Source organism: Muntiacus reevesi, chromosome 1 (assembly GCF_963930625.1).
Source record: "Muntiacus reevesi chromosome 1, mMunRee1.1, whole genome shotgun sequence".
Classification (NCBI taxonomy): Eukaryota; Metazoa; Chordata; class Mammalia; order Artiodactyla; family Cervidae; genus Muntiacus; species Muntiacus reevesi.
In genome coordinates, this window is record NC_089249.1 from 271,881,329 (window position 1) to 272,169,686 (window position 288,358).

The 288,358-nt window shown below is 41.9% G+C and overlaps 2 protein-coding genes across 11 annotated transcripts; one reads left to right on the forward strand and one right to left on the reverse strand.

Moving 5' to 3' along the window:
• The first annotated feature begins 57,425 nt into the window (after nt 1-57,425).
• On the forward strand, nt 57,426-180,078 carry CAST (calpastatin). Of its 9 annotated transcripts, none has more exons than XM_065918813.1 (32): nt 57,426-57,719; nt 73,871-73,933; nt 97,008-97,079; nt 127,309-127,368; nt 133,267-133,332; nt 134,077-134,118; nt 135,510-135,566; nt 135,969-136,082; nt 137,522-137,608; nt 141,285-141,353; nt 142,664-142,762; nt 144,322-144,402; nt 145,071-145,109; nt 145,618-145,710; nt 146,184-146,273; nt 147,298-147,399; nt 151,683-151,766; nt 152,697-152,744; nt 154,249-154,344; nt 156,757-156,852; nt 162,101-162,202; nt 162,682-162,765; nt 165,389-165,439; nt 165,613-165,684; nt 166,806-166,901; nt 168,485-168,589; nt 170,308-170,400; nt 171,958-172,005; nt 172,432-172,524; nt 173,853-173,924; nt 178,931-178,996; nt 179,904-180,078. In XM_065918813.1, the coding sequence occupies exons 1-31, from the start codon at nt 57,651-57,653 to the stop codon at nt 178,979-178,981; spliced, it is 2,394 nt and encodes a 797-aa protein (XP_065774885.1). In that variant the 5' UTR covers nt 57,426-57,650; the 3' UTR covers nt 178,982-178,996; nt 179,904-180,078. The 9 variants fall into 9 exon arrangements, with proteins under 9 accessions (XP_065774885.1, XP_065774798.1, XP_065774716.1 ...); XM_065918726.1 differs by having other exon boundaries at nt 57,427-57,719; nt 168,482-168,589; XM_065918644.1 differs by having other exon boundaries at nt 57,428-57,719; nt 166,803-166,901.
• Nucleotides 180,079-181,765: 1,687 nt separating this feature from the next.
• On the reverse strand, nt 181,766-224,950 carry ERAP1 (endoplasmic reticulum aminopeptidase 1). 2 transcript variants are annotated; one of them, XM_065918432.1, is made up of 19 exons: nt 224,758-224,950; nt 212,309-212,849; nt 210,377-210,515; nt 207,357-207,491; nt 204,608-204,728; nt 203,761-203,915; nt 203,287-203,400; nt 201,833-201,964; nt 198,305-198,436; nt 198,079-198,150; nt 196,643-196,797; nt 194,485-194,564; nt 193,731-193,914; nt 191,778-191,934; nt 190,930-191,114; nt 189,150-189,311; nt 188,555-188,695; nt 187,926-188,007; nt 181,766-183,727 (listed from the first exon to the last, which is right to left on the reverse strand). In XM_065918432.1, exons 2-19 carry the CDS (start codon nt 212,833-212,835, stop codon nt 183,572-183,574), a joined length of 2,829 nt encoding a protein of 942 aa, XP_065774504.1. In that variant the 5' UTR covers nt 212,836-212,849; nt 224,758-224,950; the 3' UTR covers nt 181,766-183,571. The 2 variants fall into 2 exon arrangements, with proteins under 2 accessions (XP_065774504.1, XP_065774424.1); XM_065918352.1 differs by lacking the exon at nt 224,758-224,950 and adding an exon at nt 224,126-224,455.
• Between the last annotated feature and the right edge of the window lie 63,408 nt (nt 224,951-288,358).

Consider the following 288,358-nt stretch of genomic DNA (forward strand, 5'->3'; position numbering starts at 1 on the left):
GCCATTTCCTTCTCCAGGGGATCTTCCCGACCCAGGGACTGAACCCGGGTCTCCCGCACTGCAGGCAGACTCTACTGTCTGAGCCACCAGAGAAGCCCATTAAAGGACTGAAGAGGCGTGCTGAAGAATCAGTGTAAGGAACGTCGGCTCATCTTGTAGGAATGAATCGTTGAGTCCATTAGGATGGTAGTGGGACAAAGAATTGGGGATTGATGGAAAATTAGGCTTAAAGTCCTAGAAGGAAGAATGTAGACCACTCGGTGTCCATGCAGAGGATCTAGAATTTGTTCTGTAGCCATGGCAATCCATCAAAGAGCCGTGATCAAAACGATGTCTTTGTCAGCAGCTCGTAGAATGAGCTCAGTGGGCAAGAGGCCGAGAAGGCTGGTGGACAAAGTATCCCTTAGCTGTCGGCTGGCCATTTGTGCAGGCAGAAAATAAAAATCTGACTTCTGTAGGTGCCCATGAAAACAAAAGAGAGAAGGTTTCGGGAGACCTCAAAGATGGAGAGAAGAGGGGTGAAAAGGGGAAGGAGGCATGGAGGTTGACTCCAAGGACTCTCACCGTCTAGGGGGTCAAGGGATGGTGAGGCCACACACTGAGGTAGAAAACTGAGAAAAGAGTAAATTTAAGTTTCTGACACATCAGGTGTGAGGCCTCAGGGAAATGTTCAGTGGGGCCGTGCAGCTTGGAGCTGTCTCCATCACTTTATGGAACATGCTGATAGCTGCCTTCCATTCACTGCCTGCCATGTGCTGGTAAGTTTTATAACAACTGAAGCAGATCTCAGGAGCCACATTCTTCAGATAGAAAAAAAGAGAGCGAGAGTTCAGACACTCAAATTTCTCACACTCACACAGCTAATGGGGGCCAAAACCAGAGTCTGAATCCAGTTTTGCCTGATTCTAAAATCTGCATGTTTTTCATATTTTGCTTTCTCCCGCACTTACATTTTGCTCCTTATTTCTTGAGGGACAATTCAGCTTAAGTGTTTAAAGAGGTGTATAAAATAATAGCCTGAAAAGAGAAGTTTTAGGTTATTCACTTCATTGTTATTCCAGGAAAAAGAAAAAAAATAACAAGAATATTTCACATATTTCATGCTCAAAGGCTTATAACTGAGTTCTTCTAGGGGAGCCATGAGCAAACAGAACAAACTGAACCCAGTTTTTTGCATTCTGCTTTTTAGGCTCTAGAAACAACTATACCATCCCACAGTGAAGTAGATATTGTGCTAATAAGAAACCATAATTTTAGAAAAGTGAATAACCATCATTATTAGTTTTATGTTAAACAGCACACTCTGTATAGAGAGATTGGGGCTCTATGTCTGCTGTTGAATCTAGTTACTGTGTTGTAAAAATTTAGTCTTTCAATATCATAAGGTCCCCACCTAGTAAAACAGCTTGTGACAACATGTTTTCAAGAAACTTTTGGATATCTTAGACAAAACTGCTCCTGCTGGTGAGATCTGAAAATATCCCTTAAATATACAGATATGGGAACATTCTACCATTTCTATTCCTTTGGGTCATTGTCAAAGGGGCAGTATCACTTTAAAATCTATATGTATATATGTGTATGTGTATTTGAATATATCTGTAATGATCTGTAATGGAGTCAAACAGATACCCATAAAGCAGCTGGTCTCAATCCTGACAGCACATTTGAATCATTTGTGGAGTTTTTTAAAAAAAAAATAATAACACCCTTGGTCCCAGTTTTGAGATTCTGATTTAATGGATCTGGGGTGGGGACCTGGCATTAGTAGACCCTGATAGTTAACCAGCATGAACAAGCACTGCCCCAAGGAGAGTGCTTTGCAAGTAGATAAACCTGAATTTTCTTCCAAGGAGCAAATGTCATTTAATTTCATGGCTGCAGTCACCATCTGCAGTGACCTGGGAGCCCAAGAAAATAAAGTCTGACACTGTTTCTGCTGTTTCCCTATCTATTTGCCATGAGGTGATGCGACCGGATGCCATGATCTTCATTTTCTGAATATTGAGCTTTAAGCCAACTTTTTCACTCTCCTCTTTCACTTTCATCAAGAGGTTCTTTAGTTCCTCTTCACGTTCTCCCATAAGGGTGGTGTCATCTGCATATCTGAGGTTATTGATGTTTCTCCCAGCAATCTTGATTCCAACTTGTGCTTCATCCAGCCCAGCATTTCTCATGATGTACTCTGCATATAAGTTAAATAAGCAGGGTGACAATATACAGCCTTGACGTACTCCTTTCCTGATTTGGAAAAAGTCTGTTGTTCCATGTCCAGTTCTAACTGTTGCTTCCTGACCTGCATACAGATTTCTCAGGAGGCACATGGTCTGGTATTCCCATCTCTTCGAAGAATTTTCCACAGTTTGTTGTGATCCACACAGTCAAAGGCTTTGGCATAGTCAATAAAGTAGAAGTATATGTTTTTCTGGAACTCTCTTGCTTTTTCGATGTTCCAACAGATGTTGACAATTTGATCTCTGGTTCCTCTGCCTTTTCTAAATCCAACTTGAACTTCTGGAAGTTCACGGTTCATGATGAACCTGATGAACCACGGTTCACTGATGAAGCCTGGCTTGGAGAATTTTGAGCATTACTTTGCTAGCATGTGAGATGAGTGCAATTGTGAGGTAGTTTGAACATTCTTTGGCATTGCCTTCCTTTGAGATTAGAATGAAAACTGACCTTTTCCAGTCCTGTGGCCACTGCTGAGTTTTCCAGATTTGGTAGCATACTGAGTGAGTGTTTCACAGCATCACCTTTTAGGGTTTGAAATAGCTCAACTGGAATTCCATCACCTCCAGTAGCTTTGTTCGTAGTGAGGCTTCCTAAGGTCCACTTGACTTTGCATTCCAGGATATCTGGCTCTAGGTGAGTGATCATACCATCTTGGTTATCTGGGTCATGCAGATCTTTTTTGTATAGTTCTTCTGCGTATTCTTGCCACTTGTTAATATCTTCTGTTTCTGTTAGGTCCATACCGTTTCTGTCCTTTATTGTGCCCATCTTTGCATGGAATGTTCCCTTGGTATCTTTAGTTTTCTTGAAGAGATCTCTAGTCTTTCCCATTCTATTATTTTCCTCTATTTCTGAGGGGGAAAAAAGTCACTGAGGAAGGCTTTCTTATCTCTCCTTGCTATTCTTTGGAACTCTGCATTCAAGTGGGTTTATTTTTCCTTTTCTCCTTTGCTCCTTGGAAGAAAAGCTATGACCAACCTAGACAGCATATTAAACAGCAGAGACATTACTTTGACAACAAAGGTCCATCTAGTCAAGGTTATGACTTTTCCAGTAGTCATGTATGGATGTGAGAGTTGGACTATAAAGAAAGCTGAGCACCAAAGAATTGATGCTTTCGAACTATGGTTTTGGAGAAGACTCTTGAGAGTCTGTTGGACTGCAAGGAGATCCAACCAGTCCATCTTAAAGGAACTCAGTCCTGAATTTCTTTGGAAGGACTGATGCTGAAGCTGAAACTCCAATAGTTAGGCTACCTGTTGGGAAGAACTGACTCATTGGAAAAGACCCTGATGCTGGGAAAGATTGAAGACAGGAGGAGAAGGGGACAACAGAGGATGAGATGGTTGGATGGCATCACCAACTCGATGGACATGTGTTTGAGTAAACTCCAGGAGTTGGTGATGGATAGGGAGGCCTGGCGTGCTGCAGTCCATGGGGTCACACAGAGTCAGACATGACTGAGCCACTGAACTGAAACCTGAATTTGAACTCTACTTCACTACCTATTGGCTTTGTCATTTTTTGTCAATTATTTAACTTCTCTGGGTCTCAGCATTTCATCTGTGCAAGAAGTGAGATAGCTATTTTGTGGAGTAACCCTGAGGATTAGGGATACAGAGGGCCCAGTGCCCCGTGCAGACCATGCTGATGGAATGACTGAGAGCCTGGCTGAGGGGCTAAGACAGAGGAAAGGGCTGGAGGAGCAGAGAGGAGAGGTGGGAAAGCGCCGGACAAAGCCAACTGAGGCTGCCTCCACCTTTTAAAGGCGTGTGTCCTGCTCCTCACGTTTGTCTTGAAATCCAGTTCAAAGCAAGAGGTTGGCTCAGAAAGAATGATCAGTTTCCCCCAAGGGACCCCTGCAGTGTGGAACACCGGGGTGCTCCGTCACCTTTCTCTTTTTTTTTTTTTTGACCTGGGGAGGTTTACAGTACCTGTGCACAACCTGAAACCTCGGTCTCGGGTTTGACACTTCCTCTGGAACATCATCCCATTCCAGTGGTCCTCAAGATGTTCCCAGCCCAGCAGCACCAGTATCGTGTGGAAATCTATTAGAAATGTGACACTGTGGGACCCCTCCCCTCTGACCTACTGAGTCAGAGATTGGGGAAGGGGCCCAGTGAACCCTTTTAGAAGAGTTTGATTTTGATGCTAAAGTTTGAGACCCACTGTGCTGAAGTCTTAGAGCAAGTGCCCTCAGCAGTGAAGACAGTTACAAGTCAAAGCCACAGAAATGTGTGTTTCATTCACTAGTGTATCCTAAATCTTGTCTTCTTGGCTCAATGAATTTTATAAATGGGGGAATATCCCAATTAATTTTCCTTCAGAAAGAAACAGGAAATCGTCTTTTAGACCTCAGTTGCTAAAGCTCTCAGACTTAAAGTTACAAATTACCATATTTCCCTGTGTATGAATGTGTGTCCTTCCATATGCTTAAATATATATTTAATTATTGATTCATCTTTGCAAAGATTTCCTTTCACAACCACCTCTCTAGATGTAGGTTACTCTGCTGCGCTTCCCAATTAGGCATGTTTTTCCAGTCAGGTTGGTCTGTCCCTAGTGAGCCTAATTTCCACTCACAGTGCCTTTCGTACCAGGAGAGACCACCAGTGCAGGGTGTAAAAGCTTAGATTCTAGAATCAGCCACCATGGGCTTCATTATATATACATGTGTATATGTATATATATTATGAGAGACATTAAACTTGTATTTGGGGGTGAATTACTCTCTGAGTAATAATCTCAGTAGTAATCTCTGAGACCCTTATTTCCTTATCTATTGAAATGAGATTAATAATTAATACCTGTGCCTACCTTATGGAATTTTTGCACAACATGTTAAATAATCAATAAATTCTACCTGTTGTTGGTTTCGTGACTTCCAGAAATCTCTCAATGAGATATAAAACACGTGTCAGTTTTTGAAGTAAGAAGACATAAGTGAATAATAGGGTTTTTGTGGGATTTCTAATAAAGTATTCAAAGCAGTGCTTTTTAAACCTCAGCATGTATACAGATCCCCCGAGGTTCTGGTTAAAAGGCAGACATGGGTCGATCCGGTATGTCTGAGATGGGGTCTGACATCCTGCGTTTCCAACAAGCTCCCCAGGGACACCTGTGCTGCTTGTCCCAGTTAAAAGCACAGGGCTTATGTCCTGGGACGTGTTAAATATTCAGTAAGCATTAGCTTTCAGTATTGGGACTTCCAGAAGTCTTGTGCTTTTAATAACAATCTGAAATTTGTTTCAAAACTCAGAATTTTTATTCAGGTAGACATTATATAAAATCTATGTCTTTCAAAGCTAGGGGATGTTTACAAGATCTGGCTATTCTTAACTGCTTTGTTTATGTTTTAAAAAATGGGAGAAGAAGAGTATTTTTCCTCTTTGTTAGGAGCTGCTTCCCACCCATCGAAGGCGCTGACCCAAGTGCTTCGCCATACCTTCCACCTGAAACGCCCTCCCTTCCCTTTTTCAGCCACGCAAAGCCTAACCTGACTTCAACATCCAGCTCTTTTAGAGTTGGATCTTGCTCAGCGTGAGTGACTTACCACACCAGTTTGCACGGTGTGATTCTAAAATAACAGTATCACGTTTCAAGTAAAACCACAAGCACCGATACACTTGGCAATCTGTGTTGTCCTTCATGCCTTTTGAAGAGACTTACGGATTTATGGAGCTTCCCAGGTGGCGCTAGTGGTAAAGAACCCTCCTGCAAATTCAGGAGTCATAGGAGACACAGGTCGATCCCTGGCTTGGGAAGATCCCCTGGAGAAAGGAACTGGCTACGCGCTCCAGTATTCTTGCCTGGAGAATCCCCATGGACAGAGGAGCCTGGCGGGCTCCAGCCCATGGGGTCACAAAGAGTTAGCGACTGAGCATGCGTGCATGCATGGGTTTATGATGGTGCTGCCATTGCCTCGAGCAGTTTTGGAGCTTGTTTTACCTTTTTTGGAGTTGTCTCTCTATTAGCACATATTAGGCTGTGTCACACGACAGAAAAAGATTCTAGTACCTCATTGACTGAATGCTATACAAGTTTATTTCTCAGTGGCATCCTGGCCCAAAGGCAGGTCTGGGGTGTTTCCTGAAGGCCCTTCTCCAAATACTGACTCAGGAGGTAAAGGTCCTTCCCGTGTGTGTTTCTGGCGTTTTGGAACACTGGGCTGCCGGCTAAGGAGTCCGGGGGAGCATGGACAGTGGTTCGGGAGCACTATGATCAGGACCGGAATGACTGCACACAGGATCCTGCAAATCTCTGCACCCAGATAAGGAAATGGTGCTGGTGAGTGCTTGCCAGGGTCTGCCAAAGAGTCATTTCACAGGACGTGTTACAAGGAGCTTCCCAGCCAGTGCAAGGCCAAGCGCGGTGCTTGGTGCTAGGTGAGTGGAGACACCGAGTCCTTCCCCCTTGGGGTGGGCCAGCAGAGATTGTGGCATCAGAGGAACCTCCCCAGGTTACCACGTTTGCTCATAAGCAGTCTTATTCATTGTATCTAGTGTGCTGTGCAAATATCATTTTGTGGTTTGGGGATGGGGTGGGGAGCAAGGAAGACACTTGTATTTGGTCATACCTAGCTATGACCAACCTAGACAGCAGCTTAAAAAGCAGAGACATTACTTTGACAACAAAGGTCCATCTAGTCAAGGCTATGGATTTTCCAGTAGTCATGTATGGATGTGAGAGGTGGACTATAAAGAAAGCTGAGTGCCAAAGAATTGATGTTTTGAACTGTGGTGTTGGAGAAGACTCTTGAGAGTCCCTTGGACTGCAAGGAGATCCAACCAGTCCATCCTAAAGGAGATCAGTCCTGGGTGTTCACTGGAAGGACTGATGCTGAAGCTGAAACTCCAATACTTTGGCCACCTGATGCAAGGAACTGACTCATTGGAAAAGACCCTGATGCTGGGAAAGACTGAAGGCAGGAGGAGAAGGGATGACAGAGGATGAGATGGTTGGATGGCATCACCGACTCAATGGACCTGAGTTTGAGTAAACTCCGGGAGTTGGTGATGGACAGGAAAGTGGTGTGCTGCAGTTCACGTGGTCGCAGAGAGTCAGACACGGCTGAGAGACTGCACTGAGCTGAGCTATTGACCAGAAGCCATTTTATCTGACTTGGCCACTCTTCTTGACTCTTTCCCAAATCAAATGTATCTCCCAGCTATCTTCCCCATTAGAGAAACTGAAGTTAGAGTAGTATATATTCTGAACATAATTCTATAAAGAGTTCCAGAAATGCCTTATTAGTGAAATCATCAGGATAAATGTCTCACGTCACGAGGGGCTGCACTGACTTCGTTTTTATCTGTGAAGTAGTCTGCTTGTTAAAATAGCTGTGTGCGAGTTCACTCCATCCTGCCTGGGATATTTTCCCTCCTCTTCCTCCCCTTCCCTTCCCTCCTCTCCTCCTTTCATCTTCTCTTCACCTCCTCTCTCTCCTGTCCCTTCTCCCCCTCCCCTTTCTTTCTTTTCTTTTTTTCTTCTTTATTTCAGATATGTTACAGGCTGGCTGTTCTTTCCCTTATAGCCTCCCCATAATGAGTAGCTTGCTACTAGACCCCTGACAGGTGCCCAGAAAAAAAGTTATTTGTTGATTAATATGCTCTGTAAACATGTTCATAAAGCAATAGGTTTAAGGTGGATCTTTTAAGGTGAAATTTAAAAACTTCCTTCCCAGATATAATTATTTAATCTCACAATCGATTATTTGGAAGGATTTCAAACCTCATGAATGATCACAGCTGTATTTTAATATGTCATTCATTTTATGTATTGTCTTTCTTTCTATATATGTATGTATATGTTAGTCACTCAGTCGTGGCTGAATCTTTGTGATCCCATGAACAGTAGCCTGCCAGGCTCCCATGGAATTCTCCAGGTGAGAATACTGCAGTGGATTGCCATTCCCTTCTCCAGGGGATCTTCCCGACCCAGGAATCAAACCCTGATCTCCTGCATTGCAGGCAGGTAGTTTACCATCTGAGCCACCAGAGGTCCCTACAAACATAAAAATTCTGGAAAATATTGTTTTAGAGTATCTATCACTGACCTTAAATTATTAAATGATACAGATCTTACTGAATTATTCAGCGTTGCAGATCATTTCCCAGTAAGGAGACCTCTCCCTCTCCAAAAGCGGCATTGTTGCTGAGATTCAGTCATCAAGTTGTGTCCGGCTCTTTGTGACCCCATAGGTTGCAGCATGCAGGCCTCCCTCCCTTTCTATCTCCCAGAGTTTGAAGATATCTCCCAGATATGAACTCTCCAAGTTCACGTCCACTGAATCAGTGATGCCATCCAAACATCTCATCCTCTGTCGCCCTCTTCCCCTTCTGCCTTCAGTCTTTCCCAGCATCAGGATCTTTTCCAATGAGCTGGCTCTTTGCATCAGGGGGTCAAAGTGTTGGATCAACATCATCATCAGTCCTTCCAAGGAACATTCAGGACTGATCTCCTTTAGGATGGACTGGTTGGATCTCCGTGCAGTCCAAGGGACTCTCAAGAGTCTTCTCCAACACCACAGTTCCAAAGCATCAATTCTTCGGTGCTCTGCCTTCTTTATGGTCCAGCTCTCACACCATCAAGAGGCTCTTTAGTTCCTCTTCACTTTCCAGAAGCCACTACCATCCTAAGTAATTATTATTCATATGCCTGTATTGCTTCTTAGTGCATATGTATAGACATATAAATACTTTAATAATATTTTGCAGGTTAGAAATTTTACAAATGGTATTTTCTTCCTATATCTTTGACAATTGCCTTTTTTCCCCCAATGTTATTCTTCTGAGGTATGTTTTGTTGCACACATCTCTAATCCATTTGTTTTAACTGCTGTATAGAAGTCAATACTGCAAGAAAATGTATTCATTTATTCTGCTATGTTAATATGCTTCTAGGTTCTTCCCAATATTTTTGTTTTTACAAGAAAAGAGCTTCTATAAAATCCTTGTAAATGCCTCATTGGGAGTGTTTGCTAAAGTGTTTCCAGAACAGACCCACAGGAGTGGGAATGATGGCTTTATAAGGTCTTGCTGTTAACTTTACAAGGTCATGCCAAATTGATTTGTAACACCACCACTGTCATATACCAAATCCTCAAATATGTGCAGAACTGTTTCTGAACTCCATTCTGTTCCACTGGTCACTGTATCCACCACTGTGTCACACCACACTGCCTTAATTATTTTTATATTAATAGTTGTGTAGCAAGTTTTTATACCTGGTAGAGTGACTCTCCCATCTGGCCTTCTCTTTCAAAGTTGTTTAAGCTATTCCCAGCCCTTTTATTTTACATAACCTTTAGAATGAGCTTGTAAAAGTTCAACAGAAGACCCAGTTAAAGTTGTCATTTGAACTTTGTTAGAAGAGATGAACTTGAAGAGGACTGACAGCTTTACGATATTTGGTCTTCCTATCCTTGAACCTGGTTTCCTCTCTCGCGTTATTTTAAGTCTTTTCTTTAATGTCTTTCAAAGAAGTTTTGTACTTTCTTTTCTTTTTTACAGTTGAACATCTTTTGTTAGTTTTAATGTAGGCACTGTCTATTTTTCTTAGGTTACACTTTTGGGCTTCCCTGGTTGCTCAACTGGTAAAAAATCCGCCTGCAATTCAGGGGACCTGGGTTCAATCCCTGGGTTGGAAGGATCCCCTGGAGAAAGGAAAGGCTACCCACTCCAGTATTCTGGCCTGGAGAATTCCGTGGGCGAATCCACGGGGTCGCAAAGTCGGATAAGACTGAGCGACTTTCACTTCACTCACACTTTAAATTTCCACAATGCTATGAGTTAGATATGTTCTTATCTATTTTATAACTAAGAAAAGTAAGGTTCAAAAAGATTAAATAACTCATCATATGTCATTGGTGGCAAGTGACAGGGATGGGATGCAAAGTAAGTGCTATCTGACTCCCCAACCCAGGGCTCTTCACCTCCAGTCCATTCTCTGTATTGTGATGAGTTTCTTCAGTGACAGCATTTTCAAATTAAACAACTTTGTGTTTAAAAGTGCAAAGTAAGAAGAAGAAGAGGAAACATCTATCTCTCTGGGGAAAATATCAAGAGTAGTACTTCTCACACCTTAATGTTTATATAAATGACCTGGAGACCTTGTTAAGTGTTCCTCTTGATCTAGTAGGTCTAGAGTCTGAGGTTCTTTACCGAGGAGCTCTTTTATGTAGGTATCCACAAGTATCTATCAGTGAAATGTTATACCTGTTTTCATAATTACCAGTTTTTTTTAGGTTTAGTGCTAGGCTCCTTAACATCTTTTCTTATCCCTGCTTGTATTGTCTATGTTTTCTGCTTAAATCCTCATTAATGCTGTGAGTTAGACATTTATGACTAAGGAAACTAAGATTGAAAAGATTAAGTTACTCGCCAGTTGCGTAGGTAGTAAGTAAAGGACCAGGTAATGCCAGTACTGTTGGTCCAAGGAGCTCACTTGGACAAGCACGGCTCTATAGTTTTCCTCTGAAAGGGACCCTTTAACTAACAGTGATTAAAGGGGAGAACTCCGCCAGATGGCAGCAGAAGCTCATTATATTACCTGGACTGTTGGACTATAAAGAAAGCTGAGTGCCGAAAATTGATGCTTTTGAACTGTGGAGACTGTGGAACTCCAACTGTGATGTTGGAGAAGACTCTTGAGAATCCCATGGACTGCAAGGAGATCCAACCAGTCCATCCTAAAAGAGATCAGTCCTGGGTGTTCATTGGAAGGACTGAAGTTGAAGCTGAAACTCCAATACTTTGGCCACCTGATGCGGAGAGCTGACTCATTGGAAAAGACCCTGATGCTGGGAAAGATTGAGGGCAGGAGGAGAAGGGGACGACAGAGGATGAGATGGTTGGATGGCATCCCCGACTCAGTGGACATGAGTTTGAGTAAACTCTGGGAGTTGGTGATAGACAGGGAGGCCTGGCGTGTTGTGGTTCATGGGGTCACAAACGGTCGGACACGACTGAGCGACTGAACCGACTTATTGGACTGACTCCACTTCGCTGCTGATTGCTCCTGGCAGATGTCTGACTTAGATTACTTCAAGGAGAGGAATCCTGCTCTCTTCTCCCTGTGTTTCTGTGATCCCCTCCCTACCACAGGGCTTCACTGTGGACAACGGGTTTTTATCAAGAGCATCCAGCTAGGCACAGGGTATCATGCCCACAGCTCCTCTCAGAAAGCTTATTTCAAGAGACTTGTAAATGAGAGTGAAAAATTGTTTCCTACCCTTTACTGTTTCATCATAGTAAGGTCAATTTAGGCACTTAACCAAGAATGGGAGGCATGATTTGAGATGTTTGGCAGGATATGAGAGGAGGAAATGATTCATTCGTTATGGGGCAGGGGTGGGGGGAGGGAAAACTGTTCAGGCAGATAAACCTGCAGTAGAGTCCAAAGATTCAGGGAGAATTCAAGGAATATATGGGCAGACCAGTAGCTTCAGGTAGGAGCCCAGACCCAGCTTTGCTGAGGGTCCTCAGACTGTCCCTCTTACTCAGTTCTTTTCTTCTGCTGCTTCTTTTTTTTTTCTTTCTTTTTTTATTTCTTCTGAACCTGACTTCCCTGGTGGCTCAGACGGTAAAGGGTCTGCCTACAATGCAGGAGACCCAGGTTCAATCCCTGGGTCAGGAAGATCCCTGCAGAAGGAAATGGCAACCCACTCCAGAACTCTTGCCTGGAGAATCTCATGAATGGAAGAACCTGGTGGGCAACAGTTCATGGGGTTGCAAAGAGTCGGACGTGACTGAGCGACTTCACTTTCACTTTCTGAACCTGAAGAAGATTAATTATGGAGAGGAATTCTCATGTTCCCGTCCTGAGCTTGGGAAGGTGAAAGCAGAAGAGGGACAGACTCCTGACTTTGACTCACAAGCCTGAACCTGGGCCCTGGGGAGGCCCCAGGGTACCCTGAGAAGGCTCAAGCACCGGGAGGTGTTGCTCAGTCCCTGGGGATGACCTCCTCATGGTCCTCATTCCGCCGTAACCATCGCCCCCACACGTGTAGTCAGCACGCATGTCTCAGATGGCTTCATCAGGGGGCACATGAGCTCATGCAGAAGGAAGCAAACCGAAAAGTGTTGTTTGAGGCTCTGCTTGGCTGAGACGAGCCCTGAAGGAGGATATAACCCAGTCTGCTGCTCCAGAAACCAGGCAGGCCAGGGAGCCCAAGAGGGCTGGCCGGAGGATCATGGTGGTGAGGCTCTCACTGGCCCTTTTAGTTAAGGACCACCGCTTCAAGCCTTTGCTGGGAAGGAGGGCTCAGGGGGCAGCTTTCATGCCAATGAGGCCCAGAAAGTTGAAGTTCAGAGAGGTCAGGGCCGCTGCTCCAAATCCTGTGCCTGCAAAGTGTAGCCTGAGCTGTGAACACAGGACTCCAAAGTGTGAGTTCTCAGACGCTTGGCTACAGCCCCCAATAGTTGTTTTACTGAATTCATTTATTTTGCAACACACACACAGAACACCAGAAATAAGAAACCAATCATCTAGAGACAGGTGAGTGGCAACAAGACATAGAAGATCTTGGACAATCAGCTCTGAGCCCCATGGTTTTCTTCTGGGTCTGAGGATTCTGGCTCTGTCCCCATGAGGCGTGGTGCCCTGGGCTCTGGAACGTTCAGCCACATTTCCCTGCTGTGGCTTTGACCACCCCTTCCTTATGGCTTTATACCTTCTTCCTTTGATATATGTCAAGACCATAGCCTGAGTCACAGGTTTATACACTGGGATTAGCTGCTACTGTGAATCATTTCAGAAAACAAAGACATCTTTTGTAAAAAAAATAAAAATTCTCCTCAGTTAATTCTTGTTATCTCACCAGTGGTTCTCAACTCTGTTTTGATCACAGATTCTCCTGAGAATGTAGTAAAAAGCTACAGACCTCCTACCCTGTAAAACACACACACACACACACACACACACACACACGTGGACACACACGGACACACAACTTCAGGAAGGCTCATATGCCCTCTGAATTCTATCCCGAAACCTCAAGCTGGGAACCCCTGCCTTAGAGGGCCATTAGTTGGGGTATTTAAATTGAGGAACACTCACAAAATGCCACTGGCACCCTTTAGTAAGAATATGGTGGAATAGGAAAAGACAGAATTTGGAGGTTATCTTGAATTCATACGTTTTACACCTTCCAGTTCAGTTCAGTTCAGTCGCTCAGTCGTGTCCGACTCTTTGCGACCCCATGAATCACAGCACGCCAGGCCTCTGTCTCCATCACCAACTCCCGGAGTTTACCCAAACTCATGTCCATCGAGTTGGTGATGCCATCCAGCCATCTCATCCTCTGCCGTCCCCTTCTCCTTCTGCCCCCGATCCCTCCCTTCATCAGGGTCTTTTCCAATGAGTCAACTCTTCACATGAAGTGGCCTAGGTGAGCATAAATAATAGTGCTTTAAAATCTCTAGAAGAAGCATTTTCATAGGAAAATGTTAAAGGTAATTTCATTGTCTGAAGTGGTTGCATCAGGTGAAAAATGAGGGAGAAGGATTTGGAGGACACTTCGCCGTGGGGCAAGGACCCGGGCTCTGCCCCACGGAGCACAGGGACCTGCTGCCTGGACAGGATAGGGCTCTCCCTGGCTGCCCGCTCCTGGGCGTGTGGAGTTGGGGGGTCCTAGCCTGGGCTGGGGGACAGACCAGGGGAGACTTTGGTTCCATCACACAGTACTGCTAGGGCTACTCCAGAGTCCACCTCTCAAGAGGGGAGCGGATACCCAAGGCCAAGTTGAGCATCTTAGAAGGCTAGAGTCAGCTCTTGAGGCGCTCTGTCTGGCCTCTGTGCTCCTTGGGGTTTAAAGATGGTATAACAGAGCTTTGCCATGACTCTGCTAGAGTGGCAAACCATCTTGGTTTGCCTGATGCTCTGCTGAAAGTCTCACATCTCAGGAAACTCTAGTCTCGGGCAAACCAAGTTAGTTGGTCACCCGACTTGAGCCCTGGATAGTGAGCTTCGGAAGATCTTTACTCTCTCTGAGCATCAGCTTGTGCGCCTGTAAACTAAGGCTATCAGCTCTGTGTTTCAGAGTTTATGAAGGTTAGATTGGTGATAACGCATGCCCAGGGCTTCCCAGGTGGCTCAGAGGTAAAGAATCCACCTACCAATGCAGGAGACGCAGGTTTGATTCCTGGGTCAGGAAGATGCCCTGGAGGAAGGCATGGCAACCCACTCCAGTATTCTTGCCTGGAGAATCCCATGGAAGGAGAAGCCTGACAGGCTACAGTTCATAGGGTCACAAACAGTTAGATATGACTGAGCACACGCACACAAATGCATGTACAGGTCTTTCTCAGTTTACAAGGGTGCTCCTCCTCACTCCAGTGTTGTGGCCTGGAGAATTCCATGGACCGTATAGTCCATGGGGTCGAAAAGAGTCAGGTACGACTGAGTGACTTTCACTTTTTATTCCAATAAATCCATCATAAGTTGATAGTATCATAAGTAGAAAATGCATTTAATACCCCTAACCTACTTAACAGTATTCTTAGCCAAAGACCCTAATGTTGGGAAGGATTGAAGGCAGGAGGAGAAGGGGATGACAGAGGATGAGATGGTTGGATGGCATCACCGACTCGATGGACATGAGTTTGAGCAAGCTCCAGGAGTTGGTGATGGACAAAGAAGCCTGGCGTGCTGCAGTCCATGGGGTCACAAAGTGTTGGACATGACTGAGTGACTGAACTGAACTACTAGAGGCTACTAGAATTCCTACAGTTTCCTCCTCCAAGTCTCCCAGGGCCTCTCGGGCAGGTAATGAAGCCCAGCATCCATCTGGAGTGAGGAGGACAAGCCCAAGATTAAGATGTGATAGCAGCTAAATCAACCTTTAACTCCCTTTCTAAACTCTCTTCTCTTCCTTCTTAGAACTCTTGAAATTTCCCACAGGAACCTCAGATTCTCTGCCTTTCCCTTCAAAATCTGCCCTCAGGAAAGGAGTTGCTAGCAGACATCTGTACTTTAAGTGACTTAAAAGAAACTCCTAAAAGGGTTGGCATTTTAAATGTCTTGTAACATACAAGGCCTTGTCTCCCTGTAAAAGGAAATTCCAAGGCTTCCCAGATGGCTCAACAGGTAAAGAATCTGCCTGCAGTGCAGGAGACACAGGTTCGATCCCTGGGTCAGAAAAATCCCCTGGAGAGGGAAATGGCAACCCCCTCCAGTATTTTTGCCTGGAGAATCCAGTGGACAGAGGAGCGCAGCAGGCTATAGTCTGTGGGGGTCACAGAGTCACATACACGCAAAAGAAATTCCAACACTGGGAAGTCTGACTCTTTGATGGCTATATTAGTTCCACAAAATTCAGCTGCTCTTAAAAGCAAACAGTTAAGATTGCAGCAGTTAAGCAAGGTGGAGGTTCATTTCCACTCCTTCCTGCAAGGCCAGGCTTGGCAGTTCTACAGCTGTCATAGACCAAAGCATTGTCAGTCTTTCTCTCCCTCCTGCTCGGAGTTGGCTTTCATCCTAAAGGTCACTTCCTAGTCCCCGTAGCTGCTGGAGCTCCATTGTTACAGGCCATTTAAGGCATGAGAAAGGGGAAAGGTAAAGGGCTCAGAGTCAGACTGCTGAGTCAGTCCCATTTGAGCAGCCTTCCCTTACGTTCACACTTACGTTCACATCTCATTGGCCGGAGCTTAATTACATGATTACCACCAGTTGCAAAAGATATTGGGAAATAGACTTCTTTCTGGGTAGATTTCAGCCTTACCTAAAATCAGGGCTCACATACTAAGGAAGAAAGGGGAGCATGCACCTAGAAAATGTACCAAATGGGGAACCTACTCTTAGTGAAAGCTTTTGTCGTTTTCCCTGGAGGCCGGTTGACTAGAATCACTGTAGCTTCAGATCTCTCTGTCTCCTTGTTCTGGTGACCAGCCCAAATTTAATCACCCTACAATGATCATTAAAAGAAAGAATGAAGGGAATTAAGCTATTGCAAGAGTTTGCTTCAGTCACTAATCATTGGGTCAGATTTCCAAAGGATGTTTAAAAACTTAGGACTTTAAAAACCTACAGTATAAGCTTTTCATTTATCTGGGGGTTTAAGGATTATTGTCTTCTCTTAGGTTCTGTATATAACTTCTGATTGTTCCTCATCTCTGTAATGAAATTAAATTCTGAAAGCAGCCAGGAACTCTTAAGAACAGAAGCTATTTCTTGTCTAACATTTATTGATCGTGACTCACATAGGAAATATAAAATGACCAATGAGACTTCAGCTCATGACTTAGAATTGGTAATATAGTGGTGGCTGATTGCTGTGGAGAAATAAATCTTATGAGACAATTTCTAGCTTGTCCAAGAAGGAGTAAATCATTTCAGCTCAGTTGCTATGTGAAAGCTGGAGCTAACATTACCAAAGACGTCAGCTGGGTGCAATGCACATAGTATTGGGCCTGATGCTAAAGAAATTCTTCTGATTCTTTTTCTATGGACACATGGTTTTCTCTAACATTAAGGTTTAATCTCAGAAGTAAAGTAAATAAACTAAATCAACCTTTAAGCTAAAAATAGTAATAAGTAAGTGCTAGAGTTGGCTTCACAAATATGGCTCTGACCCAGAGTGAAAACATCACTAGATATGTGAGTTTGATTGACTAGAAAGAGAGTTTAGGAATCACTAAGTGCTCTATTTAAACAAATCATTGAGAACAAACTAAACTAGCAGATATCTTCATTTTAGACTGAAAAGCAAGGCCTTTTTCTTAAGGAAGAAAAAGCAAAATTTGCATTGTGCAGGCAGTTGCCATTTGCTGACTCATCTTTTGTGGAACCCTCTAGAAGGAGATGATATACTGCAGGGAGAAGCACTAGCAGCTAGAGTACATTAGCCCTGATGGAGAAGGAGCACGTAGTGCTGTTTCCTGAATTCCAAGCAGTCATTGTCCAATTGTGTCTCTTTGTGAAATGCCTCATTACGCAGGAGATATAAATTGGTTTTCCTCCACAAATAGATTGTATTTCTGGTATTTCACAAATTGCATCATATGCAGTGTACCTCAGTAATTTTTATAACCTGATGCTCTTAACTGTCTGCTTCTATGCTTGTATCTAGCTGACAGGTCACAGAGTCTAAAATGTAGTAATGGCGGTTGTTTTCAGAAATTCCATAGCAGCCAGTAAAGAGAACATTAAAGCTAACTGACAACGCTAAATTCATAGGATAGTAAAATGCATGGGGTTGAGCACGGGGCCCTTGGGTTGATTCTTTCTAAAGTCAGTAATGGTAAAAATAGCAGCTAAGTGAGGCACCCATTCGACAAATAGCTTTACACGCATAGTCACATTTAATTCTCCCAGCAATGCTCCAAGGAGTATTTATGCCTCCCATCTTTCAGAATAGGAAAGAAAGTCTCAAGGTCTTATTGAGGTAAAGTGGCAGTGCTATTATTTAAATCTGGACCTGTCTCAATCCAAATCCATGCTACTTTCTCCTACATTTGATTGCCTCATGAAGGTTCAGATTCCTTTCTCCTCTCATATTATTTTAACATAACTTTTTGGAAGAAAAGAAGAGAGATGTTAGGGTTTTGGGGTTTTTTTTTTTCCAGAACACAATAATTTTGTTAATTTTTCAGAGAAATGTAAGCAACATTATTTTAGCCAGATCTAAGTTGCTTCCAAGCATTCTGTACATTTTCTAGATTATTACTGGACCTTTTATGAATGTGCTATGCTAGGGCTTGCCACAAATATTTATAGGTGTAATGAGGAAATAACCACTGCTGCTTCAAGGGGTAGTGTTCTGATACCAGCCTTGTGTGCGTGTGTCTGTGTGTTTTCTCGGCACACCTTTCTGTGGGAAAGAGGCAACTTCTCTTAGTCAGACCGTGGAGTCTTTCTACTCACTGACTAAGTGTCTATCATTGAACAAGTTTCGAACAGTCTGGGAAAATAGTTTAGTGAGATTCCAATCTTGTCAATACACAAGTCTAGTTTGTCTTTTACACATGTAATCTGGAAAGAATTATGTGAGAATTATAACAATAGTTACCGTTGACTAGTAGGATTCCAAATGTTTTTTTTTTTTCCTTTGGTGTTGTCCAAATTTCCTAAAATAAATGGGTATCATTAATATAATGTATTCCAAAGTGATATTTTTAATGGACATGAAAATTCCCAAAGCATAGAATGAGTGGCTGGAGGCACAGATATATAGCATGAAGCCTGTTAGTATTACACCGTCTCTTGTTTATGAATGTGATCACTAATAATAAAGATCTTTGATATCATCTTTGCCACTTTTCAGAGGCTGAAAAAATAAACCGATCTCAAAAAAAGAAAAAAAAATGGCAAAGTTGAAAGAGTTTTCCGTGGAGTTAATCGCTATGAACCAGTACCATTTAGCGAGCAAATATTATCCCTTCATATGACTTTGTGTTTGTATTCCCTTTGTACAAGGATTGCTTCTAGAGATAAGAAATCGTGGCATCATTTTGGTTATCTATTTCCATGGCAGCACTTGGATTCAGGAAAGAGCTCTTGGTGCCTTTTCTACGTATTGTGTGCAATTTTCATGGACACAGGGCCTTTCTAAGTTAGTGAGATTAATTTCCTCTTATTTGTTGCAAATATTTGAAGCAGAAGTGAGATACAATTTTGACTTTCAGAACTTCTGTTTATGTCAGCAATTCCATGAACAGCAGCAAAGAGCACTAACTAGCGCTGTGAAAAATAACTCGTTTTTCACGAAAGCTCTCTCTCAAAAAGATTTCACAACAAAATTCTTTTTAGGATTACTACTTACAATGTGACAGTGAGGGTGTTTTCAGTTTCCTAGTTAAGTTTCTATATTTCTCTCTCTCTCTCTCGTACATACATATACACTTTATAAAATAGAATATGAATTCTGCTTTAATCTCTATTGAAATAGGATAGACCAAAATTTTGTCCAAAATTCTCTCCTTATAGTGTTTTCCTGGTAAATGCTTGAAACTAGTGATAAAATTGTACAGAGAGTTAGGAGGCAGAATTATTTTGCCACAGCCTCTGTTATCTTGGGCAGTTTTCCTCATCTCTCTGTACTTCCAATTCCTCATCAGTAAAATCATCTAAGCTAATAAAAGTCAAGAAAATCAATTTGAAAGAAGAGTGTTAAATAGAAAATAGAAAAGTAAGATTGCCTCTATCCCCACTCCAACACAACTTCTGTTCCCGTTTCCACCACATATGCAGGGTTCATAGAAGGAAAGAAAGAATGAAAGAGATTGGCCATTGCTGGCCAAGTACACATACGATCCCCCAAACAATTTTCAGGTTATTGTTCACTTCAGGTTCAAATAATGTATTTACAGCCCCCACACATCCATACAAGTTGGGTGATATAAGCTGGCTTATCTAATGGCCCATTAAATTTATACCCACCAAATTACATTACTTTGCCAACAAAGGTCTGTCTAGTCAAAGCTATGGTTTTTCCAGCAGTCATGTATGGATGTGAGAGTTGGACTATAAAGATATCTGAATGCTGAAGAATTTATGCTTTTGAACTATGGTGTTCTTGAGAGCCCCCTGGACTGCAAGGAGATCCAACCAATCCATCCTAAAGGAAATCAGTCCTGAACATTCCTTGGAAGGACTGATGCCAAAGCTGAAACTCTAATACTTTGACCACCTGATGCGAAGAACTGACTCCTTGAAAAAGACCCTGATGCTTGGTAAGATTGAAGGTGGGAGGAGAAGGGGACAACAGAGGATGAAATGGTTGGATGGCATCACTGACTCAATGGACATGAGTTTGAGTAAATCCCTGGAGTTGGTGATGGACAGAGAGGCCTGGCGTGCTACAGTCCATGGGGTCACCAAGAGTCGGACACAACTGAGCGACTGAACTGAAATGAACTGAAATTTATCTTGACATTCAGGGATGTAGGTCTAGTTTCAGAGTAAACAACAACCCCTCTCTTCTTTTTTTTTTTTTTTGTTCTCCCTAATATTTTTTAGGAGGAAGGGGAATTTGTTACAGGGTACTAGAGAGTTCATAGGCTTTCCAAGAAGGCCAGACTTTGAAGAGCAGTGTATTTTTTTTTCTGGGGACTGCAAAATCGGGGGGAATATCAGGCACAAGTGGCATTCTGCTGGTTCAGCCAACTGGACCCTGGCTGTAATCTGGGAGATCCAGAAAAGACACAGACTGACCCGGCCTTGGGGAGGTCACGCTAATCTGCAGGTGAGTCAAGAACAGGCACCTGAACCAATGAAACTTAACCTACCCTTTGGCCCTCCAGTAAAACTCAGGGGCCTCGGGGCAATCTGATTGCAGTCTCTCATCTAGGGCTTTCTGGCGTTGCTAGAACGTCCCCAAGCTCTCCCAGCTGGTGAGCATCAGCGAAACCCAGCATTCCAGCCTAGGGTCTGTGCTCTGACGCCCGAAGTGTGGTTTGAACGAGCCGTATCCGCATCACTGGGCTTGTTACCTCACCTTCTGGCCCACGTTTCGTGACAGGTAAGAGGAGAGTAATACCCCCTTCGCCTACTTTAGAGGCTGGTTGTGAAAGTCTTTGACGAAATTTTTAACTGCTCTGCGGAAGAGTGAGACTGTTCAGGGTAGTATCGTGAATCAGCCAAGAAGTCCATCTTAGGCTGCTTCAAGGACTCTTTATATGAATGACCTCCCTGTGCCTTTGCTGTGATCAGGAGCTTCTTTCATGAGTGATGGTGATTGTACAGAGTAACATTTTTTCTCTCTTAAATATTTTTTTTGACAAAATGCCAAGTTGGAGACTCTGTTGATACTTTTCTTTTTTTGTAATTTTAGTTAGTCTATGAAATCAAAGTCTGCAATCCACCATGTGAAAATGGTTGGAAAACTATAAAACTGTAAATAAAAATGAGGTGTTAGTATTTTCTTAACCAGAAAATACTTCCTGAGAAAACTCCTGTTTGAAGGGGAAAAGGTTATGCTTATTGGCCAGACATGTAAATATCTTTACTGTCTCCTGTATTAATTGCAATTGTGGGGTTGTTGGGAAGGAAGAGAAGGATTCAAGGAAACCATTAGTTCCTTGTGCCCCATGAGGTACTACCAGAAGGCGTCAGGACCCTCTTCGGGTCCCATTCCTCAGGCACTCTGAACTTCCTGGTTATAAAGCAAATCCTGAAGGTAAAATTTGGGGCTTCCCTGGTGGCTCAGATATCGGGGAAAGAATCTGCCTGCAATATGGGAGACCTGGGTTCCATCCCTGGGTTGGGAAGATCCCCTGGAGAAGGGAAAGGCTACCCACTCTGGTATTCTTGCCTGGAGAATCCCATGGACAGAGGAGCCTGGCGGGCTACAGTCCATGGGTCACAAAGAAGGTGAAATTTACCTTTATGTCATTCTTTCCTTTCTGCTGGGCAAGTGCCTTATCCTACAAGGTGAAGAGGAAAGATTCCTTTCCTCCACTGATTGCTTTTGGCGATTCTATTGTAGGAGAATACCTGTTTTAAGTGAAAATAGATGTTACTATTTCTTATACAGACATTGAGAAAGAAGATAAAGCCTTTTAAGCATGGTTGATTTTTAAAGCATCCTTTTAAAATGACCATCTCAGCGCACAAAAGCTTTTCTCCACTGAAAATTATCTATTTATCTTTCACCACAGTAAAGGCCCCGTTTGTAATAATATGCGCTAAATAGTTTTGGCAATTTTGTTTGCAATTGCTCTATAGAAAAGAAAGTTAATAAATAAGTTACTTGAGCAGATCCGAAATTCCCCCATGGCTGTAATGTTTGAAGTTTAAAAACGTGTCACTCAATAACTTGCTGCTCAGAATTTGCTATTGTTAGTCACTGAGTCAAGTCCGACTCTTTCGTGGCCCCATGGACTGTAGCTCTGCCAGGCTCTTCTGTCTGTGGGGTTTCCCAGGCAAGAATACTGGAGTGGGCTGCCGTTTCCTTCTCCAGGGGATCTTCCTGACCCAGGGATCTAACCAGTATCTCCTGCTTGGCAGGCAGATTCTTCACCACTGAACCACAAAGAAAGCCCACTGCTTAGAACAGATGCCCTCAAAAATGGTGAGAATCAGTTTTAACCCTTCTATAAATCGCATAGCGTAAAAACTGTGCCTATGGACTGAATCAAGTTTCTATTTCTTTGCAATAAGTATGCCCTGACAACATACGGAACGTTAACAATGGAAGGAAATAACAGGAATCAGCCAGTCAGCCTCGTCATTTTAAGAATCTAAGACACTGCCTGATGTAGTTGAAAGTATGTCGGTTTTAAAGCCAAGCAGACAGATCTGCCCAGGCTGGGCTCAGCCATTTGGCAGCCGTGACGCCTCAGGACGTCATTTGTCACTCACACCCCAGCTTTCTTATCTGTGAAGTGAGGATAATAATATCCTGAGATAACCCAAGTCCCAGAAAGCTGGGAAGCTAAGTGGCTTTCACAATTAGTTTAACCTTCAGAGTCCAGATTAGAAAGCAAGGATGGGATGCTGTTTCCCTACATGATGAGAACATGACCAGTTAACAAAGATCTTGTCGCTGAAGGAACAGGTCATGTGATCACACAGCTGCTTTTTTTCTGTGTTCTGGCCCTTCTTGGTTTCTAGTGAACTGGGAGTCTGCACCTCTCGTACGGAAGTCCTGAGAAGTGTTTAGCATCTGTAACAAATGACGCCTTGACTTCACAGGCATTCGAGGCAGGGAACACCTTGGTTCCTGATTCTCAGTGACCTATCCATGAAAGAATTCCTCCTAATTAAATGACACCTAATATGGAAAGTTCGTCTCTGAGAACCTGGCACTGGAATTTCAATGAACTTCATTTCCTCCCTGCCTTTCTTTCTCTCTCTCTCTCTCTCTCTCTCTCTTTCTCTCGGATGGTAACATGAAAGGCAGAAAGCTCAAGCAGCTTGGGCTTGCTTATTTCCTGTCTTTTCAATCCACTGTCCTGCTGCCTTAGAGAAAGGACCTCCCTAACCCCTTTCCGCCCAACCCCGACTTACCCAGGCTGGACCATGTGTCACAGCCCTTATTTGGTGTTGACTTTGGCAGAGGTGAACTTCTTTGCACTCAAGTGCTATAAATTTTGCAAACACAGTGTTAAGTGACAGCCGTACCCTAGACCAGCAAAGCCTGGGATGTTGTGGAGGAGGCTCGACAAGATCAGTCTCAGAAGAAGGCAGTGCCAGGCTGCTGGGCGCCTCATCCTGGAGGAGCCTGGGTCTCTGCCTTCGCAGCTAGGCATCCATTCAGCTCATCTGTGTGGAGCCCGGTCCTGGGACCTGGCATGTGTCACTGGCCCAGACAGTTATGTTCCCTGACTTCAGCGCTTTCTATCAGATTAGAAACGAGAACCCAATAAGCTGCAAATCAACATAGCTGCCTGTGCAGGATAAAGTTAGCTTTCATAAATAGTGTGAGGAAGAGACACGTGGTTCATTCTTTTACATTTCGTTATTCCATTGGAGAAGGGGATGGCAACCCACTCCAGTATTCTTGCCTGGAGAATCCCCATGGACAGAGGGCCCTGGTGGGCTACAGTCCGTGGGGTCGCAAGGAGTCGGACACGACTGAGTGGCTAACACTGTTACACTACACTATTCCATACCATTCATAAAAAAAGACTGTCTCTCCCCCCCCCCCCCATTTAATGTTCTTGATACTCATAAAAATCAGTTCACCATAAATGTATGAGTATATTCCTGGATTTTCAGTTCTCTTCCAGTGACCTGTATTACCATGTCTATGCCAGTATCACATTCTCTCGATCACTTAGACTTGTAGTTAGCTTTGAAATCAGGAAGGGGATGTCCTCCAACTTTGCTCTTCTTTATCAAGATCGTTTAGGCTATTCTGCATCCCATGCAGTTGAAAATTTAATAGGGATTGTGTTTAATCTTAAACAATTAATCTTAAAAAAGATTAAAATTAATCTTAAAGATTAATGTTCATGGTATTACCATACTAACAACAGTAAGTCTTAACAGTCGATTTATTCAGATCCTCTTTAATCTTTTTAAACAATGTTTTGTAGTTTTCTGTGTATATACAGTCGTTCATTTAAGTGTTTTTTTTTTCTCTTTTGATGCTATTGTAAATGGAATTTTTTTCTTGGTTTTCACATTAAGTGTCTTCTCTGATGTAAAACTTTCCCTGACCTTTACTCCCCCAAGTGAGAGCAAATAATTCTCCACTCAATGCTCCCTGTCTACCCGCCATATATCCATATTATAATACCCACTGTAATATACAAAATGGCCCACATCTGTGAAATGTCAATTTCCCTTACCTGTAGGAAGAGATCATATTCTATTCACCCTTTCTTGTTCAGTTTAGTTCAGTTCAGTTGCTCAGTCACGTCCGACGCTTTGCAATCCCATGGAATGCAGCTCGCCCAGGCTTCCCTGTCCATCACCAACTCCCAGAGCTTGCTCAAACTCATGCCATCCGACCATCTCATACTCTGTCGTCCCCTTCTCCTCCTGCCCTCAATCTTTCCCAGCATCAGGATCTTTTCAAATTAGTCAGTTCTTCACATCAGGTGGCCAAAGTATTGGGAGTTTCAGCTTCAGCATCAGTCCCTCCAGTGAATATTCAGGACTGGTTTCCTTTAGGATCTGGAGAAGGGAATGTCAAACCACTTCAGTTTTCCTGCCTTGAGAACCCCTGAGTACTTAGTTAGGGGCAGTCAGACAATAGCAACCCAGTAAATGTTTATAGAAAATATAAAAGAGGAAATAATTTCCACCACTGAGGCTTTTAAATGAGACTGGGCAGATCAGTTAGGAGTGCTGGGGAGAGGGAAGATTGGGGAGTGAGTCTGGAGATGAAGGTGACAGGTGGAGATGGAGAAGGTGACAGAGGCTGGAGCTGGTCTCCCACTGTCCACACAAAGCAAGCAGCAAGGTGAGGATGATTCTGCCAGTGTTTGAAGATGATTGATAGGTTGTTTATATCAGGGGGATGTCAACCTGGAGAGTTCCTTCCAGGAACTTGCTTACGTATGGTTACATATGGTTACGTATGGGAGGTGAGTCTGGTGTGTGTTAATGTGTGTAGAAATAGGGAAGAATGTGAGAAGTGTTGGGAATTCAGAATTTTTGAGATGTAGTAGCTGGTTAAATCTGAAGAAGAGGAGGAAATCGATGGTTATAAAGTTTTGATTATGAGAAGCCAAGAAGATGGAGAGAAATCGCCTAGTTTGGGGATGAAGCTAGGGATGAAAGTTTGATGGTCTTGGTAATTTTAGTAAAAGGCTTCCCTTTACTCAGAAACACAGTCTCCACTGATCATTCTGAGTCTTGAGTCAGAATCTTGAGTCTTCACTTTCATAAGCTCTATTCCTCTCTGTTAAATCACAGCTAGTGTATATCTCGTCTCTTAATTTTCCAACCATTTAGAACAACTCATGACTCATCCTGATTCCTCCAGTCTGAAAATGTAGAGGAATTATTTCTTTATTCCCTTAATGTGTTTCTGAGTTCAGGCTAGCCTTGTAGTGTAAATTCCTTGAGCATGCCAAGCATTATAATGTATATACTATGTTTGTGTTGTCTGACTACATAATGAACTTATCTTCTGTAAAGACACAAAGCAGTGTTTTGATGTTGAAAGAATGTGCTGATTTTTTTTAGCAGAGTAGGCATGTTCCATTTAGCTCTTTACTGTACTTTTTAAATCAAGTTAACCTTTATAATAGAATCAGAATGCATAAAAGGGGTTCAGGTCTTGGTTCTTTTATTCATTGACCTATGCACATTATCTAGGTTTCATGAAAGTCAATTTCTACAGTGTAGGGTTGTTGTAAAGATTATGTGAAATTATGCATGAGTATATCAAGTCCCTTACAGAGAGATGCTTACACACATATTTTCAAAATATGTGTATTAAGTTCTTCCATTCCTTCTTTTTCCAAATATGGCATGCTTTCCACCCTTAAACTTCAGATAAACCGAATCAAGTGGAATGGGCTTTTACCTTGAAATAGGGAACCAGAGAGCTGGGGTTGGAGAGGATAGAAGCAGTCTCATTTCCTGAACATTAAGGGCCTTTCCATTCTGAATCCTCCTAGTAAAAAAAAAAATCAGTAGTGCTCCCTCTGAAGTGAAATATATTGTACCCAACATAGTTTACATTTGTGACCAATTTCTGGTATATCCTACCAGGGCTATAATTTTTTTGTCTTTTTGAGCTTTTACGTTCATTAAACCTCAAGGGTGAGACCTACAAAACTATGGATGATTAAAAACAAACATTTGCATTCTGACTGCTCAGCAATTTAGAGGATTCAGAAGAGCATTGGGCAAGGTGTCTTTACTTAAAAAACTCCCTGTCTATTTGGAAGGATAAATCTTGTGTAATGACAACGAATCACAGTAATTTAGCACTAAATGTTGTGATTCAGACTTTAGGTATCATAGAAATTCTGACAAGAGGATTATTTTCAGAGGCTTTATGGCTAGAAGGAGACCTTAAACTCTAAGCAGAATATGACACATTAGGTGGGTGGATTTCCTTTGAGAAAGAGCGCCTGAAGCATGGAAAAGCATGATAGCAGAGTCATTGTACCTGGTAGGGGATTTAAGACATCTTGACCAAAGGGAAGCTTTTGTGATAGGAGTTATGGGGAAATGATAGGAGCTGGAATCAATTCATAGCGACTTTGCTATTTTCTTTGTTTCCAAATCTAAACTACCTGTTTGTTTTGTTTTTGAGAGGGAGAGATGAGAATGTCTAGAAGGAACAAATATTACTAGCACCCATTGAAAGAAGACTTAGCTACAGCCAGTCTCTGAGTTGATTGGGAACTGAGGACTATTTACAAGATAAAGAAGACTATTTATAAAATCACATTTGTTTCTGTCCTAGTGGGTATCAGGGACAGATGTCCACCACCAATTCCACTAGCTACTCCAAGACCAGGCTGCTGTCATTCTCTTGCCTCTTTGAAATAGTAAATGATTTTTATTTGTGCTTGGTGAAAAAATTGCTTCTGCTTCAGGCTGAAGATTCTTTAACTTGGCCCATAAGAGATAAACTTGGACAGCTTAATTTCCCCCTACTTTTTACATCAACTCATCCTCCCTCCTGCTTCCTAAGACCCTGGTCAATAACCAATATTTAATCTTGGCAATGTCAAACTCTGCTTGGTACAAGTACACAGCCACATGTCAGGAGCAGGGTTTTGAAAGTCAAAAACACTTAAATGCCTGACTTGACCTCTCTATGATTCAAGTTTCCTTATCTGCAAAAGGATTATAATAATAGTACTAACAATGTCACTTCTTAACTAATATCTTAAACTTGCAAGAAATTGAGATTTTTTTTTCATTATTTCATCAAGGTCTATGTTAAAAATGCCACCAAAATGGGAAAAGGAAGGATCATCTCTTGACCAGTGAGATATACTTTTGCTTCTCCTACATTGGCAAGCGAATTCTTTACCACTCTGCCACCCGGGGACCCTCTTCCTGTTCCTCCTCTAATAGACAATTAATATGAGTGGTTTCCTTTGTGTCTTCCCTAGATTTTGTCACGTCCAACTCTTGGTAACCCCATGGAGTGTAGGCCACCAGCCTCCTCTGTCCGTGGGATTTCCCAGGCAAGCATGCTCTAGTGGATTGCCATTTCCTTCTCCAAGGGATCTTCCTGACCCAGAAATCGGACCCGTGTCTCCTGCTAGGCAGGCGGATTCTTTACCACTGAGTGAGCTGGGAAGCCCATAAATATTAATACTTTTATATAGTGCTGATACTTTTTATTAGTATTAACTATTCATATAATACTCATACTTTTTCTTTTTTCTCCCCTTTTAGCCAAAGAGCTGTCTTTTTCTTCATATTGCTCTGAACTCTGCATTTTATACTTTGGAGAACATTCCATAGTAGTATAAGAAGAACTTCCCCATTGTTTTTGGTAGTTGTATGCTCCATAATTTATTTAACGAATGCCCTATTGATAGAAATTTAGGTTGCCTCCAAAATATTCTCATTAGATGCGATACTTCTATTAAAAACTCAGAGATCATTTTGCATATGTGCAAATATGTCTATAATATATAATTCTAGAAATTATGTGAGTCAAAAGTTAGATGCTCTTGTAATTTTGATAGCTATTGATGTAAAAACAGGATAATAGCACAGTTTAATGATGTAAATAAATATCTTTTCTCTCTGAGATAACACAGTTTTACAGGAGTGGACAAAGTGTAATCTTTAAGAGAAGCTGAGTAGTTGGCCGATGATGTCGTGTGTTATCCCAACATCAGTTGTACTAATGCTAGTGTAATTTTACTACTATGTTTACAATGTGCCGAGTGTGATCCTAAACACTTGGCGTTTCTTTTCTCAGTTAATTTTTGTAGCAACCATATTAGATAAGTTCCATTTCACAAATGAGAAAGGAAGGCCCCCAGAGGCCAGGTAGCTTGCCCAAGTCTACTCAGCCAGAACATTCACACAGCTACTCAGAGAGGGTTTCATGTAACCCCAGATTTCTGAAATGTGGCTTTCCAGCCCTCCATTGTTCCATTTGAAATAATCCCAATCCAGGAGTAAATAAATGCAGCTTCTTAGGACATATCTTTCGAGTAACTTCCCCTGGTGAGCTGTTGTAGGATCAGTAACCAAAGGAATTTCAAGACCATAAAGTAACATTAATCACATAAAGACTAACCCAGCTTTATGAACCTTGAATAGTTATGGTAACAATATCTCCCCAAAAGAATAACCCCAAAATATACGCAATCAAAGAGCTTACTTTTCTCATCTAAATACAAATTTTTATTTTTTATTAATAACTAGTTGACGTTATTTTTGATAAAGCTATCTTACAAGATAAATAAGCTTTACTACAATAAGCAAAATATGATAATGTAGTATTTTGTCTGCATGAGTAAATTTAAAAACTTAAAAGCTAAACTTATGTACAGAGTTCCTAGTGTGAAGAAATGTGTGAATGGGCCTTACAGAAAGATGACCGGCCCTCTGGGTCACCACTGTGTTTTATAAAGCCTTGATGCAGACCTGAGACAGCTCTGGGTGGTCCGAATGGACCACCGCCTTCCCTGAGTGGATGGAGTGTTGGGCAGAGCGCAGGGCTTGGCCATGGAGAGTTCAGGCCCCTTACTGGTGTTTCACAAGATGCACAGCAGTAAGTAATGCCTTACCAGGCCCTACACCTCAATTGCTTCTCTTCCTTTGATTAAAAAAAAAAAAAAAAAAAGCCTTTTACATCCTTCAGAAGTTCTCTAAGACCGCCCCAGAGACCTTGGGTATTTTGTACCAGACATTGTCAGGTGGGAGGTACACAAGGCAACTCCTTTATTTTTGGATCAGTAGGTTCAACCTCTCTGTTCGGGTGTAGCCAGAAAGAACATTACACACAGCCGAACTTGTCCATCTCCCAGCAGTGAACCCATTCATGGCCATTGTCAACACCAAGGCAACTTTCAACTTCCATGAGACTCATGGGTCTCAGTATTTTATATCTGCTCCATCTAGTTCCAAGAGTTTCTTCTGCACAAAGCATACATATGTTGCAGAGGAACCTCTCACCACCATGCATTTCTCTGTCTCTCTCAGTTTCCTCTCTTTCTCTCTCATACAGCCCCCAGAGAGATGATGAGCAAAAGGGCCCAGCCTGCCACTGAGGACTTCTCCCCTTCTCTAGACACGTTGGGCCTGGCATGTGACTCCTGTCTTCTTCTTGAGAACTTTTTTTCTACCTTTCGCTTTTCAGTCTACCTGTTGCCTCTTGGCCCTGCCCCCATTCAGTATCAATGAGCATCCACCAACATTAGAAAACTCTTACGTTTAGGCCTGTTTATCCTCTGCTTCTGGGAAAGATGAAATCGCTCTCAGCCAGTGAGAGGGTATGAAAGGAGAGAGCCCCCAGGAAGCTCACACAGGTTGAACCACAGGGACTCACATTTGTGATCAAGGTGGTTGAGCACTACAACCTGTGCCTAGAGTTATGGAAGCCATGGTGAGCTCTTTGCTCTGTGGAACAGAAAAGTCAAATCTCAGCCAAACACTCATCTGTGCTTTTAAGGACATACGAAACCATGTTTGAGAAACATGTAAGTTGGCTTTTCTTGGGGTTCCCTCTGTAGTCTGTTTCTTTGAGCTGGTGGATTGTCCTCAGTTGTGGGCAGGCATGTACATTAGGAGCCAAAATGTTTACAGAGGAATGCTACACCTGCTGCCTGACATTCGGGTATTTATAGCTAGGGATTTCTTTTGAACCAACAAAGCAGGATAGTTGCCCTTATAGCATTCACTACAGAGATCAGCCTTGATATAATTGCTATTCAGGTCCTATTAATAGAGATGAGGGCAGTTTCATATCTGGACAACTTAAAGAACGTTAAGTTCTCCTTTATAGGAAGTTAGATCACCAGACAGAAATGTGTTAGAAGTATTTTTGTTGTTATTCAATTGCTCAGTTGTGTCCAATTCTTTGCAACCCCATGGACTGCAGCAGGCCAGGCTTCCCTGTCCTTCACCATCTCCCAGAGCTTGCTCAAACTCATGTCCTTTGAGTTGGTGATGTCATCCAACCATCTCATCCTCTGTCGTCCCCTTCTCCTCCTGCCTTCAGTCTTTCCCAGCATCAGGATCTTTTCGAATGAGTCAGCTCTTCGTATCAGGTGGCCAAAGTGTTGGAGCTTCAGCATCAATCCTTCTAATGAATATTCAGGATTGATTTCCTTTAGAATGTACTGGTTTGATCTCCTTTGCAGTCCAAAGGACTCTCAAGAGTCTTCTCCAACACCACAGTTCAAAAGCATCAAAGTATTTTAGATCCACTTAGATGTACTGGAATTATTTTCTATACCCTGGGATTTTATTAAGGTTCAGTTTATGAATATGTTACATCATCATCTCTAAATCTTCTGCAGGACCACTGTTGACTACATTGCTCCTTTGATAACTTACATTAACAGTGGTTAATATAAGATTATGGAATATCCTTTAAACTTTGCTCTACTTTTCAAACATTCAACAATAAAACTATATATGGTTTTCATAATAAGAAAATAATTTTTAAAAACAACTAGGTGACTTTGGACATGTTTTAACTACAATTTAAGGGAGTTTCATATTAATTCTGTACTGTAGATAATAAAGCTCTTCCTTACAGGGTAAAGATCAAGAATTCTGAAACTACTGTACTTAAAACCTGGGATTGAACAAGTAAGTAAGTAGTGGCAGATAATGAGATCCAGTTCACTCACTTTTGCAGTTGAAAGTTCCAGATAAGCCTTCTCTTTAGAAGGTTAGAATGGACCCTATGGAATGGATCAGAATTGGATATATCAGTATAAACTCATGTTAAGCTTAATATAGAAACAGTAATAATTATAGATGTGTATATAAACATGTATTAGTATACATACACATATTTCCTAGCTCTGTCCTGGAAGTTATGATACACCAGTAGCAATGATCACACCCAACCCCCAAATCTTGGTTTCTCATACAATTTTCCAACAAAAGGGATCAGGACTCCTTGAAGAAATGGCTAATGCTAGTGCTGCAACAGGGAATGTAGAAGATGAGAGTGAAGCATCTTGTAGTGGCAGAAAGTAAGGGAGTGTTCAAAAGTAAAACCATGGGGGTATGTCAACGAGACACCTGAGCTGAACTGAAAGAGTCCCCAATGGTCAAAGCTGTGACAATTTGAGCAACAAAAGAAACAGTGTAATATTAGATGAAACCCAAAGTACAGAGTAAATATCTATGAGTCCACACTGATAAAAATAAATGGTTGAATAAATAAGTAGGGGAAAAGAGACAAATATCCCATACAGGAGAACTCCATCTTCCTCATGTAGATACTCCGTCCTCAAGGAGGTGGGATGTAACTCTCCATCCCTTGAGTATGGGCTGTGTCTAGTGGCTTGCTTCCAAAGAGTATAGAGAAGTGTAGAAAAGTAACTTTATAGTGGAGGAACCTGACAGACACCATGACAGCTAAGTGATCGAGATCAACACATGATTTAGTCGCTAAATCATGTCCAACTCTTGTGACCTCATGGACTGTAGCCCACCAGGCTCTTCTGTCCATGGGATTTCCCAACAAGAATACTGGAGTGGGTTGCCATTTCCTTCTCCAGGGGATCTTCCCGACGCTGGGATTGAACCCAGGTCTCCTGCATTGCAGGTGGATTCTTCATCTACTGAGCCACCAGGGAAAATAAGTCATGTTGATAGTGAGTATTTGTTAGAAGAATGACCCTTCACTTCTATGGAACCTACTCTCCAAATTCATAATCCCAGACAAAAGCAAAAAAAAAAAAAAAAAAACATCATCAGACACATCCAAAGTGAGGGACAGTCTTTAAATACCTAAGTGGTATTCCTCTGAAGTATCAAGTTCATCAGAACACAAGGGAAGTCTGAGAAGCTTTTATAGTACAGGAGCCTAATGAGACATTTTGACTAAATCTAACGTGATATCTTAGATGGGATTCTGGAGGAGAAAAAGGACATCAGGGAAAACAAAGGAAATTAGAATGAAGTATGGAGTTTAGTTCATCGTAACGTGTTCGTTGGGCATGACAAATGTACTGTGTACCACGCAGTGCTATAGGGAAACTGGATGCTGGCCATATGGGAATTCAGTGTATTGTCTCTGCAGCCTTTTCATGCTTCTGAAATTATTTAACATAAAAGTATTTTTTAATAGGAATAGATTTTCATACAAACATATATCTGAATCAGAATTCCTATGGAGATGTAAAGAGCAGAGTAAAGCAAACCGCAAAGTGAACATCAGTTCCCTTTGACTAAGGCCGTCGTATTTTGGCAAGACAGCACAATAGATGAAACATAAGTGCTTTAGCTGCACACGGCGGTGTTCAAATCCCAGCTCGGCCGTTTACCGACTGTATAACCTTGAGCAAGTTACATAATCACTCTGAACCTCAGTTCCCTTATCTGTTACCTGTGGAGGATAAAACTGAATACCTGCTTCCCAGGATTATCCTGATCACTGAATGAGGTGGTGCATAAAAGCATTTAGCTTAGTGTCTTCTGCCTTATAATCATGCAATAAATGCCCGTTGCGATTAGTACGAAACATCTGTCATCATTACTGATTGAGAAATTTTAAGCCACAGAGTATCCCCTTGACAGGGACAAACCAGTTTTGGCTGGATCCCAAGTCAGAAGCAGCCTCTTGCTTAGCTGTGGAATGTTATAGATCTGACCCCATTCAGCCAGCATTCCAGACGTTCCCTGGACCACAGAAGGATCCAGAGGCGAGCAGGACTCTAGGAAAGTGCTCCTCCAGACCCGCACATCTGACTGAGCTAGCAGGCAGAACTCACCTGATGTGTTCATCCCCGATAATGGTACTTTTTTCCATTTCCTCAGGAAATATAAACTTGATGGAGGCACTTGTTTCATTTGTGTGTGTGCTAACAGAATGGCTGGTTATCTGAAACGACTCTAGCATTTGCTAGGCAACCAGGAAACAAGTTTGGGCCGATGTGTTCATGGTAATGGATACACCAAACACTAAGTCCCCATCCTGTGGTAGGGACAGGTTCATTATGATTCCTCAGGCCTGGAGGCAACACAGGAAACAGTCACGCAATTAACTCTTCTGGCTGGGAAGTGGCTCTCTGGAAATTGAGTTCTAGAAACCTGACTCCTTTCCTCTAACTTCCATTCTTCTTTCACTCACAAACACTGTTTTTTATTGAGTTAATTTTCTAGGTAGAAATTTTAGCGGTCGGGTTCTCTCAACAGCAAATAACAACTTGCTTCAGATTCTTAACAAATCCAGATTAACTCTTCAATGTGTTGTTTCTGTGTGGAATTTACCAAGACAAAGTAGTTCATAGGAATCAACTTTTACTTAAAAGAGTTATTATAGTCTTGAGATACAGAAGTTTTCAAATGATTTTCTTATCCTTTCTATATGTCTTATTCTATCACTCCAAAAAATAGTCATCTAAATTTTCCTTAGGCCTGGCGCTCATTTCCTCTCTCAGCGTGTCTTTCCCCCATTAAACACTGTTTCTTGAAGCACATCCAGAAGGTCTTTACACTGGCTGATACACTGAGAAAATCATATTTCTTCACTACAGAGAAAAAGAAACCACAATTGGTCATCAACGTGACTCATTCAGGCTTCCACCACCACACCCAAACCACACAACACTGCAGATTCTTTGGTTAGGTTTAGTCAAGAAATTAAAGCTGTCGTGCAGGGCAAGCTTTTGTGTAGGCTTGTGTACTTAATGTCACCTCTCTCTAGAGTTTATAATAGTCTTGTTCTTTCTTGTTGCAGATCACTTTACATAACATAGTTAATGAGGATTTTTATTACCTGCCCCCCGACATTTCCATTGTTTCAAGGAGAGCAAAGAGATCCAACCAGTCCATCCCAAAGGAAATCAGTTCTGGATATTCACTGGAAGGACTGATGCTGAAGCTGAAGCTCCAATACTTCAGCCTCCTGATGCAAAGAGCTGACTCATTTGTAAAGACCCTGATGCTGAGAAAGATTGAGGGCAGGAGGAGAAGGGGACGACAGAGGATGAGATGGCTGGATGGCATCACCGACTCGATGGACATGAGTTTGAGTAAACTCCGGGAGTTGGTGATGGACAGGGAGGCCCGGCATGCTGCAGTCCATGGGGTTGCAAAGAACTGGACACGACTGAGCAATTGAACTGAACCAATTGTCACATGTGGACAATGAGCCCATCCTAAGAGGTTTTCCATTGGCCTGTAAGCTCATCACTGGTCCAGGTTTCCTTTTGCTGAGAGAATGTATATCTTTGGTTATAATACTCAGTCATTTTAGGCATTTGCATAAACTTGGATTTTTTAACCCAATACATGAAAGATCCCCCACTTTCTGGAGTGGAGAGTTGACAATATGCACCAGGAACCCTTTGTGACATCCTTCTAGCCCGATCCAGTTCCTCTTTCTCTGGGGTGGGATCCCAGAGCCCATTAGGATTTCATCACTCTACCCCATTCCTTTCAAATCACAGTTGATGGAACCAGGGGTGGACCTGATTTACAGTGACCCAAATGCATTTGCTCCCCTCATTGGAAGGTAGGGACAGGATGAAGAAATGAAGGAGACAGAGAAAAACTAAGTAGCAAAAATTATGACATGAAGCATATGTACCTGAGATTTATTGTGGGAACTGATAGTTCTGCAAGCCAGCCTGCAGAGAAAGGGCTCTGCCAGGGGAGCAGAGCGGAACCTTGGCAACAGAGGAGGCGAGTGTCCTTGCAGCCTCCAAGCTATGCACTCCAGTCCCAAAGGAGGCCTTGTTGCTTTAGTTCTGCATGCATGCATTAGTCGCTCAGCCGTGTCCAACTCTTTGCCTGACTTTCGCCCGCCAGGCTCCTCTATCCATGGGATTTTTCAGGCAAGAATACTGCAGTGGATTGCCATTTCTTCTTCCAGAGTCTTTTGTTCTGGAGGCCCTTAAGTCCTCAATCGTGTCCAACTCTTTGCGATCTTGTGGACTGTGGCCCACCAGGCTCCTCTGTCCATGGGATTCTCCAGGCAAAAATACTAGAGTGAGTTGCCATTCCCTTCTCCACGGGATCTTCCTGACCCAGGGATTGAAACCAGGTCTCCTGCATCACAGGCAGATTCTTTACCATCTGATCCACTAGGGAAGTCCTCTTTAGTTCTGGGGCCCTTAAATCCATGGAATAAAGCTGCCCTTCATCTTTGAGTAAAGTTGGTTTTTTCTGTTACTTAACAACAAAGGTTTTAACAAATTCAGACCATCATTTGAAAAATCCCTCCTCTCACTCCTGCATATCACACTCACAATTCTCTTTCTGGGCTGCCATTCAAAGCCATTCCTGAGTCCTCCTAAGAAGAGTTGTCCCAAGCCCTCCCTGTGCCTGGATCCCTGCTTCTCCGTGCGGTCCTCACCCTTCTCCGCAGGAAGTCAGCTGCCTCCATGCTGAGAGGTCTCCTCCCTGGACCAGGAGTCCTGCCGCTTTCCCTTCCCTGCAGTTTTCCATGTTGTTATTCTGCCTGGAGAGTCCCACCCCAAGGCTGCCTAAATCCTGCATGTCCTTCAGAACCCAGCAGAAGCCCACCCGCCATGAGATCCGACCAGTCACTGCCCCACATTTTGTCCTTTTCCAACCTTGAAGATTCTGCCACGTGTTTATTATCACTGTAAAGCATTCAGGATCTTGTGTTAGATGAAGAATGCATTTCACCATGTAAATTATGGTGTTACAAAGAGAAACCTATGTGTCAGCAAATTAATTGTGTGATGAGATGTGAGGGTAATTTTCATTTTATTTTCCCAGTTTATGCTTTCTTAGTTATTTCTACATTAAACACATAAGGTACAATAAAAATAATAAAATGAAAATTTTTTCTTTGACTTTTAAGGACTTCCATAATTCACATTGTCTCAAAATGTAGAGCAAACCTACATGGTCTTGAATTGTTTTCCTTTCATTTATTCAGGATAGCTTTCACTTCCAAGTGCATTGTAGCATTCAGATCATACATCCTTGTTTTTTCTTAATCTTTATCTTTCTGTTCTGCTCATTTTGATATGATCCATTGATTGATTAGCTTGTTCTTGATAATATCTGAGTGAAATCATGTAAAAGTTTATACTAAGTATGAGTGTGTGTGCTCCCTCTGAAGGATGAGATAATCAGGCTTTCATTGTTGAGATCCCTGTGACCATCATTCCTGTCACCAACTTTTTGGGGGGAAGACTTCAAGTAGCACTTCTTACATTTTGCATTGCATTGTTCTAATACAGACAAGATGATCACATATCCAAATACATATGTCAAATGTGAATTTTAAAAAATAAACAAATGGTATACAAGTCATTCCTTGAGTGGGTTTGGCCAAATGCTCTATGTCAGGAGGTTCTATGACATAGGGTGTTTAAGTGTAGGTGTCACAGAGGAGTCACCTAAACATATGTCTTCCTCTCTGTGTGTGGCAATGAGCTGATTGTATCTGTAGCTAGATGTATAATTAAGTACTGTGGATTACTCAGTGGCCTTTTCTGCTTTTTTCCCCTTCCTTGGGGTTTTAATTGAGCACTATTTAGTGCTTCAGCTAAAATAAGATAAATCACTTGTCTTTCCTTAATAAGATCCCTGTGACCCACTTGCTTTGATTATCAAAAAAGCAAAGGCAAATATTATGGCCAGAGTTGGAATAGACCCCAGGGCTGTCTAGACCTTGCATTGCCCGAATGGTGTCTTCTTAGGGCCACCCTTGACCGTGGTCATCTGGTCTCTGCCCAGGTGACTACTGCAGGTAGGATTCTGCACTGGCGTGGGCTTTGGACTCAGTTAAATATAGGTCTGAGTCACAACTCTGGTGCTTAGCTATGAGCTCTTGGGCAATTTACTGAATCTCTCTGAGACTCAGTACCTTTATCTGTAAAATAAGCCTACTATTCCATATCTTACAGGGCTATTATTTTTTAAAACAGGGTACAGGGAACTTCTGACCAAATATACAGATTGAGCATGTCTCTTGATTCCTTCTCTCTTCTGAAGCTCCACTAAAAGGAGAGTAAAGGAATTTAAAACAAATAGGAAAATTATAAGCCCACAAAGGTAGAGAGAACAGAACAGGAGACAATTACAGACATGCCTGGAAATTGGGCAGTGAGAGTGGAATATGGAAACTGACTTAGAGATTGGAGGAAGTGGCAGCTCAGCCATGAGAAGCGACTGCCAGAAGTGAGGCAGGCTGAATGCCAGGGTGAAGTTTGGAATTTAGAGGTGGGGCATGGGCTGAATGCAGGGAAATGGCTGAGTATCTCCAGACAGAGGCTAGCCCCTCAGGCCCTTTCTTCCATCCCACACAGCAAGATAACTACCCCTCTCCAACCTCAGATAATATGAGAGACTCACCAAGAAAAGAACCAGACCAGGGAGAAGATAAGGAAATTAGAGGATCAAATCCAGACGTGCAATAGAGGGGAGGATATAATCAGATAGTGACATTAAAAAAAATAATAAAACAGAGAAACTGACCAATAGTCATTTACATACACACAAGAATCAGGTAGATGGGGAATAGGTAAATGAATAGGTACATGGAAAAAATATCCTAGGTTGATGGGTGGAGAAAGTACAGGAGAAAACTTTGCAAATAAATTAACTTTGCAAATGAAGTTTTTGAGGAAGAAGCCCGTTGAAGGAGGATTGTCTGGTTATTACCTTTGAATGTCTTTCTACATGCTAAGGAGAAATACTAACACATTTGCTTCAGGAAGCAGCAGTTTATTAGGATAGGATAGACCACCAAATCGGAAACTTCAATGGCTGGTCAAATAGAATATTTCTTTCTTATGCAAAGTTTACTACAGGTCCATTGGTTCTCCAAGGCAGCTGACTTTCAAGCTTTCCATGCTGTCTTTTACCTATAATGTCATCATGTCAACCTAAGACCTAGGCGGGGGAATGCAGAAGTGTGGAAAGCTCATAACCACTCTTTTTTCTTAAACACTGAAGTACAGTAGTTGATTTACAATGCTGTGTTGGTTTCTGATGTACAACAAAGTAATTTGGTCATTCGTATGTGTGTATGTGTATATATATATTCTTTTTCATTATGGTTTATTACAGGATGTTGAATATAATTCTGTCTGCTATATAGTAGGTCCTGGTGGTTTATTTGTTTTGCATATAGCAGTGTGTATATGTTAATCCCCAACTCTTGATTTATTCTTCTCCCACCCCCTTGTCTCCTTTGGTAAATTTAAGTTTTTTTTAGGTCTGTGAGTCTGCTTTTGTTTCATAAGTAAGTTCATTTGTGTCATATTTTAGACTCCACATATAAGTAATATCGTATGATATTTGTCTTTCTCTTTCTGACTTACTTCATTTGGTGTGATAATCTCTAGTTCCACCCATGTTCCTGAAAATGGCATTATTTCATTCTTTTTTTTTTTTTTTTGGCTGAGTAATAGTCCATTGTGTATATGTACCATGTCTTCTTTATCCATCTTAGGTTGACGGATATTTGGGTGGCTTCCATGTCTTACCTACCACCAACAGTGCTGCTATTTACCTCAGGTGTATGTATCTTTTCAACTTATAGTTTTCCCTGGATATATGCACGGGAGAGAATGGCTGGATCATGTGGTAGATCTAGGGCTTCCCAGGTAGCACTAGTGGTAAAGAAACCCACCTGCCAACTCAGGAGATGTGATAGACATGGGTTTGATCCCTGGGTCAGGAAAATCCCCTGGAGGAGGGCATGGCAACCCACTCCAGTATTCTTGCCTGGAGGACCCCATAGACAGAGGATCCTGGTGGGCTACAGTCCATGGGGTCACAAAGAGTTGGACTTGACTGAATGACCTGGCACGCACCTGGTAGATTTATTTCTAGTTTTTTAAGGAGCCTTCCTACTGCTCTCCATAGTGGCTGCACCAGCTTACATTCCCACCAACAGTGTAGGAGGTATAATCACTCTTTTATGTTCCAACCTGAAATAACCCACATCATCACTGCACTTCTAGGCAAATAGTCAGATCTACCCACAAGGCCAGCATAATTACAAGGGAGTCTGGGAAATGAGGGGGTTCACGTGGATATCTGGTGAGCATTAAATGTCTCTACCAAAGCCTGAAAGTGTGGATATAGTGCCTGGCTCTGCCGTGTATTGTGTAATTTACTTAACCTTGCTATAGCTCAGTTTCTACAACTATAAGATATAATGACGTCTAATTTATGATATTGTTTGTTATAAGGATTATATAAGAATATTCAAGTAAAGCATCTAGAGCTGTGGCTGTCACAAAGTTCTCAGTGATTATTATCGATAGCTATCATATTCTCATCCGTAGTAACTACCTTGCTATGTTCACCAGAGTTTGGCTGATCTTCATTGCCTCTAATAATCTGAAGTTTAGGCACAATGCTAAGGAAATACATTACACATGCACAGCATTTTATGGTTTAAATACCCATAATAAATCTGTAAAGCATGCATGACGAATGTAATTCCCATGTAATTAATTAAGGAAGATAAGAAACTGCTCAGGTGGGTCAAGGTCCCACTGCTAGCTCTGGGAGGAAGACTAGAATCCATTTCTCATGAGTCTTTGATCCCACATTGTCTTATCAAGGTAGAAACCAAGATGGCAAAGGTTGCTGTCTTATCAAGGTAGAAACCAAGATGGCAAGGGTTGCTGAATCTGGGCCACAGAGCAAGTCAATGGAGGAGAAAGAGTTAGAAATCTGGTCCCTTGACGTCCAATATTTAAGAGAAAGTGGTAATCAGTGGATCCTGGAAGAAGCAGCGTTCCCAGTCTCAAGCACCAGAAGTTCATGGCAGCAGAACTTCAACCATGCCTATTGAAACAAAATGTCTAGATGTGAGACAGCCACATCTAGTCAGGAACACACACTAACAGAAATACAATAATGGACTGTCCTCATCAGAAACCAGGGGTGCAGTGGGAATCACAGCTCATGGATATGGCAGGAATGTTTTTTAAATTAATTAATTTTTTAATTGAATAATTGCTTTGCAGAATTTTGCTGTTTTATGTCAAACCTCAACATGAATCAGCCATAGGTATACATATATCCCAAATCAAGCAGCTGGACCCTCTTTCAGAAGCTTAAATCCTTTTCACAATTGAACAACCAGTCCATGCTAAAGGAAATCAGTCCTGAATATTCATTGGAAGGACTGATGCTGAAACTGAAACTCCAATACTTTGGCACCTGATACAAAGAACTGACTCATTTGAAAAGAGCCTGATGCTGGGAAAGATTAAAGGCAGGAGGAGAAGGGGATGGCAGAGGATGAGATGGTTGGATGGCGTCACCAACTCAATGGGCATGAGTTTGAGTAAACTCCAGGAGTTGGTGAGGGACAGGGAGGCCTGGTGTGCTGCAGTCCATGGGGTCGCAGAGAGTCAGACGTGACTGAGTGACTGAACTGAAATTGTATGAAATGGTCATCTCAAACATTTTGAATGTAAGCAATTTTACAGCCTCATAATTGGGGTAGAGAGGTTTCCTCCCCTGTGATACCTCTTTCGTGTAGCATAGCCATACCCACACAAAGCCACAAACACCTCCTGTAACAAAAATGTGACTCGTGCATCTCCCTTGTGCTGACACTCTTCTGGGCCCTGAGGAAAGACCAGTGAGCAAGACAGACAGAGTCGCCACTAGTCAGACTTGGCCTAACAGGTCAGCTTTACTGTGTGTGACTCCCAGAGTCAGGGCTTCAGAGTGGGCCTAACCCGCCGTGATTCCGGGCTCCATGTGACCATAAACCAGTGTTTATATATCTCTCTATAGAGACACTATATATGTGTATATACATATATGTTATACACTATATATATGATATATGCATACCATATATTATATATACTATATATATATTATATATACCATATATTATATATACTATGTATATTATACTATATATTATACTACTATATATAATGTATAATACTGTATATTATATATACTATATATGTATATAAATATGTATTTTTATCACATCCAATCTATGGTGATTCCTGGTTCTGTGTGATCATGAAAAAGCATTTATATATCTCTCTATATAGACACTATATATGTGTATATATTTACATATTATATACACTATATATATGATATATATATCAGTCATGTCCGACTCTTTGTGACCCCATGGACTGTATACAGTTCATGGTATCTCCAGGCCAGAATATTGGAGCGGATAGCAGTTTCCTTCTCCAGGGAATCTTCCCAACCCAGGGGTCGAACCCAGGTCTCCGACAATGCAGGCGGATTCATTACCAGCTGAGCTATCAGGGAAGCCCATACATTTTTATGTGTTTGTGTATATATATATATATATATATATATATATATAATTTATTTATCACAGCCGATCTCTGGTGATTCCTGGCTCTGTGTGATCATGAAGACGTGTGTATGTAGAAGTTCACAGTACAGACATTCTGAATAAAACACTCCATAAATCATAACCATTACATTTATGAGCATTTGTTGAAAGAACCCTTTCTTCAAAGATGTTGCCATTTAAAGGAGAGCAGTATCCCCCAAGTGCTAATTTAAGTGCTGAAATTTCAACCCAGAGAGAGAGAATCGGATGGTTTGTGAGCACGGGGTGTCGCCGAGCGGCCCTGTTCTGAGAGGGCGAGACCCGTGAGGAAGTGCCTGCAGACAGGTTGCGAAAGCGAGTGTTGAAAGAGTGGGAGAGGAAAACTTGAGCAAGGCGATCCAAAGCCTCATAAAGACAACCTGAAAGGTGGGCTCAACCACACGGAGAGAAGGGACGTCGCAGCCCTTCTTCCTAAGAATGTTGTGGAAGCACAGCCTGAGTAAAGGTGGTTCACTCTTTCTAGCCTAAATGTTCAAATCAGAGCTCAGATTTGCAAGAGGCATTTCCTGGTACAGGAGGAAACTGGACAAGGTCTGAATCATTTTTGAGCGGGATCTTCACTGTGTCCAGGCTTCTTCCTCCTGAGTGTATTTATTGGCTAAGGCTGCTGTTAACAACAGCTAGGCTGACTTAGGACAACCGAGATGCATTCTGTCTTTGTTCTGGAGGCTGAAGCCCAAAAGCAGCGTGTCGGAGGGTCTCAGTCCTTTTGGAGATGCCTGTCTCAGGTCCCTCTCCGGATTCTGCTAGTTTCTCAGCTTTTAGCAGCATAACCCCAGTGTGCACACGGTGTCCTCCCTGGGTGCGCATTGGCACCCCAATTTCATCTTTATATGACATCCATCACCCTGGGTTCGGGCCCAGCTAATGACCTTATTTTCCCTTTACTCTTTCTGTAAAACCTATCTCCAAATAAGGTCAAATTCTGTTGTATGGGGTTAAGATTCCAACATACCTTTTTTGAAGGGACACAGTTAAACTCATAACTCAGAAAAAGGAAACAGACCTCATCATTAAAGTACTATTGGCTTGAATAGTACAAAGTGAAGTGCAGTCGCTCCGTCGTGTCTGACTCTCTGCGACTCCACAGACTAGCCTACCAAGCTCCTCCACCCGTGGGATTTTCCAGGCAAGGGTTCTGGAGTGGACTGCCATTTCCTTCTCCAGGGGATCTTCCCAACCCCCGGATCGAACCCGGGTCTCCTGCATTGCAGGCAAACGTTTTACCATCTGAGCCACTAGGGAAGCCCCAATAGTAGAAAGCAATACCAAAATTCGTATCAAGTAAAAATCCTGTAGAAGCGAAAGAGTTTTACAAAGCAATGAAACTTCTTTGCAAGCAGGCTGTTTTTACTACAGCACTATGCTGTGTTGGTTTGAATCACAAGCCATGCTTAAAGCAAGAGCTTCTGTTATCCATGCTTTTGGAGTCTGAACTGGATCTAATTAACAAGCAGTATTATGAAACCAAAAGTGTACTTTTGACCCTGCGGACACAGAGAACCGGGCTGTTAGCAGAGTACTGTTTCCTTTATGGTTCTCTGGGTGTCACTAGGCGGCAACAAACCACCCAGCCACCCTCCACCTAACCCCGTTATAGACAGGACAGCTGTACCAGCGGGAAAGTCAGGTCACTTTACAGAGATGAAAATAACCCGAGTCTCCAAATTATTCCAGAAAGAGATGGCGGGACACAGGGCAAACATATATCCCCTGTCCTGCCGTCATTTTTCTGGAATTCCTTTTCAATATTCAGTAAACTTTCCAACTGCTGCTTAGTTCATAGCTGGGTCTCAGTTAAACTTCACCTTCCCAATTGTAATCACCTCTGTGAGATTTATAAAATAGTTCAAAAATTAAGAATAACACTTTTATATTTAACAATAATTTGAGTGTGAGCTGGACTTAATGACTTGCTTCCAAAGAATAGAGCATAAGAAGGGAGAGATTATAACTCTTCAGTGGAGAAACCCAGCAAACACCACCTTACTCAAGTGATGGAGATTACTGTCGCTAGTGACACATGGATATCATTGTACCTTCAAGACGACATGATGAGAAGCCACTTACCATTGTAGTGTTCTTCCCCCAGACCCTTAGCCCCAGCCTACTCTCCAGGAAAACACCAGATAACCTCAAATTGAGGGACATTCTACAAAACACCTGACCAACACTCCTCAAAACTGTCAAAATCACGGAAAGACTGAAGAGCTGTCACAGTCCACAGAGGAGTCTGAGAAGGTTTGACAACAGTGCGATATCCTGGATTAGAACCTCAAGAGGACATTAATGGGATACCAGATGAAATGAAGTCTGGGCTTTGGTGAACTGTTATCATACTAACTAATGTTGGTTTCTTAGTTTTGATGAATGTGTCACGTAAGATGGTGATATTAGGGCAACTGAAACTGGGAACTTTATACTACCCTTGCAGCTTTTCTCTAAGTCTAAAATTATTACAAAATAAAATTTTACTAGAAAAACAAATTCCTATTTTAACAAGAATTTTCTGAGAATAAACACCCCTAAAAATTTGAAATAAACTTTTATTTGTAATCACCATTTAAAGATAATCTTCCAGTAGCACACTTATTGCTTGAAGGAGCTAACCAACATACTACCTGAATCTGCCAGGTAACAAAAGCACTCCTATAGTGAGTATCTTTTCCAAAATCCTTAGAGGAGCAGCAAATGTAGGTGGGCAAACAGAAGTTTAAGTGGAAGACCTGTACTCCAGAAGGATCCTAAAGTGTTCTTTTGAAATTCATAGATACCCATCGTGATGAAGACAGATTTGTAAGGAAGTATTTTTTTTAAAAAAACAGCTTAATCGAAATATCATTCACATACTACACAATTAACTCTATATAACTATACAATTCAGTGGTTTTTAGTATATTCACGAACATGTAAAGCACCAGTCAATTCTAGGATATTATTTATCACCTCGAAAAGAAACCCCAAACCCTTTAGCTATCACCGTCCTGTCATAGGGCTTCCCTGGTAGCTCAGCTGGTAAAGAATCCACCTGCAATGTAGGAGACCCTGATTCAATTCCTGGGTCGGGAAGATCCTCTGGAGAAGGGATAGACTGCCCACTCCGGTATTCTTGAGCTTTCCAGGAGGCTCACCTGGTAAAAAATCCACTTGCAATGTGGGAGTGGAAGACCTGGGTTCAATCCAGGGGTCGGGAAGATCCTCTGGAGAAGGGAATGGCTACCTACTCCAGTATGCTGGCCTGGAGAATTCCATGGACTGTATAGTCCATGGGGTCACAAAGAGTCTTCCACTTTCTCCTGTCCTGACAACCTTCTCACCCCACCAGCCAACCCAGAACAGCTGCTAATCAACTTTCTGTCTCAATAGATTTGCATATTCTGAACATTTCATATAAAAGGAATCATATAATATATGACCTTTGATGACTGGCTAGATGTATTATTTTTATAATCTCCAGATGTACTCTGAAGAACAGATAGTTAAGGTACCTTGGAAAATTCACTGTTATCATTACAGATATTGAATCACCCACCTTGAAATAAAATCTCAATCCCCAACCCACAAGATGCATGTAGCCCATCCACATCGCACTCCCCAGGCCATTATCAGTGTTCATATGTAGCAAAGAATAACCTTAGCCTAGTGGTTAGGCACACACACCAGAGCGTGAGACCTCCAGATTCAAATGCTCAGGCTTAGCAGCTCTGCAACCCAGGGCAAATTATTCAGCTTCTCTGGGCCTTGGTCTCCTCATCTGTAACATGGGGGAAGCAACGGTCCCTACGTCATAAGGGCGAAATGAGCAAATATTACCGAGTGTGGAGAGCCATTCAATACAAATAGTACCACCGAGTGTTTAGACAGCTCTGTTGACCTCCTGATCTTATGTGATCAGAGACTGTTTCAGTTATAAGTATCTTTTTAAATTACCCAGTCTACTCCTTTCATCTTTTGAAGACAGAAGTTTAGCCTGGAAAGACTCAACAATGTGTTCTTACTCATTCCATAAATATTTTTTGAAGACATAGTCTGTGCCAGGGAGAGTCTCAAGTGTTGTGAATAAGATTGAAATGGTCCTTTTCATCATGGAGTCTAGTTGGGGATATGGATAAACAGGCAAGAGGTGAATCAGAGAACGTTAATATTCACAATGATTTTACCTCCATTGGACCCTTTAGGAGGACCCTTTGCGTCATGGCAGAAGGAAACAAGGGGGATTAGAACAAGAGAACATCTGGCTGATTTCTGAAGTGTTTATGGAAGAAGTTTCTGAGCCGGGGGTTGGGGGAAGGTAGTTAAAGTAAGATACAGAGAGAAAGGATTTTAAAGATGTTTTGCTGAGTGTTCAGATTCTGTGCCCACTCAGGCACCTTCAACTGCAGTGAAGATTAAAATGCTTTTAGTTCCTTTTGGAGCACTGAGCCACTATTTCTAATATAAGCAAATTTAAGATTGAGCCATGTCCTGGGCTTTCTGTGGGCTCAGACTATTAGAGCGTAATGCAGTGCTGGGGAAGGTTAGAGCCTTGGGGATGGGGAAGGCAGGAGTATTTCAGAAGGAAAGTGAGTGAAGGCTGGGACTGGGAAGAGCAGGTGTCCTCCAGGGCCTGAAGGCAGGAAGGCGCGGCTGGAGCACGGTGGCCTGAAGGCACAAGGCTGCCGATGGGGCTTCCGGGACAGGACATCCTGCAGGTCCCGGGAGGCCATGCGAAGGGATCACACATCGCCCTGCTGGCCCCGTGGAGCCACCAGGGACCTTAGACAAGAGGGATGACTCACACATTGAAAGCTAGTTGTTGGTTGGTGAGCATATCGCACTAACTGCAAACTGAGCTCTTTTTAGGAACCCATACTCTCAGCAAGGAAAGTTGCAAACTTACTTTTTGGGGAAACTAGCAAGGAAACTTTGGGAAATTAGCAAGGAAAGCAGAAGAAGCTGAAGGCTTAGGGCTTCTGGGCAAGCAGAAGGTGTCTTCTACCCACCTCCTCACCTGCTGCCGGACCTACAGAGAATTCTTTTTGTTTGTTTGCTTGTTTTAATACTACGAGAGAAAGCTGGGGGGAAAAGTTTATTTTCTCTTTATTTCTCCCCATTCTTAGCAATAACAGTTGTAAAATTGTTCCATGTATCCAGATAGTAGGATTAACAGCATGCCTGCTCTGTGAAACAAGGTGTTCTTCACTTTTGCCTTCTTGAAGACAAACTCAGCTGTAAAAGGAGGAAATTTTTAATTAAACTGGTTATGTTTTCAAGCCTAATGTTTTGTTATATAGCAGTCTGACAGCATGTATTTGCATCATTTATTCTCTCCTCCATTCTTTTTGCAAAGTTCTGTGGTGTTACATAGCCTTGAGGGGTGTAGCAGATGTGATCAACTACCTGAAACCTGCCCAGGGATGAAAGAGCCCTACCCAGGTTCCTACCCCAATTCCATGGAGTGCCACCAGTTGGTAACCCTCATCAGCCCCCGAAGGGGTTCCCACCACTTAAGAGAGACACCCCTCCTTCCTTAAAGTCACATTCCCTCCCCCTTCAACTACATCTAAAGACTGCTTGATGCAGGCTTATTAAGGCTCAGCTCTCTCTTGCCAGCCCTGGACATCTCTAAAGGGCATCGCATCTTCGTCATTCCCTGCGGGATTATGTGAGACTTCTGCCGGGTCTGCACTCCAGCTCGACTTCTTTCTTTGCCCATCTTTCCTTTCCTTAACCAGGTATTGAGCCCAAGAGGACTCCCTAATATCACCCTGGAAACAGCCCTCTGTGTTCCACCCAGACAAGAAGCAGAAAATCGTGTCCAGCTGAAGAGCAAGGCCTGAAGTTATATGCGGGTGTCTTATTCCCTTCAGTTCAGTTCAGTCGCTAAGTCGTGTCTAACTCTTTGCAACCCCATGGACTGCAGCACACCAGGCCTAACTGTCCATCACCAACTCCCAGAGCTTGCTCAAGCTCATGTCCACTGAGTCGATGATGCCATCCAACCATCTCATCCTCTGTCAACCCTTTCTCCTGCCTTCAATAATTCCCAGCATCAGGATCTTTTCAAATGAGTCAGCTCTTCAAATCAGATGGCCAAAGTATTGGAGTATCGGCTTCAGCATCACTTTCTAATGAACACCCAGGACTGATCTCCTTTAGGATGGACTGGTTGGATCTCCTTGCAGTCCAAGGGATTCTCAAGAGTCTTCTCCAACACCACAGTTCAAAACCAATAATTCTTTGGTGCTCAGCTTTCTTTATAGTCCAACTCTCACATCCATACATGACTACTGGAAAAACCATAGCCTTCAAGAGACAGACCTTTGTTGGCAAAGTAATGTCTTTCTCCCTGGAGGGACGTAAAAGCTGAGAAGTAAAACCTGAGGTCCCCTGTATAGGTGTGTGTATGACTCAAATTCTTGTTTGGTAGTGGTGAAAACTAAAGGCTATTTCATCTGCTCTTATTCTCCTTCCTGTCTTCCTCCTCTGACCCTTCAATCTTCCATCTTATGGAAACAGTCTTCCATTATTTCTCCCTTCCCCATCCATGCACAAACCCAGGGCGAGCTGAGAAGCAAGGTGTCTTAGTCCATTCAGGCAACTATAACAAAACACCACAGACTGCAGGGTTTAGGAACAACAGAAATGTTTTCCTCAAAGTTTTGGAGGCCAGAAGTCTGAAATCAGGGTGCCATCACGGTTGGGTGAGGGCCTCTTCCAAGTGGCAGACTTCTTATGTTCTCATAACGTGGAAAGGGCAAGGGAGCTCTCACAGGGATATTGCATAAGGGCATTAATTTCATTCATTGGGGCTCTGCCCTCAGGACCTAACACTTTGGAAGGTCTCACCTACTAATGCCACCAGCTTGGGTATTGGCATCCCAACTTAGGAATTTGAGGGGACACAGACATTCAGTCAATGGCAAGGCTCCTGTGGTCTAAACATCGTCTCCTACAGGCTGGCAATCCATTCCCTTTATGCACAGGTCTTCAGGGCTTCCCTGGTGGCTCAGCTGGTAAAGAATTTGCCTGCAATGCGGAAGACCTGGGTTTGATCCCTGGGTTGGGAAGATCCCCTGGAGAAGGGAAAGTCTACCCACTCCAGTATTCTGGCCTGGAGAATTCCATGGACTGTATAGTCCATGAGGTCACAAAGAGTCAGACACGACTGAGCAACTTTCACTTTTCACTTTTTCACCCCTGATGGCATTCTTCTAGATAATTCAAGTCAGAAGCATGAAGCTCCTACTCAGATACATGTTTGTTAAAAGGGAAAGGAGACTCTGAGAGCCTTTGAATATTTCACTACTCAGTCTTTGCTGGTTTGTTAGATTGTTTATTATCTGGCTTACTTAGGCAAATATTACTATGGAATGGAGCAAACTTGGCTGAGAATGTTGAAATGGCCAACAGGACCGGCACATTTCAGTGGCATCAGAGGGCACTTCGATGTCAGCCAGAAGATCCAGGTTTTCGGGGGTAAATTTCTCTCCAGGGGTGTAGAAAGAAATACCAGCCAAAGTGAAGGGCGCTTTCCAGACTGTGGATCCCTTAGAAAAATGCTCTCCCTCCTTTTCAGCTTTTACCCACTAGCTGCGTCACCAAAAACCTCTCACCTGTCAGAGCCAATGGACACTCCCTGCCTTGTCTGACTCAGCATTTGAGTGAGGTTTTATACCGTGGTTCGGGCCTTCCCTGACAGCTCAGTTGGTAAAGAATCCGTCTGCAATGCAGGAGACCCCAGTTTGATTCCTGGGTCGGGAAGATGCCCTGGAGAAGGGAAAGACTACCCACTCCAGTGTTCTTGGGCTTCCCTGGTAGCTCAGCTGGTAAAGAATCTGCCTGCAATGTGGGAGACCTGGGTTCAATCCCTGGGTTGGGAAGATCCCCTGGAGGAGGGCATGGCAACCCACCCCAGTATTCTGGCCTGGAGAATTCCCTGGACTGTACAGTCCATGGGGTCACAAAGAGTCGGGCATGACCGAGCGACTTTCACTTCCCTTCACTTCACTTACACCCTGGGTCAGCCTTTCCTTTCAGAAGGCCCTCCTCCCTGACCCTTAGGGCTCACTTCTCCACCATCTTCCTTCTGCTCCTTGCCAGCACCTTCTCAGGCTGCCCTGGCTTCTTCTCTGGACATCATCCTGCCTTTCTTTTTCTCCTTCACACATTTCCTGATGAAAAGTCATGAGTTTCCGCACAGCGGCAGTGGTAACGGGCGGTAGAGGAGGGGGTGGTGAGGCTGGGGAGGAGATACAATGTGGAGACTGTTCGGAGGAGGTTTCAACTCAAATCAGAGATGAGGGGAGGATGCAGCCCTGAGCTCCCCCCTGTCCCCAGTCCACCCATCCCTCAGTCAGAATGAGAAGCCCCTCCAGGGATCCAACAGGGCTCTTAGGCTGTCTCTGCTGGCGGCTGCCCTCATCGCATGGTCATCGTGGGTTCATTCGTCTGTCTTCCCTACTAGACTGTGAGGTCCTTGAGCTCATGTTGCCTCCGCAGAGCCTGACATAGAGCAGGCATCCTGTTGAGACTAAATAAAGGAATAAAACAGAGCCATGCTTCCAGGCTTTATTGCAGCCTCGCTTTACTGTGCATTAAGGGATTTCCCTGGTTTTCCCAATCTTTCAATCTGGGAAAGATTGAGGGCGGGAGGAGAAGGAAACAACAGAGGATGAGATGGTTGGATGGCATCACGGACTCAATGGACATGAGTTTGAGTAAATTCCGGGAGTTGGTGATGGACAGGAAGGCCTGGTGTGCTGCAGTCCACGGGGTTGCAAAGAGTCGGACACGACTGAGCGACTAAACTGAACTGAACTGGTTAGCTTAGAGGGTAAAGAATCTGCCTATAATGCAGGAGACCCAGGCTCAATCCCTGGGTTGGGAAGATCCCCTGGAGAAGGAAATGGCAACCCACTCCAGTACTCTTGCCTGAGGAACTTTGTGAAAAGAGGCTACAGACCATGGGATCACAAACAGTTGTACATGACTGAGCAACGAACACACTTTACTGTGCATTACAAAATCCTTGTTTTTTACAAATTGAAGGTTTGTGGCAACCTTCCATGGATCAAATCTATCAGTGCTATTTTTCTAGCAGCATTTGCACATTTCATATCTCATATTTTTGTAAATTGGCCAATATTTCAAACTTTTTCATTATTATTATACTTATGGTTATCTATGATCATTGATCTTGGATATTAACATAGTAATTGATTTTGGTTTACATTTTAAAATTAATATATCTGCATTACTTTTTTAGACATGCTGTTTATTGCACACTTAATGGATACAGTGTAAACATAACTTTTATCTTCCATTCAGCTAGTTCAGTTACACAGTCATGTCCGACTCTTTGTGACCCCATGGACTGTAGCACATCAGACCTCCCTGTCCATCACCAACTCCCGGAGTTTACCCAAACTCATGTCCATTGAGTCAGTGATGCCATCCAACCACTTCATCCTCTGTCATCCCCTTCTCCCTCCTTCAATCTTTCCCAGCATCAGGGTCTTTTCCAATGAGTCAGTTCTTCCCATCAGGAGGCCAAAGTATTGAAGTTCCAGCTTCAGCATCACTCTTTCCAATGAATATTCAGGACTGATTTCCTTTAGGATGGACTGGTTGAATCTCCTTGCAGCCCAAGGGACTCTCAAGAGTCTTCTCCAATACCAGTTCAAAAACATCAGTTCTTTTTTTTTTTTCCATTTATTTTTATTAGTTGGAGGCTAATTACTTTACAATATTGTAGTGGTTTTTGCCATACATTGACATGAATCAGCCATAGATTTACATGTGTTCCGCATCTCAAACCTCCCTCCCACCTCCCTCCCCATCCCATCCCTCTGGGTCATCCCAGTGCACCAGCCCCGAGTACTTGTCTCATGCATCCAACCTGGATTGGTGATCTGTTTCACACTTGATAATACACATGTTCTGTTCTCTCAGATCATCCCACCCTTGCCTTCTCTCATAGAGTCCAAAATTCTGTTCTGTATATCTGTGTCTCTTTTTCTGTCTTGCATATAGGGTCATCGCAGCACTGTTGATAATAGCCAGGACATGGAAGCAACCTAGGTGCCCATCAGCAGATGAATGGATAAGAAAGCTGTGGTACATATACACAATGGAATATTACTCAGCCATTAAAAAGAATACATTTGAATCAGTTCTAATGAGATGGATAAAAACATTAGTTCTTCAAAAGCATCAATCAGTTCTGGATGTGACTTGTGATGGAAGTAAAGTCCTATGCTGTAAAGAGCAATATTGCATAGGAACCTGGAATGTTAGGTCCAGCTTTCTTTATAGTCCAACTCTCACATCCATACATGACTACTGGAAAAACCATAGCTTTGACTAGATGGACCTTTGTTGGCAAAGTAATGTCTTTGCTTTTTAATATACTGTCTAGCTTGGTCGCAGCTTTTCTTCCAAGAAGCAACTGCCTTTTAATTTCATGGCTGCAGTCACCATGTGCAGTGATTTTGGAGCCCCCCAAAATATAGTCTGTCACTGTTTCCATTATTTCCCCATCCATTAGCCATGAAGTGATGGGACTGCATGCCACGATCTTAGTTTTCTGAATGTTGAGTTTTAAGCCAACATTTTCATTCTCCTCTTTCACTTTCACCAAGAGGCTCTTTAGTTCTTCATTTTCTGCCATAAGGGTGGTGTCATTTGCATATCTAAGGTTATTGATATTTCTCCCAGCAATCTTGATTCCAGCTTGTGCTTCATCCAGCCTGGCATTTCACATGATGTACTCTGCATATAAGTTAAATAAGCAGGATGACAATATACAGCCTTGACTGACTCATTTCCCGATTTGGAACCAGTCTGTTGTTCCATGTCCAGTTCTAACTGTTGCTTCCTGACCTGCATACAGGTTTCTCGAGAGGCAGGTCAGGTGGTCTGGTATTCCCATCTCTTTCAGAATTTCCCACAGTTTATTGTGATCCACACAGTCAAAGGCTTTGCCATAATCAATAAAGCAGAAGTAGATGTTTTTCTGGAAGTTTCTTGCTTTTTCAATGATACAACAAATGTTGGCAATTTGATCTCTGGTTCCTCTGTCTTTTCTAAATCCAGCTTGAACATCTGAAAGTTCACTGTTTATGCACTGTTGAAGCCTGGCCTGGAGAATTTTGAGCATTACTTTGCTAGAGTGTGAGATGAGTGCAATTGTGCGGTAGTTTGAACATTCTTTGTCATTGCCTTTCTTTGGCACTGCTATGGAAACTGACCTTTTCCAGTCCTGTGTCCACTGCTGAGTTTTCCAAATTTGCTGGCATATTGAGTGTAGCAGTTTCAGAGCATCATCTTTTAGGGTTTGAAATAGCTCAACTAGAATTCCATCACCTCCAGTAACTTTGTTCATAGTGATGCTTCCTAAGGCCCACTTGACTTCGCATTCCAGGATGTCTGGCTCTAGGTGAGTGGTCACACCATGGTGGTTATCTGGGTTATGAAGATCTTTTTTGCACAGTTCTTCTGTGTATTCTTGCCACCCCTTCTTAATATCTTCTGCTTCTGTTAGGTCCATACCATTTCTGTCCTTTATTGTGCACATCTTTGCATGAAATGTTCCCTTGGTATCTCTACTTTCCTTGATGAGATCTCTAGTCTTTCCCATTCTATTGTTTTCCTCTATTTCTTTGCACTGATCACTGAGGAAGGCTTTCTTATCTCTCCTTGCTATTCTTTGGACTTCTGCATTCAAATGGGTACATCTTTCCTTTTCTTCTTTGCCTTTAGCTGCTCTTCTTTTCTCAGCTATTTGTCAGGCCTGCTCCAACAACCATTTTGCCTTGTTGCATTTCTTTTTCTTGGGGATGGTCTTGATCACTGCCTCCTGTACAATGTCATGAACCTTCATCCATACTTCTTTTGGCACCCTGTCTATCAAATCTAATCCCTTGACTCTATTTCTTACTTCCACTGTATAATCATTAGGGATTTGATTTAGGTCATACCTGAATGGTCTAGTGGTCTTCCCAGTTTCTTCAATTTAAGTCTGAATTTGACAATAAGGAGTTCATGGTCTGAGCCACAGTCAGCTTTCAGTCTTGTTTTGCTGACTGTATAGAGCTTCTCCATCTTTGGCTGCAAAAACTATAATCAATCTGATTTCAGTATTGGCCATTTGGTGATGTCCATGTGTAGAGTCTTCTCTTGTGTCGTTGGAAGAGGGTGTTTGCTATGACCAGTGCATTCTCTTGGCAAAACTCTGTTAGCCTTTGCTCTGCTTCATTCTGTATTCCAAGGCCAAATTTGCCTGTTACTCCAGGTATCTCTTGACTTCTTACTTTTGCATTCCAGTCCCCTATGATGAAATGGACATCTTTTGGGGGTGTTAGTTCCTCAAGGTCTTGGTCTTCATAGAACTGTTCAACTTCAGCTTCTTCAGAATTACTGGTTGGAGCATAGATTTGGATTACCATGATACTGAATGGCTTGCCTTGGAAACGAACAGAGATCATTCTTGGAAACAAACAGACTCGTTTTTGAGATTGCACCCCAGTACTGCCTTTCGAACTCTTGTCGACTGTGAGTGCTACTCCATTTCTTCTGAGGGATTCTTGCCCACACTAGTAGATATAATAGTCATTTGAGTTAAAATCATCCATTCCAGTCCATTTTAGTTCACTTACTCCTAAAATGTCGATGTTCACTCTTGCCATCTCCTGTTTGACCACTTCTAATTTACCTTGATTCATGGACCTAACATTCTAGGTTCCTATGCAATATTGCTGTTTACAGTATTAGAGTTAACTTCCATCACCAGTCACACCCACAACTGATTGATGCTTTTGAAGAATAGATGCTTTTGAACTGTGGTGTTGGAGAAGACTCTTGAGAATCCCTTGGACTATAAGGAGATCAAGCCAATCAATCCTAAAGGAAATCAGTCCTGAATATTCATTGGAAGGACTGATGCTGAAGCTGAAACTGCAATACTTTGGTCACCTGATGGGAAGAACTGACTCATTGGAAAAACCGTGATGTGGGAAAGATTGAAGGCAGGAGGAAAAGAGGACAACAGAGGATGAGGTGGTTGGATGGCATCACCAGCTCAATGGACATGAATTTGAGTAAACTCTGGGAGTTGGCGATGGACAGAGAAGCCTGGTGTGCTGCAGTCCATGGGGTTGCAAATAGTTGGACATGACTGAGTGACTGAACTGAACTGATCCCTTCTTTCTTCTGACCACCTCCCACCAGCCAGTCTGCCGGCTCAAGCCTACTTTCCCTTCCTATAGACCCCCATACCCACAGAATCCGAAATTCCCAAAGTACGTTTGTATTTATTCACCCACTCTGTGTCTTTCAATGCCACCCAAATGATCATATGTTACAAATGCTATATGACTTCAGCTAAACTCTTAAGTCCCTGGAGGGCAGGAAATATGTATTTTAACCTCCCTCCCACGTCCTTTTCATTGTGCTTTACATGGAAGGCTTTCACATATGAAACTAGCCAGTTTAAGTTCAGTTTTATTTTTGGTTTTGCTGGATCTTTGTTGCTGCACACGGGCTCTCTCTAATTGCGACAAGGGGCTCTACTCTTCATTGGGGTGCATGGGCTTCTCATCGCTGAGGCTTCTCTTGCTGTGAAGCAGACTCTAGGTGCATGGGCTTCAGTAGTTGCAGCCCATGGGCTCAGCAGTCGTGGCACATGGGCTTAGTTGCCCCGTGTAGCGTGTGAAATCTTCCTGGACCAGGGATCAAACCTGTGTCCCCTGCATTGACAGGCAGATTGTTATCCACTCTACCACCAGGGAAGTCCTAAGCCCAATTTCAGTACTCCATTAAAAAACAACTCTAACTTTAATGGGAACTGTTCTTCCAGAGTCAGAATAATGTACTTGGGGATACTGAATCTAGGCCCTTTAGGATCCTGGAGAGGTGGTTTCAATTCCTGGGCCTGGAGGTGGGGCCATTATATCACCCTTTTCGTTTTAGGTTTGCTTAAATTACTGTAGGTGTTTGATCACAATCATAAAAGCATTTTCAGGTTTATGACATATTTTCCATAATTATGAATGTAACTGATGCCATCAATCAGTTTTCATTGAATGGGCAATCATAGGCCCCTTATCCAAGTTGATTCAGGTATGTATAAATTGTCTTAGGTTCACCCTAAATAGCACTTCCTGGTTTGGGGCTGTGAATTATAACAAGCCTGAAGTGAAATGTTACAAGCCAGATTAGAAAAGGCTCCTCTGCAGTGATTGCCTGCCTGTGGTTGCTGCTGGTTTGTGACGATCCAACAGAAGTAAACCTGTTAATGCTGTATTTTTGAAATATCAGATACATAGATATTTCCTTTGAGGAAATGCATTGAAATCATCCCTCCCTGCCCACTGTCCCCCCCCACCCCGACCGCCATGAAGAATGAAGGAACAGGTCCCTCCAATAAAGGGAAGTCAGAATGCCCAAAATGAGAACGGAGAAGGAAACAAGGATTCCTTTCTGCCAAGGTCCATTCAGCATGACTAGTCTTTCTCTGTAACCTGCACCTTCTCTCCCCAACTGTCTGAAACACAGCGCTGCAGACAGCAGTGACCACAAGGCCACATTGTCAGTGCCATGGCAGGGTTAACAGGTTTTCTTCTGTCAGATCTTCACAAACCTGCAGCAACCACAGGCAGGCAATCACTGCAGAGGAGCCTTTTCTAGTCTGGCCTGTAACATTTCACTTCAGGCTTGTTATAATTCACAGCCTCAAACCAGGAAGTGCTGTTTAAGATGAACCAAATACAAAAGCAATCCCGCCTCCTCCTCGCAAACAAGATTCAACAGCCTCCTGAAAGGCTATGGGGCTTAAACTTGGGATTGTTCTTAGATTTTGATTGGAATCTAAGACTTCTAACACATAAAACATCATTGCGCTTTCAAAACTACCCCCATCCCAACCCAAAGTAAAGTGGCATAAAACATACAGAGGCCCGCGTGTGTACACACACACACTCATACACACACACTCACAACACACGGAGTCACACATAAACCAATTTGTTTCTGCAATCCGCTTCCTTATCCAGAGGGTCCAGGCCCCGGGCCATCTGAGTTGGTAAGTTCTTCTCCTAGTTACCCCAGAGCAGGCTGCAGAAAAACTAATTCTTGAGATTCTTAGGGAGGGGGGCTTGAGGTGTAGACGGGGCCACGCCCCGGTTCCGCTCTCCTTGCACAATTGCAAGCTAAGCCTAGGCAAGTCAGAGGAGGAACCCCGCCATCTCCAGCCCCTCCTCTCTGCGACCCACTGGGGCACCCAAGGAGCCCTCGGGTGGGATGGGATGGGGTGGGGTGGGGTGTCCCTGGGAGAAGATACGGGACCCAGAGTGTGAGCTGCAGACAGGGAGCCCGGGGCCGCTGCTGCCCGGGCGCAGCCAGCTACAGGCAGGAAGAGGAGGGCCCTGCCCGGAGAGGGGGAGCCCCCGCGGGTCGGGGCTGGGTCGGAAAAGCTGCCTCACAGGCGCGCCCGCCAGCCCCTCCGCGCCCTAGCTCCCTCCCAGCGCTCCCCGGCTCGGGCCTCCCTTCCAGGCTCCGCCGCAGCGCTCGCACCGGTCTCGCCATGTCCCAGCCGGGCCCGAAGCCCGCCGCCTCCCCGCGGCCTCGGCGCTCTCCCCGCCACACCCAGGAGGTGAGTGGCGCTCCTACCGCCGGGCTTGAGCGCGGGGAGGATCTCGGGCCCCCCGAAGCCTTGGGTCCACCTCCAGAGGAGGGTTAACCTGGCTGGCCTGCTGCCCCCGGGCACCACTCCTCCCGGGCCCGGAGAAGCATCTGGGGAGGGGAGGGTGTGGACTCAGAACCTGCCTCTGAGCAGGTGACTGGAGGGGCCCGCGGATGGCCCCGGGTCCCGGCCAACTGCACTGGACGCGGCCCAAGCCACATTGGAGTGGGCTTCCCTGGCGGCTCTGCCTGCAATGCGGGAGCCCTGGGTTCGATCCCTGGGTTGGGAAGATCCCCTGGAGAAGGGAACTGGCTGCCCACTCCGGTATCCTGGCCTGGAGAATTCCCTGCACTGGAGATAAAGTCCATGGGGTGGCAAAGAGTCAGGACAGAGCGACTTTTGCTCACTTCTCACTCATGCGTTGGGAAAAGTTGGTGGATGATTCAGGGGTGGGTGAGAAGCGGATGAGGGTAAAAGGAGAATGAAGTTCATTTGGGACCCCCCGGCATTCCGGAGTCTGTAGGACAGTTCAGCAGAAAAGTCGGGTCTTCCGCGTCCAGTCCAGGCTGCAGGGCGTGGCTGCCTGGAGCAATAACACTTCTTCCCTTAGCAGCTTTGAGCCAAACCGGCGGGGCGGGGCGCGCGGGGCGGGGTCAGCCGGAGGGGCGGGGTCAGTCGGAGGGGCGGGGTCGGGTAGGCCCCGCCCAGCTGCCTGGCCCACCCTCTGACAGCCTTGGGGTTTGCAGAGCCAGCCCCAGCCAGGTCTGCGGCAGGTGGAGTGCGAGCCGGCGGCCCCTTGCTGCGCTGCACCCGTGTCTTCGCCGGGTCCCTCGCTGCGCCACTCGGAGCACATCCGTCGTCGCCATGGCATTTGCAAGCTGGTGGTACAAGACGGTAAATAGGAGCGATCGTCCCTGGGCAGGACTGGGAAGGGAATGTGCCCTGCCTTCCTGGGCTGCAGGCGAGGTCACTGTTCAGGATTTTGCCGGCGAGGGTTGGGGAGCAGGTTGTAACCTCCTCTCAGACCTTCAGGGTAGGCTCCGGGAGAGGCTGAGCCCCACCCTGCTGTGGTATGTGGGAGCCAGCTCGGACGTGCACGTGCTGGTCGGCGTGAGTTCAGGCTCACAAGTTGAATGGCACAGGGATTGTTGCCGGAGGAATTCTGCCCTCGGACGCGGATTCCTGGATAAACGCGGACTCAGAAAGAGCTCAGCTCTAGAGTTTTGTGGGGTTTTTTTTAACTCATAAGTAAAGCGCAAAACTTTCAGATGCGTGTTGTTGGGCCTGCATTTTCCAACGCAAAGTAGAGAGGCAACCAAGATAGTGGGGTGGGGCAAGGAGAAAAATCCCAAAACTCCAAGGAACATAAACAACTGAGATCAAGACCCTTGTTGAGAATGAGAGAGAGAGGGAGGGCGAGGGAGACTCTATACTTTATTGCTTGGATCAGGGGCAAAGATGTTCCATTTATTTAATGCACTGATTCTTGTCCAGCCTTGTAAGTGTGATATCCAGTCAAACTGGTACTTGTAATGTTTTGAACCAGGAAGCATGCTTTAATATAATATTAGGATGCTTTCCAAAATAATAACAATACACACAAGTCTTGCTGACAGAAATGAAAGAAATATTTACATCCCATTGATTTATGATGACACCTGGAAAAAAATAGTTAAGTACACCCTTCTCTCTCATCATGTGGTATTGGGAACAGCAAGAGTGTTGTAATCAGACACTCTTTAGAGAGAAACCTTGTATTGGAATCAGTAAAATGTCCCTTTCCAGCCAGTGACCATTCACTGAGCATCTGCTATGTGTCAGACTCAATATTAGCCTCGAAGTGGAAAATGAGACAGAATTCTTGTTCTCTTTTTTTCAACCGATTTCCACATCTATAAAATGTGGGTGATAATAGGTACCACATACGGGTTGTTGAAGACTTAATTCCTGAATAAAAGTACAATGCCCATACATTGTTAATGATTGGAAATTTCCATTTCCCTTGAGATGTTTCTTCATGAATGCTTCCTTGTACATTTTCTGGGTTTTTTAAATGTAGCATCTTATTGATGTGCTAGAAACAAAAGTTTACTTTGAGTCATTATTGTCCTAAGGTTCTTATCAAAATGCACTACATGAATTACCTGCAAATGTCAATAACAGTGGTTCAGAGCTAACATCACTCTTCTCCCAAATTCGTGATTCTTTAAAGGAAATTTTGCTGGAATATTGGAATGAAAATGGTTTAAAGGTATGTTTTTAACCCTATCATATTTAAGCACAGTCTGACATCTTTGCTAAAACCTCTCTTATAATCCAGTGTTGGAACTATCCTAAATTTTCTTTTTCTGCTAGTAGGAACCTCCTAGAGTCAGCAACCTGCCTGTCATGAAGCTCTAACTTTTCCCTAGCCAGAGCTGTTCAAATATAGTGTGAGCCACATATGTGATTTTAAATTTTCTAGTAGTGACCTTAGCTGACAGAGGAAATTAATACTAACAACATGTTTTAATTAGCCCACTATATCCTAAGTGGTATTGTTTCAACATGGAATCAGTGTGCAAATCATTGGGATATTGTAAATTTTCTTTTTCATTTTCTTCAAAATCTGGTGTGTATTTATACTTAGAGCACATCTCAGTTAACACGACATATTTCAAGTACTTAATAGGCATGAGTAGCTAATGGCTACTCTATTGGACAGTATAGCTCTAGACATTGGTTTCTAACCACTTTGGTGGCTGCAAGGGGATGACCACAGCCATGTTGATAATTAAACGAAAGCTGTGGACCACTTTCCCACAGCAAAATATGCGCACACCCAGAAGACCATCTATAATCCCTTAAAGATCTATGGAGCCAATTTATATATGTGTATACATACATATATATGATTTATATTACATGCTATTAAATATAGCATTTATGCAGTTTATTAATACAAGAATTTTATACAAAAACACTATATAATGCACATCTGCACATATGTATATCATGCTTAGTAAGTCCTATAATTAAAATGTCTTTACTGAGATCCTTCAATTACTGAAAAAGATTTTGAATCAGCTAACTTTAAAAATGTAGGCAGAATAAGATAAAATAATTGAAGGGTGTATCTATGATGTGTTTTGTTTAAGGGATTGCCACCTATAAAGCCAATCAATGAAACACTTCAATGTATATTTTCCCGGTGAATACCATGAATATTATGGATCTGATCTTTTGAAGAACTCTGTGGTTTTAGTAAAAAATAACAAGCAAACAAAAAATTTACAAAGCTAGATTTGAAGAACATCTGATGACCTTCATAATGATGAAGCATGAAGAAGAGGACATTTGGTTGGCTGACACCAGTAATCATGTTCCTAAGTTGGCTCTATTAGACCATGTTAATTAAAGATGCTTCTTAGCCTAATTAGACCTATTGGGCCAATGGCAGAGTCATCTAGGAGCTAAGTCATTTGGGAGGCCCTGTCATTGTGATCAACCTGGAAAGAGTGTCACAAACCTTCCCTGGCAGGACAGACCACTTGGGTGCAGTGACTTTTAACAGTAAGGAATGTAAATTATAGATTCTGCAAAAAGGGCACAGCACCGCCGCCTTCTGCCCCACCCCCAACCCGCCCCCTGCCCCGGCCTCTGAATTGGTTTGTTTCCCATTGCAGGCAAGACTTAAGAGTACCCCTGATGATATTATTCTTTAATCCATTTTGATACTTCCCAGAAATTTAATTGTATTCTATAAATACTTTTTAAAGAATGATGTAGCTTGCTGGTGGTGGAAACAGTGGGTGGCCACTTGAGGTTCCAAGGTGATCTAGTGGGTAATTAGTTCTGAGTAGACTGTCTCAATGGAGTATAAAACCTCTAAGCAACCCGTCTTTGTTGTGTTTTTTTCCCTTGAGGTTTAAAAAAAAATTTTTATTGTGGTAAACACAGAAAATTTACCATCTTTACCATTTATAGCTGTAAAGTTCAGTAGAATTAAATATTCATAATTCTTGTGCGACCATCACTACCATCTAGCTTCAGAACAATTTTTATCTTGCAGAACTGGGGCTCTATACCCATCAAACAATACATTCTCATGCAATTTTCATATCTACATTTGAACGCATGGTACTATATTCCAGTATCTGTGTTCCTTATCATTTTTATTGTATTATGAAAACATTTAACCTGAAATGTACCCTCTTAACAAATTTTAAGTATACAGTGCATTAGTGTTCACGGTAGGTACAATACTGTACAGCAGATCTCTAGAGCTTATTCATTTTCCTTGACCGAAACTTTATGCCTGTTGATCAGTAACTCTGCGTTCTCCTCTGCATCCACCTGAGTCCCTGCCAGCCATCATGCTACTTTCTGTCTCTATGATTTTGACTATCCTAGGCACCTCAGATCAGTGGAGTTTTATAGTATTTGCCTTTTTGTGACTGGCTTATTTCACTGGACTTCCCCGGTGGCTCAGACAGTAAAGCATCTGCCTGCAATGCGGGAGACCAGGGTTTGATTCCTGGGTCAGGAAGATCTCCTGGAGAAGGCAGTGGCAACCCATGCCAGTACTATTGCCTGAAAAATCCTGTGGACGGAGGAGCCTGGTAGGCTACAGTCCATGGGGCCACAAAGAGTCAAACACGACTGAGCGACTTCACTAATCCCCTCAAGGTTCATCCAGTTAAAGCATACATCAAAATTTTCTTCCTTTTAAGGCTGAAATACACACACACACACACACACACACACACACACAGAGTATTTTGCTTATCCACACAACTACGGAAAACAGTAAGGTGGTTCCTCAAAAAACGGCCATACATGGAAGCAACCCAAGCGTACTTGACGATGTCGCTCAGGTCCTGTAGGCTCTGTTTGTTATGTGTCACTTGCTCAGTTGTGTCCGACTCTCAGCGACCCCGTGGACTGTAGCCTGTCGGGCTCCTCTGTCCACGGGATTCTCCAGGCAAGAATCCTGGAGTGGGTTGCCACGTCCTCCTCCAGGGGATCTTCTCACCCAGGGATCAAACTTCGATCTCCTGCATTGCAGGCAGATTCTTTACCATCTGAGCTTCCAGGGACACTATGTAGGCTCTATTTGCTTTAATCATTTTTCTTTCTGTTCCTCAGACCCTATAATTTCAGTTATCCTATTTTTGATTGCCATGATTCTTTCTTCAACCTCCTCAAGTCTGCCTTTGAATCCCTCTAGTGATTTTTTCATTTCAGTTATTATATGTCTCCACTCTAGAATTTCTTTTTGGTTTCTTTTTAGAGTATCTGTTTTTTCTTGGTATTTCCATTTTGTTTATGCATTGTTTTCTTGACTGTCTCCACACTTGCTTTAGTTCTCTGAGCACCTTTAAGGCAGTTGTTTTAAAATTTTTGTCTAGTGTATCTACCATCAGCTCTTTCTCAGGGACAGTTTCTGTTGTTTATTTGTTTTCCCCCTTGATTGGGCAATACATCTCTGTTTCTTTGCATGCTTTGTGATTTTTTTTTTTTTTTTTTGGTTGAAAACTGGATATTTGAATCATTGAAAGCTTTGGGAATCAAATTCTCCTATTTCCTTAGGGTTTGCTGTCTTGTTTTTGATAATGATGGGCTCTTTTTGTGCTGAGGTTCAGCCAAAAGTGTACACTGAAGAGCTTCTCAGGTCTTTTCTGATTCTGTACCTTTCCCTGGGCGTGAGCTATCTGTGATCAGAATACAGACCCACAGTGTTTGGAGGGCAGAGTCCTTTTCGCATGCTCCAGTGCGCACTTACTTGCCTGCTGTGAGTTTTGTGTGCTCAGGCACTCAGTCCTGTCTGACTCTTTGCGACCCCAGGGACTGTAGCCTGCCCAGCTCCTCTCACAGTTGAATATTTCCGAGCCAGAATACTGGAGTGGGTTGCCATTTCCTCCTCCAGGGATCTTCCCAACCCAGAGGTCAAACCCATGTCTCCTGAGTCTTCTTTACCCCTGAGCCACCTGAGCTGTGAATTGGGGATGAGGAATGGGCAGCTGCTGCTGAGCTGAGCTGAAATGGATGCAAATTAACCAAAACTTACTATTTAAATGTTCCCCTGGAAGTTGCAAGTCTTTGATAGGCTCCAGAACTTCACAGTAGTTACATCAGACAGATTCTGCCAGGGAGATTTTCTTCCAGGTCGGGGGATGGATTCCGGGCACCTCTTACTTCATCTTCCCAGAATCCTCCCTTTAAACTGTTTTAAGGATTGAAATCCTGTTAATGTGATTTTAAACCTCTGTTCTTCAAGTTGTTTCATTTTCTTTTCATAAAGAATGACCCAGAAAGCTTTGCAGCGACCATAAAGAAAAAATATCCCAAAAATTTCACTTAAGAGAAGTGTGAAATTACTTGATCCAATGAGTACCATCTATGTAAGTTGCTTCCTCAGATGGGAGAGTCATTTAACTCCAGAAGAAAAAGGGTCTATGGTTAGTTTTCCTAAAATGTATGGAATTCCTTCTGACACTGGAGAACTTATAGAACATAAAAATGCTTTGGTAAAGGCCAAAGATGTTCACAGTTGCTTATTGCCCACCTGCCATGTGTCATGTTTTGAACAGGGTGCCCTAGACACAAAAATTGTGCTGATGGCCCATTCCTGGTCTTTTGCATTTCTCATAGATAAAAATCACAAGCACAGCCTAAAGACTAGTACAAAAGAGGCAGAGTAGCTATTGAAATTCTCATGGCATCATCTTTGACTCAGAGGAGATTCCAAAAGCCTTACTACAGTGGAACCCCTAAGCTAAACATGGCAGAAAGGCAGTCAATGTTACTTCTGAAAACTGGGCAAAAAGAAGGTGTGCCCTTACACTGCTACCTGGGCATGTCCACCGGGATGTTAAAATGTTGGAGAAAAGCAAACGGAATTCAGGGAAACATGAGGGTTTCAGAATTATACATATGCAGTTAAACCTTAATTTGTGTCTTCTTTTATATGAGAACCCCAAAGAAGGTTATCCTGTATTTCTATAGTTTGATAACAAAGGTTTTTAGAGAAGCAGAAAGATATCATGCATCACACCTTTCATTTACTTTCTTTAAATAATTATTCCCCCTATAAAACCTAGCACACAGCGGCTACTCACTGATTATTTCTTTAGTAAATGAATTCTTCCCTTCATACTAGCCTTCTCCATTATTTTGGGGGTTTTGGTATTAAAAGCAAGTAAAAATGGCTAGGATATTCCCTTTGTGTGACTCCCTTGTTGTTCAGTTGCTAAATTGTGTCCGACTCTTTTGCAGCCCCATGGATTGCAGTCTGCCAGGCTCCTCTCTCCATGGGATTTCCCAGGCAGGAATCCTGGAGTGGGTTGCCATTTCCTTCTCCAGGAGATCATCCCTTTCCAGGGATTGAACCCATGTCTCCTGCACTGGCAGGTGGATTCTTTACTACTGAGCCTCCAGGGGAAACCCTTTGTGTAACTTTAGGGAGATACTAGCTCTTAAGAAGATTCAAATAATTTAAAAAAAAATTTTTTAGCACAGAGGCAGAGAGAATAATGTAACACCCTCCTCTTGTCCCCATCACCTTCTATAATTATCAACATTGTGACATTGTGCCTATCCTGCCTTATCTGTCTTACTAGAAGCCCCACCAACACACACACCCCCCACACCCTTGAAGTATTTTATAGCATGGGGATTGCACAATAAGTGTTATCCCTGTGACTAGCCTGGTGTTTGTTGTTCGAAAAACATGAGTTCTCTATTCCCTGTGTCCTTTTTTCCTCATTTGTAATATGGAAATGTGAGACTAATAAACTTATCAGATGAATCTTGTTCCTTTGTACTTATGGCAAGTTAAAATCTAAATTCCCTGCTGTATTATTTATAGCCTTAGAAAATGAAAGCTTAAACCTTGTTTCTTCTCATATTCATTTTATTGTCTCATAATTCACCATGCCAATGAAAAGAAGGGAGCGAAATGACCTTTATTGTTTTCTTAAAATGAACTAGTGGACCAGACTCCTCATTAACATCAGTTGTTTCATATGTAAGCCAGCCCCTGGGGTAGGCATCATGACCAGCATTTTACAAGGAGAAAACAGAAAGTTTAAGTTATTGGCTCAAAGTCTCATCGCATTTCAGACCCACATTCCTCCTGTCTTACCCGAGTTTGGGGAATGGAATGGAATGCAGGGAGCTGGTTGCCAGGTAACAGAAGAGGCTGGGAAGCCAACTGGGGTGGATGAGGCAACCCAGGGGTTAGAAATCTAGGAAGCTGCTACCAGTCCTAGACTGGAGGGGAAGCAGGATCACCCTGCAGAAGCTGAAACCACTGCTGGCCTGGCCTGCAGCAGGCCCCCATGGAGGCAGCCATCACACATTCCTGCTACACCAACTGACCGGGGTCAGGGCAGGGAGTCCACCCTAGGGCAAGCAGGTCCACATCGGTCTGCACCAGGGAGCCTGTTGTAAAGCAAAACCAACTTTCCATCTTGAGCCTTATGTTTGTTTGCTGAACAGTCTTGTTTTAGAAAGCAGAATTATGCAAAAATAGATTTTTAAGGGACTTTGCAGGAAGTCCAGTTTGCATATCGTCTCTTAATTTTTCAAGCTATTTTTCTCAGCTTTAAAAAAAGTATTTTACCTAGTCTACTAACCTGAAAAGAGCAAAAGTACTTCTTAAGGAATGTTTAGAGGTTTGTTGGAAATGCAGTCATCAGCCAAGAATTGTTTGTCGAACCTACCACAGGACTAGGAAAAAAAGAATTTAACCTACCATCTGGTTGAGCAGACAAGATATACATTTATGAAGTAATCAGCAAGCAGGAACATATATGATAAAGTGCTGATTCGTTTGCTTTACTAAGAAAATGGAGACTTACATGCAACATGAAGATCTGATGTGCCACTAGCAGGACAAGGCTCAGAACAGTCAGGAAATGCTGGGTTGAACACAGGGCACTGGGTTCCTGCCTTGGAAGTTGGTTTACCCAGGAGGCCCTGAGCTGCCCTGGCCTGACTTGGGGAAGCTCTCATGGGTGCTGACTCAGGGGGGTGATTGGAGGAGTAGAAACCTCTACTTCCTGTCATGGTGCCCACAGAGCTCCTCTCCAGGCAGTGGTTTCAGTCCTAGCTGGGTGTTCGTTTCAGCTGGGGAAGTTCAGGGATGTACATCTGTGCCCAGCATCACCACTGGATAAGCTAAATCTGAATCCCCGGATTCTAGCTTAAGCGTTTCCAAAAGTGCTTGGGTGCTTGAGACCTGCACTGAAAGATGAGTTGTTCAGTCGCTAAGTCTTGTCTGACTCTTTCCGACACCATGGACTGCCACCCACCAGGCTTCCCAGTCCTTCACAATCTCCCTGAGTTTGTTCAAGCCCCATGTCCATTGAGTCATTGATGCCATCCAACCATCTCATCCTCTGTTGCCCACTTCTTCTCTTGCGCTGTCTTTCCCAGCATCAGGGTCTTTTCCAATGAGTTGGCCAAAGTACTGGAGCTTCAGCTTTAGCATCAACCCTTCCAATGAATATTCAGGGTTGGTTTCCTCTTGGACTGACTGGTTTGATTTCATTGCTGTCCAAGGGACTCTCAAGAGTCTTCTCCAGTACCACAGTTTGAAGGCATCTATTCTTCAGTGCTCAGCCTTCTTAATGGTCCAACTCTCACACCGTACATGACAAACTGGAAAAACCATTGCTTTGACTATACAGACCTTTGTCAGAAAAGTAATGTCTCTGCTTTTTAATATGCTGTCTAGGTTGGTCATAGCTTTTCTTTCAAGGAGCAAGTGTCTTTTAATTTCATGACTGCACTCACCATCTGCAGTGATTTTGGAGCCCAAAAAAATAAAATCTGTCACTGTTACCATTTTTTCCCCATCTATTTGCCATGAAGTGATGGAACCAGATGCCAGAATTTTAGTTTTTTGAATGTTGAATTTTAAGCCAACTTTTTCAGTCTCCTCTTTCACCTTCATCAAGAGGCTCTTTAGTTCTTCACTTTCTGCCATTAGTGGTGTCATCTGCATATCTGAGGTTGTTGGTATTTCTCCCTGCAATCTTGATTTCAGCTTCTGATTCATCCAGCGTGGTATTTCACATGATATACTCTGCAAATAAGTTAAATAAGCAGGGTGACCATATACAGCCTTGATCTACTCCTTTCCCAAATATGAACCAGTCCATTGCTCCATGTCCAGCTTTAACCATTGCTTCTTTTCCTGCATGCATGTTTCTCGGAGGGCAGGTGAGATGGTCTGGTATTCCCATCGCTTTGATATGCTGTCTAGGTTTGTCATAACTTTTCTTACATGGAGCAACCCACAGCTAAATGAAGGCTTTCTGATCCTTAGGAAGCACCCCCACCCCACCCTTCTCAGCAAGCCTTTGTCTCCGTATGCAGCAGTGGTGCAGGGAGGGAGCTGAGCGGTGTGCACCAGGCTCCAGAGGGCCCTGGATTATGTTTCATGTCTTCTTGATTTTGCTGCAGCTCTCAATGGACATACAGACATTGATCTCCATCAGCATTCCCCAAACTGCAGAAGGAAAATCTTCCAGCTGTTTTCACATAATCTTTATTATTTTCTTAAACAGTTTTATTTGGATATAATTCATAATTTACCCTTTTAAACATACTATTCAGTATTTTTAATATTTTATTATGTTAATATTTTACTATTGAAAGTGAAAGTCACTCAGTCATGTCCCACTCTTTATGACCCCATGTGCTATACAGCCCACGGGATTCTCCAGGCCAGAATACTGGAGTGCGTAGCCCTTCCCTTCGCCAGGGGATCTTCCCCACCCAGGGATCGAACCTAGGTCTCCTGTGTTGCTGGCGGATTCTTTACCAGCCGAGTCACAAGGGAAGCCCCATTTTATTATTAACTCAGGATTATTATTTTATTAGTACTGAGTACACAGTTGTCCAAGCATCACTTTAAGGTCATTTTACAATGTTTTGTCATCCCTAAAAGAAACTCAGTTCCTTTTTTTTGGTTTTAAATCTAACAGAGCCATTTCAGAAACACACTAGCTTTTGATGCTCTTTCACAGCTGAGCTTAGACTTGCAGAAGCTCAATTTTTGTCTGTCTTCCTTCTCTTTTAATATGTGTAGAAGTTTGAGCTTCATCTCATCCTGTGACATATGCCCTTGTCTCTGAGTGTGTCAGAGTGTATCTGGGTAGCACTGGGAGGCGGCCCCAAATGCTGCAGAGTCGAAGCCTGGTGCTACTGTGCGTCCTTAGCTGGGTGGGAGCACAGTGCCAAGCTTCATGGCTCCTTGCTCCTGTTGATTTCCTGACACATTTGTGAGATTGCTAGGGCAGAAAATTGTATGCATATTAATGCTGTCTTCTAGAAGGAGGACAAAGGACAGCTATGCTTACCAAATATATAGCGATGCCAGGAGACAGGATACAGTTTGGAAAATTCTTTTTGAAGCAAGACCAAAAAGCCCTTTATCTGATATTTTCTCTGCCTCTAAACTCCTGTCACTCTTGTTCTTTCATGTGTTTTCATCTTAGCTGCTGGCTTCCGGGGCCTTATCCTCCTAATGAAATGTCTCCTGCTTTAGGGCTGGCATCCTGCACTTCCAGTCTTTGCTCCTCCAGCTCCTAAAACATCCTAAAGCAGGATGACAGTTTGCTGTTGTGTATCTGATTAATTTCATAAAAAAAAAAAAGAACAGTTTTAGAATAGGAAGGTTTTATCTGGGTTTTGTTGATTTTTTGCTTTGTTTTCCTTTTAGAGCACTGGATTAATACTTTCTTGATGGGCATCAAAAGTTTTCAGTTAGCTGTTAACTAGCCCAATCTGGCCTCCAGACTGTAACCCACACATGTAGCTGACATGTAGTGTGACAGAAGAGGACCTCCCGTTTCACATCCTATTTCTTTATCAGTAAAATGAGCTGTCAGTTGTGTCCCTAGAGTTTTTTACTGTGATGTCAGTCAAGGAGACCACAGAGAGGAGATGCCCAGTGCTGGGCTCACAAAGGAGATGCTTAGAACATGTGAGTTTCTTTCCACTCTTACAGAAAAGTCCTTCCTGGATATTTCAGGTTTGTGGTTCAGTTCCTGACTCCTTCCCTTTTCCATGTTTCCCTCAGCTCATCCCAACCCATCAACTACATGTAGTGATAATAGACAAAGATTTCTTTCTTCACTCTTTGAGACACTTGCTGTGGGTTCCTAAGCTGGATCACATCTGAATTGTATAATGTCCAAACATTTATTTCACCAGTGGAATGGAAAGTATATGGAAAGTACACAGGTGTTCCGTGAATTTAGAAATCATGCCCTTTGAGGCTCTCTCCATGAAAAGACTTAACTGACTTTATATCATTATTAAGCTACTGAATGGACTTCCCTGGTGGCTCAGACAGTAAAGAATCCGCCTGCAGTGTGGGAGACCTGGGTGCGATCCCTGGGTTGGGAAGATCCCCTGGAGGAGGGCATGGCAACCCACCCCCGTGTTCTCGCCTGGAGAACCCCAGGGACAGAGGGGCCTGACGGGCTACAGTCCCTGGGCTCGCACGGAGTCGGACACGACTGAGCGACCAAGCACAGCCCAGCACGAGCTACTGAATGTTGAATAAGCTCCGAGAAATGCAAGGCAGCGCTTCATTTATGAAGTTGTTATTTACTGGAAATTGAATGGCATTAGGTCATTCTTATTAATTCTCTTGGAGTTTTGTTAGAGTGAGGATGTATTGTAGTTACAGAGGAAAAAGTCCTCAATTTAAGAACATGCTTGATAAAATGTTTAGGAGTAAAGTCTCAGGATGTCTACAATTTATGTTCAAATGCTGGCACATATACAAATATATGTAGATTATGTACCTGTCCATTATATGGTAACAGTAGTTAGTAGTTGTTGACTCTAAGTGGTGGGACTACGGATATTCATTGTATTTTTCTTTCAACTTTTCTGTATGTTAGAAAATTTTTATAATAAAAAGCGGGGTTAAAAAAACTGGAAAAATATAATCCTTATAGTTCCTAAAAAATGTTTTTTATTTATATTATTATACTTTATTGAGAGCAAATATTTCTTTTGAAGTTAAAAAACACCAATTCTTATAGCACGTAATTTTTATAATATGTCATTGCAAGTCAACATTTTTTAAAAAGTATTTGCTTTTTTAAAACCTCATTTTGTAAAACTTATTTATAATAGACACTTTAAGCAAAAAAAAAAGCATTTGCTATAGCTATATATAGCTATATATAGCTATATATAGCTACAGTCCACAGGGTCACCAAGAGTCGGACACGACTGAGGCGAGTAAGCACATTTCTTACATGGAGTAATCGTACTTCCTAAAAGTAAATGAGGCAGAATGTTCAGTGTATTTAAACAGTGGATATTGTTGGTACTAGATATTATCTACTGGTGATAGGAAATGAATGTGATATCATGGTTCTAAATTTACCAGCTCTGAAAGGAGACAATTTAAATACATTTGTGTCATGTAGACCCATCCCTCTCAAATTCTGTCTCCAGACATTGAATAATTCTTCCCTTTTGCTCACCAGTTATTCTTAAAACTTATCAATTGCCATCTAGCTCTGACATATATATGTGGGCTTTTAAATGGCTCTCGTTTTTTCAAGATTCATTAATTACTCAATACCTACTGCTCTCAACTATGGACAAACTCTTTTTTTTTTTCTTTTACACACTTCACATCTTCTTTATTCGTCATCTGTTGATGGATACAGGTCGCTTCCATGTCTTGGCCATTGTAAATAATGCTGTAGATGTAAACACGAACACTGTTGTTGTTGCTAGGCTGTGTTCAACTCTTTTGTGACCCCTTGGCCTATAGCCCGCCATGCTCCTCTGTCCGTGCTTCCCTCATAGCTCAGACGGTAAAGAGTCTGCCTACAATGCAGGAGACCCGGGTTCAAGTCCTGGGTCAGGAAGATCCCCTGGAGAAGGAAATGGCAACCTGCTCCAGCATTGCCTGGAGAATCCCATGGACAGAGGAGCCTGCTGGGCTACAGTCCATGGGGTTGCATGAGCAGGACACAGCTTAGTGACTAAACCACCACCACCTCCTCTGTCCATGAAGTTTCCCAGGCAGGAATACTGGAGTGGGTTGCCATTTCCTTCTCCAGGGGTGGACAAACTCTTGACTAGGTCATCTGGGTGAAACAAACCCTGTAGAGAGCTTCATTCACCAAGCTACTGCTGGCTGCCTGCTTTTCTGTGGGCAGAAACTCATGAGAGGTTTCTGTTTGGGGAAAAGTTTTCCATTTGTGAAAGTGATTTGTCTTTAGTTTTTATACAAAGAACTACCGAAAGATTTCACCCACATGTCTAATATTGCTTAGCCTTTTCATTTTACAAAAATGTCTGTTGATATGATTTATAGAAATATCTTGTTTCATTTATCATTGTATGTGCAGTGTAGTTGCTAAGTCATGTCTGACTCTTGTGATCCCACGGAGTGTAGCCCACCAGGATTCTCTGTCCATGGGATTTTCCAAGCAAGGATACTGGATTGGGTTGACATTTCTTTCTCCAGGGGATCTTTCCAACCCAGGGATCAAACCCAGGTCTCCTGCATTGCAGGCAGATTCTTTACCGACTGAGCCACTAGGGAAGCTCTTATCATAGTTTAGAGACAATAGATTTACAGTCAGAAAACCGGCTTTGCAAGCTTTTCTCATTTACTAGGTGTATGTCTTTGTGAAAAGCACATCACATGACTTTTATTCTTAATTATTTTAATCCATGAAATCACGTGAGTGTCTTTTTTTGTATCAGATAAAAATGTATATGAAAGTGCCTTGTAAGTAATAAAAAATGATAAACATTATTATTTTTGCTATTATTGTCATTCTTTTTCATTTGAATAACTTAAGTGACCTGTATATCCAGGTTTGATTCCACTGTATGGAACATGATGGGGTTTTATGTTTCAATTTAACTAAAGATTATTGGGCTAAGACCCAATAGTGAGCTTTTCATTTTCTTATATTTAGGTTCCTTTTCCTACTTTCTTGCATATCCCACTTGTACAAGAAATAAAGCAATTCTTTGTCCCTAATTTTCAGGAACATAAACTATTTTCATTTCTCAAAAAAAATTCAAGAATGCGAACTCCCCTTTTGGTCCAGTGATTGGGAGTCTGCCTTCCAGTGCTTGGGGGGTGGGAGTTTGATCTCTGATGGGGGAACTAAGATCCCATATGCAACTAAGCCCCACCCCAGCAACTAGAGAGGCCACACACCTCACCTGAGACCCAATGCCGCCAAAAATAAATAAAATAAATATTTTTTTGAAAAATTCAATAATCTGCATGGCTTCTTTTATCTTATCAAACCAAATAGCATGTAAACTACTTGAAGCTTTTATATACCACATAAAAATACTTCCTTGCCAATGCAGGAGATATCAGAGAAAGATGCGAATTGGCTCCCTGGGTTGGGAAGATCCCCTGGAGGAGGGCATGGCAACCCACTCCAGTGTTCTTGCCTGGAGAATTCCATGAACAGAGGAGCCTGGCGGGCTGCAGTCCGTGGGGTTGCAAAGAGTCAGACATGACTGAAGCAACGTAACATGCATGCAAAAATACTTCCATTCATCACCAGTGTCCTAGTGAGAAAAACAATTCTGATTCAGGACATAATGAAATTCTAAAGCCACAGGTAATGAGAGGTGCAGGTATGACCTTTCCAATGCACGCTTTATCCTTCTGTGTTGGTAAATAGACAGACAGAACTGCAGAGAATTTCCTCCCTTGAGTTCATGCTGAACTGAGGCTTAAGTAATGGCTTCGGCTCAACATGGTCCTCAGACATCTCATCTCCATGAGGAACCAGATGTCGCCTATGCTGGCAATTTGGGCTTTGAAATTCCAGGAGGCATTTTGTAGGAGACGAGATGCCGCCTTGGCACCACCATCAGATCTGTGTCTGCTTAATTATAGACTTACTTTCTGCATCCCAAATAAATGTCTGTAGCTTCCCTTTATTTTTGAAGGTCACCTATGTCAATGGAGAATTATTAACAGGTCTCAGGAGGAAGATTAAAGGTGTCCTTGTTTTTATAGTCTGTATATTTAGCCCTTTGGGATTAAAGTCACTATTATATTATCTTGTATCACCTCCCTCTATTAAACGTTATCTCTTTTAATATTTTTACAGCATGTCAGTGGAAAAGCCAGTGGATCGTCTTCCAAGTCAGGAGAAAAGAAAGGATCAGATGAGGTAATTTCTACAATACTGAATTTTCATTTTCTCTTGTTTTTAAATTGTGAATTCTATCATGAAATAAATAATGAGGTTGCCAATATCTCCTACCAGAATGCTGGCAAATTTAGTTTTAACTAAGAGCTGCTTCAATGCTGCAAGTGGAAATCATTAAAAATAAATAAAGTGTTCCTCAGAGAGGAACTATTTCCTCTAGAAATAGTTTTCATTTAGACATAGAACTCAGTTATTTAGGGTGTTGTCTTTATAGGAATTGGTGAATCTTAACTGTTTTGTTTGTTTGTTTTTTTGGTAAGCGAAAACATACAGAAGGGAAATCAAATGCTATTGTTGAAAAGGAAAACTTTTTTAATGAGAGGCATCGTGAAAGGAGAACAGTGATAACCTAGATGAAACCAGTCATTCAGGTTCATAAACAAAAGGGAGAGAAAAGGACTATTTTTATTTGGTTCCATCCTGTGGAAATACTAGTGAAAGCAAGCCTCACTTTGAGATGGGTTGTCTTTGAGTCCGTGAATTTCTCCTTTCACTGAACGATATCCCATTATGTTTAGTATCAGCATCGTCTGGCCTCCATGGAAGGGTCGTGTGAAAGTGCTAGCCTCTGAGAGGGTCCTAGGCTTGCTTCCTTTTGCTGCTTTTTACATTTGAAATCTCAATGGAATATTCATCTTCATTCAGTAGAAATAATTATCATCATTCACCCCAGTTTGTAAAAGAGCCAGGTCCTGAAAGATACCTGGAAGTTTAAAAGCATGAAGTAACCATTTTATTTTTCTCTCTTATTAACATGCTTCCAGAAATCTAGCTTCTCTTTCTGCTTATTTTCTGCTGTTTTGAAATATTTCATATATTTCAGTGTATTCAGTATGATGGAAGCCATTATGACTAGAACTTACTATGAATTCTACACTAAGGTTTAGTCCTCAGCTGTCTACTATTGTTTCCATTACCAACACCCAAGTCAATATAATTTAGATTATTTCTTACCATGCAAATCTGCAGTGAACATTTTTGTATCCACGGAAGGAAGATTTCTTTACAAAGTAAAGATAAACTTTTATTAAGGTTTTACCCTGGTTCTAGGTTAAATTATTTAAACTTTTTTTCCATGGGAACAAGCCAATTTTTACTAGCACAGAGATCTATGTACATAGTATCACTCAGTTCCCCTATCAATACTACTCTTTAAATATATTCCCAGATAAGTTATCTATCAAATAGGTTTCTTGTTGAATAAAGAGACAACTATAGTGTCTCTTTATTGTCCAGATCAGGAAATACTGTTTTTAGATGTTATTCTTTATGTTAATATTTATCAAATTTAAAATAGTTGCACAAGAAAGGAAATCTTCCAGTTCAGTCAAGTGGATAGTGACCTAGTTCTAAGAATCCTAGTTCTTAGAGGATTATTCTCAACAATTATGTTTTTATGTGGAAGCTTAAATATTATGTCTCGAATGTACAGATATCATTGGCTACAGCAACAGCTGCTCACCCAGGATTAGATCTCTTCTAATATCTGGACTATAAAATGCCTCATTTTCGCTTTTATTAAGGGTTTGGGAAAATTGATAAGGAGTCCTGTTATCAGTACAACCAGAGGAGAATTCGAAACTTCTGTGTCTGTGTGGTGACTGTGCTTGCAGTTCTTTGAAACTGAAAGGCTGAGCTTCCATCTCAGGAGAAGAAAGATTTTTTTTCTTTTTATCAGCAGTTCAAGCAAGTCTGACTTTGTTTCATAACACGTCTGGGAAATTTAGATTCACAGCTCTTGCGTTTGTGCCAGAACCTGGTCATCTGGGTCTGTTCTGCTCCACCCCAGCTGGCTGGCAGAGAGGAGAGCCGGGCTTTGCCCTGCTCCCGTGACATAAATCACTGCAGAGATTCAGATAGCCTCAGACCGAAGACTGCTTATTATCTCGCCAAATTCTGCCCATATCTGTTTGATAGGGTGGACGGATGTGTAGGTGGAATCATCTAGTGGTCTAGTTGTATTTCCAATATGGTCTGTCTCCAAGGAGTCTCTCATTCTTTATGTAGTGGATGACATATTATGGCCCTGGAGACAATTCAAGGAAATCGTCCATTAGGCATTATTTTTACTCTATGTTCATGATTGTAAAACCACGTGCACTCTGGACTTGTCATCTGCCCTCCTACCACCCACAGCCAGTTACTATCCTCTTCAATTACTAGAGAAAGATTTCCTAAAACTGCTTCTTTCTCACAAATGCTTTCTTATCTACTGTTCTGTTGAACAAGAAGTAAGATTAAGAACCTTAGTCGCGGTGTGGGGGGCAGGGATGGGTGGGGATTGGTTATCCATTTTCAAACTAGCATCTACCTCCAAAGGGTAAACAGCTTGTTGTCCCCAAGCATATGCAAACATACTGGTTAAGCTTCCAAGGACTAACCCAGGCTTTTGAAACAAAGTCAGTTTGAAAATGTGCTTTCTCTGCTCAGGGGTCCTTCAGTGCCTTTCATTTGGAGGTGCAAGAAAAAGGGTATAGAAAAGGCTTCGGGAAGATTTAACCATGAGTAAAAATGATTAGGATTAGACAAGAACCATTATCATATTGTCAAAGGTAAAAATACCTGGGGATGAATGCAGCTGTGTGAATTTCAGAATTCTTTCTCTCCTGCTACCATAAATGGTTTGTACTTATCTTGAATATGACCCCTATACACCCACTAAGTGATCCCAGGATGTCTGCAGTTATTTTAATAGACTCTTGCAAGTAAAACATCATTTGTCATGTTGCATTTGCAATATAAATGCTTGAGGATGGAGTTGAGTAAGTTTCTTTGAAAATGTATGTTTTGTTTTTTGTGACAGTCGTTAAGAACTTAAGTCCTTCTCAGGTGTAGAGGCTCTGTAAGACCAAAAGTTGAATGGACTAAAAAAACCAAAGATAAAATGACTACAGAGTAGGAAAAAGAAAAATGAAAACATTTAGCAGCACCTTTAAATACAGTGGAACAAAGTAGCCTTTCCAAACCTGCAATCAAATCTATTTAAAGTGTTTGACTGACACACCTGACCACGCTGGGGGAGTGTGAGCATCTAAGCAGCATATTTCCGTAACGTCCTGAAGAATAGAATTTAAGACATGCGATGCACACCATCTCACAGAGCCTGTTTTAAGGACTTCAGATTTAATAATGAATATATTTTTATGGGCAAAGAAAGGGAGATGTATAGAGTTGAAATTGTGCCCTAAAGGTATTTGATAAATTATCTTTACCACAATGGAGAAGGCAATGGCAACCCACCCCAGTACTCTTGCCTGGAAAATCCCACGGACGGAGGAGCCTGGTGGGCTGCAGTCCATGGGGTCACGAAGAGTCGGACTCGACTGAGCAACTTCACTTTCACTATTCACTTTCCTGCATTGGAGAAGGCAATGGCAACCCACTCCAGTGTTCTTGCCTGGAGAATCCCAGGGACGGAGGAGCCTGGTGGGCTGCCGTCTATGGGGTCGCACAGAGTCAGACACGACTGAGTGACTTAGCAGCAGCAGCAGCTTTACCATGACAACTTTAGTGGTATTCTTCCCCTAAGTGTGTTTACCTTTGCTCCTCCTAAAGTCCATGAATTACCCCAGCATTTTAAAATTTCTTTTTAACATACTCTTTCTCTTGATGAGATTAGTCTTTTTTTATCACAAAAGTAATATGTACTTGTGAAAAGCAAAAGTATTACCCAGTCTTACCACTTAAGTTATAACTGCTACCACAAAATTTTGTGTGTATTCTCAAATCGTGATAATATTATATGTTCATAGTTATTATATATGCTGATTTTTGTAGCTTTATAATAATGATGTAGCTCTTATGTATCATTATTGAAACATATTTCAATATGTTTCTTCTAAAGAAAATTTAGAAGGTATCAAAAATTTTACAGAAAAAAACGCTGCAATCTAGAATTCCAGCCCCTAGAGAGATGGCCACTGTTTCCATCTTTGAGTACCTTCCTTCATCTTTTTTCTATTCGTATTAGTGTTAGTCGCTTAGTCTTGTCCTACTCTTTGCGATCCCATGGACCACAGTCCACCAGGTTCCTCTGTCCATGGAATTCTCCAGGCAGGAATACCGGGATGGGTAACCATTCCCTTCCCCAGGGGATCTTCCCAACCCAGGGATCTAACCTGGGTCTCTTGTATTGCAGGCAGATTCTTTACCATCTGGGGCACCAGGGAAGCCATATTTTATGTTTAAGCTGAGATAACAAAGGAACATTCCTAGACTAAAAGGGCCTAAACTAAAGATGATAAACAATGTGCTTTGTGATAGATAAATATTTTCCAATTGAAGGGAGTCATCATTGCGTGTGGCTTTTAAATACATGGGGTTTTCTGGGTGGCACTAGTGGTAAAGAACCTGCCGGCCAAAGCAGGAGATGTAAGAGGTTCTGGTCCCACCCCCGGGTCGGGAAGATCCCCTGCAGAAGGGAACGGCAACACACTTCAGCGTTCTTTCCTGGAGAATTCCATGGATACAGAGCCCAAAGAAGAGCGTGGTGGGCTACAACCCATGAGGTCGCAAATTCGGACACGACTGAGCGACTAACACTTCCACTTTTAAATACATAGAAAATCGTATTTAAGTACCTTGGCATTTCATATAGTATTTAATCTGGTTATTATTTTGTGCTGTGTGTTTGAGAGAGGAAAACATGTTTCTTGTTCACAAGTTTTCTGGGACAGTGTTCCCGCCAGCAAGTGATAAAGCCGTCCTTAGCAAATTCTGGAAGAGTGCCACAGCAAATGTTATTTTAAGGGGTGTTAAGTCATTGCAATCTCTTGTCCATTTGAATTGCGGGGACTTGACTGTGCTGGACAAGTTCATGTCCCAGTGCCAAGAAGGAGGCCGCACTGAAAAGGTGCCCCAGGGCAGAACCCGTCTGTCTTACCTGGAGATCCGAACTCTGTTGGGTGTCCGACTGGGAAGGCTAAACTCACTATAGGAAGTTCCAAAATCCTTTGCAATGGCAGTTTCCAATTTTTTTTTTAATTCTAAATTTTGATTTTTTTTCCCATTAACTAGAATATTTTTAAGATAGTTTATTTTTCAGTGAAGGCACATGGGTGGCGATTTTCTGCGTCTGTGTGGATCCTTAAGCATGTTTTTCTGCTGGCCTCACTCAAGATGCTACTACAAAATTGCACATTTTGGGGTAACAGTTCTGTTCCCTTAAAATTTTGTACCTGTTGCTCCATAGTTTTCTGACATTTTTGTGCTATAAAAAAGATGTCTGACATTTTTGTGCTATAAAAAAGATGTGCTATAAAAAAGGGAGCCTAATTGTTATTTATTCTTAGAGAACTTGTTTTTCCTGCTTTGGTCTATTGGTGATTTCTTTTTCTTTTATTCTTACAATTTTAAAAAATTGCCAGGATGTGCCTACATGTGTGTTTTTCTATTAATTTTTCCTAGAATGTCTATTATTTAATTATTGCTCTTGTTTCAGTTTCTTTTTAAACATGCATGTGATTCTGAGACCAGACATTCATTAGTCGCCTGCCTCAGTGTTCTCTTTGACCTTTACCTTTGTATTCTGCGACAGTTTCTGAAGTTTATCTCCCATATTTTTATTTCTGTCATCTAAATTCTGCTCCTTGAAACTTCCAATACAGGTTTAAATTTTGTCTTTTTCCCCTGTTGCGTCGTAGCCCTCTCTAATCCAATCTTCCCGCATCTCTGTCTATGTTTCACTCTGATATTTTCCCATGTTCGTTTTCTCTGTGTCTGTGGCTCTCTACCCGGGTTTCACGGAGGCAATGCCATCTTGTTTCCTACTAAGGATGCAGACAGTCTTCGCTTCTGAAATTTTCTCCTTGTAGTGTATCATTTTATGAGATTTACTGTCTCAGCCTTCAGGAAAACGGCGTCTTTCTTGCCTGTTTTCCTTTGGTTTTTCATCTTCTCATTTATCTGATTAAATGTCTTTTTTTTGGAACTCAGGCAAGGCCTAGGAGGCCAAAGTTCTTCTGCAAACCAGAGGCCGGTGGAGGAGGTGGTGAGGCGGTGGGAGGTGGTCTTTCCCGGGAAGCCTCCACAGGGTCCTGCTCAGTTACCGTCAGGGTGGAGATTTTACCTCAGTTTTGGCAGTTCCCTGACTTCCTTTGCTGTTGAGTCAAGCTGCAGCCTCTTCTGTGAGAAGATGAGTAGAGCCTGCTGTCGAGATTATTCTGTAGCAGGAATTCCCGGGGTGGTCTCCTAAGGAGTTTCTTTTGCGTCTTGAATCCAGTCTCCCCTTTGCGTCTTGAATCCACCTGTGAAGTAGGCTTTCATTGCAGAGTCTGTTCTGTTTGTGAAGGGCTTGAGGTTTAGGAATTCGGAACGTCGGTTCAGGAATGCCTCCTCTCTTCTGGAATTTCTCGGAGTGGTTTCCGGCGCGGTTGCCTCTGTGTGTCTGTCATCATGACGTACTTTAGGTATTGCTTGCCTTTCAGCGACTGATACTTCTTTACTTAGGTAATAGAATCTGTATTTTCTTCTGTGGAGCCTGCCGTATGGGTCTTCACGAGCCATCTATGGATTTAAGTTCAAAACCTACGGTTAGAATACCAGCCATTATGTAGCCATTCAAACAGCCTGCTTATCTGAAGACATGTTTTCAGGTTGAATTCTGAGAAAAACGCAGGGAGTTTCTCAAATTCAGGACAAAAGCTCCTTGCCATCTTGAGACCACGGTGAAAGCATCTTTCTCATGTGCCGTGGGAGCATTGAAAAGCCACACTCCCAACCCACTGAGCCCGCCCCCAGTCCGCGGGGCCCACGGAGGCAGCAGGCTGTAGCTCCTGAGAGCAGGCCCCGGGCTAGCTGGGTGTTCTTAGGAGGATTACTTTGCCTTCCTAAGGGCACCTTTCTCATGTGTCACAGGCAGACAGTGACAGGTTCTCCATGAGTTCATGTGAAGATCAATGAGACCAAGCAAATGAAGTGTCTAGAACAGTGCCTGGGACATGCGAAGGTGTTAGCTGCTATTATTATTATTATTACAGTTATTATTCTTCCGAGGCAATGAGGAGAACTTGTTTGGCAATAAAGACAAGCCCCTTATTGCTTTAGAGCCAGGACTCAAATTCTTTTGTTGACTACATATTACCAAGCCTTTCCCATTAAAAAAGGAAGGAAGTTTGGTAGTTCATTAAGATTAGTAGTCTTTTTTGTTTCATAACAGCTCTGTAACACCCAGAAATATATGCCAGTTGCTAGAAAATACAGTCCCTCTGTAACCAAGAGCATGAAAATAATTTTCCATTAAATTAAGAATCTGTGATATACAAAATGCTATATAAGTAGTAGGGAGTGACTAATAAAAATAGCTATTATTATTAGTGCACTTCGGAGTAGTGAGCCTAACTGCCTAAGATCTTAGGTCCTACCAAAATTGTCTCTGAAGACTGTACCTTATAGCATGGGAAATTAGAATTAAAGTTAAAAAAAATCAAAGAAATTGAATGGAAGTTAAATTTCTTGACATTAGATCTTAAGTCCTGAAAACCTGAGGGACATATCAATTAAATATTAATCCTGAAATATCCTGTTTCAACATTTATATTTTTTTCAGTCTTCTCTAGACTTTATTAGCTTCTAAAAGATAATGGAATGACTGATTCAAAAGGGAGGATGACCTAAAATTGTGCCCATAGCAAGAAACCTTTATAATTTAAGGACTGAATATGTATGATTCTTGTCATAAAGTCAGTAATATTTTATAATATACTAATGTACATAATACCTTGTTAAGACCTTCCAAAAACAGTTCATTGTGAAGTCAAAACCTCTTAGCAAGTTGACATCATAGTCTTTTATATTTCAATCAGCATTATTACAGAACACTTAGTAAATGTGTAGAGCACTGTTCAGTTCAGTTGAGTTCAGTTGTTTAGTCGTGTCTGGCTCTTTGCGACCCCATGGACTGAAGCATGCCAGGCCTCCCTGTCCATCACCAACTCCCGGAGTTTACTCAAACTCATGTCCATTGAGTTGGTGATGCCATCCAACCATCTCATCCTCTGTCGTCCCCTTCTTCTCCCACCTTCAATCTTTCCCAGCATCAGGGTCTTTTCAAATGAGTCAGCTCTTCACATCAGGTGGCCAAAGTACTGGAGTTTCAGCTTCAGCATCAGTCCTTCCAATGAACACCCAGGACAGATCTCCTTTAGGATGGATTGGTTGGATCTCCTTGCAGTCCAAGGGACTCTCAAGAGCCTTCTCCAATACTGCAGTTCAAAAGCATCATTTTGTTGGTATCATAAAAATTTATTTTAAACTTTGTTCCTCTTCTCCTAGGACATTATGTGAGATTATGCAGTATCTCTCAAGTTTAAGCATGCCTATGAATCACCTGGAGATAGTATGAAAATTTCAGGCTCCTGGGCCCAGATCAGGGTACAATCAGGCTTTCAGTATTTTTACCGGTCATCTCAGGTGACTCTTCTGACGGTGGTCTTCTGAGGACATTTCGAGTAACACAGATAATTCTTACAGAGCACATAATGCAGTTCCTGAAAAATATGAGCTTTTCTTCCTTTTTTTCCTTTCTCATTTCCTTTTCTTTTTAAAACGCCTGCCCACCCCACCCCATCCCTCAGCCAACTCCTGTCTCCATGTCCTGGGGATAGCGTGGCTCTGAAGCACATTGAGGGTACTGTGGTTTCAAGGAGTCATTGGACCACACGGGAGGCTTTGGTTGCAGGGAGAAATGCAGAAATGCAAACCCTATTTCTTCTTACTTCTCCTAGGACCTCGTTCCTTAACTCTTCCTTCATTCCTTTTGTTGTTGAGTCACTAAGTCGCGTCCCATTCTTTTTTTCTTTTTACTCCTTATTTAATGACTCCTCTTTAGACGACATTTCAGTTTAGTCTCCCTCATCATGAACTATTTTAAAATATTTCCTTTGAAGCTGCTCAAGCTCCCATTCCATCTTCCCTTTTAACCCTCACTGCTGAAATTCTTGGTTGAAATAATTGAAGAAGAGAGTGGGGAGAAAGAAGAGAGAAACTAAAAGCAAATGTTAATAAATGGCTGCCTGAAGGAGGTGGGAAGGAGAAACCAGTGATCGAGTCGAAGAAGCAGCAACAGAAGGGGTGGGGAGCCTGGATGTTGCCAGGTCGTGGGTGGGAAGGCCGGAAGGAGCATCTCGGCTGGTGATAGACCCGCGACTGGGGCCTGAGGGAGCTTTCTTGTTTGGAGATTGGGATATTGTCAGTTCACTTGAGAGCTGTTTCTGTTATGAGCCAGAGGCTGCTGAGTCAGTGGAGATTCTTCACCGATGACTCTTCTTCCAGTGTACGTGCATTTATATAGTGAGCATCAGATAAAATGAAACAAAAGGTTAAATCAGTGTTTATTTACACAGAAAGAGGTAAGTATTGTCAAGACATATCACATGGTACAGATTTCTTGGATTGCTTGCCAGGTGTTTATAGGTGAATGGATTCTTTTATCAATTGACCAGTATCAAACAAGAAAGACTTTATTTGGGAAGAGCTCAGGAGTGAATTCTACGCATATGTTTATCTTAATCATTAAGACTGTGGACTTTGTGGTTGGTTTTTCACATTAAGGTGGGCGCCCCTGTTCTCTCTCTTTTTCAAATCAAGTCTCTGATTCCTAAGCAGTCTAATTTGAGCTCAAGGTACGTAATGTTTGGACTTCAGTACCTTCCAGAAATATATCACTCTGAAGTCTGCAAAATACAGTTTCAAAGAAAACACTTTTCTTACAGGAAGCAGAGAGCTAAAGTGATCTCATGTTCACATTCCAATTTTGGTTTCACTTAGTGTTTGGGGTAAAAATTACTTCTCTGATGCAATTTTGTTACTTTTTTTTTTTCCTGCTTACCTTCTTAAAACACTGAGTTTACTTAGTAAAGTCTGAAACCATGCATCTATTTCCCTGAAAAATGAAAGCTGAATATAAAGTTGAGTGACTAATTTTTAAAATAATGCATTTAAAAAATAATGAGGGTTCCTTCTACCAGTTATATGGTGAGAGGTTGCTGAACTATCTGTTAGATAGGATCTGGTGATAACTGCCTAACTTTAAAAATAGGATTCAGGGGACACCCAGTGGTTAAAAGGAGGAAATTCCTCCTGAGGTGCAGTGTCCAGTTGGAATAAGTACTTCTTGTCTCAGCAGTCAAAATATTGATACATTGCTGATTTTGACTTTCTGAATGAGCCTATGTTAGCTGTATGTGTGTGCTTTAAGAAGAAAGGGCCTTGTTTTTGACATTTATGTGAATTTTCTTCAAGTATTATAATGTCAGAAATATTAGAAATATGATTAAACTTTTCTTTTAATGAAGACATACTAATATTAAGAAATGAGAAATAAGCGACCAGAGTCATAAATAACAAAAACAATTAAAATTTTTTGACCCAGAAATTCCACTTCTAGAACTTTGTTTCAAATACGTAGTCAGAGGTGTACTTGATGCCTGTGTACCAAGATATTCACCATAGCTTTACTTATTGTAATAACAAACTAGAGAAACAAACATACAGATTTAATGAATTGGTGAAGTTAACAGCACAAAAATAGTGAGCAAGTCATCTTTAACACCATGCTTTGAAGAACATTTAACAATGGAGGAAAATGTTTATGATAGGTAAAAAATGATGATGAGAGACCAATGATTCCATGTATTTAACAAATTGTGCATATTTTGCATTTGCATAAAAATAGAAAAATAACTGAATGTAGTCGTCTTGATTGGCAAGATTTCGAGTAATCTATATTCTCTTCTTCATACTTTTTTCTTTATTCTAAACTTATTTTTTTCATTAGAGGGAGAAGAATAATAAACAGCATAGATAATAAAAGGATAATGGAAGAAAGTGTTTTAACAATGATCAAAGCTAAATCTGTGCATCTATCTGCTTAGACCTTAAAGGGAGAAATGTTTTATGTGCCTTTTTCTTTTTGAATCTTCAAGAGATGTTTCCAGAGTAAAGCTGCTGCCGCCACCCTTTGTGTGTGTGTGTGTGTGCCTGTGTGTACACACACGTGTTTGGCTAGAAGGGCATCTCTTATATATGGACAGAGAATCATGATTTAAGCACTAAGACAGCATAGATGGCCAGGATTGTTAATTATTTTTAGTTTATTGTCCTTTCAAAATCCGATGAAGACTAATTGTTTTCTCTGAAAATAACACATGTATATGAATACAAGAATCAAAAAAAAAGTGACACACAGCTTACATAGGTTCAGAGATACACACCATCCCCACCTGGGACAAGGGGAGGAATCTTACTGAGTAGCTATGTTCAGGAGGTATCATCTAATATTTTCCCAGTTGGCTTATTGTTGATGTCTGAAATTCCACCACTAGCAACTTCCTTAACCTCTGAATTAATGATTGCCTTCCTGTGCGTTCTCTTTTAAATTGTAGATATTCGTAGGAGGGATAATATATTAATTATTGGCACCTTGGTGAGAAGTAGTTTAATAAGAGAGAAAGCAAATTATGTAAGCACTATCTTTATAGATTTAATAAAGGTAGTAGAGAACTAGTGATCATTTGATATTGAACATATGCAGGGGTTACACACACACACATACCTTACAACAACCCCCATTCTCCTGATGAGAAAATTGAGGCACAAATTAATTAAGTAACCTGCCCAAGGTCACACGGTTATATAATAGTGAAGCCCAGGATGGAACTCATTTTCCAGAGTCTATACTCTTAACTATATCCAAAACTGTTCATAAAGTTATCTATTTTAAAAATTCTACCCAATGCCAACTCCATAGGCTTCCTTAAGGCTGTCTTCAGTTTTTGTAACTCACTTCCCTGACTCTTCGTTGCCTTCTTTCTTCCTCATGCCCTCTTTTTACTCGAAAGATCTTTAAGCAAGGTTAAATCATTCCATTCCCTTGGCTCTAAAATGTAAGGAAGTGTAAGGACAGCTCCTCCCTCCTGATGGATGGGAAGCGGGGCTCCAGGGAAACAGTCCCAGCCCAAGTAGAGTGGGAGAAGAAAGCGTCCTCCCAACCCCATCAGTGCGGCCACCTCAGACTAGAAAGACCTGAGCTAGACCACCCCGGGGCCTTCTGCCTGGAGACCATGAACCACGCTGAGTAATCAGGAAAAAAACTCCATGGCCACCATAATGTGAGTTACGAAGACTGCTGTGGATGGGATGATTCATTCACTGAGTGAATTTCTGTGTAATAGGTTATGAGTTAATCTTAGGACTTATCACTGTGACCTATTTAGCAGTGTTTCGCAGGGGACTAACATAGCCTATTTACTGAACTGCGTGTGGGGTAACACCATTTATACGTGTTTCTGTAGTGAAAACAACTTGTATGTGTTCGTAGGCTACTTACAACCATGGTGTAAAAGAACACTTGTGTATAAAAGTCACAGCTTTATAATTGCTAGTATTGGGGAATCTGTCTCTCCTTAGAAAGAATCTTTTTCCAGATACTATTTTACAATAAAGCATGTGTTTTCATGTGGAAACACAATATTTACTTTTCATTTTACAGGGTGACTTAACTAATGGAACTGACTTGTCAACAAATATGTTAAAACATGTATTTTAATGAGAATCCTTATCCTGAAAAATACTACATTTCATCATGCCTAAGACACCACCGATCTAAAAATGCACTGATTAGAAAATGCTAAGAAAGAAAGATAACTATCAACTAATCTCTGACCAAAGCTTTATATTGATTTTAAGAGGCATCAGTATGCAATAGGAAAGAAAATGGTGACTTAAAAAATCAATAAAACAAAATTCAGTAGTAACTTGAAAACTTTTGTAATTAAGATGTCCATTGTTCACATAATTCTGAAACCAATTTCACTTTTGCATTCAGGATACAAAACTGTTTCATATCCCCCTTCAATATTTTTTTCATTAAAATCACTATTTTTCATTTTGATAGCCTTCCCATATTTATCAGATATGAGTCTGATTAACTTCCGGTAGTTTCAAACACTTAAATTGACATTCAGAGGGTAAATATTTGTTTTGCTTTTAAGGATAATCAGATAATGTGTTGCAGACCATTCAACATACAGGATTTTTAAAACAGCTTAAGCAATTATTTGAATATTCCAGCTACCAAGCGGCTTCCCTGGTGGCTCAGTGGTAAAAAAAAAAAATCTTCCTGCCAATGCAGGAGATGCAAGTTTGATCCCTGAATCAGGAAGATCCCCTGGAGAAGGAAATGGCAACCCACTCCAGTATTCTCGCCTGGGAAGTTCCACGGAGAAGCCTGGCAGGCTACATTCTATGGGGTTGCAAAGACTCAGACACAACTTAGCAATTGAGCATGCATACACACCAGCTACCAAGTTAAACCTTTGAGGGCTTTCAGTGTTCATTTAATGCAAAAGGTTTTGGGTAATTGTGTGCTCACAAATTCCATCAAATGTAGCATCTGATCTGTTCCTTAGAGACTGTTGCAAGCTGAAAAATCCCTAGTCAGCTTCCTCTTGAGGGCTGTAACTTCGGTGGAAAGGTAGACGAGCTCCCTTCCCACCCTTTGGGGTGGAGAGGAGAATCACTGGAACTCTGTGACACTCTCACGGCAGTGGAAGGCACCATGACTTAGCTGGGGCAGAAGAAAAGCTCTCACCTGTGGGTTGGCTCCATTATCTCTTGAGTCTTTGGGGGATGGGAATCTGAAACTCAGGTTGCTCCTTCATACCCAACTCATCACTCTTAATAGGTATTTGTTGAGCTTCTTGTGAGTTTATCTTTTCATGCAGTTTGGAAATGTTTGACCATCATTTCTTCAAGTATTTTGGTTTGTCTCCTCATCTCTCTCTTCTTGGAGGCTGTGGTTGTACATGTATTAGCAGCGTGGGATTGCCCCATAACTCAGTGATGCTCTTTGACTGTCCTCTGACTCTTCACTCTCTGTTTCATTTTGGGTGGTTTCTGTTGCCATATCTCCAAGTTCACTAATCATTTCTTCTGCAATGTCCCATCAGTTCTTAATCGCAGTGTATTTTTCATCTCAGACTTTTTTTTTTTTTTGGCCATGTGAAATCTTAGTTCTTTGACCAGGAATCAAACCCATGTCCCCTGCAATGGAAGAGCAGGGTCTTAACTACTGAATCACTAGGCAAGTCCCTGGGTGGTTTTATTAAGATATTTGCTACTTTTCTCCTTAAACATACTTTTAGAAAGCTTTTTATTTTGAAATAATTATGGATTGCCAGAAAGTTGCAAAGATAATATGCTGGTGGGACATACCGTTCACCCCGTTTCCCCACTGCTTACATTGCCTACAACTATAATATGATATCAAGAGTAGGAAACTTATATATAGTCTGTGCCATTTTATTACCTATAGATTACACAGAGCCAGCCCTGCAATCAAGATACTATGCTTCTTGCACATTAAAAAATGGAAAAACCTAAAGTTGCATTTTTCAGCTTCTATGCATGCCTTGTAATTTTTTATTAGATGACAAACAGATGTGATTTTTATATTCTGCCAGTGCTTTTGGTTAGTGTTGCTTTAAGTTTTCCGGAGCTTGGTTCTGAAACATAGTTGAGTTACTGGAGACACTTTGATCCTTTGGCGTTTGCTTTTATGCTTTGTTTGGCTGGGCCAGGGCACCTTTTAGAGGAGGAGCCTTTTTCTTCTTCATTCCCTACCCAGTGGTTCTGACTGCTGGAACACGTCCTGGTCCTGGCCCCTGGGAACGCCTTTGATTGTCTCTGCTCCTTCCTTCTGGGCATTCTTTCCCCACATTCGGGCTCTCCTCACGTGCACATCCCGGGAGCTAACTTTTGCAGCTCTCCTCCCTGGTGCCCTCCCCTTGACCTTCGAATTCCCAACTTCATCTCCTCGGCCCAGACAGACAGACAGCCATCGCACGGTCTGACAGCTGGAAACTCTGCGGGCAGTAGATGGTGGCGATCACGGGGCATCCCTGGTCTGTTGCCCTCACTGGGGGGCACCGTCCTTGCTGACTGGTATCCAGCATCTGGAAACCGCTGTAGCATATAGTGGTCTGGGGTTTTCTTTAGTTATTTAAGGCAGAAACACTCCTTCCTTTTTAATCTCAATTTGCTTACATCAGACGGTCATTAGTGTAAAAGGGAAATAAACCTGTGTTTGCCAGGAGGCTGTGGCCCAGCTTGCAAACCGAAGTTCCTTCTTTTACTGTGAAGGGATTTGAGTGCTGACATTTTCCTCATTTGTACGCCTGGTCGCTGACTTGCTTCTTTGTTCACTGACCAATGAGCTTGAGTGTTCTGCAGGTATTTTACTAATACTGAAATGTGCCACAAAGGCTGTTGAAATCGCCTATCCCACATGCTGTCCTGACACCCTGTAGTACCTCGGAAGGAGCCTTGCCACTCCCAGAAACACCGAGGTCATGTTTATTCCTGCGGATCTTGATGACCCTGGATCACCCTCCCACACACACACTCACACTCACACACCGTGTGACACTGTCAGCACCTGGGAGACCTCAGAGAGCGAGGTCCAGAGGGGCCGTCATCTTTGACAGCTGATGCTCGAACACCACAACCTGCTGCTCCGGCTCTGGAAGGCCGCATTCATTAGGAGGCCTTTCAGCATTAACTCCAGAAGTGGTCCCAGGTTCCCCTCAGCTAGCAGTTATCGGGCTTCCCAGGTGGCGCTAGTGGTAAAGAACCCACCTACAATGCAGGAGACTTCAGAGACACAAGTTCAGTCCCTGGGTCGGGAATATCCCCTGGAGAAGGGCATGGCAACCCACTCCAGTATTCTTGGCCTGGAGAATCCCATGGACAGAGGAACCTGGTGGGCCACAGTCCACAGGGTTGCCAAGAATCGGACACGACTGAAGCAACTTATCACACACAGCAGATATTGAGCAATCATAGTATCTTTGAGTGTGGGCTTAGATGCATTGCATATATAATTTCGTATCATCTCCAGAGTTCCTGTAAGACCAGTCACAGGACATGTTCTCACCAGTCAGAATCGCTGGGTCCAGTACTCACTGTATTGAAAAAAAATTAGTTCTGCTCTGAAGGCTGCTCTTGTCCAACCTAACAAAGCTGAAAAGCAAACCTCAAAAGGATCAAATTGTTTCCAGGTAATAGAATCATGACCAGTCCTAAAAAAAAAAAAAAAAAAAATCACTTTCTTTCCAATAAAAAACAATTATTTTTCTATTATATAAATGGACTTCCCTGGTGGGTCAGATGGTAGAAAATCCGCCTGCAATGTGGGAGACCTGGGTTCGATCCCTGGGATGGGAAGATCCCTTGAAGGAGAACATGGCAACCCACTCCAGTATTCTTGCCTGAAGAATTCCCATGGGCAGAGGAGCCTGGTGGGCTACAGCCCATGGGGTTGCAGAGTCGGACACGACTGAGTGACTAGGCACATGCATTATATAAATAACAAAGCTCAAAAAAAATTTCAGCAGCCACTAAGACCCATCATGAGTTAAAATTAGATGCACAGGGGTTACCCTGTGTTGATAAGTCTGTCCCACTGCCACTGGTTCAAGGCCTTGGACCTCTCCCTTCCCCAGAGCAGGGATTTCTAACCTGTGAGCCACAGACTTCAGGCCACACTTCATCTCATACAGTCCTCTCAGTCTCTCTCTGAGATACAGGTAGGGTTATTTTCATTGCTCAGGTGAGAAAGTGAGTGTTTAGAAGTGCTCATAAACTTGACCAAGGTCTCACAGCTGGCATTTGGTCACAGTCAGGATTTTTCTGCCACATATATCAAACAGCAGGACCATTATTCTAGAGGATTTGGTACTTTTCTATGTGAGGTCTTCAGGTCTCAGGCTAGCATGAGGCCTCACTTAAGGGGCCTTTCCTGAGATTTTAGAAGACAGTGACGCAGCAGCTTTGCCTGGCTCTCGGAATTTCATTGTTACTTTAAAAACTTGAATTCTTACTTTGAGACTTGAGTTCCAATTCATTCAATAAAAACTTTTGTTATGAACCACAACCAACATCCAAGAAAGGCATGCCATTAATTCCTTTCATGTCCTCCTGCAACAGCGGATAGGATGGATGTAATCTGTGCATACTTTATCCATCTTGTCTGCTCAAGATGAGGTGCCTGTTTTATGGGTCTCCTGGCCGGCAGACTCTGTACTTCTTTCGAGATGGGAGAGGCAGCTTCTAGCAGAAGGTGTGGATTCATGGTCCGTGGAAACAGGGCCTGTGTCTTCTCAGGAGTCTGCACCTGAGTAGGAAAAAATCACACAAATTTCCTATAAATGGACCAGACCTGATGTCCTGGAGTCAGAGTCCAATAGAGGCAGATTTGGTGTGGATGGTTATACTTCTGACCCTGTCAACTGTTTTTAAGACTGAGGCCCTATGACAGGCTGGGCCTGCCAGGAAGAGTGACTCAGCCACAGACAGACTGTTCCTGACCATTTCCTTTCTATAAAACTTAAGTTAAACAGAGACGTGCTCGTATATGTTAGAAGGAATGCGGTTGAATGGCAAGGGAAAATCTATTCAGTGGCCTCGAAGAAAAATTAGTTGAACTCAAACTTTGAATTATCCCAGTACTGGCGTTCTCATGTAATAGCTTAACCTTTTAGAGACCAGAGCGTGTCTGTGTGTTAAGACAAAGGCAGAATCCTATAGGAGGGAGCTTGTTTTGAGTTTTCGCTTCCTGTGAGTAAATGAATTCCATTCTTCCGAAGGTAGACCCAGCCCTGTCAGAGCTGTGAATGTGCAGACCTAGCTGGGTGAGATACGTGTGCAGGCCAGAGTGGGATTTCTAAGGACTGATGGTGAGGCGGGGAGGGGGGGTGAGGGTGAGGAAGACTGCACAACTTAAGTTCACGGTGATGTGAAGCCAAAGGACTTTGAGAACTTTTCCCACGGAGACCAGAAAGACTCCCAAGGACTAGATGGTAGGTTCCCAGAGAAGGCAGGAAGCAAGCCAAGACTGGAAGAAACTGGTGATCCCAGCCCACCTGACTGTGGGCCCATAATGAGCCCACATCACTTCGGGCTAAGCATCTTGATTCAGCAGCCGGCATCACATTGTTCCATGTATGCCTGTCCCCGCCTTGCTTCAGCAGCAGCAACTTCTTTCTGTTCCTCCAGCTTGCTAAGCCCATCCTACCCCAGGACCCTTACCCATGCCACCCTCTCCACCTCGAATGCCTCCCTTCCCCTGTGCCACACTTATATGCTTGATTTATTTATAGTCAGATCTCAGTCAAGTGTCACTCTTTATCCTGTCTGAAGGAACCCTCAGCCAGCCACTTTCTGTTACATGATCCTGTTTTATTATCTTTATAGCACTCTTCACTCTCGGAAATCATCTTGGTTTTTGTTGACTTATTTTGAGTCTGAGTCCTCCCACTGGGATGTAAGCAGTACAGGAGTAAGACCTGTTTTTGTTCAATTGGTCATTATATCGCCACTGCCTAGAATAGAACCAGGCTTCTAGCCAAGGTTCAGTAACTCTCCAGTAATTAAAGGGATGGTGGTGGTGGTGGTTTAGTCGCTAAGTTGTATCCAACTCTTGCGACCCCATGAATCATATAGCCCGCCAGGCTCCTCCGTCCATGGGATTCTCCAGGTAAGAATACTGGAGTGGGTTGCCATTTCCTTCTCCAGGGGTGTCTTCCTGACCCAGGAATTGAACCCAGGTCTCCCGCATTGCAGACAGATTCTTTACCGAATGAGCTAGGAGGGAAGCCCCGAGTAAACAGATGCGTGAAGTCAAATACAACTGAAAAGAGAACCATGTCATATATCGGCCAAAACAATGTGTAAGGTTACTAATCTGAGAATAAGGGGTCTGTGTGTATATGTGTGTGTATCTAAGTTCTTGTGCTGTGTTTCAAGTGCCTGACATTATTAAGAGCTCTATAAATATTAGATAATGGATGATCATTTTTTACAAATTCTACTCCTGTTTCAGCTAAGCTAAATTGGTCCTTGGTAAACTAGGTAATTCAGATGACTCAAAGAGCAAAGCAAGGTCATACCCACAGGAAAACTGAGATATCTATCCTCAGTTGAGTTAAAAGATACTGAATTTAATAATAATTTTTAAATTACCTTCTAAAGTAAACCTTAAGTTTATACACAGGTAAAATAAAAATCATTATATATGTTAAATTTATTTAAAAAAACAGCATGTGTATTCAATTATTTTTAACTTAACAGTTTCATAACTCAGCCAAAAGTTTTTAGTCTTTATGGGCAAATCTTAGCTAACAGGGTGAAGTAGAATTCATTTACAAATAAAACTGGGTCTGGTATGTGCATTCTGATTTGAGAATTGAAACTTCAGTTAGTGCAGGATTGCAACGTGACCTTCCCTGATTACAGCTGAGACCACAAGTTAATAACTGGAGCAGAGGACTTTTCTGGGCTTCAGTCTCCTCACTGGAAATGAGGAGGTTGAAATGGAAAATGAAATTATAATGAATAACCCCAATATGTTTGTCTTCATTTCTTATACCCAACCCCTTACATGGAATCCATGTTATACACTATGGTTATCAGAAGCTATTTGTTAAGATACCGTATATTTTGAAAAGAGACTTGTGATATGGATAAAATTTAGGCCATCCCCTCCTTTTACCATCTTCCATGTCACACCCAAAGTACTAATGTTTTAGTGAAAATGTTAGTTGCTCAATCATTTCCGAACATTTGCAACTCCATGGACTGTAGCCCTCTAGGCTCCTCTGTCCACGGTATTCTCCAGGCAAAAATACTGGAGTTGGGTAGCCATTCCCTTCTCCAAGGGATCTTCTCCACCCAGGGGTCAAACCCAGGTCTCCTGCATTGCAGGCAGATTCTTTACCATCTGAGCCACCAGGGAAGCCCTCTTTAATTTCTATCACATTTATCTAGGATTTTTTTCTTCCTCTTGTTGATGGTAGTGCAGGAATGCTTGGGAGAGCCTATGTAGTCTACAGGTGATACTTTGGAGTCTGGGGCCCCTGCAGAGGCCTCTGAAGGCCCGCAGACACCCACTAAAACATGCCCGCTGTTGATCAGGGGTACCCTGCAGGCTCTGAGAGTGGTCAGCCAGTGGACACATAACCATTGGACTTGGAGGACAGCAAGCTGAGTTTCATCTTTTCTTCTTGCTAAGACAGTATTTGCCCTGAAGGGAAACAAGGCTTCAGCTCAGACTTCAGCTCAAATTGTGGCAGACAGTTTCACAAAATTAAGCAATATAAATTTCACTGAATATCTTCTAAATGTTAAAAAATTCAACCAAATTGTTCTCAATTATATATTTTTCAAAAAGTGTCCAAAGTTGTGTGTAAGTGGTAACGTAACTCTTTATGGTGTTATATATCACCTAGTCAGCACGATCACCCCTCCTATGTACTCAATGCTTATAGTACATTCTTCATGTTTTGTAGATGTTGGATCATAATCTCGCCATGTTGTATTATAAGCTTTATATGCTTGCTTCTCTGAAACACAGATATTCATAAATAAAAGATACAAGATACCAAGTCCTTGTGGAGAAAGCAACTGTATATTTTATCTTCCCCCCTTGTTTATTATCCTTTTGTCACTTAAGTAGTTATATCAGTCCAGTTCAGTCGCTCAGTCGTATCCGACTCTTTGCAACCCGATGAATCACAGCACGCCAGGCCTTCCTGTCCATCACCAACTCCCGGAGTTTATTCAAACTTATGACCATTGAATCGGTGATGCCATCCAACCATCTCATCCTCTGTCGTCCCCTTCTCCTCCTGCCCCCAATCCCTCCCAGCATCAGGGTCTTTTCCAATGAGTCAACTTTTCGCATGAGGTGGCCAAAGTACTGGAGTTTCAGCTTCAGTCCTTCCAATGAACACCCAGGACTGATCTCCTTTAGGATGGACTGGTTGGATCTCCTTGCAGTCCAAGGGACTCTCAAGAGTCTTCTCCAACACCACAGTTCAAAAGCATCAATTTTTTGGCACTTAGCTTGCCTCACAGTCCAACTCTCACATCCATACATGACCACTGGAAAAACCATAGCCTTTACTAGATGGACCTTTTTTGGCAAAGTAATGTCTCTGCTTTTTAATATGCTGTCTAGGTTAGTCATAACTTTCCTTCCAAGGAGTAAGTGTCTTTTAATTTCATGGCTGCAGTCACCATCTGCATTGATTTTGGAGCCCAAAAAAATAAAGTATGACACTGTTTCCACTGTTTCCCCATCTATTTCCCATGAAGTGATGGGACCAGATGCCTTGATCTTAGTTTTCTGAATGTTGAGCTTTAAGCCAACTTTTTCACTTTCCTCTTTCAAGTTCATCAAGAGGCTTTTTAGTTCCTCTTCACTTTCTGCCATAAGAGTGGTGTCATCTACATATCTGAGGTTATTGATATTTCTCCCAGCAATCTTGATTCCAGCTTGTGCTTCTTCCAGCCCAGCGTTTCTCATGAGGTACTCTACATATAAGTTAAATAAGCAGGGTGACAATATACAGCCTTGACGTACTCCTTTTGCTATTTGGAACCAGTCTGTTGTTCCATATCCAGTTCTAACTAGTTATATAAATAGTTATATAAGAAAATACAAAAAAAAAAAAAAAAGCACAAGGAAGCACTCTTAACCCCACTATCAGAAAAGAACCCCATATGAACTTCAGAGATCATACTACACATGTTACTTTATAGTGTGGCTTTTCTTTATGTAAAATATAAGTAAAATATTTTCATTTAATGCAGTGTTCTTCTAAACATGATCTTTAAACAACCACATGAGATTTCATCCTGTAGCTGTTCGTAGCAAGACCCCTTATGTGGGAGGCAGTGTAAGTAGGTGAGAGAATAAGGTCTGAAATGGATCTTGCTTTTTACTAACTGTGACCACGGCCAAGTTATATACTCACCCCATTCCTCCACCTCCTTACCCATAAAATGAGGATAACAATAGTAACAGCTTTATAATGTGTGATTTTAAGATTAAATAACTTGTTACACATGATACATGTTACATGTCGCACACGATGTTATACATGTTATATGATATACATGTTACACATGATGATGCTTAGAGTACTTGCAATAGTACTGGAATATGTTGTATTATTAGAGCGTTTCTATAATTTTATTCTGATGGAACAATTACCGGATACATGGTAAGAACTCAATGTGCAGTGAAAGTGAAGTGAAAGTTGCTCCGTTGTGTCGGACTCTTTGTGACCCCATGGACTATACAGTCCATGGAATTCTCCAGGCCACAATACTGGAGGGGGTAGCCTTTCCCTTCTGCAGGGGATCTTCCCAACCCAGGAATCGAACCCAGGTCTCCCGCATTGCATGTGGATTCTTTACCAGCTGAGCCACAAGGGAAGCCCAAGAACACTGGAGTGGGTAGCCTATCCCTTCTCCAGTGGATCTTCCCGACCCAGGAATCGAACTGTGGTCTCCTGCATTGCAGGCAGATTTGTTACCAACTGAGCTATCAGGGAAGACCAAGAACTCAATAAACATTCATTATCATTCATCACAGCATTCTAACTTCAAAAAGCAAAAAAACAATACAGGTAATAAAGAACTCAATAAACATTCATTATTAGCTATATTGTTTTTTGCTTTTTGAAGTTAGAATACTGTGATGAGTATCTGTGAAGAAAAAAAGGCTTTTGCTCTTGTAATATTATTTCCCTAAGGTAAGTTTCTTGGACATGGAATTACATCTTTGATACTTGCTGCTGAGTCACCCTCTGTGCAGGCTGTACTGACGCCTGCTCTGCAGCGCTCAGGGTAAGAGAGAAAGCACATACCTTGTCCCAGAGAGCGATGCTGTTCTGGGAATGCATGGCGGCGGAAAATGGCACCTGCACATGTGAGGATTTTTGCAGTTTTCCGAAACTATTGAATACCAAACAATTGCAATTTATTCAATGCACTCTTTCTTTTTAATATTTACATAGTCTTCAGGCTAAGATATAAAAAATTAAAAACTTGTTTCATTTTTTTGTGTGCTCAGCATTGAGTATATTAGTCTGAATTTTGCTTGAAAAGATATTTGTATTGATAGAAAAATCTGTGCTTGACCACATTGTTAAGGTATCTTCCCCCATCGAAGCTAATATTTTCTTTTTTTCAGAAGAAAGCAACAAGCCCCGGGAGCAGTCAGCCCTCCAGAACTCAGTCTGGTGAAAGAGCCCCAGTCACCAAGGTCAGTCATTTCTTGGACATGAAAAGACACCTACTTTACAGATGTATCATTAGTGGGTGGGACTTGTAAGGAAAGCAAACATGTCAAGTATGTCACTGAAAATTGAACTAAGTATCATTTCTGTGCTGGTGGGGGAGGTGCAAAGAAACACGCATGACATTTCTTAATGTCTTCTAATGACATTTCTTGATGATTTAAGACCTAATAAAGACATTTGTGTTATTATTCTTATTGGCATCTAATAGTAAGTGTCCAAAAATATTAATTATTATTTTAAATATTTACAAATAATATTTGATTTTTGCACATACCATGAGTAGAAATATAGTCTTTCCACTTCTTCAGAAAATAATTCAAATTATCTTTATGAGTATTAACCATAGCAGGCTCTTGCTAAATGTGCTATATAATTATCTTACGTAATCCGCTAACAACCTTATAATTATTATACCTGAGGAAACGTGGGCTCAGAGAGGTTAAGTAACCTCAACAAGATCACAAAGCCAGTAAGATGGAGGTAGGGTTCAAACCTAGGCTTCCGGTTCACAAAAAATCCTGGACCTTTTAAACTCTGACTGAGCCTTCTTTGGTAATATAACACTACAAAATTTTGCAAATTATAAAAATCATTGGATTTTCATCTTTCAGGATACGCTGTAACTACACTTTTAGCTAGTAGTTTTCAATATATAAAATAGCTATCCTCCTTCCACTTCAGCTGGTGATCTTCCAGTATGTCCAAGATTATCCAAACCTTAACCTGTTTCAGGATTGCCTATACGACTATTGAAAATAAGCATTTTTTCCATTGAAACTGGTAGCTCTCCTATGGAGGTCTGTGGACTTCCTCATTCGTGTATGTTACTTGCTTGTTGAAGAGTTCATATTTTAATGAGCTCCTGGAGCCTTAGCCACTGTCCAAGCCCCTTATAAGTTCCCAGAGTAAAACCCAGCTGAGGCGTGAGGAGAGGCTGGGCAAGGTTATCTCCGCTGCCATTGCCCTTGCTAGTCTTCATGCTCTCTCGTTTGGAGGCCTCCAGCCAAAATATATTTTCTAGACATGTCCTGTCTTTTCTAATATTATGACTTTTATTTAACTTGCACTTAAATTATGCCTCTAAAAATTAGAAGCTTCATTAGTTCAGTCGCTCAGTCGTGTCTGACTCTTTGAGACCCCATGAACCGCAGCACGCCAGGCCTCCCTGTCCTTCACCAACTCCCGGAGTTTACTCAAACTCATGTCCATCGAGTCGGTGATGCCATCCAACCATCTCATCCTCTGTCGTTCCCCTCTCCTCCGGCCTTCAATCTTTCCCAGCATCAGGGTCTTTTCCGGTGAAAATCAGGTGCCCAAAGCTTCATTAGCCAGACCTCAATCTCGGGAGATTTTTAGTGAATCATTTGTAAATGGTTTCTAGAATTGTTATTACCTAAACTCTTGGAGTTTCAGTACATTTTCCAAATCTCTTGCCTGGAAAGGGCTTTATTCATTTCATTCATTCAAACTCTTGGAGGGTCAGTACGTTGTGAAAAATCACACTTAGGTATTTTTGTATTGTTTCCTTTATTCCCAGCCGCTTTCCCCCCGCCCCTTGAATTTAGTGGTAAGAAGCAGTCCCTTTTACATCTTTTTTCTACACAGGAGTATCATCCACTCATTTCTAGGTGGAATTCTTGTAAAGAATTTGGCCATTCTCCTCAAACCTGCCCTGCCTCAGGAAGCTGTGGGAGGGAGCATAGCTGGGAGGTGGAGACATTTAGCCACACAGTGACTGTTTTAGATTTACTGGCACACTTGTAATTCCCTCCTTGGCTTCTTCCAGATCCCATTCTATTGTTCTTTATCACTGTGGTTTCCTGACTGGAGTTCCTTCACCAATTTCCTGAATATTGGTTTTTCCAGGATTTAATTCTTCATGCCTTCCTTTTTATATCTTTAACTCTTACAGAGTATTAGAAATACATACATACATATATATATATATACACTTATATATGTGCATACATATACATATATACTTTCTTAGTTTTTTAACTTTGTCTTCTGATACCAGATTCAAAGGCCTCAGTATCATCATCACTTAAAAATGATCATTGCCATGCATCATTTAATAGCATTTGTGACCCCTTGAAGCCTTTTATTACACAATAAATTATCACAGCACACAGGTAAATGATATTCTCCCAACATATGACATGACAATAGTAGATATAATTGGCAGTGAGAATTAGTTCTGGTTTTTTTGATTCTGGGCACATTCAACTCAAAAGTTAAAGTAAGTGACAATTTTACAATTACTAAGAAAAACTTAGTCTGTATTAAAAATTCAGTATTTAAGCTTATGTAAGCTGTATATAGCTGTATATTATAGACTGGTTACCATGTATTGCAGAAATTTTTTATGAGAGTTCTTACAAAATCAATAATTATGTGTACAAATAATTATCACTTCTGCCATGCAGCCCTGGGTTTGGAGGATCCAAAACACTTAAGTGGCCTAGATATTTCTAATTCAAAATCATTACTTTAAGGTGGTTAGCGCTTAAAATTGAATTTTTATAAATTAATAATGAGGACTAATGAGGCTATAGAAATTAGACTCTTACTAAATAATAGCTGGGATCCATAATCAGTCATGCAGTTGTATTTTACTAAAAGAGTCTCAGGCAACTTCTACTGTAACCACCAACTAACTCTGGTGAGGAAAGCGAGGTTGAACTTGCATTAAGAACGTCTCTGCAGAAGACTGTGGCTATAAGAGGATGTGCGGGGTAAAGTTATCCGTTCCCACCGGAATCCACTCTGACGACTTCACGGTAAACAGGAATTCTTAAGGGCTAGCGGGTAGCTCCTAGAGAAGTCCAGAAGGCTCCAGCAGAAAGAGTCTATTTCACAGTCGGGAACAACGCCCTGCCTCCCTGCAGCAGCCCCTCCTCGCCGCCACTGCAGCTCAGCACCTATCACACTTGGGCCTGGAAGCCGGGAACGCGGACGCTGCCAAATGAAGGCTGGAAGCCCTTCTCCTAACTCAGACCTACCAGTGGGCGGCGCCTCCACTCGGCTCATTTCCGGGCTCGCTCGTGTGAGGCACAGCTGATTGGCCAGTGCGGGTCACGTGCCTTAACCAGGCTGCAGGGGAATCTGGGGCTGGGACGGCTCGCAGTGCATAGGCTGGGCTTCCCTGGTGGCTCAGCTGGTAAGGAATCTGCCTGCAGTGCAGGAGACCTGGGTTTGATCCCTGGGTTGGGAAGATTCCCTTGGAGAAGGGAAGGGCTACCCACTCCAGTATTCCTGGGTTTCCCTTTTGGCTCCAGCTGGTAAAGAATCTGCCTGCAATGCAGGAGACCTGGCTTCAATCACTGGGTTGGGAAGATCCCCTGGAGGAGGGAAAGGCTACCCACTCCAGCATTCCGGCCTGGAGAGTTCCATGGACTGTATAGTCCATGGGGTCACAAAGAGTCTGACATGACTGAGCAGTTTTCAATAATGAGGATTTTCAAATGTATTGTCAGCTGCCAGCTATTTACTCTGGAAAGGAAAATAGGAGAAGTGTCTAATTGAACTGGAGGAAAAATCACTGGTTACCACTCCAGTTTTCTTGCCAGGAAAAATCCCATGGACAGAGGAGCTGGTTAGGTGGGCTGCTGTCCATGGGGTCACAGAAGAGTCAGACACGACTGAGTGACTAAACAACAACAAACAACAGGTTATTTAGCAACATTAGATCTTTTAAACAGAAGAGGGCACATACAGCTTTGCTCCCAGTTGGAGGGGAGAAGATCTGTGCAGGAATAAGCACCCACCAGAGAATTCCTTCTGTGCTTTTGGTCTTGGTTCTGCCATAAATACTTGTTAACCTTGCCAGCACAGCCCTACTCTTCTCATGCATAATGTGAGTAAAGGGGAGCCGGGGGGGTGGGGGGTGGATAGAGTCAGCATACTGTGGGAGGCATCCCAGTGTTCAGTGTCAGCCTCACCCACAGAACCTTTGGACCACATGTGGTGGGTGAGATGATTCTGTATGTTGCTAAGTAAGCAAGCATTTTTGCTTCAATAGTTCTGCATGTGTTTTTGTGTGCTAGAAAAAGTAAAGTAGAACTTCCAAACTCATGATCTCTTGGATAGTCTTGCTTAAAACAAGGCTAGGTGAAGTCGCTCGGTCATGTCTGACTCTGCGACCCCCACAGATGATAACCTACCAGGATCCTCCATCCATGGGATTTTCCAGGCAAGAATAGTGGAGTGGGTTACCATTCCTTCTCCCAGGGATCTTCCCGACCCAGGGATCGAACCAGGGTCTCCCGCATTGCAGGTAGACTCTTTACCATCTGAGCCACCAGGGAAGCCAAGGCTAGACATGGTTAAATCTGTTTTTAAAATATTAAGTAAATATAGTTATGCCAGATTAAAAAAATAGTGGCTTAGACAGTAGAGAATCTGCCTGCAATGCAGGAGACCCAGGTTCAATCCCTGGGTTGGGAAGATCCCTTGGAGAAGGGAATGGCAGCCCACTCCAGTATTCCTGCTTGGAAAGCTCCATGGACAGAGGAACCTGATGGGCTACAGTTGGTGGGGTTGCAATGAGTTAGACGTGACTGAACCACGGTAACACAGATACACAAATAACCAAGGTGTGGGAAACAAGATTCAGAGCAGTAAGTATCATTTTAATGTGCATATTCAGTCAGTGAGGTTTTTATTAAAATACAGATTCTGACTCAGGAAGTCTGTGGTGAGACTGATTCTTTCTGCTTTTCTAACAAGCTCCCAGTGGCTGCTGGTGGTTTGGCTACTGCATTTTGAGCTGCAGAGATGCTGAACTGTGCTGAATGTGGGTGATTTAGATTACTTGTATCTTAGATTACCTAAACTGATCAGGGAATCAGATTATCTAACAGATTAGATAATCTGGTTAAAATGCAGATTCTCAGGTTCCAAGCCACAAAAATCCGATTCCTCATAAGGGGGTAAGGCCCAGGGTTTTCTTTATTTGATAAATACCCTCCAGTTTTTCAGATGCAGGTGATGTGGGGGCCACACTGGGAGAAAGGATGAACCTCAGGGACTAGAATAGACACAGCATATCTGGGAGCAATACCGTCCCTCTTCATCTCCAAGGAGAGGAGTCCCTTTCTACCTGTCCTGCAGGACAAGCATCTTTGGAAGTTTTATTTCACAACCATGTAATTACTAATCTGTACCCTTGAAGAGCTCAGACATACTCACCCTCATTGAGAGAGATATGCTGCCTAACCGTGGAGCTGTGGGACTCAGGGCTCATCCCTCTTGAGAAGTGGCCCAAGTAAATCATGTTGGTTGTTTGAAATGTCACTGATAAGCTGACGTTAAGAAACAAAAAAGCAGAGAAAATACTGACCATGAACCAAAAAGGAATTTAAGCTACATTTTCATCTAGAAGAATTCTGAGGACGGGGTCTTCTTCTCAGGGAATTATAGAATATTAGAGTTGGAAGGGCTTTTCTTTCACCACCTTTATGTAACAGAAGTAAATGAAAAATGATAATAAATAAGGTGGCTGTGGGGAACACCTTGCAGAAGTCAGTGGGACCCCGCCTGCTTTGGTTGCTGGGTGGATGTGGGTACCAGCCTGCCCAGATGAGCACTCTTCTGAATGCCAGCTGGCCATCACCTCTGCCTTGGCTGGACATGGAGTGAGTCACCGCTCAGCTGTCACTAGGGAGGCCTGAATTTCTGGTCTTCAGCCGCCCACTACCACCCCCTCCTCCACTCAACCCCCAGCTCCCTGTCTAGAGCCTTTGTTGTAACCGATTTATGGCTTTGGGAAAAACTGGCTTCTCACATTTCTTTAAAATCTTATAAGTGTTTTCCCTAACCCCAATCACTTATTTTATATTTATTGGTTAGCGTTCTTCTATTGACTTCCCTGGTGGCTCAGACGGTGAAGCGTCTGCCCCCAATGTGGGAGACCCAAGTTCGATCCCTGGGTCGGGAAGATCCTCTGGAGAAGGCAATGGCAACCCGCTCCAGTACTCTTGCCTGGAAAATCCCATGGACAGAGGAGTGTGGTAGGCTGCAGTCCATGGGGTCCCAAAGAGATGGACACGACTGAGCGACTTCAAGTGTAAGTGTATTCTTCTATAAGGAAAAACATTTCCTTATCTCTCCTCAGCGTCTAAAGGATATTTATTGCTGAGGATGCGGTGGGGAGTGATTGCTACCTGTGTAAGATTAAAACAGAATAGTGACATTTAGCAAAATCATTCCAGACTAGCCAAGGCTACATCTGCCGACTGATGGAGAAGGGGTAGCAGGCCAACAGAAGGAGGGGTAGGTGGCCAACCTTGTCTTGTGTTTCAGTTCGCATGCTTTGAGAGAAGATTCTCAGGGCAAGAGGAATTTATCAGTGGTCAGTTAAGTTTCTTGATTGTCCATGAATTGGCTGAGCATATGTATACATATAAACAAGTTTATTTATGGCAGTATGAATTCATGCATTCTTATTTTATTCAGTGGCTTAAAGTCCATTCTTATTTTGAAATGTTTAATCATAATGTATAATGTACAGTAATTCAGTAGAATTTTGGTTCTGTTAAACCGCTCTTTAGAAAGCAAAATCTGTTACGGGATGTAAAATGTTAATTTACTGGGTAGTTTAAAAAGCCACGTTTGGGGGCGTGTGTTCGCAGGGAGACAGCCCTGGAGCGGTGGACCGCTGCCATCAGCGGGTGACCTGCATCGCGTTGTTCTGTTGGGCAGCCCCGGGGATGCCAGCCCCGCCGTGAGAGCGGGCAGCGCCCCCTCCACGAGCCGCGCGGGGCTGCGGGGGCGGTGCAGCCCGGGCGGGCCGAGGAGGGCGGGGAGCGGCCTGCGTCGCGCGTCCCGGGACCGCCCCGCCGCGTCCCTCTCCGCGCGCCCGGCTGCCGCTGCAAACTGAAACCGCGGGGCCGAGCGCCGCCGGGAATGCAGACGTCCCCCAAGCCCGGCTGAAGTCTCCGGGGCTCCGAAGCCGGACGCAGAGTGAGTACTGATTTCGGCCGCTTGCCCCGAGGCTGCGGCGGGCTCCCAGCGCCTGGCCGTGCGCCCTGACCAGTCTCTGGACCTTTAAGACCCATCGCCTTCCAGTGGGTTCTAAGCTCCCTTGGGTTACCTGCCGACCCCTCCTCCGTCGGTGCCGCTGTGGCCGGCTGCTGGGCTGGGAATGAATCTGGAACAGGGTAGGGTTCCAAAACCAGGGATTTGTGTGACCTGGAAAAATGCTGAAAGACAGAAAAAGAGCAGCCGCTCCGTGGATTCGGTTTGGCCCTGTGATCGTGAGGGTTAGACCCCGTCCGCGCCCCGCGCCCTGCCCGCTGCGCCGCGATGACCTCCGTTTTAGGGAATGACCTCACTGTGTAACCTCTCCGTGTACCTGATAACGTGCTGGGTGTGGCGTGGCCGCTGTTGTGACTTGTTTTGGTTCTGTTTCCTTGAACGCAACCTGAGGCTGTGGTCGGATGACATCACGGAGCGGTGCTCTGTACCTGTCTTTCAAGAATGCAAAATGTTTTCGTGGGGATTTGACAGTCTCTTCTGCGCTGTCAGGGTGGTCCCGTGCCTCAGTTATAAACGCGTACGGGGCTGGTTCTTTATTCCCATTTTACAGCTTGAGAAAAGGAGGTTGAGAGTTTCAGAAGCGTCCTCCAAGGGTGGGACCTTGGGGCCTCTGACTAGTCCCCTAGGGAATCCACCTGTACCTACATCAGAGGAATGGAACTGCTTAATCGGCAGTTCTGGAAAGTTCCTGCTATATGAGATGTTTTCTAGAGGGAAAACCTCTGCATTGCAGGGAGGGCCGATAAGGAGTGGCACCTGCTGTTTACAGCCGGCAAGTTTATTTTCTAACGAAGAGTGCCTCTTCCTGACATGTTTGTGGGAACTGAATTTAACTTTTGCACGCTGATTTTTCAGTATCTAAAGAGTATTTATTGCTGGGAATGAGGTGGGGAGGAGATTGCTGCCTGTGTAAGATTAAAACAGAATAGTGACATTTAGCAAAATCATGCTAGATTAGCCAAGGCTACATCTGCCTGCTGATGGAGAAGGGTAGCTGGCCAATAGCAGTGAGGAAGGAGCGCCAGTCCTAGTACAGGCAGCAGGAACCCTTGATGACTGTTAAAAAAAAAAAGTGAACTTTGCAGACTGCCTGATGTGTTTAGGAAGCAGTGCCTTCAATTATAAACATTGTCTGTTACAGTTCTCATGCTTTGAGAGAAGATTCTCAGTGCGGAGAGGAGTTATTAATGGTCGGTTAGGTTTCTTGATTGTCCATGGATTGACTGAGTATAATTCTTCTCTCAGCAATGAAGGTTTAAAAGAGAACAAGTAAACTGATCATTTGAAAAAGATTTAGGAAAACAGGGGAAGTTAATTTGAACTGAGCTCGTAAAGTCAGCCAAATATTTGTGTTCCTATTTGTTGTTTATAATAACAACTATCTGTAATGCATCACTACTTCTTAGCTCGAAGTATTTACTTTTCCCACAATATGAACCACTTAATGGTTCAGTCCTATTTAAATAAAAAGCCCGCAACCTATGTTCTCTTGTGTACATAGATATCTTTGTCTCTTCTCTTTACCTCATAGTCCCCTTATTTTGGAGACTGTTTGAATCTGGGATATGTGTTTTAGCATCAGTGTATCTGGCCTCATAAGAAAGAGCTATTTTATCCTGTAGTTTTTTTTTATATATTGAATCTGCATACTGAGAAAGTACAGTGGGTCTTCACAAACAGTTGTGTTTTATTTTTTTCTCTGTGAATAGCTTTTAACTGAAAAATGTCAGTCACCCAGTGTTTCTCAACAGAGTACTAATGGCATTTGGGTTGACAGTTCTTAACTGGGCGGGGCTGTCTTGTTCCCACTAAATGCCAGAGCATGACAAAAACGCTCTCGTGCACATATTTTAAAAATACCCCTTCATTGGGTGCTGCTTCCCCTGGTTAAGATCAGTTGACACACTATTTTTATGGAGAGCCATAAATATAATTACTCAGTCCCATTGTCTCCAATCTTTAAGGGTCCGTTACAGCATCTCTTAAGACAGGTTGACTTCTGAGCAAGTCCATACATACATCTGAACCTTGGAGATTTGGGTGGAGGCTATGTGTAATCCTATTGCTAAAGTGACATTGTTAACCGTGTGCCCTCCTGTCCACATTTGGCAATAATAATAAATTATTACCAAGTGACTTTGATAGGTTTCAGAAAAAGAACAGATCAACACAATCTGTATTAGATCAGCGTATTGGCTCAGGGGTTAAGATGCCGCCTGCCAAGCAGAAGACATGGGTTCTATCTCGGGGTTGGAAAGATCCCCTGGAGAAGGAAATGGCAATCCACTCCAGTTTTCTTGCCTGGAGAATCCCATGGATGGAGGAGCCTGGCGGGCTACAGTCTATGGGGTCACAAAAGAGCCAGACACGACTTAGTGACTGAACAGCAAAAAAAAAAAATCAGCATTAATGGTTATAACTACACTTACTGATAATTATTGTGTTCTAGGCATGTGTCGAGCACTTTACATGATCTGATGATGAGAAAGGGAGGGGGTAGATACCCTTATCATGCCCACTTTACAGATCAAGAGAGTAAGAGCCTGATCTTTTAACCACTGCCCTGTGTTATTTCTCAGGACATGTTTAACAGCTCTCCATAAAATACTTCCTAAAAAAGTGAGTTTTAGTGGGTGAAGTTAACACACACTAAAGTCTCATTTGACTATATTGTCTCATTTGGCTGTGGTTACTTTTGTTCTTAGAGTACCAGCTTTTTACTCTACTGTGAGCGCTTTGAAGACAAGAGCCACATCTTTGGACCACCATTGCATCTTCCATGGTGCCTTCTGCATAGTAATTGCTCAATAAATGTTTGTTGAATTGAAAAAGAGATTTTTTTTTTCTCAATATGAACAGAGCCCTAAGATACTGTTGCACGAGTATAGAGATTTATCTTAGGTAGGCAGAAAAGGGAAAACAATATTTGTTTTTGTTCTCTAAGCTTTATGAGCATTTACAGCTTAACATCTGTTTGTCCATTAGCTAAAGATTAGGTAATCGAAAAAGATCCATAATGAACTCTTTTTGTTTAACTTCTACAATGGTCCCCACGTGGTGCTGAGGATACAGACGTGAAGTATGGCCCATATAACAAATATAAAAACACAGTGTAAAAAGTGCTAAAAAGCATTGCTATCAAGGTGCTGTGAAGCAGTGCAAGTTTGAGGGAAGGGGGATGAGCTTAAGCTTGGGCCTGTTTTTCTGGGAATAAACATTAGTAAACCGAGTCCCTTAAAGGAGATCTGTAACCAGTCAGTTCAAGGCTGGCCTCTTCAGAGATCTGAATACATCCAACTTCCCAAGCATTGGCTCACCTCATTCATTATCTTCTTGATCCCATCTTTCCAGACTTGCCCCTAACTACCAGTAGAGTTACTCAGATCTCCCCCCTGCACACTTTTCCGTATGCTGTTATGTGGGACTGAGAGTTTTGATTCATTTTAGGGCTCTCTCGTGCGACTTTCTTGACAACTGTCCCCTGCAGACAGGATTCCCATCAGGTGTCAATGATAACCCGAGATTTCCATTTGTCCTGCGCAGTGCACAGATTAACTGGAGACTCCATAGCTGCCTGAGTCTGTGCTGTCTTCCAAACCAGCTTTGAGAGTGACAGGTCATCGTGTTCATCTTCCCGATGCTTCACAACCCAAACTGAGACGCAGGGAGGGCAGACAAGCTCATCAACAGGGTAACCTGCCTCTGCATTCCAGACACCTACCTCTCAGGGCACATTGTCTCCATTTCGTTTCTTGTTGAATATTTTGTGTTTGTCAGCTGCCACGTGGTGGATACATATCCTTAGCAAAACAAGGAAGAAACTCAGATGCTCAACTGCTCACCCTTTATCATTTTTATTGATTCCTTCGCTAGCAATAATTGGCACACCTTAGTTATACAGGTGCCTCTTGGTCTCTTTTGTTGATAGTATTTGTTTATTTTCCCTTCGATGCCTTTGCAACTCCTACAAAATCACAACAGTTTTATTTGGGAGGATTTCTTATGTGTTGGAAAGAAGCTTTGAGTCTGCTTTTACTGATTAATCAAGTTAACTTTGGTAAACAGGCTTCTTTTACATATTGCCAATGCACTTATAATTATCCTCAGTTCTCTAGGTCCCGTGGTACATACTGATCATAATGGCCAAGACGTGGGTGAGTGGTGATGACTCCGTGGCTCATCATCATCCAAGTTCTGGAACGTAAGGCGTTTCCCAGGAGTCCCGCTGATGGGCTAGTAATACCAAGCAATGGGGAAGCTGAGTGTAACTGAAGCAGGGCTTCCTTAATTGCACAGAGCTGTGTTTTAGCAGCGGGGCCTCCTCAGAGGAGAGAAGTTTCTTGGTTCTCAAATAGAAAAGGCAGCCCAGTGGGATAATCCCAGGCTAATCCATGGGCCTGGGACTCTGCTGACCCGTGTTCTGGGGTTGTACTTCCTCCTCCCCCTTGGAATGCTCGAATACAGTGCTTCATGATACGAAGTCTGGAAAGCATCTGTGTGAATTTCACCCGGGATCCTTAATTAAAAATGGAGATTGCCCAGGTCGCACCTCAGTCCTACCCAGTCAGCATCGCTGGAATCTATGGCCCAGTAAGCTTTCAAAGTAAATCCTTAAACCTGTAAAAGTGGAATGCCCGCTGCTTTAAGAAGGGAGTTGGCTCACCAGAGTCTGTCTGTGAGCAGCGGTGCAGTGCCGTCTTGCTGAGAGCTGTGGCTCTTCTACTCACAGAAGCTGAGACTTCTGAGCCATCCTGAGGGGCCTCCATAAACCGACCTGATTGATGTTCGTGGCCCTCTGTTGGTGCCTAAGAAAGGGCCTGAACCACTCCTGTTTCAAAGCTGGCATAAGAGAAGGCACCCGGGTGAGTATGCAGGCATACTCTTTGCACTCTGTCATGGATTGAGCGCCTCAGTATAAATACCTCGATGAGATCTTGATCCCTCCAGAGTTGTCTAGAATAGAGTTGCTAGGGCAGAAAGTTGCTCCTACAGAGAAACCAGAGACTCAGTCTCCTGCATATTATTTCTTCATTAGCTGTACTAAGGGTGGCCACAGTAGCAGAGAGTAAAATTATTTGTATGGTTTTCAGTCGTCTGAATTTTTTCTGTTTCCTTCTTATCGTGGAATAGGAAATTCTGTTTATATTTAACAAGGCAAGTAAAATCGTCTAATATAATGCCAGTACCATGTCTTGTCATCATCAGAATCCTGGGATATATGCTTTTAGACATGCTTCTTTTCATAATATTTTGTTTGCAGAGATGCATGAGGTTCAGAGGGCTTGGTCTACAGCAGGGAACTGAAACTTGTGGCCAGAATTTTTATCTTCCAGAATTCTCAACTTCTCTTTTATACTGACCATCTCTTGATTTATCTCTTTATTTAATTAATGTTTTAATGTTAAATTTTATACAGTATTTCTATGTGTCTAGAACAGAAAGGGGCTCTTGAATCAGAATTCAGATTAATTTTATTAAGCCTGCGCAGTGTTTTTAAACCATTTGAAAGCCTTTAGATAAAACTGCACGTTCTATTTTGTCATTGAAGCCTCCTACCCACTCTTCATTCTGGCCTGATACACTCATTCACATCCCCCAACGTATATTTTCATTTGAGTATTAGACTCCTGATCTACAGAGATAGGCAAATATTATTTTTCTGAAATTTTTTCAGAAAAAAATTTCACTTTTTTTCTTAAATCCTTGGAACTGAGCTATATGCTAGATGTGTGGGTATGTGTAGCATTAAGGATTCCACTAGTGGGCCAGAATATCTGCCTGTAAGATGACAACACTGTTGAGCTTGGTGAAGTCTATATTCTGTATTTTTCTAGTGTAAGAAGGATTTACACTACGGGCATAATCCCAGTTATCAATTGTCCTCAGAGTTTACGGTCATGAGACTGGAGAAGACAGATACTCTTGGGGTATTGCAGGACTGTTTTTTGAGGGAGCATCTATGCTGTTTAGTAGTCTGGACTGGCCATGTCAGCACCATACATCTTCCTTTCAAAACCAGCTGGAAAGTACTTTTGAAAAATAATTTTGTGAATCTAACTTATTATCTAAGGAATTCTGGTACCTTTCTCTTGACCAAATGAAAGCATGAAGAGACTTAAGTTTGCTATGCGAAGAAAAGTGCCCATGGATAACAACAGATGGTTTTAATAGAAAATGGTGGTCATTCCACCAACCCCCTATAAAGCCATCTCCTTTAAAACTAGCTAAAGCAGTCATTCTCAATGTCTCAGAGTTCCAGAATCCCCGGGGGGGCTCACAGCTTTTTAGGCTGTAACCCTTCCTCTCTCTTCCTCCTGCCTTATGCTTTTGGACAAACTCCTTTGCGAGTTTCTAAGTGTTCACTGTTGCCCTGCCCCTCCCCACACAGTGCCCGTGAGTGCTTCTGCTCCTGGGCCAAAAAACACAGAAAAGTGAACGTCGCTCAGTCGTGTCTGACTCTTCGCAACCCCATGGGCTCCCTGTAGCCCACCAGGCTCCTCTGTCCATGGCCTTCTTTCTCCAGATAAGAGTACTGGAGTGGGTAGCCATTCTGTTCTCCAGGGATCTTCCGGCCCAGGGATCGAACTCAGATCTCCTGCGTTGCAGGCAGATTCTTTACCGCCTGAGCCACCAGGGAAGCCCCCAAACCACTGAGCTAGGTGTTAATCGGCTGTGGCCGCCAATTCCGAGACCCTCCCTGAAGCAGAGAAGTATAACTCTGGTCCCCAGAACTTCTCGTTAAAAACACCAGAGATAAAAGCCCAAAACTGTCGCTCCTTGATGAACCATGTGAAGAACATGGCCGAATTAGCAAGCCTGTCCCTCAGCAAGCTGGCGAGCATGCTGGGGAGCACCTCAAGGGTCAGACAGCTCTGTGATTTCTTCACAGCTCCTATGCAAAGGTCCTGTCCAGAGGGAAATTGAAAAGCTAAGCAATGCTGCCTGCTCTCTCAGCCTGTGATTGTGCTTCTCGGCTGCTCTTTGCCTGCCCTCCACGGGTTTTTATTAATTATTAGCCATAGTAAAGAATCCGCCTGCCAGTGCAGGAGACATGGGCTCAGTCCCTAGGTCAGGAAGATCCCCTGGAGAAGGAAATGGCAACCCACTCCAGTATTCTTCCCTGGAGAATCCCGTGGACAGAGGAGTCTGGGGAGCTACAGCCCGTGGGGTCGCAAGAGTCAGACACGACTCAGCGACTAAACAAACAACAAAGGTGTTATTGTTTGACCTGGCACAATCCAATAGCTTGATATAACATTCATTGCCAGCAATCATTATGTATAATTTTAGTATAAAAAATTTAAATATGTATGGATTCCTGCATATTTCGCATAGTTTCACTGATTAAAATTAGTGATCATTTTTCCCTAGCAATATTATAAAATTATATCATCTTTTACGTGATGTCCTACTGTAACTTGAGTTTTAAGTCCGTCGGTTCATTAGCTAATTATTGTTAGAAATTTTAGCCATAAAGTGTCCACACATTTTAGAGATTGTAAAGGAAAGGCTCCCCTCTTTTTGCTTTTGAGTTTGAGTTCTTCCTTGGTTTCAAGAACTTTTTTCAATTATTACAGTAATGGGTGCTGAATTATTCTCAAATAGTGTTCTTGTGGTAGGATTCCTGGCCTGGCAAATTAGAACTGTCTCATTCTCTAGTCCTCTGACAATCATATTCTTACACCTCGTCATGAATTTCCAAAGATTGAATGTGATGAACACTGATCTACATATCTGCAGTTAAAATGTTGGCAAAATACCCCAGTTGATTTCCAGTTGAACTAGTGATAAACCGTAACTTTTCTCTGTGTGTAGAACTTCTCCACATTCTTCTACTAACCAATGAACTGAAGATTTGGTTACTATTTAAAATGGAGAGACAACCAGTAGGAAACAAACAAGTAACAAAGGACATTCTGATAATCTGTAGATAATTCTGGAATGCTATGGGAGAGGGGTTAGGTCCAGCAGTATGTATGTAGTTTGGAGAAGCTCTCCATGATCTAGATAAATAGAAAATAAATGAAAAGAAGAAAAGTCAACTGTTTATTAATTTGTTAAACAACTACTGTGCTAAGTGATTTATAGATTTCATTTAATCCTCTTAAGAGTTGCATATTTTGCAGCTAGATAATGGGTATTAGGACAGTTTTTAAAATGAGAACACTAAGGCTTAGATTAAATAACTTACCCTGGGTCACATAGATAGCAAGGTTCTATTTGATTCCTATGCCTTTTTCAGTAGACCAGTCTTATAAAATCCTAAACTTAGTAGTTTATATTCAGGCAGTTTAAATAACTGAGAGAGGAATTTGTATCTAAATTCAGAAAAACACTAGAAATTGATATTATGCCCTCAATATTGTGCTCAATATCTTAGTGCTGTGGAAATTCTGATTGATTAAATTTCCTGCTTCTGTGAAAGAGTATATTATACACTGATTGGAATTAGCAAATAAGAGTTTTGTTGAGAGTTTCTTCAGATGTCTTAATGGGCAGTAAAGAAGGAATAAATTACACATCTGAATATAGTGAAATTAAAAAAAAAAAGCAGGTAATATACGTAGTGAAAAACATCCTTCTAGTGTCAGAATGCAAAACTTTTGCTCAGACTTAAGGATAAGCAGCACTGTTCATATTTTTACAAATTTTTTACATATTTAAAATGAAACCTATTTAAAAATAAATTCTCCTATTCTATTGAATTTTTTTTTTTGTTTTAGGGGAAAGTGGGATGAAATGTGGAAGGTATTGATTATTCCCACTGTACAGATGAGGAAACTGAGGCACAAAGCAGTTAGGGAATTTGAGCAAGGTCATATAGCTGGTAGCAGAGCTGGAATTCAGACTCCAGTGGTCAGGCTCCACAGCTGTTCTCCTGACTAAATAACATTACCTCTTTAATATTTGCAAAGATTAAGCTTGCTGTTGGTGTACATTTTGTGAATTTGTTTTTCTTACCTGGTTTCTAGAACAATGCTTTATTTCACTCTGCATTTTCATTTTCATTATTTGGAAATCAGCTTGGAGAAGGGAACTTTGTACTAATTCCTGTCATTTAAGTCTTCTTATTAAGAACATGCTTCACTGAGAAGCCAGCTACAAGAATGGCCATAGGACAGGCTCATTTCTCAGGCACCACGCAACTGGCTCCATCTCCGTGTTTCCTTACAGATACCTTCTCAGTTTCCTTAAGAGACATTTTGAGTCCGTCATCCCTGTAGAGATTGAGATGGGCCGTTGCTTTTCTTACACAGCAGTCCATAAAAAGTTCTCATTTCTTTCACACTCTGTTAGGCTTGTGCCTAAGGAATGAATTTGAAAGCCCTCGGAAAACCAAGCTGAAAGGCTCTGAGGCAGCTGTTCCCCAGAGCTCAGAATTTTTTATTCTTGTACAATAATCATGTCACCAGTAACTATATATGCTTCAGAGGACCTCATAATCTTTTAGGATAAATAAGCAATGCATTTCAGCCCAAAGAAACTTTCGTCATGTAAAATAATATTGCCCTTTCTCTGTTTATGTATGAGTGTGTAACTTTAAAGCAGTGGTCACCACTGAAGTGCTTCACCATTCTGAAACTGAGGAGATCTTTTGAAAGTGAAAATCGCTTAGTCGTGTCCGATTCTTTGCGACCCCCCTGGACTATAGTCCATGGAATTCTCCAGGTCAGAATACTGGAGTGGGTAGCCTTTCCCTTCTCCAGGGGATCCTCCCAATCCAGGGATCGAACCCAGGTCTCCTACATTGCAGGCAGATTCTTTAGCAACTGAGCTATCAGGGAAGCCCAGGCAATTGATATTTGTAAAATGATACAAATTACTTTTGTTTACTAATTTATGATGTGCTAGGCCTTATGAACACATCCTCATTAATTCCTCACTACCATCTTGTGAGGTAGATGTCACCTTTATACCATTTAACAAATAAAAAAACGCAATCTTGGAAAGCTTAGGACTTCCCTGTAGCTCAGACGGTGAAGAATCTGCCTGCAACATAGGAGACCTGGGTTTGATCCCTTGATTGGGAAGATCCTCTGGAGAAGGGACTGGCAACCCACTCCAGTATTCTTGCCTGGAGAATCCCATGGACAGAAGACCCTGGCAGACTACAGTCCGTGGGGTCACAGAGTCGGACACAAAAATTTAAGCAACTTGTCTGAAGTTACAGATAGTGTGATTCCCCAGGTCCGTGGAACTCCAGAAGCTAAACTCCTGTGTTTCCCATTTGAACATCTATGATTGGGTACATAAGCTTTATGTGTTTATAGCGTATCATATTAGAGTTGCAGAACTGCAGAGTTCTCAAGCCTGACAGTTTACAGTTGAGTAAACTGTGTTCTAGAGAGGTGAAGACTTAAGTTCAAAGAACTTGTCATGGGCTGTCTTCCTCATTGTTCATTGTTCATTGTGTCGCTTCTAATCTGCTTAAATTGTGTGACTCACAAGCTTAAGAATGTCCTAGCCAAGCAAACCTTTTCTAGGGGAGGGACCACAAGAAGAAAGTAGGATGTCTTTTCCGGGTCTAACTTCTCTAGCTTGTTTGGGGAGCCAAAGTAAGACATAGTTGGAATTATTCATGCATCAAGTAAAATAACCAGGCTCTCTAAGGCATGAACACAACTTTAAAAGAAAAAAAAGCTGCATTGCTCCTCTTTGATGCCGAATCCAGGCTGTGTGGCTTGCTTTCTTCCTTGCCTACAACATAATCAGCCCCGGGGGGTAGGGAAGGGGAGCACTGGAAAAGTGGGGCTCACAAAGCAATAAAAGTGAAACGGTTGTCTTAGGGTACCGAACTTCACGCCTTTTGTGGCTTTTTTCCTAAGCGTTTGAGGTGCTCCTGTGTCGCAGCTCATAATCAGGCACTCACAGGGTGTGGCCAAATGTTCTAAGGTCTCTCGGGCTTGGATTTTGATCACAGATCAGCTGTGGCTACTGTCCCGGTTGCCAGGCAACATGTGGATGTTTATTTTGAGGTCTGCCCACAGGGTTGCATCAGAGGCCAAGGATGCATGTGCTCTCCACTTCCCAGAGCAAGCAGAGCTCAGGCTTTCTATTTTTATCTTAAGGCTGTGCAGTCCCTTTTAATATATTTCATGAGTGTATAGCATCCTCAGCCTGGATAGAATCACTTTCTGTTTTCCCCAGGCAGTGTTCAGGTCGCCTCATTTTGCCATGCTCTACTTTATCCAGCCGGTCGGACTCCAGACTGATGATCTCTGGCACTTCCCCGCCTCTGAGTCTTGCTCAAGCTGCTTTGCTCATCTGGAATGATTACCCTGTCCCTGGCTCCATCTCTTTGTTTTGTAAAACTAAAATTTTTCATCTTACTTTTTGAAAGTAGGAGAGTAAACTTGTTATAGCAAAAAGCTTATGGACCTTATTGTCAGTGTCTGTGTTCAAATCTAAGCTCTATAGCTTCTTAACTGTGAGATCTTAGATAAGTTACCTAACTTCTCTGAGCCTCAGTTTTCTCCTTTGTAAAATGCAGATGATAAAGAGTGGGTCCTAGGATTTTATAAAGATACACTAAAATCGAATGCCTAAAGCACCTGCCACAGTTCCTGGCACATTGAAGGTTCTATAGTCCTTACCTACCTCCCGATCACAATTGCCATTAATACTAAGTAAATTGTTCCCATCTTCTCTGTGAAGTTTTCCCTAGCCGTCTTCAAACCTGCATCTCAGAAATACAGTCTCCCTCTTCTGATCTCTTATAACTTGGTGTTGTACTTAGGGTCCTCTCACAGCTGACCTGGTCTCATATTGCACACGTGCGGAGGTGGAAGTTGGTACCCTAACTAGGTCTGCTGGCACAAAGCCATGTTCTCCCTGAAAGAGGAGGCTCAGCTTCACTCATAAATGACCCATTTCATGGGAATCAGGTTTTTTGTTAGGATTAAATATTATGCTTTGTTAGGTAACTGAACTGTGGTTCTCTTGAGAAGCATCATTATTATGGTAAATAATTAAAAGCGTCATGAGACACGATGGCCTGTCATGGTGTGACGGCAGGGCAAACAATAGACAGTTAAACATCTGAATATTCATTTCCTAAAGTGAACAGTCCATCCCCATAAACGTGTTCTCACTCAGTCCATGAATGGTGTCTCTGCAGAACAGCAGCGCTTTCTTTAGAAGGCCCCTCATGGGCCATCTATTGTTTGTTCCAGGTGTCTCACAGGAAGCAGCTAGGGTTTTTTTGTGTGCCTCTGAGTTTTTTTTTTTTTTTAAGTTATACAACTGCTGGATAATGCCAGTAAGGATATAGAAGACTAGATGTTTGGTTTCCCAGCTTGTGTTCTAACCTGTGCTTTAAACAAAATTTCTGGTGATTGAATAAAACTAATAAAATGTTGCTTTTGAGCCATCACACAATACTCATGTTTATTCATGTACAAATTCATACATTAATTTATTTAACAAATACTTATTAAACACCTGTTGTGTGCAACATTTGGGTATGTGCAGCTGCTGAGACAGGCATGGTCCCTGTCCTCATAGAGTTCAAGTTTGGGTCTCTGGCAGAAACTGTGAAAAAAGAAGTTTTTAAAGAAAATCTATTATTTTGTCTTTCATATTTTTTAGATGCATCATTAAAATAAGAATCTCATTATGGTTCAGAAACAAATTATACATTTCTCTCTTGTGCATCTAGCAGACCTAACTCAAAGTTAGTTACTGATTTGTCAGAACTTCTTAGTTCTAAAATTTTTTAATATTTGTTTTGTGCTATGCTCAAATTGCGCTAGTATTTGGTATCTGACTCTCTCACAGTAACCCTGTGGGGTATATGGTATTCCCATGTGGGAAACTAGACGCTCTTTGGGTTTAACTGACTTGCTTATGGACTCATGGCCCTAAGAAGCCATCAGATTGAACCTTTCTTCTGGTTTATTAATTATTTTCTTGATTTTAGTTTTCTTTTTCAAAAAAGCAAGGTATTAAAACCATACTTCATTCTTTGTTTAAATGAAACTTTGACAGTTAGCAAATGGAAACAAAGATTGGACTCAGCAGTGGGTTTTGAGCTCCTCTCTTCTCCTGAACACTATGGTGGGCACCTTGGGGGAGTGGAGATGATCTGTCTCTTGGTCAGTTTACAGCTTTGTTGATAAGACATGACTGATACCTAGAAGAGATGCAGTAACCCTCAGCAGCATATATGATTAGGTGTTCAAGGAAGAAATACAAGCCTATAAGGGAGTTGAGAAGATAGGATGAGCTGAAGTGGATATAGGTGTATCTTGAGCTAAGTTCAAGGGAAGGGTAGGAGGAATCTGAGCAGAGAAAGGCTTCTTCGGCAGTGGGGATGGGAAGATGTGAGGCTGAGAGGTGGATGGGAGCATGGTGGTGATGCTAACACTGACTTGCCTTTGTCCAGCATTTGTCACTTCCCATGCATTGTCATAATGGGTTCGTGTACATCAGCTAAGTCTTAACCCTGTAAGAGAAGAACTTACTCTTCTCATTTTACAGATGAGGACACTGAGGCATAGAGAGGTTAAGGAACCTGCTTGAACTTGCACATGAATTCAGTGTTGGCCGAAATTCCTCCAGTCTTGAGTCCAAAGTCCACTCTCGCTGTCTTAGCCAGTGAGTGATGCTGTCTGATGAAGTTCTCCTAAAACAGGAAGGACAGCATCCTGGAGGGGGGGGGGCGGGGAGAGTGATGGGGGGACATGGTACGGAGCATAGCAAGAGACGCATGGAATCAGCAGATGAGGTCGAGTACGAAGTCTGAAGTTCAGGCGGAAGACATTCGACTTCATCTAGGATGGTGGGAAACCCCCAAGAGTGTAGTGTTTCATCAGAGTGGGAACCTGGTATTTATTTCAGATAAATTAGGCAGTGATAGAAAGGACTGGGAGCTAGAGGTTGGGGTGGGGTTGGGGCTGGGAGAGATCAAGGCATGAAAGCTATTAGCAAGGACTTGATGTTATGCAGGTGTGGGAGATACCTGATGAGACCAGGAGTGTGGGCAGGAAACCAAAACAGAAGGGTGGAATGGTGCTAAGCACTGGAGGCAGCCCTGTGCCGGACTCCAGGTGATTCAGAAGAAGTGAGTTTCCCCCCATTACGTCATTGGCCAACTCCAGAGGCAGGTAGTATTACTTTCCTTTTGCAGATTAGGGTGACGGCTTCTGGGAGAATAGTTAAGTGCCGGAGCAGGCATTTGAGCCTGCCTCTTTCTCGATTTCTTCCGTTTAAGGTAAAAATAATGTTTGGTAATAAAGCAAGGCTGCTGTTAAAATGTCGAGAACTGTTCACAGAGGAGTCAAAAACGTAATGGGGATTCCTGCATCTCCAAGGACGCAGGAATATGAGAGAGAAGGCAGAGGGTTGGTGACTACCTACTAAAGAACGCAGAGCAGAATGGAGCCAAGTGGAAGAGGCTTCCAGAAGGAAACAGGTCAGAGGGCTGGGCATTGGCCTTGCAGCTCTCCAGGTCACAGTAGCCCTGGGGGAGAGGACGGTCAGTGATTCAGACTGAAACTGCAGATGGACTGTTCAGTGGGGAAGGCTGGCACAGACTTGGGCTGGCGATCTTCATCACCTCCCCAAACAAAGGCAGCTCGGGTGGGAAGGGTGACTGGGCACGCTGGCAGTGAGGGGTGGGGAGAAGAAGCCAGGTCTGGGGTGAGGCGTGGCCTTGGACTCATCTGCTGGCATCCTCTGAGTGCACTTTCTGAACTGAGCTGAGGGCAGGGAGGGCGATCATGGGGAGGCGGAGAGAGCGGAGGGGAGAGAGTGAGGGTCCCCGTGAACCCGCTGACAGTGTCCAGAAAGAAGCTGATAGGAGCCCAAGCAAGTGAAAAGACTGTGCCATGGGAGATGGAGAAGTAGAGAGCCAAGGGATTGACGTTTTCATCAGCCGCCCTTCCTGGCAGAAGAGTGAATGAGTCAGCCATCTAGGACACCACCCCTCCTGAAGAAGCCCTTGCTCTCTCGGCTGGGACCCATGGGCGAGGTCACTCACACCTAGCCTCACAGGATGGTTGGCTTGATCCCACATCTTACTTCTCTTTTCCTGCAGCCTCACGAGACACCCTTGCAGAATCTAGGGAAAGCCTTGGACAGAGACCTGCCTTGAGTAAGAGTAGGGTCAGTAGATGAGTATACCCAGCACTGATCTTTTAAATGGGCCCCAAGGTGGTGGAGGAGACACCTCCAGACGCAATTATGTCATTATCTGTCTATATAAGGGACTATGTACAAACAAAGCTAGTGGAGCTGATGGAATCCCAGCTGAGCTATTTAAAATCTGAAAAGATGATGCTGTGAAAGTGTTGCACTCAATATGTTAGCAAATTTGGAAAACCCAGCGGTGGCCACAGGATTGGGAAAGGTCAGTTTTCATTCCAATCCCAAGGAAAGGCAATGCCAAACAATGTTCAAACTACTATAATTGGGCTCATTTCACACGCTACTAAGGTAATGCTCAAAATTCTTCAAGTTAGGCTTTAGCAGAATGTGAGCAGAGAACCGCCAAATGTACAAGCTGGGTTTAGAAAAGGCAGAGGAACCAGAGGTCAAATAGCCAACACTTATTGGATCATGGAGAAGGCAAGGGAGTTCCAGAAAATTATCTACTCTAGTTCATTGACTATGCTAAAGGTTTTGACTGTGTAGATCACAACAAACTATGGGAAACTGTTGAAGAGCCAGACCACCTTTCCTGTCTCCTGAGAAACCTGTAAGTGGGTCAAGGAGCAACAGTTAGAACTGGACATGGAACAACTGACTGGTTCAAAATTGGAGAAAGAATATGTCAAGGCTGTATGTAGATTGTCACCCTTCTCATTTAACATATGCAGAGTATATTATGTGAAATGCCAGGCTGAATGAATCACAAGTGGAATCAAGATTGCCAGAAGTATCAACCTCAGATATGCAGATGATACCACCCTTATGGCAGAAAGTAAAGAAAACTAAAGAGCCTCTTGATAAGGATGAAAGAGGACAGATAAAAAGTTGGCTTGAACTTGAACATTCAAAAAACTAAGATCATGGCATCCGGTCCCATCACTCCATGGCAAATAGAAGGGGAAAAGTGGAAACGGTGACATATTCTATTTTCTTGGGCTCCAAAATCAATGTGGATGGTGACTACAGCCATGGAATTAGAAGATGCTCCTTGGAAGAAAAGCTATGACAAACCCACATAACATATTAAAAAGCAGAGACATCACTTTGCCAACAAAAGTCCACATAGTCAAAGCTATGGTTTTTCAAGAAATCATGTATGAATGTGCAAGCTGGACCATAGAGAAGGCTGAGCACCAAAGAACTGGTGCTGAGCTCTCGAATTGTGGTGCTAGAGAGGACTCTTGAGAGTCCCTTGGACTGCAGGGAGATCAAACCAGTCAATTTTAAAGGAAATCAACCCTAAATAGTCATTGGAAGGACCGGTGCTGAAGCTGAAGCTCCAATACTTTGGCCAGTTGATGCAAAGAGTCGATTCACTGGGAAAGACCCCGATGCTGGGAAAGATTGAGGGCAGTAGGAGAAGGGGACGACAGAGGATGAGATGGTTGGATGGCATCACTGACTCAGTGGACATGAGTTTGTGCAAGCTCCAAGAGATAATGAAAGACAGGGAAGCCTGACATGCTACAGTCCGTGGGGTCACAAAGATTCAGACACAACTTAGCTACTCAACAACAAACAGCAGCAGTTAAGATACTTTGAGTAAGCAAGTGGGGATTAACGAAGATGGATGGAAGCCCACTTTGGATTGCGTGGTTGGGATGTTACAGTGTCAGGGCTGATGCTAGTGAGATGTACCTGAAAGAAAGGCATATAGGATTTGGGTATTTGGGGAAGAGAAGCATCCCAACCAGTTGCACTTTTGTGAAGAAAAAATGTAAAAGGGAGAGATGAGTGAGGTGTGCTCTGAGAAAGGGATGGGCTGGCTGCCTGGAGATGTTCTGTGCTGGGAGATGGTTGGGATTGGAGATTGGGGGTCTCTAAAGGCAAGAGAAGGGCTTTCTTTGTGATACAGTGGTTTACAGGAGTCATGGTCACTGCATCTACTTTAGAGGGAGGCATGAGAGTGACACATGGGAAGAGTCATGTGGCCACAATGGGTGAGAGAGCTAAACGGCTGGATTCGGGGAGACCTTTGCCAAATATATGTGAACAAGAAAATCGGTTTCTATTTCTGAAGGATCTGAAAAGCATACCATCTCCCCTTCATATCTCTCATCATTTCCAGCAGTATACTTCCAAAATTCTTACTGTAGCAAGTGAGCAAATCTAAAAAGGTTTTGTTGAATAATGCCAGAACATAAGATGCCAAACTGGGTAAGTACAGGAGTAAATGTTAATTTTTTATGGCTGCAGTTACTTTTGTTTATCAATAATTGCTCATTTTAATGGTGTTTGATAATGCAGTAAGATTGTTTCAGGTGGGCCTACAACTGACATAGAACCAAAACATTTGTCTGGTCCCATAGGATTTTCTCCATACCTGTTAGAGCATTTAAGCTGTAACTAAATCTGTTTGATGCCTGTTGCACAGACTGCTTATTGTCTGTTTATTATGAACTTTTTCAAAGCTGTGATGGTGACTTATTCGTTGTGTAGCCTCGGCCCCAGGCTCGTTGCTCTTTAAACAGTTGTTGGGTGGGTAGTTGGGAAATAATTACTTTTTCTCTGCTGTTACTCTGATTTATACATTAATTTAAGAGTATACATAATAATACTCTGTATGCATGTCAAGAGATTTGCACGGTCATTTAGGAGGGAGATCATGGTTATGGCTGCACGTTAGTCTGATACACAGTCCTGCTCCCGCAGAGAGATTTTGGTATTTGAGCACTAGTATGGCTTTAAATCTGGCTGTCCCCTGATGTTAGGAGCCACTGGGTGGTAGATCCTGCAGCAGGGGCAGTGGTTTAGAAATCAGACAGCTCAGACGGGCCTCCCCACCTCTTGTCTGGGTGATGCCCGCTTATCCTTCAGTCTCCACGTCAGGTGTTACGTCCTCAGCCTCACCTGTCCTGACTGTCTCCTGAACTAGATCTGGTTGCCTTAGTCTGTGTTCTCATTGGACCCTGTGATTTTCCTTTATAGCACTTACCACAAGTAGTTACTAAGGTGATGATTCTTTTTTTAATCTGTTTTATCGAAGTATAGTTTATTTACAATGTGTTAATTTCTGCTGTAAAGCAAGTTTGTTCAGTTATACATGTGTGTACCTGTGACAACAGCATATGGAAAAGCAGAGACATCACTTTGCCTACAAAGGTCCATCTCGTCGAAGCTATGGTTTCTCCAATAGTCCTGTATAGATGTGAGAGTTGGACTAGAAAGAAGGCTGAGTGCTGAAGAATCGATGCTTCTGACCTGTGAGGTTGGAAAAGACTCTTGAGAGTCCCTTGGACTGCAAGGAGATCCAACTAGTCCATCCTAAAGGAAATCAATCCTAAATATTCGTTGGAAGGACTGATGCTAAAACTGAAGCTCCAATCCTTTGGTCACCTGGTGCGAAGAGCCGACTCATTGGGAAAGACCTTGATTCTGGGAAAAGTGGAGGGCAAAAGGAAAAGGGGACGACAGAGGATGAGATGGGTTGGATGGCATTATTGACTCGATCGACATGAGTTTGAGCAAGCTCTGGGAGTTAGTGAAGGACAGGGAAGCCCGGCGTGCTGTAGTTCTTGGGGTCGCAAGAGTCAGACATGACTGAACGACTGAACAATAACAACAATACATATTCTTTTCCATTATGGTTTATAACAGGATTTTGAATATATTTACCTGTGCTATACAGAAAAGTGTTAGTTGCTCTGTGGTGTCCGACTCTTTGCAAACCCATGTAGCCTATAAGGCTACTCTGTATGTAGAATTCTCCAGACAAGAATATTGGAGTGGGTTGCTATTTCCTTCTCCAGAGGATCTTCCCAACCCAGGGATCTAACCTGGGTCTCCTGCATCGCAGGCAGATTCTTTATGGTCTGAGCCACCAGGGAAGGACCTTGTTGTTTATGCATTCTGTATATAGTATGTGCATCAGATGATCCCCACCCCTCACCCTGTAGGTGACCACAGGAGTGGTCTCTATGTGAGTCTGTTTCTGTTTCATTGATGCGTTTATTTGTGCCATATTTTAGATTCCACATATAAGTGGTATCATACAGTGTTCGTCTTTCTCCTTCTGACTTACTTCACTTAGTATGGTAATCTCTGGGTCCATCCATGTTGCTGCGAATATCATTATTTCATTCTTTTTTATGGCCAAGTAATATTCCATTTTCTCTATATGTATATATACATATACATGGAGACAACCTAATGTCCATTGAAAAGAATGGATAGAGAAGATGTGGGGTGTATATGTTGTTTCCATGTCTGCCTATTATAAATGGTACTGCTGTGAACACAGGGGCTCATGTTTCTTTTTAAATATAATTTAATCCAGATGCATACCCAGAAGTGGGATTGAAGTTGTTGTTCTATTAGTATCATCTCTGACCAGGCTGTAACTTTCACAAGGTCAGGGACATGTCTGACAGTTTCCCATCATTTCACACATACTTAACACAAACTATGTTCTGAATAAATGTTTATCGAGCCAGTGAACTCTTACTTAATCTTTATGAGATCCCATTTTCCTCATCTGTTTAAAACCTCCATATTCAAAGTTTTTCTCTAAGGTTCTTGAAAGAATTATGGATTAACTCTTCAAAATTTTTGAATTTTAAGTTATTCACACCTATGATCAGAAATTCAAACCATAGAGAGGATTTAAATTGAAAGTGTATATAATCCCTCAGTGGAGGTAACAGATAGTAAACGTTTCTTGTCTTACAAATAGAATAAAAATTAAACACACCACAGTTAGCCAGAGTTGAACCAGCCCTTAACAGGGTGGGATTATTTTCATTTCCAGCCCCCATGAATTGGTTTTCCTCTTTTAGTTTCAAAATATTTAATGCCCTAGGGGTGGGATAAAACTCTAAGGGAGGAATCTATGCTGAGAACAGGTGCAGCCAAGGCTGCAGTTCAGTTCCCATTACAATCTGCTCCATGCTTATTTATAGGCATTCCACAGAGATTTTACTGTTCTTGGTGAGCCTTTGAAGGTCTTCTCCTTTCTAGGATTTAAGGATCCCTTCCAGCTATTGCTTAATAAAGTAGTAAGGCAGACTAGAAAACCCAAGGCTATGGAATTGCAAGAATGTTTTAATAAATTTGGATGTTTATAATAAGCGACTGTCCACCCAAAGATCTGCAGCTTAAAAAGCGCTTCCGTGTGGAGTGTTTGGTCTTGGGTGGTTTTAGATGGCTGAGAGAAATCATTGAAGGAGTGGGACATAGTTAAGTTGAATAGTTAAGTTGAGTTTGAATAGAAAATTGTACAATTCTACCTGTGGAAGGACAGTCATTAATATATAGATAGTGAAAGTGAAACTCTTAGTTGCTCAGTTGTGTCCAACTCTTTGCAACCCCATGGACTGTAGCCCACCAGGCCCCTCTGTCCGTGGGATTCTCCTGGACAGAATACTGGAGTGAGGAGCCATTTCCTTTTCCAGGGGATCTTTGTGACCCAGGGATCAAACCCTCGTCTTCTGCATTGGCAGGTGGGTTCTTTACCACTGAGCCTCTGGGGAAGCCAAAAGGATGTGTTAATTCCCACATATTAAAAAAAGTTCTCATGGGAAACTAAATATTCACATATTTATTTGCTAGTTTGATGGGGGAAATTCTGCTTTGATACATCCTTCAGTTCCTTATCCTGAAGGGAAGGTAAGAGATGCAGTGCGTGCCTGCCACAGGAACCAGGTATATCTCTGTGTGTGTGTGTGTGTGTGTGTGTGTGTGTGCGCGTGCTTTGGAGTGGGGGTGCCCAATTGGTGCCTAAGGGTGCTCAGGAATAATTAAGTTTATATAACTGTGTTTGAAAAATCAGTACAATAAAGCTTTGGGCTTTGATCTGTCAATTGTGGCAATTTAACTGTAAGCACCATGCTGTCCGACATGAAGTGAGGTCAGTATGGGAAGTGATCGTGTTCACACACCGTGGGTTACCGGGGGTTCATGCAGTCACCTTGAGAGTGGTGTGTCCGAGCTAGGGGAGCTGGGGACCAGTAGGCATGGGCGCATCCTGCCTGGGGACTCAGCCTTGGACCTGGCTCCAGGCCAGCCCTCAGGCCCGGGGCTCCGGGTGCTGTTGGTAGAGAACTGGTTGGTAGAAAGACAACCAGTTACTTAAGAAGGCAGCTGTGCCAGATGGAACCCCTGGACTCTAAAACCCAGTGGACTCACATGTTAAGGAGGTTTACATGAGCCTGAGTTGGAATTCTCGAAGATAGTAATTGTGTGTTTAATATTAGCCAAGGTAATACAAGTCAAGTCTAGAGTACATAGTTCTCAGTACCATGCACGTTGTCCTGCTTACGTGATTAGTCTGCAGGGACTGATGCCACACCACTAGGAACGGGGTTTCTTGAATACTTCAGTTACCATTTATCACTTTTGCCCTCCAGGGAGGAGTCTGTTTTGCCCTCCAGTTCTGATCTACCTGAATCTGTTTCCCAGAGCTGTGCCTACTCTTCTGTCTTGTATAATACCTTAGAGGCACCAGCAATTTTCTGAGCACCTACAGTGCCAGGCATTTTACCCACATTATCTCAGATACATGCAACCCTGCAAAATAGGTACTATAGGCCCCATTTTATATATTTGGAAAAGTTAAGGCCCAAAATCACAGAGCTAGTAATGGGGAAGGCTGACATTTGAACAAAATTCTGTAAGTTTCCAAGTCTGTGTTCTTTCTGAAAATAACAAAAATTAGAATGATATTTTGTTGTTGATCAGTCGCTCAGTCATGTCTGACTCTTTGCGACCCCGTGGACTGCAGCGCGCCAGGCTTCCCTGTCCATCACCAACTCCAGGAGCTTCCTCAAACTCATGTCCATTGAGTCAATAATGCCATCCAACCATCTCATCCTCCGTTGCCCCCTTCTCCTCCCACCTTCAATCTTTCCCAGCATCAGGGTCTTTTCCAGTGAGTCGGCTTTTCACATCAGGTGGCCAAAGGATTGGAGCTTCAGTTTTAGCATCAGTCTTTCCAATTAATATTCAGGACTGATCTCCTTTAGGATGGACTGGTTGGATCTCCTTGCAGTCCAAGGGACTCTCAAGAGTCTCCTCCAACACCACAGTTCAAAAGCATCAATTCTTCGGTGCTCAGCTTTCTTTATAGTCCAACCCTCACGTCCATACATGACCACTGGAAAAACTATACCCTTGACTACACAGACTTTTGTTGGCAAAGTAATGTCTCTGGTTTTTAATATGGTATCTAGATTGGTCATAACTTTCCTTCCAAGGAGTAAGTGTCTTTCAATTTCATGGCTGCAATCACCATCTGCAGTGATTTTAGAGCCCAAGAAAATAGTCTGTCACTGTTCCCATTGTTTCCCCAACTATTTGCCATGAAGTGATGGAACTGGATGCCTTGATCTTAGTTTTCTGAATGTTGAGTTTTAAGCCAACTTTTTCACTCTCTTTTGCCTTCATCAAGAGGCTCTTTGGTTCCGCTTCACTTTCTGCCATAAGGATGGTATCATCTGCATGCCTGAGGTTATTGAGCACTTAATTACCAGGCAGCAATAAACTTAGAAGGTCTTTATTTCCTATGGAAGAAAAATTAAGGGGAAACTAAAGATCAGACAGTTTAAGTAGCTTGCCCAAGGTTATTTAGTAAGTAGCACACCCCGAATTTGAACCCATTTGGAGTGATTACAAAGGCTTTTACCCACTGGACAACACCACATACTGAACTTTTATGGGAGTGGGACTCTAGGTGAGGTAAAACCAAGGTAAAGAGTTAAAAGTAAATATGGTTAAAGGGACTTCCACCATGACTCATTCGGTAAAGAATCTGCCTGCAATGCAAGAGACCCGCGTTCCATCCCTGGGTCAGGAAGATCCTTCGGAGAAGGGAATGGCAACTTATTCCAGTATTCTTGCCTGGAGAATTACATAGACAGAGAAGCCTGGCAGGCTACAGTTCATGAGGCTGCATAGAGTCGGACACGGTTGAGTGACTAACACTACTACACTACTGCGGTTAAAAGGAGCTGGAGGACGAAGCAGGTTATAGGTTAACTAGAATCAAACTCCTGTTTGTTTTCTTTCTAGGTGGCTGCTTCCTCTGCCTCCGCCAGCAAGTCTTCCAGTATGAATCCCACAGAAGCCAAGGTGTGGAGCGTCTTCAAGGGTCAACTTGGGTGAACGCCCTTCCGTTTGTAAAGCAAAATGAATAGGGACTTTGACAGATAGGTTGTGTCCTAGGAAACTGATGTTATGGAAGTAAACATTTTCTTCCTAATGAAGGTCTTTGAAAACTCAGCTTTCCTTTCAATATTTGCATCAAACACCATCCATATACTTACATATCATTTTAGAATATCTACAAAAGTATAGTCAGTGAGAGTTCTTTTGGTCCTAGACTTGAGTTTTTTTTAAATTGTAAGATAATTTCCCTAAGTACATTTCTCAGAATCTAGACAGAAATATAAATTCTTAATTTCTTACTGAAACGGTTTTATTATCCTAACCATTTAAAACTAAATCCAAGAATGAGAAAGTCTACACTAGATGAACATAGAAAGAAGTGACACAGATTCTGGTTATTTCAGGCGCTTTCTGAAGTTTTTTTCTGACATTTGAGTCTTGTGGGTCACCATCTTATTGATAAACTATTGTTGAGTTCTTGGGGTATTCTGATAATTTCTTGGAATTTTAGAATTAAAAGAATGACCTACATTTGGATTGCTCCATAAAATAATAAGCCTATTTCTAAAGAGTTGGCTGAGCAGCCTCAACCCTGTCACCTACTTACCATGACTCAAACTGAGTTTCTCGGGAATGTTCTAGGATTGAAGATTAAAGTGGAACCATTTTTCAAGATGCTCTCAACTATTTCTCATGAGCTAATATTCTTCAATGTCTTTTTAAGAGCTACCCCAGCTCCATTATTATCAAATTTCCCTTGTTTAAAATTACCAACATTTGCCTTGTGTTTTCCTTGTTACTTTACTGTCCCAAGTAGGATCCTATGCCATAATTTAATCCTGTTAATAATAATTTAGTACTGTTTAGTAATCCTGTGGCATCATCTTGAACTGTATTTAAAGGAGATTGCAAATATCCTGAAACACACTGTCAAACTCTAAGCCCTTAGTCAATGTCATTTAGCACTCATTTTTATTTTTAAATGTAAAGTTATGTTTTTATTTAGTAGTTAATTTCTTAATTTTTTTCAAAATACGTGTTATCTGATTCGTGATTAACCACCTGTTAGGTGTCACTGCTTCTTTATACCAAGCTTAATCTTAAAAAAAGTACCAGAAAATCTGATATTTAAAATGATCTTAAGATTGTAGAAAAAACATTTACCCCCTGCCCCCAAAAAATTCTCATTGAACTTAGAGTCTGTGAAAATTAAAGTAAGGAGATAAAAAGGAGAGCCAGCAATATGGGATTTCTTTTTTTTTTATTATTATTTTGGCTCACATTTGACACAGTGCCTCATTATAATTCATCCCTGCTGACTCTCAGTTTAAGGGCCGATACTTATTTCAAGTGTGTCCTGTTTTCCAGAGTAAATGTCAGCAAATGCTTCAGCCATTGCTGAGCGTGAATCACGAGAATTCTTGGCACTCCTACAGAGGTGGACTGAGGGAAGAGAGAGAACAGTAGGAGAGGGAAGGGAGGGAGGAACAAAAATAAGATGCACTAGTGGATGACTCAGAACCACTTTTGGCCTTAATTTTCTGTCCTTGGTGGATTTCAGTCACACTATTCTCATTAATCGTCTTATCTTCATGTGCTTCTTTAATTTTTTAAAATTTTAATTAGTTTTTGTTTTTATTTTACATTGTAGTAGGCTTCCCAGGTGACTCAGTGATAGAGAATCTGCCTGCCAATGCAGAAGCTGTAGGCTTGATCCCTGGGTCAGGAAGATGCTCTGGAGGAGGAAATGGCAACCCACTCCAGTACTCTTGCCTGGAGAATCCCATAAGGAGGGATAATCCCACAGAGGAGCCTGGTAGGCTGCAGTCCATGGGGTCGCAAAGAGTCAGACACGACTGAGCGACTGAGCACCCACATCCACAGTTGATTTATAGTGTTAATTTCCGGTGTACATGCTTTTTCCATTTATTGCGGAATATTGAGTAGAGTTCCCTATACGATCCAGAAGATCCTTGTTGGTTGTATATTTTAAATACTAGTGTGTATATGTCAAACCCAAACTCCCAGTTTATCGCCCCCCCTTCCCCCTTTAATAACCATAAACTTCTTTTCTGTTCCTGTTTTGTAAACAAGTTGTTTTGCATCATTTTTTAAAGATTCCCCATGTGAGAGATATCATGATATTTGTCTTTCTGTGTCTGAATTAGTTCACTTAGCTCAATAATCTCCAGGTCTATCCATGCTGCCACAAATGGCATTATCTCATTCTTTTTAATGGCTGAGTAATATTCCTCTCTCTATATATATCTTTTTATCCTTTCATCTGTTGATAGACGTATAGATTGCTTCCATGTGTTGGCTATTGTAAACAGTGCTTCAGTGAACATTGGAATACACGTATCCTTTTAAACGATGGTTTTCTCTGGACATATCCCCAGGAGTGGGGTTACTGGATCTTAAGGTAGTTCTTTGTTTAGTTTTCTAAGGACCCTCCATACTGTTCTCCGTGGTGGCTATACCGATTTCTATTCCCACCAACAGTATGGGAGGGTTCCCTTTCTCACACCTTCTCTAGCATTTCTTGTTTGTAGACTTTTTGATGATGGCCATGTTGACTGGTGTAAGGTGATATCTCATTTTAGTTTTCATTTGCGTTTCTCTAATAACTAGTGATGTTGCGCATCCTTTGATGTTCCTCTTGGCCTTTTTGTGTGTCGTCTTTACAGAAATGGTTATTTAGGTCTTCTTCCCATTTTTTTGACTTTTTTTAAATTTTAATATTGAGTTGCATGAGCTGTTTGTAAACTTTGGATATTAATCCCTTGTCAGTCACATCGTTAGCAAACATTTTCTCCCATTCTGTAGGTTGTCTTTTCATTTTGTTTGTGCTTTTCTTTAATGTAAGAAAGCTTTTAATTAGGCCCCATTTGTTTATTTTCGTTTTTAGTCCTATTATTCTGGGGGAAGGATCCAAAAAGATATCGCTGTGATTTATGTCAAAATGTATTTTCCTATGTTTTCCTCTGAGAGTTTTATATAAGTATCTGGTCTTGTATTTGTGTCTTCAGCCCATTTTGAGTTAATTTTGTGCATGGTATTATGGAATTTTCTAACTTCATTCTTTTGCATGTAGTTGTCCAGTTTTCCTGGCACCACTTTTTGAGGAGACTATCTTTTCTCCATGGTATAGTCCTGCCTCCTTTGTTGTAGGTTAATTGACCATAGGTGTGTGAGTTTATTTCCAGAATTTCTGTCCTACTCCATTGATCTGTATTTCTCTTTTCATGTATTTCTGTTTTTATAGTTGTTTGATGACTGTAGCTTTGACGTAGAGACTGAAGTCTGGGAGCCCGATTCCTCCAGCTCCAGTTTTGTTTTTCAAGCTTGCTTTGGCTATTTGGGGTCTTCTGTTTCTCCGTACAGGTTTTAAAATTTTTTGTTCTAGGTCTGTGGAAAATGCCATTATTTTGTAGATTGCATTGAGTATGTTGATTGCCTTGGGTAGTATAGTCATTTTGACAATATTGATTCTTCCAGTCCAAGAACGTGGTATATCTTCCCATTTGTTTATGTCATCTTCATTTTCTTCCATCAGTGTCTTACGGTTTTCGAAGTACAGGTCTTTTGCCTCATGAAGTAGGTTTATTCCTAGGTATTTTATTCTGTTTGTTGTGATGATAAATGGGATCATTTGCTTAATTTCTCCTGATCTTTTATTGTTGGTGTATAGAAATGCAACAGTTTTCTCTGTGCTAATTTTGTATCCTGCAACTTTACCAGATTCCTTGCTGAGCTCTAGTAGTTTTCTGGAAGCATCTTTTGGATTTTCTGCATATGGTATCATGTCACCTGCAAACAAGGGCATTTTTAGTTCTTCTTTTCCAATTTGTATTCTTTTTATTTCTTTTTCTTCTCCGATTGCCATGTCTTAGACTTCCAAAACTATGTTTAATAAAAGTGGTGAGAGTGGACATCTTTGTGGTGTTCCTCATATTAGAGGAATTGCTTTCAGCTTTTCACTGTTGAGTGTGTTGTTAGCTGTAGGTTTGTCATATGTGGGCTTATTATTTTGGGGTACGTTCCCTCTATGCCCACTTATGTTGTTTTTCCCTTGATGCTTTTAATATTTTCTCCTTGTTTTTAATTTTTTCCAGTTTGCTTGCTATATATGTTTAGTTTTTGTGGTTGCTGTTGTTTGTTTTTATTGATGGCTGTTCAGCAGTTACTTGATTTTAGTGTGTTCGTGAGAGCTCATGTCCTCCCACTCCACCACCTTGCCTCCACCTCCCTTCATATGCTTCTGATATATGGCTTATAACATTTATACTAGCCTCTTCATGGAGATTTTTGCACACTTTATGAGCATATTTCTCTAAATATCTTTAGCTTTTAGAGAAAAGGTGTTAATGCAAGGTAAAGCCTGTATCAAATCTTGCTCATGTTCGGCACCTTTCGAATGAAAGTCAGTCCAGCTCTGAGGCCGTACGTCTAGGTCTAAGTTCTCTCTCTTGTCACTCACACTTGTTAGTCACACTGAGGTGTGTAGGGTGAAAGATCAGATCATGGTTAATCAGGGGAGAGCCATTAGAGAGTCTGTGGAGTGGACACTGGAGCCCAATGGCTTGGCTTTTATTCCTGGTTCCATGCTGGCTATGATACTGGGAAACTGCTCCTCACTTAATTATAAACTTAATTAAACTTAATTTTTATTTTATGTTAGCATATAGTTGATTGACAGTGTTGTGTTAGTTTCAGATGTACAGCAAAGTGATTCTTTGTGTCATGAAATGGGGATGCTGGTGGTGACGTTGATAATGATACTCACTATACCTTTCTTATAGGAATATTGTGAGGACTCAGAGTTCAGAACAGTCCCTTGTACTGAGGGGCTGTCAATAAGCGTCAGTTATTATTGTCATCATTATGATGTTCATCAGCCTCACCGCCACCAAAAATAAACTTAAGAGATGTGTTAGTGATTACTGATTAAAACGTATATTTCATTAGAAGCTGCTTGATTCAGTGATTATACATTCTTTCTTGTGATTATACATTCTTAATTGTAGAGTTCTTCCATGCAAAATATTGCTAAAGTGCCAAATTACAAATTAGAAGCTATTGATAGACTCAAACCACTACAATACCAGCTGGCTTATTTTCCTTGTTAACCATTTAATAGATTGCATTTGTATAAACTAAAAAAAGCAGTGCTGCCAGTATAGAAACTCATTAACAAGGATCCAGTTTGAAAGGATACAAAATTTTAAATTTTAAAAACATTTCTTTGTTCATGAACTTTGTTTTCTTTCCAAAACAATAAGTGTGCCGGCATGAAAGGGTTTGTTATGTGAAGAGCACAGGTACCTTCATTACTGAAGCATAATACCTGATCAGTTAAGAAGAGTTTTGGCATCAGTGTCTTCAGATAATATAATAAGATATAGGAGTTTGTGCTGATACCACCAAGCACATAAAAAGGAAAGAAATAGCAGGAAACATCAGGCTTCATTTTTAATCTCTTCTTTGGGGAAGTTCATGAGCTGTTTCATCAAGTTTTATTCTTGTTTTCATTTCCTCCCTGTATGGAGAAGGGATGTGTGCACTTAAGGAATTGTCTTTTTTGACACAGGTAACTTTTGGTCGGATAAAATTGTCAAATACTCCACTAAAGACCCTGAATCACAACCAGCTCTTCAGAAGCATTCCTCAAGCTTTAGATTTGATCACTAGATTTTTATTGTGCAACAAAGAATCTATGCGCTGTTTGATCAAACCCTTGTAATATTGTGCAGACAGAATTTCAGAAAACTTTTGATAAAACCTTTAGCTCTATTAGTTCGTGTTGCCTACTTGACTGTCAGATAAAATAAAGTCACATTTGGGGTTGTGCTCTTACATTAGGCTATTCCAGGCAGCAAACAGCTGGAAGGACCGCATTCTCCTAACAAGAAAAGACACAAAAAGCAGGTGATGTGGTTCATTGCACCAGGGGACACCTGTGTTTACTAATGGTCACTTCAGCTGCTTAGCACGAGCTAATAATTTCAGTTCACCATCTTCTGTAACGCTTTGGCCCATCACGGACTTCTAGTAGGCTTAGTTACCCATCACTCACATTCTGGCACTAAAAATAAACTTCACTGCTTCCTATGTTCTCAACACTGTCAGCATCCCATTCTTTTACCTCATCAGCTGAAACCTGTGCTGAATATTCCACTCATAAAGAGGTCAGTCATGTTAGTGGCTTTGAGGGATGAGGGTTTTTTGTTTTTTTTTTTTTTGTTATGTGTCTGTTACAATGTTCGTGGTAATAAATCTCTACATATCTGTAATACACGCAGAAGTAAGATGCAGATTGCCATCTCAGTCGTAAGAGCAGACTGTTAATTGGTGTGCTTCATTATTTATCTAAAGAGTTTCAATTCCGGGAATTCCCTGGCAGTCCAGTGGTTAGGACTCTCTGCTTCCCCTGGAGGGGACACAGATTTGACCCCTGGTTGGGGAACCAGGATCCCACAAGCCATGTGGCATGGCCACATAAATAGCAGAGTTACAATTCCAAGAAAAGCATAATAATCTTAACTCACACCACTTATATTTATAAATACAGAAAACTTATCTTTTAGCTCCCTTAGTTGAAGAAAATATATGATAAACTTTATAAACTCTGTTTATTTTTCCTTCCCTTCCTTTTCTTTCTTCTGCATTTAGCCTGTAAAAACAGAGCCTGAGAAGAAGCCACAATCATCTAAGGTAAATGATTTAAGTCAACTAAAGAATTATTGGGAATCTTTGAAATAATAATGAATAACTAATTTTCTACATTGGTTACTGAATGGTTTAAAAAAAAATTGTCAGCTAGCTAATTTTGGATTACCCTTTTGAACATGATTATATAGAGTGGATATAAAATAATAATGTTAACTATATATATAGTTAAGATGAATAATATTTTATAAATGAAAACAGTTTACTTCAGAAAGCATTTTGTTCAAATCTAGGTATTTATAGCTGAAGTAATTAAAAAGGAAAAAAAAACAGGAACAAAGGACAAGGGATAAAGGGTAATGCGTATCTGATTGATGATGAGATGTGGAGAATCAAGGTGTCTAGCACCTTGAACCCAGCACCTAGGTGACTTAAAGATTACAGCCTCCCCTCAGAGGCCCGGGTGGTGATCTCACCTCGGTTGGTGGATAGTTGTCAGTTGCTCAGGATACAGCTCTGACTTGCCCTTGGGAATGGCTTCCCTTTCCCGACGCGTGGCTGTCTAGACCGAAAGCCGATTCCCGTCTGCGTGGAGACGGACCCCAGAATGTCGGCGAGGGGCCAAGTGTCTCTTCAGTAAGGTGGTTGCGTTACTTCTCGCAAGCTCACTTGAGCAGTTGCTCAGATACGATTGGCAAGGTTTCCCGTGGAAAAGCACAAAGGTGGTTTGGGCTGGAGTACTTTAAGTGCAGGCAGGGGTGGGGGCGTCAGGGTCATCTGGGTAAAAGATGACGCTTACGTGATTCTGGGTAAGACCTCTTGGTGGCCCCTGAGGATGCTAATTTCATAGTCGCCTATAGAAGTGTAATTCAGCAGCTGGTGGAAGTTGTCTTCTATCCCAAATTTAAATGTTTTTGGTTACCCAGCCTCAAGAGAATTGGGTTTCTGGTGTTACCTGTCTTCTCTACTTGTAACACAGAAAAGATTATGTAAATCATTTAACTGAAAAAAATTTAGTGTTCATCTCCTATGAAAGGATTTTTTTTTTCTTAATTAATTTTAATTTCTAGAGTAGGATCCTCCTATAAACAGACTCAGTGTTCAGAGTGATCTTTTTGATGTTTCTGTTGATGGACTTGGCAGTTACTAAATGATCTACATGAATTGTGAAAAACAGCCTATAATTTAGATACATACCTATGTGAAAAATCATTCCAGATGAAATACTACATTTTTCATGATGTTTTTTATAATTATCGTCATCAGACTGTTGGTAGGATTATTATCAACCAGACGTCAATATCCACTTCTCTCACTGGGCCTTTCCCAAGAGAGGCAGAATGGTCTAATTGGGATCTTTGCTTCTGAGCTTATTTGCAAAATACAAAAACAATGGGCTGGAATGTAATTGCAGTTTTATCTTTTGAAATTGACAGCCATCTGTGGCTCACGAGAAAAAAGCCCAAGAAGTAAAGCCAAAGGAACACACAGAGGTAAGTGATCATTATTAGGACTTGATATCATAAGATGAAGCCTTTTTTTTTTTCTTCCCTTATTTGTGTGAAGAATAAAATTCTGAACTCTCATCTTTTCAACACTTAAGTCCTACCTAAGATGGCAGTTATTTGTTTTCCTGTTAAAATAGCACCACTGTGTGGCATCCGCAGGCATTGCAGTTTGCTCCTGTGATTCTAGCTGAATTTGGGAGGAAGGAATTGCATTGTTTCAAATTTTGTACCCAAAGTGAAATTTGTCACAGGTATATCATACTAATTTAAATTCTCATAACTGACTACATAAAACACAACTGTTATGCATTGCTCTCTACTCCTCAGAGAAAAGTAGTTATATGTGTCATATTGTTAACCCAGTGGGGGGTGTGTGTGTGTTTTCAGCCAAAAAGCGTACCCAAGCACTCCTCAGATGCCGGCAGCAAGCATGCTCCTAAGGAAAAAGCCGTTTCCAAACCAAGCGAGCAGCCACCATCAGAGAAATCAACAAAACCAAAGGTAAATGAAGCAGACAGATAGATGAAAGAAAGAAAGTGAAGTCTCTCAATCGTGCCCAACTCTTAGCGACCCCATGGACTGTAGCCTACCAGGCTCCTCCATCCATGGGATTTTCCAGGCAAGAGTGCTGGAGTGGGGTGCCATTGCCTTCTCCAGGGGGTCTTCCTGACCCAGGGCTTGAACCCAGGTCTGCCGCATGGCAGGCAGATTCTTTACCAGGCGGATAGATGGGAAAACACTAATGTCAGCTAGGGAATAAGATTCAGATCCTCTGCCTACACTGACGTGTGTAGGCGACTCTTCAGAGCTGTGCCAAATATATCTAGCATAGCCCAGATTTAGTGCTATCACTTTACTGGTGTTACAAATAGCCTTGGGGAGACTTGGGACTGCGTGGGGCCTGAGGAGGGCATCAGACGGGTCTGGGGGATGTTCCATCATGCCCTCTCACTGCCCAGCAGAGAGAGACCAGCTGTGACCTTGAGGGAGCAGGCTCTGATGTCTTATAGAGAGGAAGCTGGGAGTTGAGGCTGCCTCCTGCCCTCCCTCCTCATGACGGTTTAGTTGCCAAGTCGTGTCCGACCTTTGTGACCCCATGGACTGTAGCCCACCAGGCTCCTCTGTCCATGGGGTTCTCCAGGTCAGAATACTGGAGTGGGTCGCCATTTCCTTCTTCAGAGAATCTTCCTGACCCAGGAATTGAACCCGGGTCTCCCACATTGCAGGCAGATGATTTACCGACTGAGCTATAAGGGAAGCCCTCTCCTTATGGGCTGTGGGATGCCCTGCATGATCTGCTCCTCACCTGGAGGTCTTAGAGTTTTGAGGCTTTTACGGGAGACATCAACTTACAGAGCCAAAAAATCAGAAATGTATTTTGTATTTCCAGAACTAACAGGAGTCATATTTAAGAAGAGTAAGCATCTATGAGAAGAACTTTTTCATTGCAAGCTCTTGGAAGACCATATATATATCTTGTATACGACAATATATCCTGATACAACAGTCTGTCTTGTATCAGGATTGCCATGTGGCCCACCGACTGCAGCCTCTTGTGTATTTTATTTGGCTTACCGTAATCAAAACAAATTTTAATTAGCTGCTGACAATTATAGTCAGAATAGTTCACATAAAATGCCAGCTTCTAGCTTCTCTTAAAAAACTGGAATCGCTGGCCACAGTGGGCTCCCATGGCATCACTTGACTGAGTCCCTACAGCCTGGTGTGAGCCTTCCTGGCCCACTTCATCTGTGTGTGTTACCAGCACGGCCTCCGTAAGCTCTGGAGTCCAGCTCTGTGTGCCCCGCCTTGCATCGTGACCATTTCTCTACAAGATGTCCACGAGGGGAAACAGGCTCTGTGTTACTCAGACATAATGGTTGAAATGTATGATCTTGAAAATGGTCATTCAGCATTAACTCAGTTCTGTCGATCTTTAGACCAAGTCCCAGGACAAGATTTCCAGTGGTGGAAAGAGCGCCGTTCCTGCTGGTGTGGCTGCAGCGTCTGCCGAACCAGCTGACAAGGTGAGCACGCGTGAAAGGCACGGCGTGTGCATGGGCCCTGACACTTGTCAGGTCTGTTTGTGAGAAACATATGCTCAGCGAAGACCCGTTCTCCCCGGGTCAGCCTCTGTGTAACCATTCGGCGTTCCGGTGCTGTCATCCCCAAATAACCCGTCATTCGGTAAAACTGAACACGTCGTGTGTGACATTTTATGAAGAGGAGCGTGCATCTAAAGAATAGAGAAGAGAGCAAGACACCAAAAATGAATTTAAAACTCCTGTGTTCGATACAGTTACCGAGCACCTGCCATGTGTAAGGCCTCATGTCAATACCAAGGAAATTAAAATGTAGGTGGACTCAGACCCTGCCAGCAGGATTTATAGGTTTGGAATGAAGCACATAAAACTCCCATGAGTGCTTGAATTAGCATTACTCTCAACTTTTCATATGAACACTACCCTCTTGAAGCAAGTAAATCATGTGTGGTCATGGCATGAATTGATAGGGGAGGTTTTCGAGGGGGTCTCACAAGCCCTCTCAGGAGTATATGTGCCCTGCTGGAAAATTATGGGCAGCTCCCCTAGATCCTTTGAAGGGACTAGCCTGAGCGTGTAAGACAAGAAATGGTCTGCTCTTTCTACTCAGAGCAATACAGAGTTAGCAGTGAGTTAGTAATCAGTTTGGAAGCCATATTATCCCAGAATTTTTAGTACTTATTTCTCTTAAAGCCGCAGGTAACTAATTGCAGCAACGATAAGATGGAAATGAAAGGAAAAAAAAAATGTCTATTTTCCTGCTTCTCAAAATGGGGACTATTATCCCCCAGCAGGTTAGATGGTAAGGAAAGTCATAGGATGGCCCAAAAGTATGGCCCATCTTCCTGAAACATCCATTTTTCTTAGATTTTGGAAAAGAAAAGGCACACTTATTTTTTCCAAACTAATACAGGTATCAGGTGGCATGACGGCAAAATTTACATGAACTTTAAATGAAAATACTCAAATTTTAAACTGTTTTGTTTTTCCCAGCAGACCCCCTGTATGTACCTTGAGACCCCCCCCGCCCCCCCCCCCCCCGCCCCATCCACGGGTATACTTCACTCTCCTGTGTTGATGAGAGATACTTAGATGCCACAGATTGAAAAGTGAATAGATTGAAGGCGGAGGATTGGATATCTTGGAATAGATTTAAAATGCACTCAGAATTTGAAGATGTATGCCGCACATGATTTAGCCAGGGTTATCTATAAAATCAAACAGTAAAGTCAGGCAAGGTTTATATGGGACTCTGCTGTGCATTGGCTTTTTCTGGGGCTTGGGACAAATTATTTCACTTTTCTTTGCCTCTAATTTATCTCCTAGCAAATGAGATTGACGAGACCTGCGTTTTCCTTTTCAGTCCACACCATGGGTAATGCGCTGTGGACTGTGGTCTGACTCTGCAGAACACACCTGCAGGCTGGCCTCTTTTTCTGGATGCGCTCTGCTCAGTCGTGTCCGCCTCTTTGTGACCCCATGGACTGTAGCCCACCAGGCTCCTCTGTCCATGGGGATTCTAGCGTGCCTGGGGCTGCATTCAGGCAGATTGAAACAGGCCCCCGCAGGGAGCTGTTTGTGGAGACAGGGATTCTGTCTGATTTGGAGAACCCAGGAGGACTTTGAGTGGATACAGTCTGAGTAAATCATGAAAGGAAAGCTGGGATTGCAGGCTTACAAACATAACGAGAGAAAAAAGTGTAATCTGTGTGCAAAGTGCATTCCAGTGTGGGTGAAGCACAGGAGACGTGAGTGGGATTGTAAGACCAGAAAGACAGGTCGAGGCGCTGCCGCGGAGCACGCTGAGATGCATTAATCCCCCTGGCAGTGGTACAGCGGGCAGCAGGTAAACACAGGGGATCAGAGAACAGATGGAGCGATGAGATGGGATTAAAACCAGGCTGCAGGAGGATTAAGTGATCACAATGGCTATGATGAGACAGAATAGAGATTGGAAGGAGGGAGGCTGGTCAGGGGCTGTTCCGGGGAGTCTGAAGTCAGCCTGAATTAGAGCTAGGATAGAATCAGTGAGTGGGGAGCAATGCAGGAGGCGTGGCAGAGATGCAAGCTTCAGGTTTTAGCAAATGGTGGGCGGCAGTAAACTCTCAGACAACCTGGGGCCTCAGCGTCTGAATGAACTAGGTTGGCAACCCTAAGGTGAGGCAAGAGAACCGGGCATCACTGCTAGGTTTGTGCCAGTGCAGAGTCAGCGCCCGTGAGGCGAGCATCTTCTTAAGCCGTGAGCCCGGCCCTGGTTACCACTGACGGGTGCACAGAGGTCAGAAGGAGGGGAATTGGTGGAGGTGGAAACTAGATGCCTGCCTTTGGACAGGCTGAGTTGAAGTTTCTGAGGTGTCCCGAGAGAGGCGATTCAAGCATCGCTTTGGAGGCCAGGTGACGATGGAGAAGGAGAAGCAGGCTGGGGGGAGAGAGTGACTCTGAGTGAACACCTGCGCGAGGCTGTGGATGAACCGAGAAACTGAATTCAGCTGCCAGGACTTGGGTTCACCCTGGTGCCTCCACAGTATCCTTAGTACAGTGATCACAGCAGTTGCTTATGTAGTACTTCGGTAGAGCTTAGCGTGTGCCCAATCACGGGCTTTCACACTGTGGTCGATCAGTTACTTTAACCCTCACAACCCTCTGCAGTGGGTGCGGTGACTACCCTGGTTCTCACACACACGAGGATACAGAGGTTCAGACGTGACCTGCCTGCAGCTTCCTGCAGCCAGTGTGTGTGTGGGATGGTGTGCAAACCCAGACCGTCTGAGCCGGTATGCTCTGCTTCCAAGCTCTGCTGTGCAGATTTCAGAGACCTTCAAATATGACAGTTTCCCATTTTCTTCAACCCAACTATCTTGCCATTTAGTTCCTGCCTGGCCCCGAAAGCATCTGGCCCCTGACCCTAGAGAATGATTGCCTGGGCCCAGCAGCCCAGCAGAAACACGCAGTTTGCGTGGCGAGGGGCAAAGCAGAAGGTCTGCCAGAGGGGGCAGAGGGCAGAGGGCACAGGTGCCAGCGTAGAACCAGGATGGCGCTGCGAGAGGTGAGAGTCAGGAGACGGGTGCCTGGCAGAGGAACGGAGGGAAGATTCTGTCCGGGTAAAGGCATGGAGATCGCAGGTTAGAACGTTGTTGGCAATTACAGACGGAGCAACCGAAGCAGTGGTGGGAAGGGCATTCATTTCACGGAAATGAAGGAAAGAGTGTGTGATGATTTGACAAAGCAAGGGGTGTGGAGGTCTTGATGTGTGGGTACAAAGACCAAGAAAACAGCACCTAGAAACAGTGGCTGCCTTGTGATAAGAAAAAATTTATGAACATTGCAAAGACTAGCTACAGGTACTGGGAGAGGCAGCCAAGAGCCATGAAGGAAGAGATTGGTAGACCGAGATTCAAATCCTAGTGCTGTCCTTTACTGAGTGACCTGAGAAGTTACTCAACCTCTCTGAGCCTTGTTACGTTACTAAATGAGATTAATATTATTATTACTTATGATGTCCTGAAAAATATATAGCACATGTAGTGTCTGGCAGAGAGCAGATGTCCAGTGTATGATCAATATTATTTGTGTTACAATGTATTCATTTTAAACTATGTAATATTATTGAACTTGATGACCATATCTGAGAAGTTTTTATCTCTTTCTCAATCCCCACCAGAATAAAGAAAATAAATCGTTAGTATCAGCCGTACCAGCTGAATCCAAACCAAGTAAACCGTCTGGAAAGGTATGAAGACAACAGTGCATTTTTGCATAGGTATTTATTCACAGTCTCTGTGCTTGTGGTGGGTGATCTGATTTCTCGAGGGCAGACAATATGAGGTGAGGGTAACTTACAGGACCTTTTTAATGAATTGTTTGAAGCTAATGGAACTGGGTTGGAAGTGTGATTTTTTTCATGTATGTTTGTAACATTTTATATTGTAATCCTCTGTTCTGAAAACTCCAGTTATATATCAAGGAGTTTACATTTCAGTTTCTCTCCTGTAAATGTACTTTCTTTAAACAGAGAATTAAAGAAATCTAAAGAATGCCAGGCACTTCTTTATTCTGAAATTTCCAATTGAATCAGCCCAAAGCTAACAGGCCCCAGATTCTATTACACAGTCTGGTGAGTTCCTGAAGTTGTAGTAGATATATGGTAGTTGCAAAAAAAAAAAAAAAAAGCGATCATTTTTAAGCTGAATTAAATAGTAAAGGGTCTCTCCTCAACTTGTTATTTTTCCCTTTAAAAGCAGCTTAGTCTTCACAATGAATCTTTTTTTTTTTTTTTTTTAAGTAACAAGTTGTTTTATTTATTTGGCCACACTGTGAGATATGTGGAACTTCCCCCACCAGGAATGGAACCCTTGCCTTATAATGCCCCCTGCAGTGGAAGCCCAGAATCTTAACCACTGGACTCCAGGGGAAGTCCCACAATGTGTCATTATTAACCTCAAAAATAGGATGGAGGCACTGTTTCTTTCATTTTACCATTTTAAGCCCATATCGACAGAATAAGCTGTCACTTCTTATAATAAATTTAACATCCCTTTCAGGAAATTTCTATTTGTAAACATCTTCAGACGAGCAAGTGAACAAAAATCCACAAATGAGTAAAAGAGCAGAGGGCAATCCATTTTTGAGATACATTTTATTTGGGAGAGGTGGAAACAATTGATATACAATACCAGGCATTTTCCCTCTTTCATATAGCAACATGATCATCATTCTTTGTATTTTGTTTTCTTTTTTCTTTTGACTATTGGTACAGTGGTCTGGCAGCCATAATTAACCATACGCTTGTTCACCTAGTTAATGCCTTTAGACTTACTGAAATTGTGATTCTTACTTGAATGTGGCTTTCTATCTTGCCAACCTAGAGTCTGAACTCTGGGACTTTAATAAGTGCTATTACAGACCAGATTTTAACCATTTTGATAGTTGAAGAACTTTTGGTGTTTGGTATTTTTCTACATAGAATTTCTTTTGGTAGTTAAAAAGTCAAAGTGAAGGATGTGTAGCTAGTAGCATTTACATATCTGCTCTGTTTTCCAGTCAGACATGGATACTGCTCTGGATGACTTAATAGACACTTTAGGAGAACCTGAAGAGACGAAAGAAGATAAGCCAGCATATACTGGACCGGAAGTTTTGGTATGTGATCTTGATGTCTCTAAAGATTCCTACCTAGTGAGTAGGAGGGCTAATAGGTCCTGGTCCTGGTGCACGCAGGGATGCACAGTTCTGCCACTTGAAGAGAAACAGGATGCTGTCAGTGTCCGTGATAGCAACTGACCATGAGTGCTGTGGTTGGAACTGTCCCAGGGAGCTATGCAAGTTGTGTTGATCAGCAAACACTGCTTGTTTCTTCTGAGACTACAGCTGGGATGTACTCTGTTGAGTCACAGAGACTTATGTTCTGTCTTTGAGGTTTACATCCTTATGGTTTCCAGATATTTCCATCCTGTGACTTGAACTTATTCTGATTTCTAGATATTTTCTACCCTCAGTTCATCTCTATTCCTGATTCATAAAAAGCAATTATATATTCTTTGGTATTAAGAAAGACATTCCATAGATTGGAAGAAAATATTGCAACAGACACAACAAAGGACTTATTTCTAGAGTTTATGAAGAATTTTTAAAGTGAGAAAAAAACAACCCATTATAAAATTAGGAGAAAATTTGGCCAGTAGACACATGAAAATCTCCCTAATGATTAGAAAAATGATTCTAAAACACAGAGGGATAGCACTTCACACTTACCTGATTGGCAAAAGTGTAAAAGTCTGACACGTGGCCTGGAGTCTGTGAATGTCACATAAATATATGCATACCCTCTAACCAGCAGTTCCACGTCTAGACAGATTCCCTGGAGAGGGCCTTGCCCAGTGTGTAAGGAGTTATAAGAACAGGTGAAACATTTGGAAATGATTTCATTCAACAGGAAACAAGCTGATGACAAGTGGAATGCTTTATAGTGGTTAAAATGGTTTGTTCATATATCAGTATGGTTTCATTACAAAAGCATAATTTTGAATAAAAAATAGTACATTGCAGAATGATATGTAGAATTTGATCTGATACCATGTATGTAACACTTGAAAATAAGCAAAGTAATGGTGTATATTTTTTATGGATACCTACATGTGGAATAATTGTTTTAAAATATACTCAGCTTTATCCTGATGGATGTGATAAAGTTTGGGATGGTGGCTATCTCTGGAAAACAAGGAAGAAAAATTGGATTGGAGAGTGCTGAAAAAGAGACATCACTCTGACTTTTTTTTATTACATAAATAACTAGATCTGTTGAGTTATATAGAAATTCACTGTTATTAACTGCTCTTTTGTAGGTGTAGGAATATTAGATAATGCAAAATATCTTAAAATAAAATGTATTTTATATAGGAATCAAATTTAATATATTGGTTTGAATATTTTATAGCATTATTTACGGGTTAAGCCTATTAAATATGGCCAAATATCTGTAGAAACATAAAATTTCAGAGTTACATAAAATGCTGGCTTCTTAATGATTTGTATTTAATCTCAATAATTCTGTAACTTAATAATGCAATAGTACTTTGGTTTAAGAATTATGTATACATTATGTATGTATGTATTATACATTATGTATGTATTATTTTAAGAAATATGTATGGTTTTAGAATTATACAGCTAATATCCCTATACGTACTTTTTTTCCCTAGGATCCAATGAGTTCTACCTACATAGAAGAACTGGGTAAAAGAGAAGTCACACAGCCTCCAAAATACAGGGAGCTTTTGAATGTAAGTTAAATAGTTATGTATTTACACCTTATTGTTTTCTCTTTGGAATTATCATTTTTATCACATTAATATATCCAGTTATTTTAACTTAGATAAAATAACGGGCTTGTGAAATTGTCATTACTCTGAAGCTCACCGTATTAGTTTGATGGGGCTGCCATGTCAGAGTATTACGGATTGGATGGCTTAAACAACAGAAACTTACTGTCTCACAATTCTGGGGGCTCAAAGACTGGAATCAAGATGTGGGCAGAGTTGGTTCTGTTTCAGGCCCCTCTGCTTGGTCTCCACATGTAGATACCTCCGTGTGGAATAATTCCATGTCTTCTTTCCGTGTGTACATATCTGCATGTCGTCTTTTCTCTCTGGGATCTCTGGGTCACTTCCCCCTTTTATAGGAACACTGGTCATATTGGAATAAGACCCATCTTAATGTTGTCATTTCACCTTAATTACCTCTGTAATTAAGTTAAATACCTCTGTAATTACCTCTCTAAAGGCCCCATCTTCAAATAGAGTCCCATTCTGAGGTTTTGGGGGATGGGACTTCAGCATGTGAGTTTTGGGAGGACACAGTTCAGCCCATTGCACTCACTGAGGGATGCATTTTGCTGACTGTAAGGATTAATCTTGCCTTCTCAGCATCATCAAACTAATATTTGTTTCAGAAAAAAGAAGGGATCGCAGCCCCTCCTCCAGACTCCTCGGTGAGTTTACATACATGTCTTCCAAGATCAGATTTAACATTTTTCATATCTTTGGTTGGGAGAATAGAGTTATCAATTCTGTATTTTTGGATTATGACTATAGTGATCTCTAAATCAGATGAAGTTTCCATCTATTCAGAGGAAGAGGGAGGGGATGGGGCTCATTTTGGTGCTTGTTTATTTCCTAATTAGTTTTTTCTTTTTTTTTTTTTTTGAGGGAAAGAAGAATGGGGCAAGAAAGTTTTAGGACAAAATAAATATTATTAAAAATAGGATGAGAATATCCTACTAACATAGTAACAAGTATGTTGAGAGTAACAGAAAAATAATATTCATTGAGCATCCAGTTTCCTCACAAGCATAGGCTTTCATCTGAGTTATTTCATTAAGTATCTCCTTTGGTAGTCAAAGAATTGCATGAGTGCATTCATCATTTGCTGGGTTTGTAATCTGTTCTGTCACTTGAATGATTCCCATGTGTGACCCGTCATGCTGCCTGTTTCTTTAGAAACCCCTGGGGCCCAATGATGCCATCGATGCCTTGTCATCAGACTTCACCTGCAGTTCCCCTGCAGCTGATGGAAAGAAAACTAAGAAAGAGGTATTGTTTTTAATGCAATTAGGGAAACTTGTTAGAAACTACCTCCCACTTTTAAGACAACAACTTTTTTTTTTAAACTTTATTTTCTACCACACTGTCTTCATTGCTGCGTTGGGGCTTTCTCTAGTTGGGGCAAGTGAAAGCTGCTCTCTAGTTGTGATGTGCAGGCTTCTGCAGGGGCTTCTCTGTTGCAGAGCAGGGACTCTAGGTGCACGGGCTTCCGTCGTCGTGGCTCGAGGGCTCTAGAGCACAGGTTCGGTGGTCGTGGCTCACGGGCTTAGTTACTCCACGGCATGTGGGATCCTCTCTGGCCAGGGCTCAGACCCGTGTCCCCTGCATTGCAAGGCAGCCTCTTAACCATTGGCCACTGGGGAAGTCCCAAGATGCCAACGTTTTACTTCTGGTTCTTACCGTTTGGTTAATCCATTTCCTTCATCTACCAGTCAAATCTTCTTTTGTCTTTTATTTTTCAGAAATCTACCGAAGAGGCTTTAAAAGCTCAGTCAGCTGGGGTAATCAGAAGTGCTGCTCCACCCCAAGAGAAAAAAAGGAAAGTGGAAGAGGTATCAATAATTACTTCTTTGAACCTCAGCATGGTCACCCTGTGGGTGGGTGGGGGGTAGGGGCACGGCGGGAATCTCAATAGTGCATTTTACCCGTAGACCACCTTTGTTCCCCTCGGGCCTGCGTGGCATAGTGAAACTAGTCAGGCTTATATTGGTCAGGCAGGCCTTCTCTGTTTCTACAAATGCTTATGGGTGATTTTGGCACACGTGCCTTGGTTGTGGGAGAGGATTGTCTCACCATTACTCTACCCAGAAGGGCAGGACCCCAGAGACACCACTCTCTGGGGACATCAGATCTTTGACTTGATTTTCTAAAGGCCTTGACTTCCTGTGACCCTCACGGGGAGCGTTGCTGCAGTCACTCTGTCCACCTTGACCACAGTCAGCTATAACCTGATTTTTAGGAGTCCTGAGAGGCTGTCCTGCAGCTCTGGGCTGGATGAGAAGAACTGCCCTGTCTGCAGATCGCCCAGATACTGCAGGGAGGAGTTTTCTGTGGGCGCTGCTCTGCCTCTGGCTCGTGGAGTGGCCGGTTTATTTTTTATCTGGAGGAGCAGAGATCACCACACCCCTGAGAGTGGGAATTCCTGCAGCCATGAGCCACTTCAGGGCCCCCTGCTTCCTGGGCTCTGCTGGGCTAAAGGACATGAGTTGTCAGAGTCATTTTAAGGGACCTGTGTTCAGAAAAAGAAAAACAGTACTTTGATATTGACACGAGTATTTTATAATTACTGTACTTGCACCTCTCGCTTGCTAAGAGGTGAAGTGTACCCCCAGGAGCACCGTTAATGTACAAACGGGTCCCATCCCATGTTTCCTCTCACCAGTAAGTTCTTATTTCTTTCTCTTTTTTTTTCTGCTGGGTTTCAAGTTAAACTGCCTACCTAGAGTCCTTCCTCAAGCCACACTTCATTCTTAGAGATTTACTAACAAAATGTGAATGTCACAAAGAAGTAGGTGGCTTGTCTCGGCTGAGGAGGGCGTCTCCTTTTAACGTACAGAATTCTTTGCTTCTCCGCAGGACACCATGACTGAGCAGGCCCTGGAGGCCCTGTCAGCCTCGCTGGGCACCCGCAGGCCGGAGCCAGAGTTCGACCCCAGCTCTATTAAGGAGGTCGATGAGGTACTGACCTGGGGGCTCGCAGGCAAAGCCTGTTAGTCTGCAGCTTTCAAGGTTACAAACCTAATGCCCAACACATGTGTGGAACTTTTGCACCACTTTCGTTTTTTGTAGGGATCTCAAATGAGCTGAGTTTTGTTCTGCCTTCCTTCCAGGGTCTGGCTAATTCAGATATTTTAGTGCTGGGGAGTTAGCAACCAGGAAGGATATTTGAGTGTTTATCTTTAAACCATCTAGAATTTTAATACTTCAAATGAACGACTAGTCTCCTTTGCCAATTCTTAAGTGACACCTGGCTAAACAAGATAATATACAGGTAGTGGCCTGGTGAGAAACAGGTTTGTCTGCTCATGTGGAAATTGGAAATCTGTCTTTTCAGAAGGGTTCTAGGTGCTTCTCTTTATAAAAAAAGAGGGGAGATGGCTGCAGATGGGGGTGGGAGATTCTTTATATAACTCTGGGGAAAAGTGTTGAAACCTTGTCGCCAATTAGAATAAAATCAAGCAATAATTGCTTTATAGCGAGAATGAATGCATGTTTAGAGTGTGGAGCTAGGGAGTTGCTCGTGCTTGGAAGAAGAGAGTTTTCATGTTAAATTTCAGTTTTTAAAGGATTGTTGAGTCCTCTGGGGGAAAACAGGAGGAGAAGCAGAGGGCCCTCCTGGGGGCACCCTTGGCCAGGCAGTGGTGGGGGGCCCTCCTGGGGGCACCCCGGGCCAGGCAGTGGTGGGGGGCCCTCCTGGGGGCACCCGGGGCTAGGCAGTGGTGGGGGGCCATCCTGGGGACACCCGGGCCAGGCAGTGGTGGGGGACCCTCCTGGGGGCACCCCGGGCCAGGCAGTGGTGGGGGGCCCTCCTGGGGGCACCCCGGGCCAGGCAGTGGTGGGGGGCCCTCCTGGGGGCACCCCGGGCCAGGCAGTGGTGGGGGGCCCTCCTGGGGGCACCCCGGGCCAGGCAGTGGTGGGGGGCCCTCCTGGGGGCACCCCGGGCCAGGCAGTGGTGGGCGGCCCTCCTGGGGGCACCCCGGGCCAGGCAGTGGTGGGCGGCCCTCCTGGGGGCACCCGGGCCAGGCAGTGGTGGGGGACCCTCCGGAGCGCCCGCCTCCCAGCGCAGGTGGCAGCTGGCGGCCGTCGCTGTCACAATTCTGCAGCCTCCCCTGTCACTTCCTGTTCCGGGTCTCCGGGGGGAAGGTGGGTCTCGGCCACTCCCAGCAGCTCCCCCGGAGTCTGGGACCGCCCGGTCCCCAATGGGCCAGTTTCTATCGTCAACCCTCTTTGAGGACTCACCGGGCGCCGAATGGCACGAAAGGCTTTATGAAGGCGAAGGCAAGGGAGCGGGAGAAGCCAGCCTTGTCCTCCAGGACCAAGTAATGTACTGGGGGGAAGGGGAACTTGGATTGCAGCAGGGTGCAAGGAGGCACGGCGTCTCGAGGAAAGGGTGGTCCCGGCAGACCCTGGGGGTCCACCACCAAGGGCTCTGGGGCAGCCCGCCAAGGGCACTTCTGCCTCGGGGCTGTTTGATTAGGGTGGTTTAAGAAGATGGTAATTTGGAGAGGGAAAGTATAAACATAAATCCCAGGATGAAAAGACTCTTAAAGTGACTAAAATCAGATGAGTAGATGTAAAACAAGTTATGTCAAAATAAGTTTTAAACAGTTTGGGTTTAGGGATGTAGAGGAATTAAAGTGTTAGTCACTCCGTCGTGTCTGACTCTTTGCGACCCCATGGACTGTAGCCTGCAGGTTCCTCTGTCCCTGGACTTCTCCAGGCAAGGATACTGGAATGGGTTGTCATTCCCTTCTCCAGGGGATCTTCCCAACCCAGGGATCGAATTCAGGTCTTCCACATTGTAGACAAATTCTTTAGCCTATGAGGCACCAGTTCAGTTCAGTTCAGTTGCTCAGTCATGTCCGACTCTTTGCAACCCCATGGACTGCAGCACGCCAGGCCTCCCTGTCCATCACCAACTCCCAGAGTTTACTCAAACTCATGTCCATTGAGTCAATGATGCCATCCAACCATCTCATCCTCTGTTGTCCCCTTCTCCTCCTGCCTTCAGTCTTTCCCAGCACCAGGGTCTTTTCAAATGAGTCAGTTCTTCACATCAGGTGGCCAAAGTATTGGAGTTTCAGCTTCAGCATCAGTCCTTCCAGTGACTATTCAGGACTGATTTCCTTTAGGATAGACTGGTTGGATCTTCTTGCAGTCGAATGGACTCTCAAGAGTCCACTCCACAGTTCTAAAGCATCAATTCTTTGCCACTCAGCTTTCTTTATGGTCCAGTTCTTGCATCCATACATGACTACTGGAAAAACCATAGCTTTGACTAGATGGACCTTTGTTGGCAAAGTAATGTCTCTGCTTTTTAATACCAGGAAATGTATTAAATTTCTTCTAGAAAACTAGCAAACTTCTAAAATTTGAACAAAAAGAACAGTTCATTTTCACTCTTTCCACTAGTTTTCCCTTTTAATTATATATAAAGTATGAAGATTTTCTAATCCTCTGGATCCTTATGTTGAGTTTTAGTACCTGATGGTGAATTCACTACTTTGGCTAGTCTGCTATGATAACCCCATAAAGATTGATATGGCATAGGAGTCCATGGCCACTCCAGCACATTCTATGCCAGGTGATGCTTCAGAGAGGAGGTCCATGCCTGCTTGTCATTCTTATAAATAATGTACCATGGCATATTTATTCTGTAGTGATACCTCATTATTAATCTCCCCTGATTCTAGGGCCTCCCTGGTAGCTCAGTTGGTAAAGAATCTGCTTGCAGTGCAGGAAACCAGGGCTCTATCCTTGGGTCTGGAAGATCCTCTGGAGAAGAGAATGACAATTCACTCCAGTACTCTTGCCTGGACAGTCCCAGGACAGAGGAGCCTGGTGGGCTGTAGTCCATGGGAGTCGCAAAAGAGTCAGACATGACTTAGTGACGAAACCACTACCGTTTCTAGTGCAGTTATCTAGTATGCAACTATGTCAATTCAGGGGATGTTTATTTTCATCGCCTATTGAATACAAACCACAGTGCAGGCATTTAAGAAATATAAAGATCAAAGAGGAATAGAAAGGTATCTAGCTGTGCATATGACTCACTGTTCACAAGCCCAAGTCGGGGCACAGTCCTATATGGGTGACCCTTTCATGAGGACTGTTTTATAGCTAGAGACCTCACAGATCCCTGAACTGGGGAGAACTTCTGTGTAATTGGACTTCCTCTATATCCTGAAGTAGAATATAACCGGAAATATTTTTAAAAAATCCTTTCATCCCTTAATGACAGTTATTATTCTATAGAACAATAAAACTATAATCCCGAAGCCTAGAAAAAGTACCCGGCTTATTAAAAGTGCTCATTGAATATTTTAAAATTAGTCAACTAACTAAGCATTTGATGGAGAACCACCGTCTTAGGCTGAGGTGTACATGGGAGCAATAAGGTGAGCTAGAATCAGCTAAATACCACCCCCCCACACACACATATATATACACACGCTTTTGTGCCCAGTAGCTCCTTGGCTTGTGATTTAAATCCGTGTCTTCATACTGATACAAATTATTATGTATCATGAAGCTTCACATTACCCACCAGTAACTTACAATGCAGATGTTCCATCCTGAAAGCCACTGATCTGCTGTGGAAGTGCACTTTTATGTCCATGCATTGGGTTGCTCATGGTTCAGTAATCCAGTGAATCTTGGTGTTACTGAAGGGAGTTCTTTGAAAAGAAGTAAAACCAGTTATCCATGGATCAACCAGATTTGTGATGGGATGTCTCTCCCATTTCTCATCTGTTTCACACTGAACAAGTTTAACACTCCTGAGCGTTGTTTTGTTTTGTTTTTTCCTCCCCCTTAGGTAAGTACCTCATTGAGTATGACAGATGAAGGTTGTAAAATAATTGCAACTAACTTTTACCCTCTTCCTAACTTTCTTCAAAGAATATTTATTTCATTTTCTCTGCTGGTCTTTACAAATCAAGAGAGCTAGGTAAGGGTTCTTAAAGAAGTAGCCCCATTTTACAGCTGAAAAAACTGAGGCAAAGAAAGTCTAGGTGGCTTCCCAGTGTCACGGATACAGGGCAAGGACACCTCCCCGGGATTCCTGGCTGGCTTGTTTTTCCTCTGCCTCTAGTATCCCTATTCTGCCCTTCTCCTGGCCGCTCACTAGGCCCTTTAATCTGATTTGGTCTTCTCCTCGACACCCATGGGGTCCATAGAGTGATGTCTTATTTTACCTGTATGATCCAAATGTGTTTTTTTTCCCCTTCCACTTTCTTCAGGCAAAAGCCAAAGAAGAGAAAGTAAAGAAATGTGGTGAAGATGAGGAAACAGTCCCGTCGGATTATAGATTAAAACCGGCCACGGTACGTCGTCGCTCACCTCATTGCATGCCGGCAGCTCGCTGTCCCGCTTTGCCCTGTCTGTCCCCAGGAGGCTTCAGGGCATGTCTGTCCCAGTTCAGATGACAACTCTGGAAACCCTGAAACTTTTATTTTCTGTCCTGAACAGTTGGACCCTTTAAAAGAGGGTTTCCTCAGTAGTGACCATGTGCAGTCACTAAAATTTCCACAAATTCAAGTGTTTGCTATTAACCATTCTTGACACAGATCCTTTACCTTAAAGTGGAAGGGGTAATTGTGAGTTTATATTTTCTCTAACTGCCAATGGATAAAAGCACATAGACCTTGTAAGTGGTAGAGAAACATATAATGATTTACCAATGTCTTTAGTGAAAGTGGTTTTGGTTTGGCATGAGGAGACTGGACTTATCCCTGTAATTATATTTGTCATTTATCTTTGAAATAATACACATAAACGTCTGATGGGAAATAGTTGTAATGCTTATATATGGAAAGTATAAAGTATTTTAAGAAATATTCTAGAATGTGAATGTCCAAACAATTAAAAGTTTTATAGGAATGAGATCTACCTCTTCACCCTGGTTGGAAAATCAAAACCTTTTTTCAGCCTTTCTTTGATGAAGCTGCATCTTTCTTACCAAAGAACCTTTTAAAAAATTCTACTTCTTTATCCAAAGATGGAAATTATTTTTCAGTAACTTTAAAAAAAAGTACTTGCATTGTACTTTATAGCATTTGGTCTTGATTTTTATAACTCAGTTCCTTATTCTGATACTTTAATTAAAAAATAAATTTGAAATACAAATTCACTCCAACATACTGGCAAAAGATAGTCTCTTCTCTCATACCCTGGAATTTCAAAAACAAACTTGATGGGATAAGAAAGCAAAATTTATTGTTTCATTTTAAATGAATTTTCAATTTCATTCATAGGATAAAGATGGAAAACCACTCTTGCCAGAAGCTGAAGAAAAACCCAAGGTGAGGAAATAAGTTTTTTTCTGATACTTAAAAAAAAACAATAGAACTGTAAGATATAAACAGATAATTTTCATAGACCAGATCTCACTGTGGAGACTCATATGCCAGCCTAGTATTAAGGAGAAAGGAACTTTTGACAGCAACACTTGGCCATTTCACACATTTTAATGATTATTTACCTCATGAATTATTACCTGTTACAAGTTTATAGGTGACGTTCATTGAATATAGGAGCCGATATCAAGAGGGCCCTCAAATTAGGTCATTATCATTTACTTTGATCCTAATCTCGTCATCAAATGCTCTGATTCTATACTACCTTTACTTAATTTGGTGTTAACCAGCATAGTTACCTGTCAGGATGACACTAAGCAGCTACATCTATTAGTCACTTACTGTGTGCCTCACATCACACCAAATGGTGTTTTTGCGTTACCATTTTGAGTTCTCACTGAATGAGGAAGGCCCTGTTATTATCCCCATTTTACAGGTGAGGAAATTGAGACATAGAAGGATCCTGTAAATAGCCCAAAGTCAAATGGCTAGGAAGTAGCAAGGCCTGGGCTCGAAACTCAGTCTTTCCATCTCTGGGCCGAGCTTCTGAATTACATGCCATGTGGTACTGGAGAAGACTCTTGAGAGTCCCTTGGACTGCAAGGAGATCCAACCAGTCCATCCTATAGGAGATCAGTCCTGGGTATTCATTGGAAGGACTGATGTTGAAACTGAAACTCCAATACTTTGGCCACCTGATGCGAAGAACTGACTCATTGGAAAAGACCCTGATGCTGGGAAAGATTGAGGGCAGGAGGAGAAGGGGATGACAGAGGATAAGATGGTTGGATGGCATCACTGACTCAATGGACATGGGTTTGGGTGGACTCTGGGAGTTGGTGATGGACAGGGAGGCCTGGCGTGCTGCAGTCCATGGGGTCGCAAAGAGTCAGACACGACTGAGCGACTGAACTAAACTGCCTGTCTTAGATTAGGGCATGTGGAGATTTTGACCAATTACAGTTAATAAATAATACCACTTCACCGGAAGGAACTAGGGATAACAGAACTTTCCTGCCAAACCCCACGTTCTCACAGAAAGAGAATATATGATCTATGTTTCCTCTGACTTATTTATGACAGAAGTCAAGAGGAAGTATAAAAAACAATCACATAAAGAAAAACTATGCAGCTCTTCACTGGAAATGGGCAATTTTATTTGAACAAAATTACTTAGAAATTGAAGTATCAGGAAAACTTTTAGCTGAATAACCTTTAACATTTTTTGTGGTACTTGGGTGTTCAGTATTCATTATTTGCTGCATGACATTTATCTCATATTGATAAATGAAATGTATGCCCTGTATAAATTAGCTTTGGGTTTTAGATCCTAAAATGCAACCTAATATATTAACTAGAAAACCTTTTTCTCTATGGAAGCTTTTTTCTTCTATCAAAGTAAAAAAGAAAATAATTATTTTCATACTATATAATATTCCTTATATTATAGCCCCTGAGTGAATCAGAACTCATTGATGAACTTTCAGAAGATTTTGACCGGTCTAAGTGTAAAGAAAAACAATCTAAGCCAACTGAAAAAACAGAGGTATGTTTCTAAAATTTAAAGTCTCCAGTTTTGGTTGTTTTTCAGTGTCTTTCTACTATCTTGAAAATGCTGAGACCAAAACTATTTTAACAGGAAGCAGCTGAAGCAAAGGCCCGTTTTGCCATATTTTTTCACATGCCGTGTTCATCTTGCCTGTTTATGGATGTGCTTTGTTTTCTCAGGCTGACCCTGATCTTGCAGTTTAGGTCCTGTAATCAATTATTCCCTTCAGGAGAGGCGTCACGCCAATGCTTTTCCTTCCATTCCTGCTTCTGTAACTGACCTACTTAAAGTTGTCATCACTCATCACCTCAAGACGGCCATGGCCTCTGTCTTTGGTCTTCTTCCAGCCCACCCCATATGTCCACTGGCATTATTCTTTTCTCAGGCATGTTTGTACCAAAACATCCACCTGTTCCAACTCCAGGAGCTTCCCAAAAAAGTTCCTGCTTATTTATTTGGGTCTGGAGAAGGAAATGGCAACCCACTCCAGTATTCTTGCCTGGAGAATCCCACGGACAAAGGGGCCTGGCGGGCTACAGTCCATGGGGTCACAAGAGTCAGACACGATTTAGTGACTAAACCATACCACCACCACCACCAGCTTCCTTTCCTACCAAGATGTGTCCCCTGTCACTAAACTCTGATAGTAGGCACTTATGTGTCTTCAAGCTTTTCTCGTGTGGTTCCTTCTGCTTGGAATAACCTCTCCAAATTCTGTATCAGCTAAAATTGTAGTCAGCCCTAAAGGGCTCTGCTAAAATATGGCCTTTGTCTCCTGCATGCCCCTCCCCAAACCTTACCACCCTTCCAACTCTTAAGAAGCAGAATACGACACACCAGGGAAGTCTGTCATGCTTTCTTTTTATATCCCTGTTGGGACGTTTGTTCCAAACAAGGTTTTAGCTTTTTTGGTCTTTACTTCTCACATGTGTACATATTTTTACATAGTAAATTTCTTGAAAGAAGAGATCATACACTATTAATGATCATCTGGTAAGCACCTTGCATATAAGATTTGCTTCCATAAATGTCTGGAATAAAAGCAACCTGTTTGAAATTTTACTCTTGTGACAAAATGATAGTGACTCTCAAACTTCAGTGTGCATCAAGATGACCAGGAGGGTTTATCAAAGCACAGATTACTGAGCCCCACCCCCAGAATTCTTGATTTACTATGTTAAGATGGGGCATAAGAATTTGAATTTCTAACAAGTTCCCTAGCAGTGCTGAGGTTGGTGGTGGCAGGACCTCATTTTGAGAACTCCTGGGATAGTCTTACTACCTTGCATTTGTACCTAGCTATTTACAACTCACAGGGTGCTGTTAGATATATAAACATGATGTATTTAAATATTGCATAACTGCAATATATATATGTATATCACAGCTATATAATATTATATGTTTTATAACATTATGTATTATATGATGGCAAATCATCTAAATAATAGGCACAGTGGCTGTCTTTATTTTTCTGGGCTTCAAAATCACTGCAGATAGTGATTGCAGCCATGAAATTAAAAGACGCTTGCTCCTTGGAAGGAAAGTTATGACCGACCTAGACAGCATAGTATAAAGCGGAGACATTACCTTGCCAACAAAGGTTCATCTAGTCAAGGCTATGGTTTTTCCAGTGGTCATGTATGGATGTGAGAATTGGACTATAAAGAAGGCTGAGCACTGAAGAATTGATGCTTTTGAACTGTGGTGTTGGAGAAGACTCTTGCGAGTCCCTTGAATTGCAAGGAGATCCAACCAGTCCATCCTAAAGGAGATCAGTCCTGGGTGTTCATTGGAGGGACTGATGTTGAAGCTGAGACTCCAATACTTTGGCCACCTGATGCAAAGAGCTGACTCATTTGAAAAGACCCTGATGCTGGGAGGGATTGAGAGCAGGAGGAGAAGGGGACGACAGAGGATGAGATGGTTGGATGGCATCACCGACTCAATGGACATGGGTTTGGGTGGACTCCAGGAGTTGGTGATGGACAGGGAGGCCTGGCGTGCTGCAGTTCATGGGGTCGCAAAGAGTCAGACACGACTGAGCGACTGAACTGAACTGATAACAATCTTTGAACTTACTGTACTAAGCAGAGCACTTAGCATGTTTTATCTCGTTAAAGGCCTTGAGATGTAGGTACTGTCATTGTTCTCACTTTGCAGATGTGGAAACTGTATCTCAGAGAGGTGAAGTAACCTACCTAAGGTGAGAGGTAAAACCAACTTGAAGTAGTGTAGCTGGAGAGGTTTAGTGTGCCTTGACTTATTCACTGCTCAGAATCCTTAGGCATTCAAGGAAATCATCCTCACCGCAGGTAGGGTAGCAGACCATATTGTTGGTTCATTGTTGCTGCATTTTAATAACTGGGTATTTCAGAAATCCTCCGTTGTGCCTGCTTTTTCCTGCAGGCGTCTCCGGCCGCTGCCCCCGCGCCCGTGGCAGAGGACGTGCCTCGGACCTCCATGTGTTCCGTGCAGTCGGCTCCGCCCGCGGCAGCTCCAGCGGTGAGTGACCCTCTGGGCGCTGAGAAGTGTCTTGAGAAAGCACTGTTCTTCCTCCCCTGCCCTTGCTGCTGTGTATTACCATTGTATTACCTTGTTCTAACAAGATAAAAATTAAATCTTAGATAGCTGTATTATCCTCCACCTTGGGCTCCAGGGAGGAGCTGGAAACTCAGGCTAGATTTAAATGTTTACACTATTTCAGGTGGTTTTGTTTTTAACCTCTTGACATGCATTCTAGCTCCTCAGCTACTGTGGATAATCATGTTTCTTCACTTTCCTGTGTCTTTCAAGCTGGTTTGGAGTCCCACCAACAGCCAGAAGTACTCTTTATTGACTGTCCCGATGGAAAAGTCTGCACCTTTATCATCAGTTCACTTCAGTCTCTCCGTTGTGTCTGACTCTTGGCGACCCCACACACTGCAGCATGCCAGGTCTCCCTGTCCATCACCAGCTCCCAGAGTTTATTCAAACTCATGTCCATCAAGTCAGTGATGCCATCCAACCATCTCATCCTCTGTCGTCCCCTTCTCCTCCTGCCTTCAATCTTTCCCAGCATCACGGTCTTTTCCAATAAGTCAGTTCTTTGCATCAGGTGGCCAAAGTATTGGAGTTTCAGCTTCAACATCCAATGAACATCCAGTGTTCCAATGAACACTCAGGACTGATCTCCTTTAGGATGGACTGGTTGGATCTCCTTGCAGTCCAAGGGACTCTCAAGAGTCATCTCCAACACCACAGTTCAAAAGCATCAATCCTTTGGCACTCAGCTTTCTTTGTAGTCCAACTCTCAGATCCCTACCTGACTGCTGGAAAAACCATAGCTTTGACTAGATGGACCTTTGTCGACAAAGTAATGTCTCTGCTTTTTAATATGCTGTCTAGGTTTGTCATAGCTTTTCTTTCAAGGAGCAAGCGTCCTTGGTTGCTTGGTGACTGCATGGCTGCAGTCACCATCTGTAGTGATTTTGGAGTCCAAAAAAATAAAGTCTCTCACTGTTTCATTGTTTCCCCATCTATTTGCCATGAAGTGATGGGACTGGATGCCATAATCTTAGTTTTCTGAATGTTGAGTTTTAAGCCAACTTTTTCACTCTCCTCTTTCACATTTATCAAGAGGCTCTGAAGTTCTTCACTTTCTGCCATAAGGGTGGTATCATCTGCTATTGATATTTCTACCAGCAATGTTGATTCCATTTTGTGCTTCATCCAGCCTGACATTTTGCATGATGTACTTTGAATTTAAGTTAAATAAGCAGGGTGACAGTATACAGCCTTGATGTACTCCTTTCCCAATCCGGAACCAGTTCATTGTTCCATGTCCAGTTCTAACTGTTGCTTCTTGACCTGCATACAGATTTCTCAGGAGGCAGGTCAGGTGGTCTGGTATTCCCATCTCTTTAAGAATTTTCCACAGTTTGTTGTGATCCACACAGTCAAAGGCTTTGGTGTAGTCAATAAAGCAGAAGTAAGTAGATGTTTTTCTGGAACTCTCTTGCTTTTTCTGTGATCCAGCAGATGTTGGCAATTTGATCTCTGGTTCTTCTGCCTTTTCTAAATCCAGCTTAAACATCTGGAAGTTCACAATTCACGTACTGTTGAAACTTGGCATGGAGAATTTTGAGCATTACTTTACTAGTGTGTGAGATGAGTGCAATTGTGCGGTAGTTTGAGCATTCTTTGGCATTGCCTTTCTTTGGGATTGGAATGAAAACTGACCTTTTCCAGACCTGTGGCCACTGCTGAGTTTTCCAGATTTGCTGGCGTATTGAGTGCAGCACTTTCACAGCATCATCTTTTGGGATGTGAAATAGCTCAGCTGGAAATGCATCACCTCCACTAGCTTTGTTCGTAGTGATACTTCCTATGTCCCACTTGACCTCGCACTCCAGGATGTCTGGCTTAGGTGAGTGATCACACCATCGTGGTTATCTGGGTCCTGAAGATCTTCTTTGTGTCGTTGTTCTGTGTATACACAGAATTCTTTGTATACACAGAAAAACACAGAAGAACCTTTATCTTCATGACTCCTTTTCTCTCCCAACTGAACGGTGACAGATGGCCTCACTTTCTTTCCCTTTCTTCTTTTGTGTCTCTGATATTCTGACTTCTGCATGAAGGGTGCTGTTTAACTGGTTGAATCTGTGTTCTTCTGAATTCAGCAAGTTTTGTTTTCATTAGCAGATAGATTCTGACTCCGAGGATACCAGCTGATGGAACTATGCTTCCTCACTACAGACTTAGTGAATCTACAGGCTAAATAACTAACTTCTTCTAGGTGCTTTACAGTGTCTTCTCATTACATTTTCATGAGGACACTGTGAAGTCTGTTCTGATCACGTCTCTCATTAATGAGGAAAATGAACTTTGGATGGACCTTGAGCAATTCACTTCACCCTTCAGAACCTCAGCCAGGTTTAAGATGGGGTGGCTGCACTCAGTCCCCTTCAAGTCTAGTGTGGATATGAGCCAGGTCTGACGCTCACAGTTCAGTTTGATCTTTCTCTTATGGAAAATGGAAAGTGGGTGAAGCAACTCCTTTCCCAGAGGAACTTGGAAAGGCTTGCATGTGGAGGACAGGATCCTGCTGAGAAGTGGGAGCAGCACTGTTTCCTGGGGAGACCAGTGAGCCCAGGACAGGCCAGCACAGAGATGTGGAGTCCCTGGGATACTGGGGTCTGTGCATTTACTTGTTTGAGAGAAGAGGGCCTTGAGGAAGGTATGGGACATGTGTCCTGGGTATCCCGCGTGGCTGCTTCCTGCCAGGGAATCCTGGGTGCCATCGGCAAATCCTCTCACAGTCTCCCTCCTGCCTTGGACAGGGCGTGACCTCCTTTTTTGCATGGGATATTCTCAGGGTACCCTCCAAAAACTGTGACATCGTGGGAGTCAGGTCACAGGCCAGAGTGGTAAAGAACAGGAGTGGGAGAGAGAATCTTGGCAGAGATTGTGAAGGAGATAGACACAGAGAGGCTGTGGTTGGAGTCATAAAGACAGTGGCCAACATTCCAGTGCAGAACTCTGGTACCTACACATACGGCCACTCCCTGTCCTGTCGACTGTGACGGCCAGGGCTTAAGAGCAAGTTAGCTCCTTTCCAGCTTCACCTTGACTGTAGAGAGAGAGTGAAGCATTGGAAAGGGGATAAAAATAGAGCCCTGGATTTTCCATTCTCTTACCCCGCTCCTGGGCCTCTACTCCACCAACTCTGGTTCCCACGGTTGCGGAGTTTATCACCGCTGAGGTCATTTGGCATTTCTGGGGTTGTGACACCCATGGGAGTCAGAAAGAATAGGCGCAGAATGTGATAAAGGTCAGAAAACTCCAGAGAGGCTGGGGGATGAGTGAGCAAGAGCAGACAGTAAGCTGGGAGGGCGGGGATGAGTGTCTGCCGTCTACATTCTTGTGGTAGAAAAAGAAAGTTTACTGAGCACATCCGGAGACTTGAGTTCTAGCTCTGAACTTGACAATGGAGATAGACGCTTTCTTCCGTAGTCCTGTTTCTAGATCTGTTAGTTATTAAGACTGCTGCTTCTCCTAACTTTTCTAACTCCATTTCACCTGTTTCTGGAGTCAGAGGACACAGATGAAGGCAGCGTTGGTTTCCAAAGATTCTGCAGCAAAGACTAGAAAATAAAAGTGTGAGCGAGTGACTGGGATCAGGTAGCAATGAGATTGCCTGGCTAAGACTTGGGGACCCCAGCAACTCTTGGTTACAATCGCAAGCAGGTTGAATACATCAGGGATGTTTGTTGTCCCTGGGAAAAAAAAATCTATGGAGTTTCCAACCACTGAGTTCAGTTCAGTCGCTCAGTCATGTCCGACTCTTTGTGACCCCAGGGATTGCAGCACGCCAGGCCTCCCTGTCCATCACCAACTCCCGGAGTTTACTCAAACTCATGTCCATCATGTCGGTGATGCCATCCAGTCATCTCATCCTCTGTCGTCCCCTTCTCCTCCTGTCTTCAATCTTTCCCAGCATCAGGGTCTGTTCAAATGAGTCAGCGCTTTGCATCAGGTGGCCGAAGTATTGGAGTTTCAGCTTCAGCATCAGTCCTTTTCCAGTGAATATTCCAACCACTAGATGGTGATAAATCCCTTCCCACTTGACTGCCCTTTATTCCCTGGTGATCTTTTGTGGTGCAGCTTAGCAGCAGAACAAGTTTTCTTACTTAGGAGGGTAGCTAAGCCGTAGAAAACAGAAAGACACTTCTACTCCAATATGTACTCCATGTGAGGTCATGTGTCTTTTATGATAAGAATAATCTTTGAGACTGTTTAATTCTGGAGCTTTCACACTTTGGATCAAGACCAACTGTGAGGAATTCATCAATTCTGTAACCCACACAGTAGCAACAATAGTTTAGTCAGTGGTACTTATCCTTGATATGCATGATGTGTTCAGTTTTATATTATTCATTAAAAATATGCCTGACCACCACCTGCTAAATTAATTTAAGCACTGCTCACATATGGGTCGTGACCTGTGGTTTGAAAAAAGCCAGCTCTAGTCCTATCTTTTAGCCCAAACATAATTTATTCTTTATTTTCCCTTTATGCCATTTACATTCTATGTTCATCCAGTTGTTGTTTTTTTTTTTTTTTTTAATAACACTGTGTCCAGTGTTACTGCTGTATCATAGGGAGCACGTTTCATTTTCATCAGCTGGACCACAGGCAGACTGCCCTCACTGTATCACTCAGTTAGTAGGTCACACAGACCGTCATCTGAACCGGCCCGAGTCCACTCTGACCAGTAGAAGCCACACAGGGAACACAGGTTTCTGTGCCTACAGGCTCAGCCAGAGCCCTCGTCTCCAGGGCAGGCCTGGCCGTTTCACTGGGAAGAAGGTCCTCTCGAGGGCTTTCCTGAGTCTCTGTCCTGTGCCATCTCAAGGACAGTCACCTGAAGATCACGTCCTCCTCTTCTCTCCTGGCTTTCGGCTTCTCTGTGGTCCTGAGCTTCCTTTTTTCTGAACCAGAATGCTGGCAAGATCTTAAAAGCTTCTCAGTGACGGCTTATAAATTGCACACTCTTAATGTTTAATGTAAGAAACCTGCCCTCATTTTTAACACGTCAGGCTTTTTAAACCTAGGTTCTAATTCCGTAGATTTTCCAAATTATGAAAAGATGACACGTGCTTCTTATCTAGGCATGAAAGAAGGATATGCTCATCTGAGTTGTTTGTTGAGTCTCTTTTAAAAGGCGTAGTTAACCACCTATTTAGTATACCCACTGCTGTGCTTTCAGAAGGGCATGGTGCCAGATGATGTTGTCGAAGCCTTGGCTGGAAGCCTGGGCAAAAAGGAAGCAGATCCAGAAGATGGAAAGCCTGTGGAGGATAAAGTCAAGGTAATGGATGCTCAGAAACTTCTAGAAAGGAGCTATCATTGTTCGTCCCAACTCCCCAAATAAGGCAGTCAGTTTAAAAAAAAAAAATTCGTGCAACACTTGACCAGCTGGCTTCCTCTGTTACGGTGCTTGTCCTGTTTAATAAGTGAAACCAGAGTGAGCAGCAGTGTTTGGCTGCAGCAAGGGATGGCTGGCGTGCAGAGATCGGAGTTCTGAGTCTCACCTTGTCCACCCGGTTTCCACCGCCAAGGACTGAGGCGGGAAGTGGTACTGCCTGCCGCAGCTCACAGCTGCCCCTTAACCCGGCAGGCTGAAAACAGTGGCGTCTGAGCCTGCTCACCCAGGAGGATACGGCATCAAAGATACAGTTGCTGCGGGAACCTCACAGTGGATTCCCTGACCTCAGATTCAGTCACTCAGGCATCCACTTTATCAGAGAACGGTGTATTAACAATGAAAACGGTTTAATTTTCATTCAGGAGAAAGCCAAAGAAGAGGATCGTGAAAAACTTGGTGAAAAAGAAGAAACAATTCCTCCTGATTACAGATTAGAAGAGGCCAAGGTAAACAGGCCGGGATCTTTTTTTCTAACTTATTTTCATTCATATTGAATTTCATGTACATGAAGAAGGGACATGGGAACAGACCTGGGATATAAAAGTCGTGTTTCTTAGTACTTCAAACATCGAGTAGTATTAGTTGACTAACATCCTGTTAGCACACCCGCTGTAAAGCCAAAATATTCCTCAACGGCCTGTCACTCCTTCCTTAGGTGAGAGAAGTCTAAGATTTTCTTGTCTGATAACGTGGTTTGTTACAATACCAGAAATAAAGAAAACTCAGGAAGTCTTTATACAGATAGATAGGAAAACCAAACAAAAGAGAAGTTGCTCAGTCGTGGCCAACTCTTTGTGACCCCGTGGACTGTAGCCACCAGGCTCCTTTGTCCATGGGATATTCCAGACAAGGATACTGGAGTGGGTTGCCATTTCCTTCTCCAGGGGATCTTCCCTACCCAGGTATCAAACCCAGTTCTCCCTCATTGCAGGCAGATGCTTTACCATCTGAGAACCAATCACTTCCTGAGGAAGAATTTACAAAACTTACATATGAGTTGAAAAATAGCCTATTTGACACTGAATATAGTGAGTGAGATGGCCTTCCTTGGTGGCTCAGTTGGCAAAGAATCTGCCTGCAATGCAGGAGACCCAGGTTCAATTCCTGGGTCGGGAAGACCCCCTGGAGGAGGAAATGGCATCCCACTCCAGGATTCCTGCCTGGAGAATTCCCATGGACAGAGGAGCCTGGCAGGCTACAGTCTATAGGGTCACAAAGAGTCAGACATGACTGAGCAACTCAATATAGCCGGTGATAAAATTGACGCATTTCCTTTATTTTGAATATACAGATTGTACAGAATAAGTGATATGGGAGAGACCACTACTTAACAGAATATTCTACCAGACTTCATGAATAATGCAGGAAATTCAAATTGATACTCTTTGTGTTCATCGATTTGCACTAGTCCATTTTTGTGGCAAAGATAGGAACTATATTGAGCTCTCCCTGATTGAAAGTTTATGATGCTGGGTCCCTGTAGTCTGCTGCTTTTCTGCATTTCACAATCAGTCAAAACCATGGCATTTCTATCTGTTTGGGCTTGTTTGTTTATAAGATCCTTAGACCATGTGGCCCGTAAGTAGCTGTGGCATTCAGTAAAGCTGGTCAAGTGGCTGTAACTCTCTTTAGAGTAGGAGGTTGGAGGTTGGTTACTTTCTCTCTCCCTTTGCTGGATTTTCGTTGCAGTTTCTAAGAATGTAGCTGATTAACTTTGCTGACCACTTTTATTCTGTGGTAGTTTCATCCTCAACTGTGGATCTCACCCATTGTGAATTATCTATTGCTTCATAACATCTCCAGGTGGCTTGATCTCGGGGTTAGATCTTGTGTTGTTCTTCAGCTGCTCCCATCAGGCCTGCTCAGGAGAGTCAGCTCCCCGAGGTAGACTGCAGGTTTCCCCTTCCAGTCTTGGGGCGATCTCAGTGTGAGTGTGGAGCAGATGTGACCCCATCCCCGCTCCCATGTGTCCCTTGGCAGATTTGCTGCCTTGGCAGCTAAGGGGTGGCAGAGAGCGAGCCCCGGACTCTGTTCCCCTCCTAACTGGACAGTGATCAGAAGGTCTCTAAGGATGCAGAGGACGTGGAAAGCGGGGGAAAGCACTCTGTCTAAAGGGAAGCTGGTGATACCCTTGACCTCTGCATCTCCTCGAATGTTCACAGAGCAAGCGAAAACCACCTTGACCAGTGTATCAGGGGATCTCTGCAGTTGACCCTGGAGTGACACGGGTTTGAATTGCCTGGGTCCCCTTCTGTTCGGGCTTTTTTCACTAGTAAACACTACAGCATTGCACCTTCCGTGGTTGGTTGAATCCACGGATGTGGAATTGAGGATACCGAGGGCCAGGTGTAAATTACACATGGATTTTTTTCAACTGCTTGGGACGTCCGTGCCCAATCCCTGCAGCTTTCCAAGGGTTAACTGTGTGTACAAACAGAGAACCTTGTGCTTACACATTCTTGCATGTGTAGATAAATGGAATTTTACCATTTATTTATAAATCGCCTTTTACTAAAGAGCCCCAAATGCCTTATTGATTTTGTCCCGTTATGCAGAAGTGGCACTTAGGGTCATTTGAAGGTTGGCATCATCTGAACTGTAAGTTTTGAGCATTATACCCCTAGGGTGAATTTTCCCAGGGCTTGGTATAGGTGCTTGGCACAGAGTCCGTGCCTACTGGTTGGAGGCATTGCCTCTGAAGTTAACCAGCTTTTCCCAGGTAACTTGTGCAAAGCCCACTCCCCAGGCCAGCGAGGGTCTCATCCCCGTGCCCCCTCAGTGTCCCGTGCACGCTGTGCCACACGCCACAGTAGCTGTGGTCCGTGGGCTTCTGGAGTTGGCAAGCCCCATTAGCAGCCCCCATGCCTAGGGGATGTCAGCCAGCTGTTTCTTGACACGAGCTGATCAGAGCATATTTCCTGGTGAAAGGATCTGTTTCCTGGAATGAGGAATCGACTTCCTAATGTACATCATCAGATATAACCTGTCAACCTCTTATGCTGTTTGCAGAGTGCACACTTAGGATACATGTGAAATGACTCAATGCCATGTTTTTCTCCGCCTGCGTAGGATAAAGACGGAAAACCACTGCTGCCAAAAGAGATCAAGGAACCGCTCCCAGTAAGCAAGCCAGTTTTCCTCTGAGTGTATCTTTCTCCTCTGGTCCTGATGGCTAATTCAGGAAGGGCAGGGCGTTCTGTGTAATGAGCTGATCAGCATATACGCAGTGACAGTACTTTGGAGAGGACACTGATGAGATAGTGTTTGCTGACACTTCTCCTGGTTCTTTGCAGCCCGTGAGTGACGACTTCCTCCTGGATGCTCTGTCCGAGGACTTCACCGTCCCCGCAGACACGTCATCGCCTGTAAGTCTCCTGAGACTCCTGGTTTTCGTGCCTCACTTTTGAAGGTAGCAGAAATAAGTGGAAACTTGTGACTTGGAATCTGACACGAGAGACGAGGACACAGTCATGAAATTAGTGGCCCTCAACCCACTGTAGCCATTAAAGATAAATTCCATCAGGAAATATTGGTCCAACTCAGTGGGTGTTTTCAACAGTGTGACTAATAGAACCAATGAACATGCATTCTATCAAGTATACATATGAAAAGAGAATTTAAAATTGAGCTGTCCAATATATTTGAAAAATAAATGCATAAAAATATGAAAAAAAATACTGAAAAGCATTTTTCTTTTTTAGTATTTTTAGGGAAGATTAATCCAACTAAGTGCCAGGATTTATTATACAGTAATGTTAAAAAGTAAAGTTCTGATTCAGAAAGCAAAGCCAAACACCAATGGAAAAAAACCCATCAATGACAGACTTAGTATATCTTTAAAGTGAGAAACATGATTATTTCAGAAAGATTATAGAATAATACACTACTTAACATTAAGAAAAAATGATACAACTGAAACCTCATCCTGCATGCCAAATATTAAAGCAATAGTAGCACTTATATTTTATACTGATACATGAACAGAATTAAAAATAGGAGAAGTGTCTAATTTAGGCAAGCAAGGCTATGGGAGACAGGCATACCCATTCACTGCCTTTAGCTGCATGATCTTCCAGCAGCTTTTGAGAGGGTATTTGGTACAATATAGCTAGCACCATAGAGGAGTCACTTCTAGAACTTACTCAGAGCAACTTATTACAAAGACCAAGCTAAAACCCTGCCATCAACCTAAATGTGCAACAAGAAATGCATAAGCCATAAACTCTGAAATAATTAGCTTATTGACTATTTAGGATAATAAGCAGGAAGAGAAAATAGGAAACTGTATAAAATAATGCTTGAAGTAGGAAATAGAATAAAATGGCTCTTAAGCTGCTATGTTGCTGTGCTTCCATTTAAATCAAGAGAACAATCATGATAAATCTGTCCCAAGGGTTTTATTTAAGTGGTGGCATTGTGGGCATAATATGCTACAACATATTATGGGTCAAATCTTTTTTTTGTTATTGTTTTCTTACAAAAGCAGTTTGAAGATGCTAAACTTTCAGCTGTCGTCTCTGAAGTGGTTTCCCAAACCCCAGCTCCAACCACCCAGGCGGCTGGTCCACCCCCCGACACCGCGGTAAGCAGCATGGCTTATAAGTATCTGTTTTTTGAACAGCAATTCGAAAGTCAACAAAATTGTTACCACAGTCACCTTCTGTTTCAGAAGAGGTAAGACTGGAGAGATAGGGAGATGACAGACTATCTAAAATGATTAAATAAAACAATACCTGTGAAACTATTTCACACACAGTGAAAGAGCTTAACATATTGTTGCTTTATTAGAATTGAAGTGCAATAATGCACATTGTGTATATATTCAGATTTTTTAAAATTGTTTAGTGTTCTTGATAATGTTTCTTTCCTTTGTATTTTTCCTGATACATGCTGTGAGTACTACTCATTATTTAACCTCAAGTTTACTTTAAGGAATTCCTCAGTGTTTGAGCTTCTCTCTGCCCACCAAATCACAGACTCTTGGTAGAAAAGCATTGTTTTCCTCCCAGTCATACCAGTAAAAACTTGTCATTTTCATGCTAGTAATGGAAAACCTCAGTGTCAATATCATTTTAATTATTTACACATTCTGAGGCAAGACTGTGGGACCAAAGCTTTGCCAGACTTCCTTGATTAATTTTCTTTACGGTACCAAATTATACATGATCCAGGAGACCACGGCACATCAAAAGATAGAGAGACTGCCCTAAACCAGACCCCCAGCCCCTTGAGTTGAGATAGAAGTGCTTCGTGAGCTAGCTGGAGATGAAGTAGCTTGAGTGAAGTCAGCCAGGCTCCCTTTCCTTTTGATGTTGCATCAAAGCTTGCTTCCTGCTGCACTCTGAGATTCTGAGTGAATTTTCCTCCTGTTGGGTCAGTCGTGGGATCATCTGAAAATATCCAGAGGCACAAATGACAAAGCCCAGATCTAGCTGTGGGCAGCGCCACCCTTAGCTGCTGTAATCCTGGGCTCTTCCGAAGCACTTAAAACCAGTAAAATGGCCTTTCTCCTCGTGTCTGTGTGTATGTCTGTACACACACCCACAGTGACAAAAGCCCCTGTGCAACAGAAGGAAGACTCCTTAATAACCAGGCTGCCGTTTACACGTCAGTTCTTAGTACTCAGACTTTCGGAGCCCCTAGAATAGTGGTTGAGGCTGTTAAGAAACATCCACAATCAAAAGCCTTTTTGCCTTTCACAGTATGTTTTAGAATACCTTTCCCATCACTTCCCCCATCAGAGTTTTTAGTTTCAGTTAATATTTTATTTGAAGCCATCATTAAAACTAGGTATAAAGCTTTATTTACAGCAACCCACTTGGGAACCAAAGAGTAAACTCAGTGACTTTGCAGGGAACATAATATTACATGTATTGAAGGCATCATAAGACTTCTGGAAAATCAGGCCAAGAACCCCATCTTTTTAGGAAGGGACCTATTTTCTAGGAAGAGAAAGGCATCTCGGGGTGGGGCAGGGTAGACAGGTACAGAGAGGTGCTGAGTGAAAAATGAGGGGCAAAGAGCCCCCCACAGGGAAGGAAGACCCAGCGCCTCTGCCCACCTGCCCCCTCCCTGGGGAAAACCCCCGAGCTTACAGGCACTGTTGGCGCTGCAGGTGACCTGATGTGGCTAACCAGTGACTAATTCGGATGTATTGTTTAGCAGCGTGACAACAAAGAACTTGACGATGCCCTGGATCAACTTTCTGACAGTCTCGGGCAAAGACAGCCTGATCCAGATGAGAATAAACCCGTAGAGGATAAAGTCAAGGTACAAAAAAAAGTCATTTGAAGTTTTTATAGCCCTGACTTGCCTGGAGTCGGCCTTCCCTGGTGGCTCTGCTGGTAAAGAATCCGCCTGCAATACGGGAGCCCTGGGTTCGGTCCCTGGGCTGGGAAGATCCCCTGGAGAAGAGAAAGGCTGCCCACTCCAGTATTCTGGCCTGGGGAATTCCATGGACTGTAGAGTCCATGGGGCCGCAGAGTCGGACACGACTCAGCCCCTTTCACTTTCACTGCCTGGAGTCAGTGAACAGTTGGATGACTACAGTCTAAGTTTTTTCTGCGCTGTGGTCTACGTGGTATCTCCGTTTCCTCTCTGAGGACTGTGTTATAGCACAGATTTGGGCAAACGTCATGTTTGTGAGATGAGACTTTTGATGATGGAAAAGCACGGTCTTGCTCTGTTAATTTTATTCTCTTCTCACATTGACTTTTTTTGGTTTTATCTGGCAGTAAAACCAGATATATCTTGTCATATATCTGGTACAGATATGTGTATTTTAGGTAGACAACTTGTGTGTATGTAGTGACAGAGGCTTCTCTAGCAGTCTTCCCTGCCATCGTAACTATGTGCAAACTCCTACACGAAGGAAGCGTTGGACCAGGAGTTCACTGCAGAAGTGTCTACAAGACATAGACTCTTAACACTGCATGTCTTGTACAACATGTAGAAGTACGTATTTATACTGAATAATATACTAACAGTCCATCGAGCTTGGAACTACAGAAAGGTAACAGAGCACCCAAATCTTTGTCTCCAAGGCAGAGTGTTTCAAAGAATCCTTAGGTCTTGATTCTACTCTTGTTACAAGAATGTCGAGATGAACCTAACCTGTATTTGAAAAATGAAATTATAATGATGCAGAAAAATAAATCTAATCCCCACCCCTTGGGGGATGGTGCAGGGCTTTCCCTGACTCCAGGGACCAAGAGGCCAGCCTCACTGCACTGAGGCAGGGATGCTGGAGGCGGGCGCTGCTTACTCAGCAGCGGGTGTTTGCTCACCTGCAACCATAGCAGGCAGCACGTCCCTTCACAGTGGCTCCTGGTAAAGAGTCAGAGTTGTCAATGGTGCCTCTAAGTGCCAAGGTACAGCACCTTGACGTTTTACTTTAGAAAGTGACACTCACATTAAAAGAAACTTTACCCTCTTGGGTTTTATCTCCTTCCATAGTTCCTGAGGGCTTCCCTGGTGGCTCAGATGGTAAAAGAATCTGCCTGCAATTCAGGAGACCTGGGTTCAATTCCTGGGTTGGAAAGATCCCCTGGAGAAGGGAATGTTAACCCACTCTAGTATTCTTACCTGGAGAATTCATCACCAACTCGATGGACATGAGTTTGGGTAAACTCTGGTAGTTGGTGATGGACAGGGAGCCCTGGCGTGCTGCAGTCCATGGAGTCGCAAAGAGTCAGACACGACTGAGTGATTGAACTGACTGATAGTTCTGAGAATAATTACTTAAAAGCTTATTTCAATTTAAAATGCAAGTAGAAAATTCATGGGTGTGGAATGACAAACAGAAGCACTGGGTTTACTTTTTTCCATCAACTGGAAATATGTTGACATTGTTGCTCTGCTGCTTATAAAACTTAGAGGGACTATGTTTTGCCTCAGAAATAGCCAATAAATGCTGAATGCTGCATTTTCAAATGTGCTTTTTTTGAAGGTAGAACTGAATAGTAACTATATATGTTCATTGTTTACAGGAAAAAGCCAAAGCTGAACACAGAGACAAGCTGGGAGAAAGAGATGACACCATCCCACCTGCATACCAGCATCTTTTGGATGATGACAAGGAGGTAAATGAGGGTGGTGTCCAGGTTGGATCTATACTCCAAAGCTTTGAGATTCAAACCTCACTTGAAATGAACAGAAAGTACACTGTAACAGTAGCATGAAAATGTGACATGACTGACACTTTTAACCTGTCCCCACTGAGCAGACTGTCTAGAATTCTGTTTAATGTTTATTTGAGCCAGTATCATTGGATGTTTACTGTGCCGGGCACTGTGGCGTAAAGAGAATTGAAGAATGTTCCGTCACTCACTGATGCTTAACAGCGATTCCCAGGCAGATACACAGATGAATTCTCTGCAAGAGAAGTCTGTAATAACAATGAATGATATTTGTAATCTTACCTGAAGCAGAGTTTCTCTGTTGAAGAACAGAAAAAGAGCTAGGATGGAAATAATTCATGGGGCAAATACGACCCAAGGCCTGCTGTCTCTCTTCTCCTACACCACCACCACCAGTGCTGTTGAGAGTGAAGACAGGCAAAACCATATTCCCAATCGAAACCTCTGTTGCTAACAGTATCGTCAAGAAGTTTATCTGTCTTTGTCTCTCTCCTGGTCAACCTGCTCTGTTCCCTGCCCCTTCCTGTTTGGCTTCTAGAGGTTAAATAACCCTTTCCAGATCTGTTCATCAGATAAAAACAAGTCCAAATGACAGCTTCTCTTTCTGCACTGATGCATGTGAGGGGTTTGACTGTATAGAGTACTATCAGCTTCACTGTCTTCTGTTACAGAAATCAGCTCCCCTCGCTTGCATTCAGTATTCATGACAGCGCTTGTGCACCCTGCTAGAATGCCCCCTGCTTTGACGGTCCCATCTGACCCTGTTGTGTTCTTTGGGAAATGTATTATTTAGTATCCTGGCCTTCGCAGATGGGAAAAATCCCTGATGAGTTGTCCTTGTAATCCTCACTGAAGAAAAATCACCTATAGACCATTTCAGTGCCTCAAATCCTTTTGAAGTGTAATAAGCTATGGTAGATACATATATAGTAAAATAGCAAACAAGACATAAAAACACAAGTTACTTTTTGTGATGTTTTAACTAGAGTTAAGCAGTGACAGAGTTGCTAAAATAGTATTTCTTTCACTTCCAGGAACAGACTCATCCTTGCGTTTTCCCCAAGGCTATTGAAATAGTTATGAGGCAGTCATTAATCAGAGCTGGTGAAGAGATAATATGGACCCAGGTTTATCAGTTATACAAAGTATACAACTGTCCCTTGGTATCTAGGGGGGGTTAGTTCCAAGACCCCCAGAGACCAAAATCTGAGGATACTTTAGATCATCTCTGCATTACTCAGAATGCCTAATACAGTATAAGTGCTACGTAAGTAGTTGCTGGCATGTGCCAAATTCAAGATTTGCTTTTTGGAACTTCCTAGAATTCTGTTTCCCCAGATAGTTTCAATCTGCTGGTTGGTTGAATCTGCCAATGCGGAAGCCACAGATGCAGGGGGCTGACTGAACTCCACTGGATAAAAGATCATGTAAATACTGACTTACACCTAAGTGAAACCTTTACAAAAGTTTGTTTAACCAATAGTCTGCTTTGTTTCTAAGGGCACACCGGGGAAGCCAAAGGCATCAAAGAAACCCAAGGCATCAGAGGTAAATACCATAGCTGTGTGTTTCCAGAAAAGACTTTTTTAACCTCTAGCTGCAGCTTTCACATTTTAGAAATCTAAAATGCAGTGAATGCCTGCCTTGTGCTTGGTCTGATGCCAGGGCATGCGTATAAGAGTATATTATTTCTGTCTTCCCAAGAGCCACTCAACATAGGCAGTTCCATTTTCCAGATTAGAGCATCATAGCTCAGAGAATACTACGTACCTTGTATAACAGAGTGGAGAAAGTAGAGCTGTCAAGATTTTCCTGTTTTAATCTCTCTTTTATAATAGTTTGTTAGGAAAAGAATGTCAGCAAGGCTTTGCTTTGAACACACACATTTTCAGAGATGTGGGGAAATGGCCCACGAACATCTTTCCCTTGTTTTTCCAAAAAGCAAATCTTCATGGTTCTCTCTCTTGATCTCAGAAGCCTGCAGGTGCCCAGGACCCCATTGATGCCCTCTCCGGGGACTTTGACAGCTGTCCCTCAGCTACAGAAACCTCGACAAACACAGCAAAGGTACTGGGCTTTTTTCCTCTTGGCTTTTTTTTTTTTTTATGTATCTCTGTACAAACAACACACACAAATATAATTTTATACCATAGAATAAACTGATTAATGCCCTAGAAAACTTGAAAAAAATTCTACTCCCCTCCCCCCCAACACCATTATTTGGTGTTATTTCTTGTCTTTTCCCATATGTAGGTTTTACATAATTATACGTAGATTCTATATATAATACATTTCTTAAGAGTGTATCATAAATGTTTTCCTTGTTGCTTTATAAGCCCCATAGCCACCAGTTTTGATTGCCACACTATATTGCTGTGTGACAGTAATGCTCTATCTGTGGTCATTTAAAAGGAGAGCACTCCAAAAAGAAAAAACAAAGGAGAGCAGTCCTTCACTCTATCCACCATGCCGCTTGCCCTCTGGGCTTCCTCCCCTTTTCTGCCCTGAGCGGCTCTCCCCCTTGCCCCTCAGGGACCATTCAAGCATCAGCTGCTCCAGGAAGCTCTCCCTGTCTGCTCCTCCCGTCCCAGGTCAGGGGCTTGTCCTCTGCCGTCCCCGCGCTGTGAGTTACCTGTCCTGGGCCTCACCCCACTGGGCTGTGGGCTTCAGACAGCGGTCATGTGTCTGGTAGCTCTGTGGTCAGCATCAGCAAAATGCCCTGTGCATAGGAGGAGATCAAATGCGAATGGAAAAAAAAAGAAAAGTGTAATCCATCAAATAGAAGGAAGAGTGAAATGAGTGTCCTCCATTGTTATTTTCAGAAGAATTAAAATGTACATGGTTTCACCGGGTGTTAACGGTAGTTCCCAGTCACTGAAATGTAGTCTTCCCTCTCTTGGGTGATTTAATTTCTAGATCACATCAGCATCCTATTTCTCAACTCCTGGAACCTCATAAATAATGTTGGTGAATGGACTTTACTTTTGTATGTGACTGGCCCTAGCTGGCTCTGGTTGCTTCCACTGTTAGATTATTCTTCCATAACTCTGAAAGCAGTGTCCTCTTGGCACATAGAAACCAGTCCTGATAGAACCAGGCTCTATTTTGATGAGCAAAATACAGTCTGAGTGCATCATGAAAATTGACAGGACGTCAACATGAGTCACCTTTTCCTCATTTTTTTTCCTTCTTACCTCCCACCGTGAACACCTCTGTGTACGTTCACTGTGGTTCAAAAGGTCGTGACTGTGAAATACCCAATTTTTCATTATTTAGTTAAACTGGAGAGTCCAGGCTCCTAAAAAGAAGAGCCTGGATCGATTTGCTTGCAGCAGCAGTTAATTGCTAGATGGAGTGAGGACCGCAGCAGCCTCATTACGTTTCCTCTGCTCTAGGACAAAGACAAGAAGCCTGCTGCCAGTGCCAAAGCGCCCAGGAACGGCGGGAAAGCCAAGGATTCCACACAAGTAAGTTCAAAGCCCAGTCGTGTCCAACTCTTTGCGACCCCCACAGACTGTAGCCCGCCAGGCTCCTCTGTCCATGGGGTTTTCCAGGCAAGAGTACTGGAGTGGGTTGCCATTTCCTTCTCCAGGGCATCTTCCTGACTCAGGGATCGAACCCGGGTCTCCCGCACTGCAGGAAGACTCTTTACAATCTGAGCCCCCAGGGAAGCCCCCACCAGCACAGTAAATAAGTGAGCTTGGCGATTACAGGGAGCAGTGCATTCTTAGTCATTTTTTCCTATTTGGGGTCTATTTAGAAAAGAAGCATTTTTAAGCACTATCTATACCCTAGCACGTCTTGCCAAAGAAACTGAAGTTTTAAAGATGTTTATTTTTTTTAATTATTTATTTTAATCAGAGGCTAATTCCATTACGATATTGTAGTGGTTTTTGCCGTACATTGACATGAATCAGCCATGATATATATTATTTTTTAAAGTAATCGATACTTAAGTATCAATATTACTTATCAATAATCAACATTAAGTAAGTATCAACTTACTGAAGGAATGAAGGTTCGGAACACAATTGAAGTGCCCTGCGTTGCCAGCCCTTGTCAGACAGAGTTCCAGTGTCAGCTGAGCTAGTCTGGGGTGAGTGGAGGCCCTCCCCCTTCACCAGCCCCAAACACCTTGCACTCCTTGTTGCTACTCTCCCCCACCGTGTGCAGAAAGCCTTGCCTTCTACTTAAAGAGAAAACTGAGGGTGCCTTGCAGGAAATAACTGAGACCCCCTTCCTGTCTACCTCCTAACAAACACACTCTCCCCTCCTTGCCTGCAGCCCCCTCTCTCTCTCTCAAGGGGTCACTAGGCTCCCCTTGTGGCTCAGCTGGTGAAGAATCCACCTGCAATGTGGGAGACCAGGGTTCGATCCCCGGGTTGGGAAGATCCCCTGGAGAAGGGAAAGGCTACCCACTCCAGTATTCTGGCCTAGAAAATTTCATGAGCTGAATAGTCCATGGGGTCCCAAAGAGTTGGTCCTGAATACTCATTGGAAGGACTGATGCTGAAGCTGAAATTCCAATACTTTGGTCACCTGATACAAAGAACCAACTCATTGGAAAAGACCCTGATGCTGGGAAAGATTGAGGGCAGGAGGAGAAGGGGACGACAGAGGATGAAATGGCTGGATGGCATCACCGACTCAATGGACATGAGTTTGAGTAGGCTCCAGGAGTTGGTGATGGACAGGGAGGCCTGGCGTGCTGCAATTCATGGGGTCACAAAGTCGGACACAATTGAGCAACTGAACTGAACTCTCTCCAGTATCTTTGTCTCAATTTGTTTCCTTTGTAGTACAAACATATTCAAGCTCTTTAACAACTCAAAAGCCCTTTTCCCTCCATCGCTTCACCTCCTTGGAAGATTTGTCTCTGTGACCCTGCTCCCCCTTCTTGAGCTCTCCCTGAGAGCCGCAGTGACCTGCGGGTTGCTGTATTGTTTCCTTATCAGTCCTTAGTTTACATGTTCTCTCGGGATGTGCTTTGGGACATAGACTGAGACTTCGGGATGGGTGAATATTTTATAGCTTCACCTCCCCAGAGACCCAGACTAACACTTCCTACCTCAGGTTTCCATTTGGATAAACATTGACAGTACAGATCCATATACTGTATTTCATCAAGTCTAAATTGCCACCAATTATTAAGAAAATAGTCAACAGTTTTGATTACGATGTTAGTCATCATAACAGCAAATTAAGACATGTTAAAATATGCATGCCTGGCAAGGGAGATGACACCACCAGAGAATGTAGTGTCTATAAATCTTGGAACAGGAAAGTAGTACAGAGAACTGGAGAAGCTCTTACAGTTTCTGAGACCCAATATACTCACATTAAATACTAGTAGTCCTTCCTCCCAGGTGGCAGCTCATTTTTCACATTCTTATAGAAAGCAGAACTGAGACTAATGAGTGGATCTGGTTTCTTAGAGCTGGGCATTAATGCAGCATGGCACTTTGAAGCTTCCTATTATTAAAATGATGCAAACTGTGGTTAGGAAAGGAACGGAAGTTGGATTGGATAGACAACTTCTGGGTCTCCTCCAGTTCTAAAGCCATAGTATTCAAATGGTTATGACTGTTAATTCCAATTATAATGAGAAATAAAAGATACAGGTCCAGAAACAGTAATCCAGCTGCATCCAAACTCTTAAAAAGCAAGATAGTGAGTTCTGGTTCAGGGTGGTGATGTAGACAAGACCAGCTCTCCTCGTACCATGGAAACACCCGATCTACAGCTGCGTATGCAACAGTTTCCTCTAGGAAAAAACTACAGTGATCTGAATGACTCTATCCATCGGGCCAATAAAAGAAGGGTGGCATCAAAGAAGGTAGAAGAGACTGGGACACACTCTCGGCACAAATCCAGTCCCAACACAGTTAACTCACCATCAGAAGGAAACTCAAAACTCAGACCTTCTCCTGAGGAGCAAATTAGGGTGAACCCCCGTGGCAGCACCCCAGCCTTTAAAGACCACCTGAGAAATGAGCACATTAGACATCTGGCTTTGGGGAGCCAATGGAGCGTGTGTCCAGACGGCCATAGCAGACTGAGGAAAGGTTCCTCAAGGGGTCATGAGCTCAGACTCGCCCACTCCCCCCACAAAGCAATCAGAGCTACAGTTCTTAGCCGGCCACCATCCCCAGAGTACTGCACGAACCTCAGACCAAAACACACCCCAGCTTTCTGCGTGAGAGGTCTCCGTGCTTATCCTGCAGCTTTGGTGTGAGCAGCAGGCTTCCGATTTGGCAGAAGATGCCCAGACGTGCTCTTAGGAGACATAAGCTGGGTGCTCACCACCATCGAGCTATTTCCCCATCTCGCTCCAGGTCACCAGCATCTCCCAGAAAGGGGGCTCTGGCACTTACCTAGAGGCCAACTTTTTGTAACTACCCCCCAGGGGGGCACTTTCTGATCACCTGCTGTGGCCCTTCAAGACTATTATGTTTGTATGTTGAACCAATGAAAATAAAACAGGCTGCTTGAACACTTACAGTGTTTTGAGAGATGATCGAGTCAGGGCAGGGTTTCACAGTTAAGTTATCTCCTACACGAGGCCACTCCTTCAAGACTGGAAGAGGTGGCTGTTCTGTCTCATGCACGGAAACCAACAGAGAGTCAAGGAAAATAAGGAAATAGAAGAATACGTTCCAGACGATTAAAACCTCAGGATAGAAACCTTAATGAAGAGGTTTACCTGATGAGTTCAAAGTAACAGTCATACAGATGCTCACCAAACTTGGGAGAAGAATGGATGAACACAGTGAGAACTTCGGCAAAGATACAGGAAAAATACAAGAACGTAAAAAGTAGTCATAGAGCTGAAGAATACAATAACTGAACTGAAAAACACTCTAGAGGGGTTCAACAGCAGACTATAAGCAGAAGTAAGGACCCAGGAACTCAAGGACAGAGCAACGGGACTCACCCAGTCAAAGCAGAAAAAAAAAAAAAATAGTAAAGATAGCCAAAAAGACTTATCAGACAGTATCACACAGACCAACACAGGTGAACATTTGCATTAAAGGGGTCCCAAAAGGAGAAGCAAGGGAGAAAGGGGCAAAGAACTTATTGACATAAATAATGGCTAAAACCTTCCCTAACCTGGGGAAGGAAACAGACATTCATATCCAGGAAGCCCAGATGCTTTCAGATAAGAAGAACCCAAAGACACCCACACCAAAGACGCATTAAAATGTCAAAAGTTAAAGACAAGGAGAGAAATTTGAGCGTCCCAAAAGAAAAACAACTTTTTACATACAAGGGGCCTCCGTTAAGACTCTCAGCAGGTTTTCAAAAGAAATTTTGCAGGCCAGAAAAGGAGTATCATGATATATTTTCAAAGTGCTGAAAGAAAAAAACACCAAGAATATTCTCTTCTTAGAAAAACTTGTCATTCAGCATTGAAGGGAAGAAAAAGTTTTCCTGATAAGCAAAAGCTAAAGGAGTTCATCACTATTAAACCAGTCTTACAAGTAATGTTAAAAAGACTTCTTTAAGCTGGAACGGGTGCTAATTAGTAACGGGGAAACAATCAAAGTACAAATCTCACTGGTAAAGGTTAATATACAGCAAAATTCAGAATAATTTAATGTAAAGGTGGTGTATTAATCACTGATAAAGCTAGTAGGAAGTTTAAAAGACAAAAGTAGTTTAAAAAATAGCTAACTATAATAATTAAGGGATACACAAAATTAAAAAGATATAAAATGGACATCAAAAACATAAAACATGAGGGTGACGAGTAAAACTGTATAGCTTTGGGATGCGTTCAAACCTAAGTAGTTGTCAACTTAAGACATAAATGTTAGCTGTTGTATGTAAGCCTTATGGTACCAGAGTAGATACACGAAAACCTATGGTAGATACACGAAGGAGAAAGGAACCTAGCTTACTACTGTAGGACATCATCAAATCACAAAAAGGAAGAGAGCCAGAGAGGGAACAAAGAAACTACAGAAGAGTCAGAAAACTGTTCATAGAATGGCAATACGTGCATACTTATTAATAAATACTTTGAAAATAATAAGCTAAACTCCCCAGACTACAGAGAGGCAGATTGGATAAAAAAAAAACAAAACAAAAACATGACACATCTATACATATTGCCTATTAGAAACTCACTTTAAGGTCAGACTGAAAGTGAAGAGATGGAAAAAATAGGCCTTGCAAGTGGAAACCAATTATGTTGGCCTTCAGAAATAAAAAACCAAAACAGTCTAGAGTAAAACATTTAGAATCACTTAAGGTTATTTTTAGTTTATAAACTTCAAGGGGAAGAATTCAGTGTTTGGGCTAAATAAGGCACTTTAAAAGGACTATCCTATTTTGTCCTGCCAACTGCCATCTTTTACCTTTTTAAACCTGAAAAGCATTTTTCCTCATAAAGCTCATCTGGTTGACCAGTTTTGGGTACTCAATCCAGAAAATAAAAGAACTCATTGATGGTTTTTGCTTGTCCTTTTAGGCAAAGGAGGAAACTTCCAAGCCAAAAGCTGATGGAAAAAGTACAAGTTAAAGTTCACACTATTTGGTAAGTTGGGTGTTTGTCACAAATGAAGACCACTGTACGTTCTAACTAGCCTGTGTGTTATAGGTGAGAAAAGCTAAGTCCATTTCTTGAGTGTTTCATGTTCTCTTTATGCTATTGGCATAAAATGCACACTGCAAAATCTGCAGAGTAATTCCCTGAAAAGCAATAAATGGTGCTTCCAGAATGTTTAAATACATTAATCTTATAATTAAAAGCTCTCCAAAATACTAGGCCAGGCTCTTAAACAAAATGACCAACTAAGTCTGGTTGACTCTTTGAAACCCAGATGCTCGTGACCGCAGGTTACTGTGGCAAAGCAAAATTGACAAGTTACATCTTATAGTGAAATGGCCTTCTGGTCTAGATATCACCCAAAACACACGTGGGGTGAGGAGTGCACGCCTACGGTCTCATGGTAATTACAGGGTCTTGAGAACAGTACAAAGGAAAAGACTGATAACTTTGGTTCATCTTAGTTTTAGAAAGTAAAACCCTGTGTTTGATTCTACTTTATGGCGACTGAAGAGCTGGTACGGATGAGGGAGACTCTGACATCTGTCTTGAGAGCTAGGCCCTTATTAATGTCAAAGAGAAGAGGTCTTATTCTAACTGACAAAAGTATATAACCACTTCCTGCAAAAAATCTAAAAGAAATAACAACGTAGATTAAATTGGATTGGGCTCTCTCACCATGATTCATTTTTATGTCGTATAGAGGAAAGTATACTGATTAGAACTGCTCCAAAGATTTTCCCCAAAACTTAAAAAAAAAAAAAAAAAAGTTTTTCTTCTAATTTTCTACTCTAATATCTGCTTACAGTAAATGCCTCCTTAGATTTATTATGCCTGTAATAAGAAAATAACATATCAAATGGTTCACTGCATTTTCTTCTTTGAATTTTTCAAGGTATCTGCATATAAAATCTTCAGCGGGTAGATGGTGACTTCTGAAGAACAAAAGGCTTTGACAACAGAAACCATTTCTGGGTGGCTTCTAGACAGTGGTATTTGTTGATTCTTTTGACATCCTAAACATTGTCTGTTATTCTTTTCCTGAAAAGAAACTGAATTTGTCTGGTTCACCTGTGTTATTCTACTGAGTATTGGTAAACTTTGAATTTTTAAAAATTGTCTTCAGTTGGGAAAGAAAGGAACTTTATATTTCTAAGAGATATATTTGATAGTTTCTTAAAGCAGCACACATAAAAGAAAAAACCTTTGCAAACTTTTGCACATTCTCCCCACAGTGCCTGTAAATCTCATTAGTATTTTCAATTTGCACTTAATTATTTTTGTTGTTAGCATTTGGAAAACAATGCCTCACGTATTCTTCAGTGTTCTGATTTCTCATGACCCCTTTCCTCTTGGACTTTTGAACTGTATTTGATGTTTCTTTGGGTTGATAAGTCAGACATAAAATACTGTGCATTGGGCACACGTCTCCTCTTGAGCTGCTAATTGTAGAGACCCTGGACAGACCAGGAAGCACCGACCCCCCTAACCTCTCTGCCAGAGGTTAGGATTTCTGCATCTTGTCCGCACACACCCACCGGGATTGACTCAAGTCAGAAGAGCAAAATGCAGACTATGTCACTGCATAGCTAGTTTCAAGAATAACAAAGTCTAATTCTTAGAACACTCACATGGCTCGATCTCTGCCGCAATACTGCCTTAGGCTGTGCTTCCCGTGGCCTCTCTGTGAAACCTGAGCAGCTATTAGCAAAGAGCCACAGCCACATGAGTCTTGACTGTGCAGCATGTGGCTTAGTGGGAGTTGGGTTTATTACCAGATACAAAAACAAACTTCTGCTTAAAAATAAAGAACAAAGATCTTTTTAACATTAAAAAAAAAAAAATCTGTTTTTTTTCTTCCCCCATAGCAAATTAAGAACTAGGGAGGGTCTGATATCCCACAACTTGGAATGGTTTCTCATATCTTTCTGAATGGTTGATGGACATAACTGATATCACTGATGAAATTAAATTATCAAAATCCCATCTTCATTTTCTGATAGTGAACACAAGAAAAGATATCAGGTACACATCATGAAACTGATTTGGAATTCCTTGTTTCAGAGAGCACAGCCTTCCTTCGCATCTGTTTAAACTATTTCTTAGGACTTAGCAATTTCACTAAAAATAAGTATCACTGATACTATCTAATGGGGTAGGAGGCAAGCTAAATAACAATACTGCTTATAATGGGTATCCAATTCTATTAATACAGTCTAAAAATTCTCTTTAAAAATCATGCATATGCCTGAGATTGCAAACTTCATCCACTTCAAATGCTCTGTCTTCATTTCATGAGAGATAAAGGCATTACTAGTCTAAAATGGGAAATATAAGCCAGGATTACGGTAACTTAAACAGACCTTTTCAAGGCACTAACAAGAAAGTAAACACTTTTCCTGAGGGATTTTAACTATGTGTCTATAGGTAGTACAAAGCTGTTTTGTTTTTTAAAAAAAAAAGAAAAAGTGAAACCTTTGACATTGACAGATGTGTTTGCAAAGATCTGACTCCAGTATTACTAATTTACATGCATATATAATGTTTTTTAAATTACATACCAAATCCAGAGATTTAAGAAATACCTGTGAAAGTAAACATTTATTTAAGGTTCTCTGAATATGCCTTCTTGTTTATTCAAAATGTCTTCAAGACTTGGGTGTCTTGTCTGCTGGTAATTAATGATGAACTGAGTAAGCTACAGGATCTAAATCAGTCCTTTTTACCCATCTAATTTGCAGTAAATAATTGCAAATATTTGCTTAGAGGTAAATAACATTTTTTATTACCAAAAAGGGTTTTGCACATTGTTGTGGTGATGCGTGTCTCTTTAGAAAAAGGACTCCAAAAGCAAATGAAAATAGGTTCCTCAGGTGACCAAAACCGAAAACCACTATTTCCATGTTTCATTACTCAAGATACAAGATGCAATTAAAGGAAAGTATTTTACATTAAAATCTTGACTTTGTATGTTTTTTAGAAGGAAAACACCTGGGGGGGTAGAAATTACCAGTGATTTCTGTTTTTTAGTTCTTAAACCATTAAGTCAGGCAGTATGTATGAAAATGGAATTATAAACACATTTATGTCCAGAAAAGACCTTCTATTCCATAGTGTATTAGAACACATTGACATTTTTATATCCTATTCCTTTAAGTTTTGCAATATATTAAACTCGTAAAAGATTTCAATTTCAACACCACACCTGGTCTTCGCTTAGGCTGATATAAGCAAGTAGTTTCCATTTCACAGTAGCTTACATTTAGTAGAGTCTGCAGTGCCCGAGGGCAGTAAGCGCCAAGTTACTTAGGGATTATAAACCAGACCATCTCATCTCTATCGGCCCCTTCTCCTCCCGCCTTCAGTCTTTCCCAGCATCAGGATCTTTTCAAATGAGTCAGTTCTTCAACAGTTGTATGGCATCACCGACTCAATGGACATGAGTTTGAGCAAACTCCGGGACCTGGTGATGGGCAGAGAGGCCTGGCGTGCTGCAGTCCATGGGGTCGCAAAGAGTCAGACACAACTGAGCGACTAAACTGAACTGAAACCAGACCAAATAAGAAACAGAGGGGAAGCATCACCTACCAAAGAATCAATAGCGCTCAGGTTCAACTTGCAATGACAGGTTTCTCTTCTAGACCTGAAAGCAGTCTGCTCTTTCAGGAGGGACATTGCTGGTCAGTAGCCTTGAGGAAATAGATGGCACCCTCTAATTAGGATTATCTCAGGAGGGCTCTATGGAAGGTGTTTGTGGGGGTTTTGTTTTGTTTTTAAACAAGAATATGAGCAGGCTGTATGAAAACCATGAGTCCAGACAGGACTAACAAAAACCAGGCTTCCGCTTCCCCCTGCAGAGTTGAGAGGAGGAAGCATCTCACCAGCACAGAGATGCAGAAGGCTGGCGGGAAAGAGGGCCACCGCCCTGGAGCTGAGCCCTTCTGCTGGAGGCCAGCCTGAGGCTACCTGCAAGGAAGCCAGGGGAATAAAGACCCTCACCTGCTCTCACCCCAACCCCAGCTCTGATCTGCCCTCCTGGGAGTTCAGCCGAAGCTGGAGGACGGGGAAGCCTCATGATGTGGCCGGACAGGTCAGCCCCTGGGCAAGCAGCAAGCGGGAGAAAGGTGGGATGGAGAGGGGGGATTCATGGTTCAGTCAGCACCCCAGGGGTTCATGGTTCAGTCATCACTGTTGAGAGCCTTCCCAGGAGACTGACGCAGCAGCGTATGAATGACAGATGCATGGGGAGCAGGGGTGTGGAGACCACGGGGCTTCAGTATACAATATAAGAAGAATCAGGATCTTTACTTCTCCACAGTAGGGAACCCCCCACCTGGGTGTACATTTTGGGGTCACACCTATAATGGAACACGTAGTGGCAACAACTCCCTGAGGAAAACGTGAAGCAGCCGGTCTTCACGAGAAGGATGGGGTGAAATGAATTGAAGGGGCAAGAGGCATCTTCAGTGGGTGCCAAGCTGGCCCATCTCCACTTTGAAAATATTCACATTCAACAAAAGTTTGGAGATTATACATCACAGGAACCGGCCAAGAGCCGGACCGTTACAGCAGGTTAAGCTTCTCACTTTGCAGCCACGCTTTGATCTTATCAAAATTCTTGTCCATCCAGCGTATGTTTTCCTCGATGGTTTCGATGGTTTGCTGAACACAACGGAGCTGAGACCCATTTTCCTTCAAAGAGCTGAAGAATTCTTTTACCTTATGGGGGAAAAATCGGGCTTTTAAAATTTTGTTTTCAAGTTACACAAATGTAAGTTCAGGCTAGTTCAAACTGAAGCCAGAATTCCGGCATTTGTCAAAATTCTACAGAGAAGGCAGGGCTAGGTGTCTGGATACAATTATGTACATAAACGAGCTCTGAAATGAGCTCATACCTCATGATGTCAAGTGTTGTGTTTTTTTTTTCTTTCTCTGCAGCTTTTAAAAATGTATTCACAGTTGCCAGATTCTAAAAGACTTCGGCGTTTACCACTTTATAATTAAGTTTTAATCTTGTGTTATCTATTTTATGTGTCGTCTGTGACATAGGCACTGATGCAAACTTAACATTTTTAAACGTGTCTGAAAAAAGCAGAATGTGCAGAATCTTTTCTTTGCCAAGCCAAACAGCTTCAGCCACATAAAGTGCAGTCTTTCTCTACGGCCCTGGCCACGTATGTTATTATAGAAACACTACAAGGAGTGGGGTTCTTAGCAAGTTATGGTGGTAATACCCCAAACCTTGCCAATTTTTTTTCTCCTAATCCACAGTTGATGTATTGTTCCCTCAAGATAAAATCCACACAACACTCCCCACGGTTTTAGAGAGATAAGAGTCATTTGGCTATCTCCTCGAAAATATCTGCTGTTGTTTCTCTGCTGGGTGTTTAATCCCCTTTAAGCTCACAGGAGGAATAGGTTGGCTTTGCAACAGCGTTGACCATTGTGCTACTCTCTCTCACCATCAAGGGTTCTTAACCTTTTCCCATAAATTTTCACAGCATTAATCCATCAATTTTTGATTTTGTAGACAGGAAGCAAGTCTCGGCCAAGATGTATTATTTATTCAGCATGGATTCCAGACAGTTAATTCCTTAAAAATCCATGTCATAATATCATAAGTTTGGGGAGAGGAGGTGGGGAAGAATAGGCTTTTGAAAGATCAAATTCCAATTTTAAATGATTCAGGGTTGTTTTAAAATTAAACCTCAGTAGAACTTTTCAGTGAGCTGAAGGCATGTCCTCCCACTATAACAACCTAGAGAACACACTGCTTCACTGTCCTGCCTTAAACTGTAGCTCAACCTACTGTTTTTCTATCAGAATTCAAGATTAATTAATATGCTATTTAAAAAATCACTCTGGGCAAAATCCTGCAATAAACCATCAAGGAAAAGAATATGAAAAAAAAAAGTGTGTGGCTGAGTTACTTTGCTATGCAACAAAAATTAACATTGTAAATCAACTATACTTAATAAAATATAAAAAATAAAAAAATCACTCGGGGCACTCTTCAGTTGAACCACATCAACGGTTTTACTAATTGGTCAAATTAATTAGTCCTAAAGAAGCTTAACACGATAGTACTAAAAAAGACCTACAAGAGCTCTAACAAAGTCCGTAGTTAACCCCTGCCCTTCAACTTTTCTGGACCCAGATTTATCACTCCTATCTTCATCTGCCTGGGGAAATCCAGCATCTCAGCTGAAGACATAGATGAATCACACTTGCCTCCTTGAGAACATTTTCTGTGCAATGAGCAGCCTGATATATGGGCAGAGTAAATGATTTAGCTTCTCCGGGACTCGGATTCCTCGTCTCTAACACTGCAGAGCATTGGTGAGGACGCTGTTGTGCAATGTGGGTGAAGCGCAGAACCTAAAGCCCAGAGGGTCTAGGGACCTAAAGCCCAGGGACGCACCCGCATCCATTTCCTCTTGAATACTGACTCTGGTACTTACTCATCCCTCTGGCTTAGTTACTGTGCAAGACACTGAGGATGGGGCCATGAGTCAGGCAAGCACCCTGTCCTCATGGAGCTTACAGTCTGCCAGAGGAGACAAGAAGTGAACTAGGATGACTCTGCACCGCGGTGGAGAAAATAAGCCCAGGCCACAATCGCAACTAGGGAAAGGGGTGGCCTGCCTTTGACAAAGTGGTCTGCAGAGGTGATGACACTTGAGCTCGGGGAATTTATGCAGAATAAAACGAACCTTTCCAGTCTAAAGCTAGGGACAGAGCAAGCCAGGAAGAAGAAGGAATAAGCGTGGAGGCTTCGAGCTGGGAGAAACACCCAGTGGGGCCCAGAGGCAGGAGGAGACTGAGTGGCTGAGATGGTGAGCGCAGAAGTGTGTGAGAATGAGCCGGAGAGGTGGGCAGGGGCCGGGTCATCGTGGGCTCATCCACACGGGAAGGAGAGGTTTGAGATGTCAAGAGCAACCAGCAAGAGTTCCAAGAAAGGGTCAGTCCACCGTGGGTGGGTTTTCAGTTTTCAGGATGCAAAACGGTTTGGCGCTGGTCAAATGGCAGAAGGAAGGTCAGTCAGGAGGTTACCACCGTAGACCCAGGCAAGAGAGGAGAAAGGCTTGGCCGTGCTGAGAGCAGAGAGGTGCGCAGAGGATGGACAGGCCGAAAGCAGGGCCGACAGGACTCGGGGGGACTGGAGGCGAGGGGAAGGACGGGCTCGGGATGGTGCCTGCATTTTAAACGTCAGCAGGACACGTTCCACCTGACAACATGTCAGGCGCTTTTGTTTACATGTCCTGGCGCAGGGGTCTTGTATCTGATGCTTCCTCTGCACACAACACTGTCCTCCTAGACATCTCCATTTCCGTCTGCACCTGCTCACACGTCCACTCATCATTCCACAGAACACGGCATCATCCCTTACCCACTCACTCACTCTCCTTGCCCTGCCTTATTCATCTTCAGGGCATATAACTACCCGGCATAGGCTGATGTGTCCCTGACTGTCTGATTCTCCCGGTAGAATATGAGCTCTGTGAGGGCAGGGACTTTGTATATCCTGTTTCATCACTCTAGCCCTGACCTAAAACTGTAACTGCTGGAGAGTAAGAATGAAGTATGTCTTGAGTGAATTATTGAGAAAATAAATGATCAATCAATAAATGAAATCTTTTGTTACTGCACATCTGGTCACAACCCCTGGCTGGTCCTGCAGTCATCACACAGAGTATCTCTGCCGTAGACCTCACTAGAAGGTCAAGCTTGAATTATTGTGTGCAAGTTAATTTTACAAGCCTGGGTGAGACTGCCGAAAAACTGGAGAAACAAGGGTTGTCACATTTCTTTTTCATTTTCAAAGCAGTCTCTATCAATCTAGATCATGGAACTATACAACTGAACCATTCCTAAGAAAGTTTATATTAGGCTCTCGGCTTTTATCTAAATGCAACATTTTTAAAGCCACGTAAAATGTGTTCTACAACTTTACCATAGAGAACACTGTTAAAGAAGAGCCAGGCTTCCCAGGTGGCTCAGTGGGTAAAGAATCTGCCTGCAATACAGGAGGTGCAGGAGCTGAGGGTTCGATCCCTAGGTTGGGAAGATCCCCTGGAGAACAGCATGGCAATCCACTCCAGTATTCTTGCCTGGAGAATCCCACGGACAGAGGAGCCTACAGTCCATGGGGTTGCAAAGAGTTGGACACAATTGAAGTGACTGAGCACACACGTGCACCTCAACGAAATGACCCATTAAGACTGAAAAGTTTGCTTTTGTGGAAAACTTGCATGTTCCATGGGTCTCTCTTGCCTGACAATAACTCATACTGTTTTCTCATCTTTCCTTGGTTGCTAGGAAGCTGTGATAAATTTAGGGTACAATTGCAATAAATTGTCCTCAGCATAAATCCCTCATACAGTTACCTCTTTCTGAACATTATGCAGCTTTTTTGGTTAACATTATTTTATATATAGACCTTACAAGTGGCCTAAGATTCTTTCTGAAAGTAGATAGTACATAAAGTAAGTAATGGGAAATCACAAGCTTGCATAGTGGAGAACTTATTTTCCAGACCAGCCTCTTTCAAAATAACTAGATGATCACTTCAGTCACTTATTCCTCCAATAATCATGTTTAACATCTTAAACAGGGATTAGATGTCTAAAGTAATTTTTTAAGCCCTAAAATTTCCAATGGTAGAGCTAAGACTTCTAAACATGTCTGGGGAGAGGCACAGCTTTCAATTATTTGTAACTGATTTTTTGCTAAAATCAAAACCACTCTACTGAACACAACACACATCCAGAAATAACATGCACTCAGTGACAAAATTCATTTCTAACTCAGCAGGCCCTTCAAGTATTTTGCTGACCCCCTATTTATTAGATAACCTATTAGCTAACTGTCACTTAGGTTTAAAAAGAAAGCTTTTTATTTTATTTTATTTTTTTACCTCTTCAAGCCGTGCTCTTGTTGAGAACTGATTTGTTGTTCCCGTTACCATGTAGGCTATGGAATTTGAGCCAAGATCAAACCTAGAAACAGAAATTGTCAAAATGTATTACGAAGTATTTGCTCATTCCATATGTATTTTTAAGTGCCTCAACATATGTTATAGCAATCAACCAGAAACTAGTTAGGTATGAAAAAGATAAGACATGATCCTTAGCTCCAAGGGGCTAAGATCTAGTTGTAAAAAATACACACACCAGCCACTGAATAAAATAAAGCACCCAAAAGAAAATGACACAAGTAATAAGTGCTACTAACAAGGGCAGATGCAGTGAACAGAAGTGCTAAATAGAAGACTTGGCTTGAACTGTGCAGAAGAAGGCTTCATATAGGGCCCAGGGTACAGGAAGAGATTATTCCACGTGGCATGAAAAATTTAACCACCCAGATCCACTAGTTAGCACTGAATTAGAGTTTCATATTTTCTAAGGATATTTTGGGTACCTCTACCTCCTATCTTCAATCAAAAGAATCCCTCTAGATAACCCTTATTATTTGACAGACTCGGCTAAAACACAGCGAGTTTCAGGAATTCTTCCCAGTCACAGCACAGTTTTTGGCACGACTTACTTTTGCACAAGTTTGTTCCAGTTTTCCCTCAGAAACTGCCAGGCCAACGGATATCCCACTGGGTTTCTGCCAATAGCTCTGAGAATATCTGGAAACTCTTGAGTTTTTATTACATCTCCCTTAAAACTTTGATCTAGTAGCCTAGAATGATTAAGAGACGTGTTAGCAATGAAGAGGACCTGAGAAAGTTCTGAACTTTTTAATACAATGATTTGTGAAAGAAAAAAAAAGCTGATCTAGGTTATAAAAGAGCCCTGAGAAACTCACTATAGCTACATAATAATAAAAACTAACATTTATATTTACAACACCCATTCTCATATATTCTCTCTTTTTGCTCACAAGTGGCTAAATAAGTATACCAAGTATATATTTCTAAATGTGTTAAAGATACACAAATACATACTCCTCAAAATATTTTTCCTGACACCCGCTGCTCCCTAATTATTTACCATACACATTAGATGTGCACCCTCCTGCATAAATGTTCCCAGCAGAAAACGCGGTTCCTGGCCAAGAGAACAAAAATAGATGCCAGAAGGATCTGCTCTCATTTAATTCCTTTTGGCTACATGAACATGAATGAATTACTCACCATTGAAGCTTTTCTTTATTTTGGCTAATACAGAGAGCAAATTCAATTTGGTTTTTCTCAGTACTGGACAATGACGACTGGTATTTACTATAAAGAAAATCCCATCCTTCGAGGGTCTGGGCCCCCACAGCAAACACTGCCAAGATCACATCTTTGGGCAAGCTGTGGAAAAGAACATACCAAGGGTGAGTCAGGGATGAAGAAAGTGTGTTTGCAGGCAGGAGACTTACTTATTACGAAATGATAAACCAGCTCCACAATCAGAGACTCGTGCTCGGAAATGTAAACAAAAATAACCTCTTTCCTTCAGCAACATTTTATAAAGAGGCAAGAAAGAGTAACTGAAATTAGGTTTTAAGTAGCTTTCTCAAAAATATACTGTGAAATGCCACTTCCTTATTTTTTTATGCCACTTCTTTAAATACATCTGTTTCTAACATACTTGAATGATGCCAAGTGACTCAATAGGTAGTCACTTTCCAAGACAAAAGAAAAAAATTCAAACTAGACTTAAGATGAAGTCCATGAACAAAAGTCAGGAACCCAATAGGACCACTGCTCGTAGGCACTTCTTTAAATGCAAGTACGTATATTGTTGGCTTAGTATTTCCTGCATGGGATTTAAGCCGCAAATATAAAAGGACTTGATCTCTGCCCCATATCCTTCTGCGTCCCCTCCCCACCTGTCAGGAGCTTGAGAGGCCTGAAAAAGCTACTATGAGAGAGGCACTGCCTCTGTTCCTGTCTAGCACAGCTGTCTCATTTCTATTAAGGTTTTGTATCCTTGTGTGCATGTGTGCACTCAGTCATGTCTGACTTTGCTAGGTTCCTCTGACCGCGGGATTATCTTGGCAAGAATACTGTAATAGGTTGCCATTTTCTACTCCAGGGGATCTTCCCAACCCAGGAATCAAACCTGTGTCTCTTGCGTCTCCTGCATTGGCAGGCAGGTTCTTTATCACTAGAGACACCTGAGTAAGCCACCTTTGTATCCTTGAAGTGAAGTGAAGTGAAAGTTGCTCAGTCGTGTCCGACTCTTTGCCACCCCATGGACTATACAGTCCATGGAATTCTCCAGGCCAGGATACTGGAGTGGGTAGCCTTTCCCTTCTCAGGGGATCGATCTTCCCAACCCAGGGATCGAACCCCAGTCTCCCACATTGCAGGCAGATTCTTTACCAGCTGAGCCACAAGGGAAGCCCCTTTGTATCCTTGGCTATACCAAAAAAACCCAGTAAATATTCTAATCCCATTCTAACTGTTCAGATATTTGACTTTTGTGCATAGAGGTTTCCTCTTAGCATTTCTTCAAGCAGAAAGTTGAGAGGGGTGTAGATAAATCTAAAAGAAAAAAAAAAATTATTTTCCCCAAAGAGCACCAGAACAGTCTTATCTGTACTTGTTTCTTTTTTGTCCCCAACATTGAGTCATGATGATGGAACACAGAAATGATACCTCTTACATGAACAAACTGCCGCTGCTGCTGCTAAGTCACTCAGTCGTGTCCGACTCCGTGCGACCCCATAGACGGCAGCCCACCAGGCTCCGCCGTCCCTGGGATTCTCCAGGCAAGAACACTGGAGTGGGTTGCCATTTCCTTCACCAGTGCATGAAAGTGAAAAGTGAAAGTGAAGTCGCTCAGTCGTGTCCGACTCTTTGCAACCCCATGGACTGCAGCCCACCAGGCTCCTCTGCCCATGGGATTTTCCAGGCAAGAGTACTGGAGTGGGGTGCCATTGCCTTCTTCAATGAACAAACTAGTTGCTCAATAAAAACAGACCTCAGGTTTCCATCGGCTTCCTGCCACTGTCTGAAATAGCCTTCTGCCTTCTGCACGCAGGGCTGGTACTTGCGCACGCAGGCGAAGAGGAGCAGCTGACTCCGCAGCATTCGCTCCGAGACGGAGCCCTCATCTGTCCACGTCTGCTTGTCAATGAGGTCCCTCAGCAGCCTGATGAGGAAGGCCTGCGGGAAAGCCACACCTGTCACCAGTCATCTCGTGGTTTATAGAGTTCAGTACACCCTCGGGTGATGGGGATTGTTTCTTAAAGCTCAGTCCAACTCAGATTTTCAAAACCATGTGGTTCGGTTTCTATTTAATTATAAAAGGGGTCAAAAGCAAGAAATGATGAATGATTCGAGTATTTCCCTAACCATCTTATAGACATATACTTAGTCTACTTAAAATAAGGATGAGCTGCCACTTTCAAAACACACTAAAAGAGACAGTCGATGCAACATTTTGAGAGCAAATTATACAATGAGACTTCATGACATTTTGCCAAAAGTAACAACTGCGTGCCTCCTGCTTGAGTACCTGAGTCCCAGAAAATCTTAAGAGCAACCATCACAATACAGAAGTAAAATGACATAAAGAATTAGCCACATGAGGGAATGACAAGCCCCTGAAACTTAAGAACAGGATCTAACAGTGCCAGGCCTGTTTTTAGTGCCAAAATAAAACCAAAATCTTCACGGGTCAACTCAGGTATGAAGATAATTAAGATTTTCTTTAAAATGTATCCAGACATGTATATAAAATATACACCACGGTAAGAAATCTTTTCCACACCCACACCAAAGCAAACTGGTTATCTAAAAACTATTCGGTTTATTCCAGCCTTTTACCTTGAATTGAGTTTCCACTTCATTCATATCTCTCTTCTCCATTAACTTATACATCGGTATCAGCTCATTCAAACCTTGAAACACTGGCATGATTTCAGTTTCATGCTTCAGGTACAAGGTTAAATCCAAGGCTTTTTCAATTGACAGCTTTCCAATGCTGATCGAGAGACACCGGGGTTAGCAGTTGGAAAGAAAAATCCAGGAAATCAACTGTTTGCTTCAAAAGTTATTTTAACAAGCTTCCAGCAAAATATTCAGTCAGATATAGACAACTCCTTACAGATAATGACCTCCACACTAACAGCTTTCCTGTCACATATAACACAACATGTGATGTTTGCACTGTGAAGGAACTTTCTCAAATAGTAGCGCTAACCACATATATAATATATATAATGTAATGTAATATAATATATTATATAACCACATATAATAGTAGAGTTCTACTGGTTGAGGTTAAGATGCAATGGCAGCAGGTCAGCATCTGTCCCTCTAGGAAACATCGAACCTCGCTGAACTGCCAGAGTGAAATGGGAACTGTAATCAAAGATCCCTCAGGAAGCTTCACCAGAGAGGCTGCCACTCAGTCACCAGAATGAGTCCCTGGAGTTAACACATCCTCATCTCCGTTTCAAAAAGAAACTGAATAAAAGAGCAGACTTTGGACTCTGTGGGAGAAGGCGAGGGTGGAATGATTTGAGAGAACAGCATTGAAACATGTATATGATCATATGTGAAACAGATCGCCAGTCTAGGTTCGATGCATGAGATAGGGTAGTCAGGACTGGTGCACTGGGATGACCTGGAGGGATGGGATGGGGAGGGAGGTGGGAGGGGGGTTTGGGATGGGGACACATGTACACCCGTGGTGGATTCATGTCAATGTATGGCAAAAACCACCACAATATTGTAAAGTAAGTAGCCTCCAATTAAAATTAAAAAAATTTTTTTTTAATTTTTACAAATTAAAAAAAAAGCAATAACAAAACAAAAAGAAACAGAATATAGATCTAAAAAACTCGTCATTATAATGAGAGTTGGTCTTAAAAGCCTCAGTGGTAGGGTACATGTGCACGTAAGCAAACAGTGATTTAAGCAGCGGTGTGCTGTGGAGGGGAATATATATATCCAGGCAGGCAGAAACAGCTTCATAAGCAACCCCTATTTTATCCCTCACTGCTTTCTGTCACCTCAAGAGGCCCCCCAAAAAGGAAGAACTCAACATTTTAGAGCCAAGAGACATGGAGGCTGAGAAACACAGTATTCTCTCCCACGTGGGGGATTCCTCTTAGACCTCACTTCTACCTAAAGAGTGAAGAAGTTTGAGTTTTAGGCAAGGGGGAAGATTTCCTGAAAAGCCAATGCTAGGGGCAAAAAAAAGTGAATATTATCCTCACCCACTCAAAGGTCATTTGGCTGGACCATGTTCTATGAGCTACATGCCATAAAGATGCTGTGACGTCCAGGCATCCAGCTTGGGTAGCGTGGGGATGGGACAGGGGAACTGCTCTCCTTTAGTCCAAGAGATGTAATGACGACAGCTTGGGTCTGGGCGACCTGAGTCTTCTAAGAAGCCTTCACCCAGCAGGGAGAAACCCGATCTGTTACATACAGCAAGGCCAGGAAAAGCTGCAGGGCTAGGGTTTAAAGGCCAGGCAAGGGGCTTCTCTGGGATGTCAGTCTCCCAGTTTTCTGCACTTCTGCCTTCATCTGATCCAAGTTATTAATGAAAAAGATTAAAATACAGATTCCTTTCTTTACCTCGGTCCTCAGCAGACACAGATAGGAGGTAATCCTGAGGCTAATAGCAACCCTGAATCGTTAGGAGAACTTGGGAGAAAACATCCTTCAACTTATTAGCAATCAATCATTTTCATCTTTAGAAATCAAAGATCTGAATGATAATAGCAGCTTTCAGGCATGAACCACTACCGTGAGGGGGGCTTGCATTACCTGACAAGCTGAAATGCATTGTTAATGAGACTGGCCCGATCGTTACTGCTGATTGCCGTGTGTGTTCCTTTTAAAAGGCCAGTCAGAGAGTCCCATCCATCATCCTCATAATGCACAATGTAATAGCCGTTCATCCCGACATTAAATTTGATCCATTCCACCTCTTCTGGGAGGATGAGCACATCTAGAGCAAATAAAAGTAAATCACGGCTCGGTTTTCTCTCTTGACTGGTAAAAGCTTTTCTGATCACAGACTGGACAAGGAAACTAAAGGCAGGTTTAATACCCAACAACTTTAATACTGAAATGAGTTTCATATTGAACACACTGCTTTTAGAAACCAGAAAACAGCATCCCAATAGACAAAAGCCAATACTAGTTTAAGACACGAATTTTGTCAGATTTATAGATTTGTGAGAACATTGCTATGTTTCAGGCTACATGTATGATACAGCCCATCAGTGTTAAAGTCAGGGGTGATTTTTCAAAGTGTCTCTCCCCCTCAGCATTATACAACTCAACAGTTTTATTCCTTACCTGGCAAGATATTGGCCTTCTTTTTTGCAACCAGACAGTATTTTCAAACCTATATTCTTTACTAGAAATTGAAAGTCAGGGATCTGCTAAAGACGAAGTCTGACCCAATCATTTTTGTTTTAACCAAGATAAATACCCAGGAAAACTGATTATCTAAATCCTATACATGTAAACAGTTCCTTCTTGAAGTAAGCTAATTAGGTCCACAATAAATTACCTGTTCTTGTCTTCAGCAAAAAGCGCTGGACTGCGTCTGATTTGCTGGTAATGTATGTCAGTGGGACATGCCACAGGAACCTACGAGAAAGGAAGACAGGCAGGTCACTTGCTGATTCAATGCAAGCAGCTCCTAAAGCACCTACCATGTGCCAGGCGCTGGCTCGTTCAAAGAAAGACGGTACCCCAAACAGCAAGAGTTAAGAGCTCAAAATATCCCCAGCCCATTTCCAGCTCTGTGGGAGCTGCCAGTTCGGGTTCGAATCATTCTTCTTGGACTCCTTGAATAGAGCTAGGAATCTGGGCACAAGGGAGCCCTGATAGTCTCATAGGGATCTCAGGGGGCGTGACTAAAGTGAGACCACCAGAAGTGGAGGAGTTGACAGCATGTGCCTTCTACTAAATCCTATACTCAGGAGACCACAGCATCACTTCTGTGGAATTCCTGCCAAGGATGCACAAGCTGAATCTGATTGTGAAAAAAAAAAAAAAAAACAGCAGAAAACCCAAATTAAAGGACATTCTTTAAAATAGCTATCCTCTACTCTTCAAAAATATCAAGGTCAAGAAAGACAGACTGAGGAACTGGTTCAGAAATCAAAGGACAAAAGAGATGTGACAAGAAATACAATCTGATCCTATATTAAATTCTGAAGCAGGTTTTTTTTTTCTTTTTGCTATAAAGACAAGATGAGGACCACTGAGTAAAGTTGAATAAGGTTGATACATTTGATAATAGTATTGTATCAAGTTCATTTCATAATTTTGATAAAGGTTCTGTGATTATATAAATCAATTTTCTTCTTTTTAGAAAATACTACTTATGACGAATAGATGGGGAAATAGTGGAAACAGTGACCGATTTTATTTTCTTGGGCTGCAGATAGTAACTGCAGCCAGGAAATTAAAAGATGTTTGCTCCTTGGAAGAAAAGCTATGACAAACCTAGACAGCATATTAAAAAGCAGAGACATTACTTTGCCAACAAAGATCCATATAGTGAAAGCTATGATTTTTCCAGTAGTCATATACAGATGTGAGAGTTGAACCACAAAGAAGGCTGAGTGCCGAAGAACTGATGCTTTTGAACTGTGGTGTTGGAGGAGACTTCTGAGAGTCCCTTGGACAGCAAGGGGATCATACCAGTCAATCCTAAAGGAAATCAACCCTGAATAGTCATTGGAAAGACTGATGTTGAAGCTGGAGCTCCAATAATTTGGCCACCTGATGCGAAGAGCCGATTCACTGGAAAATACCCTGATGCTGGGAAAGATTGAAGGCAAAAGGAGAAGGGGACAGCAGAGGATGAGATGGTTGGATGGCATCACTGAGTCAATGGACATGAGTTTAGCAAACTCCGGTTGACAGTGAGGGCCAGGGAAGCCTGGCATGCTGCAGTTTATGGGGTCACAGGGTTGGACACGACTTAACGATTGAACAACACACTGAAGCATTTCATAATGAAGAGGAATCATGTCTCCAGCTTATTCTCAAACAGTTAAAAATATATGTTTGCCATATATACAGAGAGAAATAAAGATCATATTTTTTGGAATCGTTTGATATTTTAGGTTATATGTAGACATATAAATGTGGTGAAGAGTTAACACATATCTGGGCCAAGAATATATGGGAATTCTTTGCTCTCCTTATAACTTCTCCAGAGGTCTGAAATCATTAAAAAAAAAAAAATTTAAATAGTGTCCATCCAGCATCAGTCAAGCTGCAGTGTCTCATTTCCAGTGATGTCCTCTGCAGTGTTAAGCTGACAAACAGGTTTGGGGATCCAAATCAGACTGGCAAAGAAGAGAAGCAAGTCTCTTGCATTTCCCGGAAATCACCTAAATGTTTATGTCCTTAGCTCCAACCCTATGACAGGCACTGCTGTAATCTAGTGACAAATGCTTAGAGCTGACTTCAATCCAGTAACTGAAAATTACCATCATGTCTAACTACAAACCATGAGAATGTTACAGTAATTATGTATCATCTTTATCCTTTTGAAAAGATGGTGGTGTGTAAGTCAACTTCACAGGGCATTTAGATTTGATTAACGTGTTTTGCAACAAAGGTAAGGGCACTAGTTCAAAACTAAGGGTTCATCCTACCAGGCAGACGTCATTACCGAGGCAACAGACGAGTCCCCCCGTGAACATTACCCGGTTTCTGGGGCGTCGGCCACACCCTTCACATAGTACTCTTGCTTCATGTGCACGTTCCTGCCTCTCACAGTGATGGTTATCAGCGGAAAACCCTTCTGCAGCGTCCAGGTGTTCATCATGGTTTTCACATCAAGGCCTTCCCGTCGCCAGTGCTGGTTTATGAGAAAAAGGCAGATAAGTGAACTACTCGGACCCACCTCTAAGAAGAGAGCCCAAGCTCGAGCTTGCAGGGGCTGCGGCCAGTGAAGCTCTTCTCTGCCCCTTCCTCTGCTCCCAGCCCCCAGCCCGCTCCCTTCCCCTGCTGGCTCCAGCCATAGCATATCCACCAGAGCACCCACTATTCGCTTTTCATTCTCTCCCTTTCTTCGGTCTTAAAAACAGGTACCACACCAGGTTCTCCTGGGCAGACCTTGGGTTTGGCATCGGGCACAAGAGCAGGCATGGGTGTGAAGGCAGGGAGAGAAAGGACAGAAAGTGGCCAGGTGTGCGCCGCCTACGCAAGGATGCTGTCTATCCAACAAGCAAGGTGGGGGGGGAGTGCTCCATCGAGAGCCCGTACTTCCCAAGTGATGAAACCGACGCGGCCTGCCATTAACTCAAACGAGGATTTATTCTTCGATACTAAAAAAGCTTTCAAATAATATTTAAGGGCTAATGAAAGGATAAAACATTCCACGGGACACATCTAGAAACTACAGAATAAATCTGTCTCTGAAAGCAAAACAGCCAAGAAAATAAAAATCGAGTGGATACAATTCTGTTCAATCTCTAGGCTCACATTGAGTTACCTGTGAAAATATTCCACAAGGCCAGATAAACAGAGACTCAGGCTGCTTTGTGATTCAGGTGTTATGAATTCTTTATAGCTTAGCAGTTAAAGACATGAGTTAGATCTCAATTCAAATCCCCGCTCTGCAATTTACTAATCATATGCCTTTGGATTTCATTTCCCCAGCTGTAAAAATAGGGGTAATAGCATTTGCTCATAGGCTTACTGTTAAGAATAAAGCAGATTATACACGTAAGTGCTTCACACGTGCCTGACACATCGTAAGTGCCTGAGAATGCTCACGCCATCTATGTTTTTTTTCCCCACATATGAAGGACTATGGAAACAATCGACACAGCCTGATGGATATAGCCCTAATCTACCACAGAAGCACGTCATAAATCTACTGCTTTACAGAGAGTGAAGCTGAAGAAATTAATATCAGTGAGATAATGTTACCAAAGAAGGCTGGACAACTTCCTTATATAGAGACTTAAGAAAAACTGTAAAAGGCTGTCACTCTGGTATAGTTTAAATGCAGCCTTATCTACAGAGAGACTGACACGATCCAGGATCTCAGAAAGCTTGGCACAGAGCTATCCTGCAAAGAAAATGGAATAAAAGGATGGGCTTTGGGGTAACACATACAGATGTGAAAACTTACTGCAGATGAAGATGAATGTTCACCTCTAGAACAAAATCCATCCATGTGTTGTGTGTCATCTGTAGGGCAAATCTAAAAACCAAAAATAAACACATCACTCAGTCCTTTTAAAGAAAGAAACCACTCGTGATTCTTCTCAGAAGAATTAATGTGGTACAGAACAGAAACAAAATAAGGCAATGAGCCTGTCAACCCCAAACACAGAGATACATGAAAACATACTCACGCTTGCCATACTATTCCACAGGTCCTCGTTTTTTGTGTTTTTATAGCTATACTTCTGCAGATACTTTATGATGCCACTTTTAAATGCGTCGGCACCAAGATAGTCCCTTAGCATATTCAGAATGCAAGCTCCCTGAAAAGACCATATAAATAATTGTTAACTGGAGTCCACCTCTGTCTCATCTACTGTCACTATGTTGGAGCCATTTGTTAAAGATGCAGATGCCATAACATTTTTAGTGTCTGATCACTTGTAGAACAATTGGAAAAAGCGGGTTACACCTGGACCGATTGAGGCGGGGGATCAATACGACTCTTCATGCTTTAGTCACCGGGACTGCTATTTTTTGTCAGTATTCAAGCTTCCCTATCATCTGCCAGCTCCCATGATTCACGGGTGATGATGCAGAATAAACATGGGACTTTGGACCAACACGTGGCTCTCCCGCCGCCCCTCTGAGGCAGGAGTGGGGAGAGATGAAATCAAAGGTGAGAACAGGTGAGAAATGGTAGAGCCCATTTGGCAAGAACTGGCAGCCTTGAGCACAGAGAACTGTCCCAGTAAGAGCAACGTGAGAAAGGGGGCACGAGAACTCCTCGACGCTGCACTCCTGTGATAAGAGCTTTTCCCCTCCTCGCCCATTCTCCTAGATCACGGGTCACAGACTCAAATACCTCCAGTGGTCAGACAGGTGACAAACGAGGGACAGAAGTCCAAGGATAAGAAAAATGCTCACACGTGCTTTGTCTCCCCCTGAACTTTTCATACAACTAACCACCAAGAACGTTTCCTCTTTCCCTCTTGCTCAAAACACCACCCTGTTTTCTAGGAAATCATGATTCCCCCTTCCTAGGAAACCCTTCCTACTTCACGTCCTGTAAAGCCCCAATTCATCTGTAAGACATAACTCAAAATCTCCTTTCCCAAGAGAATGTCTTAGGTCCCCTCAAGGTAGAGACAGTCTCTCTCTCTCTGATTCTAGGAGATGGTAGAGTCACTAGATGGGCAGAGCCTGGATCCCTGAAGGTCTGCATTGAGTGCCCATCCCTGCCAACAGGACGAGGATTTGTGAGGTATGATTTATGGAGGCCTAATTAATATACAACATTAGTTTCAGGTATACAGTGCCTGCATATACTGCACAAGGATCACCGCAGGACACCTTGTTAACCCATCACGACACGGTTACAACTTTTTTCTTGTGAGCAGGACTTCTAAGATTTCCTCTTAGCAACTTTCAAACACACAGTTCAATGCTATTAACTACAGCTCCATGGTGTATGTTATATCCCTATGATGTATTTTATAACTGGAAGTTTTTACCTTTTGACATCTTCACCCGTCCTTAAGGCCCTGGCAACCACCAATCTATGAACTCACTCTAAGTGTGTTTTTGCTTTTAGATTTAATGTCTAAGTGAGGTCATACAGGATTTGTCTGACTTAATTCATTTAGCATAATGCCGTCAAGATTCATCCATGTAGTTACAAGCGCCAAGCTTTCCTTTTTCTATGGCTGAATATTCCACCATGGAATGGACACTTATGGAAGCATCTATCTGGCCTACTGTAAATAAGGTTGCCAGAAACATGGGGTGCATGTCTCTCTTTTAGCTACTGTTTTTGTTTTCTTTGAATACCTCAAAGTAGAATTGCTGGATATGATATCTCTATTTTGTAATATCTTGTTTTCTTTCCTGTTTTCCATGGTGATCAGACCCACTTACATTCCCACCACAGTGCACATGGGTTACCTTTCTGCACATCTTCTCAACACTTGTTATTCATCTTTTTGAGTCTAACCATTCTAACAGGTGTGGGGGGATGTCTCATTGTGTTTTGACTTGCATTTCCCCAATGATTAGCTATGTTGAGCACTTTATAATGCACCTATTGGTCACATGCTTGTCTTTGGAAAAGTTTCTATTCGGTTCTTCTGCTTTTAAAATCAGATTGTTTTTACTCAGCCATTACAAAGAATGAAACAATGCCATTTGTAGCAACACGGATGGACCTGGAAATTATATCATACTAACTGAAGTAAATCAAGACAGAGAAAGACAAATGTGATATTGCTTATATGTGGAATTAAAACAAACGATACAAATGAACATATTAATAGACTCACAGAGAACAAACTTATGGTTATCAGGAAGGAAGGGTGGTGGGGAGGGAGAGATTGGGAGTTAGGGATTGACATGTACACAATGCTATATTTAAAATGCCTTTCCATGAAAAGATTTTAAATTAAAAAGTAAAATGTAAAAAAAAAAAAAAATCAGATTGTTTTCTTTAGTAATCAAGTTGTATGAGTTCTTCATATATTGTGGATACTAATCCGTTGTCAGACATATGGTTTCCAAATATTTTCTCCCATTCAGTAGGAGAAAATAAGGTACAGAGTGCAAACTTTTCACTTTGTTTTTGTTATGCACATGGTTTTTAATCTCATGTAATTCCACTTGTTGATTTTTGTCTCTGTTGCTTATGCACTTATGCTTTGGGTGTCACATATAAAAAAACAAAAATCACTGCAAAGACACATGTCAAGAAACTTTTTCTATTTTCCATTTAGGAGTTTTATGGTTTCTGATCCTAACATTTAAGTCTTTAATTTATTTCAGGTTAGTTTTTGTGAGTCATTTAAGACAGTGGTGCAGTTTTATTCCCTTTGCATATGGTGTCAGAAGAACTAAATGATCATTTATTTAAGAGACTCCATTTACCATTGTGTATTCTCGGGTCCTTTTTCATAAGTGAACCTTATATTCATGAGTTGATTTCTGGGCTCTGTTCTATTCCACTGATCTATGTGTGTGTTTATATGTCTGCTTTATGTCTACTTTTATCTACTCTGCACTATTGATGGGAACATGCAAACATGAAATACTTTTCTCTTTGTTACACATAAAGCAGCCAAGCTTTACGATAAATGACACGTTCTCTGCCTCGGTGAGGATAATGGAAATGGTTGATAATGGAAGGGAAAATGGAAAAGCAGAATCCTGATCTCATTAAGGAGCCATGTTGCTAAGGGAAATAAACAGAAGCCTGGTATGACCAAAATTCTTTCTCCTTCAAAGAGAAGCCAGAAATATGGATTTTTATATAAAATCTCCCAACTATTACACATTGGCAACAATTTCCAGTTCTTTTATTAAACACATTTTGCATGACAACTGTTTCTGAAGGCACCCGAAGCTACAAAAGGGCAGGTGCTTTTGCCTGGTACAAGGCTAAAGCCCAATCAAGACCTATTTGTTGAAGGATAAATTAAAAGTTTCTGTAGACTGTGAATATTCACTTACAACAGTAAATGAAGAAGAGACAACAGTATAATCTTTAGGATTTTAAGCCATACTTAAAGTTAGGCCTTAAAACAGTTGACGCTGGGCAGCCTGAGTGAGAAGAGAAAGCTTTCGATCCAGGTCGGTCCTTGTGACGGGAAAGTCAGCCCACAGCCCCAGCTGTAGCCTCTCCACTCCAATAAGTTTAGTGTGCATACTGTATCCTTATAATACATTTTTACCTTGTCATAAGAAACTTCATCAAACATCTCCCGAATCTGAGCAGGATTCTCCACGGGTGTGGACACAGGGTGTGAGGAGTTGAATGCGTCCACTTCCATTGCATTGAAACACTTACCAAAGAAATAATCTTCCTATTAAGATAGAAAGACAACATCAGCAATGATTCACATTTAGATAAAAAAATATGAAATGAGGCTGGCTTGATGTGGGATAATAGGTTTACACTCCAAATTTCTGATGTGACCTATTATATATCTAAAGAATTTACAAAATTAAATAGAATTATCTTCTAAGGAACAGACAGGAAACAATGGTTTTAGATCAATATTTGTTTAAATACTTATCACCTTAGAATAAAGAACATTCCTATTAAAAATAAAAACATTATGCCTACAGTCCAATAGTACCCAAATATGAAACTAAAATATATAATGATTTCAGTATCTCCAGTCTTCATCTATACTATTTTTTGTAAATTAATTAATTTATTTTAATTGGAGGCTAATTACTTTACAATACTGTAGTGGTTTTAAAGCAAAGAAATTTAGCTTTAACCGTGTAGTGAAAGAAAAAGCAATGGAGAACAAATTCCAACTATAATCTAATTAGGGCATATTACACAATAAAACAATAACCATACATAATCATCTTTATTCTTAAAGACTATATGAGAACAGGAAAACACTTATTATGATCCACTATACTGTAATCAACCCACTCCAGTACTCTTGCCTGGAAAATCCCATGGATGGAGGAGCCTGGTAAGCTACAGTCCACGGGGTCACAAAGAGGCAGACGCGACTGAGTGACTTCACTTTAACTTTCTTTTCACATATAAGTTATGTACATAGGAAGATGAAAATGGAAATATGAATATGTACAAATGAAAATTAAAATATGGTAAAGGATTGTTTTTGCATAGCGTTTCTTTTTAAGTATACTGCATTTGATTTTCACAAGTTAAACACATGACTTTTGAAATCATCATGTAGAGATTCCAAAGCATTAAGTTTGTGACCCATGAGTCTAGGTTCTTATACAATCAAATGGACAATTATCTTAAAACTCATTTGATTTGGCAAGTAGGACCCTATTGAAATAACATCAGTCTGTACTTAATGCTTCTTCAGTGAGCAGCCTGAAGGTGGGAAAGTGATACAGAACAGACAAGTTGTCATTATTTCTATTTCTTTGACATTCAGGGAGGACAATTTAGTACTAACTTCATAACTCACAGATTTAGAAATAAGCAACTGAGTTTGGAAATAAGTCTTTGTGAGATATCTTTAAAGTACACTAGCATTTTGGAAACCTGATTCATATTTAAACTCCCAGGGAGGTTATCAATCTTTCCATAAATTCCATAATCAAGCATTGGTAAATATAATATTTTCCAGCAACAGATTAACCTAAAATGTTAAAAAAAAAAAAAAAGTAAGTAAATACAACTTACAACTTTCAGTTCTGGATGAGTCACACTGACTGACACGAACTCCATAAACTTGGCAAATCCCTCATTTAGCCAAAGATCATTCCACCATTCCATAGTGACGAGGTTCCCAAACCACTGAAAGGAAAATATTACTCAGGTTATTCATAGATTTCTATGGCAACTGGATTATCTACACGGCCACAAACGTCAAAGATTCAGAAGGAAATATATTCTACATGTGTAATGTCAGTATATGAATGCTAACATATTTATAAAGCTAATATTTTTTTCAACGTAAAAAGAAAAACTTTTCAATATGTATTTTAAAAACATGGTACCTAATGTTTTAAAGACATAAATTTTCCTCTGGGAGAAAAAGACAAAAGTAAAAATGAATCCATAGAATTCATAAGTCGATATGAATAGCCTACGTCCCAGAAGAGCAATAAAAACATGGTTTATACTTTTTGGAAAAGTGTGATTGAGCTGATATACCTGGTGGGCGAGCTCGTGAGACACAATCATCGTGATGCCGAGCTTACTTGAGGCGGAAGACTTCTCAGCATCAAACAATAGAGAAGATTCCCTGTATGTTGTTAGCCCCCAGTTTTCCATTGCACCAGACTGAAAGTCAGGAATCGCGGCGAGATCTTGGGAAGGAAACAAAAAACATCTTATCAATCTTAACCTACACATGGCCCAAACACACTAACTCTCAGAATGGATGAATGCAGGGATCAAAGAAAAACTAAGTGACCCACACAGAATCTTGGATTCTGGAATAAAGAACCTTTCACAGTGAAGTTAAAGGGCTCAGTGGCTCACTCAGAGTTACTCTGCTGCTGCATAACAAAGTCACGCTTGGGTTTCAGACCTCCTGACATCATTTCTAATTCTCTGACAAGGGGTTTGGGGACTGGACAATCTCAAAAATTCTCAATAATGCATTCTAACTTGGATGCCCAAGACGTTCACACACCTAAAAACTCAAACACATAATAGTTTTAAGAGCTCATGTAAGAAAGAAAAAATGAAGATTTTCTTATACTGTATCAAGGAATTCATTGAAAAAATGTGAGTACTCTACATTCCTACCAAATGCGTGCCAATCACGGAAAAAAATGCAGCCTTTGTCCTTTGCTATCTGCCCACTGATAGAGTCGTGTTTGTCTTTAAAATCAGAAGGCAAAAGTATCCCCATGCCACATGCCTCAAAAACCTTCTGGGGTTTTAATGACTTGAGAGGCTGCTGAGCTGATGGGGGAAGATGCCAGTTAGGACGATAAAATCTACTCCTGGGGTCATTAAATGCCACTTTGTAACATCTGTGCAAAATCTATACCTTGTTTGGGTAATGGATATGGGATGTTGAAATAATCCTCATAGAATTCTAGAAGAGTCACCGCAGCATCCAGTGCATAATCTGCCTGATTTATCTTGTCTGCAATAGCATATACGGAAACCTGAAGAGGAAGACACAAGGTAGTTATACAAATTCCATCGTGGCTTTTCTAGAAGCCTTACATTAACAGCTTCCTAGTGTGGGATACGGTTGCCAGTATTAAAGATGACAATTGAAGGCTGCTATTTCTTACATTAATGCTGATTGTTCTCGATCAATCCCCCCTACTGAAAACAACAGATGATGGGTAACAAACATAAAACTGTCTTCCTAAATGTTTACACAAGACAGTGAAAAGGTAAAGACAACTTAGCTTCCCAAACTGAAGTGACAGCAGGACCCTGGGAAGTCAGCAGAGGGTCACTGCAGCCAGCTTTTGCCCTGAGGACACTAGCCCACTACAGATGGACTTGAGCTGAGGTCTTCATGGCACTGGAGAGCTCAACAGGGAAAGGAGACAAAATCCAGAACCTGCTCAAGCTGGGTAGGAGACGTCCCCTGCATAAAGCTAGATGCCAAAGGACAAAGCCCTTACTGGAAGTCTAAACTAGAATCACCAAATTCCTCCAGGAAACTGTAAGGGGGGAAAAATGCCTTATTCAAACCCTGGTGATGTATGAGGAATAGTGAGAGAATCTCCTCAGAGAATTTATGGCTAAAAGCTAAACTTCATGCCGTCGAACAGCTGAACTCACAATAAAACCAGGTGGTCCAAAAAACTGAAGCCAATAATGTAACGTGATTCCCAAGGCTGCAAAGTCTCCAGGTCACTTGACAGGAGCAAATTACAACTTCTCTCTGGAAAAATTCGCCTTCAACTCAGGTAAGAAAAGCTCACAGACACAATTCACAGTACACAGCATAAAGGAACAAGACGCCATGAATGAGTGCCAGCAGAAACAACAAATCACAGAACCAGCCTTCATATATGGACCAGAACAAGACTTCATATATGACAACATCTAGACACGATATAAAGGGTGAGTTTAACGTGTTAAAGAAAGAAAATGACTAAAATTATTGGCACGCAAAAGGGGTCTGGGGACCCAATTCCAATGTAGATATATGTGAGAGGGGGCGGTTCCCTCACACCTCCAAGGAACATTCAACACCAGCTGGGTATCCCACAATTCAGTTCCATGCTGACACTCCTGGCGTGAGAACATCATTCTACAGGATTCGGTCTTACAAGCCTGCTCCCTAACCTGATTTCAGATGCCAATCAGAAGTGCAAGTTATCACCCATGCTTCTGACTTAGCAGCTATTGGGTGGAGGTTCCCAACCCCCTTCTTGAGTTTAATTTACTAGAGCAGCTCACATAACTCAAGAGTAACATTTTACTCTACTAGATTCACAGTCCATTATAAACAAACATAACTCAGGAATGAACAGCCACCGTGGGAGAGGTGCCTTAGGACGAGGTACGGAAAAAGGGAGTGTAATGACCATGGCCTCTCCTACCAAACCACATTCCCCACACCTCCACTGGTTCACCAACCCGGAAGCTCAGGAGCCACCCTTTGGGTTTTTATGGAGTTTTCACAACACAGGCATAAATAATTGACCCTTGGTGACGAAACTCAGTCTCCAGTCCCAACTCTCCCATCACATGGTTGGCTCCCAGTCAACCAGCCTTAGTTAGGTTACCTAGGAAATTTTTATTAACAAAACAAGAGATAATACTTATGGTTCTCAACACATAGGACATTCTAAGAGTTTTAGTGGCTCTGAGCTTAATCAAGGATGAAGACCAAATACATATTTCTTATTATGAACTGCAAAATCACAGTATGAAAGACACATAGAAATAACCATTCAAAAAGGACTCATTGAAGTGGGCAAGTCAGTGAGTGGGTGTTTTTGCTGTTAATTTCGCTGCTGAACTTAAGATTGCTTCCTACAGCCAAGCCTCAAGCATGAACTTCAAACCCCCAGGTAAGCAGAGATATCTCTACAAGGATAAGACCATCCTAATTTAGTCAGGGCCTTATTCAGGCCCTACAGAAGACAAGGCAATTCAGGAGAGAAACCCTAACTATCCCAGGCCTCAGTTAAAACTAGCACAAATAAATGAGGCCATTTTAAATAAAATGTCCCCTGCCTCCTCTTTGAAAATCTTATTTGCATTTAGAACTGCAGGGTACAGTTGTGTAGGCTGTTCACTATACAGTGATACCCACCCAGCGGCAAGAACTCCTTGAAACAACACCCCTTCCCCTGACAGTCCAATATTCCCTGGCCCAAATGCTCTCCCCAGAGCCATTTAATAATATTCCAAGCTGTCTTCTCTTACTTCCTTCCCATGGCTAGAAATCCCCAGCTCGGACAGTCAGTGACATTCACTTCCAAATTGCAGAAAGTTATAGACAGAAGAAGCAACCTGAGAAACCACTGCAGGATCTAACCCAACTTACACATTTTACAGAATGTAAGCTCATCTCCAAAGGTAGCAGAAAGTCAGTTAATGGTGGAGCCAGCACCATGACCCCCAGGCCATGTCTCCCCACATGTTTCTGCTAGTAGAACCCCGCTGTAAACATAAGCATCTGTGACAACCGGACGGCCCACCAACAGGTCTGTCTGAGAACGAGGGGCGTTTCCAGGATGTGGACTTTCAGTTATAAAACCAGAATCGTCCCAGGCAGACCAGGGCAAGCAGGTCACCCTATGTGACAATCACAGGTTCACCTTGACTCCGCTCTTGGTCATCTTGCTGACAGACTTAAAATCCGAAACAATGAAGGCCACCAGGTACGTGCTCATCTTCACGGTGACGTCAAAGTGGTCTTCTAGGAGTCCTTCAGCCACAGTCACAGATTTAACCTAAAATCAGAATAACTGAGATCATCGAATAATCCAACTACCCAAGACACATTTTATAAAGAGAAATAGCCCTGAGTCTCAGACACACTGAAAGTATATGACATGACATGTGTATAGTTATTTAAGAATATCTCTTTCAGAGACTTCCCTGGTGGACCAGTGGTTGGGACTCTGCCTTCCAGTACAGGGAATGTGAGTTTAATCCCTGGTTGGGAAGGTAAGGTCCCACAAGTCTCACAACCAAGAACAAAACATAAAACGGGAGCACTATTGTAACAAAATCAATAAAGACTTTTCAAAAAAGATAAGTAATTTAGATTAGGAAAAGCCAAACCATTCTTCTCCATTTTTTTATTGATATAATTCATATACCATAAAATTCACTGTTTTAAAGTAGACAATTCAGTGGATTTTTAAAAATTATATTCACAGTTACATAACCGTCACCACTTGAATCTCTTCTAAATAAGCTAGACGATTACAAACTGACTCATATTGGCTCATGAGGATTGGTAATGTGGCTGGGAAAAAGCAAAACTGAGACTGCTGATTTTGCCAAGATGTAGCCCACATAATACAGGATGCGAGAATAATCTGGAAATGCAGTGTCTAACTGGGTGCATGTGTCACCATGGATAACCTAATAGAGCCTCTACTTTCTTAAACAACTCAAAGAAACCCATGCCTGGGCCTGACCCTGCAAAATCTCCTCCAGACTCTGATCTGCTTCACTGAAGGCAGGTTCTGCAGCGTAATCAGGGAACAGCCTTGCAGAGTGGGGTTGGGGCGGCACAGATACAGCCTAAGAGGTCAGCTTCCCAAGAAGAAAGCCTACTACCTCAGCCAACACAAAGCAGTGTGCAGGATCTTGGAGGAAAGACCAGTTGAAACTAGTCTGAGAACATCCACATTAACGATGCATTTTTCCTGTAATCCCATTTCCACCTCTGTTTCTGTACCCTTGTCCTTTGTGACACCCACCAGCCACAAGCTATGGTTGCCTGCTGGTCAGCTTTTGGGCGTTCACACCCTGACTCCAACAGTCAACCTAGGTTTATTCTTGAAGGACCTGAAATTACCTTTCTTTTTAAAATGTCTTCAGCTTACCCCTGACAAAAATTTCTGTTCTTGAAGTTGTGCTCATTACTAGGAAAGTAAGCTAATTAAATGAATTCAATTTTAGATGTGATTAACTTCAAAGGTATATTTTTCTTCTCTAGCCTCCGAAAAGATCCTTTTGAGATCCCGCTGTCCTTCCCCTCAACCCCATGTCTGCAGCTTAAGTTCAGGCACATCTGTTAGATTTCTGCCAAGAGGAGGGATGGTCCATCCAAGAGCAAGATTACATTAGAGATTTTCTGATCCTCAGCAAGAGGGTCCCAGACATTCACAGATTTGGACTCCAGCATCTTTGTGGAGCCTCTGGGCTTTGGCCTTCCCCCTGCAAACCTATGAAATCTCTACCCGTCTTGTTTAGTGGGTCAGTCTGTCCCTCACCTCCAAACCATCCCTGTTCCTTTATTCTTCTTAAGCTGTAATTTTCTAATTAGAGAAGTCAATCCCACCCCAGGCAGTAGCACCATAATACTTGGGGAGGGAACTATAACTTAAAAAAGCATTTTTTCTGTCTCAAATTTATATTAAGAAAATGGCATAACTGTTTCTTATATACAAGTGTGTTGGGGAAAGAGACAAAAGTTCTTGGCTGGTAAGGATTCACAAAAGTCTGCCTTCTATACAGGCTTCTGGTGTGGAATGTCAGAATCTCTTTTAGGGGGTCCTTAAGGGATTCGGTGAGCAATTATTCTAAAGGGTGGGAAATTCTAGAGGCTGGCTCATGGCTCTCTGAGTCCCTTCATGTGAAGATATTACCTCCCCTGGCCAGCATAGGGATGCAATATGACACTCTTCCAGACTCTGGGCAAAGCCTATTCCAGCCTGAGTCTCATCCACAGTGAACTTCTCTAAACAAAGGATGCATGAGCTTCCGCAGTTGGTATGTATCAATGGCTGGGCTTCAGTAACACAGCTCAGCTTCTGTTTTTCCAGTGCTACCAGAATCATAGGGTAATGGACCTCACTGAGTAATTTTATTCATTTGGCAAGGTCATCTTCTCCTTTCCGCTTTTAAAAATCAGAGGGGCTTCAGCCTAACAGATGCAAACTATTATATTTGGAATAGATAAACAACAAGGTCCTATTTTATAGCACAGGGAACTATATTCAATATCCTGTAATAAACCATAATGGAAAACAAAAAAGTAGAATAAAAAATAAAACTCAGAGGGAACACTGTCCACATCTGCTCTGGAACTGGAAAATAATGACTTCTTTAAAGGCAACTTGAGGTAACTACCTTCACGACCATTATATTCTTAAAAGACTACTTTTTTATTTTCCATCTGCTCAACTTCATGCCAGTTATTTTTAATACAAATTGTGTAGCTAATATTAGTAACATAGTATACAGAAATTATAGGAAATAACTAAATCATAGGACTATGACCTTATTTGACAGAGAATTTCCTTTAAAAATCCTTTTAAAAGAACATATGAGAAAAGTATAAGTGCTTTATGAAAGGTACTCTCACTTGAACCTGACCTGAATTTTCTATACAGTTTCTCTGTTGTCAACATGGATGACCTGCAGCGTCACTCTTACCTAAATTTTGCATGCTTTTAGGGACATTTTTTTTTTCTTTAACCATAAATGAATTGCTGCTTGAACCAAAAGCATAGGTTGGAAGTGAAAAAGAAAAAGTTAGCTATCTGTCAGGCAATAAAACAAACAATACAGGTAGCCTGAATGTTAACTGTCAATGGGGTGATACAAACCACAGGGAATGAATGGACTTCTCATCAGCAGATATGCAATTCAGACTCACCAATGGCATATTGGAGATGGCGAGGTGTCTAGGTTCCCTTCTGATCTTGATTGAAAAACTCGCCTTGAAAGCAGGTTCATCAAAGCAGGGAAACGCCATTCTGGCAGCAGTCGGTTCAAACTGTGTTGATGCAAGTACCCTAAATTTCCGGCAAGGGAAATAAAAACGCAGCATGAAGCACCAGGGACTGTAAGTTAGGTGTATGATCATGTCTTAATTCCTACAGTTATCACAATCCTGATGAATCTCACTACCAAAAAATCTCTTATATGACAAAAGTTATCATAAACTAAAAGACAAATAAAAAGAACAGGGAAAATTGATCAAAAGGTATTTAACAAATAATGAGCAAATTATTATTTGCTGAACAAATAATGAGCTCTTAAAAATAAGTAAGAATTCACCCAGCAACCAAGCAGAATAGCAGGCAGAGGTCATAAACAGGCAACTCACAAAAGAAGAACCTACAAATAGTCAATAAACACATCAAAAGCTGCACAGCTTCATTAATAATCAATGTAACAAATCAAAGGGGGAAATCTGTTGGAATTTTAGCTCTAAAAGGATTGCCACTACACAGTATTAGTAAGAAATATGGCAGGGCATATCAAAAGTTTGTTGACCCTCTGACTTAGCAATTTTACTTCTAGACATTTATTCTAAAGAAATGATTTAGAAGTATTGCTTTTCCAAGTATTGCTAATGCTAAAAAGTTGGAAACAACCTAATTTCCATCCATAGGGGGATTAGTTAAATAAATGAACACAGAAATGTGCATTTTAATAAAGTTGTTAAAATGATGTAAAGTGACAGTCATCATGTAAAATACATGTCAACATATATTTTTAATAAAAAAGCTCCCTCATGAAACATAAAACAGCATAGTTCCATTTACATAAAATGACATGTATGTATATCCAGAAACGAGTCTAAAGAATGTTCCTCTAAAACAGAAGCAGTAGTTATCTCTAGGGGTTATAATGGGGATACATCTTATCTTTTCAAAAATTCTTTTCTGTAGTATTTAACATTTTTTAAACTCAAAAAATAATATGGAATCAGAGAAGTAAGTATAAGCTACTAACAAAATTTGATTTTAAAATTTCGCATAAAATATCCCAAAAATATATTGTGTTTTTAAAAACAGAACTAAAACAAGGCAGGAGAGGATCCCTAAAAAGGTTTTAACTGAGACAAAAATATTTCCTCTAATAGGCCGTTACAGGTTGAATTGAGTCTTTCCAAAAGATATTTTGAAGTCTTATTACCAAATATCAGTGAGACTTTATTTAGAAATCGGGTCTTTACAGATGCAGCCAAGTTCAGATAAGGCCAACAGGTTGAGCCCTAGTCCAATATAACTGGTGTCCTTAAAAGAAGAGGGAAATTTGGAGAATGGCCATGTGACAGGCAGGCAGAGACCAGATTGATGCAGGTCAAGGAATGTCAAAGATTGATGGCACCACAAGCTAGGAAGAGGCAAAGAACGAGGCTACTCAGAGACCTAGAGAGCGCAGGCCTCCTGACACCTTGACCTCGGACTTCTAGCCTCTAGAACTGTCAGATATTAAATTTCTACTGTTTTAAGTCATGCAGTTTATGTACTTTGTTAAAGCAGCGCTTGGAAACTGGTCCCTAGGCCAACAGAATTTAAAATATTTATTCTATCCCAGAAGTCTAATTAAATAAACAAATAGGTATTTACTCTGATAGAGCTGGAGGAAAGAAAAATTGGTTGAAACAGAATGAAAGATGAGATTTAAAAAAAATAAAGGAAAAGACTATAAGCCATTTCTAAATATGCAAAGACATACAAAACAAAACCAAAGAAAGAATTCAACCATCAAGGGAGTTTTAAAGGACAAGTCACCTGAAATAATAAATTTAGTGTGGGTAGCACTTGAATCTTAAAAACAAAAAGACAAAAATTACCTCACTTCCCCTTCCTTGGTTCTGTAGGTACTTTTATAAAATCCATGGAAACTCTCAGAAAGATTGCCAGCGTAGTCGATGACAATGGTGTATGGGAGGCCGACAACCAGCGGCTCAGAAGCCAGAAGCGCAATTTGCTCCTGAGGTGGGTTTTCCAGGACTCTCAGCGGCTCTTCAGCCTGCCTCTGGCCACCTCCCTTCCTCAGGGCGGCCTTGGATATTTGCAGGTGGTAACTGTGCAGGATGATGGTACTGGTGGGCTTGCTGGCTGTGATTTCTATCTGTGTGGTTCCCCCGAAAGTCAGAGTGGTGAGGTTTGCATGAATCATGAGATCGTAGTGAGCTGGGATGATGTGCTCTGGAAGTCGCATTTTATTCCAAGGAAACGGTGCCCTGTTGCTAGCTTTTGAAGATGTCGGTTCCCTGCTCTGACATGAGGATGGAGTTGCCACCGTTAAGAGAATCAACAATGACAAAAGCAGTAAGGGCCTGGTTACAAATGGCCATTTGATGGATGGAGATATCATCTTGCTTGAAGTGGCTAGAGGCACAAATGTACAAAAGAAAAAAAAATCACTAAAATATTATCGAGAGAGCATAATTTCAGAATGCATCCACCCAGAATTAACAGATATAGATACAAACTTAAAAAAATACTAGGTCTTGCCCGGAAAGTAAAATTATCTTTCCTATGTTAATGAGTCACAAGAAGAAAGAAGTTTATGGTTAGCAACAATTATTAACATCTACTAAAAAGCATCATTTAACTTTCAAAGTTCAAATTAACTCTGTCAGTCAGGATCCTCCATTGAAAGCAAGAACAAGCTCTGGCTGAAGATCCTTAAATGGATCACAGAGTTGACAGGTCATTTGGGAAACCAGGCTCGTAAAACAAGCAAAGATGGGCAACTAGAACTATATCAGACAAATATGTGATTAGATGACCACTCCCCGCCCACACTAGACCTTAGAGGAAGCCACCCCAATGTGCAGAGATCAGATGCTGACACCTATGCAGTTATCAAAGGAGGAGGTCTCTACCACCCTGCAACTTTTTGTTGTTTCAGCAAAAGTGAGGTGTCGGCACCAGGCAGGGAGGTCCACAAAGCAGCAGGAATCTGGCCTTACTGCTGCGCGGTGGGAGAAAGGCCTTGTTCCCCACTAAGCTGACAAAGCAGAGAGTTCTTAAAACATATATGCTCAGTAGCAAGATGGGGGGAAGGCAAGTATTTGCAACAGTAAGCCTTCATAATATAATCAATCTGATTTTGGTATTGATTATCTGGTGATGTCCATGGTAGAGTCATCTCCTGTGTTGCTGGAAGAGGGTGTTCATTATGACCAGTGCATTTTCTTGGTAAAGCTCTGTTAGTCTTTGACCTGCTTTGTTTGGTACTCCAAGGCCAAATCTGCCTGTTGCTCCAGGTATCTCTTGACTTCCTACTTTTGCATTCCAGCACCCTATAATGAAAAGGACATCTTTTGGGGGTGTTAGTTCTAGAAGGCCTTGTAGATCTTCGTAGAAGTGTTCAACTTCAGCTTCTTCAGCATTACTGGTTGGGGCATGAATTTGGATTACTATGATATGGAATGGTTTGCCTTTGGAAATGAACAGACATCATTCTGTCATTTTTAAGATTGCATCCAAGTGCTGCATTTCAGATTCTTATTGACTATGAGGGCTACTCCATTTCTTCTAAGGGATTCCTGCCCACAGTAGTAGATATAATGATTATCTGAGTTAAATTCACCCATTCCAGTCCGTTTTAGTTCACTGATTCCTAAAATGTCAGTGTTCACTCTTGCCATCTCCTGTTTGACCACTTCCAATTTATCTTGATTCATGGACCTAACATTCCAAGTTCCTATGCAATATTGCTCTTTATAGCATCGGACCTTACTTTCATCACCAGTCACATTCACAACTGGGTGTTGTTTTTGCTTTGACTCCATCTCTTCAGTCTTTCTGGAGTTATTTCTCTACCAATCTCCAGTAGCACATTGGGCACCTACCAGCCTAGGGAGTTCATCTTTCAGTGTCCTATCTTTTTGCCTTTTCATACTGTTCATGGGGTTCTCAAGGCAAGAATACTCAAGTGGTTTGCCATTCCCTTCTCCAGTGGACCACGTTTTGTCAGAACTCTCCACCATGATCCATCTGTCTTGGGTGGCCCCACACGGCACAGCTCATAGTTTCATTGAGTTAGACAAGACTGTGGTCCATGTAGTCAGATAGGTTAGTTTTCTGTGATAGTGGTTTTCAGTCTGTCTGCCCTCTGATGGAGAAGGATAAGAGGCTTATAGAACTTACCTGAGGGGAGAGACTGACTGAGGGGAAACTGGGTCTTGTTCTTATGGGTGGGGCCATGCTCACTAAATCTTTAATCCAATTTTCTGTTAATGGATGGGGAAGCTCTATACAGTCAGCAAAAACAAGACTGGGAATGTGAAGTCAAGTAAGCCTTAGGAAGCTTATGAACAAAGCTGGTGGAGGGGATGGAATTCCAGCTGAGCTATTTCAAATCCTAAAAGATGATGCCATGAAAGTGTTGCACTCAATATGCCAGCAAATTTAGAAAACTCAGCAGTGGCCACAGGACTGGAAAAGGTCAGTTTTCATTCCAATCCCAAAGAAAGGCAATCCCACAGAATGCTCAAACTACCATACAACTGCACTCATCCCACACACTAACAAAGTAAAGCTCAAATTCTCCAAGCTAGGCTTCAACAGTATGTGAACCGTGAACTTCCATATGTTCAAGCTGGATTTAGAAAAGGCAGAGGAACCAAAGATCAAATTGCCAACATCGGCTGGATCGTAGAAAAAGCAAGAGAGTTCCAGAAAAACATCTACTTACTCCTGCTTTATTGACTACACCAAAGCCTTTGACTGTGTGGATCACAACAGACTGTGGAAAATTCTTCAAGAGATGGGAATACCAGGCCACCATACCTGCCTCCTGAGAAATCTGTATGCAGGTCAAGAAGCAACAGTTATAACTGGACATGGAACAATGAACTGGTTCCAAATTGGGAAAGGAGTACATCAAGGCTGTATACTGTCACCCTGCTTATTTAACTTAAATGCAGAGTACATCATGAGAAACGCTGGGCTGGAAGAAGCACAAGCTGGAATCAAGATTGCTGGGAGAAATATCAATAACCTCAGATATGAAGATGATGCCACCCTTATGGCAGAAAGTGAAGAAGAACTAAAAAGCCTCTTGAGAAAGAGGAGAGTGAAAAAGTTGGCTTAAAGCTCAACATTCAGAAAACTAAGATCATGGCATCCAGTCCCATCACTTCATGGCAAATAGATGGGGAAACAGTGGAAACCATGGCTGACTTTATTTTTGGGGGCTCCAAAATCACTGCAGATGTTGACAGCAGCCATGAAATTAAAAGACGCTTGCTCGTTGGAAGAAAAGTTACGACCAACTTAGACAGCATATTAAAAAGCAGAGACATTACTTTGCCAACAAAGTTCTGTCTAGTCAAAGCTATGGTTTTTCCAGTAGTCAGGTATGAACGTGAGAGTTGGACTATAAATAATGCTGAGCACTGGAGAATTGATGCTTTTGAACTGTGGTATTGGAGAAGACCCTTGAGAGTCTCTTGGACCGCAAGAAGTTCCAACCAGTCCATCCTAAAGGAGATCAATCCTGGATATTCATTGGAAGGACTGATGCTGAGGCTGAAACTCCAATACTTTGGCTACCTGATGCGAAGAACTGACTCACTAGAAAAGACCCTGATGCTGGGAAAGATTGAAGGCGGGAGGAGAAGGGGACGACACAGGATAACATGGTTGGATGGCATCACTGACTTGATGGTCATGAGTTTGAGTAAACTCTGACAGTTGATGACAGACAGGGAGGCCTGGTGTGCTGCAGTCCATGGGGTCACCAAGAGCCGAACACAACTGAGTGACTGAACTGAACTGAAACCTTAATAATACCAGCGTCTTTGTCCAATCATCCTGCCACAAGCTGATTTAATATCTACTTAGCCAGGAATGACTTAAAGAAGTTTAGAGTGACTTTCATGAGAGTTTGTTACAATCAATCTCCTGGATTCTCCCTTACCACCTATCCAACAAATAAGTGAGGCACGCTTGCACCTATAATGCCATGTGTCAAGTACTGTGTGCTATATAAGAACACACAAGACACAAATCCCATAATCAGGAACTTCAAAGTCTGAAGGGCAGACAAGTTTTCTACCAAAGAATAAGACACAACAGAGAATGTGTCGAGTGTTTTAAGAATCACAATAAAAGAGAGTGCCAAGGGAGAATGGAACATTTCAAAAGGGAGAGAGTGACTCTGGCTGCAGAGTGATGCTGAGATGCCTTTTAGCAACAGCAGCACTGAGGGTGATCTGGAAGGACAGGTGGGATTTGGAAGTGAAGGAAAGGGGTCAGAAGCACCGTAGGAGGAGCAAAAGCCTGAGCACCACAGGAGAAAGGAAAGGGTTGTCCGGGTAATCAGCGTGGACAGAAGGAAACCCCAGAACTGGCTGGAGAATGATTACCCACAAGACAAGGAAGTGAGGGACTCCAAGATTACACTCAAAGCACGCCTGGAGTCATGCTACAGAGCATATTTTGCACTGTCAAGTCCAAGGGACATAAAAGGAATGAGACTTTTCAGGGGGTTGGCAAATCATGTCCAGAGAACCGAGCAGACCACTCTCTCTTAGCCAAGGTTGCCTGACAGCAGTTTGCCAGGAGGAGCCCCGGCCAGGCGAACTCAGGTTACTGAAATGATGGTGGTACACTGGATGCTTCCTCTATGTCAGTGGTTCCCATCTTTAGCTGTCTGTTAATGTCATAGGCAGCTCTTAAAATGTCCTAGAAGCTCTTAAAATAATGACAAGCCTAGATCCCTGAGTCAATTCAGTTCAGTCGCTCAGTCGTGTCTGACTCTTTGCGACCCCATGGACTGCAGCACGCCAAGCCTCCCTGTCCATCACCAACTCCCAATACTCAAACTCATGTCCACTGAGTTGGTGATGCCATCCAACCATCTCATCCTCTGTCATCCCCTTCTCCTCCTGCATTCAATCCTTCCCAGCATCAGGGTCTTTTCCAATGAGTCAATTCTTCACATCAGGTGGCCAAAGTATTAGAGTTTCAGCATCAGCTTCAGCATCAGTCCTTCCAATGAATATTCAGGACTGATTTCCTTTAGGACGGACTGGTTGGACCTCCTTGCAGTCCAAGAGATTCTCAAGGGTCTTTTCCAACACCACAATTCAAAAGTACCTAGGTCACAGCATCATAATTTTTTCAAACTTCCCAGAAATTCTACTGAAGAGTCAGACTGAGGAAACTCTTAGATAATCTTCGCCAAACAATAATCTTATCCCTGGATCCTTACGTTGGGGACACTGCTTCAAGGGCATAACTGATGTGATATTTCCGCCCCTCACTCCCCATCCTGATTCCTTCCCAAACACACAGCTACTCATACTGACCTCCTGCTTCCCCCCACGGAGCAGACCTGCAGGCTAAACAGAAAGAATGCCAATACTGTACAGAGTCAACCATGGAGGCACCATAATCGCAATTCAAAAGGCACCACCCAGATGAACCAGGAAAGAAATGTGAACAGGAAGAACAGGTTCTTTTTGTTTTTGTGTTTCTTGGCTTTTTCATTTGTTCGCTGTTTTCTGGGGACCAAGTAAAGGATGCTTCCAGCCATGGAGGATTGGCGCAATTTGGAAGAGGAGAATAAAACTTAAACACTAAGATAGCAGAGCCTTCCTGTCCCACATCCTCAGGCAGAATCCCAGGGCAGGGGAAGAATGATGGATCTCCCTTGAAGTTGCAGGGGCCAGAGGTAAAGGGAACTCACGTGATGCTTCCATTTGGAAGCTCTGATGGCAGCAGCTCAGTGGATGTGGCCCCTTCCCCAAGATGGTAGAGAGCACAACAAAGGTGGCAGGTTCAGGCATGAGGGGACTCTGGGAGCCCCTGCAGGATCTCCAACAGCCCAGGAAGAGATCTAAAAATTCCAACCAGTCCTGAGTTGGCAGCAGCTTCTAATAGGTTTCTGACTTTGGTAGAACTTCAAAAGCAGACCCAGGATTGATCCCTGGGTCAGGAAGATCCCCTAGAGAAGGAAGAGGCAACCCACTCCAAGATTCTTGCCTGGAGAACCCCATGGACAGAGGAGCCTCAACTTGGTGACTAAACCACCATCTGAGCTGACAGCAAGGCCCCCGGGTTGCTGACGGGGTTGCCAGCAAAGGCCTTGTAGCTTTGGGTCCAAGAGAGAAGGGGGCCAAAGAGATCATGGCTGGGTCTCAGGAAGGATGCAGTTTCAGGAAACTAAAATGGGACGTGAGATACAGACAGCATAAATGTTGCAATTAATATGCATTGCCATATTAACTATGTACATACACACATATAATTATACATATGCATATATATAGCTATTTATATATATATATATATGTGTATGTATGTATGTATGTAAATATGTATATAAAAGGTTAACAGTCAGAAGAGAAAATCTGGCTTTGAGTTCTTGCTCTGCCACTTACTCTGACCTTGGATATGCTCTTTAATTTCAGCTTCATTTTCTTCATGGATAAAATGAAATAACACCCCCCTCACAGGATTATAGTGAAAATACAAAAGGTAAAATATTTTCAATCACTCATTCCACAGATATTTATTGGGGGCATATTACATGCAAATATGCAGATGATACCACCCGTATGGCAGAAAGTGAAGAAGAACTAAAGAGCCTCTTGATGAAAGTGAAAGAAGAGAGTGAAAAAGTTGGCTTAAAGCTCAACATTCTGAAAACTAAGATCATGGCATCCAGTCCCATCACTTCATGGCAAATAGATGGGGAAACAGTGGAAACCATGGCTGACTTTATTTTTTGGGACTCCAAAATCACTGCAGATGTTGACTGCAGCCATGAGATTAAAAGACGCTTACTCCTTGGAAGAAAAGTTATGACCAACCTAGACAGCATATTAAAAAGCAGAGACAAAAAAAAAAAAAAAAAAAAGGCAGAGACCTTACTTTGTCAACAAAGGTCCATCTGGTCAAGGCTATGGTTTTTCCAGTGGTCATGTATGAATGTGAGAGTTGGACTATAAAGAAAGCTGAGTGCAAAAGAATTGATGCTTTTGAACTGTGGTGTTGGAGTAGACTCTTGAGAGTCCCTTGGACTGCAAGGAGATCCAACCAGTCCATCCTAAAGGAGATCAGTCCTGGGTGTTCATTGGAAGGACTGATGCTGAAGCTAAAGCTCCAATACTTTGGCCACCTGATGCAAAGAGCTGACTCATTGGAAAAGACCCTGATGCTGGGAAAGATTGAGGGCAGGAGGAGAAGGGGATGAGAGGATGAGATGGTTGGATGGCATCACCGACACAATGGACATGGGCTTGGGTGGACTCCGGGAGTTGGTGATAGACAGGGAGGCCTGGCGTGCTGTGGTTCACGGGGTCACAAAGAGTCAGACACGACTGAGCGACTGAACTGATTACGTGAAAGGACTTTACCAGGCAAGGCGAGAGAGCACAGGTCTCTGGCCTCAAAGAGCATATAGTGGGGGTGGGGTGGACTTTTAAAAACTTACACAAATAATACACACATAGACAGAGGGAACAGCACACAGATTTGCGAGCTCACGGGCAGTAGAGAGTGTCAGTTATTTGTCAGATCAGTCAACCTGAAGCCCAGAATATGGTAGAAAGATGTGCCTGGAGAGGAGGGCAGGAGAAAGACCACCACCCAGCTTTCTAGGCATTTAAGGATTTTCAGACCCTGTCCCAAGGGCAATGAGAAACCACCTATTAGATCTTAGGACCCAGGTCACACCCTAAGAACATCACCCGGCTGCTGGGTAGAGAGTGGAGCACTGGGAAGAAGTAAGAGTGAAGGCCAGGAGACCAGTTAGAAAGTAGCCGAGAGAGTAAGACAATGGTGCTTACTGGGATGGTGTCAACAGAAAGGAGTGGGAGGGAGTCAGAGAGAGGGGCCGACTCAACATCTATATTTTGGACTCCCCTGGTAGCTCAGACGGTAGAGCATCTGTCTACAATGCGGGAGACCCAGGTTCGATCCTGGGTCGGGAAGATCTCCTGGAGAAGGAAATGGCAGCCCACTGCAGGACTCTTGTCTGAAAAATCCCACGGATGGAGGAGCCTGGTAGGCTACAGTCCATGGGGTCGCAAAGAGTCAGACACGACTGAGTGACTCCACCACCAGAAGTAGGGAGTGAGGGAAAGGACAGGATGTATCAGCATGGCTGTCAGGAATGAACACCTGGGTAGTCATAGGTGTCCTTTATCGAAATGGAGAAGGCCAGAGGTGGAAGAGATTTAAAAGGGAGGAGAGGGAACCAAGGCTTCAGTTTTTAAATATGTTTAATTTGTGATGTCTATGCCTGATGAACTATGGATGGAGGTTCATGACACTGTACAGGAGACAGGGATCAAGACCATCCCATTGAAAAGAAATGCAAAAAGGCAAAATGGCTGTCTGAGGAGTCCTTACAAATAGCTGTGAAATGAAGACAAGTGAAAAGCAAAGGAGAAAGGGAAAGATATTCAAATGCAGAGTTCCAAAGAATAGCAAGGAGAGATAAGAAAGCCTTCCTCAGCAATCAATGCAAAGAAATAGAGGAAAACAACAGAATGGGAAAGACTAGAGATCTCCTCAAGAAAATTAGAGATACCAAGGGAACATTTCATGCAAAGATGGGTTCGATAAATGACAGAAATGGTATGGACCTAACAGAAGTAGAAGGTATTAAGAAGAGGTGGCAAGAATATACAGAAGAACTGTACAAAAAAGATCTTCACGACCCAGATAATCACAATGGTGTGATCACTCACCTAGAGCCAGACATCCTGGAATGTGAAGTCAAGTGGGCCTTAGAAAACATCTCTATGAACAAAACTAGTGGAGGTGATGGAATTCCAGTTGAGCTATTTCAAATCCTGAAAGATTATGCTGTGAAAGTGGTGCACTCAATACGCCAGTAAATTTGGAAAACTCAGCAGTGGCCACAGGACTGGAAAAGGTCAGTTTTCATTCCAATCCCAAAGAAAGGCAATGCTAAAGAATGCTCAAACTACGGCACAATTGCACTCATCTCACACGCTAGTAAAGTAATATTCAAAATTCTCCAAGCCAGGCTTAAGCAATACGTGAACTGTGAAATTCCAGATGTTCAAGTTGGTTTTGGAAAAGGCAGAGGAACCAGAGATCAAATTGCCAACATCTGCTGGATCATCAAAAAAGCAAGAGAGTTCCAGAAAAACATCTATTTCTGCTTTATTGACTATGCCAAAGACTTTGACTGTGTGGATCACAATAAACTGTGGAAAATTCTGAAAGAGATGGGAATACCAGACCACCTGACCTGACTGTTGCGAAACCTGTATGCATCTCAGGAAACAACAGTTAGAACTAGACATGGAACAACAGACTGGTTCCAAAGAAGAAAAGGAGTACATCAAGTCTGTATATTGTCACCCAGCTTGTTTAACTTATAGGCAGAGTACATCATGAGAAACGCTGGGCTGGAAGAAGCACAAGCTGGAATCAAGATTGCCAGGAGAAATATCAATAACCTCAGATATGCAGATGACACCACCCTTATGGCAGAAAGTGAAGAGGAACTAAAAAGCCTCTTGATGAAAGTAAAAGAGGAGAATGAAAAAGTTGGTTTAAAATTCAACATTCAGAAAACTAAGGTCATGGCATCTGTTCCCATCACCTCATGGGAAATAGATGGGGAAACAGTGGAAACAGTGGCAGACTTTATTTTCTGGGCTCCAGAATCACTGCAGATGGTGACTGCAGCCATGAAATTAAAAGACGCTTACTCCTTGGAAGGAAAGTTATGACCAACCTAGATAGCATATTAAAAAGCAGAGACATTACTTTGCCAACAAAGGTTCATCTAGTCAAGGCTATGGTTTTTCCAGTGGTCATGTATGGATGAGAGAGTTGGACTGTGAAGACAGCTGAGAGCCAAAAATTGATGCTTTTGAACGGTGGTGTTGGAGAAGACTCTTGAGAGTCCCTTGGACTGCAAGGAGATCCAACCAGTCCATCTTAAAGGAGATCAGACCTGAGTGTTCATTGGAAGGACTGATGCTGAAGCTGAAGCTCCAGTACTTTGGCCACCTCATGTGAAGAGTTGACTCATTGGAAAAGACCCTTATGCTGGGAGGGATTGGAGGCATGAGGAGAAGGGGACGACAGAGGATGAGATGGCTGGATGGCATCACCGACTCGATGGACATGAGTTTGAGTAAGCTCCAGGAGCTGGTGATGGACAGAGGCCTGGCATGCTGCGATTCATGGGGTTGCAAAGAGTTGTACACAACTGAGCGACTGAACTGAACTGAACTGGTGAGATATCCAAGCGTAAATATCAGGAAGGCAGTTAAATACACACAGACCGAGAGCACAGAGATGAGGGTTTATAAGGAATTTCCTGTTCTTAACTGTACTTCTTTAAGGTTTTAAAAACTATCTTCCTTTGACATCTGATCTTACTAAATCTTCTTTCACAATCAGTGGTGCAGATTAAAGGGCCACAGTAACAGAGTTCCTAACTTTCTTCACAGCCAGAAACAGTTCAAGATACTCTAGGAACCTAACTGCCTTTGGTGATTCTGTCTTCTCCCACTCACACTGAAAGTCAGGGCAACTGGTCCTGGGCTGTCTCCTCCTTCCCTTTTCAGGACACCATGGAATGTCAAATCCATCATCAAGAGGTAACAGGCCTTCTTCCAAAGGCTCTGAGCAATGAAGTGAACCAGCATTGATGACAGCTAGTTACTGCTGGTAAATAAAAAAAAAAAAAAAAAATGTTGATTCAATTTTTTAATGTAGTAGAACTTTTCTACTTAGGCCCACCTGAAAATGTGCTGCCTATCACTACAACTGCAGCTCCGTGCAAAAAGAGAAAATCTGGTCAATTTTCCAGCCTTTTTTTTTTTTTTTTTAAGTCGTTGACCCCTATCCCGAGTTGAGAGCAAATACTTTGGGGATTTAGTAGAAACCAGAGCACTTCTTCCTGAACCTGGCCTCACAAAGAACCTCCATGAAGACGGTAAGGAAGTGTCTGTGCTTTCTCCTTCCTCCTGAAATGAACTTGCAGGCCCAACAGGCTAATAAGACACGGAGAGGGAATTTTAACTTGCTCCGACAGGACAGCCTTTAAACTCAATAAATTCCCGGCTGAGCCACAGTGAAGGGAGGACAGACAACTATTGGCAAGAAGTGCAGAAGAGGGACAGACTTGAATTGATCTTGAGGACGCTTAACTGTTATTGCGACAACATCCCTGCGCCTGCAACTCGCCGAACTCACGTTTGTTTCTCCAACTGCTATTGGCCAGATGCCCTCTTTGGCCAAACCCCAACCTCTCCCCCCACCGTCCACCCTCCTCTGGAGCCCAGCGGACGAGGCTGGCAGGAACCCAGCCTCAAGGAGAAGCGCAGAGGACGGCTCCCGCCTGCCTGCCGGGAAGTGGCGGGGCTTAGGGGAGCTCTGCGCCCCTGGCCAGCTCCCGATGCAGAAAGAGAGGCAAGGATACTGTTGAGCTTGCGCCAACCCCACCACCGTCCCCGCGGACACGATCCCCAGCCTCGCGACTCCCCCAGGCTCCCTGACCCACTTCACCGCCGCCCGCTGATTGCCTTCCTCCCAGGGTCCCTGGACCGCCACACCTCTTGGCACAGAAAGGATGTCCTGGCCTCGCTCTTCCCCCAAACACCCAGACTTCCCCCCTAGCGGGGTGTACTGGGGACTGTCTCACTCAGTACCTGGGACTCGGGGACCACGCCGCTGTCGCCTGCCTTGGCCGCCCCAGGACCGGGACCAAAAGTGAAAGCGAAAGTGAAGCCGGAGCGGCAAGCACCGGCGCGGGGCGCTGGGCCGAGCCCCGAAGGCGCAGGGGAGCCCCCGCCGAGGGGGTGGGGAGCTGGGGCCGGGAAACCGGCAGGACAAGCAGACCCCGATGATACCAGGACGGTTCAGTTCAGTCGCTCAGTCATGTCAGACTCTTTGCGACCCCAGGGACCGCAGCACGCCAGGCCTCCCTGTCCATCACCAACTCCCGGAGTTTACCCAGACTTATGTCCATCGAGTTGGTGATGCCATCCCAAGACAGGAACTCCCAAAACAATAAGGCGTACGGTGCAGGGGGAACCAGCAGGGAGAAGCACTCCTTTAGGGATGCAAATTATTTTCCCTGCACTTGTCTGGAGATTGGGGGGATGGGTAGGAGGGTTCCCCTACGGATTAATCTTTGGGGCAGCGGAGGTTTGGGGGCAAAAGGAGAGGGCTGGCACTCTTTGAGGGCACTTGGGTGGAGCCAAGCTCCCCTCTATACCCCCTTCCCCGGCCTGAATCAGCTCAAAGCCCCGTTGGATTTAAGGCATGTCCATCATCTCACCTCTGCAAATGTGTCGAGAGCTCTGGGCCCGCCTCAGAACGAGGCAGGAACCCAGAACTGCTCTGCAAAATGCTGGCTTGTCCGGGGTTTCCGTTGTAGAGAGGTTGAGCTGAAGACGCGGAAGAGGAAGAAGGGGGAAACAGAGGCGCAAAACTGCCCCAGCGATACCACGGGGCCCTTGGGCCCCGGAGATGCTCCTCCCACATTACAACTTCCCTGGACTTCCATGTGGCTCCGTGGTGAAGCATCTGCCTGCCAATGCAGGAGACACGTGTGCAAGCCTTTATCTCAGAAGATCCCACATGCCTCAGAGCAGCTGAAACTGTGGGCCCTAGCTACTGAGCCTGTGCTCTAGAGCCCAGGTGCAACTCCCAGGCCCAGGCACCACGGCTGCTGAAGCCATTGCGCCCTAGAGCCCCGGCTTGCTCTGCAGCCAAGGAAGTCTGTGCATTGCAACTACAGAGTAGCTCCCACTTGCTGCAACTGGAGGAAAGCTCATGCAGGAACGAAGAGTCAACCCAGCCAGTAAAATAAATCTTAATAAAGAACTTATTAAGGTTCTTTGAAAATAAAGAACTTAATAAAAGTTCTCCCTACTTTTTCAAATCGAATGACCATTTCTGTGCTCCCCTTGGAACCTTAAGACTGGATGGAATGTCCCAAGAAGCCCACCTTTATAAACAGTTGAGGGTAAATGGGGTAAGAGGCCAGGAAGACACAAATGTTCCTACTCGCCGAATGCTGCCCTGGCCTCTCTCACATCTTTTTCTCAGTACATACAGGCTTCCTCCTCTCACTTCCTTCTCTGCTGCCTCGCCTTTGAGACCCTGGGATTCCAAGTTACTCGAAGAGTATTTCTCAACTTCTTTTCCCCTCAATCTTATGCCTCCTTTTAAAAAATACAATTTTTTCTTCTGCATAATCTCTCCAATCAAGGTTATTTTGTGATATAAAATTAACATCCTGTCCCCGAGCCCAACCAGAGCGGGACCAAGGGAAGTATTTTCACTAAAATTCAACAGTAAAACCAACTCTGGGATCAGGTAATTTCTGCCTGTTTGCCAGGATGTCAGTGTATAGCTATAGGTCCCAGGCCTCTGGGTGTCAGGGAGTGATCCCAGTTTGCTCAGATGAGAGCTACTGGTCCAGTAAACTCTTGCATTTCTCTGTTTTCATATTTGTATTTTGGGATTTGCTGTTTCCCTTCAGTTTCTAATAAGCTTAGTTTCTTTGAAAAGATTTCTTGATGGTCAGGATGGAAGGAGGTAAAGGCGCCAAACAGACTGGAAAGAAAGTGAAAGTCACTCAGTCATGTCCGACTCTTTGCAACCCCATGGGCCGTGGAATTCTCCAGGCCAGAATACTGGAGTGGGTAGCCTTTCCCTTCTCCAGGGGATCTTCCCAGCCCAGGGATCGAACCCAGGTCTCCTGCATAGCAGGCGAATTCTTTACTGTGAAATGTGAAACCCCCTCCTGAGGAGAGAAAACATAGCACCGCCATTTTGAGTAAAACCCCCTCCCGAGGAGAGAAAAGGAAACTTTAAGACAAAGAAACTCAACGAGCCAATCAGGGGAAGACAGGAAGTCCCTCGCCACCCCCCCCCCCTTACTCTAACCCACCAATCAGTAGCTAACAAGACACCCTTAGTTGAAGAATTAACCAATCCCCTTAAGCTTCCCGTCCCGCTTCCCCTGCTGCACAGTATGAATTAACCAATCCCCTTAAGCTTCCCTTCCCGCTTCCCCTGCTATACAGTACAAAAACGATTCGCCGCTTTCAAGTGGGGGGGTGGAAGCGGTCCTTCGCCATTGTGTGAATAGAGTCCGTGCTTGAGCTTGTAATAAAGTTCCTCACTGTTTTTGCATCGATCCGCGGCTCCTGTGGTGTTTGGTGGGATTCCGCTATCCGGGTACAACATTACCAGCTGAGCCACCAGGGAAGCCCAGAGGCTACTATAAATGACCAGTTAAGACAGGGAGAGGGGGATGCTCTTATCCATACTGGGCAGAAGGGAGCTGAAAGCTGGCCACCAGACTTCTTTCTCACAGCCCCTCCCTCGCCCAGACTTTAGACTCAGTTCAATGTTAAGACTCCCTCTTCAGAATCCAAGGACACTACAAATAAAGCAATTAAGACAAGGATTTGGCAGCATTCCCTTCCCGTTTCAAAGCTCCAGCAAGGATCTGTGGGGTGCAGACCTTGGAGTGAGGACTTTAAACTTGAAGGAGTCCCACTTGTAGAGTCCGTGAGATCAAAAGTTAACAGCTGCCAAGCTCAGAAATGGTCTTAAAGGGAAGTGGCCAGAAAGAAGGGGCATCTAGGTTTATTGATTACTTACCAACGGTTAGATATTGTGCTAAATGGATTTGTGTATATGTTTGTGTAACTTAATCTTTTTCAGCAATCATGTAGGTATTATGCTTTATAAATTTAGAAAAGTAAGAGAGATTGGCAACTTGCTCAAAAAGAAAATAAAAAGTAAAACCTAAATTTGAACCCTAGGTGGGTCAGTTTGAGTCCAAAGTACATGTTTTTTCCAGTGACTCACACTGCTTCCTCAGCTAGCTGTTATTTACTCCCCACCTGCTTCACCTGGCCACCGCTTCACTTGGCACTTCTAGCTTTGCTGTCTTTCAGGCAGCCCCTGGGAATTCCCACCTTGAAAAGCCTTCCTAGAGCCTCCCCATTTCCTCCTGGTGGATATTCAGTTAGGCTGCTCTAACCACTACATCAGTAGCTGAAGAACCCAAAGCTTTATTCCTCACTCATGGTGCACTGTCCGTGGGCAGGGTCCTCTGCCCGGCACAGCCACCTGTGCTCAGCGTGCTGGAGGACCATCATCTTGTTGGTACATCCATCTGAGGCTTTTGGCCTTCTTGATCACCGCGGCAAGGAAGAGTAAGTCCAAAGAATTAGGCATCAGCTTTTGCCCACCTCAATGCTGAGTAATATATATCCCTTCCACTCACATGTCATTGACCAGAACTAGCTACATGGTCTTCGGCAAATAACAGGGAGAGTTTGGCAAAACACTAATATTGTCCTCCGCACAGTGTAACCGGGTCAGCTGAGTCTTTCCTTTCAAAAGTTCCGTGTCCTCAGTCTCAGACGGGACCTGGAAGGAAGAGGAAGTCCATCTCAGGCTTTAGCCCTTGCAACACATGCAACTGTGGCTTCAATTCAGTTCAGTCGCTCTGTCATGTCCGACTCTTTGCGACCCCATGGACTGCAGCATGCCAGGCCTCCCTATCCATCACCAGCTCCTGGAGTTTTCTCAAACTCATGTCCATTGAGTCGGTGATGCCATCCAACTGTCTCATCCTCTGTCGTCCCCTTCTCCTCCCGCCTTCAATCTTTCCCAGCATCAGGGTCTTTTGCAATGAATCAGTTCTTTGCATCAGGTGGCCAAAGTGTTGGGAGTTTCAGCTTCAGCTTGAATCCTTCCAATGAACATTCAAGACTGATTTCTTTTAGGATGGACTGGTTGGATCTTCTTACAGTGGCTTATTATTGATCAATTCTCTTTTGCCAGCTTGGATTCCAGATGTTGATCAAGTAGTGTTCAGTTTTGCTCTAATTAATTGCATCAGTTCTGTCTTCATTCAGTTCAGTTCAGTTCAGTCGCTGAGTCGTGTCCGACTCTTTGCGACCCCATGGAAGGCAGCATGCCAGGCCTCTCTGTCTTCATTAGCTTTTGTCAATTAATGTCAGCATTGGGTTCACTGCTCTTTTGTTGTCAAAGTTGCTACCATTTGAACCCGTCACCACCTTCTTTTTTGGAATGTAAAGTCTTACCCAGAATCATGATGTAGAAAGCAGACAAAACAGAGCTGTAATGAAGAGGAACAAACCCACCCATTCAGTCCTTGCCAGCTGGCTCTCAACTCCACTCTGACACCTGCCCCCTCACACACACTGCGAGTCCTTAGGTACCTCCATAGGCGCCTATGACCCCAGAACTTCAGTTTTTAAACACCACCTCAAAAAAGAATAAAACAAACAAACAAAACAGCAATGTCCCTCATTCTTGATATTCCTGATATCTTGGTATTAACAAAGAGGATGAGAGTTTTCTCCCCTACAGGCCAAATCACAAGCCAGGCCTACTCAACAAAATCTATACCATTTTATTAAAAATTAAAAAAAAAAAAAAAAAACGAGGAAGAAAATATAGATGTCAAGTTAAAAGAAACACTACTTCAAAGAAGGCCAGTGACCCCACAACAACTAATAAATCCCTCTAAAACATTGTGGTTTGAAAGTATTTACATGTACTCTATCTCACTGATTCCTCAGGGTGTACCTGTATAGGTGGCTTCTATTAAGAGTGAACAACAAGAGTTCTCACTAAGTGATCAAAACTGCAGTCAGACTACTAGGACTCCTGAGGAACTTTCTGGGTGACATGAGGACTGAGGACTTGTTTCCCATTCCCCCTACCCCAGACATCTTTTGACAAACTTCTGCCACCTAGAGTGACCTGAGCTTGCCCCTAGTTCCTGCAGCCTGATGGAACCATGAGACCTCACCCTCTTCTGTCCCTCTTCAGTAAATGAGAGGCTGACCTCACCCCTCTCCAGCTGACAACCTGTATTCCTATGGGTTTCCCCTCTGTACATTTCAACTAGGAAGTAAATCATCATTAACATGTGCTTTTAAGCTTTGTACTTTTTTCATTACTATGAGATTCAATACTGCTCTGAATATATGTTGACCAGATGTTTTACTTTTTATTTTCTGTTTTGAGAATTATATGTTTATGTTTGTTGCCCATTTATCTACTAGAAAGTCATCACTTAGTTACATAAAAATTTTCTATGACACCCAAGAGAAATCCATGAATTCTATTAAAAATGTAAAATATCACAATCAGTAAGGCTTTGTTGTTTCAAACCAATCCTGCAAGTATGTCTAAATGAATCATGTCAATTTATTAAAATCCAAGACCTGTACCTGCTTTGTTATTTGAGATGTTGGAGTTTTGTTTACCAGGTATTGTTAGCTTGAACATTAAACAAATAGTGGTTCCGGAAACCTGATATTCGGGTTTGATCTTGTTTATGGCTCTTTCTGCCACAGCAACTGAACATTTCATCCAAAAGAAAAAGAATACACGTTCTTTTCACCCACGAAATTAAAAGACGCTTTCTCCTTGGAAGAAAAGCTATGACAAACTTCGACAGCATATTAAAAAGCAGAAACATTACTTTGCCTACAAAGATCTGTAGTGTCAAAGCTATCGTTTTTCCAATAGTCATGTATGGATATGAGAGTTGAATCATAAAGAAGGCTGAGCGTCAAAGAATTGATGCTTTTGAACTGTGGTGTTGGAGAAGACTCTTGAGAGTCCCTTGGACTGCAAGGAGATAAAACCAGTCAATCCTAAAGGAAATCAACCCTGAAAATTCGTTAGAAGTACTGATGCTAAAGTTCCAATACTTTGTCCACTTTAACTCGAAGAGCCGACTCATTAGAAAAGACCCTGATGCTGGGAAAGATTGAAGGCAGGAGGAGAAGGGGACAACAGAGGATGAGATGGCTGGATGGCATCACCGTCTCAATGGACATGAGTTTGAGCAAGCTTTGGGAGACGGTGAAGGACAAGGAAGCCTGGTGTGCTACAGTCCATGGGGTCACGAAGAGTTGGACATGACTGAATGACTGAATAACAATATGTTCTTCTCAAGTGCACGTGGAGCATTCTCCAGGATTGATCACATTCTGGAAGACATACTAAGCCTCAGTAATTTTAAGAAAATTGAAATCATATGAAAAACCATTTCCAACCACAACATGATGAGATTAAAAATCACTACAAGAAAAAAACTAAAAAGCACAAACATGGAGGTTAAACAATATTTCACTAAAAAAACCAATGGATCACTGAAGAAAGCAAAAAGTGCCTAGAAACAAATGAAAATGAAAGCAAAAGCATGATGATCCAAAATTATGGAATGAAGCAAAAGCAGTTCTAAGAAGGAAGCTTATAGCACTACAATTTTATCTCAGAAAGCAAGAAATATCTCAAATAAACAACCTATCCTTACACCTAAAGCAATTGGAGAAAGAAGAGCAAACAAAAGCCAAAGCCAGTGGAAGTAAAGAAATAAAGATCAGAGCAGAAATAAATGACATAGTGATAAAGAAAACCACAGAATAGATCAATAAAATTAAAAGCTGATTCTTTAAAAAGATAAACAAAATTGATAAATCTTTAACCATCAGGGGAAAAAGAAGGGAAAGGACTTAAATCAATAAAATTTCTAAATGAAAAAGAATTTACAATGACACCACAAAAATGTACAGGATCGTAAGAGACTACTACAAGCTATTATATATCAATAAAATAGACAATTTAGAAGAAATGGACAAATTCTTAAAAAGGTACACTCTCCCAAGTCTGAAACAGAAGAACTAGAAAATATAAACTGACCAATCACAGGTACTGAAATCAAAACTGTGATTTAAAAACTCCCCAAAACAAAGCCTGGGACCTAGTAGCTTCACAGGCGAATTCTATCAAACATTTGGAGAAGAGCTAATACCTATCCTTCTGAAACTATTCCCCGAAAATTACAGAAGAAGGAAAACTCGCCAACTCATTTTGTGAGGCCACCATCACCCTGATATGTCCAAACCAAACAAAGATACCACAGAAAAAGAAAGTTACAGGCCAATATTACTGTTGAAAATATATGTAAAAATCCTCCACAAAATACAAGCAATCTGAAACCAGCAATACCTTAAAAGGATCATAGACCATGATCAAGTGGGATTTATCCCAGGAATGCAAGGATTTTTCAGTATCCACAAACCAATCAATGTGATACACCACATCAACAAACTGAAGAATAGAAACCATATGATCATTTCAACAGATGCAGGAAAAGCTTTTGACAAAATTGTACACTCACTTATGATAAAAGCTCTCCGTGAAGTGGTCACAAAAGAATCTACCTCAACATAATAAAGGCCATGTATGACAAACCTATAGCTAACATCATACTCAACAGTGAAAAGCTGAAAGTATTTTCTCTAAGATCAAGAATAAAACACAGATGTTCAACCTCACCACTTTTATTCAATGTATCTTTCAAAGTCCTAGCCATGGCAATCAGAGAAGAAAAAGAAATAACAGGAATTTACATTGGAAAAGGAGTAAAACTGTCACTGTCTGTAGATGATATGATACTGAGAGAGTCAATTCCTAGGCAGATTGATAAGAAGTTGGGGTCCCCAAGGAGGAGGAAGGGGTCTGAGGCTCTAGAAGTGGAGACAGGTGTCTGGAATTCTCAAGGAGGAGGAAAGGACAAACAAATTTTTTTTTCCTCTCTATGTTCCTTAGTCTTAGTCACATAAAGTGTTTTTTTTCTTTAGGCCTGGAACTGATGATTACACAACAAGCAACTCAGTTTAAACTCTGTACTAAGGATTATATAACATGTATCCTGCTTGAGGACAGTTTCTCCTTCCTACCTTCTGGCTAATCCTGTTATCTTAAAATGTAAACTATGGAAGTGGGTCTAGTAAGATCTTTACAACCTTGAGACATTCTTTTGATTTATTGTAATAACTAATTAAAAAACATATAACTCCCTTTCTTAGAACTAGCGAAGGGGGCACTCTCCATCCCCCTTCTGATGTCTATGTCTGAAGCTTTCTCTCTTTTCACTTTAATAAAACTCTGCTATACAAAAGTTCTTGAATGATCAAGCCTGGTCCCTGATCCTGAAGTTAAATCTTCTTTGGAGATCACAATTCCAACACCATAAGCCATCAATACTATACATAGAAAATCCTGAAGGTACTACCAGAAAACTACTAGAGCTCAGCAATGAATTTGGTAAAGTTACAGGATACAAAATTAATATACAGAAATCTGTTGTGTTTCTATAAATTAACAACAGAAGATCAGAAAGAGAAATTAAGGGGGAAATCCCATTTACTATTGCATCAAAAAGAATAAAATACCTAGGAATAAAGCTACCTAAGGAAGCAAAAGGCCTGTAATCTGAAAAGTATAACTTGCTGATGAAAGAAATAAAAAATGGCACAGATAGGATATACCATGTTCTTAGATTGGAAGAATCAATATTGTAAAAAAATGAATATACTACCCAAGGCAATCAACAGATTCAATGCAATTTCTATCAAATTATCAATGACATTTTTCACAGAACTAGAATTTTAAAAAAATCATAAAATTTCTAGGGAGATAAAAAAGACTCTTAATATCCAAAGTAATTTTATGAAAAAACAGAGCTGGAAGAATCAGGCTCCCTAACTTCCAACTATACTACAAAGCTATAGTCATCAAAACAGTGTGATACTGGCACACAAAAAAATAGAAATATATACCAAATGGAACAGGATTAAAAGCCCAGAAATAATCTACAGTCAATTAATGCACCTATGATCAACTCCTGCATCTACAGTCAATTAATCTATAACAAAGGAGGCAAGAATATACAACAGAGAAAAGACAATGACTTCAATAAATGGTGCTGGGAAAACTGGGCAGATACATGTAAAAAAAAATAAGCTAGAGCATTCTTTAATGCCATACACAAAAATAAACTCAAAATGGATTGAAGATCTAAATGTAAGACTGGATACTATAAAACTCTTAGAGAAAAACATAGGCAGAACACTCTTTGATATAAATTGCAGCAACATCTTTTTGGGTACACCTCAGAGTAACGGAAATGAAAACAAAAATATACAAAATGGGACCTAATTAAACTCAAAAGCTTTTGCACAGCAAAGGAAACCATAAACCAAACAAAAAGACACCTTATAGAATGGGAGAAAATATTTGCCAACAAAGCAACTAAGCAACTGACAAGGGCTTAATCTCCAAGATTTACAAACACCTCATGCAGCTCAATATTAAAAATAAATAAATAAATAAGTAAATAAACAACCCATTCAAAAAAAAAAAAAAAAAAAAAGGGCAGAACACCTAAAGAGACATTTCTCCAAGGAAGACATACAGATGGCCAATAGGCACATGAAATGATGCTCAACATCATTATTAGAGAAACACAAGTCAAAACTACAATGAGGTACCACCTCACACCAGTCAGAATGGGCATCATCAAAGTCTATAAACAATAAATGCTGGAGAAGATGTGGATAAAACAGAATTCTCCTACCTCCCTGGTGGGAATGCAAATTGATACAGCCACTATGGAGAACAGTATGGAGGATCCTTAAGAAACTAAAAGTAGAGCTACCATGTAACCCAGCAATCCCAATCCTGGGTCTATATCTGGAATAAGCTGTGGTTCAAAAGGATGTATGTACCCAATGTTCATAGCACCACTGTTTACAATAGCCAAGACATAGAAGGAGCCTAAATGCCCATTGACAGATAAATGGATAAAGAAGATGTACATATATACAGTGGAATATTACTCAGCTGTTAAAAAGAATGAAATAATGCCATTTGCAGCAACATGGATGGATCTGGAGATAATATCATACTAAGTAAAGTTAGTCAGACAGAAAGACAATTATCATATGATATCTTTTATATGTGGAATCTTTTAAAAATGAACTTATTTACAAAGCAGGAACAGACTTAGAGAATGAATTTATGGTTACCAGGGGGTCCCAAAGAGCTGGACAACACTTGGTGACTGAACAACAACAAAAAGCTAAAAAAAAAAATGAGTTACCTAGGAGTGAGCATGCTCTTTGCATATTCCAAAAGAAATAATAAAAATATCGGTTTGAAAACATAGGTTGTTGTTGTTCCATCATGTCTGACTCTTTGTGACCCCATAGACTGCAGTAAACCAGACTTTCCTGTACATGTCCTCAAACTCACATCCATTGAGTTGGTGATGCCATCCAACCATCTCATCCTCTGTCATCCCCTTCTCTTCCTGCCTTCAATCTTTCCCAGCATCAGGGTCTTTTCCAACGAGTCAGTTCTTCACAGCAGGTAGCCAAAGTACTGGAGCTTCAGCTAATTTCATTGAAGTGATGGGAGTGAATGCCATATTAGTTTTCTGAATGTGGAGTTTTAAGCTTACTTCTTCACTCTCCTCTTTCACTTCCATCAAGAGGCTCTTTAGTTCCTCTTCACTTTCTGTCATAAGGGTGGTGTCATTTGCATATCTGAGGTTATTGAGATTTCTCTCGTTAATCTTGATTCCAACTCAAGCTTCATAGAGCCCGGCATTTTGCATGATGTACTCTGCATTTAAATTAAATAAGCAGGGTAACAATATGCAGTCTTGACGTACTCCTTTCCCAGATTTCAACCAGTCTGTTGTTCCATGATCAGTTCTAACTGTCGCTCCTTGACCTGCATACAGGTTTCTCAGGAGGTAGGTATCCCCATCTCTTTAAAAATTTTCCACAGTTTGTTGTGATCCTCACAGTCAAAGGCTTTAATATAGTCAATGAAGCAGAAGTAGATGTCAACTATATTTTCTAAAGAGCTATAGTATCATGCTACCAAACAGTTCTCATGCTCTCTCACATAAGAGAGGGGAAAGGAAAATGTCTATTTGCTACATTAATGTTACTGTACACCTAGGTATTTCTGTTATTGTAATCATAGGATATGACAGCCTATCTCATTGAGGCGAGAAGGCTATGTAGATCCGGGAAGTGATTGATGAGGGAATACTTAGTCAGAAACTAAGGACCTTGACTCCAGAAACTGGAAAGATTTGATTCTTTATGCTGAAAATGTGAATATCTCCCAAATAAGAAGTGAGAAATTAATAGCAGGCTGAAAATGTTCACTGATGGAAAATGAGTCAGCTTCTATCAGAAGAACTGATTCCAACCTCAAAAGACATCTGAGATTCTTCTCTGATCTCAATAAAGAGATCAGAGCTCAATAAAATGATCTGAACAGTAAATGGATTTGATAAAGAAGGTGACCAAAGGTAGAAAGAGCTTTTACAGGATAGGGAATGTACTACAGGTCCAGTAATAACCCAAAGTCAGAGTCAGGGCAAGGTGTGAGAAGGCCAGGGCAGCTGCAGAGCAGCACTGCAGATCTGAGTCACTTGGGTCCAACACCAGAGATTCTGGTCGTTCAATTGCTAACCAGCTTCAGCAGCAGGGCCACAAGGAGGGGAAGAGTCCAGGAATGAGTGGATGGCTCAGCCAAAGATGTCAAAATGAAACTCGAGTTAAATTAATGAAAGTACTGGGCTCTTCTATTTCTGTAGCATTGTGTTGGATTTATTTTCCCTCTCTTAGCTTCCCAGTCCTAGTGGTGGTTTGCTAAACTTTTATAGGGTCTATATTAGCCTAGTGGTCCAATAGTTCCCTTGCTATAGAGTGAAATCTGAAAAATAATAATACAGTACAATTTTATATTACTCATTTAACCTTTGTAGTGCACTAGCAAATAAAATACCCAAACTACTGAAATTTCTTTTTTGTTACTTTACCTTCCTTCCTTTCAACAGATATTGATGCAGTGAGTAAAGAGAAGTAAAGGAATGCACCAGAATAATTTAGGGAAGTTATCTTAGCAAAAAAAAAGATTCCTTATCTCCACCATGAGAAATTCTGATTCAACAGATCTTGGTTGATATATACATTAAATTCAAGGGCAAATATAAACTTTCTTTGAGGGAAAAAAATTCTTTTTGTCATTTACACTGCTGCATTGAGGACAAAGGGAATTCTCCATACCTTAGCCGGAAAAGTAGGAGGATTAATGAACTCCTGAGGGCCAGACCTCAAAAGTAGGCAGCACCAGCTATTTGAGTTCTGGAACCTAGAAGGAACTACTGAAAATAATGCAGATAGAGGAAGAGAGGTGAACAATGTCTGGGGTCTGCTATGGTTGTTGACAATCATCTAGAGCATTCCATCAAACTTCTTTACCAATGAAGAACAGGAAATTTCCAAGTTTGGAGATCAAAATATGGGGTAACGATAACCCTATATGCAAGACAGAAAAAGAGACACAGATGTATAGAACAGACTTTTGGACTCTATGGGAGAAGGCGAGGGTGGGATGATCTGAGAGAACAGCATTGAAACATGTATATTATCAAGTGTGAAACAGATCACCAGTCCAGGTTGGATGCATGAGACAAGTGCTCAGGGCTGGTGCACTGGGATGACCCAGAGGGATGGGATGAGGAGGGAGGTGGGAGAGGGGTTCAGGATGGGGAACACATGTGAATCCATGGCTGATTCATGTCAATGTATGGCAAAAACCACTACAATATTGTAAAGTAATTAACCTCCAACTAATAAAAATAAAGGGAAAAAATTTAAAAATAAATAAATAAATTTTAAAAAAGCAAAAAAACAAAGTGAATGGCTACCTGATGGGGAGGCATACTGGGGGCCTGGAGGGACAGAGGACCAGCGTAAAGTAGGCCTCCTCACTGGCAAAGTCAGAGGACAAGGGAGCCCACTGCTGCTGGTCAGGCCCGGGGTGTGAAATGGAATGAGAAGGGTGGCCAGTGGATCTGGAGAGGCAAATGGGAGATCTCAGCACAGGTATATTGAATAATAGTGTGTGTTCTGGGAAATCTAACTAACCACAGGTCAGTTAGGGACGGCGATCATCTTCCAACTGACCTGTGCATTGAAAGCAACAAATAATGCCAACCTCACTTCAGACTTTGTATCCATGTAATTACAAAGAGATGAGAAAGAAAAATAAAATTGCCAAAAAGACCAGTGACATTTTAGAATCTAACTTCTATGCTGTATCAGTCAGGGTTCAGTCACAGAGAACAGAATCCATTCAAGCTATTTAACCAGAAAAGGATTTATTACAGGCTATTACATAATCATTGGGAAGGCTTAAAACACACACACAATGGAAGGAGCTTCCAGAACAAATCCCAAAACCACATGTAGAACTTGGCCACCAAAAAAGCTGCTTCCCTTGTCACGACCCAGAAGCTATCTGCTATTCTGAGCAGCGGTTACCATAGCTGCTGCCTCCTGAACCACGTCGGGGATGCCACAAACTGTCCCAGCCAAATGAATAACTCAAGCTTTGCCTCTCTCCCCACTTAACTCAGTTCCAGATTCAAGTCTCCCACCAGCTCCTCTGTTTGGCTGAACCTGATGAACATTCAGAACCTGGGATCAAGGGCCTCTGGGAGATGAAGTTTTTGCTTTCCAGACTCTGCAGTGGAGTAAGGAATCCTGAAAAGGGGCTGGATGAGGTACTGAGTGAACCAGATACAATCTACACCCCCGACGTTAAACGGTGTTGAGACTGAACAAATGAAAAAGAAAAGAAAACAACTATGAGGAAACCTCAGGGAATTTTGAGTGTTTTTATGGACAAAAACATAACTGGGAAATCAATGGTGCATTTAGATTATGAGAGGCATGGGGTACTTTGGAGTGGGATGAGTACAGCTGTGATATAAGCATATTGTCAAGCACAGGGTATGATGTGGTATCTCTGAAATGTCTCTAGGGGCTCGTCTTCCCCCACCCCCCCCCTTTGCCGCTTCAGTACTGGTTCTTCCCCTCCTTCTGGGAAATACAGTCATGTGGCTCAGTTTAAGTCTGGGATGATCAGAGCATCTGTGTTCTCTAGCTATGGTGATTGGTTCAAGGACCGGCACGTGACTAAGCCAGAGCAATCAGAGCCCTTGCTCAGGGTTATTCTGGCTGGAGCTCCAGGAGAGGCCTTGAGTGTCCTGCCCAACCATTCAGAACCCACATCCCAGTCCCCTTCTGCTATTCTCAAGTCAGCATCCCAGGCACAGACAATTTCTGAAGTGATGAAAGCTAAAAAGTTTGAAGCTGCATTCTACAATTTCATTAAGTATCTTAAAGGGGTTATTTAACATTCTAAAATTCATTTTTCTATATTTCATGGGAAAAGTGCATATTCAAGTGATATTTGAGATTGAAATCTAACAAAAAAAATATGCAATTGTCTAAAAATGACTAGTTTTCCTTAAGCGGTTGATGATAGCATAATCCATGAATAAGACCACATAAGATTTTTTTTTAAGTGAGTCCTATAAAACTGTGACTATTCCTGAAAAAGAAATTTTCTTTCATTTTTCAACAAAAGAAGAAAAGAGTCATGTCCTTTGTGAAACTGCAAGCAGAAAATTCTGGTTAGTTGCCAGATCAAATGCTCTTTTTTCTCTTTTTACCCTGTTAGTTTTTGTGCAGTATTTGATGTCATTTATAACCTCTCCCTTGTGTAACAGAAGGAAAGAGGCAGGGCACAACTTTTGAAAGAATGACATAGCCCAGGGACACAACATAAACTGGTTAGAATCAAATGGGACCCAGATGGCAGACAAGACCAGACCTTAATCCTCAACCAACAAGTGAAAAGACACACCCAGAGGTGCCAGGACAGCATTGTTAAATGATCAAGGAGTGGGCAGTGGCCCAAATTCCGGAAATCTCCACTCCTTCCCAAAAATAGATGGAATAACCCTCCCACTCATTTGCATATGAAATTACCCAGCCTATAAGAACTAACCACACCAAATTTCACGGCCGCACTCACCCTCTGCAATGGCCCACACTCTGTCTGTGAACTGTGCCTCTCCCTGAATAAATCCACTTCTTACCTATCACTCTGCCTCTCACTAAATTCTTTCTGCAATGAGACCTCAAGAACCTGAGCTTCATTAGGTCCTGAAACCAGGTACCATGGGTTTTGGTGGGGTTTGAGTCCCAGCCACATGGGTTCAAGTCCCAAGCAAGGTTTTGGCTGGATTCAAGTCCCAACCATGTGAGGCTGAGTCCCAATTTGAGATAAACAGTTTCACTTGCAATCTCTTACCTCCCTTGGTTTTAGAGATACCACTCTTACATTAATAATTTCAAATTTATTTACTTACTCTGATTTCTCTCCTGAACTGTGTATATCTATTAACACTACTTATTTTGGAAAGTTTTCAACAGACTCCAGAAGAAGCTGCCCTCATCCTTCACAGGCCCATAACCCCCTTCTATCTTCCCTTTTTGATTCTTGACCCTGTTGGTGAATCTAGAAGAAAGACAGGGCTCATCATTCAGTCTCACAGACTTGAGGAGAACAAAAGACAAAGTAAAGGGCAAGGCACAGAGGGATTCCTTGTCTTCGATCAACTACTGGTGATCATGTCTTATACCTGGATGAGCACCAAAGTCAAAGCAAGTAAAACAAGTCTAACTTGGGAGCTCAGTGGAAATTAGGAGATAAAACATACAGTTTAAAAAGATCTCAAGGACCTAAACAGACATTTCTCCAAAGAAGACATAGAGATGGCTAACAAACACATGAAAAGATGCTCAACATCACTTATTATTAGAGAAATGAAAATCAAAACTACAATGAGATATCATCTCACACTGGTCAGAACTGCCATCATTCAAAACACTACAAACAATAAATGCTGGAGAGGAAGTGGGGAAAAGAGAATGCTCTTGCATCGTTGGTGGGAATGTAAATTGATACATCCACCATGGAGGAGAGTATGGAAAGTCCTTAAAAAACTAGGAATACAACTACAATATGACCCAACAATCCCACTACTGGGAATAAAACCTGAGAAAACCATAATTGAAAAAGATACATGTACCCCAATGTTCATTGCAGCACTATTCACAATAGCTAGGACATGGAAGTAACGTAGATGTCCACTGACAGATGGATGGATAATGAAGTTGTGATACATAAATACAATGGAATATTACTCAGCCATATAATGGAATGCATTTGAGCCAATACTAATGAGGCGGATGAACATAGAGCCTATTGTACAGAGTGAAGTAAGCCAGAAAGAGAAAAACAAATATTGTATATTAAGGTATATATACGAAATCGAGAAAGATGGTACTGATGAACCTATGTGCAGGGCAGCAATGAGCTGCAAACAAAGAAGAGACTTATGGACACGAGGTGGGGGGGGATAGAGAGGAGGAGAGGGCGGGATGTATGGAGAGAGTAATACGGAAACTTACATTACCATATGCAAAATAGATAGCCAGTGAGAATTTGCTGTAGGACTCAGGGAACTCAAACCAGGCCTGTGACAACCTAGAGAGGTGGGATGCGGTGGGAGGTGGGAGGGAAGTTCAAAAGGGAGGGGACATATTTATGCCTATGACTGATTCATGTTGATGTATGGCAGAAACCAACACAATATTGTAAAGCAATAATCCTTCAATTAATTTTTTTATTTTTAAAAAGGAGCTCTCAAAACAGTGGGAAATCTGATGAATTCCCCTTGTTCAGTTCAGTCACTCAGCTGTGTCTGACTCTTTGTGAACCCATGGACCGTGGCATGCCAGGTTTCCCTGTCCATCACCAACTCCCAGAGCTAGCTCAAACCCATTTCCATCAAGTCGGTGATGCCATCCAGCCATCTCATCCTCTGCATCCCCTTTTCTTCCTGCCTTCAATCTTTCCCAGCATAAGGGTCTTTTCCAATGAGTCAGCTCTTCACATCAGGTGGCCAAAGTATTGGAGTTTCAGCTTCAGCATCAGTCCTTCCAATGAATATTAAGGACTGGTTTCTTTTAGGAGGGACTGGTTGGATCTCCTTGCAGTCCAAGGGACTCTCAAGAGTCTTCTCCAACACCACATTTCAAAAGCATCAATTCTTTGGTGCTCAGCTTTCTTTATGGTCCAACTCTCACATCCATAACTAACAATTGAAAAATCATACCTTTGATAGTATGGAGCCTTGTCAGTAAAGCAAAGTCTCTGCTTTCTGATATGCTGTCTAGGTTTGTCATAGCTTTTCTTTCAAGGACCAAGTGTCTTTTAATTCTATGGCCTAAGTCACCATCTACAATGATTTTGGAGCCAAAGAAAATAAATGCTGTCACTGTTTCCATTGTTTCCCCATCTATTTGCCATGAAGTGATGGGACCAGATGCCATGATCTTAGTTTTTTGAATGTTGAGTTTTAAGTCAACTTTTTCACTCTCCTCTTTCACTTTCAACAGGAGGCTCTTCATTTCCTCCTCGCTTTCTACCATAAGGGTGTTATCACCTGCATATCTGGAGTTATTGATATTTCTCTCAGCAATCTTGATTCCAGCTTGTGATTCATCCAGCCCAGCATTTTGTATGATGTACTTTGCATTTAAATTAAATAAGCAGGGTGACAGTATGCAGCCTTGACGTACTCCTTACCCAATTTTGAATCAGTCCGTTGTTCCATGGCCGGTTCTAATTGTCACTTCTTGACCTGCATACAGATTTCTCAGGAAGCAGGTAAGGTGGTCAGGTATTCCCATCTTTTTAAGAATTTTCCACAATTTGTTGTGATCCACACAAAGGCTTTGGCATAGTCAATAAAGCAGAAGTAGATGTTTTTCTGGAACTCTCTTGCTTTTTCTATGACCCAATGGATGTTAGCAGTTTGATCTCTGGTTCCTTTGCCTTTTCTAAATCCAGGTTGAACATCTGGAAGTTCTTGGTTCATGTACTGTTGAAACCTCACTTGGAGAGTTTTGAGCATTACTTTGCTAGTGTGTGAGATGAGTGAAACTGTGTGGTAGCTTGAACATTCTTTGGCATTGCCCTTCTTTGGGATCAGAAATGAAAACTGACCTTTTCCAGTCCTGTGGCCACTGCTGAGTTTTCCAAATTTGTTGACATATTGAGTGCAACACTTTAACAGCATCATCTTTTAGGATTTGAAATAGCTCAGTTGGAATTCCATCCCCTTCCCTAGCTTTGTTCATAGTGATGCTTTCTAAGGCCAACTTGATTTCACATTCTAGGATGTCCGGCTCTAGGTGAGTGATCACACTATCGTGGTTATCTGGGTCATTAAGATCTTTTTTGTATAGTTCTTCTGTGTATTCTTGTCACCTCTTCTTAATATCACCTGCTTCTGTTAGGTTCATACTGTTTCTGCACTTTATTGTGTCCATCTTCACATGAAATGTTCCCTTGGTATCTCTAATTTTCTTGAGGTCTCTAGTCTTTCCCATTCTGTTGTTTTCCTCTATTTCTTTTCATTGATCACTGAGGAAGGCTTTCTTAAACTCTCCTTGTTCTTCTTTGGAACTCTGCATTCAAATGGGTACATCTTTCCTTTTCTCCTTTGCCTTTAGCTTCTCTTCTTTTCTCAGCCATTTGAAAGGACTCCTCAGACAACTATTTTGCCTTTTGCATTGTTTTCCCTTGAGAAGGGTCTTTATCACTACCTCCTGTACAATGTTACAAACCTCTCTGTAGTTCTTCAGACACTCTATCAGATCTAATGCATTGAATCTGTTTGCCACTTCTACTGTAAAATCCTAAGGGATTTTATTTAGGTCATACCTGAATGGTCTAGTGGTTTTCCTGACTTTCTTCAATTTAAGTCTGAATTTGGCAATAAGGAGTTCATGATCTGAGCCACAGTCAGCTCCTGATCTTGTTTTTGCTGATTGTATAGAGCTTCTCCATCTTCAGCTGCAAAGAATATAATCAATCTGATTTTGTTATTGACCGTCTGGTGATGTCCATGTCTAGAGTCATCTCTTGTGCTGTTGGAAAAGGGTGTTTGCTATGACAAGTGCATTCTTTTGGCAAAGCTTTTAGCCTTTGCCCTGCTTCATTTTGTACTCCAAGGCCAAGCTTGCCTGTTACTCCAGGTGTCTCTTGACTTCCTAATTTTGCATTCCAGTCCCCTCTGATGAAAAGGACATCTTTTGTGGGTGTTAATTCTAGAAAGTCTTATAGGTCATCATAGAACTGTTCAACTTCAGCTTCTTTGGCATTACTGGTTGGGGCATAGATTTGGATTACTGTGATATTGAATGGTTTGCCTTGGAAATGAATAAAAATCATTCTGTCATTTTTGAGATTGCATCCAAGTACTGCATTTTGGACTCTTGTTGACTATAAGGGTTACTCCATTTCTTCTAAGGGATTCTTGCCCACAATATATGGTAATCTGAATTAAATTCACCCATTCCAATCCATTTTAGTTCACTGATTCCTAAAATATCGACACTCACTCTTGCCATCTCCTGTTTGACCTCTTCCAATTTACCTTGATTCATGGACCTAACATTCCAGGTTCCTATGCAATATTGCTCTTTACAGCATCAGACTTTACTTCCATCACCAGTCACATCCACAACCAGGCATTGTTTTTGCTTTGGTTCTGTCTCTTCGTTCTTTCTGGAGTTATTTCTCCACTGATCTCCAGTAGCATATTGGGCACCTACCGACCTGGGGAGTTCATGTCTTATCTTTTTGGTTTTTCATACTGTTCGTGGGGTTCTCAAGGCAAGAATACTGAAGTGGTTTGCCATTCCCTTCTCCTGTGGACTGTGTTTTGTCAGAACTCTCCACCATGACTGGTCCATCTTGGGTGGCCCTACATGGCATGGCTCATAGTTTCATTGAGTTAGACAAGGCTGTGGTCCATGTGATCAGATTGGTTAGTGTTCTGAGATTGTGGTTTTCATTCTGTCTGCCCTCTGGTGGCTTCCCTAGTGGCTCAGTGGTAAAGAATCTGCCTGTCAATGCAGGAGACACGTGCTCGATCCCTGGTCTGGTGAGATCCCACGTGCTGTGGGGAAACCAAACCCATGGGAGCAAGTGGCCCCTGCTGGCTGCAACTAGAGAAAATCCCCAGCAGCAACAAAGACCCAGCACAGCCATAAATAAGTAAATAAATGTTATTTAAAAAAAAAAGAAAAAGCAAACAGTAGGAAATCTGAGACTGGTAAAAGCATGAGGTGTCATCCAGGACTGTGGTGTCATCTAAAGCATACAGAAATCTATATGCAGGTCAGGAAGCAACAGTTAGAACTGAACATGGAACAACAAACTGGTTCCATATAGGAAAAGGAGTACATCAAGTCTGTATATTGTCACCCTGCTTATTTAACTTATATGCAGAGTACATCATGAGAAACACTGGGCTGGAGGAAGCACAAGCTGGAATCAAGATTGCCAGGAGAAATATCAATAACCTCAGATATGCAGATGACACCACCCTTACAGCAGAAAGTGAAGAGGAACTAAAAAGCCTCTTGATGAAAGTGAAAGAGGAGAGTGAAAAAGTTGGTTTAAAGCTCAACATTCAGAAAACTAAGATCATGGCATCTAGTCCCATCACTTCATGGCAAATAGATGGGGAAACAGTGGAAACAGTGTCAGACTTTATTTTTCTGGGCTCCAAAATCACTGCAGATGGTGATTGCAGCCATGAAATGAAAAGACGCTTACTTCTTGGAAGGATAGTTATGACCAACCTAGACAGCATATTAAAAAGCAGAGACATCACTTTGTCAGCAAAGGTCCATCTAGTCAAGGCTATGGTTTTTCCAGTGGTCATGTATGGATGTGAAAGTTGGATTATAAAGAAAGCTGAGCACCAAAGAATTGATGCTTTTGAATGGTGGTGTTGGAGAAGACTCTTGAGAGTCTCTTGGACTGCAAGGAGATCCAACCAGTCCATCCTAAAGGAAATCAGTCCTGAGTGTTCATTGGAAGGGCTGATGCTAAAGCTGAAACTCCAATATTTTGGCCACCTGACATGAAGAGCTGACTCATTTGAAAAGACCCTGATGCTGGGAAAGATTGAGGGCAGGAGGAGAAGGGGACGACAGAGGACGAGATGGCTGGATGGCATCACCAACTCAATGGACATGTGTTTGGGTGGACTCCGGGAGTTGGTGATGGACAGGGAGGCCTGGCGTGCTGCGGTTCATGGGGTCGCAAAGAGTCTGACACTACTGAGTGAACTGAACTGAACTGAACTGATTCACTGGGATGGTTTTTGCCCAAGTTTTATTTGTTTTTTAATGTCTATTTAGGAAAATCAAAAAAAGAAGTAAAACTCAAGGGTTTTACCCCAGTCAAATAAGCCCTATTCCTTTTCATCTCTTTTATACAGGACTTTTTAAAAAAGAAGGATCCCAAATGGGTACTGTGATGGAGTAAAAATGGCCACTCAGTTCAGCCAGCGGGGTGTTTTTTAAACATGTGAATTGGCAGGGCCTTCTCCCTTTGGCCAGCACATCATTTCTGAACAATTTTACTGCAGTAGTTTCACATATTCCGATTACCCACAGGACCCTTGAAAGTATCTGAATTTTTGACCCCTGGCTTGAATGTGTGGTTTTCTTCTCCAAGAAGACCTCCAGCTCACCATGGCCCCTTAATTTTTTCACCGTGATTTTGAGATTAATTGGCCATTAGAGATGGTTCCGTTTCTCTAACTGTAGGAAAAAAACGGTACCCTGAAGTTGAAATAAACTGAGTTATAGAAATGTTTATTAGATATACTTATTGGTGCAGGGTGTAGCTGTAAAAACAACCCTTGCCTCTATTCCCACAAGGTTCAAACACCCATGGTATTTATGAGGTAGTATTGAAGAGGGGAGGGAACAGAATAAAAAATAGTGTCACAATGTTAACGTTTAAAATTGTATCAAGCGTTTTGGGATCTGAGACCTCCCTCTAAACCCTAGCTCTAATTCACACCTTCCAAAATAGAGCTTTCCTGTGTTTTTGCTTAGATTTTAATAAAGCCCAGGCAGAGGAAGACAGTTTTGGATGAAACTGCAAAGACTTGGAGTAGTTATAGGGAGTCCTTTAATTCATGGCCACAAGGGATAAGTGCTCTTTTGTATCCTTTTAAAAGTCAATTGGCTATAGAAGACAAGTGATTACGAAGTTAAAAATAAAACTGAAATGCTTCCCTCTGTTAAGCAATGAAAATATAAAGACATTCTCTGGAATTGGCTGCTTTTCATCTTTTAATAGCAGTTTCCATTTCCTTTTCCCCTCCACCTCACCTTTCCCCCTGCCTCCTCTCCTCTGCATGCTACTCACCCCTGCAAAAAAAAAAAAAAAAAAAAAAAAGAAACAAAAAACCCTGAAGCTCTCAAATGCTTATCTAAAGAACACTAGACCTCTGTGTTGGTTAACTCAATGAAGGTAACAGAAGAGTAGTGGGTTCTAAAACAGTAACCATTATTTTTTCTACTGGGCTAATTTAAGGTCAACTTTATTAGGTTTTATAATTATTTTCCAGGTAAGACTTTTTAATTCACAGACTAACCTATTTAAAGCTACTGTGATAAATTAAGTCTATTAGAAATGACCCACACTCAACTTGTAAATTATTTTAAATTTCAGCCTGAAATTCTCCAGGCTTTTAAATAAAAATAGAAATTTCCTATTAGGCACACACAGAATAGAACCCTTGAAAATACAGACACTGTTAGGGGAAGCACACTGATTGAAACCGCGCACCCTGGCCAGGCACCATAGTAACCATTTGCATGAGTTGTTTTATGACAGGAGATCCTGATAAGGAATAGGAACTAATAAGCCACCACCAGCCGGAAGAGTTCAGGAAAGGTGGAAAGGAGACACCGCATGTCCGTCCACTTCCCAGAATCCCTCTTGCTAGCATCCATCTTGGCTGAGCGATGCGTGCGCCACCAGGAAAGACTCTGAATTAGACTGATTGGCCAAAGACCACCGGAAACTAATCCCATCACCATAAACCCCAAGACTGCGAGCCACGCGCAGAGCGGTTCTCCTGGGTTCCCTCACCCTCCTGCTCTCCACCCGGGCACCCTTTCCCAATAAAATCTCTTGCTTTGTCAACACATGTGTCTCCTCGGACAATTCATTTCCGACTGTTAGACAAGAGACCCATTTCAGGCCCTGGAAGGGGGCCCCCTTCCTGCAACGGCACCATCTCTCCTGCCTTTTGTGATATCTAACTCCAAGTACCTTTTTATTTTCTACCTCTTACAGGATAAAGCCTTTATAGACTTTTTTGTTATTAACATATAATTAACATATGAATTTGTGTAAGGTGTGTAGCATGTTGATATATTTATGTATTAAAAATAATTAACAACATAGCATCAGCTAACACTTCCATCCCATCACATAATTACCATTTGCGTGTCTTTTATTTCTTTATCATGCCTGATTTCTGTAGCTCAGATTACCAGCTGAATAAGATTAATGAGAGTGGGCATCCTTGCTTTATTCCTGATCTTACAGTAAAAGCACTCAACCTTTCACAGTGAGTATGACATAGGTTTGTTATGGTGGCCTTTACTATTTTGGGGTATGTTCCTTCTGTAACCAACTTGTTGAGGGTTTTTGTCCTAAAAAGGGTGTTGCATTTTCTCAAATGCTTTTTTCTCATTATTGAGATAATCTAATTTATAGGTCTTTTATGGATCATTTGTTATTTAGTTGCTAAGTTATGTCCACCTCTTTTGTGACCCCAGGAACTGTAGCCAACCAGGCTACTCTGTCCGTGGGATTTTCCAGGCAAGAATACTGGAGTGGGTTGCCATTTCCTTCTCCAGGGAATTTTCCTGACCCATGGATCAAACCTGCGGCTTCTGCACTGCAGGCAGATTTTTTACCATTGAGCCACCTGGAACATAACTAAAAAATAAATATTGATAAATTTTTAAAGTTTATAATTAACTAATTTAAATGGATAAAAATAAAAATAAATGGATTACTAATAATATAAAAGGCTCTAGATTCAGTATTAAATGTATTTTAGTAATAATAATAAGCATTTATTGGACATATTAGGTGTTAGTCTTTTAGATATTAAGTTCTCAGTTATAAACATTACTTACATGCTACATTTCAGAAACTCTAGATACCTGATAGGGAAAGGCCAATAAGCCTCAAAATAATCTAGATTTTAAGAAATTACTCACTCACTGCAATCAAAATTAACTTTGTATTCTTCTTCCTGGCATTTTAGTTCTGCTTTTTCATTGCTTTAAACAAACTCTGCAGTTCCCTAGGATCTCATCCCAAATAAGTTACACATGTGTACCAATGTTATTGCCCTAATAGAAGATTACTTGTTTTTTTCACATACTAAATAAAATACAAAGGATTTTCAGAATTCAGTATGAGTTTCTTTAAACCATTGTATCCTACAGCATTAGCATTACTGGCATGCTGAACTGTTTTAAATTTTACTAAATCCAAGAATGCCTTTAATGGAGAAGGGATTGAAACCATCATTTTCCCCATAGCAACAAATGAACTAGTCATTTTTCTATATACATTAAGACTTCCTGATTGAATTTTTCCCATTACTGTGATCTTTTGATACATTCTAATCCAACAACACTAACCATTTTAGATTCTATGAACACAGACATTGTTATCTATTAAAAAAAAAAAAAAAACCACACATTTCCTGGCTGACATAATAATCAGCTCAATATTGAATTAAAGAAAACACTAGGAAGCAGGATTAAGAAATTGCAACATGTGGTTTAGTTTCCTTGAGGGCAAATTGCCTCATAAATTAATGATGATTCACTCTTTTATTCTTCATGATTTTTATATGTATTTTTTGAATAACTAATATACGCCCGAGTGCAAAAGGCAAAGAGTACAAAATGGTACACAGGGGAAAGTAAGTCTCTCTCATCGGTGGAAATGCTGTTCTCCATTAGCGAGTACATAAAACATGTTTGGATAGCAAGTTGGCATTAACTAGGAAGGCTGGAAGTGTGGAATTTCTACCTCCGTGAATGATGAGGGAAAGCAGACCAATTCTCCCAATGAAGACTAAAAAAGCTTGGCAATTCTTAAAAAGGAATCTTAAAAAAATTTACCAAACAGCTAGTGAGATGTTGAAGAGAGACATTTGGGGTCATTTTGAAAGAAATTTTGAAAAAGCTGGAGTCTAGGGTCATCCAAAGATGGGGACCCTGGGAAACCCTATCTCACTGTGGGATGAGACATTGGAAGGCTGCACTCCAGGAAGGAAGGTAGCCATCACACTGACTGCAGACCAGTTCCAGGTCCTCAAGGAGGCCCTGAAGTTGGATGACAATTCTGGCACTTGATAGAGGGAAATGAAAATATTCTCTGGAGGAAAATAACATCATCCTAGGCCCCAAATTTTCTCTAGAGAAGAAAATGTGCACCGTCCAGCTATGTAACTTCAGAAAACTGTAGCAATATGCACCAGGGGACATGCAAAGGATATCCATGGCAGTATAGGGATGACTAAAAACTGGGAAAAATTCAAATATTCATCAACAAAATGAGATACTCATGTAACTGAACAATATAAAGCAGCAAAAATAAAAACTACTGCTGCATGCATCAGTATGGATAAATTTCATGAATATAATATTCAGCAGAAAAGTTATGTAGCAACAGATTATATATAGTGTGATATTAATAATACAAAATTCTAAAGCAAGCAGTATTAATAACATGCTGTTCAGGAATATACAGTATAGTCAAACTTAAAAGCAAGGCAACAATCATAAAATTCAGGGTAGTGTTGACCACCGGTGCAGGGAGTTTTAGCCATATTAGTCACGTTCTCTTCAGAGACATTCTCAATGGAATTCTCAATGAAAACAGTGACAGACTTTATTTTTTCGGGCTCCAGGATCACTACAGATGGTGACTACAGCCATAAAATTGAAAGACACTTGCTCCTTGGAAGAAAAGCTATGACAAACTTAGACAGCATATTAAAAAGCAGAGACATCACTTTGCTGACAAACTTCCATATAGTCAGAGTTATGGCTTTTCCAGTATCATGTATGGATGTGAAAGCTGGACCATAAAAATGGCTGAGCACTGAAAAATTGATGCTTCAAACTGTGGGGTTGGAGCAGACTCCTGAGAGTCCCTTGGACAGCGAGGAGATCAAACCAGTCAATTCTAAAGGAAATCAACCCTGAATATCCATTGGATGGACTGATGCTGAAGCTGAAACTCCTAAACTTTGGCCACCTGATATGAAGAGATAACTCATTGGAAAATACCCTATTGCTGGAAAAGATTGAAGGCAGGAACAGAAGTGGGTGACAGAGGATGACATGGTTGGATGGCATCACTGACTCAATGGACATGAGTCTGAGCAAACTCCAGGAGATAGTGGAGGACAGAAGAGCCTGGCATGCTACAGTCCATGAGGTCACAAAGAGCTAGACACCACTGAGCAACTGAACAATAACTATAGGATCATACATATTGATAATCACCTTAAATGTAAATGGGTTAACAGCACCAAATAAAAGACATACTGGCTGGGTGGATATGAAAACAAGACCTGTATACATGCTGTCTGCAAGATACCCATCTCAAACGTATAGACACTTACACACTGAAAATAAGGGGATAGGAGAAATTATTCCATCAAATGGAAAAATCAAAGGAAAGTTGGAAGAGCAATACTCATATCAGGCAAAATAGACTTTAAACCAAAAACTGTTATAAAAGACAAAGAAGGGCAACATATAAGGATTAGGGATTCAATCCAAGAAGAATATATAACAATTACAAATATATATGCACTCATCATAGGAGCACCTCAATATGTAAGGCAAAACTAGCAACCATAAAGGAGAAGTCAACAGTAATGATAATAATGGGTGACTGTAACACCCCACTCTCATCAACAGACAGAAAATTTAAAACAAAACACAGCCCTTAAATGATACTTTAGACCATCTAGACTGAATTGCTATTTATGGAGCATTCCATGCAAAAACAGCAGACTATACCTCTTCTCAAATGTACATTGAACATTCTACAAAATTGACCACATGCTGTGCCACAAAGCAATCCTTGGTAATTTTAAGAAGAGTGAAACCATATCAAACATCTTTTCTCATCACAACTGTATGAGATTAGAAATAAAATACAAGAAAAAAGCTATAAAAATCACATCACAAACACGCAGCAGCTAAGCAATGTTCTACCAAACCACCAATGGATCACTAAAGAAATCAAAAGAAATGAAAAAATACCTGAAGAAAATGAAAAAAAAAACACAATGGTCCAAAACCTATGAGATGCAGCAAAAGCAGTTCTAAGACTGAAGTTTATAGCAATAAAATGATACCTTAAGAAATAATAAAAATCTCAAATAAACAACCTAATCTTACACCTAAATCAGTTACAGAAAGAATAAGCAAAACCTAATGTTAGTAGAAGAGAAATCATGAAGATCAGAGTAGAAATAAATAAAATATAGACAAATAAAATAATTGGAAGGATCAGTGAAACTAAAAAGCTGGTTCTGTGAAAAGATAAACAAAATTGATAAAAACTATAGCCAGACTCATCACTTAAAAAAAGAAAAAAAAGGAAGAGGACTCAAATTAATAAAATTAGAAATGAAAAAGGAGAAGTTACAACTGACTTCACAGAAACACAAAGGCTAATAAGAGACTACCAGAAGCAACTATATGCCAATAAAATGGAAAACCTTGAAGAAATGGGCAAATTTTTAGAAAGATGCAGTGTCCTAAGACTGAGCCAGAAAGAGATAGAAAATAAGAACAGATCAATCATAAAAACTGAAATTGAAACTATGACTTAAAAACATCCAACAAACAAAAGTCCAGCACTTGATGACTTCAGAAGTGAATTCCATCAAACACTTAGAGAAGAATTAACATCTATTCTGATTCTGTTCCAAAAAATTGCAGAGGAAGGAAAACTTCCAAATTCATTTTTTGAGGCCACCATTACCCTGATAACAAAATGAGACAAAGATACCACAAAAAAGAAAAATACAGGCCAATATCATTTATGGATTAGACACAAAAATTCTCAGCAAAATATTAGTCATCAGAATCCAACCATACATTAAAAACATCATACAGCATGATTAAATGGGATTCACCTAGGGATGCAAGAATTTTTCAATATCTCCAAATTAATCAATGAGATTCCACATCAACAAAATTAAAAATTAAAAAAATATATATCTCAAAAGTTTTATAAAATTCAGCACCTAACTTATGATAAAAACCCTCCAGAAAGTGAACATAGAGGGAACACATCTCAGCATAACACAGGCCATCTATGACAAACCTACAACTGACATCACACTCAACAGTGAAAAGCTGAAAGCATTTCATCTAAGTTCAGGAACAAGACAAGGATGTCCACTCTTGCCACTTTTATTCAAGTTGCCACTTTTATTCATAGTTTTGGAAGTCCTAGCTACAGCAATCAGAGAAGAAAAAGAAGTAAAGGGATTCCAAACTTGAAAAATAAGAAGTTACATAGTCGCTACTTGCTGATTACATGGTACTATATGTAGGAGGTCCTAAATATGCTACCTGAAAACTACTAGAACTCAATGAATTTGGTAAAGTTGCAGGTTACAAAATTAACACACAGAAATCTGTTGCATCTCTATACTTAGTGTTAGTCCATGTAAAATCAGAAAGAAATTCAAGAAACATTCAACTTACCATCCCATCAAAAAGATAAAATATCTAGGAATAAACCTATCATTTTCAGAGTACAGGTTTGGTAAGATGCTAATGAAAGAAATCAAAGAAGACACAAACAGATGGAAAGATATAGAATATCCTTAGAGTGGAAGAATCAAAATGATCAAAATCACTAAACTGCCTAAGGCAATCTACAGAGTCTATGAAATTCCTATCAAATGAACCATGACATTTTTCACAGGACTAGAACAAACAAACAAAAAAAAATCTCAGAATTTGTATCCAGACACAAAGGAGCAAACATAATCCTAAAGAAAGTCATCAAATCATAAGAGAAGAGAACAAAAGAACAAAGTAAGAAAAAAGGTCTACAAAAACAAATCCAAAACTATTAATAAAATGGCAATAAGAACATACATATTGATAATTACCTTCAATGTAAACGTATTAAGTGCTCTGAGCAAAATACATAGGCTGGCTGAATGGAAGGCAAGACTCAGATATATGCTATTTATTAGAGGCTCAGTTCAAATCTAGAGAGACAGACAGATTGAAAGTGAGGGGATGAACACTGAAGACAAAGATGAACACTACACAGTGATCAAGAGGTCAATCCAAGAAGATATAACAATTGTAAATATATATGCACCCAACACAAGAGCACCTCAATATAAGGCAAATATTAACAGTAACACATTAATAGTGGGAGACTTTAACACACCATTTATATCAATGGACAGTTTATCCACACAGAAAATCAATTAGCATAATTGGTCTTTAAATGACATGTTAGAATAGGTAAACTTAGTTGCTATCTATAGAACTTTCCAACCAACAGCAGAATACATACTGTTTTTACGTGCACATGAAACAGTCTCCAAGATAGATCACATGCTGGGCCACAAAACAGGCCTCGGTAAATTTCAGTTCAGTTGCTCAGTTGTGTCCAACTCTGTGACCCCATGGACTGCAGCACGCCAGGCCTCCCTGTCCATCACCAGCTCCCAGAGTTTACTCAAACTCATGTCCATCACGTCGGTGATGTCACCCAAACATCTCATCCTCTGTCGTCCCCTTCTCCTGCCCTCAATCTTTCCCAGCATCAGGATCTTTTCCAATGAGTCAGTTCTTCACATCAGGTGGCCAAAGTACTGGAGTTTCAGTTTCAACATCAGTCCTTCCAATGAACACCCAGGACTGATCTCCTTTAGGATGGACTGGTTGGATCTCTTTGCAGTCCAAGAGACTCTCAAGAGTCTTCTCCAACACCACAGTTCAAAAGCATCAGTCCTTTTGTGCTTAGCTTTCTTTATAGTCCAACTTTCACATCCATACATGAATACTGGAAAAACCATAGCTTTGACTAGACAGACCTTTGTTGGCAAAGACAACAGACTGCTACAAGTAACTATTTGTCAAGTCAATAAAATGGACAAGCTAGAAGAAATGGACAGATTCTTAGAAATGTGCACTCTCCCAAGACTGAACCAGGAAGAAAGAGAAAATATAGACAGACAAATCACCAGTACTAGAATTGAAACTGTGATTAAAAACTTCCCAACAAACAAAAATCCAGGACCTGATGGCTTTGCAGGTAAATTCTACCAAATACTTAGAGAAGAGTTAACACTTATCCTTCTGAAACTGTTCTAAAAATTTGCAGAGGAATGAACACTTTCAAATTCATTGTATGAGTCCTATATCACCCTGATATCAAAACCAGACACACACATACACACATTAGTGTAGGCTAATATCACTGATGAACACTGATGCAAAAATCCTCAACAAAATAATAGGAAACCGAATACAACAATACATTTAAAGGATCATACACCATGGTCAGCTGGAACTTATTCCAGGGATGCAAGTATTTTTCAATATCCAAAAATCAATCTATGTGATACAGCACATTAAGAAAGAATAGAAAGTACATGATCATCTCAATAGATGCAGAAAAAGTTTCTGATAAAATTCAACACTCATTTATGATAATAATAATAATAATAAACCTCTCCAGAAAGTGGGCATAGAAGAAACCTACCTCAATATAGTAAAGGACATATATTATAAACCTACAGCTAACATCATACTCAACAGTGGAAAGCTGAAAGCATTTCCTCTAAGATAAAGCATAAGACAAGAATGTTCACTCTTGCCACCTTCACTTAACAAAATTTTGGAAGCCCTAGCCATGGAAATCAGAGAAGAAAAATAAATAAATGGAATTCAAATTGAAAAAGAAATACAACTGTTACTGTTTACAGATGATACAATATTATACATAGAAAATCCTGAAGATGCTACCAAAAAGCTACTAGAGCTCATCAATGAATTTGGTAAAGTTGCAGGATGCAAAACTAATAACACAAAACTCTACTGTGTTTATTAACAAACAAGATTCTGGATTTCTATGCACTAACAATGAAGTATCTGAAAGGGAAATTAAGGAAACAATATTTACCACTGCATCAAAAGGAATAAAATACCTGGGAATAAACCCATGTAAGGAGGCAAAAGGTCTGTACTCAGAAAACTGTAAGGAGCTGACGAAAGAAATCAAAGATGAAACAGATGGAAGGATATACCATGTTTTAGATTGGAGGAATAAATATTCTCAAAACGACTATACTACCCAAAGCAATCTACAGATTTAATGCAAGCCCTATCAAGTTACCAATGGCATTTTTCACAGAACTAGAACCAAAAAAAAATTTTCTATTTGTACAGAAACACAGAAGACCCCAAATAGTCAAAGCAATCTTGAGAGAAAACAACAAAATCAAACAAAAAAGGGTGCCGGAGGAATCATACTCCCTAACTTCACAGTACAGCACAAAGGTAGAGTCATCAAAACAGCATAGTAGTGCCACAGAAACAGAAATATACACCAATGGGACACGACAGAAAGCCCTGAAATACCCTCGTGAACCTATGATCAATTAACCTACAACAGAGGAGGCAAGGATACACAATGCAGAGAAGACAGTCTCTTCAATAAGTGGCGCTGGGAAAACTGGACATGTGAAAGAGTGAAACTAGCATGTTCTGTAACACCATACCCAAAAATAAGCTCAAAATGGATTAATTACCTAAATGTAAGACCCAATATTATAAACCACCTAGAGAAAAACATAAATAGGACACTCTTTGACATAAATCATAGCAATATCTTTTTTGATCTGTCTCTCACAGTAGTGAAAATAAAAGCACAAATAAACAAACAGGAACAGGACCTAATTAAACTTAAAAGCATTTTCACAGCAAAAGAAACCATACATAAAGAGATAACCTATAGAATAGGAAGAAGTATTTGTAAACAATGTAACTGAAAATCAATTAATCTTCAAAATATACAAATAACTCATACAGTGTGATATCAAAAAACAAGCAAGCAAACCAAACAAAAAATAAGCAACTCTAAATAGATATTTCTCCAAACAAGACAGACATGTCTTCTTCTCCAAAGAAGACTTCTAAAGATGATCAAAAGGCACATGAAAAGATGTTCAACACGGCTAATTATTAGAGAAATGCAAATCAAAACTACAATGAGATATCACTTTACACTATTCAGGACAGCCATCATCAAAAAGTCTACAAATAATAAATGCTAGAGATGGTGTGGAGAAAAGGGAACCCTCCTACATTATTGGTGAAAATGTAAATTGCTTTAACCACTGTGAAGTATAGTATGGAGCTTCCTTAAACAACTAAAAATAGAGCTACCATGTAATTCCGCAGTCCCAGTCCTGGGCATATACACAGAGAAAACCATCACTCAAAGAGATGCATGCACCCCAATGTTCAGCACTATTTACAATAGCCAAGACATGGAAGCAACCTAAATATCCATCGACAGATAAATGGTTAAAGAAGATGTGATACATACATACATACACACACATGCACACACAAGTGGAATACTAATCAGCCATAGAAAAAGAATGAAATAATGCCATTTATAGCAACATGGATGGAGCTAGAGCTTATCATACTAAGTCAGACAAAGAAAGATAAGTGCCATATTATATCACTTACATGTGGAGTCTAAAAAGAAAATGATACAAATGAACTTATTTGCAAAATAGAACCAGATCCACAGACAAAGAAAACAAAATTATTGCTTCCAAAGGGGAAAATGGTGGGGCAGGGGTGGGGGGGGGAGATAAATAAGGAATTTGAAAGTAACATAAACACACAACTATGTGTAAAATAAACAAGGACCTACTGTATACCTCAGAAACCACACTGAACATTTTATAATAACCTATATTGGAAAAGGATCTTTAAAAGTATATATATACATATATATAACTGAATCATTTTGCTATACAGTTGAAATTAACACATTTTAAATCAACTATATTTGAATTAATAAATTAATTTTTTAAAAGAGTTGCTTTCAATTGTTAGTACCATAGGATTTGGGGCTCCTTAGTAACTCGACTACATCCATAATTACAGTGGGATTTCACTGAAGAAAAATGATTTGATTAGCTCAATGTTACAAGAGTCTCCTTCTATACATTAATTTTCTTTTTTGTAAAGATGTGTGTGTGTAGTTTGACAAAGAAGCTAAACTCCTGGATTTGTGATTTAACAGACTGGGTTTCTACTCCAGCGCTGCCAGTTTCTATCTGTGAGAGGTCCTTACCCTTTCAAGCCTGGGTTTTTTCATCTGTAAAACAGACATAATAACCCCAATCATAAAGAGTGTTGTGCATAGCAGGCGTATCATTAATATTGATTCTTTCTTTCATTTTAACACAATTATCAGGCCATGTCCAATTTAAAGAATTTAATTTAGTTGCTAAATTGTTGTGTGGTAAGAGGCATCCTGAGTTTGATGAGTATAAACATCCAATGAGACAGAATTTTCACGTTTTGCCTGGTACACAGCAAAATGAATTACTTGAAGAAGGATAAAGATAGATTTAGGAACATAATCAAAATGAAATAAATGAAAATCAGTGGCTGCAATTTGCTGATATTCTTCTGTAAAGAACATTGGGAACAGACCTGGGCATGTGATCCTTGAAAGTGTTTGATGCTGTGTGAAGAAATAATTTTGCAGTTTCACTGTCATTACTGAATGATTGCTGCATTGTGCTTAACCCAAACTGTTTGTCATCTAATGAAGATTCATTTCTAATGTTTTGTTAAGATACAAATATTATTCATGCAAAGAAGCATGAGATAATTCCCTAGTAACATGCAGTTTTTCAGATCAACTGAGCCAAACTGATTGAAGGACGTTTATTTTGTTTATTTTTATTGACATACAGTTGATTTACAATGTTGTATTAGGTTCAGATGTACAGGACAATGATTCAGCTTTCAGATTTTTTTCCATTATAGGTTATTACGAGATATTGAAAATAGTTTCTTATGATATATAATGAGTCCTTGCTTATCTATTTTATATATAACAGTGCATATCTGTTAATCTCGAATTCCTAATTTATCCCTCCCCCTCCAACTTTTAATTTTACGTTTTAAAGAAGCACTCCCACATGATTCTTAAGCATACAACTAATTTGGAACCACTAGAATAGTAATTGCTGTATGTTGAACACTTGCAGATCTTAAGAAATGCTGTGAAGCTGTTAGGAGTATACAGGTGGTTGAGAAGTTTGCTCTGATGCCAGTGAAAAAGCTAGTACCATGACACTGTCTGTGGCTTGAGGTAATATTATAAGATTGCCAGTTGAGAAGAGTATAACCTTTTTTTGACTATCCCAGAAGGCTCAAAGGTAACTGGAACTGCTGAGTGGGTTATGACAAAAGCTGCTCTGGAACTGCTCTGGGGCTTCTTGAGTGATTCTTGCTACATCAAGGGTCCTCGGGGACTTACCAAGTTCCCTGAGGACACTGAGGTCAGGACATTTCCCTCATTTAATGGTATGAATCACTAGAAGGATCTTGAAAAACACAAATGAAAGCCAGATAGAAGCTCAGATGCTGGTCTCAAATATTAATCCTGTGGTCAGAAATCTCTACCAAACAGTTTAACAGTAAAATGCATGAAATCATGTTTTAAACAAAAAGATGCTTTAAAAATTTTATTGCTGATTATTATTTGGTATCTCTATGTACATGAATTTAAAGTCAAAGTTTATATTGTGCCCTTTTCCTGTGTAACCATGTTTTAAACTGCACGATGACAGCTATATTCAGTTATAGAAATGTAAATAAATCATCTGAAGCCAGCAGAAGCAGTAAGGGGCCAGGCCCATCCTCCTTGTTAGTTACCATAAACCTCATTACCTAGGTCATTAGCCAGGTCAGGGTCTTCAACAGGAGTAATCAGGCCTCTGGGAACACAGGACTAACCAAGGGATACCCAGGCAAACAGGTGGCTCTCAGGGGATCAGTTTCCAGAACCCTAACTTCACACATTATCCAAGCGCCTCCTGAGGTTTAGAAGTCATACAAGATCTTCTTTCCACCTTTGCTTTATTTTACAAAGAAAAGCCAACCTCTCCCCATGGCTAATCTTACTATGATGCAATCCCTAGGTTGAGAAAACCTCCATGATGCAAATAAAGAAAAACATGAAACATTTTTGTTGATGTTGAGAAAATGAATGCCTCTAATGACTGGGTAATAAATCCATTTTCATTTCTAAATGACTTCAAAGTCTGGTTTCAACAAAATTAAAGGAATACATAGCTAATTAGAAACAGTTCTTAATGATAGTTTGAGGTATGATTTTGGGTATGTAAGTGAAGAGTTCAAAGAACTGAATGACACCGTCAGAATAAAATTCATTACATTCTCAACTAACATACATGAACAAAGCTCTTCAGCAGTTATACAATAACAATTTAAAATAGAAATAAAATTGACACTGAATTTGGCCTGTTTCTAGCAAAAAAGAGTCATACACAAATGCATTGATTGAAAAGTAAGACTCGGGGAGGAGCCAAGATGGCAGAGGAATAGGATGGGGAGACCACTTTCTCTCCTACAAATTCATCAAAAGAACAATTGAACACAGAACAAACTTCACAAAACAACTTCTGATCGCTAGCTGAGGTCATCAGACACCCAGAAAAGCAACCCATTGTCTTCGAAAGGAGGTAGGACAAAATATAAAAGATAAAAAGTGAGACAAGAGAGCTAGCGACGGAGATCTGTCCCGGGAAGGGAGTCTTAATAGAGAAAGTTTCCAAACACCAGGAAACCCTCGCACTGGCGGGTCTGGGGGAAGTTTTTGAATCTCGGAGGGCAACCTGACTGGGAGGGGAAGAATAAATAAAACCGACAGATTACCGGGCCTAAAAGCAACTCCCAGCAGAAAAGTACCCCAGACAGCCGCATCCGCCACCAGCAAGTGGGGGCGGAACAGAGAGGAGCCGGCGGCATTGCTTAGGGTAAGGACTGGGCCTGAGTGCCCTGAGGACAATCGGAGGGAGCTTTTGTGAGTTACCAACTCAAACTATGGGACACCAAAAGAGAGAGAGAAAGTTAACCGGCCCAAACACACTGCTGGCCGTTCGCAGAACAAAGGGTCTGAGCAAGAGAAGAGCTCGCAGGCTGCGGACCGGCCCAGCCCCGCCGGAGGCAGGAGGCAGGGGGCAGGGGGAGGGGAAGGGGGCAGGCTCGGCCCCAAGGACCGCATCCCCTACCGCACTGCAAACAGGCCTCCACCTTCTAATAAAAGACTTCCCGAGATTCTGGATGGTCGACATCCGCCGGGAGAGTCGCGGCGAGACACAGGGCTCAGGCACCCGACTGGCGCGGGCGGGGACTGGGGCTGGGACCGGGGAAGGGAGTGGGCGCGCCGCACTGGGAGAGTGCGACCACCAAGCCCCTGGCTGCCTGGACCGGTCTGACGGGTAAGGCACAAAATGCAGGCGCAGCCGAGTCCGCGCTTTTGTGGAACACCGGAGGGCTGGAACCTCGCACAGCGCAAGGCACGCTCCATGTAGAGCAGCCGGCAGCCTGAGCAGCACAGAGAAAGCAGCGCCAGCCCCTCCCCGGAGCGCTGGCCCCTTCCCGGAGCGCCGGCCCCTCCCCCGAGCGCCGGCCCCTCCCCACAGTGCGACGGAACTAGCTACCTGAATAAGAGACCACCTCCGTCTGCCTGTATCAGGGCGGAACTTAAGACACTAAAGAGACCGACAAACAGAAGCCAAATAAACAAGGGGAACCGCTTCAGAAGGGACCGGTGCAACAGATTAAAACCCCTGTAGGTAACACCGACTACACCGGAAGGGGCCTGTAGATATCGAGAAGTGTAAGCTGGAATGAGGAGCTATCTGAAACTGAACTGAACCCACACTGACCTCAACAGCTCCAGAGAAATTCCTAGATATATTTTTACTTTTTTTCCTAATAAAAAAAATTTTTTTTCTTTCTTCTTTTTTCTCTTTTATTTTCTTTTAAAATTCCCTATTACTCCCCCATTACTCCTTAACTTTCATTTTCATAGATTTTTATGATTTTTTTTAATTGGGAAAAAAATTTTTTTTTCTTTTTCTCTTCTATTTTCTATTTTTCTTTTTCTCTTATTTCCTTTTAAAGTCCTCCATTACTCCCCTACTACTCCTTAATTTTCATTTTCATTACACTATAACCTTACAAAAAAAGAGAAGCCCTATTTTTAAACCGAACTTCATATATATTTCTAAAATTTTTTGTGTGTCTGTGTTTTGGTTTTTGTTTTTAATATTGTATTTTCAAGAGTCTAACCTCTACTCTAGATTTTTAATCTTTGTTTTTCAGTATACGATATAAATTGTGAACATTTAAGAATCCAATATTCAGTTCCCATTTTTATTCAGGAATGTGTTGATTACTCTCTCCCAATCTTGACTCTCTGTTTTCTACCTCAGAACACCTCTATTTCCTTCTTTCCCCTTCTCTTCCCAATCCAATTCTGTGATCTTTGTGGGTGTCTGGGCTACGGAGAACACTCTGGGAACAGACAACTGCATAGATCTGTCTCTCTCCTCTTGAGTCCCCTTTTCCTCCTCATGCTCATCTCTATCTCCTTCCTCCCTCTCCTCTTCTTAATGTAACTCTGTGAACCTCTCTGGGTGTCCCTCATGGGGGAGAATCTTTTCACCATTAACCTAGAAGTTTTATTATCAGTGCTGTATAGTTGGAGACATCTTGAGACTACTGGAAGAATAAAATTGAAATCCAGAGGCAGGAGACTTAAGCCCAAAACCTGAGAACACCAGAAAACTCCTGAATATATGGAACTTTAAGTAATAAGAGACCGTCCAAAAGCCTCCATACCTACACTGAAACCAACCACCACCCAAGAGCCGATAAGATTTAGAGCAAGACATACCACGCAAATTCTCCAGCAACGCAGGAACATAGCCCTGAACGTCAACATACAGACTGCCCAAGGTCACACCTAACACAAAGACCCATCTCAAAACTCATTACTGGGCACTCCACTGCACTCCAGAGAGAAGAAATCTAGTTCCACGCACCAGAACACCAACACAAGCTTCCCTAACGAGGAAACCTTGACAAGCCAATCGTCCAACCCTACCCACTGGGTGAAATCTCCACAATAAAAAGGAACCACAGACCTCCAGAATACAGAAAACCCACTCCAGACACAGCAATCTAAACAAGATGAAAAGGCAGAGAAATACCCAACAGGTAAAGGAATATGAAAAATGCCCACCAAGTCAACCAAAAGAGGAGGAGATAGGGAATCTACCTGAAAAAGAATTTAGAATAATGATAATAAAAACGATCCAAAATCTTGAAAACAAAATGGAGTTACAGATAAATAGCCTCGAGACAAAGATTGAGAAGATGCAAGAAATGTTTAATAAAGAACTAGAAGAAATAAAAAAGTCAATTAAAAATGAATCATGCAATAAATGAGATCAAAAACACTCTGGAGGGAACCATGAGTAGAATAATAGAGACAGAAGATAGGATAAGTGAGGTAGAAGATAAAATGGTGGAAATAAATGAAGCAGAGGAAAAAAGGAAAAAAAAATAATAAATGAGGACAACCTCCGGGACCTCTGGGACAATGTGAAATGCCCCAACATTCGAATCATAGGAGTCCCAGAAGAAGAAGACAAAAAGAAAGGCCATGAGAAAATACTTGAGGAGATAATAGCTGAAAACTTCCCTAAAATGGGGAAGGAAATAGCCTCCGAAGTCCAAGAAACCCAGAGAGTCCCAAACAGGATAAACCCAAGGCAAAACACCCCAAGACACATATTAATCAAATTAACAAAGATCAAACACAAAGAACAAATATTAAAAGCAGCAAGGGAGAAACAACAAATAACACGCAAAGGGATTCCCATAAGGATAACAGCTGATCTATCAATAGAACCCCTTCAGGCCAGAAGGAAATGGTAGGACATACTTAGAGTAATGAAAGAGAATAACCTACAACCTAGATTACTGTACCCAGCAAGGATCTCATTCAGATATGAAGGAGAATTCAAAAGCTTTACAGACAAGCAGAAGCTGAGAGAATTCAGCACCACCAAACCAGCTCTTCAGCAAATGCTAAAGGATCTTCTCTAGACAGGAAACACAGAGAAGTTGTATAAATGTGAACCCAAAACAACAAAGTAAATGGCAACGGGACCACACCTATCAATAATTACCTTAAATGTAAATGGGTTGAATGCCGCAAGCAAAGGACAAAGACTGGCTGGCTGAATGGATACAAAAACAAGACCCCTATATATGCTGTCTATAAGAGACCCACCTCAAAGCAAGAGACACATGCAGACTAAAAGTGAAGAGCTGGAAAAAAATATTTCATGCAAACGGAGACCAAAAGAAAGCAGGAGTTCCAATACTCATATCAGATAAAATAGACTTTCAAATAAAGGCTGTGAAAAGAGACAAAGAAGGACACTACATAATGATCAAAGGATCAATTCAAGAAGAAGATATAACAATTATAAATATATGTGCACCCAACATAGGAGCACCACAATATGTATGGCAGATGCTAATGAGTATGAAAGAGGAAATTAACAGTAACACAATAATAGTGGGAGCCTTTAATACCCCACTCACAACTATGGACAGATCAACTAAACAGAAAATTAACAAGGAAACACAAACCTTAAATGACACAATGGACCAGCCAGACCTAATTGATATCTATAGGACATTTCACCCGAAAACAATCAACTTCACCTTTTTTCAAGTGCACACGGAACCTTCTCCAGAATAGATCATATTCTGGGCCATAAATCTGGTCTTGGAAAATTAAAAAAAATTGAAATCATTCCAGTCATCTTTTCTGACCACAGTGCAGTAAGATTAGATCTCAATTACAGGAAAAAAATTATTAAAAATTCAAACATATGGAGGCTAAATAAAATGCTTCTGAATAACCAACAAATCATAAAAGAAATCCAAAAAGAAATCAAAATATGCATAGAAAAGAATGAAAATGAAAACAAAACAACTCAAAACATTTGGGACACTGTAAAAGCAGTGCTAAGGGGAAGGTTCATAGCATTACAGGCTTACATCAAGAAACAAGAAAAAAGCCAAATAAATAACCTAACTCTACACCTAAAGCAACTAGAGAAGGAAGAAATTAAGAACCCCAGGGTTAGTAGAAGGAAAGAAATCTTTAAAAATAGGGCAGAAATAAATGCAAAAGAAACTAAAGAGACCATAGCAAAAATCAACAAAGCTAAAAGCTTTATTTATTGAACAAATAAACAAAATTGACAAACCATTGGCAAGACTCATTAAGAAGCAAAGAGAGAAGAACCAAATTAACAAAATTAGAAATGAAAATGGAGAGATCACAACAGACAACACTGAAATACAAAGGATCATAAGAGACTACCACCAGCAGCTCTATGCCAATAAAATGGACAACTTGGATGAAATGGACAAATTCTTAGAAAAGTATAACTTTCCAAAACTGAACCAGAAAGAAATAGTAGACCTTAACAGACCCATCACAAGCACGGAAATCGAAACTGTAATCAGAAATCTTCCAGCAAACAAAAGCCCAGGACCAGATGGCTTCACAGCTGAATTCTACCAAAAATTTAGAGAAGAGCTAACACCTATCTTACTCAAACCCTTCCAGAAAATTGCAGAAGAAGGTAAACTTCCAAACTCATTCTATGAGGCCACCATTACCCTAATTCCAAAACCAGACAAAGATGCCACAAAAAAAGAAAACTACAGGCCAATATCACTGATGAACATAGATGCAAAAATCCTTAACAAAATTCTAGCAAACAGAATCCAACAACATATTAAAAAAATCATACACCATGACCAAGTGGGCTTTATCCCAGGAATGCAAGGATTCTTTAATATCCGCAAATCAATCAACGTAATACACCACATTAACAAATTGAAAGACAAAAACCATATGATTATCTCAATAGATGCAGAGAAAGCCTTTGACAAAATTCAACATTCATTTATGATTAAAACTCTCCAGAAAGCAGGAATAGAAGGAACATACCTCAACATAATAAAAGCTATATATGACAAGCCCACAGCAAGCATCACCCTCAATGGTGAAAAATTGAAAGCATTTCCCCTGAAATCAGGAACAAGACAAGGGTGCCCACTCTCACCACTACTATTCAACATAGTTTTGGAAGTCTTGGCCACAGCAATCAGAGCAGAAAAAGAAGTAAAAGGAATCCAGATAGGAAAAGAAGAAGTGAAACTCTGTTTGCAGATGACATGATGCTCTACATAGAAAACCCTAAAGACTCTTCCAGAAAATCACTAGAGCTAATCAATGAATATAGTAAAGTTGCAGGATATAAAATTAACACACAGAAATCCCTTGCATTCCTATACACTAACAATGAGAAAACAGAAAGAGAAATTAAGGAAACAATACCATTCACCATTGCAATAAAAAGAATAAAATACTTAGGAGTATATCTACCTAAAGAAACAAAAGACCTATACAGAGAAAACTATAAAACACTGATGAAAGAAATCAAAGAGGACACAAACAGATGGAGAAACATACCGTGTTCATGATTGGAAGAATTAATATTGTCAAAATGGCTATTCTAGCCAAAGCAATCTATAGATTCAATGCAATCCCTATCAAGCTACCAACTGTATTTTTCACAGAACTAGAACAAATAATTTCACAATTTGTATGGAAATACAAAAAACCTAGAATAGCCAAAGTAATCTTGAGAAAGAAGAATGGAACTGGAGGAATCAAGCCTGCCTGACTTCAGACTATACTACAAAGCCACAGTCATCAAGACAGTATGGTACTGGCACAAAGACAGAAATATAGATCAATGGAACAGAATAGAAAGCCCAGAGATAAATCCACAAACCTATGGACAACTTATCTTTGACAAAGGAGGCAAGGATATCAATGGAAAAAAGACAACCTCTTTAACAAGTGGTGCTGGGAAAACTGGTCAACTACTTGTAAAAGAGTGAAACTAGAACACTTTCTAACACCATACACAAAAATAAACTCAAAATGGATTAAAGATCTAAATGTAAGACCAGAAACTAAAAAACTCCTAGAGGAGAACATAGGCAAAACACTCTCTGACATGAATCACAGCAGGATCCTCTATGACCCACCTCCCAGAATATTGGAAATAAAAGCAAAAATAAACAAATGGGACCTAATGAAACTTAAAAGCTTTTGCACAACAAAGGAAACTATAAGTAAGGTGAAAAGACAGCCTTCAGATTGGGAGAAAATAATAGCAAATGAAGCAACAAAGGATTAATCTCAAAAATATACAAGCAACTGCTGGAGCTCAATTCCAGAAAAATCAATGACCCAATCAAAAAATGGGCCAAAGAACTAAACAGACATTTCTCCAAAGAAGACATACAGATGGCTAACAAACACATGAAAAGATGCTCAACATCACTCATCATCAGAGAAATGCAAATCAAAACCACAATGAAGTACCATTACACGCCAGTCAGGATGGCTGCTATCCAAAAGTCTACAAGCAATAAATGCTGGAGAGGGTGTGGAGAAAAGGCAACCCTCTTACACTGTTGGTGGGAATGCAAACTAGTACAGCCACTATGGAAAACAGTGTGGAGATTTCTTTAAAAACTGGAAATAGAACTGCCATATGACCCAGCAATCCCACTTCTGGGCATACACATCCAGGAAACCAGATCTGAAAGAGACACGTGCACCCCAATGTTCATCGCAGCACTGTTTATATAGGACATGGAAGCAACCTAGATGCCCATCAGCAGACGAATGGATAAGGAAGCTGTTGTACATATACACCATGCAATATTACTCAGCCATTAAAAAGAATTCATTTGATTCAGTTCTAATGAGATGGATGAAACTGGAGCCCATTATACAGAGTGAAGTAAGCCAGAAAGATAAAGACCAATACAGTGTACTAACACATATATATGGAATTTAGAAAGATGGTAATGATGACCCTATATGCAAAACAGAAAAAGAGACACAGAAGTACAGAACAGACTTTTGGACTCTGTGGGAGAAGGCAAGGGTGGGATGTTTCAAGAGAACAGCATATATATTATCTATAGTGAAACAGATCACCAGCCCAGGTTGGATGCATGAGACAAGTGCTCGGGCCTGATGCACTGGGAAGACCCAGAGGAATTGGGTGGAGAGGGAGGTGGGAGGGGGGATCGGGATGGGGAATACATGTAACTCCATGGCTGATTCATGTCAATGTATGACAAAACCCACTGCAATGTTGTGAAGTAATTAGCCTCCAACTAATAAAAATAAATGAAAAAAAAAAGTAAGACTCATTCATCTTCTTAATAGATGAAGGATGATAAATAATTGTCAATGTTTGTTTTGTCAATTGTCAAAAAATTACCAATATTTATGCTACTTTGATTGCAATGACAGTGCAAACCAGAGGTTTAAAAAATAGTTTTAAAAGGGAACACTCCTACCCTGTTGGTTGTAGGGATGTAAATTGGTATAGCCACTATGGAGAACAGTATGGAAGTTCCTTAAAAAACTAAAAATAGAGCTACCATCTGACTCAGCAATCCCACTCCTGAATATATCTCCAGAGAAAAAATATGATCTGAAAGGATACACATACCCCAATGTTCACTGCAGCACTGTTTACAATAGCCAAGACATGGAAGCAACCTAAGTGTCCATCGACAGGGGAATGCCTAAAGATGTGGTGCGTATATACAATGAAATATTATGCAGCCATTAAAAAGAATGAAATAATGCCATTTGCAGCAACATGGATGGACCTAGAGATTGTCATACTAAGTGAAGTGAGTCAGAGGAGGAGAAATACTGCATGACATTCCTTATATGTGGAATCTAAAAAGAAATGATACAAGTGAATTTACTTACAAAACAGTCTCACAGACCTAGAGAATGAACTTATGGTTGTTAGGGGTAAGGTTGGGAGAAAGGGATAGTTAGGGAGTTTGGGACGGACATGTATACACTGCTACATTATAAATGGATAACCAACAAGGGCCTACTGTGTAGCACATGGAACTCTGCTCAATGTTACGTGGCAGCCTAGGATGGAAGTCTGGGGGAGAATGGATATATGTATATGTATGACTGAATCTCTTCACTCTTCACCTGAAACTATGACAACATTGTCTGTTAATAGCCTATACTCCAATACAAAATAAAAAGTTTTAGAAAAAGAATTAAATGATGGGAAAAAATAAAATATCCTTAAGATTTAAGGTTATTGGAAATTAAATCTTCATTTGCATCTCCATTTATATACATATTTTTGTTTCAGAAGATCATGATTGAGTAAAGACTGTCAATCACAAATTGTATTAGGTTAAAATTCTGGGGAAGAAGTGAAGTGGGGACAAAGGAAAAAATTTAACTATTAAAAAAGAACATTTTCATTTTTTTAGTATACATTTGACAGGTATCAAAGCTTAGTCACATTCTTGTTCTACTGGGCATATTCTAAAATATAATATGAGTTGTAAATGCCAATATTTATAACATACCAGAAATTACATCATTTTCAACTGTGGAAAGTATCTAAGCAATTTAAATATGTGAAATTTAGATAGAAATTTAAATCTTTTCAAATGCTGGGAGGGTACATAGTTTTTCAAAATTATAAGATAAAGCAGCAAAACACTTAAGACCATTAGTAGGCTAATAGTGATATGCTAACATCTGGATTGCTAAGTGGGTTGCCATGACTGCAGGGGGATTCTGATGCCAATAGTCCCAAGGACTGCAACTTGGGGAGTGCAGTTTCATTTAGGCTTTCTCCCCAGTTTTGGGAAACAGTAATTTAGAGGTGTAGATTTACCCATACACACATGTTAATAATATAGTAGTTCTTGCCTTGCAATTTGAATTCTGTACCTTGGGGGACCTTATGAGATAAAGTTGCCCAGTTTTATTACTTCCTTACTGCTATCCAGATACTTACCAAAGTCCATCCATGATAACAGCATGAAGCCAGGTTAGAAGCCATAAAAACTGCTCAAGTTCAAAGAGCAGGGATCTGCCTATATTGCCTCTACCCTAACATTCATTCATTCAGGGCCTAGGATGAGGCCAGAGGATCTGAAGAAGAATCAGGCAAGCTTCGTGACCTCAAGTAGCTTCCAGCCAAATGAGCCATGTGAACCAATTATTTTTCATACATTGGATAAATATCAGAACAAAGAAAAGAATGAAAGACTTCGGGAATGCAAGTACAGTAAGGAGGTATAAACGGTGCTTTAAAGAGTTGGAAAAGCTTTTAAGAGGAAGAAAAATGAGAAATTAAGTCCAGAAGTTTGCTGAAGTCCTGTCATTAGTAGAACCAGGCACTTATTGTTAGTCACATAGTCACGTCTGACTCTTTGAGATCCTCTGGACTACAGCCTGCCAGGCTCCTCTGTCCGTGGAATTCTCCAGGTAAGAATACCGGAGTGGCATTATCAGAGAAATGCAAATCAAAACCACAGTGAGGTACAATCTCACACTGGTCAGAATGGCTGCCATCAAAAAGTCTACAAACAATAAATGCTGGAGAGAGTGCGAAGAAGAGGGAATCCTCTCACACTGTTGGTGGGAATGCAAACTAGTACAGCCACCATGGAGAACAGCATGGAGATTCCTTAAAAATCTAAATAGAACTGCCATAAGACCCAGCAATCCCATTACTGGGCATACACACTGAGGAAACCAGAATTGAAGGAGACACGTGTAGTCCAATGTTCATCGCAGCATTGTTTACAAGAGCTGGGACACAGAAGCCAATTAGACATCCATTGGCAGATGAATGGATAAATTATGGTACATATACACAAGGGAATATTACTCAGCTATAACAAAGAACGCATTTGAGTCAGTTCTAATGAGGTGGATGAAACTGGAGCCTATTATACAGAGTGAAGTAAGTCAGAAAGAGAAACACCAAAACTGTATATTAACGCTCATATGTGGAATTTAGAAAGATGATAACGATGACCCTATATGCAAGACAGCAAAAGAGACACAGATGTAAAGAACAGACTTTTGGACTCTGTGGGAGAAGGCGAGGGTGGGACGATCTGAGAGAACAGCACTGAAACATGTATATTACCATATGTGAGACAGATGACCAGGGCAAGTTGGAAGCATGAAGCAGGGCACTCAAAGCTGGTGCTCTGGGACAACCCTGAGTGACGGGATGGGGAGGGAGGTGAGAGGGGTTTCAGGATGGGGGGACACATGTACACCCATGGCAGATTCATGTCGATGTGTGGCAAAAGCCACCACAATATTGTAAAGTAATTAGCCTCCAATTAAAATAAATTAATTAATAATAATAAAAAAAGAATACTGGAGTGGGTAGCCATTCCCTTCTCCAGGGGATCTCCCCAACCCAAGGACCAAACCCAAGTCTCCGTCATTGCAGGCAGATTCTTTACCATCTGAGCCACTAGAGAAGCCCTTCGAAGAGGAAGTGACACAACTGTCTGAGCGCAATATAGGAACATGAAAGAACTGAGGAAATCACTTGCCGTAACACACACACGCTATTTGCAATGCAATTCTTAGAGTAACTATCTAGACTTAGTGCACTTCCCAGGTGGTTCAGTGGTAAAGAATCCACCTGCCAAGCAGGAGACACAGATTCTCTCCCTGGGTTGGGAAGATCCCCTGGAGTAGGAAATGGCAACCCACTCCAGTATTCTTGCCTGGATAATCCCGTGAACAGAGGAAACTGGCAGGCTACAGTCCATGGGGTAGCAAAAGAGCTGGACACGACTTCACAACTGAACAACAGAATTGGTGCAGATTCACAGGTTAAGGATAGAGCCTCCCACAGGGCTCCCCTCATGCCAGACATAATTCACAGGCTTGGGGATTCCTTGTCATTCATACTTCTCACCAACTGTTTACAAATCTGGGGGTTCCCATGACCCCTCAGTTTTGATAATTTGCTAGGGTGACTCACAGAATTCAGGAAAGCACATACTTAAGATTACAGTTTTATTGTAAAGGATGCATCAGGAACAGACAAATGAAGAGATCCAGGGGCAAGGTCAGAGAGTCCCAAAGCTTCTGTGTCCTCAGGACAGTTCACCATTGGGCATTTGATGTCTATAACCATAGAGAAGACTCACCCGAGGGAGTTCCTTGGTGGCCTAGGTTTAGGATAACAGGTTTTCACTGCCATAGCCTGGATTCAATCCCTGGTTGGGGAACTGAGATCCTACAATCCATACAATTGTGCTTTTTGTTTGTTTGTTTGTTTGTTTGTTTGTTTGTTTAAAGGCAGGGGAGAAAAGGAAACTCGGGCTCTTTGGGTGTCCAGAGTTTTTATTAGAACCTTATTACCTGGGCATGATTGATATTTTACCTTCTAGAAACAATTTCCATCCTCAATTTTTCCTAATAAGTCTCACAAATTTTCAGATTTTAGCTCAAACACCACTTTCAGAAGGCTGCTCTGACTTCACCTGACTTCCCAGGATTAGGTCTCAGGCCTCGTATCTTCCTGTTCATGGCCTCATAAAATCTGTCCTTCTCTTTCATAGCACTGTTCACATTTGTAACTAAATGCTTAACTGTGTAATGATTTGTTTCTTGGTTCATCTGCTAAAATGGAAATTCAGCAGAATTAAGTGCTACTTTACGAGTGGATAGCACAGCATCTTGCATATAATACTTGCCCAATAAGTAATCACTGGGTGAAAAAAAAAAAAGTGGAATAAATGAATGAGTAAACGCTGCTTTTATGTGCATGTGCTCAGTCATGTCTGCCTATTTGCGACCCCATGGACTATAGTCTGCAAGACTGCTTTGTCCATGGGATTTCCCAGGTAAGAATACTGGAGTGGGTTGATACTTCCTACTCAAGGGGATCTTCCCGACCCAGGTATGGACCCTAAATCCAGGTATCTCCTGTATTGGCAGTTGGATTCTCTTCCACTGCATCTCTTGGAAAGCTGACGAAAATGCTGTTTTTAAGCATTCTTATCTTTCCAATAGTGAAAATCCCTTGACCCATACTATCTGTCTCAAAACTTTTAAGATTCACATACAGGTATTATGTAATTTATTAACCCCAGCAGGGAGCCTGACACTTCATTGCCAAGTTCCTAAATCCATCATTTTTCAGTTTATCAGCCCAAAATTTCACTCTTTCTCACTCTCTAGGGAGTGAGCTTGTCTCTGACTCTGGAGGGCATGTCAATTGCTTTATTTTAACTCTTTCCCCCTGGTCCATAATGAATCAGGAACCACGTCAGAATCTTTAACATCATGTAAAATTTAAGTCTATGTGGTGGTTTAAGTCTATAGATAAGACTTCTCACTTAGCAGCAAGTGACAAACACGTTAAGATTTCACTTCCCTAATTCTCATGCTATCACAAAGGTGCCAGGCTCTACAACAGACCTCCCCACCTGGAGATCGGTCAAAGGGACCAGGAATCCCCAGGGAATCTGATTTTGAAGGTCAGCAAGACTTGACTATAGAACTTCCACAGGACTGGGGGACCAGAGACTCGGAGGACAGAGACAAAACCTTGCGAGCACCAGGACGCAGGGGGAAGGAGCCGTGGCTCCACAGAGACTGAGCCAGGCTTGTCTGCGAGCGTTTTGGGAGTCTCCTGTGAAGGCATGGGCTGACAGTGGCCTGCCACGGGGTCAGGGGCATAGGCAGCAGCAATCCTGGGAGGCGCAGCCTGCTGGCGTAAGTCCTCCTGGAGAAAGTCGCCATTAGTCCTACCATAGAGCCTGTAGCCCTGCCATAGAGACTGCAGACTCCAGGACTGGGCTGCCTCAGGTCAGACTACAGGGAGTGAGCACAGCCCCACCCGTCAGCAGAAAATTGGATTAAAGATTTACTGAGCATGGCCCTACCCACTAGAGCAAGACCCAGTCTTTCCCACAGTTCCCATCAGGAACCTTGCACAAGCCTCTTATTCTCAATCATCAGAGGGCAGACAGAAGAAGAAATCTTCAATCCCATGGCCAGGAGAATGAAAACCAAAATCACAGAAAACTAACCAAAATGATCACATAGATCACAGCCTTGTGTAATTCAGTGAAACTATGAGCCATGCAATGTAGGGACACCCAAGATGGATGGGTCATGATGGAGAGTTCTGACAAAATGTGGTCCACTGGAGAAGGGAATGGCAAACCACTTCAGCATTCTTGCCTTGAGAACCCCATGAACAGTATGAAAAGGCAAAAAGATAGGACACTGAAAGATGAGTCCCCAGGTCAGTAGGTGTCCAAGATGCTACTGGGGAAGAGTGCAGAAATAGCTCCAGGATAAACAGGGGCTGAGCCAAAGCACAAACAACGACCAGCTGTGGATGTGTCTGGTGTTGAAAGTAAAGTCTGATGCTGTAAAGAACAATATTGCATAGGAATCTGGAATGTTAAATTTGTGAATCAAGGTAAATTAGATGTGGTCAAACAGGAGATGGCAAGAGTGAACATCAACATTTCAGAAATCAGTAAACTAAAATGGATGGGAATGGAGCGACTTGAATTCGGATGACCATTATATCTACTGCTGTGGGCAGGAATCCCTTAGAAGAAGTGAGTAACCCTCATAGTCAACAAGAATCCAAAATGCAGTACTTGGGTGTAATCTCAAAAATGACAGAATGATCTCAGTTTGTTTCCCAGACAAACCATTCAACATCACAGTAATCCAAGTTTATGCCCAACCATGTATGCCAAAAAAGCTGAAGTTGAATGGTTCTATGAAGACCTACAGGCCTTCTAGAACTAACACCAAAAAGAAACATCCCTTTCATCATAGGGAACTGGTATGCCAAAGTTGGAATTCAAGAAACACTTGGAGTAACAGGCAAGTTTGGCCTTGGAGTACAAAGTGAAGCAGGGCAAAGGCTAACAGAGTTTTGCCAAGAGAATGCAATGGTCATAGCAAACACCCTCTTCCAACAACATAATAGATGACTCTATACATGGACATCACCAGATGGTCAATACCAAAATCAGACTGATTATATACTTTGCAGCCAAATATAAAGAGGCTCTATTCAGTCAGCAAAAACAAGACCTGGAGCTAACTATGGCTGAGATCATGAGCTCCTTATTGCAAAATTCAGACTTAAATTTAAGAAAGTAGGGAAAACCACTAGGCCATTCATGTATGACCTAAATAAAATCCCTTATGACATGGTGGAAGTGACAAATAGACTCAAGGGATTAGACATGATAGAGTGCCTAAAGAACTATGGATGGAGGTATGTAACATTGTACTGGAGGTGGTGACCAAAACCAACTCTAAGAAAAAGAAATGCAAGGAGGCAAAATGGTTGTCTGAGGAGGCCTTACAAATAGCTGAGAAAAGAAGAGAATGGAAAAGCAAGGGAGAAAGCGAAAGCTATACCCAAATGCATGCAGAGTTCTAGAGAATAGCAAGGAGAGAAAAGAAGGCCTTCTTCAAAGAACAATACAAAGAAATAGAGGGAAACAATAGAATGGAAAGACTAGAGATCTCGTCAAGAAAATTAGATACCAAGGGAACATTTCATTCAAAGATGGGCACAATAAGGACAGAAGCTGCAAGGAAATAACAGAAGCAGAAGAGATTAAGAAGAGGTGGTAAGAATACACAGGACTGTACAAAAAAGGTCATAATGACCAGGATAACCATGATGGTGTGGTCACTCACCTAGAGCCAGACATCTTGGAGTGTGAAGTCAAGTGGACCTTAGGAAGCATTACTATGAACAAAGTTAATAGAGAAGATGGAAGTCCGGCTGAGGTATTTCAAATCCTAAAAGATGATACTGTTAAAGTGTTGCACTCAATATGTCAGCAAACTTGGTAAACTCAGCTGTGGTCATGGGACTGGAGAAGGTCAGTTGTTATTCCAACCTCAAAGAAGGCCAATGCTGAAGAATGTTCAAACTACCGCACAATTCCATTCATTCCAGACTGTATATTGTCACTCGGCTTATTTAATTTATATGCAGGGTACATCATGTGAAATGAATGTACCTGGCTCAATCACAAGCTAGTATCAAGATTCTGGGGAGAAATCAATGACCTCAGATATGCAGATGACACACCATGATGGCAGAAAGCAAAGAGGAACTAAAAAAAGCAAAGAGGAACCAAACAGCCTATTGATAAATTAGGTGAAAGAGGAGAGTCAAAAAACTTGTTTAAAACTCAACATTTACTCTCCAACATAAATCAGAGCAGAATCCTCTATGACCCACCTCCCAGAATATTGGAAATAAAAGCAAAAATAAACAAATGGGACCTAATGAAACTTAAAAGCTTTTGCACAACAAAGGAAACTATAAGCAAGGTGAAAAGACGGCCCTCAGACTGGGAGAAAATAATAGCAAATGAAGAAACAGACAAAGGATTAATCTCAAAAATATACAAGCAACTCCTGAAGCTCAATTCCAGAAAAATCAATGACCCAATCAAAAAATGGGCCAAAGAACTAAACAGACATTTCTCCAAAGAAGACATACAGATGGCTAACAAACACATGAAAAGATGCTCAACATCACTCATTATTAGAGAAATGCAAACCAAAACCACAACGAGGTACCATTACACGTCAGTCAGGATGGCTGCTATCCAAAAGTCTACAAGCAATAAATGCTGGAGAGGGTGTGGAGAAAAGGGAACCCTCTTACACTGTTGGTGGGAATGCAAACTAGTACAGCCGCTATGGAAAACAGTGTGGAGATTTCTTTAAAAACTGGAAATAGAACTGCCATATGACCCAGCAATCCCACTTCTGGGCATACACACCAAGGAAACCAGATCTGAAAGAGACACGTGCACCCCAATGTTCATCACAGCACTGTTTATAATTTCCAGGACATGGAAGCAACCTAGATGCCCATCAGCAGATGAATGGATAAGGAAGCTGTTGTACATATACACCATGGAATATTACTCAGCCGTTAAAAAGAATTCATTTGAATCAGTTCTAATGAGATGGATGAAACTGGAGCCCATTATACAGAGTGAAGTAAGCCAGAAAGATAAAGAACATTACAGCATACTGACACATATATATGGAATTTAGAAAGATGGTAATGATAAACCTATATGCAAAACAGAAAAAGAGACACAGAAGTACAAAACAGACTTTTGGACTCTGTGGGAGAAGGTGAGGGTGGAATGTTTCGAGAGAACAGCATTGAAACATGTATATTATCTAGGGTGAAAAAGATCACCAGCCCAGGTGGGATGCATGAGACAAGTGCTCAGGCCAGTGCACTGGGAAGACCCAGAGGAATCGGGTGGAGAGGGAGGTGGGAGGGGGGATCAGGATTGGGGAATACATTTAAATCCATGGCTGATTCATGTCAATGTATGACAAAAACCACTACAATACTGTAAAGTAATTAGCCTCCAACTAACAAAAATAAATGAAAAAAAAAAAAAAAACCCTCAACATTAAAAAAACTGAGATCATGGCATTTAGTCTCATCACTTCATGGCAAATAGAAGGGAAAAAATTGGAAACAATGACAAATTTTATTTTCCTGGGTTCCAAAATCACTGCAGATGGTGACTGCTGTCATGAAATTAAAAGATGCTTACTCCTTGGAAGAAAAGCTATGGCAAACAGCATATTAAAAAGCAGAGACATTACTTTGCCAACAAAGGTCTGTACAGTCAAAGCGATAGTTTTTTCAGTAGTCATGTAAAGACATGAGAGCTGGACAACAAAAAAGCCTGAGCAATGAAGGATTGATGCTTTCGAACTGTGGTGCTGGAACAAACTTTTGAGAGTCCCTTTGACAGCAAGGAGATCAAACCAGTACATCCTAAAGAAAATTAACCCTGAGTATTCATTGTGAGAACTGATGTTGAAGCTGAAACTCCAATACTTTGGCCACCTGATGCAAAGAACTGACTCATTTGGAAAGACCCTGATGCTGGGAAAGATTAAAGGCAGGAGAAGGGGATGACAGAGGATAAGATGGTTGGATAGCCTCATCAACTCAATGGACATGAGTTTGAGCAAACTCAGGGAGATAGTGAAGGATGGGGAAGCCTGGTATGCTGCAGGCCATGGGGTAGCAAATAGTTGGACACAACTAAGCAACTGAACAACAACAACAACAAAGACTTTAACGATGCCAACTCATAACCTCAGTTGTTTTCAGCCCTGGTTTCCTTTGGAATTATATGAGATGCTTTCTTTTTTTGTTGAGATATAATTGATGTGTAATGAGTTTTACATGCAGAGGAATGTGCTTTGAAACATGTATATATTGTGAAATATATTTACTTAACATTCATCACCATCTATAGTTACAATTTTATTTTTCTTGCAAAGAAAACACAAGAAAAATCTACCTTTTTAGCAACTTTCAAACATACAAAACAATACTTTTATAAAGGAAATCAGCTCTGAATATTCATTGGAAGGAATGATGCTGAAGCTCCAATGATTTGGCCACCTGATACAAAGAGACAATTCATCAGAAAAGACCCTGATCTGGGAAAGATTGAAGGCCAAAGGAGAAGAGGGCAGCAGAGGATGAGATGGTTAGATAGCATCACTGACTCAGTGGACATGAATCTGAGCAAACTCTGTGATATAGCAAAGGTCAGGGAAGCCTGTCATGCCGCAGTCCATGGGGTTGCAAAGAGTTGGACACGACTTAGCAACTAAACAACAACAATCTCCATGCTGAGGTGCTTTTAAAACTTAGCGACACTCAGTTCAAGCATGGATCTGTCTGATGGGACCCAGGAATTGGCCTAGTGTTAAAAGTCCCGATTGGTTATAACGTGCAGTCAGTTGTGACCCTCTGAAGTGGCTGTAGCATCTATTACAGTCATGGTTAAGTATGTAAATTCTCTTCCAGTGAGGGAAACATGTCATATTTCATCATTTCCTAATTTCGTAACCTTTTTTAAGAAGCAACTATGTGAAAAGGGATAGAAACTGTGCAGAAAGGCTTTGGGTTGCTTCCCAGTTCATAAAGATCCCCTTTCCTGGGGGCACCATCGATATACAGAGTTTGCCCTATCTGTATATTATAACCCTGTTCTCCTTGCCATACATAATTAACACAGAAATGGACACTTAAAATGCCCCATCCCAATACAACTCTTAGGAATTTGAAGTTTGGAACAAAGATGGACCTGAGTGGTGGTACGCTGGGAATGCTTTTTGTAGCAGCCGCCAATTTCCTTTGTGTAAATACCTTATGGCCAATTCCAAGGTACTAACATAATGTTATTTGGTTTGCACAACTCCAGAAAATATACCTTGTTTTGCTGAGCTTCTCTGAACCAGCTCCCACACAGCCATGGAGACCAGTCACCTTACTTTCAGCTCTTCTGGTAAGATTCAAGTACATTTTCTGCCCTGTTCCTTGCCTTTTCCAGGGTGAAGTGGTACAATTCTTTCTTACATTCTCTGAGACACTCCCTCCCTCCTGTTCATTTTTCTTTGTAAATTTTTTTTTAAATTTAAGCTAGTTACAACCAGTTTTTCTGTGTGTGCAAAAAAAATTAAAATAATGTGGTCACTCCTTAATGCAAAATTACCTATGTGAATCTAAAATCAAAATCTATCAGATACTCAAGTCCCTGAGAGATATAGGAAGAAATACTAGAGGGTGGGCCTGGTGGAAGAGTTCCAGTGAGGAAACAGCAGGCAGCTCAAGGGCTCCGTGTGCTACGCTGAGGAGGCCACAGGTGGAGTGGATGGCAAGGGAGTGTGAAAAAGAAGCCTTATTTTCAGAAATCTGTCCAGCGGGGCACGCTTGACTTCCTTTGGAGAGAATTGCTCAAGAATTAAAGAAGGGCTATTGATCCAAACACTGTGGATACCAGGTTTGTCTATTTAGAAGCACTCATCTTCGATTCTGTAAGAAAGCTGAGAGACTGCAGCTATGAGGAGCAGAGATGGGAGCCAGAGGAGTTACAGAGCAAACGGGGCAAAGTCAACTGAGTCTCTTCTCAGACATGCTGGGGTGCTAAGGCTTCTTCTCCTCAACGTTTGCAAATGTCTACAGAATGACATGCATGTTTTGTAGGACAAACTACGCTACTGGGGGAAAACTAAGCTCTTGTGCTGGTTGTATTGATATATAACACAGAGTTAAACTGGGGATAGAAAAATTGATAAAAACAAGGATGCCAGTATGAAAGCAACATTAATTACAGCCATCTATTCAAACTCCTCACCATTTGGGCATAATTATGTTACAAATGATCAATTACATGCACGTCAGTAAATATATTACCTGTAAACTTTATTCTTTTGTTGGACTAATTTATCTTTGTAATAATTAACCTACATGGTTGAGGCTGAGGTTGCAGGCTTACCTGCTCAAACTTTTAAAGATTATCAGAGTTATTATTGCTCATACTCTGCCATTCTCTGTGTGATCCTGGGGTACTCACTCACTCCTAGTCTCCCCTTTCCTTAACTGAAAAGGACAATTAGCTTAGATCATCTCTAAGAGCTAACAATCTTAAAGCCTAACACTCTAGATCTAAGAGTCTATGAATCTAGATATTTGCATATGCAAATTTTCATGTATGTTCGGAGAACTGGGGGAAAGAAATTGTATAAATACATGATTTTATATCTTTGAATTTTTTTTCCTTGAAGACCCCACATAAAAAATGTTCTTAGTAGCACTATGCTAGCAAACAATCAGAGCATGATTTAATCCCTGGAAGAACCACTTCTAGATACCTATTAGGTGATAAAATAGAAAGTTAATGGAGTGGTCACACAGATGCTCGTAACAGTATTCTCACCAAGTCATAAAAACAGAACCAAAGGGAGATTCCCCAGGAACGTCAAAGAGACCCTGAAAGCTGCCTGATAATTATGTATGCTTTCCTGGCTGAGCGGTTCTTAAACATTGGTGTTTGTCAGAACCAATGGGAAACTTGGCACATACAAGGGCTCAGGGTCTATCCTAGTCCATCAACCTGGCTCTGTATTTGGTGGTGATACCCACAAAGATTGGGGACCACTGTCCTGGTCTATTTACCCTCTCACTCTCCTTGACCAGTGATTCTCAAAGTTTTCTGCACATTAGAATGACCCAACAAGCTTTTCATAAATCCCGATGCTTAAACCAGACCCCATGCCAGCTGAATCAGAATCTTCTTAAGAGGAAGCCCACCATCAGTAAGTTTTAATAACTCTGGGGGTTATTGCACTGTGCCACCAAGTTTGAGAACTGCTCTTCTTAAACATGCAGATGAATTTCATAGGAATCTTGTCAACATGCAGATTCTGATTCAGTAGGTCTGGGATAATTAAATTACGGTCTGCATTTAATTAATGCTTTATAGTAATTAAATGAACTTTTCTTGTAATTGAAGGCAGGATTTTGAGCTGATTATCTGAAAGTGATTTTCTAAGCAATTACTCTATTAAAGCATGAGTTTGAGAATGGGGTGAACTTAGACTACACAAGCCTGACATTGGGGTCTCCATCCACTGATGAAGAATGAGCTGGTTCATCAGAACCTACATATTAATTAGATTAGAAACTAATTATGAGAAAACAAAAGTCTAGAGTCCTCTGCACTTAGACAAATCAATGCTTGGCATGGCCTAGCACTATAATTAGACTGGAATGCTTGATCATTAGATAATGCCAAACATTTTTTTAATGCAGTTTTTCCTCTTTTGGTTTTGTTTGCCCAGTCTGGGTCCTACAGGTCTGTGTTCAAACAACCAGCAAGCATGACACAGCAGACCTACATACAAATGTTGATTCTGCAGATGTATGCAGCCAGCACAGTGAGAACAGTCTCTGTTTTCTGGCAATCTGCCTCGTGAGCCCTGGAACTGGTTTATGACACTGGAGCAGCAGACGCACAGTCATGAGGAGCCAAAGAACACAGCTCTGCTCCTTACCAGAGAAGGCAATGGCAACCCACTCCAGTATTCTTGCTTGGAAAATCCCATGGACGGAGGAGCCTGGTGGGCTGCAGTCCATGAGGTTGCAAAGAATAGGGCACGACTGAAGCGACTTAGCAGCAGCAGCAGCTACTCCTTATACTGGGGCCGCTAGTGCAAGATTAGTCTGGCAGAAAAAGGCGACGCAATATTAACCTTTTCTCAGGAAAGCCAAGGCACATAGGAGAAATAATACAAGCCAGGGGAAATAAAAAGAAAAATCCAGGTTGGATGCATGAGACAAGTGCTCGGGGCTGGTGCACTGGGATGACCCAGAGGGATGGGATGGGGAGGGAGGTGGGAGGGGGGATCGGGATGGGGAACACATGTAAATCCATGGCTGATTCATGTCAATGTATGGCAAAAACCACTGCAATATTGTAAAGTAACTAGCCTCCAACTAATATAAATAAATGAAAAAATAAATAAATGAAAAAATAATAATTAAAAAAAGAAAAAACCAAAGCAAAACAGGAAGAGTACAGGAGACCAGTGGCAGGAACAGCACAGGGAAAAAGCAAGCAGCAAGTCCTCTGAAAGCTGAGAACAAGTGATAAACAAACAGACCAGTTCTGTCCTGCAGAAAGAGAGACAAATAGCTTCCTGGTTCTCAAAATGTAGAAACGGAAACATTTACTTACTCACGCATTCATTCATTCATCCAACACACAGAGTTCTCTCTGTAGTAGAAGCCTAAATCTGATTTACTTCCAAAACTCCTACTTCTTCTTTTGCCATGGACCAAGGTTATTAGATTCCCTGATCTACTGTAACAAGGGGAGCGTCACTACATTTTTCTGGCCATATATACTCAGGAGCATGAAATCTGACAGTGATAACATAAGTGAATATTATTTTTATGAGAAGATGAATGCTGTCTGAGAACTAGGCCTCTGTCTCCAACAACCACCTCCATCTATGCGTAACTTAAAGCCCTCTCCCCACTTCCAGATAGGAAATAAACCCTGAACAAGAAACACAGAATCCCAGAATTCACTAAGAAAACCCTGCTTTGACTCCTGAATTTCTAAAACTAATTCTCTATTATTGGGTGTACTGGGGACCCAAGATAGGATAAAAAAAAATTTTTTTTTTTAATGTTTAGGTCTGTAGATTAAGAAAGATTTGTTCTTCAGTTTGAGAGAAATATTGAAAAAAATCCATTCCCAGAATTTTCTAGTTAAGATTTTACTACAAGATATATGAATAGTACTACCATTTAATGCCCCAAATGGTATTGTTTCTATAAATATAATTTAGCGCTTTCCTACTTTTGAAAAAATAACTTGTGTTAGATGCAAAGTCTCACATTCAAGTCTGACAATTAAAATAGACTTTTCAAAAACCATATTTCAATCTCATAGTTTTTAATTTAGTTTTACAATGTTCAGATGGTAATGTGAATAGAAATGGTGACTCAATTACTTTTCAAGTGAAGTACTGTGATGAAATATATTCATTTTCTCCTGACAGGGAATTATTATTGCCTTAAATTTAATCTTAGTTCTGCACATGCTACAGGGATTTTCATGGCTAAATTGTTTTAAATTAGCTTATGATTCATCCACCTTGAAAAATGAATGCACTGAACACACGATAAAATAAGGCAGAATAATATGTTATAGGCTGCAGATGATTTTAAATTTTATTTTCTAGAGATATTTTTTATTAAAATATTTGTCTTAGGTGGCTAAAAATCATGTCCTTTGATTTGTTTTAAGGGGCAGGGTTGGGAGACTGGACTGACCTATGTGTATTTTTTCACTCACTCAACAGAGAGCAAAGCAGATAAAGGATCAAGGCCAAAACTCGCTGAAACCAGGAAGAGCAAACTAATCGCCATGTCTAGAAGCCTACCCAAGAAGGGTGGGAAAACCAAGGCTCTCTTCAGACAGGATTGGCACCCCTGAATCCAGGGCAGAGGTTGTTTGCTCTCTGCCCTAGTTTGAAACATGTAGACAGAAGGTAGAAGAGAACCAAAACTATAGAAATAGACCAGAAGTCTGCAGGTAAATCTGATCAGATGATGTCAAAACAGAAAGACTAAACTTGCTTTCACCTCACATGAAGGCTAAAACGTCCCAAAAATTATTCCAAAAATCAGTATCAATTATTGTATACTTATCTCCAGTTAGAAATGTGTAAAAAGGGACAAATACCAAGAGCTCGAAGCTATAAAATCACCTGTTAGGTAAGAAGGGCAGCTATGATCAGTTTAACTGGGCCCAATGGACCCATTTTCCCGCAGAAAGGGTTTGAATAATATGAGTTGTATTTATTCACACTGTAAACAGGAGAACAAACTTAGAAGGCAAAGTTCCTTTTGATAGCTTACAGTGAACGATGTCAGATTCGTGATCTCTGAAAAAGAAGATCTAGCTTCGGGACCAGGGACCAGGCTTGATTACTCAAGAGTTTCTGTGTAGCAGAGTTCTATTAAAGTGAAAAAGGGATAGAGAAAGGTTCTGACATAGACACCAGAAGCGGGGTGGAGAGTGCCCCTCTCACTAGTCTAAGCAAGGGAATTATATACTTTTTAAAATTAGCTATTACAACAAATCAAAAGAATGCCTCAAGGTTGTAAAGATCTTACCAGACCCAACTCCCATAACATACATTTTAAGATGACAGGATTAGTCAGAAGGTTTTCAAGAAGGAGAAACTGTCCTCAAGCGGGATACATTGTTATTATATAATCCTTACTAAGGAATGTAGGGGAAAAAGTTTGTCCTCTCCTCCTCCTTGAGAATTCCAGACAAACTCTCCCCTCCTGGGGGACCCTGGACTTATCAGCCTGCCTAGGAACTGACTCTCTCTCTTTCCTGTACATACCAGTGGCAGTCATAAATTTGGAACTCACGGTGAAATGTGGCTTTGAAAAGATTATTTTCTCCATACAGTACTTTAAAATTTGTTTAGAGTGCCTAAGGTGATACAAGACGGTGTAACAAGTCTGAAGACCAATCAACCTCAGAGTACTTAAAAGTTCTTAGAAAATGACTTTCCTGAACCTTAGAAAGGTAAGCAAAGTAGTGTAGAATTTTATTAATAGTAGCAATTGCATTTGTGCCCAAAGAGAAGGAAACATTTACTTGTAAATGATGATAAAAAATGGGTTTTTGAAGGAAACCACCTCACTGGGAGAAATACATGGTCATGGACATTTCTGACTCCTTTCCTGAGTTAAACAATCCTTCTTCAACCATTGCCACTACTTCAGGCTGTGTGTACACGCACAGACAAACACATACACACACACAATCCATATATATGCTGCCTACTAAGACTCATTTCAGATCTAAGGACACACACAGACTGAAGTGGGGGGATGGAAAAAGATATTCCATGCAAAAGAAAGCCAGAGCAACAATACTTCTATCAGACAAAATAGACTATAAAATGAAGACTCTAACAAAAAACAAAGAAGGACATTACATAATGATCAAGGGATAAAGTCACATAGAAGATATAACAATTATAAATACATAAATAAAGATAGATAGACTGAAGATATTTTAGGCAACACAGGACTACCTAAATACATAAAGCAAATAGTAACAGACATAGGGAGAAATGAATAATAGTAACATAACAATAGTAGGGTGCTTTAGCACCCCACATACATCAGTAGACCATCCAGAGAGAAAAGCAATAAGGAAACATTGGCCTTAAATCACACATTAGACTAAACAGACTTAGTAGATTATATATATATATATATATATATATATATATATATATATATATATATATATATAAGTCACACACACACAAAAAATTATAGGCCATTATCACTGATGAACATAGATATAAAATTTCTCCAAGAAAATATTAGCAAAACGAAGCAACAATACATTAAAAGGATCATACACCACAATCAAATGTGATTTATCCCGGGGATGCAAAGATGGCCCAGTATTCACAAAGCAAAGTCAATGTGATATAGATCAATAGCAAATTGAAGGATAAAAAACCATATGATTCTTTCAAAAGATGCAGGCAAAGCTTTTTTTTCTTTTTTTTTTTTTTAATAACAAAAGTCAGCATGTGGAGGGAGGAGCTAAGATGGTGGAGGAATAGAACGGGGAGACCACTTTCTCCCCTACAAATTCATTGAAAGAACATTTGAACGCTGAGCAAACTTCACAAAACAACTTCTGACCGCTAGCAGAAGACATCAGGCGCCCAGAAAAGCAGCCCATCATCTTCGAAAGGAGGTAGGACAAAATATAAAAGATAAAAAGAGAGACAAAAGAGCTAAGGACGGAGATCCGTCCCGGGAAGGGAGACTTAATAGAGGAAGTTTCCAAACACCAGGAAACCCTCTCACTGGCGGGCCTGGGGGAAGTTTTTGAATCTCGGAGGGCAACCTGACTGGGAGAAAAAATAAATAAAACCCACAGATTACATGCCTGAAAGCAACTCCCAGCAGAAAAGTACCCCAGACGCCGCATCCGCCACCAGCAAGTGGGAGTGGAACGGAGAGGAGCGGGCGGCATTGCTTAGGCTAAGGACCGGGCCTGAGGGCCCTGAGGACAATCGGAGGGAGCTAACGTGAGATAGCAACTTAAACTGTGGGACAGCAAGAAAGAGAGAGAAAATTAACCGCCCGAACACACTGCCCGCCGTTCGCAGAACAAAGGGACCGAGCAAGTCCAGAGAAGAGCTAGCCAGAGGAGGACCGGCCCAGCCCCGACGGAGGCAGGAGGCTGGGGGAGGGGAAAGGGGCAGGCTCGGCCCCAGAGACCGCATCCCTACCGCACTGCAAACAGGCCTCCAGCTTCTAACCAAAGACTTCCTGAGATTCTGGATGGTCGACATCCGCCAGGAGGGTCCCGGCCAGAGGTCAGCTCCCAAGAACAGTCACAAGGCGCACGCACCCCACTGGCGCGCAGAAACTGAGGCTGGGACCACGGAGGGGAGAGGGCGCCCGTCAAGCTCCTGGCTGCCTGAGCCGCTCGGCGGGGAAGGCACAAAACGTAGGCGCAACTGACTCTGTGCTTTTGTGGAGAACCAGAAAACTGGAACCGCACACAACGCAGGGCATGCTCCATACAGAGCAGCTGGGAGCCTGAGCAGTGTAGACGGGGAGGGCACACACCCGTGAGCGGGGCAAACCCAGTGTGGCCGGAACACTGTGAGCGCTCCCCACACACAGCTGTATCTGACTGCAGCGCCCCGCCCTCCCCGCAGCGCGAGGGAACTAGCGAGCCTGAGCAAGAGACCACCTCCCACGCCTGTGTCAGGGCAGAAATTAGACACTGAAGAGACGGCAAACAGAAGCCAAATAAACAAAGGGACCCGTGCAACAGATTAAAACCCCTGTAGGTAACACCGACTACACTGGAAGGGGCCTGTAGATACCGAGAAGTGTAAGCTGGAATGAGGAGCTATCTGACACTGAACCGAACCCACACTTACTGCAACAGCTCCAGAGAAAGTCCTAGATATATTTTTACTTTCTTAAAAAAATTTTTCTTTTATTTCCCTTTAAAAATTCCTTATTACTCCTCCATTACTCCTTAACTTTCATTTTCATTTTCATATATTTTTACTATTTTTTTAATTAGAAAATTTTTTTTTATTTTTTTATTTTTTTCCCTTATTTTCTTTTAAAGTCCTCTATTACTCCTTAATTTTCATTTTCATTTCACTATAACCTTGCAAAAAAAAAAGTGGCCCTATTTTTAAACCAAACTTCATATATATTTCTAAAATTTTTTGTGTTTTTGTTTTTAATATTGTATTTTCAAGAGTCTAACCTCTACTCTAGATTTTTAATCTTTGTTTTTCAGTATTTGATATCAATATTGGACATTTAAGAATCCAATATTCAGTTCCCGTTTTTACTCAGGAGTGTGTTGATTACTCTCTCCCACTTTTGACTCTCTGTTTTCTCCCTCAGATCACTTCTATTTCCTCCTTTCCCCTTCTCTTCCCAATCCAATTCTGTGATCTGTGTGGGTGTCTGGGCTATGGAGAACACTTTGGGAACAGACAACTGCGTAGATCTGTCTCTCTCCTCTTGAGTCCCCCTTTTTCTCCTCCTGCTCATCTCTATCTCCTTCCTCCCTCTCCTCTTCTTCATGTAACTCTGTGAACCTCTCTGGGTGTCCCTCACGGGGGAGAATCTTTTCATCATTAACCTAGAAGTTTTATTATCAGTGCTGTGTAGTTGGAGAAGTCTTGAGACTACTGGAAGAATAAAACTGAAATCCAGAGGCAGGAGACTTAAGCCCAAAACCTGAGAACAGCAGAAAACTCCTGACTGCAGGGAACATTAAGTAATAAGAGACCATCCAAAAGCCTCCATACCTACACGGAAACCAACCACCACCCAAGAGCCAATAAGTTCCAGAGCAAGACATACCACGCAAATTCTCAAGCAACGCAGGAACATAGACCTGAGCGTCAACATACAGGCTGCCCAAGGTCACACCTAACATAGAGACCCATCTCAAAACTCATTACTGGGCACTCCATTGCACTCCAGAGAGAAGAAATCCAGTTCCACGCACCAGAACACTGACGCAAACTTCCCTAACCAGGAAACCTTGACAAATCAATTGTCGAACCCTACCCACTGGGTGAAACCTCCACAATAAAAAGGAACCACAGGCCACCAGAATACAGAAAGCCCACTCCAGACACAACAATCTATACAAGATGAAAAGGAAGAGAAATACCCAACAGGTAAAGGAACATGAAAAATGCCCACCAAGTCAAACAAAAGAGGAGGAGATAGGGAATGTACTTGAAAAAGAATTTAGAATAATGATAATAAAAATGATCCAAAATCTTGAAAACAAAATGGAGTTACAGGTAAATAGCCTGAAGACAAAGATTGAGAAGATGCAAGAAATGTTTAGTAAGGACCTAGAAGAAATAAAAAAGTCAATTAAAAATGAATCATGCAATAAATGAGATCAAAAACACTCTGGAGGGACAGTAGAATAACAGAGACAGAAGATAGGATAAGTGAGGTAGAAGATAAAATGGTGGAAATAAATGAAGCAGAGACAAAAAAAAGAAAAAAGAATCAAAAGAAATGAGGACAACCTCTGGGACAATGTGAAACGCCCCAACATTTGAATCAT

What these genes read in the sequence shown, in the direction of transcription:
- CAST (XM_065918563.1), top strand. Translation starts at nt 57,651, where the DNA reads ATGTCCCAGCCGGGCCCGAAGCCCGCCGCCTCCCCGCGGCCTCGGCGC. An exon ending in AAAAGAAAGGATCAGATGAG is followed by an intron (nt 73,934 to 97,007) that starts GTAATTTCTACA and finishes TCTTTTTTTCAG; the next exon opens with AAGAAAGCAACAAGCCCCGG. An exon ending in CTGTGGAGGATAAAGTCAAG is followed by an intron (nt 162,203 to 162,681) that starts GTAATGGATGCT and finishes ATTTTCATTCAG; the next exon opens with GAGAAAGCCAAAGAAGAGGA.
- ERAP1 (XM_065918432.1), bottom strand. Translation starts at nt 212,835, where the DNA reads ATGATATCTCCATCCATCAAATGGCCATTTGTAACCAGGCCCTTACTG. An exon ending in CCATCTCCAATATGCCATTG is followed by an intron (nt 207,492 to 210,376) that starts GTGAGTCTGAAT and finishes TTCTGATTTTAG; the next exon opens with GTTAAATCTGTGACTGTGGC. An exon ending in AACATTCATCTTCATCTGCA is followed by an intron (nt 196,798 to 198,078) that starts GTAAGTTTTCAC and finishes CTCATAAACCAG; the next exon opens with CACTGGCGACGGGAAGGCCT.